This window comes from Ranitomeya variabilis, chromosome 7 (genome assembly GCF_051348905.1).
Source record: "Ranitomeya variabilis isolate aRanVar5 chromosome 7, aRanVar5.hap1, whole genome shotgun sequence".
Classification (NCBI taxonomy): domain Eukaryota; kingdom Metazoa; phylum Chordata; class Amphibia; order Anura; family Dendrobatidae; genus Ranitomeya; species Ranitomeya variabilis.
The window spans coordinates 523,644-812,001 of record NC_135238.1 but is presented as its reverse complement, the minus strand read 5'-3'; the positions used below and the strand labels follow the sequence as shown (position 1 = coordinate 812,001).

Below are 288,358 nucleotides of genomic sequence, written 5' to 3'. Positions count from 1 at the left end.
CTTGCTGTCTGCCTTCCTCGGTGACTGTCTACTTGTCAGTATAAGGCTGCCGTCACACATTCATTATTTGGTCAGTATTTTACCTCAGTATTTCTCAGCCAAAACCAGGAGTGGGTGATAAATGCAGAAGTGGAGCAGATGTTTCTATTATACTTCTCCTCTAATTGTTCCACTCCTGGTTTTGGCTTACAAATACTGAGGTAAAATACTGACCAAATCCTGATAGTGTGACGGCAGCCTTACTCCTCAGTCACCAACAAAATGGCTGCTCACTGGGTTCCTGAATATCATCCTCTCTTATCCCTTAGCAGACACCCAGAAGGGAAGGAGAGGAGACATCACACAGGTCAGCAGACTCCGCCCATAATTACTGCAGTGCAGTAATGTGAGCTAGTTGTACACGAGGTTTTTCTGAAATTTCAGCAGCTGCTCCCCCTAGTGTTTAAAAGTGGAAATTCCAAAACTTTTCAAATTATTTTTCATATTTTACTAAATTATAAACAAATGAAAATATTTTTTAAGAAAATGTAAACATTAATTCTTTACATTTTTACAATTGCTGTAAAAAAAATTTTTTTGATGGCACCTTCCCTTTAAGGCCGCTATTGCAGCATCCTGGGCCTCCATAACATCTCAGCAGTGTCACAGGCTGATTGCCTCCATGCCACGCCGCATTGAAGCAGTCATTTCTGCCAAAGGATTCCCGACCAAGTATTGAGTGCATAACTGAACATTATTATTTGATGTTTTTTTTGTTTGTTATTAAAAAACACTTTTATTTGATTGGACGGGTGAAATATGCTAATTTATTGAGACAGGTTTTTTGGGTTATCAGGAGTTGTAGGCCAAAATCATCAGTATTAAAACAATAAAAGACCTGACAAATTTCAGTTGGTGGATAATTAATCTATAATATAGGAAAGTTTAATTGTAATCATTACATTATGGTAAATAATGAAATTTAACACTTATATGCTAATTTTTTGAGAAGGACCTGTATATGATAGAAAATACCAAAAAGTGACACCATTCTAAAAACTGCACTCCTCAAGGTGCTCAAAACCACATTTAAGAAGTTTATTAACCCTTCAGGTGCTTCACAGGAATTTTTGGAATTTTTTTTATTTATTTTTTTTAAATAAGAACATTTAACTTTTTTTCCCGCAAAAAAATTACTTCAGATCCAATTTATTTTATTTTACCAAGGGTAATAGGAGAAATTGGACCCCAAAAGTTGTTGTACAATTTGTCCTGAGTACGCCGATACCCCATATGTGGGGGCAAACCACCGTTTGGGCGCATGGCAGAGCTCGGAAGGGAAGGAGCGCCATTTGACTTTTTCAACGCAGAATTGGCTGGAATTGAGATCAGACGCCATGTTGCGTTTGGAGAGCCCCTGATGTACCTAAACATTGAAACCCCCCACAAGTGACCTCATTTTGGAAAGTAGACCTCCCAAGGAACTTATCTAGATGTGTGGTGTGTACTTTGAACCCCAAATTGTTTCACTAAAGTTTATATTCTAGAGCAGTGAAAATTAAAAAAAAAAAAAAAATTTCCACAAAAATGATTTTTAGCCCCAAATTTTGTATTTTTCCAAGGGTATCTGGAGAATTTGCACCACAAAAGTTGTTGTGCAATTTGTCCCGAGTATGCTGAAACCCCATATGTGGGGGGAACCACCGTTTGGGCGCATGGCAGAGCTCGGAAGAGAAGGAGCGCTGTTTTGAATGCAGACTTTGATAGAATGGTCTGCGGGCGTCACGTTGCGTTTGCAGAGCCCCTGATGCACCTAAACAGTAGAAACCGCCAACTGACCCCATATTGCAAACTAGACCTCCCAAGGAACTTATCTAGATATGTTGTGAGAACTTTGTACACCCAAGTGTTTCACTAAAGTTTATAACGCAGAGCCGTGAAAATAAAAAAAAACAACATTTTTTCCCACAAAAATTATTTTTTTAGCCCCCAGTTTTGTATTTTCCCAAGGGTAACAGGGGAGATTGGACCCCAAAAGTTGTTGTCCAATTTGTGCTGAGCATGCTGATACCCCATATGTGAGAGAAAACTACTGTTTGGGTGCACATCCGAGCTCGGAAGGGAAGGAGCTCCATTTTACTATTTTCAACGCAGGATTGGATGGAATTGAGATTGGACGTCATGTTGCGTTTGCAGAGCCCCAACCCCCCAATTCTAACTCCAACCCTAACCCGAACACATCCCTAACCCTAATCCCAACCCTAACCACACCCCTAACCCCAACACACCCCTAACCCTAATCCCAATCCTAACCATATCCCTAACCACACCCCTAACCCCAACACACCCCTAACTCCAACACATCCCTAACCCCAACCCTAACACACCCCTAACCCAACTGTAAATGTAATCCAAACCCTAATTCCAACTCTAGCCCCAATCCTAACCCTAACTTTAGCCCCAACCCTAACCCTAACGGGAAAATGGAGATAAATACATTTTTTTTAATTTTATTATTTTTCCCTAACTAAGGGGGTGATAAGGGGGGGTTTGATTTACTACTTATAGCTGATTTTTATGATTGGCAGCTGTCACATACTAAAAGACGCTTTTTATTGCAAAAAATAGTTTTTGCGTCACCACATTTTGAGGGCTATAATTTTTCCATATTTTGGTCCACAGAGTCATGTGAGGTCTTATTTTTTGCAGGACGAGTTGACGTTTTTATTGGTATTTATTTTGATCGCTTCTTATTCCGATTTTTGTTAGGCAGAATGAACAAAAACCAGCAATTCATAAATTTCTTTTTGGGGGGGGGGGGTTTATATCATTCCGCATTTGGTAAAATTGATAAAGCAGTTTTATTCTTTGGGATAGTACGATTACAGCGATACCTCATATATATCTTTTTTATGTTTTGGTGCTTTTATACAATAAAAACTTTTATATAAAAAAAATTATTTTTGAATCACTTTATTCTGAGGGCTATAACTTTTTTATTTTTTTGCTGATGATGCTGTATGGCAGCTCGTTTTTTGCGGGACAAGACGATGTTTTCAGCGGTACCATGGTTATTTATATCCGTTTTTATGATCGCGTGTTGTTCCACTTTTTGTTCGGCGGTATGATAATAAAGCGTTGATTTTTGCCTCGTTTTCTATTTTTTTTACGGTGTTCACTGAAGGGGTTAACTAATGGTACAGCTTTATAGGTCGGGTCATTACGGACACGGAAATACTAAATATGTGCACTTTTATTTATTTTTTTACATAAAGAAATGTATTTATTGGAACAATATTTATTTTTATTTTTTTCAGGAATTTTGTAAAAAATATTTTTACACAGTATAATTTTTTTTTTTTTAAACTTTTTTACATTGTCCCAGGGTGGGACATCACTATATAGTGTCAGATCACTGATCTGACACTTTGCAGAGCACTGTGTCAGATCAGCGATCTGACAGGCAGTGCAGGAGGCTTGCCAGCGCCTGCTCTCAGCAGGCACTGACAAGCCGCCTCCCTGAAAGACCCGGAAGGACCCCGCGGCCATCTTGGATCCGGGGGCCTGCAGGGAGGAGACAGGAGGAGTCGCTCGGAACAACGCAATCACATCGCGTTGTTCTGAGGGTCTCAAGGAAGCACGCAGGGAGCCCCCTCCCTGTGCGATGTTTCCCTATGCCATCGGAACGCTGCGATCATATTTGATCGCAGTGTTCCGGGGGTTAAAGTGCCGGGAGCGGGGACACCTGGCCGCGATCTGTCGCGTTCCCCCTGTGAGCGCGGCTGATCGCAAATGACGTACTATCCCGTCGATGGTCATACAAGCCCAGGTCACCTCGACGGGATAGTACGTCAGATGTCAGAAAGGGGTTATTACGGTGTATTGCCCCCTCTAACATCAATGACATAAGTCATAAGTCTTCAGCCCCTTTGCTCAGTATTGAGTAGAAGCACCTTTTGAGCTAGTACAGCCATGAGTCTTCTTGGGAATGATGCAACAAATTTTTCACACCTGGATTTGGGGATCCTCTACCATTCTTCCTTTCAGATCCTCTCCAGTTCCGTCAGGTTGGATGGTGAACGTTGGTGGACAGCCATTTTCAGGTCTCTCCAGAGATGCTCCATTGGGTTTAGCTCAGGGCTCTGGCTGGGCCGGTCAAGAATGGTCACAGAGTTGTTCTGAAGCTGCTCCTTTGTTATTTTAGCTGTGTGCTTAGGGTCATTGTCTTGTTGGAAGGTGAACCTTCGCCCAAGTCTGAGGTCCAGAGCACTCTGGAAGAGGTTTTCATCCAGGATATCTCTGTACTTGGCCACATTCATGTTTCCTTCAATGACAACCAGTCGTCCTGTCCCTGCAGCTGAAAAACACCACCATAGCATGATGCTGCCACCACCATGTTTCACTGTTGGGATTGTACTGGGCAGGTGATGAGCAGTGCCTGGTTTTCTCCGCACATACCTCTTAGAATTATCACCAAAACAGTCTATCTTCGTCTCATCAGATCAGAGAATCTTATTTCTCATAGTCTGGGAGTCCTTCTTGTGTTCTTTAGCAAACTCTATGCGGCTTTCATGTCTTGCACTGAGGAGAGGCTTCCGTTGGGCAACTCTGCTATAAAGGCCCGACTGGTGGAGGGCTGCAGTGATAGTTGACTTTGTGGAACTTTCTCCCATCTCCCTACTGTATCTCTGGAGCTCAGCCACAGTGATCTTGGGGTTCTTGTTTACCTCTCTCTCCATTGCTCTTCACCCACTATTGCTCAGTTTGGCTGGACGGACAGGTCTAGGAAGACTTCTGGTGGTCCCAAACTTCTTCCATTTAAGGATTATGGAGGCCACTGTGCTCTTAGGAACCGTGAGTACTGCAGAAATTCTGCTGTAACCTTGGCCAGATCTGTGCCTTGCCACAATTCTGTCTCTGAGCTCCTTGGCCAGTTCATTTGACCTCATGATCCTCATTTGGTCTGACATGCACTGCGAGGTCTTATATAGACAGGTGTGCGCCTTTCCAAATCAAGTCCTATCAGTTTAATTACACACATCTGGACTCCAATGTAGGAGGACCATCTCAAGGAGGATCACATGGAAATGGACAGCAAGGGACTTACATATGAGTGTCTGAGCAAAGGGTCTGAATACTTATGACCATGTGATATTTCAGTTTTTCGTTTTTTTTAAATTGTGCAAAAATTTATACATTTCTGTATTTTTCGGTCAAGATGGGGTGCAGAGTGTACAGTAATGAGAAAAAAATGAACTTTTTTGAATTTACCAAATGGCTGCAATGAAACAAAGAGTGAAAAATGTAAAGGGGTCTGAATACTTTCTGTACCCACTGTCTGTCGTGCCATTTTTATGGGCTTGGTTTTTCTGATTTATACTTTACGGCCTAATTTATAGCATCCAATTATAGTGTTTCATTAACCATGAAAGGCTGCGATACTTTACTACATATGGCTGGACACAATCCTTAATTTCATGGCAGTGATAGATGTGCTGACACCAACAACATACAATAAGGAGTCCGAACTCAGAAGACAGAATTCACAGGATGGACACCACCAAGAAATACTGATAGAGAAAGGAGGAAAGGTGAAAGTGTGAATAAAAAGGACAATATCTGATGTCAAATACTGAATCATACCTCATAGATGCAGATAGGGTCACAGTGTGTGATTGGCTGTGTCCTATTCACCGCTGTCCCCCACTAAATCCCAAGCAATTAGACCTCAGAATCAAATGAAATAAATGAGGTGGGATCCCGGCCACCGACCCTAAAACTAAAGGCTGGACTCCAGTCTCATTCAAGCACTCTGCTCATTATTCAAGTGACTACATTTTTGGCGTTAAACACCTTCCATGTTGAAGTCACATCACATTACTAATCCCAGAAATTGTTATAGGTTGGTATGAATGAAAGCGCACTGGAGCATGGAATGACCCCGAGTATTTAGGCGTCAGCCTTAGTTCTGAACTTGTATGTCTACTGGGGACGCGGCCAGGTAGGTGTCAATAGCGCCAGTGACCCCCGGTCCGGACCTCGCCGGTATTGAGCACTGCCGCCCGCTTGATGTCTGGTGGGAGAAAGCGCGCTGATCAGGCACGCTAATTCCCCGGAGAGACTGATGGCGTCCTCTGAATTTCAGGGTCAAATTGAACAGGCTATGCTACATCTAAGGTCAGTACCCGCGTCTCCTTGTGAGGCCATGCGGGAATAGGAGGAACGTAGCGTGACTGATTTATCGTGCCTATGTTAGTCTGAGATCGTATCAGCTCAGGGTATCGTCTCCTCTATAGGACAACATGGGGCAGGGGCTCCTCTATAGGGAACATGGGGCAGGGGCTTCTCTATAGGGAACTTGGGGGGCTCCTCTATAGGGAACATGGGGGGCTCCTCTATAGGGAACATGCATGGGGGCTCCTCTATAGGGAACATGGGGCAGGGGCTCCTCTATGGGGTAACATGGGGCAGGGGCTCCTCTATAGGGAACATGGGGCAGGGGCTCCTCTATAGGGAACATGGGGCAGGGGCTTCTCTATAGGGAACATGGGGGGCTCCTCTATAGGGAACATGCATGGGGGCTCCTCTATAGGGAACATGGGGCAGTGGCTCCTCTATGGGGTAACATGGGGCAGGGGCTCCTCTATAGGGAACATGGGGCAGAGGCTTCTCTATAGGGAACATGGGGGGCTCCTCTATAGGGAACATGGGGCAGGGGCTCCTCTATGGGGAACATGGGGCAGGGGCTCCACTATAGGGAACATGGGGCAGGGGCTCCTCTATAGGGAAACATGGGGGCTCCTCTATAGGGAACATGGGGCAGGGGCTCCTCTATAGGGAACATGGGGACGGGGCTCCTCTATAGGGTAACATGGGGCAGGGGCTCCTCTATAGGGTAACATGGGGCAGGGGCTCCTCTATAGGGAACATGGGGCAGGGGCTCCACTATAGGGAACATGGGGCAGGGGCTCCTCTATAGGGAACATGGGGCAGGGGCTCCACTATAGGGAACATGGGGCAGGGGCTCCTCTATAGGGAACATGGGGCTGGGGCTCCTCTATAGGGAAACATGGGGGCTCCTCTATAGGGAACATGGGGCAGGGGCTCCTCTATAGGGAACATGGGGCAGGGGCTCCACTATAGGGAACATGGGGCAGGGGCTCCTCTATAGGGAAACATGGGGGCTCCTCTATAGGGAACATGGGGCAGGGGCTCCTCTATAGGGAACATGGGGCAGGGGCTCCTCTATAGGGAACATGGGGCAGGGGCTCCACTATAGGGTAACATGGGGCAGGGGCTCCACAATAGGGAACATGGGGCAGGGGCTCCTCTATAGGGAACATGGGGCAGGGGCTCCACTATAGGGAACATGGGGCAGGGGCTCCTCTATAGGGAACATGGGGCAGGGGCTCCTCTATAGGATAACATGGGGGCTCCTCTATATGAAATGTAGCGCCCCCACCGCCGCAGGGCCGAGGGGTACCTGGCACCGGGCCTACGAGTCTCTGCTTCTGGGGGTTGTCACGGCAGCTAGGCCCCGGTCCGTGACCCTGCCGTGGGGCGCACAGTGAATAATAGGTGTGGAGGATGGTAGTGGTGGTGCGGTGCAGTAAATAACGAGGACACCAGGTTGCAGTCTCTTTACCTCTTTACTGAAGATCTCTGAGTCCACAGTCCAGAATACGGTTCACCAGGCTGCGCAAGTCCGGCCGGTCCAATGGCACCTCCAGAGTTCTCTTCACAGGTGGAAATCTGTGCCTTCCTTCTAGCGCTTTGTGTTGTGGTCCTTCCCTGCTGTGCTTACGGAAAGTCCCCACAACCGTTGTGTCTGTTTCTTAAGTTCCCTCACAACTCGATTAAATGATGTTCTTCTAATCCTCCGTCCCTCCCTGATGTTCTGGTTGGGACGGCACCCGTTTGACGGGTAGGCTCGGAGCTCTTCCGGGACCCTAGAGTCGCCCCTCTCCACAAGGTGCCCCCCAAGACTTCATAGGTGATTTGTGTGAGACAGCCCGCCTTAGACTGACTGTCCTGCCGCTGTTTAGAGTATTGCTTGAAGCTGAATGTTATAATACTCCCTCGGCGTTCCGGCCACCGGTAGTGCGCCTCAGTAGGGTGTTGCTCCGGTCTTACAGCACGACCCCTACTGGTGTTCTCCTATTGCTTGATCTCGTTTCTCACTCAGCACAATCTATCTCGCTTCTAGTCCTTTCTTGGGCCCCGCCGCTTCCCGGAGCTGGCGCGGACCCGTTACGTTCTTTCCAATGCCAAGCCTCTGTCAGGATCCCACCCCTGACAGAGACCCTACTGTATCTTCCCCTACAACACCCTCTGCCACAAGGTGTTGTCTGGTTCCAACCCAGTCAGCTTTCTGATCTAACTTCCTGCCTGACCCCCAGTTTACCCACTATGGTGGGGAGTGGCCTAGTGAATAGTACCCTTAGCTCCCCCCGGAGGCCCAGCTGTGAAATGTATTGGTGTCTGTGATACCTGATCAGATGAACTCCTTCAGTGCCATCGGACGCACCGTAGCTCCCCATAGTGGCGGAGCCACAGTACTGCAACGACCAGGACTCTGGGGCGCTGCACTCCCCCCTGGTTAAACACAGTACTCCGGGACTGGGAAGAAAACAACAATACAAGTTAGCAAAAAGACATACAGTTTTGTTGAGTGCAATAACAATAAGTATACTTGAACAGGCTTCCCTTTATGGGAGGTAAGGACACTTGAACGTTACAAACATGGTAAAATATCATAGCAACATGCTATAATTAACTTTTCTTACCCAACCGGGTATTCTACTAAGTGCAAACAAATTGTTGAACAATAATTTAACTTTGCCTTTAAGGACATACACTCTTAATCCACTAAAGACCTTCCTATAATCACATTATAAGGTATTTTAACTTTTTCATTCTCCTTCTTTAAATCTGCAGGACCGCCTGTCCTATCGGCACCAGACCTTCTGCCTCTCCTTTCTATGCAGGACCGCCCCGTTCAGCCAGGGCCTACTGCCTTTTCAACTACTATACACAGTATAGAACATAACATTACTTTCAGTTTAAGAGCACTAAGTCATCTCTACATGACTCCTATGAGGACTCAGGGTTTACCTTCTATCCTAACTTTCTATCAGCATTATCAAAACATTGTCTATCGAACATTAAGCCTTCTCATTATCTTTCTTCCTTTCATGCATGCTGGACACCACATCTATTTCTACGGGCCCACTGCATCCTTCTTCTATCCTTCACCTTTTACTTCTCAGAGCACATTATCAGTATTTCTTCACATTTAACTAATTAAACACATATAACTTTTCTCATATAAACATTATCATCATTTCCTTTGGTCAAGACATTATTGCTTCCGGTCTTAAAGCAATATCATGGTTTAAGTGCAACAAATGAACATCCCCTTTAAGAGGGGACCAAGTCTCTGTGAGGTAGCGTATCTTCTCGAGCTACCAGTCTATACTCAGCAAAGGTTCCAGTGCGGTATCTTCACAAAGAGTCCTTCTTTAAGTAAAACCAGTAGGGAGCGCCTTTAATAAGGTGCAACTATATACAAGGAGTTCGGATCATGCACTGTTCATGATTTCAGCAGTTCTTTTAAATAACGTAGAAAAATAGAAAACAACCAAAAACAATAGGGATCCCGGGTCAACAAAGGGATCCCTTTAAGAGTTTACCCTGAGCGGGTTTAGCAGCCAAGCAGGAAACAACCAGTTAAAAACTATATACATATTAATAAAGCAATTATGCTTACTCGTTCTTTGTGGAACCGGATGGTCTCCGATCTGGCCTCACCAGGCCAACGGATCGCACTGGTGAGCCAGGACGCGGTTCCGGTCCCAGCAGCGATAAGATCCCTCGCCGGGAGGCCCTTCTCACTGGCAGGTGCACACGTCCCTCCGGGGCACGGCGAGGCCGGGCTTCTCGAGGTTCCGCAGGGCCGGGCTCTGCTGCCTCCTTCACGGGATCTTCTTCTTCCGGTGTTCCGGCAGCAGCCTGGAGGGCAATGCATCGCTGTACGCCTCGGGCTATCCAGCCCGTCTCACCAGCTTCCCTCCTCCACCTCGTGTAGGTCACAGCGTCGCCCGGCTCCAGATCACGAGCGAACCTCATGCTGCAGGGCTCCACCTCCTCCCGATCGACACGGACCTGCAGCGGCTCTCCAATCTCCTGGATAACTCCTCTTCCGTGCCGGGAGTTAAAAGACACTACCACACCCCAGTGTGACGGCGGGATCTCTGGAGCTCTGACCAAGTCAATCGGCGCTGCAGGCTGGGGCCGGCTCCGCCACGCTGCCATCAGACGCCGTAAATGTTCGGCGTCCGGCATGATCTTCAGGTCCGGCGTCTGTAACGTACCTCCAGCCGCGGCCAGGTGGGAGGGAACAAGGGACACTGGGGACAACCGGACCTCCGTGGGCTGGCCCAGCCGAGTAAGCACGCGGGCATCAGCCTTCAGCCGGCGGGCTAGCTGTCGGGCCTCGGCTGCAGCCACACACTCCTCAGCCAGCGGAAAAGGGGGTCGGCCCATCGGTGGTTCCGTGAGGGTCAGACCCCGCAGCGTTGGCGCTTCTGGGGCTGTGTCAGGTTGTGCAGCCTCAGGCCGGATCGGGTCAGCCCCACGCGGTGCTCCTGGTGTCGCCATCTTTGCCTTTCCTCCAATGTCTTCTTCCCGCGGTCTCTTTCGTGGGCGGCCCCGTCTCCATGGTCTCCACCCTCCAAACAGGATCAGGAGGCGGACCTCAGCTGTTGACGGACACGTCCTCAGGACACAGAAATATTTGGACTGGGCGGCCATTGCTGTTCGCGCTCTCCAGCTCGCCTACGCCCACTTCACGCCCCTCTTCTCTTCCTGCGCTCTCCTCAGCGCTGCAATGGCGGCGGATTTTGGTGGCAAATGGTGCAGCACAGTCTTTGTAATAAAGCACAATCAAAGCCCGATAAATCACAGTTCCAAGGCACACATGACCTGATTCTTCAGGCTTAAGTAGATCCTGTTCGTGACGCCAAGTTGTAGCGCCCCCACCGCCGCAGGGCCGAGGGGTACCCGGCACCGGGCCTACGAGTCTCTGCTTCTGGGGGTTGTCACGGCGGCTAGGCCCTGGTCCGTGACCCTGCCGTGGGGCGCACAGTGAATAATAGGTGTGGATGATGGTAGTGGTGGTGCGGTGCAGTAAATAACGAGGACACCAGGTTGCAGTCTCTTTACCTCTTTACTGAAGATCTCTGAGTCCACAGTCCAGAATACGGTTCACCAGGCTGCGCAAGTCCGGCCGGTCCAATGGCACCTCCAGAGTTCTCTTCACAGGTGGAAATCGGTGCCTTCCTTCTAGCGCTATGTGTTGCGGTCCTCCCCTGCTGTGCTTACGGAAAGTCCCCACAACCGTTGTGTCTGTTTCTTAAGTTCCCTCACAACTCGATTAAATGATGTTCTTCTAATCCTCCGTCCCTCCCTGATGTTCTGGTTGGGACGGCACCCGTTTGACGGGTAGGCTCGGAGCTCTTCCGGGACCCTAGAGTCGCCCCTCTCCACAAGGTGCCCCCCAAGACTTCATAGGTGATTTGTGTGAGACAGCCCGCCTTAGACTGACTGTCCTGCCGCTGTTTAGAGTATTGCTTGAAGCTGAATGTTATAATACTCCCTCGGCGTTCCGGCCACCGGTAGTGCGCCTCAGTAGGGTGTTGCTCCGGTCTTACAGCACGACCCCTACTGGTGTTCTCCTATTGCTTGATCTCGTTTCTCACTCAGCACAATCTATCTCGCTTCTAGTCCTTTCATGGGCCCCGCCGCTTCCCAGAGCTGGCGCGGACCCGTTACGTTCTTTCCAATGCCAAGCCTCTGTCAGGATCCCACCCCTGACAGAGACCCTACTGTATCTTCCCCTACAACACCCTCTGCCACAAGGTGTTGTCTGGTTCCAACCCAGTCAGCTTTCTGATCTAACTTCCTGCCTGACCCCCAGTTTACCCACTATGGTGGGGAGTGGCCTAATGAATAGCACCCTTAGCTCCCCCCGGAGGCCCAGCTGTGAAATGTATTGGTGTATGTGATACCTGATTAGATGAACTCCTTCAGTGCCATCGGACGCACCGTAGCTCCCCATAGTGGTGGAGCCACAGTACTGCAACGACCAGGACTCTGGGGCGCTGCAGAAACATGGGGCCGGGGCTCCTCTATAGGACAACATGGGGCAGGGGCTCCTCTATAGGGAAACATGGGGCCGGGGCTCCTCTATAGGACAACATGGGGCAGGGGCTCCTCTATAGGGAAACATGGGGGCTCCTCTATAGGAAACATGGGGCAGGGGCTCCTCTATAGGGAACATGGGGCCGGGGCTCCTCTATAGGACAACATGGGGCAGGGGCTCCTCTATAGGACAACATGGGGCAGGGGCTCCTCTATAGGACAACATGGGGCAGGGGCTCCTCTATAGGGAACATGGGGCAGGGGCTTCTCTATAGGGAACATGGGGGGGTCCTCTATAGGGAAGCTCCTCTATAGGGAACATGGGGCAGGGGCTTCTCTATAGGGAACATGGGGGGGTCCTCTATAGGGAACATGGGGCAGGGGCTTCTCTATAGGGAACATGGGGGGCTCCTCTATAGGGAACATGCATGGGGGCTCCTCTATAGGGAACATGGGGCAGGGGCTCCTCTATGGGGTAACATGGGGCAGGGGCTCCTCTATAGGGAACATGGGGCAGGGGCTCCTCTATAGGGAACATGGGGCAGGGGCTTCTCTATAGGGAACATGGGGGGCTCCTCTATAGGGAACATGCATGGGGGCTCCTCTATAGGGAACATGGGGCAGGGGCTCCTCTATGGGGTAACATGGGGCAGGGGCTCCTCTATAGGGAACATGGGGCAGGGGCTTCTCTATAGGCAACATGGGGGGCTCCTCTATAGGGAACATGGGGCAGGGGCTCCTCTATGGGGAACATGGGGCAGGGGCTCCACTATAGGGAACATGGGGCAGGGGCTCCTCTATAGGGAACATGGGGGCTCCTCTATAGGGAACATGGGGCAGGGGCTCCACTATAGGGAACATGGGGCAGGGGCTCCTCTATAGGGAAACATGGGGGCTCCTCTATAGGGAACATGGGGCAGGGGCTCCTCTATAGGGAACATGGGGCCGGGGCTCCTCTATAGGACAACATGGGGCAGGGGCTCCTCTATAGAACAACATGGGGCAGGGGCTCCTCTATAGGGAACATGGGGCAGGGGCTTCTCTATAGGGAACATGGGGGCTCCTCTATAGGGAACACGGGGCAGGGGCTCCTCTATGGGGTAACATGGGGCAGGGGCTCCTCTATAGGGAACATGGGGCAGGGGCTCCTCTATAGGGAACATGGGGCAGGGGCTTCTCTATAGGGAACATGGGGGGCTCCTCTATAGGGAACATGGGGCAGGGGATTCTCTATAGGGAACATGGGGGGCTCCTCTATAGGGAACATGCATGGGGGCTCCTCTATAGGGAACATGGGGCAGGGGCTCCTCTATGGGGTAACATGGGGCAGGGGCTCCTCTATAGGGAACATGGGGCAGGGGCTTCTCTATAGGGAACATGGGGGGCTCCTCTATAGGGAACATGGGGCAGGGCCTCCTCTATGGGGAACATGGGGCAGGGGCTCCACTATAAGGAACATGGGGCAGCGGCTCCTCTATAGGGAAACATGGGGGCTCCTCTATAGGGAACATGGGGCAGGGGCTCCTCTATAGGGAACATGGGGCAGGGGCTCCACTATAGGGAACATGGGGCAGGGGCTCCACTATAGGGAACATGGGGCAGGGGCTCCTCTATAGGGAAACATGGGGGCTCCTCTATAGGGAACATGGGACAGGGGCTCCTCTATAGGGAACATGGGGCAGGGGCTCCTCTATAGGGAACATGGGGGGCTCCTCTATAGGGAATATGGGGGGCTCCTCTATAGGGAACATGGGGGGCTCCTCTATAGGGAAACATGGAGGCTCCTCTATAGGGAACATGGGACAGGGGCTCCTCTATAGGACAACATGGGGCAGGGGCTCCTCCATAGGACAACATGGGGCAGGGGCTCCTCTATAGGACAACATGGGGCAGGGGCTCCTCTATAGGGTAACATGGGGCAGGGGCATCTCTATAGGGAACATGGGGGGCTCCTCTATAGGAAACATGCATGGGGGCTCCTCTATAGGGAACATGGAGCAGGGGCTCCACTATGGGGTTACATGGGGGCTCCTCTATAGGGTAACATGAGGCAGGGGCTACACTATAGGGAACATGCGGCAGGGGCTCCTCTATAGGGTAACATGGGGGGCTCCTCTATAGGGAACATGGGGCAGGGGCTTCTCTATAGGGAACATGGGGGCTCCTCTATAGGGAACATGCATGGGGGCTCCTCTATAGGGAACATGGGGCAGGGGCTCCTCTATAGGGAACATGGGGCAGGAACTTCTCTATAGGGAACATGGGGGGCTCCTCTATAGGGAACATGGGGCAGGGGCTTCTCTATAGGGAACATGGGGGGGCTCCTTTATAGGGAACATGGGGCAGGGCCTCCTCTATGGGGAACATGGGGCAGGGGCTCCACTATTGGGAACATGGGGCAGCGGCTCCTCTATAGGGAACATGGGGCAAAGGCTCCACTATAGGGAACATGGGGCAGGGGCTCCTCTATAGGGAAACATGGGGGCTCCTCTATAGGGAACATGGGGCAGGGGCTCCTCTATAGGGAACATGGGGCCGGGGCTCCTCTATAGGACAACATGGGGCAGGGGCTCCTCTATAGGACAACATGGGGCAGGGGCTCCTCTATAGGGAACATGGGGCAGGGGCTTCTCTATAGGGAACATGGGGGGCTCCTCTATAGGGAACATGGGGCAGGGGCTTCTCTATAGGGAACATGGGGGGCTCCTCTATAGGGAACATGCATGGGGGCTCCTCTATAGGGAACATGGGGGGCTCCTCTATAGGGAACATGGGGCAGGGGCTTCTCTATAGGGAACATGGGGGGCTCCTCTATAGGGAACATGCATGGGGGCTCCTCTATAGAGAACATGGGGCAAGGGCTCCTCTATGGGGTAACATGGGGGCTCCTCTATAGGGTAACATGGGGCAGGGGCTTCTCTATACGGAACATGGGGGGCTCCTCTATAGGGAACATGGGGCACTGCTCCTCTATAGGGAACATGGGGTAGGGGCTTCTCTATATGGAACATGGGGGGCTCCTCTATAGGAACATGGGGCAGGGGCTTCTCTATAGGGAACATGGGGGGCTCCTCTATAGGGAACATGCATGGGGGCTCCTCTATAGGGAACATGGGGCAGGGGCTCCTCTATGGGGTAACAAGGGGGGTCCTCTAAAGGGTAACATGGGGCAGGGGCTCCTCTATAGGGAACATGGGGCAGGGGCTCATCTATAGGGAAAATGGGGCAGGGGCTCCACTATAGGGAACATGGGGCAGGGGCTTCTCTATAGGTAACATGGGGGGCTCCTCTATAGGGAACATGCATGGGGGCTCCTCTATAGGGAACATGGGGCAGGGGCTCCTCTATGGGGTAACATGGGGGCTCCTCTATAGGGTAACATGGGGCAGGGGCTCCTCTATAGGGAAAATGGGGCAGGGGCTCCACTATAGGGAACATGGGGCAGGGGCTCCTCTATAGGGAACATGGGGCAGGGGCTTCTCTATAGGGAACATGGGGGGCTCCTCTATAGGGAACATGGGGCAGGGGCTTCTCTATAGGGAACATGGGGGGCTCCTCTATAGGGAACATGCATGGGGGCTCCTCTATAGGGAACATGGGGCAGGGGCTCCTCTATGGGGTAACATGGGGGCTCCTCTATAGGGTAACATGGGGCAGGGGCTCCTCTATAGGGAACATGGGGCAGGGGCTCCTCTATAGGGAAAATGGGGCAGGGGCTTCTCTATAGGGAACATGGGAGGCTCCTCTATAGGGAACATGGGGCAGGGGCTTCTCTATAGGGAACATGGGGGGCTCCTCTATAGGGAACATGCATGGGGGCTCCTCTATAGGGAACATGGGGCAGGGGCTCCTCTATGGGGTAACATGGGGGCTCCTCTATAGGGTAACATGGGGCAGGGGCTCCTCTATAGGGAACATGGGGCAGGGGCTCCTCTATAGGGAAAATGGGGCAGGGGCTTCTCTATAGGGAACATGGGAGGCTCCTCTATAGGGAACATGGGGCAGGGGCTTCTCTATAGGGAACATGGGGGGCTCCTCTATAGGGAACAGGCATGGGGGCTCCTCTATAGGGAACATGGGGCAGGGGCTCCTCTATGGGGTAACATGGGGGCTCCTCTATAGGGTAACATGGGGCAGGGGCTTCTCTATAGGGAAAATGGGGCAGGGGCTCCTCTATAGGGAACATGGGGCAGGGGCTTCTCTATAGGGAACATGGGGGGCTCCTCTATAGGGAACATGGGGCAGGGGCTTCTCTATAGGGAACATGGGGGGGCTCCTCTTTAGGGAACAGGCATGGGGGCTCCTCTATAGGAAACATGGGGCAGGGGCTCCTCTATGGGGTAACATGGGGGCTCTATAGGGTAACATGGGGCAGGGGCTCCACTATAGGGAACATGGGGCAGGGGCTCCTCTATGGGGTAACATGGGGGCTCCTCTATAGGGAACATGAGGCAGGGGCTCCTCTATAGGGAACATGGGGCAGGGGCTCCTCTATAGGGAACATGGGGCAGGGGCTCCACTATAGGGAACATGGGGCCGGGGCTCCTCTATAGGACAACATGGGACAGGGGCCCCTCTATAGGACAACATGGGGCAGGGGCTCCTCTATGGGGTAACATTGGGGGCTCTTCTATAGGGAACATGGGGGCTCCTCTACAGGGAACATGGGGTAGTGGCTCCTGTGTGGGGTAACATGGGGGGCTCCTCTATAGGGAACATGGGGGCTCCTCTATAGGGAACATGGGGCAGGGGCTCCTCTATGGGGTAACATGGGGGGCTCCTCTATAGGGAACTTGGGGCAGGGGCTCCTCTATAGGGAAACATGGAGGGCTCCTCTATAGGGAACATGGGACAGGGGCTCCTCTATAGGGAACATGGGGCAGGGGCTCCTCTATAGGGAACATGGGGGGCTCCTCTATAGGGAATATGGGGGGCTCCTCTATAGGGAACATGGGGCAGGGGCTCCTCTATAGGGAAACATGGAGGCTCCTCTATAGGGAACATGGGGCAGGGGCTCCTCTATAGGACAACATGGGGCAGGGGCTCCTCTATAGGACAACATGGGGCAGGGGCTCCTCCATAGGACAACATGGGGCAGGGGCTCCTCTATAGGACAACATGGGGCAGGGGCTCCTCTATAGGGTAACATGGGGCAGGGGCTTCTCTATAGGGAACATGGGGGGCTCCTCTATAGGGAACATGGGGCAGGGGCTCCACTATGGGGTAACATGGGGGCTCCTCTATAGGGTAACATGGGGCAGGGGCTCCACTATAGGGAACATGCGGCAGGGCTCCTCTATAGGGTAACATGGGGGGCTCCTCTATAGGGAACATGGGGCAGGGGCTCCTCTATAGGGAACATGGGGCAGGGGCTCCTCTGGGGTAACATGGGGGTCCGGGGGCTCCTCTATAGGGAACATGGGGCAGGGGCTCCTCTATAGGGAACATGGGGCAGGGGCTCCACTATAGGGAACATGGGGCAGGGGCTCCTCTATGGGGTAACATGGGGGGTCCGGGGGCTCCTCTATAGGGAACATGGGGCAGGGGCTCCTCTATGGGGTAACATGGGGGCTCCTCTATAGGGAACATGGGGGGCTCCTCTATAGGGAACATGGGGCAGGGGCTCCTCTATAGGGAAACATGGGGCAGGGGCTCCTCTATAGGGAACATGGGGGGCTCCTCTATAGTGAACATGGGGCAGGGGCTCCACTATGGGGTAACATGGGGGCTCCTCTATAGGGTAACATGGGGCAGGGGCTCCACTATAGGGAACATGCGGCAGGGCTCCTCTATAGGGTAACATGGGGGGCTCCTCTATAGGGAACATGGGGCAGGGGCTCCTCTATAGGGAACATGGGGCAGGGACTCCTCTGGGGTAACATGGGGGGTCCGGGGGCTCCTCTATAGGGAACATGGGGCAGGGGCTCCTCTATAGGGAACATGGGGCAGGGGCTCCACTATAGGGAACATGGGGCAGGGGCTCCTCTATGGGGTAACATGGGGGGTCCTGGGGCTCCTCTATAGGGAACATGGGGCAGGGGCTCCTCTATGGGGTAACAGGGGGCTCCTCTATAGGGTAACATGGGGGCTCCTCTATAGGGAACATGGGGGGCTCCTCTATAGGGTAACGGGGGGGGGCTCCTCTATAGGGTAACAGGGGGCTCCTCTATAGGGTAACATGGGGGGCTCCTCTATAGGGTAACATGGGGGCTCCTCTATAGGGAACATGGGGGGCTCCTCTATAGGGAACATGGGGGGCTCCTCTATAGGGTAACAAGCATGGGGGCTCCTCTATATAATAATAATAATAATAATTTTTATTTATATAGCGCCATCATATTCCGCAGCGCTTTACACATTATAGAGGGGACTTGTACACAGGGGCGTAACTACCGCGGTCGCAGCGGTCGCCATTGCGACCGGGCCCCGCAGGTCAGGGGCCCCGGGCCGGCAGGTCTGAGCAGGGCCGGGCTGGCCATCGGGCACTTCTGGCAAATGCCAGAAGAGCCGATGCCAGTAGTGGGCCGCTGCGCTGTTCCTCCCCCGGAACCCCCCCCCCCCAGTGCCGACGGCGCCGCCGCATTTAACTATACCGGCGTCTATGACACCGGTATAGTTCAATGCAATGATGGGAGGAGAGAGCGTCACCTGACGCTTCCTCTCCCATCATTCCCCGCTCTGCCTCTGACAGTACACTGCGGGTGCGCGATGACGTCATATCATCGCGCACCTGCAGTGTCCTGGGCAGACTGCAGCCGCCGGGAGCAGCGCGGGCAAAAGGAAAGGTGAGGAGAGTTTTTTTTTTTTCTTTTTAACCGGACTGTGGGGCCATTATCGGGGGGGGGGGGGGATGAGATGAGATGTGGGCTGTGCTCTATATACCCCTGTGCGGGCTGTGCTGTATATATCCCTGTGCTGGCTGTGCTGTATATACCACTGTGCGGGCTGTGCTCTATATACCCCTGTGCGGGCTGTGCTGTATATATCCCTGTGCGGGCTGTGCTGTATATACCCCTGTGCGGGCTGTGCTGTATATATCCCTGTGCGGGCTGTGCTGTATATACCCCTGTGCGGGCTGTGCTGTATATACCCCTGTGCGGGCTGTGCTGGATATACCACTGTGCGGACTGTACTGGATATACCACTGCGGGCTGTGCTCTATATACCACTGTGCGGGCTCTGCTGTATATACCACTGTGCGGGCTCTGCTGTATATACCATTGTGCGGGCTCTGCTGTATATAACACTGTGCGGGCTGTGCTGTATATACCACTGTGCGGGCTGTGTTGTATATACCACTGTGCGGGCTGTGTTGTATATACCACTGTGCGGGCTCTGCTGTATATACCACCGTGCGGGCTCTGCTGTATATAACACTGTGCGGGCTGTGCTCTATATACCACTGTGAGGGCTGTGCTGGATATACCACTGTGCGGGCTGTGCTGGATATACCACTGTGCGGGCTGTGCTGGCACCCAACACCATGTTGCAGTGCAGGAGATTCCTGCAACAGTCCGAGGCGTATAGAGGGGAAGGTGGGGGGGTAGGGGGGCGGGGCGGGGGAAGGTGGGGGGGTAGGGGGGGGCCCCATTTGGAAGTTCGCACCGGGGCCCATAACTTTGTAGTTACGCCACTGCTTGTACAGACAATAGACATTACAGCATAACAGAAATCACAGTTCAAAACAGATACCAGGAGGAGTGAGGGCCCTGCTGCTCGCAAGCTACAAACTATGAGGAAAAGGGGAGACACGAGAGGTGGATGGTAACAATTGCTTTAGTTATTTGGACCAGCCATAGTGTAAGGCTCGGGTGTTCATGTAAAGCTGCATGAACCAGGTAACAGCCTAAGTGTGTAGCAGTACAGACACAGAGGGCTATTAACCCCTTAAGCCCCGAGGGTGGTTTGCACGTTAATGACCGGGCCAATTTTTACAATTCTGACCACTGTCTCTTTATGAGGCTATAACTCTGGAACCCTTTGACGGATCTTGGTGATTCTGACATTGTTTTCTCGTGACATATTGTACTTCATGTTAGTGGTAAAATTTATTCGATATAACTTGCGTTTATTTGTGAAAAAAATGGAAATTTGGCGAAAATTTTGAAAATTTCGCAATTTTCCAACTTTGAATTTTTATGCCCTTAAATCACAGACATATGTCACGCAAAATACTTAATAAGTAACATTTCCCACATGTCTACTTTACATCAGTACAATTTTGTAACCAAAATTTTTTTTTGTGACGGAGTTATAAGGGTTAAAAGTTGACCAGCAATTTCTCATTTTTACAACACCATTTTTTTTTAGGGACCACATCTCATTTGAAGTCATTTTGAGGGGTCTATATGATAGAAAATACCCAAGTGTGACACCATTCTAAAAACTGCACCCCTCAAGGTGCTCAAAACCACATTCAAGAAGTTTATTAACCCTTCAGGTGTTTCACAGGAATTTTTGGAATGTTTAAATAAAAATGAACATTTAACTTTTTTTCACACAAAATTTATTTCAGCTCCAATTTGTTTTATTTTACCAAGGGTAACAGGAGAAAATGGACCCCCATAGTTGTTGTACAATTTGTCCTGAGTACGCTGATACCCCATATGTGGGTGTAAACCATTGTTTGGGCGCATGGCAGAGCTCAGAAGGGAAGGAGCGCCATTTGACTTTTCAATGCAAAATTGACTGGAATTGAGATGGGACGCCATGTTGCGTTTAGAGAGCCCCTGATGTGCCTAAACATTGAAACCCCTAACAAGTGACACCATTTTGGAAATTAGACCCCCTAAGGAACTTATCTAGATGTGTGGTGAGCACTTTGACCCACCAAGTGCTTCACAGAAGTTTATAATGCAGAGCCGTAAAAATAAAAAAATCATATTTTTTCACAAAAATGATCTTTTCGCCCCCAATTTTTTATTTTCCCAAGGGTAAGAGAAGAAATTGGACCCCAAAAAATGTTGTGCAATTTGTCCTGAGTACGGTGATACCCCATATGTGGGTGTAAACCATTGTTTGGGCGCATGGCAGAGCTTGGAAGGGAAGGAGCGCCATTTGACTTTTCAATGCAAAATTGACTGGAATTGAGATGGGACGCCATGTTGCGTTTGGAAAGCCCCTGATGTGCCTAAACATTGAAACCCCCCACAAGTGACACCATTTTGGAAAGTAGACCCCCTAAGGAACTTATCTAGATGTGTTTTGAGAGCTTTGAACCCCCAAGTGTTTCACTACAGATTATAACGCAGAGCTGTGAAAATATATATATTTTTTTCTCAAAAATGATTTTTTAGCCCCCAGCTTTGTATTTTTACAAGGGTAACAGAATAAATTGGACCCCAAAAGTTGTTGTCCAATTTGTCCTGAGTACGCTGATACCCCATATGTGGGGGAGAACCACTGTTTGGGTGCATGACAGAGCTCGGAAGGGAAGGAGCGCCATTTGGAATGCAGCCTTAAATGGATTAGTCTGCAGGCGTCACGTTGCATTTGCAGAGCCCCTGATGTACCCAAACAGTACAAACCCCCCACAAGTGACCCCATATTGGAAACTAGACCTCCCAAGGAACTTATCTAGATGTGTTGTGAGAACTTTGAACCCCCAAGTGTTTCACTACAGTTTATAACGCAGAGCCGTGAAAATAAAACATCTTTTTTTTCCCACAAAAATGATTTTTAGCCCCCCAAATTTTTATTTTCCTAAGGATAACAAGAGAACTTGGACCCCAGAAGTTGTTGTTCAATTTGTCCCGAGTACGCTGATAACACATATGTTGGGGTAAACCCCTTTTTGGGCGCACGGGAGAGCTCGGAAGGGAAGGAGCACTGTTTTACTTTTTCAACGCAGAATTGGCTTGGATTGAGATTGGACGCCATGTCGCGCTTGGAGAGCCCCTGATGTGCCTGGACAGTGGAAACTCCCCAATTCTACCTGAAACCCTAACCCAAACACACCCCTAAACCTAATCCCAACGGTAACCCTAACCACACCCCTAGCCCTGACACACCCATAATTCTAATCCCAACCCTAATCCAAACCGTAAATGTAATCCAAACCCTAACCCTAACTTTAGCCCCAACCCTAACTTTAGCCCCAACCCTAACCCTAACTTTACCTCCAACCCTAGCCCTAACCCTAACCCTAGCCCTAACCCTAACCCTAACCCTAAACGTGACTGAAATACGTGGCACTGAAATACGTGGCACTGAAATACGTGGCACTGAAATACGTGGCACTGAAATACGTGGCACTGAAATACGTGATACGTGGCACTGAAACATGTGGCACTGAAATACGTGATACGTGGCACTGAAATACGTGGCACTGAAATACGTGGCACTGAAATACGTGGCACTGAAATACGTGATACGTGGCACTGAAATACGTGATACGTGGCACTTAAATACGTGGCACTGAAACACATGGCACTGAAATACGTGATACGTGGCACTTAAATATGTGGCACTGAAACACGTGGCACTGAAATACGTGATACGTGGCACTGAAATACGTGGCACTGAAATACGTGGCACTGAAATACGTGGCACTGAAATACGTGGCACTGAAATACGTGCAACTGAAATACGTGCAACTGAAATACGTGGCACTAAAATATGTGGCACTGAAATACGTGATACGTGGCACTGAAATACGTGATACGTGGCACTTAAATACGTGGCACTGAAACACGTGGCACTGAAATACGTGATGCGTGGCACTGAAACACGTGGCACTGAAACACGTGGCACTGAAATACGTCGCACTGAAATACGTGGCACTGAAATACGTGGCACTATGACTGTCAGAAAATGTTCATTAAACGGTTAGGGGTGAGGTTAGGGGTAGAGTTAGGGTTAGGGTTTGGATCCCTTTATCACCTTGATGGTGGTGGGTGGCTTTTCAGTCTGTTTTCTGTTTTTTTTTCGATAAAAACGCATGCGTTTTTAACGCAAACGCATGTGCTTAAAAACGCAAGAAAATACTGCAGGCTGTATTTCTGAAAATGAACACATGCAGAAAAAAACCGCATGCGTTTGAAAACGCGACCAAACGCGTACAAAAAAAACGCATGCGTTTTCAATGTTAAATATAGGGAAAAAACGCATGCGTTTTTTTGTGCAAAAAACGCTGCAGACAAAAACGCAAGTGTGAAACCAGCGACGCTTTTTATAGCAAAATAGTTTTTGCGTCTCCACATTTTGAGACCTATAATTTTTCCACATTTTGCTCCACAGTCATGTGAGGTCTTGTTTTTTGCGGGAGGAGTTGACGTTTTTATTGGTAACATTTTCGGACACGTGACCGTTTTTGATCACTTTTTATTCCGATTTTTGTGAGGCAGAATGACCAAAAACCTGCTATTCATGAATTTCTTTTGGGAGAGGCGTTTATACCGTTCCGCGTTTGGTAAAATTGATAAAGCAGTTTTATTCTTCGGGTCAGTACGATTACAGTGATACCTCATTTATATCATTTTTTTATGTTTTGGCGCTTTTATACGATAAAAACTATTTTATAGAAAAAATAATTATTTTAGTATCGCTTTATTCTCAGGACTATAACTTTTTTATTTTTTTGCTGATGATGCTGTATGGCGGCTTGTTTTTTGCGGGACAAGATGACGTTTTCAGCGGTACCATGAATATTTATATCAGTCTTTTTGATCGTGTGTTATTCCACTTTTTGTTCGGCGGTATGGTAATAAAGCGTTGTTTTTTGCCTCGTTTTTTTTTTTGTTTTTTTCTTACGGTGTTTACTGAAGGGGTTAACTAGTGGGGAAGTTTTATAGGTTGGGTCGTTACGGACGCGGCGATACTAAATATGTGTACTTTTATTGTTTTGTTTTTTTTATTTAGATAAAGAAATGTATTTATGGGAATAATATATTTATTTTTTTTTATTATTTATTTAGGAATTTTTTTTATTTTTTTTTACACATGTGGAAAAAATTTTTTTTCTACTTTTTTACTTTGTCCCAGGGGAAGACATCACAGATCGATGATCTGATAGTGTGCACAGCACTCTGTCAGATCACCGATCTCACTTACATCGGTGCAGGCTTACCAGTGTCTGCTCTGAGCAGGCACTCGGTAAGCCACCTCCTTCCCTGCAGGACCCGGATGCCGCGGCCATCTTGGATCCGGGACCTGCAGCCAGGAAGGAGGTAGGAGACCCTCGCAGCAACGCGATCACATTGCGTTGCTCCGGGGGTCTCAGGGAAGCCCGCAGGGAGCCCCCTCCCTGCGCGATGCTTCCCTATACTGCCGGTACACTGCGATCATGTTTGATCGCGGTGTGCCGGGGGTTAATGTGCCGGGGGCGGTCCGTGACCGCTCCTGGCACATAGTGCCGGATGTCAGCTGCGATAGGCAGCTGACACCCGGCCGCGATCGGCCGCGCTCCCCCAGTGAGCGCGGCCGATCGCGTATGACGTACTATCCCGTCACCCGGAATTAAGTCCCAGGTCACCTTGACGGGATAGTACGTCATACGGGATTAAGGGGTTAACTGCATAAAGTGTATGAGAACATGATGAGAGGAACCTGATTATGTTTTTTTTTTTTTTTTTATGATAGGCCACACAGGGATCGCTAGGTTAATGCATTGAGGCGGTAGGCCAGTCTGAACAAATGAGTTTTTAGGGCACTCTTAAAACTGTGGGGATTGGGGATTAATCGTATTAACCTAGGTAGTGCATTCCAAAGAATCGGCGCAGCACGTGTAAAGTCTTGGAGTGGGAGGTTCTGATTATTGAGGATGCTAACCTGAGGTCATTAGCGGAGCGGAGGGCACGGGTAGGGTGGTAGACTGAGACCAGAGAGGAGATGTAGGGTGGTGCTGAGCCATGGAGTGCTTTGTGGCTGAGGGTAGAAGTTTTGTACTGGATTCAGGAGTGGATGGGTAACCAGTGTAATGACTGGCACAAGGTAGAGGCATCGGTGTAACGTTTGGTGAGGAATATGATCCTGGCAGCAGCATTCAGGACAGATTGGAGCGGGGAGAGTTTGGTAAGAGGGAGGCCGATTAGTAGAGAGTAAGGCTGCGTGTCCACGATCAGGATGGCCGGCGGTATCGCCGGAGCGGCGAAGCCGCTCGGCGCTAAGCCCCGCCCCCTTTCTGGGATGCGATGATGCACCACTCGCCATAGGGCCCTGTGATATTACCTGTGGCGACGCAGCGTCACCGCATGTAGCACGGACATGCTGCGATCTGAAAAGACGCGCAGCATGTCCGGAGTCGCAGGCCCGCCGCGTGCGGGTTTCCACGCATAGTGGACACGGGATTTCAAAAAATCCCCTCCACTATGCTGGAACATCTGGACGCTGCGTGTTTGATGCTGCAGCGTCAAACAAGCAGCGTTTACTTACCGTGGACACACACCCTTACAGTAGTCCAGACGAGAATGAATAAGTGAAACAGTAAGGGTATGTGTCCACGTTCAGGATTGCATCAGGATTGGGTCAGGATTTTCCATCAGTATTTGTAAGCCAAAATTAGGAGTGGGTGATAAATGCAAAAGTGGAGCAGATGTTTCTATTATACTTTTCCTCTAATTGTTCCACTCCTGGTTTTGGCTACAAATACTGATGAAAAATCCTGACCAAATCCTGATGCAATCCTGAACGTGGACACATACCCTTAGGGTGAGTGTCCACGGTAAGTAAACGCTGCGTGATTGACGCTGCAGCGTCAAACACGCAGCGTCCAGATGTTCCAGCATTGTGGAGGGGATTTGTTGAAATCCCGTGTCCACTATGCGTGGAAACCCGCACGCGGCGGCCCTGCGACTCCGGACATGCTGCGCGTCTTTTCAGATCGCAGCATGTCCGTACACCTTGCGGGGACGCAGCATCCCCGCAAGGCATATCACAGGGCCCTATGGCGAGGGGTACGATGATCCCGGATGTGTACTGTACACATCCGGCACCATCGCGTCCCAGAAAGGGGGCGGGGCTTAGCGCCGAGAGGCTTCGCCGCTGCGGCGATACCGCCGGCCATCCTGAGCGTGGACACGCACCCTTAGGGTATGTGTCCACGTTCAGGATTGCTTCAGGATTTGGTCAGGATTTTATGCAGGTAAAATCCTGACCAAATCTGCACCTGAGGTCACTGGCAGGTGACCTGCATTTTTTCTGCAATGTAAGGACATGCTGCGTTCTTAAAAGACGCGCCGCATGTGAGTTTTCTCGGGTGTGCCGCATGCGTCTTTTACTGCATAGTGGAGACGGGATTTCATGAAATCCCCTCCACTATGCTGTAACATCTGGACGCTGCGTTTTTTATGCATGTTGCTCAACGCTGCGTCAAAAACGCAGCGTTTCCTGAACGTGGAAACATACCCTAAGGCTATGTCTCCACGTTCAGGATGGCCGGCGGTATCGCCGCAGCGGCGCTAAGCCCCGCCCCCTTTCTGGGACGCGATGTGTTAACTCTTCACATCCGGGATGATCGCTCGCTCCCATAGGGCCCTGTGATATGCCTTGCGGGGACGCTGCGTCCCCGCAAGGTGTACGGACATGCTCCGATCTGAAAAGACGTGCAGCATGTCCGGAGTCGGATTTCATAAAATCCTCTCCACTATGCTGGAACATCTGGACGCTGCTTGTTTGACGCTGCAGCTCTGCGCAGAGTCAAAGAAGCAGCGTTTCCTGACCGTGGAAACATACCCTAAGAGTTTTTGCAGAGTCGAAAGTAAGAAAAGGGCGAATTCTAGAAATGTTTTTGAGATGCAGATAACAAGAGCGAGCCAGTGATCGGATGTGGGGGGTGAATGAAAGCTCGGAATCAAGGATGACCCCAAGGCAGCGGGCATGTTGCCTTGGAGTAATGGTGGAACCACACACGGAGATGGCAATGTCAGGCAAAGGTAGGTTAGTAGAGGGAGAGAACACGAGGAGTTCAGTTTTTGACAGATTCAGTTTCAGATAGAGGGAGGACATGATGTTAGAGACAGCGGTTAGACAATCACTGGTGTTTTCTAAGAAGGTCGGCGTGATAACAGAAGTGTATAATTGGGTGTCGTCAGCATAGAGATGGTACTGGAAACCAAATCTACTGATTGTTTGTCCAATAGGGGCAGTATACAAAGAGAAGAGGAGGGGGCCTAGGACTGATCCTTGAGGAACCCCAACAGTAAGGGGAAGGTGAGGGGAGGAGGAACCAGCAAAACATACAGTGAAGGATCGGTCAGAGAGATAGGAGGAGAACCAAGAGAGAACGGTGTCCTTGAGGCCGATGGAGCGGAGCATAGTGAGGAGGAGCTGATGATCCACAGTGTCGAATGCTGCGGAGAGATCCAAGAGAATTAGCATGGAGTAGTGACCATTAGATTTAGCTGTTAGTAGGTCATTAGAGACTTTAGTGAGGGCAGTTTCAGTAGACTGTAAAGAGCGGAAGCCAGATTGAAGAGGGTCAATAAGAGCGTTATCTGAGAGATAGCGGGTAAGACGGGAGTGGACCAGGCGTTCGAGGAGTTTAGAGATGAAGGGAAGATTAGAGACAGGTCTATAATTAGCGGCACAGTTCTGGCCGAGGGAGGGTTTTTTAAGTAATGGATGTATGATGCCTAAATGAGGAGGGAAAAATACCGGAAGTGAGGGAAAGGTTGAATATTTTTGTTAGGTGAGTGGTGACAGCCGGGGAAAGGGACTGGAGGAGATGTGACGGAATGGGCTCACTGGTGCAAGTGGTCGGGCGAGAAGATGCAAGGAGCCTGATTACTTCTTCTTCTGTAACTGGTTCAAAGTCAGAGAGTGAACTAGATGCAGTGGGGGAGGGAGGACAGTGCATGGTATGAAGAGATTAGGAGATGATTTCCTGTCGAATGTGGTCAATTTTTTCTTTGAAGTAATTGGCCAGATCGTCAGCGCGGAGATCAGTGGTTGGGGCTTGCTCTCTTGGGTTGAGTAGGGACTGGAAAGTGTCAAAGAGACGTTTGGGGTTATTGGACAGTGAGGTGATGAGGGTGTTGAAATAGGTTTGTTTGGAGAGGTGAAGGGCAGAGTTGTATGTTTTTAGCATGAACTTATAATGGAGGAAATCTTCGGGTAGATTAGATTTTCTCCACAGACGTTCGGTGCACCTCTATAGGGTAACATGGGGGGCTCATCTATAGGGTAACATGGGGGGCTCATCTATAGGGTAACATGGGGGGCTCCTCTATAGGGAACATGGGGGCTCCTCTATAGGGTAACATGGGGGGGGCTTCTCTATAGGGAACATGGGGGGCTCCTCTATAGGGAACATGGGGGGGCTCCTCTATAGGGTACATGGGGGCTTCTCTATAGGACAACATGGGGGGCTCCTCTATAGGGAACATGGGGGCTCCTCTATAGGGAACATGGGGGGCTCCTCTATAGGGAGCATGGGGGCTCCTCTATAGGGTAACATGGGGGGCTCCTCTATAGGGAACATGGGGGCTCCTCTATAGGGAACATGGGGGGGCTCCTCTATAGGGTAACATGGGGGCACCTCTATAGGGAACATGGAGGGCTCCTCTATAGGGTAACAGGGGGGCTCCTCTATAGGGTAACATGGGGGGATCCTCTATAGGACAACATGGGGTAGGGTGCTCCTCTATAGGGAACATGGGGGGCTCCTCTATAGGGAACATGGGGGGCTCCTCTATAGGGAACATGGGGGGGCTCCTCTATAGGGTAACATGGGGGCACCTCTATAGGGAACATGGAGGGCTCCTCTATAGGGTAACAGGGGGGCTCCTCTATAGGGTAACATGGGGGGATCCTCTATAGGACAACATGGGGTAGGGTGCTCCTCTATAGGGAACATGGGGGGCTCCTTTATAAGGCACATGGGGGGCTCCTCTATTGAGTAACATGGGGCAGGGGGCTCATCTGTATACCATGGGGCAGGGGCTTCTCTATAGGGCACATGGGGTGGGGGCTCCCCTATAGGGTAACATGGGGTGAGAACTTCCGTATAGGATGCATAGGATGGGGGCTCGGGCCCCAGAATCCACTTGCTCTATGGGAAGAAGCCAGAACTCTCCATGTGCATCCAAATGAATAGCAATTTCCTCATCAGCAAAATTCACCAGGAGCAGAACATGTAACGCAGATCATTAGTTAGGAAACCGACAGAGCATGTCTGCAGAGCATCGCCTACCGGAGCAGAGTCTGCAGAGCATCGCCTACCGGAGCAGAGCCTCACTCTATAGGACACCACTGGCCTCCTCCAGGGCTCGGTGCTCTCTTTTTGGAGCATTAGGAGCACCAGAACACGTCGGCCATGTTACTTACACTTCCTTACATCCATGTACAATAACAAATTACATTGTGGTACCGTGTTAGCCAGAAAGATCAATGTGAAACCTTTTCTGCCCAATGATGATAAAAGTATTCTAGGAGTATTTTGTAATCCTGCCTGAAGAAGGAGCCTCGGTGCTCTGAAAGCTGCAAACATATTTTCTGGTTAGCCAATAAAGGTATCACTCCGACAATACTATTGAATCATCATTGGACAGAAAAGTATTCACATTGACTTCCTTACATCAAAATTCAAAGTAAAATCATTTCCAGACTGAACGGACAGAACATCAGAGAAGAGAAAACAGGGAAACAATAAGCTACAATGCAAGTAAAGTGATGACAAGCAGCAGGAGGGCGCAGACGGAGGGCTCAGACGGAGGGCACAGACGGAGGGCACAGACGGAGGGCACAGACGGAAGGCACAGCAGGAGAGCTCAGACGGAGGGTACAGACGGAGGGCTCAGACAGAGGGCACAGCAGGAGGGCGCAGACGGAGGGCACAGCAGGAGGGCTCAGACAGAGGGCACAGCAGGAGGATGCAGCAGGAGGGCACTGACGGAGGGCGCAGCAGGAGGGCTCAGACGGAGGGCACAGCAGGAGGGTGCAGCATGAGGGCGCAGACACGCAGACGGAGGGTGCAGATGGAGGGCGCAGCAGGAGGGCTCAGACGAAGGGCACAGCAGGAGGGCACAGCAGGAGGGCGCAGCAGGAGGGCATTGACCGAGGGCACAGCAGGATAGCACATTAAGATCTACGTGCAGAGGAAGACATAGCCAGAGAGAAACATCTAAAGATGTAGATCTGCCTACACACTAGAGTACTAGTCCTCCACCGCCATCCGCTAGTCCTCCACGCCCATCCGCTAGTCCTCCAGACTGACGCCCAGTCACTTACCCACAAGCCAACTCCAATAACGATAATAAAGTATCCGATGATGACGGAGATGTCGGCAGGGTTACTAATGGCAGCAGGAGCATGGGAGGTTTCTGGGGACGCGGTGCTCATGGTGACTGCTCCTCTCCGTCTCGTGTGACCCCAGAGGTTGCTCTGTATCTTCACTCGTCCTCTGGTAAAAACTCTAAACATTAACTTCTTGTACTTAGTTTGTCATTCGGCCACAAGACTCAATCACTGATCACCGTTGTGCTGATCACTGCGCTTATGTGTGTGTGTAACCCATTCACTACTTCCATCTACCCCCCACCCCCTGAAGATGGCCGGACCCTCACTGTAAATACATCATTGTAAATACACACCTGTACTTTGTATCTCCCCCACCTCATGATAGATTGTAAGCTCTCAGGAGCAGGGGCGGATTATTGTGTCTAATTTATTGTATTATTATTATTATTTATTTATATAGGACCATTAATTCCTTGGTGCTGTACATGAGAAGGGGTTACATACAGGGTCATAGATATCGTTTACATTGTATTGTTAACGTTGTTACTTATGACTGTTGTGTATGAACGGTTAAACTGTAAAGCGCTGCGGAATATGTTGGCGCTATATAAATAAAGATTATTATTATTATTATTATTATTATTATTACAGCGAAATCTAAAACATGGAAGCCAAGTAGCCACCATTGCTCCACTTCCACACCATCCAAAATATGTCTTACCAGACAGCCTGCCCTCAACATGTCTGCAGAGCATCGCCTACCGGAGCCGAGTCTGCAGAGCATCGCCTACCGGAGCCGAGTCTGCAGAGCATCGAATACCGGAGCCGAGTCTGCAGAGCATCGCCTACCGGAGCCGAGTCTGCAGAGCATCCCCTACCGTAGAAGAGTCTGCAGAGCATCGCCTACCGGAGCAGAGTCTGCAGAGCATCGCCTACCGGAGAAGAGTCTGCAGAGCATCGCCTATCGGAGCAGAGTCTGCAGAGCATCCCCTACCGGAGCAGAGTCTGCAGAGCATCGCCTACCGGAGCAGAGTCTGCAGAGCATCGCCTACCGGAGCAGAGTCTGCAGAGCATCGCCTACCGGAGAAGAGTCTGCAGAGCATCGCCTACCGGAGCAGAGTCTGCAGAGCATCCCCTACCGGAGCAGAGTCTGCAGAGCATCGCCTACCGGAGCAGAGTCTGCAGAGCATCGCCTACCGGAGCAGAGTCTGCAGAGCATCCCCTACCGGAGCAGAGTCTGCAGAGCATCGCCTACCGGAGCAGAGTCTGCAGAGCATCGCCTACCGGAGCAGAGTCTGCAGAGCATCGCCTACCGGAGAAGAGTCTGCAGAGCATCGCCTACCGGAGCAGAGTCTGCAGAGCATCGCCTACCGGAGCAGAGTCTGCAGAGCATCGCCTACCGGAGCAGAGTCTGCAGAGCATCGCCTACCGGAGCAGAGTCTGCAGAGCATCGCCTACCGAAGCAGAGTCTGCAGAGCATCGAATACCGGAGCTGAGTCTGCAGAGCATCGCCTACCGGAGCCGAGTCTGCAGAGCATCCCCTACCGTAGAAGAGTCTGCAGAGCATCGCCTACCGGAGCAGAGTCTGCAGAGCATCGCCTACCGGAGCAGAGTCTGCAGAGCATCCCCTACCGTAGAAGAGTCTGCAGAGCATCGCCTACCGGAGCAGAGTCTGCAGAGCATCGCCTACCGGAGAAGAGTCTGCAGAGCATCGCCTATCGGAGCAGAGCCTGCAGAGCATCCCCTACCGGAGCAGAGTCTGCAGAGCATCGCCTACCGGAGCAGAGTCTGCAGAGCATCGCCTACCGGAGCAGAGTCTGCAGAGCATCGCCTACCGGAGAAGAGTCTGCAGAGCATCGCCTACCGGAGCAGAGTCTGCAGAGCATCCCCTACCGGAGCAGAGTCTGCAGAGCATCGCCTACCGGAGCAGAGTCTGCAGAGCATCGCCTACCGGAGCAGAGTCTGCAGAGCATCCCCTACCGGAGCAGAGTCTGCAGAGCATCGCCTACCGGAGCAGAGTCTGCAGAGCATCGCCTACCGGAGCAGAGTCTGCAGAGCATCGCCTACCGGAGAAGAGTCTGCAGAGCATCGCCTACCGGAGCAGAGTCTGCAGAGCATCGCCTACCGGAGCAGAGTCTGCAGAGCATCGCCTACCGGAGCAGAGTCTGCAGAGCATCGCCTACCGGAGCAGAGTCTGCAGAGCATCGCCTACCGGAGCAGAGTCTGCAGAGCATCGCCTACCGGAGCAGAGTCTGCAGAGCATCCCCTACCGGAGCAGAGTCTGCAGAGCATCGCCTACCGGAGCAGAGTCTGCAGAGCATCCCCTACCGGAGCAGAGTCTGCAGAGCATCGCCTACCGGAGCAGAGTCTGCAGAGCATCGCCTACCGGAGAAGAGTCTGCAGAGCATCGCCTACCGGAGCAGAGTCTGCAGAGCATCGCCTACCGGAGCAGAGTCTGCAGAGCATCCCCTACCGGAGCAGAGTCTGCAGAGCATCCCCTACCGGAGCAGAGTCTGCAGAGCATTGCCTACCGGAGCAGAGTCTGCAGAGCATCGCCTACCGGAGCAGAGTCTGCAGAGCATCCCCTACCGGAGCAGAGTCTGCAGAGCATCGCCTACCGGAGCAGAGTCTGCAGAGTATCGCCTACCGGAGAAGAGTCTGCAGAGCATCCCCTACCGGAGCAGAGTCTGCAGAGCATCGCCTACCGGAGCAGAGACTGCAGAGCATCGCCTACCGGAGGAGAGTCTGCAGAGCTTCGCCTACCGGAGCAGAGTCTGCAGAGCATCCCCTACCGGAGAAGAGTCTGCAGAGCATCCCCTACCGGAGCAGAGTCTGCAGAGCATCCCCTACCGGAGCAGAGTCTGCAGAGCATCCCCTACCGGAGCAGAGTCTGCAGAGCATCGCCTACCGGAGCAGAGTCTGCAGAGCATCGCCTACCGGAGGAGAGTCTGCAGAGCTTCGCCTACCGGAGCAGAGTCTGCAGAGCATCCCCTACCGGAGCAGAGTCTGCAGAGCATCGCCTACCGGAGCAGAGTCTGCAGAGCATCGCCTACCGGAGCAGAGTCTGCAGAGCATCCCCTACCGGAGCTGTCATGGTTCCCAATGGCAAGGGAACGTCAGAGAACTTAAATAACAGACTAGCTCTTGGGTGATGGAATCTCGAGCTGACCGTGAGCTAAACCTACCACACAACTAACAGTGGCCGGGTGACGTACCTACATTTTATCCCTAGACGCCCAGCGCCAGCCGGAGAACTAACTAACCCTAATAGAGGAAAAAACAGACCTGGCTTACCTCTAGGGAAATTCCCCCAAAAAGGAGACAGAAGCCCCCCACATATATTGACGGTGAGTTCAGAGGAAAAGACATACGCAGTATGAAGGTAGGTTCAGCAAAGCGAGGTCCGCTTACTAGATAGTAAGAAGATACAATAGGGAACTTCACGGTCAGCTGAAAACCCTATTAAAATACCATCCAGAAATTACTTTAAGACTCATGTGTCAACTCATGACACCGGAGTGGTAATTTCGGCCCACAAGAGCTTCCAGCTACAGAAACATAACATAACTGTGAACTGGAACAAAAATGCAAACAAACTTAGGACTAAGAGTCCAACTTAGCTGATAGTAGTCTAGAAGCAGGAACATGCAACAGAAAGGCTCTGGTTACATTGATGGCCGGCACTAGAATAACTGAGCAGCAAGGCTAAATAGGATACTCCCACATCCTGATGGAAACAGGTGAACAGAGAAAGTGAAGCACACAAGTCCAGTACCACCAGCGACCACCGGGGAGCCCAAAAACCAAATTCACAACAGTACCCCCCCCTCAAGGAGGGGGCACCGAACCCTCACAAGAACCACCAGGGCGATCAGGATGAGCCCTATGAAAGGCACGGACCAAATCAGAGGCATGAACATCAGAGGCTGTCACCCAAGAATTATCCTCCTGACCGTAGCCCTTCCACTTGACCAGATACTGAAGTTTCCGTCTGGAAACACGGGAGTCCAAGATCTTCTCCACAACGTACTCCAATTCACCCTCAACCAACACCGGAGCGGGAGGCTCAACGGAAGGCACAACCGGTACCTCATACCTGCGCAATAATGACCGATGGAAGACATTATGGATAGAAAAAGATGCCGGGAGGTCCAATCGAAAGGACACAGGGTTAAGAATCTCCAAAATCTTATACGGGCCGATGAACCGAGGCTTAAACTTAGGAGAAGAAACCCTCATAGGGACAAAACGAGAAGACAACCACACCAAGTCCCCAACACGAAGACGAGGACCAACACGACGACGGCGGTTAGCAAAATGCCGAGTCTTCTCCTGGGACAACTCCAAATTGTCCACCACCTGTCCCCAAATCCGATGCAACCTATCCACCACAGTATCCACTCCAGGACAATCCGAAGACTCCACCTGACCAGAAGAAAAGCGAGGATGAAACCCCGAATTGCAAAAGAAAGGAGAAACCAAAGTGGCAGAACTAGCCCGATTATTGAGGGCAAACTCCGCCAACGGCAAAAAGGCAACCCAGTCATCCTGATCCGCAGACACAAAACACCTCAAATAAGTCTCCAAGGTCTGATTAGTTCGCTCAGTCTGGCCATTAGTCTGAGGATGGAACGCAGACGAAAAAGACAAATCAATGCCCATCCTAGCACAGAACGCCCGCCAAAATCTAGACACGAACTGGGTCCCCCTGTCAGAAACGATATTCTCCGGAATACCATGCAAGCGAACCACATTTTGAAAAAACAGAGGAACCAACTCGGAAGAGGACGGCAACTTAGGCAAGGGCACCAAATGAACCATCTTTGAAAAACGGTCACACACCACCCAGATGACAGACATTTTCTGAGAAACAGGGAGATCAGAAATAAAATCCATAGAGATGTGAGTCCAAGGCCTCTTTGGAATAGGCAAAGATAACAACAATCCGCTAGCCCGAGAACAACAAGGTTTGGCCCGAGCACAAACATCACAAGACTGCACAAAAACTCGTACATCTCGAGACAGAGAAGGCCACCAGAAGGACCTAGCCACCAAATCCCTGGTACCAAAGATCCCGGGATGACCTGCCAACGCAGAAGAATGAACCTCCGAGATGACTCTACTGGTCCAATCATCAGGAACAAACAGTCTACCAGGCGGGCAACGATCAGGTCTATCCGCCTGAAACTCCTGCAAAGCCCGTCGCAGGTCTGGGGAAACAGCAGATAATATCACCCCATCCTTAAGGATACCTGTAGGTTCAGAATCACCAGGGAAATCAGGCTCAAAACTCCTAGAAAGGGCATCCGCCTTCACATTTTTAGAACCTGGTAAGTATGAGACCACAAAATTAAACCGAGAGAAAAACAACGACCAGCGCGCCTGTCTAGGATTCAGGCGCCTGGCAGACTCAAGATAAATCAAATTCTTGTGATCGGTCAATACCACCACCTGATGTCTAGCCCCCTCAAGCCAATGACGCCACTCCTCAAAAGCCCACTTCATAGCCAAAAGCTCCCGATTACCAATATCATAATTTCGCTCGGCGGGCGAAAATTTTCGAGAAAAGAACGCACAAGGTCTCATCACGGAGCAATCGGAACTTTTCTGCGACAAGACCGCCCCAGCTCCGATCTCGGAAGCATTGACCTCAACCTGAAAAGGAAGAGTAACATCAGGCTGACGCAACACAGGGGCGGAAGAAAAGCGGCGCTTAAGCTCCCGAAAGGCCTCCACAGCAGCAGGGGACCAATCAGCAACATCAGCACCCTTTTTGGTCAAATCAGTCAAAGGTTTAGCAACATCAGAAAAACCAGTTATAAATCGACGATAAAAATTAGCAAAGCCCAAAAATTTCTGAAGGCTCTTAAGCGAAGAAGGTTGCGTCCAATCACAAATAGCCCGAACCTTGACAGGATCCATCTCAATGGAAGAGGGGGAAAAAATGTACCCCAAAAAAGAAATCTTTTGAACCCCAAAAATACACTTAGAACCCTTCACACACAAGGAATTAGCCCGCAAAACCTGAAAAACCCTCCTGACCTGTTGGACATGAGAATCCCAGTCATCCGAAAAAATCAAAATATCATCCAGATACACGATCATGAATTTATCCAAATATTCCCGGAAAATGTCATGCATAAAGGACTGAAAGACTGAAGGGGCATTTGAAAGACCAAAAGGCATTACTAAATACTCAAAATGGCCCTCGGGCGTATTAAATGCGGTTTTCCACTCATCCCCCTGCTTAATTCGCACCAAATTATACGCCCCACGGAGATCAATCTTAGAGAACCACTTAGCCCCTTTTATTCGAGCAAACAAATCAGTCAGCAGTGGCAGAGGATACTGATATCTGACTGTAATTTTATTCAAGAGTCGATAATCAATACACGGCCTCAAAGAGCCATCTTTTTTAGATACAAAGAAAAAAACGGCTCCTAAGGGAGATGAAGAAGGATGAATATGTCCCTTTTCCAGGGACTCCTTAATATACTCTCGCATAGCAGCATGTTCAGGTACAGATAGATTAAATAAACGACCCTTTGGAAATTTACTGCCCGGAATCAGATCAATGGTACAATCGCAATCTCTGTGAGGAGGTAGTGAACCAAGCTTAGGCTCCTCAAAAACATCACGATAATCATATAAAAATTCCGGAATCTCAGAGGGAATAGATGACGAAATGGAAACCAAAGGTACGTCCCCATGAGCCCCCTGACATCCCCAGCTTAACACAGACATTGCTTTCCAGTCAAGAACTGGGTTATGAGATTGTAACCATGGCAATCCGAGCACCAAAACATCATGTAGATTGTACAACACAAGGAAGCGAATCGTCTCCTGATGGTCTGGATTCATACGCATAGTCACTTGTGTCCAGTATTGTGGTTTATTACTAGCCAATGGTGTAGAGTCAATACCCTTCAGAGGTATAGGAACTTCCAGAGGCTCTAGATCAAACCCACAGCGCCTGGCAAAGGACCAATCCATGAGACTCAAAGCGGCGCCAGAGTCGACATAGGCATCCGCGGTAATTGACGATAATGAACAAATCAAGGTCACAGACAAAATAAACTTAGACTGTAAAGTGCCAATTGAAATAGACTTATCAACTTTTTTTGTACGTTTAGAGCATGCTGATATAACATGAGTTGAATCACCACAATAGAAGCACAACCCATTTTTTCGCCTAAAATTCTGCCGTTCGCTTCTGGACAGAATTCTATCACATTGCATATTTTCTGGAGCCTTCTCAGAAGACACCGCCAAATGGTGCACAGCTTTGCGCTCCCGCAAACGCCGATCAATCTGAATAGCCATTGTCATGGACTCATTCAGACCTGTAGGTGCAGGGAACCCCACCATAACATCTTTAATGGCATCAGAGAGACCCTCTCTGAAATTCGCCGCCAGGGCGCACTCATTCCACTGAGTAAGCACAGACCATTTACGAAATTTTTGGCAGTATATTTCAGCTTCATCTTGCCCTTGAGATAGGGCCATCAAGGTTTTTTCAGCCTGAATCTCTAAATTAGGTTCCTCATAAAGCAACCCCAAAGCCAGAAAAAATGCATCCACATTGAGCAACGCAGGATCCCCGGGTGCCAATGCAAATGCCCAGTCTTGAGGGTCACCGCAAGGAAATTACTATCCTAACCTGCTGTGCGGGATCTCCAGCGGAGCGAGATCTCAGGGAAAGAAATAATTTACAATTATATTTGAAATTCAGGAAATGAGATCTATCCCCGGAGAAAAATTCTGGTATAGGAATTCTAGGTTCAGATATAGGAGCATGAATAACAAAATCCTGTAAATTTTGAACCTTCGTAGCAAGATTATTCAAACCTGTAGCCAAACTCTGAGGATCCATTTTAATCAGGTGAGATCAGAGCCATTCAAGGATTAGAAGGAGAGAGAGAGGCAAAGGCTGCAATTAGAGCAGAAATGCAACAGAGTCAACTATAGAGCAAGCTCAGAAGGAAAAAAAAAAAATAAAAATCTGCAGACTTCTTTTTCTCTCCTTTCTTCTGCCAACGGTTTTAACCCTTGGCCGGCCATACTGTCATGGTTCCCAATGGCAAGGGAACGTCAGAGAACTTAAATAACAGACTAGCTCTTGGGTGATGGAATCTCGAGCGGACCGTGAGCTAAACCTACCACACAACTAACAGTGGCCGGTTGACGTACCTACGTTTTATCCCTAGACGCCCAGCGCCAGCCGGAGAACTAACTAACCCTAATAGAGGAAAAAACAGACCTGGCTTACCTCTAGGGAAATTCCCCCAAAAAGGAGACAGAAGCCCCCCACATATATTGACGGTGAGTTCAGAGGAAAAGACATACGCAGTATGAAGGTAGGTTCAGCAAAGCGAGGTCCGCTTACTAGATAGTAAGAAGATACAATAGGGAACTTCACGGTCAGCTGAAAACCCTATTAAAATACCATCCCGAAATTACTTTAAGACTCATGTGTCAACTCATGACACCGGAGTGGTAATTTCGGCCCACAAGAGCTTCCAGCTACAGAAAAATAACATAACTGTGAACTGGAACAAAAATGCAAACAAACTTAGGACTAAGAGTCCAACTTAGCTGATAGTAGTCTAGAAGCAGGAACATGCAACAGAAAGGCTCTGGTTACATTGATGGCCGGCACTAGAATAACTGAGCAGCAAGGCTAAATAGGATACTCCCATATCCTGATGGAAACAGGTGAACAGAGAAAGTGAAGCACACAAGTCCAGTACCACCAGTGACCACCGGGGGAGCCCAAAAACCAAATTCACAACAGTACCCCCCCCTCAAGGAGGGGGCACCGAACCCTCACAAGAACCACCAGGGCGATCAGGATGAGCCCTATGAAAGGCACGGACCAAATCAGAGGCATGAACATCAGAGGCTGTCACCCAAGAATTATCCTCCTGACCGTAGCCCTTCCACTTGACCAGATACTGAAGTTTCCGTCTGGAAACACGGGAGTCCAAGATCTTCTCCACAACGTACTCCAATTCACCCTCAACCAACACCGGAGCGGGAGGCTCAACGGAAGGCACAACCGGTACCTCATACCTGCGCAATAATGACCGATGGAAGACATTATGGATAGAAAAAGATGCCGGGAGGTCCAATCGAAAGGACACAGGGTTAAGAATCTCCAAAATCTTATACGGGCCGATGAACCGAGGCTTAAACTTAGGAGAAGAAACCCTCATAGGGACAAAACGAGAAGACAACCACACCAAGTCCCCAACACGAAGACGAGGACCAACACGACGACGGCGGTTAGCAAAATGCCGAGTCTTCTCCTGGGACAACTCCAAATTGTCCACCACCTGTCCCCAAATCCGATGCAACCTATCCACCACAGTATCCACTCCAGGACAATCCGAAGACTCCACCTGACCAGAAGAAAAGCGAGGATGAAACCCCGAATTGCAAAAGAAAGGAGAAACCAAAGTGGCAGAACTAGCCCGATTATTGAGGGCAAACTCCGCCAACGGCAAAAAGGCAACCCAGTCATCCTGATCCGCAGACACAAAACACCTCAAATAAGTCTCCAAGGTCTGATTAGTTCGCTCAGTCTGGCCATTAGTCTGAGGATGGAACGCAGACGAAAAAGACAAATCAATGCCCATCCTAGCACAGAACGCCCGCCAAAATCTAGACACGAACTGGGTCCCCCTGTCAGAAACGATATTCTCCGGAATACCATGCAAGCGAACCACATTTTGAAAAAACAGAGGAACCAACTCGGAAGAGGACGGCAACTTAGGCAAGGGCACCAAATGAACCATCTTTGAAAAACGGTCACACACCACCCAGATGACAGACATTTTCTGAGAAACAGGGAGATCAGAAATAAAATCCATAGAGATGTGAGTCCAAGGCCTCTTTGGAATAGGCAAAGATAACAACAATCCGCTAGCCCGAGAACAACAAGGTTTGGCCCGAGCACAAACATCACAAGACTGCACAAAAACTCGTACATCTCGAGACAGAGAAGGCCACCAGAAGGACCTAGCCACCAAATCCCTGGTACCAAAGATCCCGGGATGACCTGCCAACGCAGAAGAATGAACCTCCGAGATGACTCTACTGGTCCAATCATCAGGAACAAACAGTCTACCAGGCGGGCAACGATCAGGTCTATCCGCCTGAAACTCCTGCAAAGCCCGTCGCAGGTCTGGGGAAACAGCAGATAATATCACCCCATCCTTAAGGATACCTGTAGGTTCAGAATCACCAGGGAAATCAGGCTCAAAACTCCTAGAAAGGGCATCCGCCTTCACATTTTTAGAACCTGGTAAGTATGAGACCACAAAATTAAACCGAGAGAAAAACAACGACCAGCGCGCCTGTCTAGGATTCAGGCGCCTGGCAGACTCAAGATAAATCAAATTCTTGTGATCGGTCAATACCACCACCTGATGTCTAGCCCCCTCAGGCCAATGACGCCACTCCTCAAAAGCCCACTTCATAGCCAAAAGCTCCCGATTACCAATATCATAATTTCGCTCGGCGGGCGAAAATTTTCGAGAAAAGAACGCACAAGGTCTCATCACGGAGCAATCGGAACTTTTCTGCGACAAGACCGCCCCAGCTCCGATCTCGGAAGCATTGACCTCAACCTGAAAAGGAAGAGTAACATCAGGCTGACGCAACACAGGGGCGGAAGAAAAGCGGCGCTTAAGCTCCCGAAAGGCCTCCACAGCAGCAGGGGACCAATCAGCAACATCAGCACCCTTTTTGGTCAAATCAGTCAAAGGTTTAGCAACATCAGAAAAACCAGTTATAAATCGACGATAAAAATTAGCAAAGCCCAAAAATTTCTGAAGGCTCTTAAGCGAAGAAGGTTGCGTCCAATCACAAATAGCCCGAACCTTGACAGGATCCATCTCAATGGAAGAGGGGGAAAAAATGTACCCCAAAAAAGAAATCTTTTGAACCCCAAAAATACACTTAGAACCCTTCACACACAAGGAATTAGCCCGCAAAACCTGAAAAACCCTCCTGACCTGTTGGACATGAGAATCCCAGTCATCCGAAAAAATCAAAATATCATCCAGATACACGATCATGAATTTATCCAAATATTCCCGGAAAATGTCATGCATAAAGGACTGAAAGACTGAAGGGGCATTTGAAAGACCAAAAGGCATTACTAAATACTCAAAATGGCCCTCGGGCGTATTAAATGCGGTTTTCCACTCATCCCCCTGCTTAATTCGCACCAAATTATACGCCCCACGGAGATCAATCTTAGAGAACCACTTAACCCCTTTTATTCGAGCAAACAAATCAGTCAGCAGTGGCAGAGGATACTGATATCTGACTGTAATTTTATTCAAGAGTCGATAATCAATACACGGCCTCAAAGAGCCATCTTTTTTAGATACAAAGAAAAAACCAGCTCCTAAGGGAGATGAAGAAGGACGAATATGTCCCTTTTCCAGGGACTCCTTAATATACTCTCGCATAGCAGCATGTTCAGGTACAGATAGATTAAATAAACGACCCTTTGGAAATTTACTGCCCGGAATCAGATCAATGGTACAATCGCAATCTCTGTGAGGAGGTAGTGAACCAAGCTTAGGCTCCTCAAAAACATCACGATAATCATATAAAAATTCCGGAATCTCAGAGGGAATAGATGACGAAATGGAAACCAAAGGTACGTCCCCATGAGCCCCCTGACATCCCCAGCTTAACACAGACATTGCTTTCCAGTCAAGAACTGGGTTATGAGATTGTAACCATGGCAATCCGAGCACCAAAACATCATGTAGATTGTACAACACAAGGAAGCGAATCGTCTCCTGATGGTCTGGATTCATACGCATAGTCACTTGTGTCCAGTATTGTGGTTTATTACTAGCCAATGGTGTAGAGTCAATACCCTTCAGAGGTATAGGAACTTCCAGAGGCTCTAGATCAAACCCACAGCGCCTGGCAAAGGACCAATCCATGAGACTCAAAGCGGCGCCAGAGTCGACATAGGCATCCGCGGTAATTGACGATAATGAACAAATCAAGGTCACAGACAAAATAAACTTAGACTGTAAAGTGCCAATTGAAATAGACTTATCAACTTTTTTTGTACGTTTAGAGCATGCTGATATAACATGAGTTGAATCACCACAATAGAAGCACAACCCATTTTTTCGCCTAAAATTCTGCCGTTCGCTTCTGGACAGAATTCTATCACATTGCATATTTTCTGGAGCCTTCTCAGAAGACACCGCCAAATGGTGCACAGCTTTGCGCTCCCGCAAACGCCGATCAATCTGAATAGCCATTGTCATGGACTCATTCAGACCTGTAGGTGCAGGGAACCCCACCATAACATCTTTAATGGCATCAGAGAGACCCTCTCTGAAATTCGCCGCCAGGGCGCACTCATTCCACTGAGTAAGCACAGACCATTTACGAAATTTTTGGCAGTATATTTCAGCTTCATCTTGCCCTTGAGATAGGGCCATCAAGGTTTTTTCAGCCTGAATCTCTAAATTAGGTTCCTCATAAAGCAACCCCAAAGCCAGAAAAAACGCATCCACATTGAGCAACGCAGGATCCCCGGGTGCCAATGCAAATGCCCAGTCTTGAGGGTCACCGCAAGGAAATTACTATCCTAACCTGCTGTGCGGGATCTCCAGCGGAGCGAGATCTCAGGGAAAGAAATAATTTACAATTATATTTGAAATTCAGGAAATGAGATCTATCCCCGGAGAAAAATTCTGGTATAGGAATTCTAGGTTCAGATATAGGAGCATGAATAACAAAATCCTGTAAATTTTGAACCTTCGTAGCAAGATTATTCAAACCTGTAGCCAAACTCTGAGGATCCATTTTAATCAGGTGAGATCAGAGCCATTCAAGGATTAGAAGGAGAGAGAGAGGCAAAGGCTGCAATTAGAGCAGAAATGCAACAGAGTCAACTATAGAGCAAGCTCAGAAGGAAAAAAAAAAAAAAATAATCTGCAGACTTCTTTTTCTCTCCTTTCTTCTGCCAACGGTTTTAACCCTTGGCCGGCCATACTGTCATGGTTCCCAATGGCAAGGGAACGTCAGAGAACTTAAATAACAGACTAGCTCTTGGGTGATGGAATCTCGAGCGGACCGTGAGCTAAACCTACCACACAACTAACAGTGGCCGGGTGACGTACCTACGTTTTATCCCTAGACGCCCAGCGCCAGCCGGAGAACTAACTAACCCTAATAGAGGAAAAAACAGACCTGGCTTACCTCTAGGGAAATTCCCCCAAAAAGGAGACAGAAGCCCCCCACATATATTGACGGTGAGTTCAGAGGAAAAGACATACGCAGTATGAAGGTAGGTTCAGCAAAGCGAGGTCCGCTTACTAGATAGTAAGAAGATACAATAGGGAACTTCACGGTCAGCTGAAAACCCTATTAAAATACCATCCAGAAATTACTTTAAGACTCATGTGTCAACTCATGACACCGGAGTGGTAATTTCGGCCCACAAGAGCTTCCAGCTACAGAAACATAACATAACTGTGAACTGGAACAAAAATGCAAAACAAACTTAGGACTAAGAGTCCAACTTAGCTGATAGTAGTCTAGAAGCAGGAACATGCAACAGAAAGGCTCTGGTTACATTGATGGCCGGCACTAGAATAACTGAGCAGCAAGGCTAAATAGGATACTCCCACATCCTGATGGAAACAGGTGAACAGAGAAAGTGAAGCACACAAGTCCAGTACCACCAGCGACCACCGGGGGAGCCCAAAAACCAAATTCACAACACGGAGCAGTCTGCAGAGCATCCCCTACCGGAGCAGAGTCTGCAGAGCATCCCCTACCAGAGCAGAGTCTGCAGAGCATCGCCTACCGGAGCAGAGTCTGCAGAGCATCCCCTACCGGAGCAGAGTCTGCAGAGCATCCCCTACCGGAGCAGAGTCTGCAGAGCATTGCCGCCCGCACGCTCACACAGGACAACTGCATCGCTAGCGCATAGAACAAATCCAAGCATTAATGAGGTTGTGCTGGGAGCAGAGGATTTCCGTCCCCCATTTCTCAGCCGCACGTCCTATACTGAGAAACACAATAAAGTGCTGTAAATATTTACCAGCGGAATAAAGACAATGACACCAAGTCTGGAGAGCGGGAAGTGATCACATCTCAGGACTGAGGCCGAGGGCCACGTAAAAGCCAGATAAATATAACCATCAATTCAAATGACAAAATATGATGTAGAAAAATGGCAACATGGGCACACGTAGAAATATACTGGGGATGACAGTAGTGATGTAGCAGCTAAGGGTGCACTACTACTGCCACAATGCCCAGTACGATCTAAACTGCACTGAGACCAATGCAATAAGAAGCACGGTCCTAAGGTTCTAGCACCGAAATATGCTGCCGAGAATGCTGATCAACATGCGACAATGTGCTGCCGAGAAAGCTGATAAACATGGGGCAATGTGCTGCCGAGAATGCTGATCAACATGCGACAATGTGCTGCCGAGAATGCTGATCAACATGCGACAATGTGCTGCCGAGAATGCTGATCAACATCGGACAATGTGCTGCCGAGAATGCTGATCAACATGCGACAATGTGCTGCCGAGAATGCGGATCAACATGGGACAATGTGCTGCCGAGAATGCTGATCAACATGGGACAATGTGCTGCCGAGAATACTGATCAACATGGGACAATGTGCTGCCGAGAATGCTGATCAACATGGGGCAATGTGCTGCCGAGAATACTGATCAACATGCGACAATGTGCTGCCGAGAAAGCTGATCAACATGAGGCAATGTGCTGCCGAGAATGCTGATCAACATGCGACAATGTGCTGCCGAGAATACTGATCAACATGCGACAATGCGCGGCCGAGAAAGCTGATCAACATGGGACAATGTGCTGCCGAGAATGCTGATCAACATGGGACACGGTTCCTAGAAAAGCTTGCTCCTGATTTTCAGTTGGTGTAAATGCAAAACAAATCTATGATTTTTTAAAGTGAACATGAAGAAAAAAAAATCCCAGACCATGTACCATGCTACGAGAAGGTCTGATTCGTGCTTCCTGCAGCTTGGCCCAGTAGAGTCACCCATACACCTATGGGCAAACTACAGGGAAATATCAACTCCAAGTGGATGCCCAGAAGAAGGCGGAATAGCAAGATATACAATGTGCCCAATTGGAAGATTACAGGAATGCTGTACAATCATCAACATTAACAAACACGGGGAATAGATCACTCTGTGTGTAATGACTCTATAGAATATAGGAGATTCACTTTTTGATGATATTCTATTTTTGTGAGATGCACCTGTATACAGACATATATTGCTGCATATTAGTATACCATTCTTTTTATGATCAGGCCTGATTCCATTCATATGCCTTTTCACACCAATTTTGGGGACGCCCTATTCTAGCTGCTTACATGTTATTCTACCCATTACACGCCTTTTGTGTAACCTCTTTTCTCATACTGTCAGTGTCAGGGAGTCTCCTTATATCTAGTGCGGCAATTTGGCGCTCAGGTTTGGCTTACCCTTTCTAGGTGTTACTGTAATATAGCCACATGGACCACACTGGTACCAGGGGGGTTGGGTTGTTTTCTGTTTTTAATTGTTTTACTCATTGTGTGTTCTTGGTTGTCAATAAAGTGTTTTTGCCATTTTATCTATATTCCGGTGAGAGCATATTTATGCATTGGCCTTTTTCTCTTTTCCAATGCCACTTCCCCCCATGCATTGTGCAGCACCCCTCCCTCTCTATATATCTATTTCTGTGTAGTGCACCCTACCTTCATCTGTATATTGCCTGGCTCCACCATGCTTCACGGTCTTCAGAGGGTGCTGTGGCTGCAGAGTTTGGGGGTCGTCTGATGAACGTCTGCGGCCCTTGGACCCAAAAATAACAGTTTTACTTTCATCAGCCCACAGTCCATTTCTCTTTAGCCCAGTTGATGTGTTCATTGGCAGATTGTATCCACTTCAGTACAAGTCTTTTTTTTTTTTTTTTTTAACAGTGGGACTTTGCGGGGACTTCTTGCTAGATTAGCGTCACACAGGTGTCTTCGGTCACAGTCCTCACAGGTAACATGAGACTGTGATCATTCTGGAGCCGATCATTGGTAACATGAGACTGTGATCATCCTGGAGCCGATCATTGGTGACGTGAGACTGTCTGTGATCATCCTGAAGCCGATCATTGGTAACGTGAGACTGTCTGTGATCATCCTGGAGCCGATCATTGGTAACATGAGACTGTGATCATCCTGGAGCCGATCATTGGTAACATGAGACTGTGATCATCCTGGAGCCGATCATTGGTAACATGAGACTGTGATCATCCTGGAGCCGATCATTGGTGACGTGAGACTGTGATCATCCTGGAGCCGATCATTGGTAACATGAGACTGTGATCATCCTGGAGCCGATCATTGGTGACGTGAGACTGTCTGTGATCATCCTGGAGCCGATCATTGGTGACGTGAGACTGTGATCATCCTGGAGCCGATCATTGGTAACATGAGACTGTGATCATCCTGGAGCCGATCATTGGTAACGTGAGACTGTCTGTGATCATCCTGGAGCCGATCATTGGTAACATGAGACTGATCATCCTGGAGCCGATCATTGGTAACATGAGACTGTGATCATCCTGGAGCCGATCATTGGTAACATAAGACTGTCTGTGATCATCCTGGAGCCGATCATTGGTAATGTTAGAGTGTGATCATCCTGGAGCCGATCATTGGTAACATGAGACTGTGATCATCCTGGAGCCGATCATTGGTAACATGAGACTGTGATCATCCTGGAGCCGATCATTGGTGACGTGAGACTGTGATCATCCTGGAGCCGATCATTGGTAACATAAGACTGTGACCATCCTGGAGCCGATCATTGGTAACGTGAGACTGTCTGTGATCATCCTGGAGCCGATCATTGGTAACGTGAGACTGTGTGTGATCATCCTGGAGCCGATCATTGGTAACGTGAGACTGTGTGATCATCCTGGAGCCGATCATTGGTAACATGAGACTGTGACCATCCTGGAGCCGATCATTGGTAACATGAGACTGTGACCATCCTGGAGCCGATCATTGGTAACGTGAGACTGTCTGTGATCATCCTGGAGCCGATCATTGGTAACGTGAGACTGTCTGTGATCATCCTGGAGCCGATCATTGGTAACATGAGACTGTGATCATCCTGGAGCCGATCATTGGTAACATGAGACTGTGATCATCCTGGAGCCGATCATTGGTGACGTGAGACTGTCTGTGATCATCCTGGAGCCGATCATTGGTGACGTGAGACTGTGATCATCCTGGAGCCGATCATTGGTAACATGAGACTGTGATCATCCTGGAGCCGATCATTGGTAACGTGAGACTGTCTGTGATCATCCTGGAGCCGATCATTGGTAACATGAGACTGATCATCCTGGAGCCGATCATTGGTAACATGAGACTGTGATCATCCTGGAGCCGATCATTGGTAACATAAGACTGTCTGTGATCATCCTGGAGCCGATCATTGGTAATGTTAGAGTGTGATCATCCTGGAGCCGATCATTGGTGACGTGAGACTGTGATCATCCTGGAGCCGATCATTGGTAACATGAGACTGTGACCATCCTGGAGCCGATCATTGGTAACATGAGACTGTGACCATCCTGGAGCCGATCATTGGTAACGTGAGACTGTCTGTGATCATCCTGGAGCCGATCATTGGTAACGTGAGACTGTCTGTGATCATCCTGGAGCCGATCATTGGTAACATGAGACTGTGATCATCCTGGAGCCGATCATTGGTAACCTGAGACTGTGATCATCCTGGAGCCGATCATTGGTGACGTGAGATTGTCTGTGATCATCCTGGAGCCGATCATTGGTGACGTGAGACTGTGATCATCCTGGAGCCGATCATTGGTAACATGAGACTGTGATCATCCTGGAGCCGATCATTGGTAACGTGAGACTGTCTGTGATCATCCTGGAGCCGATCATTGGTAACATGAGACTGATCATCCTGGAGCCGATCATTGGTAACATGAGACTGTGATCATCCTGGAGCCGATCATTGGTAACATAAGACTGTCTGTGATCATCCTGGAGCCGATCATTGGTAATGTTAGAGTGTGATCATCCTGGAGCCGATCATTGGTAACATGAGACTGTGATCATCCTGCAGCCGATCATTGGTAACATGAGACTGTGATCATCCTGGAGCCGATCATTGGTGACGTGAGACTGTGATCATCCTGGAGCCGATCATTGGTAACATGAGACTGTGATCATCCTGGAGCCGATCATTGGTAACATAAGACTGTGACCATCCTGGAGCCGATCATTGGTAACATAAGACTGTCTGTGATCATCCTGGAGCCGATCATTGGTAATGTTAGAGTGTGATCATCCTGGAGCCGATCATTGGTAACATGAGACTGTGATCATCCTGGAGCCGATCATTGGTAACATGAGACTGTGATGATCCTGGAGCCGATCATTGGTAACATGAGACTGTGATCATCCTGGAGCCGATCATTGGTAACATGAGACTGTGATGATCCTGGAGCCGATCATTGGTAACGTGAGACTGTCTGGCTTCACCCTTAAATAGGCGCCACCTGATTCACACCTGTGTCTTCATAGAATGATTGACCTCACTATTTGATCTCCAGACTGATATTATTGTGATCACCTCCCTTTCATTTAATGATTCTAATACACAGACCTAGGCCATGTGCACACGTTCAGTATTTTTCACGTTTTTTCGCTATAAAAACGTGATAAAAACGCGAAAAAACCGCTAACATATGCCTCCTATTATTTACAGGGTATTCCGCATTTTTTGTGCAAATGTAGCCTTTTTTTCCGCGAAAAAATCGCATCGCGGAAAAAAAAGCAACATGTTCATTAAAATGCGGAATTGCAGGGGATTCCGCACACCTAGGAGTGCATTGATCTGCATTGATCTGCTTACTCTCCGCACGGGGCTGTGCACACCATGCGGGAAGTAAGCAGATTATGTGCGGTTGGAGCCCAGGGTGGAGGAGAGGAGACTCTCCTCCACGGACTGGGCACCATATAAGTGGTCAAAAAAAAAGAATTAAAATAAAAAATAGTCATATACTCACCTTCGATGTCTTCCCGCCTCTCCGCTGCATGCTGCCGCTTCGGTTTCTATAGCTGGTGTGCGGTGAAGAACCTGCGATGACGTCGCGGTCTTATGATTGGTCGAGACCGGTCATGTGACCGCTCACGTGACCGCAACGTCATGGAAGGTCCTGAACCACACCGGCATCTATAGGAACGGACGCCTGCAGGTGAGTATAACCATTTTTTTTATTATTTTTAAACATTCTCTCTTTTACTATAGATGCTGCATCTATAGTAAAAAGATGGTCACACTTGTCAAACGCTATGTTTGACAAGTGTGACCAACCTGTCAGTCAGTTTTCCAAGCGATGCTACAGATCGCTTGGAAAACTTTAGCATTCTGCAAGCTAATTACACTTGCAGAATGCTAAAAAAACGCGAAAAAAACTGAAAAAAAACGCATTATAAAAATGCGGATTTCTTGCAGAAAATTTCCGGTTTTCTTCAGGAAATTTCTGCAAGAAATCCGGACGTGTGCACATACCCTGAAACTTGCAGATCATGAATGCGGAGTCTGGTGGTTTTCTTATCTACTGCACCAACTGGTAAGTTGTGTAACACGTTGTGATATAATTTGTACCAAAAACAGGGATTCATCTGGTTAATCATATTGGACGGCTATTATTTTGAACACTACTGTACATTAAATGGAAGAATGCTCGAGACCACTGAACAGGAGAACGACGAGGGATTCTGGTTACAAGAAAGATGAGCAGCAGCACTCAATGTCAGGCAGCAGCTGCAAAAGCAAACAAGATTTTTGGATGTTTAAAAAGAGATAAAATCCTGCGATCCCAACATATTAGTATCCCTTTATAAATCACTGGTGAGGCCCCATATAGAATATGGGATCCAGTTTTGGGCTCCACATTTTAAAAAGGATATTCAGAAGTTACAATTAGTTCAACGACAGGCAACTAGATTATTACAAGGGATGGAGGCCTCTATGAGGAGAGGTTGGAAAAGCTGTGCTTGTTTAGCTTAGAAAAAAGACACCTCAGAGGAGATCTCATTTACATGTATAAATATACGTGTGGCCAGTACAAAGACCGGCACAGGACTTATTCCTTCCAAAGACTGTACTGAGGACCAGGGTCACTCATTACGGGTGGAAGATAGGCGATTCCAGCAGCTAAACAGGAAAGGGTTCTTTACAGTTAGAGCAGTCAGACTGTGGAATGCCAAGCACAAGAGGTAGTAATGGCCGACACTATAACAGCTCTGGAAAGATGACTACTTCAGTACACATAAAATTGTGGGTTATAGTTAAATTAGTGACCAAATGTGCAATTGGTGGAGAAAGGTTGGACTTTATGAACGAGGAGCTTGTTCAACCTATATATCTATGCAACTAGGCTAGGGTCAGCAGGGTTATCTCATCATAATAAAATAATGGTGTCAGCAGAATCACATCAGTATAAGAGGCTGGGGTCAGCAGAGTCACCTTATCATCATTATATGTGGCTGTGGTTGGCAGAGTCACCTCATCATCATAAAACAATGGTGTCAGTAAATCACATCCTCATGAGAGGTTGGGGTCAGCAGAGTCATATCATCAAAAGAGGCTGTGGTCAGTAGAGACAGCTGATCATCATAAAAGGCTAGGATTAGCAGGGTCATATCATAAAACAATGGTGTCTGTCAGCAGAATCAACATCATAAGAGGCTGGGGTCAGCAGAGTCACCTCATAATTATAAGTGGCTGGGGTCAGCAGCATCTCATCATCATCATAAGAGGCTGGGGTCAGCAGCATCTCATCATCATAACTGGCTGGGGTCAGCAGAATCTCATCATCATAAGTCGCTGGGGTCAGCAGAATCACCATCATCATAAGAGGCTGGGGACAGCAGGGTCAGCTCATCATCATAGGAGGCTGGATCAGCAGAATCACATCATCATAAGTGGCTGGGGTCAGCAGAGTCACCTCATCATCATAAGTCGCTGGGGTCAGCAGAATCACATCATCATCATCATAAGAGGCTGGGGTCAGCAGAGTCACATCATCATAAGAGACTGGGGACAGCAGGGTCATCTCATCATCATAAGAGGCTGGATCAGCAGAATCACATCATCATAAGTGGCTGGGGTCAGCAGAGTCACCTCATCATCATAAGTGGCTGGGGACAGCAGGGTCAGCTCATCATCATAAGAGGCTGGGGACAGCAGAATCACCTCATCATCATAAGTGGCTGGGGTCAGCAGAGTCACCTCATCATCATAAGTCGCTGGGGTCAGCAGAATCACATCATCATCATCATAAGAGGCTGGGGTCAGCAGAGTCACATCATCATAAGAGACTGGGGACAGCAGGGTCATCTCATCATCATAAGAGGCTGGATCAGCAGAATCACATCATCATAAGTGGCTGGGGTCAGCAGAGTCACCTCATCATCATAAGTGGCTGGGGACAGCAGGGTCAGCTCATCATCATAAGAGGCTGGGGACAGCAGGGTCAGCTCATCATCATAAGAGGCTGGGGACAGCAGAATCACCTCATCATCATAAGTGGCTGGGGACAGCAGGGTCAGCTCATCATCATAAGTGGCTGGGGTCAGCAGAGTCACCTCATCATCATAAGTGGCTGGGGTTAGCAGCATCTCATCATCATCATAGGCTGGGGACAGCAGGGTCAGCTCATCATCAAAAGTCGCTGGTGTCAGCAGAATCACATCATTATAAGAGGCTGGGGACAGCAAAATCACATCATCATAAGAGGCTGGGGACAGCAGGGTCAGCTCATCATCATAAGAGGCTAGGGTCAGCAAAATCACCTCATCATAAAAAGAGGCTGGGGACAACAGAGTCGCCTCATCATCACAAAACAATGATGTCAGCAGAATCAGCATAAGAGACTGGGTCAGCAGAATAACCTCATCATCATAAGAGGCTGGGGTCAGCAGAGTCACCTCATGATCATAAGAAGCTTGGGTCAGCAGTCACATTATGGTCATAAGAGGCTGGGGTGTTATGATCTGGTGGCCCAGGAGCAGCATAGGACGTACTCTGGAGAAGGTGGTATCTATACTGACCGCGGACCCTGAACTTAACACCGCAACTAGAAGTAGCCGTGGGATGTACCTACTGATCCTAGACACCTCAACACAGCCGGAGGACTAATTAACCCTATAGATAGAAAAGGGAAAACTATCTCGCCTCAGAGAAAATTCCCAAAGGATAGACAGCCCCCCACAAATATTGACTGTGAGAGAAGAGGAAAAAACATACACAGGCTGAAAACAGGATTTAGCAAAGGGGGCCAATCTAGCTAAATAGGAAAGATAGGACAGAGAACTATGCGGTCAGTATTAAAATACTAGGAAATATCCACCACAGAAAATACAAAAATCTCCACATCTAACTAAAGATATGGAGGGTATATCTGCCTCTCCAGAGATTCCAGCTTGACTGCATAAATCCTTACACAGATTAAGCTGGACAAGAAAAAACATGAAATGCACTGAACAATGAGGCCCACAACATGTGGGCTGCAAACCAGCAAAACTTATCTTGGTGAAAAGACCAGGAAGCAGGAGAAACCATGAAGGGATGTGAATCCTCCAGAATACAATGGACAACTGGCACTGACCAAAGGGTGAGGCCAGACTAAATAGCCCATTCCAGAGTTGACACACCTGATAACTGCTGTGAAGGACAGACAGCAGCGCTACCACTTATAACCACCGGAGGGAGCCCAAGAACAGAATTCAAAACAGTACCCCCCCCTTGAGGAGGGGTCACCGAACCCTCACCAGAGCCCCCAGGCCGATCAGGACGAGCCAAATGGAAGGCATGAACCAAATCGTCAGCATGAACATCAGAGGCAACAACCCAAGAATTATCCTCCTGGCCATAACCCTTCCACTTAACAAGATACTGAAGCCTCCGCCTTGAAAAACGAGAATCCAAGATCTTCTCAACAACATACTCCAACTCCTCATCAATCAACACCGGGGCAGGAGGATCAACAGAGGGAACGACGGGTACCACATATTTCCGCAACAAAGATCTATGAAAAACATTGTGGATGGAAAAAGAGGCTGGAAGTGCCAAACGAAAAGACACTGGATAGATAATCTCAGAAATCCTATAAGGACCAATAAACCGAGGCTTGAACTTAGGGGGAAGAAACCTTCATAGGAACATGACGGGAAGACAACCAGACCAAATCCCCAACCCGAAGCCGGGAACCCACACGCCGCCGACGGTTAGCAAAACGCTGAGCCTCCTCCTGAGACAAGACCAAATTGTCCACAACATGAGCCCAAATTTGCTGCAACCTGTCAACCACAGAGTCCACCCCAGGACAATCAGAAGGCTCAACCTGCCCCGAAGAAAAACGAGGATGAAACCCAGAATTACTAAAAAAATGTGAAACCAAGGTAGCAGAACTAGCCCGATTATTAAGGGCAAACTCGGCCAATGGCAAGAAAGCCACCCAATCATCCTGATCGGCAGACACAAAGCATCTCAAATAAGTTTCTAAAGTCTGGTTAGTTCGCTCGGTTTGGCCATTTGTCTGAGGATGAAATGCGGAAGAAAAAGACAAATCAATGCCCAGCCTAGCACAAAAGGCCCGCCAAAACCTGGAAATAAACTGGGAACCTCTATCAGACACAATATTCTCCGGAATGCCATGCAAACGAACCACATGCTGAAAAAACAACGGAACCAACTCAGAAGAGGTAGGTAATTTAGGCAAAGGTACCAAATGAACCATCTTAGAAAACCGGTCACAAACCACCCAGATAACCGACATCCTCTGGGAAACCGGAAGATCTGAAATAAAATCCATAGAAATATGCGTCCAAGGCCTCTCAGGGACTGGCAAAGGCAAAAGCAACCCACTGGCGCGTGAGCAGCAAGGTTTGGCCCGCGCACAAGTCCCACAGGACTGCACAAAGGAGCGCACATCCCGTGACAAAGAAGGCCACCAAAATGACCTACTAACCAAATCTCTGGTACCAAAAATCCCAGGATGGCCAGCCAACACAGAACAGTGAACCTCAGAAATCATTTTGCTAGTCCATCTATCAGGAACAAACAGTTTCCCCACTGGACAACGGTCAGGTTTATCAGCCTGAAATTCCTGAAGAACCCGTCGTAAATCAGGGGAGATGGCAGAAAGAATCACCCCCTCCTTCAGAATGCCGACCGGCTCAAGGACCCCAGGGGAATCAGGCAAAAAACTCCTAGAGAGGGCATCAGCCTTAACATTCTTAGAACCCGGAAGATACGAGACAACAAAATCAAAACAGGAGAAAAACAGGGACCATCGGGCCTGTCTAGGATTCAGCCGTTTGGCAGACTCGAGGTAAATCAGATTCTTATGATCAGTCAAAACCACAATACGATGTTTAGCCCCCTCAAGCCAATGTCGCCACTCCTCAAATGCCCACTTCATAGCCAATAACTCACGATTACCGACATCATAATTGCGTTCCGCAGGTGAAAATTTTCGAGAGAAGAAGGCACACGGTTTCATCAAGGAACCATCAGAATTCCTCTGAGACAAAACGGCCCCTGCCCCAATCTCAGAAGCGTCAACCTCAACCTGAAAAGGAAGAGAAACATCCGGCTGACGCAACATAGGGGCAGAAGTAAATCGGCGTTTAAGCTCCTGAAAGGCAGAAACGGCCGCAGAGGACCAATTTGTCACATCCGCGCCTTTCTTCGTCAAATCGGTCAGGGGTTTAACCACACTGGAGAAGTTGGCAATGAAACGGCGATAAAAATTAGCAAAGCCCAAAAATTTCTGAAGGCTCTTCACGGATGTGGGCTGGATCCAATCATGAATGGTCTGAACCTTAACCGGATCCATTTCTATAGATGAGGGAGAAAAAATGAAGCCCAAAAAAGAAACCTTCTGTACTCCAAAGAGGCACTTAGACCCCCTCACAAACAAGGCATTATCACGAAGGATCTGAAATACCATCCTGACTTGTTTCACATGAGACTCACAATCATCCGAAAAAATCAAAATATCATCCAAATATACAATCATGAATTTATCAAGATAATTCCGAAATATATCATGCATGAAGGACTGAAACACAGAGGGAGCATTAGAGAGTCCGAATGGCATCACAAGATATTCAAAATGGCCCTTGGGCATATTGAACGCAGTTTTCCATTCGTCGCCCTGCTTAATACGAACAAGATTATATGCCCCTCGAAGGTCAATCTTAGTAAACCAACTAGCACCCTTAATCCTGGCAAACAAATCAGAGAGCAAAGGCAAAGGGTATTGGAATTTGACCGTGATCTTATTCAAGAGGCGATAATCAATACAGGGTCTCAAGGAGCCATCCTTCTTGACAACAAAAAAGAAACCTGCTCCCAATGGAGAAGAAGATGGCCGAATATGCCCCTTCTCCAAAGACTCCTTAACATAACTCCGCATGGCGGCATGCTCTGGCACAGACAGGTTGAAAAGTCGGCCCTTAGGGAACTTACAGCCTGGAATCAAGTCAATAGCACAATCACAGTCCCTATGCGGTGGAAGGGAACTGGACTTGGGCTCATCAAAAACATCCTGGAAATCTGACAAAACTCAGGAACTTCAGAAGAGGGGGAGGAGGAAATTGACATCAAAGAAACGTCATCATGAACCCCCTGACAACCCCAACTAGTCACAGACATAGATTTCCAATCCAACACCGGATTATGCACCTGTAACCATGGAAACCCCAGCACAATAACATCATGCAGATTATGCAACACCATAAAACGACAATCTTCCTGATGGGCTGGCGCCATGCACATGGTCAGCTGTGTCCAAAACTGAGGTTTATTTTTAGCCAATGGTGTAGCATCAATACCCCTCAAAGGGATAGGACTCTGCAAAGGCTGTAAGGGAAACCCACAACGTCTGGCAAATTCTAAGTCCATTAAATTTAAAGCGGCGCCTGAATCCACAAATGCCATGACAGAAAATGACGATAATAAGCAGATCAGGGTCACAGATAACAGAAATTTAGGTTGTACAGTACTGATGGTAACAGAACTAGCGATTCTCGTGACACGCTTAGGGCAATCAGAAATAACATGAGCAGAATCGCCGCAGTAAAAACACAACCCATTCTGACGTCTGAATCCTTGTCGTTCAGCTCTAGACACAATCCTATCACATTGCATAGGCTCAGGACTCCGCTCGGAAGACAACGCCATAGTGTGCACAACTCTGCGCTCACGCAAGCGCCGATCAATTTGAATGGCCAGAGACATAGAATCACTCAAACCAGCAGGCGTGGGGAACCCCACCATAACATCTTTAACGGATTCAGAAAGACCCTTTCTAAAAATTGCCGCCAAAGCATCCTCATTCCATTTAGTCAACACAGACCATTTTCTAAATTTCTGGCAATATGATTCTGCCGCTTCTTGATCCTGACACAGGGCCAACAAGGTTTTCTCAGCATGCTCTACAGAGTTAGGTTCATCATACAATAACCCAAGCGCCTGAAAAAAGGTGTCTACATTAAGCAACGCCGGATTCCCAGGTTCCAGGGCAAATGCCCAATCCTGAGGGTCACCACGCAGCAGAGATATAACAATTTTAACCTGCTGGATGGGATCACCAGAGGATCGGGGCTTCAGAGCAAAAAACAGTTTACAGTTATTTTTAAAGCTCAGAAATTTAGACCTGTCCCCAAAAAACAGATCAGGAGTTGGAATTCTAGGCTCTAAAGCTGGAGTCTGAACGATATAATCAGAAATACCCTGTACTCTAGCAGCAAGTTGATCCACACGAGAAGCAAGTCCCTGAACATCCATGTCAGCGCCAAACTCCTGAACCACCCAGATGTAAAGAGGGAAAAAAAACACAACAGAGTACAGAAAAAAAAATTGCTCAGCACTTTCTTTCCCTTCTTCTGAGATGCGGTTAACTCATTGTTGGCCAGTTGTACTGTTATGATCTGGTGGCCCAGGAGCAGCATAAGACGTACTCTGGAGAAGGTGGTATCTATACTGAAAGCGGACCCTGAACTTAACACCGCAACTAGAAGTAGCCGTGGGATGTACCTACTGATCCTAGACACCTCGACACAGCCGGAGGACTAATTAACCCTATAGATAGAAAAGGGAAAACTATCTCGCCTCAGAGAAAATTCCCAAAGGATAGACAGCCCCCCACAAATATTGACTGTGAGAGGAGAGGAAAAAACATACACAGGCTGAAAACAGGATTTAGCAAAGGAGGACAATCTAGCTAAATAGGAAAGATAGGACAGAGAACTATGCGGTCAGTATTAAAATACTAGGAAATATCCACCACAGAAAATACAAAAATCTCCACATCTAACTAAAGATATGGAGGGTATATCTGCCTCTCCAGAGATTCCAGCTTGACTGCATAAATCCTTACACAGATTAAGCTGGACAAGAAAAAACATGAAATGCACTGAACAATGAGACCCACAACATATGGGCTGCAAACCAGCAAAACTTATCTTGGTGAAAAGACCAGGAAGCAGGAGAAACCATGAAGGGATGTGAATCCTCCAGAATACAATGGACAACTGGCACTGACCAAAGGGTGAGGCCAGACTAAATAGCCCATTCCAGAGTGGACACACCTGTTAACTGCTGTGAAGGACAGACAGCAGCGCTACCACTTATAACCACCGGAGGGAGCCCAAGAAGCAAGAACAGAATTCACAATATGGGGTCAGCAAAGTCACTTCATCATAAGTGGCTGGGGTCAGCACAATCATCTCACCATCATAAGTGGCTGGGGTCAGCAGAGTCACCTCATCATCATAAGTCGCTGGGGTCAGCAGAGTCACCTCATCATCATAAGTGGCTGGGGTCAGCAGAATCACATCATCATGAGGCTGGGTTCTGCAGCATCTCATCATAACTGGCTTGAGTCAGCAGAGTCACCTCATCATCATAAGTGGCTGGGGTCAGCAGAGTCACCTCATCATCATAAGAGGCTGGGGACAGCAGGGTCAGCTCATCTTCATAAGAGGCTGGGGTCAGCAGAATCAGCTCATCATCAAAAGAGGCAGGGGTCAGCAAAATCACCTCATCGTAAAAAGAGGCTGGGGACAACAGAGTTGCCTCATCATCACAAAACAATGGTGTCAGCAGAATTATCATAAGAGGCTGGGGTCAGCAGAACAACCTCATCATGATAAGTGGCTGGGGTCAGCAAAATCACATCATCATAAGAGGCTGGGGTCAGCAGAGTCACATCATCGTCTTAAGAGGCTGGGGTCAGCAGAGTCACCTCATCATAAGTGGCTGGGATCAGCAGAATCACATCATCATAAGTGGCTGGGGTCAGCAGAATCATCTCATCATCATAAGTGGCTGGGGACAGCAGAATCACCTCATCATCATTAGAGGCTGGGGTCAGCAGAATCACCTCATCATCATAGGCTGGGGACAGCAGGGTCAGCTCATCATCAAAAGTCGCTGGGGTCAGCAGAATCACATCATTATAAGAGGCTGGGGACAGCAAAATCACATCATCATAAGAGGCTGGGGACAGCAGAGTCACCTCATCATCATAAGAGGCTGGGGACAGCAGGGTCAGCTCATCATCATAAGAGGCTGGGGACAGCAGGGTCAGCTCATCTTCATAAGAGGCTGGGGTCAGCAGAATCAGCTCATCATCAAAAGAGGCATGGGTCAGCAAAATCACCTCATCGTAAAAAGAGGCTGGGGACAACAGAGTTGCCTCATCATCACAAAACAATGGTGTCAGCAGAATTATCATAAGAGGCTGGGGTCAGCAGAACAACCTCATCATGATAAGTGGCTGGGGTCAGCAAAATCACATCATCATAAGAGGCTGGGGTCAGCAGAGTCACATCATCATCATAAGAGGCTGGGGTCAGCAGAGTCACCTCATCATAAGGGGCTGTGGTCAGCAGAGTCACCTCATCATCCTAAGAGGCTGGTGTCAGCAGAGTCAGCTAACCATCATGAGGCTGGGGTCAGCAGAGTCACCTCATCATAAGATGCTGGGGTCAGCAGAGTCACCTCATCATAAGATGCTATGGTCAGCAGAGTCACCTCATCATCCTAAGAGGCTGGTGTCAGCAGGGTCACCTCATCATAAGATGCTGGGGTCAGCAGAGTCACCTCATCATAAGATGCTGGGGTCAGCAGAATCAGCTCATCATAAGAGGCTATGGTCAGCAGAGTCACCTCATCATCCTAAGATGCTGGGATCAGCAGGGTCACCTCATCATAAGATGCTAGTTTCAGCAGAATAAGTTCATCATAAGAGGCTGGGGTCAGTAGGGTCAGCTAATCATCATAAGAGGCTGGGGTCAGCAGCGTCACCTCATCATCATAAGGGGCTGGGGTCAGCTAATCTTCATAAGAGGCTTGGGTCAGCAGTCATCTCCTCATCATAAGAGGCTGGGGTCAGCAGAGTCACCTCATCATCCTAAGATGCTGGGATCAGCAGGGTCACCTCATCATAAGATGCTAGTTTCAGCAGAATAAGTTCATCATAAGAGGCTGGGGTCAGTAGGGTCAGCTAATCATCATAAGAGGCTGGGGTCAGCAGCGTCACCTCATCATCATAAGGGGCTGGGGTCAGCTAATCTTCATAAGAGGCTTGGGTCAGCAGTCATCTCCTCATCATAAGAGGCTGGGGTCAGCAGAGTCACCTCATCATCATAAGAGGCTGTGGTCAGCAGGGTCAACTAATGGAAGCTTCAGAGACTGGGAGTTCTGTGGAAACTGTTTGGATAAGAATACAAGGAGAGAACAACGGAAAGGACACCATTGTAGGCATTTACTACAGGCCGCCTGTGCAAGCTGAAGATATGGATGGTCTCTTTATGCTTCAAATGGCAAAGTTCTCCAAAAAATGACATAGTGGTCATGGGAGATTTCAACTATCCAGACATTTGTTGGGAATCTCTCTCAGGCAAAACTAACAGGTCAAGCAAATTCTTATCCTCTCTTGCTGACAACTTTATCTTCCAAAAGGTAGGGGAGAAAACAAGGGGATCTGCTACCTTGGATCTAATCCTTATAAACAGGGAGGAAATGGTTGTGGAGGTAAGAGTGGCTGGGACCCTAGGAGGTAGCGACCATGCTATTTTGGAATTTTGGATAACTAGAGGAGTAAGACCCGTGAAGACTCAGACTTTAACCCCTTCATGACCCAGCCTATTTTGGCCTTAATGACCTTGCCGTTTTTTGCAATTCTGACCAGTGTCCCTTTATGAGGTAATAACTCAGGAACGCTTCAACGGATCCTAGCGATTCTGAGATTGTTTTTTCGTGACATATTGGTCTTCATGTTAGTGGTAAATTTAGGTCGATAATTTCTGAGTTTATTTGTGAAAAAAACGGAATTTTGGCAAAAATTTTGAAAATTTCGCAATTTTCACATTTTGAATTTTTATTCTGTTAAACCAGAGAGTTATGTGACACAAAATAGTTAATACATAACATTTCCCACATGTCTACTTTACATCAGCACAATTTTGGAAACAAATTTTTTTTTTGCTAGGAAGTTATAAGGGTTAAAATTTGACCAGTGATTTCTCATTTTTACAACAAAATTTACAAAACCATTTTATTTAGGGACCACCTCACATTTGAAGTCAGTTTGAGGGTTCTATATGGCTGAAAATACCCAAAAGTGACACCATTCTAAAAACTGCACCCCTCAAGGTGCTCAAAACCACATTCAAGAAGTTTATTAACCCTTCAGGTGTCTCACAGCAGCAGAAGCAACATGGAAGTAAAAAATGAACATTTAACTTTTTAGTCACAAAAATGATCTTTTAGCGAAATTTTTTTTATTTTCCCAAGGGTAAAAGGAGAAATTGGACTACGAACGTTGTTGTCCAATTTGTCCTGAGTACGCTGATACCTCATATGTGGGGGTAAACCACTGTTTGGGTGCACGGCAGGGCTCGGAAGGGAAGGAGCGCCATTTGACTTTTTCAATGAAAAATTGGCTCCAATCTTTAGCGGACACCATGTCGCGTTTGGAGAGCCCCCGTGTGCCTAAACATTGGAGCTCCCCCACAAGTGACCCCATTTTGGAAACTAGACCCCCCAAGGAACTTATCTAGAAGCATAGTGAGCACTTTAAACCCCCAGGTGCTTCACAAATTGATCCGTAAAAATGAAACAGTACTTTTTTTTCACAAAAAAATTATTTTAGCCTCAATTTTTTCATTTTCACATGGGCAACAGGATAAAATGGATCCTAAAATTTGTTGGACAATTTCTCCTGAGTACACCGATACCTCACATGTGGGGGTAAACCACTGTTTGGGCACATGGTAAGGCTCGGAAGGGAAGGAGCGCCATTTGACTTTTTGAATGAAAAATTATCTCCATCGCTAGCAGACACCATGTCACGTTTGGAGAGCCCCTGTGTGCCTAAACATTGGAGCTCCCCCACAAGTGACCCCATTTTGGAAACTAGACCCCCCAAGGAACTTATCTAGAAGCATAGTGAGCACTTTAAACCCTCAGGTGCTTCACAAATTGATCCGTAAAAATGAAAAAGTACTTTTTTTTCACACAAAATTTCTTTTAGCCTCAATTTTTTCATTTTCACATGGGCAACAGGATAAAATGGATCCTAAAATTTGTTGGGCAATTTCTCCTGAGTACGCCGATACCTTATATGTGGGGGTAAACCACTGTTTGGGTGCACGGCAAGGCTCGGAAGGGGAGGCGTGCCATTTGACTTTTTGAATGGAAAATTAGCTCCAATCGTTAGCGGACACCATGTCGCGTTTGGAGAGCCCCTGTGTGCCTAAACATTGGAGCTTCCCTACAAGTGACCCCATTTTGGAAACTAGACCCCCCAAGGAACTTATCTAGATGCATAGTGAGCACTTATAACCCCCAGGTGCTTCACAGAAGTTTATAACGCAGAGCCGTGAAAATAAAAAATAATTTTTCTTTCCTCAAAAATGGTTTTTAGCCCAGAATTTTTTATTTTCCCAAGGGTAATAGGAGAAATTGGACCCCAAATGTTGTTGTTCAGTTTGTCCTGAGTACGATGATACCCCATATGTGGGGGTAAACCACTGTTTGGGCGCACGGCAGGGCTCGGAAGGGAAGGCACGCCATTTGGCTTTTTGAATGGAAAATTAGCTCCAATCATTAGCGGACACCATGTCGCGTTTGGAGAGCCCCTGTGTGCCTAAACATTGGAGCTCCCGCACAAGTGACCCCATTTTGGAAACTAGACCTCCCAAAGAACTAATCTAGATGTGTGGTGAGCACTTTGAACCCCCAAGTGCTTCACATAAGTTTATAACGCAGAGCCATGAAAATAAAAAATTATTTTTCTTTTCTCAAAAATGATTTTTTTAGCCCACAATTTTTTATTTCCCAAGGGTAACAGGAGAAATTGGACCCCAAAAGTTGTTGTCCAGTTTCTCCTGAGTACGCTGATACCCCATATGTGGGGGTAAACCACTGTTTTGGCACACGTCGGGGTTTGGAAGGGAAGTAGTGACGTTTTGAAATGCAGACTTTGATGGAATGCTCTGCGGGCGTCAGGTTGCGTTTGCAGAGCCCCTGATGTGCCTAAACAGTAGGAACTCCCCACAAGTGACTCCATTTTGGAAACTAGACCTCCGAAGGAACTAATCTAGATGTGTGGTGAGCACTTTGAACCCCCAAGTGCTTCACAGAAGTTTATAACGCAGAGCCATGAAAATAAAAAATAATTTTTCTTTTCTCAAAAATGATTTTTTAGCCCACAATTTTTTATTTCCCAAGGGTAACAGGAGAAATTGGACACCAAAAGTTGTTGTCCAGTTTCTCCTGAGTACGCTGATACCCCATATGTGGGGGTAAACCACTGTTTTGGCACACGTCGGGGTTCGGAAGGGAAGTAGTGACGTTTTGAAATGCAGACTTTGATGGAATGCTCTGCGGGCGTCAGGTTGCGTTTGCAGAGCCCCTGATGTGCCTAAACAGTAGGAACTCCCCACAAGTGACTCCATTTTGGAAACTAGACCTCCCAAGGAACTAATCTAGATGTGTGGTGAGCACTTTGAACCCCCAAGTGCTTCACAGAAGTTTATAACGCAGAGCCATGAAAATAAAAAATAATTTTTCTTTTCTCAAAAATGATTTTTTAGCCCACAATTTTTTATTTTCCCAAGGGTAACAGGAGAAATTGGACCCCAAAAGTTGTTGTCCAGTTTCTCCTGAGTACGCTGATGCCCCATATGTGGGGGTAAACCACTGTTTTGGCACACGTCGGGGTTCGGAAGGGAAGTAGTGACGTTTTGAAATGCAGACTTTGATGGAATGCTCTGCGGGCGTCAGGTTGCGTTTGCAGAGCCCCTGATGTGCCTAAACAGTAGGAACTCCCCACAAGTGACTCCATTTTGGAAACTAGACCCCCAAGGGAACTTATCTAGATGTGTGGTGAGCACTTTGAACCCCCAAGTGCTTCACAGAAGTTTAACGCAGAGCCGTGAAAATAATAAATGTGTTTCCTTTCCTCAAAAATATTTTTTTAGCCCAGAATTTTTTATTTTTGCAAAGGTAACAGGAGAAATTTGACCCTAAAAGTTGTTGTCCAGCTTCTCCTGAGTACGCTGATACCCCATATGTGGGGGTAAACCACTGTTTGGGCGCACGTCAGGGCTCGGAAGGGAAGTAGTGACATTTGAAATGCAGACTTTGATGGAATGGTCTGCGGGCATCACGTTGCATTTGCAGAGCCCCTGATGTGCCTAAACAGTAGAAACACCCCACAAGTGACCCCATTTTGGAAACTAGACCCCCGAAGGAACTTATCTAGATGTGTGGTGAGCACTTTCAACCCCCAAGTGCTTCACAGAAGTTTATAACGCAGAGCCCTGAAAATAAAAAATAATTGTTCTTTCTTCAAAAATTATGTTTTAGCAAGTAATTTTTTATTTTTGCAAGGGTAACAGGAGAAATTGGACCCCAACAGTTGTTGCCCAGTTTGTCCTGAGTATGCTGGTACCCCAAATGTGGGGGTAAACCACTGTTTGGGTGCACGTCGGGGCTTGGAAGGGAGGGAGCACCATTTGACTTTTTGAACGCAAGATTGGCTGGAATCAATGGTGGCGCCATGTCGCGTTTGGAGACCCCTGATGTGCCTAAACAGTGGAAACCCCTCAATTCTAACTTCAACACTAACCCCAACACACCCCTAATCCTAATCCCAACTGTAGCCATAACCCTAATCACAACCCTAACCCCAACACACCCCTAACCACAACCCTAACCCCAACACACCCGTAACCCTAATTCCAACCCTAACCCTAATCTTAACCCTAATCCCAACCCTAACCCTAATCCCAACCCTAACCACAACTGTAACCCCAACACACCCCTAACCCTATCCGTAACCCTATCCACAAGCCTAATCTTAACCCTATTTCCAACCCTAGCCCTAATTGCAACCCTAACTCTAAGGCTATGTGCCCACGTTGCAGATTCGTGTGAGATTTTTCCGCACGATTTTTGAAAAATCTGCAGGTAAAAGGCACTGCGTTTTACCTGCGGATTTACAGCAGATTTCCAGTGTTTTTTTGTGCGGATTTCACCTGCGGATTCCTATTGAGGAACAGGTGTAAAACGCTGCGGAATCCGCACAAAGAATTGACATGCTGCGGAAAATACAACGCAGCGTTTCTGCACGGAATTTTCAGCACCATGGGCACAGCGGATTTGGTTTTCTATAGGTGTACATGGTACTGTAAACCTGATGGAAACCTGCTACGAATTCGCAGCGGCCAATCCGCTGCGGATCCGCGGCCAATCCGCTGCGGATCCGCAGCCAAATCCGCACTGTGTGCACATGCCATAACCCTAACCATACCCCTAACCCTACCCCTAACCCTACCCCTAGTTCTAACCCTAGTTCTAACCCTAACCCTAGTGGAAAAAGAAAAAAAAAATATTTTCTTTATTTTATTATTGTCCCTACCTATGGGGGTGATAAAGGGGGGGGTTTATTATTTTTTTTATTTTGATCGCTGTGATAGAACCTACCACAGCGATCAAAATGTACTTGTAATGAATCTGCCGGCCGGCAGATTCGGCGGGCGCACTGAGCATGCGCCCGCCATTTTGGAAGATGGCGGCGCCCATGGAGAAGACGGACGGGCACCGGGAGCCTCGGTAAGTATAAGGGGGGGGGAGATCGGGGCACGGGGGTGGCGTCGGAGCACGGGGGGGTGACATAGGAGCACGGGGGGAGCGGACAGGAGGACGGGGGAGCGGAGCACAGGACGGAGGGGACTATGGGACAGATCGGTGGCTTGGGGGGGGCGATCGGTGGCTTGGGGGGGCGATCGGTGGGGTGGGGGGCTCACATCAGTGTTTCCAGCCATGGCCGATGATATTGCAGCATCGGCCATGGCTGGATTGTAATATTTCACCAGTTTTTAGGTGAAATATTACAAATCGCTCTGATTGGCAGTTTCACTTTCAACAGCCAATCAGAGCGATCGTAGCCACGGGGGGGGGGGTGAAGCCACCCCCCCTGGGCTGAAGCACCACTCCCCCTTTCCCTGCAGATCGGGTGAAATTGGAGTTAACCCTTTCACCCGATCTGCAGGGACGCGATCATTCCATGACGCCACATAGGCGTCATGGGTCGGATTGGCACGGGTTTTCATGACGCCTACGTGGCGTCAAAGGTCGGGAAGGGGTTAAGGTTAGATTTCAGAAAGGCAGATTTTAAAGGACTCAGAAAGAGAATTGGAGGGATCCAATGGCTGGATATCCTTAAGGACAAAAATGGAAGGATGGGAAATCTTGAAAAATGAGATTCTCAAGGCACAATCGTTAACAATTCCAAAAAGAGGGAAGAATAGGAAGCATTTACGGAAATTAGGATGGATGAACACAGAACTTAAACACATGCTACAAAGGAAGAAAGAAATGTTTATCAAATGGAAAGAGGGAGGCATATCTAAAGAAGAATCATGCTGTCTGCAGAACCTGCAGGGCACAAATCAGATTAACTAACGCTGACAATGAATTAAGGCTTGCAAGAGACGTCAAAAGCAACAAAAAAAAAAAGGATTTGGGGGATATGTCAAAAGTAAAAGTCAAAGATGCTATAGGATTTTTACAGGATAAAAATGATGAAATGGTAAGAAAGGATGTTGAGAAGGCCGAACTTTTAAATTCCTATTTTGCATCTGTTTTCTCTCAGAAAGGAAAGATAACATCAACTGATCTTCACTGTCCTATTAAAGTAATAGAAGAATCCAGGATATCTATATACAAAAATTTAGTGAGGAAAGACTTAGCTAACATAAATGAATTCAAGTCTCCAGGTCCAGATGAATTACACCCCAGAGTACTGAAGGAGATAGCAGAAGAAATTTTTGAACCACTCTCCATAATCTTTGAAAACTCTTGGAGAACAGAAGAAGTCCCAGAAGACTGGAGAAGAGCAAATGTTGTTCCTATCTTCACAAAGGGGAAGAAGGTGGACACAGGGAACTATAGGCCGATGAGTCTGACTTCTACACCAGGAAAAATCTTTGAACAAATTATTAAACAACATGTATGTAAGTACCTGAATAAGAATGAAGTGATTAACCAGAGTCAGCATGGGTTTGTAACTAATAAGTTTTATCAGACTAACTTACTTTCCTTCTATGACAGAATCACTTACTGGGTGGATCAGGGAAATGCTGTAGATATAGTATATCTTGACTTCAGCAAAGCATTTGACAAAGTATCTCACACCATCCTTATTGAAAAAATGACTAAGCATGGAATGGACAAAGCCACTGTTAGGTGGATTCATAACTGGCTTAGTGATCGGACCCAAAGAGTGGTCGTAAATGGCTGCACATCCAGTTAGAAGTATGTCTCAAGTGGAGTACCACAGGGTTCTGTCCTGGGCCCTGTATTGTTCATCAATGATTTAGATGAAGGAATTGAGGGTACACTGATTAAATTTGCTAATGACACAAAGCTAGGAGGGATAGCTAATACTGGAAAAGAGAGAGTGAGGATTTAAAAAGATATAAATAAACTGGAGCAGTTAGCAGCAACTAACAGAATGGTTTTTAACAAGGAAAAAAGCAAAGTACTACATCTGTGCAATAAAAATGAAAAAAGCATATACAGAATGGGAGGAATAGAACTAAGCAACAGCACATGTGGAAAAGACTTGGGTAAACTAATAGATCATAAACTGCCTTTTTTGCTGCTGCATCACACTGTTGACTCATGTTCAAATACAATTCTGGCATGTATTAACAGAAGCATACAGTCTAGATCACGCAAAGTCATTATTGCCCTCTAGTCCTCTTTGGACAGACCTCAACTGGAATACTGAGTCCAGTTTTGGGCACCACATGTAAAAAAAGACCAACAAACTGGAGCAAATTCAAAGAGCAACCAGAATGGTGACCGGTCTGCAAACCATGTCCTATGAGGAACGGTTACAGGATTTGGGAATGTTTAGCTTGCAAAAAAGAAGACTGAGAGGAGACTTAATAGCTGTCTACAAATATCTCAAGGGCTGTCACATTGTAGAAGGATCATCTTTATTCTCATTTGCACAAGGAAAGACTAGAAGCAATGGGATGAAACTGAATGGGAGACACAGATTAGATATTAGAAAAAACTTTTTGACAGTGAGGGTGATCAATGAGTGGAACAGGCGGCCACGAGAGGTGGTGAGTAGTGATGAGCGAGTATTCTCATTGCTCGGGTTTTCCCGAGCACGCCCGGGTGATCTCCAAGTATTTGTTAGTGTTCGGATATTACATTTTCATCGCCGCAGCTGAATGATTTACAGCTATTAGCCAGCTTGATTACATGTGAGGATTCCCTAGCAACCCCATGTACTCAGGCGGGGTAGTAGCTGTAAATCATTCAGCTGAGGCGATGAAAACTTAATTTCTGAACACTAACAAATACTCGGAGATCACTCGAGCAACGAGTACGCTCGCTCATCACTAGTGGCGAGTTCTCCTTCCATAGAAGTTTTCAAACAGAGGCTGGACAGACATCTGTCTGGGATGATTTAGTGAATCCTGCTTTGAGCAGGGAGATGGACCAGATGACCAAGGAGGTCCCTTCCAACTCTACCATTTTATGAATCATCATAAGAGGCTGGGGTCAGCAGAGTCATCTCATCATCAAAAGAGGCTGGGGTCAGCAGAATCACCTCATCGTAACAAGAGGCTGGGGTCAGCAGTCAGCTCATCAAAACTGGCTGTGGTCAGCAGAGTTGTGGTGCCCCTGAGGGTTCAGTCACCACAGAAGTACTGCACCTCACCCAGGTGTTGTGCCCCAATTTCAGGTAAGGAGGGGACACCCAGGACTCTAACCCTCGCACGCAACACACACACCAGTTCAGTCAGGGCACCTGGACGTACCCTAAGTAAGGAAGGCCTCTTCTCAGGCTGGATAGGAAAGGGTGTTGGGGAGTGGGTGGGGAAGGTAGGAAAAGGGGAGGAGCTGACTATTAGAACAGTCTAGAGGCAGACAGTGAGTCTGCAGGGAGAAGAACAGAGCAGACGTGTGACAGCAGTTGGTCCTGAGGAGACTAAAAGAGAAAGACATTGCAGAACAGAACTAAAGAAGGAAGAGAGATAAACAGAAGGAAGCTCTTGGGAGGATAGAAGGGGTCCTAGAGGCATGGATAGTGAGGAGTCCACCCGTAGGGCTCGTATCCAGAAGTGGAGGGACCAGGTCGCAGTGATGAATCGGCCCTCAAACTTGTGGAGAAACTAAGAACTCAGCTAGCTAACCGGAGGCTGTGGTATCTGTATGTGCCACAGCCACATCCACCCATACTTCGTCAAAAAGGCAGCCATATCGGAGCAATGAGACTCAGAGGAGGTCGCCCTACAAGGTCCACGGCTGCTAGCTTGGGAAACTGTGGGGAAAGAAGCTGACCAGGAGAAGTGGAAGCCAGTGTAGCGAGATGGCCAGAGAAAGCCATATGAAAGGAGTCCTGGAAAGGTGCACCCCAAACTACCTGGGAGTTTGCTGGACCACTCACCCAGAGAACACAGCCTCCGACTGGAGTTTGTGCACTGGAGAACTGTAAGTAAGCCTTGGAAACTGCACCACGCTGTTTATTTACTGCGCCATCCACCCTGCACCACAGCTACTACAACATCCATCATCTCACAATTTCACCTAAGTGCCCTGGGACTAAAGCTCTACATGTGGAGAGCTGTACCAACTCTGCTGCATCACCATCAGCCTCTCCAAGCAACGTCGGCTAACACCTTTATTGCTGAAAACCACAGGTGGAGTCACAAACATTTAATCCCATAAACTTATAAACTTTATTCCCATTTACATCCCCTTTTATTGGAAGCCCAGGGCCACTGCTACCGTGACATGTCCCCTTTAAGAACCGGCCCTGTACAGAGTGCCCCACGGCTCTGGCGGGCGCTTCAGTCACCTCATCATCATAAGAGGCTGGGGTCAGCAGGGTCACCTCATCATAAGAGGCTGGGGTCAGCAGGGTCACCTCATCATAAGATGTTGGGGTCAGCAGGGTCACCTCATCATAAGATGTTGGGGGCAGCAGAATCAGCTCATCATAAGAGGCTATGGTCAGCAGGGTCACCTCATCATCATAAGAGGCTGGGGTCAGCAGGGTCACCTCATCATAAGAGGCTGGGGTCAGCAGGGTCACCTCATCATAAGATGTTGGGGTCAGCAGGGTCACCTCATAAGATGTTGGGGTCAGCAGAGTCACCTCATCATAAGATGTTGGGGTCAGCAGAATCAGCTCATCACAAGAGGCCGGGGTCAGCAGTCACCTCATCATCATAAGAGGCTGGGGTCAGCAGGGTCACCTCATCATAAGAGGCTGGGGTCAGCAGGGTCACCTCATCATAAGATGTTGGGGTCAGCAGGGTCACCTCATAAGATGTTGGGGTCAGCAGAGTCACCTCATCATAAGATGTTGGGGTCAGCAGAATCAGCTCATCACAAGAGGCCGGGGTCAGCAGTCACCTCATCATCATAAGAGGCTGGGGTCAGCAGGGTCACCTCATCATAAGATGTTGGGGGTCAGCAGAGTCCTAGCAGGTGTTTACACCAATACCTCACAGGACCACTTCATTTTCCCGCTACTGGTGTGATCGTGGCACCGTCCTGATATTCGAGCCTCCTGATTTCAGGCTTATCTGTGCTTACAAGCAGAGGATGCCGTTCAGAGAGCGGACAGAATACGCGCCTTTCTGAGCTCATCTCCTGGCTCTGGATGAGCAATGTAGCATTTTAGTCCTTGTGCACTTTATATCATTCTGCTTACACCATCTGTTATTAGTTCTAGTTCAGGCTCTAAAAACAAAAGTTTGTTGTTTTCGGTGACTCCTATGGGAAGTGTTAAGGCATCAGCCGGCGCTGTCCACATCTTCTTGCTGTCCCTACTGCAGGCAGCAGTACACCGTTTAAGGCAAACCTGGAGGGTTGCATGAAATTAAAAAAACATGGCTGCTTTCTTCAGCGCCTGCCCATGGTGGGGCATGGCAATGCAGCTTACACAATTAAAGTGTACACATGGACAAGGGGGCGCCAAGTCCGTTCAGTAGAAATGATACAAGACGAAATGTAATGTAGTCTGCCATGACGGGGCACTGCACTCAGCACAGTGTCACACACACTATTTATTGCATACAAGACCAATAAAGAAAGACATACAGGTGCTTCTCACAAAATTAGAATATCAAAAAGTTAATTTATTTTAGTTCTTCGATACAAAAAGTGAAACTCATATAGTCATTACACACAGAGTGATCTATTTCATGTGTTTATTTCTGTTAATGTTGATGATTATGGCTTACAGCCAATGAAAACGCAAAAGTCATTATCTCAGTAAATTAGAATAATTAACAATAAATACCTGTAAAGGCTCCTAAGAGTTTATAACGTTCCAATAGTCTGTTTCAGTAGCTCCACAATCATGGGGAAGACCGCTGACCTGACAGATGTCCAGAAGGCGTCACTGACACACTCCACAAGGAGGGGAAGCCACAAAAGGTAATTGATAAAGAAGCCGGCTGTTCACAGAGTGCTGTATCCAAGGATATTAATGGAAAGTGGAAGGAGAAAGTGTGGTAGAAAAAGGTGCACAAGCAACCGGGATAACCGCAGTCTGGAAAGGATTGTTATGAAAAGGACATTAAGAAATGTGGGGGAGATTCACAAGGAGTGGACTGCTGCTGGAGTCATTGCTTCACCACACACAGACGTGTCCAGGACATGGGCTACAAGTGTCACATTCCTTGTGTCCGGCCACTCATGACCAATAGACAAGGTCAGAAGCGTCTTACCTGGGCCAAGGAGAAGAAGAACTGGACTGTTGTCAGTGGTCCAAGGTGTTGTGTTCAGATGAAAGTAAAATATGTATTTCATTTGGAAATCGAGGTCCCAGAGTCTGGAGGAAGAGTGGAGAGGCCACAATCTAAGCTGCTGGAGGTCTAGTGTGAAGTCTCCACCATCAGTGACGGTTTGGGGAGCCATGTCATCTGCTGGTGTAGGTCCACTGTGTTTTATCAAGACCAAAGTCAGCGTAGCCGTCTACCAGGACACTTTAGAGCACTTCATGCTTCCCTCTGCCGACAAGCTTTTTGGAGATGTAAATGTCATTTTCCAGCAGGACTTGGCCTCTGTCCTCACTGCCAAAAGTACCAATACCGGGTGTAAAAACAACAGTATCACTGGGCTTGATTGGCAGCAAACTCGCCTGACCTTAACCGTATAGAGAATCTATGGAGTATTATCAAGAGGAAAACGAGACACCAGACCCAACAATGGAGACAAGCTGAAGGCAGCTATCAAAGCAACCTGGGCTTCCATAACCCCTCAGCAGCCACAGGCTCATCGCCTCCATGCCACGCCACATTGATGCAGTAATTGATGCACAGGAGCCCCGACCAAGTATTGAGTGCATTTACTGAACATACATTTCAGTAGGACAACATTTCAGATTTTACAATCATTTTTTAAGCTGGTGTTATAAAGTATTCTAATTTACTGAGATAATGACTTTTGGGTTTTCATTGCCTGTAAGCCATAATCATCAACATTAACAGAAATAAACACGTGAAATAGATCACTCTGTGTGTAATGACTCTATAGAAAATATGAGTTTCACTTTTTGTATTGAAGAACTGAAATAAATTCAATTTTTGATTTTATTCTACATTTGTGAGAAGTACTTTTATGTATACACACACAAGAACTGCAACAAATCATCATTTCTCCACCATCATGTCTAGCCCTTCGTGGAGTTGAGGTGCATCTGTATTTTGCTTTGTGCCGTCTGTGCCCGTTCCTGGATGTCCTGTTGAGTGCAGTCGGGTCCATCTTTCACATAAGGGTGCAGTACGTCACGTGAGGCTCATGCACTGTCCAATGCCAGCTGCTGGAGAAGTCTATGACAGTGGTGGATGAGGGAATGCGTCCTGGATGATGACGACGTGTCAGTCAGAGATGCCGACAGTTTCTGGCCAGCATTAAGCGCACGCAGCTTCTGCAGGGAAAGAGGCAAATTTATATAAAACAGCAACAAATGCTCAGGCACAGACAGGATCGAGAATAGCGTCAGCCTTAATAAACATACAAACAAAAAGGGGTAAGTGTGGATATAATCTGCGCTGCCGAATGATTGAAGATCCAGATGTATTTTCATAAAGAAGGGTGGTTTATTCAACGCGTTTCAGAGTTCCAAGACTCCTTCATCAGGAAGTTCCACAAACATGAAGGAGTCATAACTCTGAAACGCGTTGAGTAAACCAGACTTCTTCATGAAAACACATCTGGATCTTCATTCGGCACCGCAGATTACATCCACGCTATCCCCTTTTTATTTGTATGGTTTGGTCGCTTGTTGACCTGTGGATCTCCTGCAGCGAATAAATTCTACGTGCTATAATAATAGCTCAGTCTGGTGAGTACAATCCAATTGTATCTACTCTATTTTTCCCCAGATAAGACCCTACTTGCGCTATCTTTCCAGAAGCATTCATTAGCCTTAATAAACATGGCAGAGCACCACCAGGAAGGACCAGAATAGAAGGGTGTCAATCTTTGGCACATCGTATGAGCCCTGTAGGGATATATTCACCCTCCCTTTGAAGTACACTCGCTAGCCTGTGATACCAATACTGTCTGCGGCAGAAGCAAGCAGGACACACACCGCACTCTCACCATGGCCCAGATTTACCTCCAGTTTATTAATTAGTACCTGACAAATGTTAGAAATGCCACTGAGACTGCGTAACGCGATGACAGATGCCAGCCGCACTGGCTCCTCTGGGTCTGTACAAGCTGCATGAAGCAGTGACTTTGGCACCTTCATCTGAAGAACAGGAAAATCCGCTCCATCACCAGAGAATGACCCCAGGTTCCCAAGGGCCGTGGCTGCATGGACACGAATCTTAGCTTGAGGGTCCCTTAATAAAATTAGTAACTGCGATGCTGCGATAGAAACCCAGGAAAAGTTGTCTCCAGAAAAGGATCTATGAAAAACGCAATTCCCTACAGCAAATGCAGCAGATCTCCGGACTCTGGCATCTGGATGGGACAGACAGTCAACAAGGTTTTCTGTCACAGAAGGTGAAAGGAACTCTCCAAGGCGTGAGAGGTTTCCAGCCAAGGAACAGGCGGCTGATCTCATCTCTGGATCCACAGACTGAAGGTGCTGATGAAGCAGGCTATCACAGTCTCCTATGATTAACTGCACCAGGGAGATTGAGAGGGATGACCGGATTAAGTGACTGAATAGAGTCAAGAGCTCGATGACTACACAGCCCGACCCGGACCACACCGCTCTTCTCAACCATGACACCACATCCTGTGAAGATAAAGCCTTGGAGGAGAACTGCTGCAAGAACTCCTCATCCATGAGTGCAAGGCGGCCAATAAGGCAGACTGGGGTCTCCACTTGCCCCTCTGGGAGCAGAGAACACACCTGAAAAACATGATAAAGCCCACATTATTATTTAGCCATATTGGAAGATTGACCATGCAGTCACATGAGTCACTGGTACCTGAAGGAGAGAAGCCACCACGTGTTCTTGTCTCAGAGATTGCAAGATATCATGTAAAGTTTCAGATGAGATGTCCAAAGACAGAGGAACACACAGGAGCTGAGCTGCCAGACTGGCAATATCCAGAAGAGTCTGAAGACCATCCCAAGCAGAAACCTGGCACCTGCAGGAAATGTCTCATAGGTTAATGAAAGCACGGTCAATGTACCATTTAACCACAGTGCAAGGTGAAGATACTCAGTTATATGACAGTATTTGCCCCTTCCTGATCTCCTAGTCTTTTGCTTGTTTCTCACATTTATATGTTTCAGATCGCCAAACAAATGTAAATATTAGACAAAGATAACAGAAGTAACCACAAAATGCAGTTTATAAATGAAGGTCTTTATTACTAAGAGAAAAAGAAATCCAAACCTACAGGGCCCTGTGTGTGTGTGTGTGTGTGTGTATATATATATATATATATATATACTAGCTATTGAACCCGTTCTACGCCCGGGTGGCGAGCATTTATATTGGTATATGGTCACCATCCTGTCATGTGCTGCTCCATCCTGCGGCCCCATCCTGTCATGTGCTGCTCCATCCTGCGCCCCCATCCTGTCATGTGCTGCTCCATCCTGTGTACCCATCCTGTCATGTTCTGCTCCATCCTGCGGCCCCATCCTGTCATGTGCTGCTCCATCGTGCGCCCCCATCCTGTCATGTGCTCCTCCATCCTGCACCCCCATCCTGTCATGTGCTGTTCAATCCTTCGTCCCCATCCTGTCATGTGCTCCCATCCTGCGCCCCCATCCTGTCATATGCTGCTCCATCCTACACCCCCATCCTGTCATGTGTGTGCCCCCATTCTTTCATGTGCTGCTCCCATCCTGTCATGTGCTCCCATCCTGCGCCCCATCCTGTCATGTGCTCCCATCCTGCACCCCCATCCTGTCATGTGCTGCTCCCATCGTGCGCAATCATTCTGTCATGTGCTGCTCCCATCCCGCGCCCCCATTCTGCCTGTTCCTGTTTCCATTCTGCCATATGTTGCTCCCATCTTTCTCTCTCCGGCTCTACTGCCCGAGTGCGGCTGTGCAGAGTGAGGGCGGCTGTGCTGAGTGCGGGTGGCTGTGCTGAGTGCGGGCGGCTGTGCTGAGTGCGGGCGGTGGTGCTGAGTGCGGGCGGCTGTGCGTGGCGGTGCTGAGTGCGGGCGGCTGTGCGTGGCGGTGCTGAGTGCGGGCGGCTGTGCGTGGCTGTGCTGAGTGCGGGGGGCTGTGCGTGGCTGTGCTGAGTGCGGGCGGCTGTGCGTGGCTGTGTTGAGTGCGGGCGGCTGTGCGTGGCTGTGCTGAGTGCGGGCGGCTGTGCGTGGCTGTGCTGAGTGCGGGCGGCTGTGCGTGGCTGTGCTGAGTGCGGGCGGCTGTGCGTGGCTGTGCTGAGTGCGGGCGGCTGTGCGTGGCTCTGCTGAGTGCGGGCGGCTCTGCTGAGTGCGGGCGGCTGTGCGTGGCTGTGCTGAGTGCGGGCGGCTGTGCGTGGCTCTGCTGAGTGCGGGTGGCTGTGCTTGGCTCTGCTGAGTGCGGGCGGCTGTGCGTGGCTCTGCTGAGTGCGGGCTGCTGAGTGCGGGCGGCTGTGCGTGGCTCTGCTGTGTGCGGGCGGCTGTGCGTGGCTCTGCTGAGTGCGGGCGGCTGTGCGTGGCTCTGCTGAGTGCGGGCGGCTGTGCGTGGCTCTGGTGAGTGCGGGCGGCTGTGCGTGGCTCTGGTGAGTGCGGGCGGCTGTGAGTGGCTCTGCTGAGCGCGGGCGGCTGTGCCTGGCTCTGGTGAGTGCGGGCGGCTGTGCGTGGCTCTGGTGAGTGCGGGCGGCTGTGCGTGGCTCTGGTGAGTGCGGGCGGCTGTGCGTGTCCCTGCTGAGTGCGGGCGGCTGTGCCTGGCTCTGGTGAGTGCGGGCGGCTGTGCGTTGCTCTGCTGAGTGCGGGCGGCTGTGCCTGGCTCTGGTGAGTGCGGGCGGCTGTGCGTGTCCCTGCTGAGTGCGGGCGGCTGTGCGTGGCTCTGCTGAGTGCGGGCGGCTGTGCGTGGCTCTGCTGAGTGCGGGCGGCTGTGCGTGGCTCTGCTGAGTGCGGGCGGCTGTGCGTGGCTCTGCTGAGTGCGGGCGGCTGTGCGTGGCTCTGCTGAGTGCGGGCGGCTGTGCGTGGCTCTGCTGAGTGCGGGCGGCTGTGCGTGGCTCTGCTGAGTGCGGGCGGCTGTGCGTGGCTCTGCTGAGTGCGGGCGGCTGTGCGTGGCTCTGCTGAGTGCGGGCGGCTGTGCGTGGCTCTGTTGAGTGTGGGCGGCTGTGCGTGGCTCTACTGAGTGCGGGCGGCTGTGCGTGGCTCTGCTGAGTGCGGGCGGCTGTGCGTGGCTCTGTTGAGTGCAGGCGGCTGTGCCTGGCTCTGGTGAGTGCAGGCGGCTGTGCGTGGCTCTGGTGAGTGCGGGCGGCTGTGCGTGGCTCTGCTGTGTGCGGGCGGCTGTGCGTGGCTCTGCTGAGTGCGGGCGGCTGTGCGTGGCTCTGCTGAGTGCGGGCGGCTGTGCGTGGCTCTGCTGAGTGCGGGCGGCTGTGCGTGGCTCTGCTGAGTGCGGGCGGCTGTGCGTGGCTCTGCTGAGTGCGGGCGGCTGTGCGTGGCTCTGCTGAGTGCGGGCGGCTGTGCATGTCCCTGCTGAGTGCGGGCGGCTGTGCGTGGCTCTGCTGAGTGCGGGCGGCTGTGCGTGGCTCTGCTGAGTGCGGGCGGCTGTGCATGGCTCTGCTGAGTGCGGGCGGCTGTGCCTGGCTCTGGTGAGTGCGGGCGGCTGTGCGTGGCTCTGGTGAGTGCGGGCGGCTGTGCGTGTCCCTGCTGAGTGCGGGCGGCTGTGCCTGGCTCTGGTGAGTGCGGTCGGCTGTGCGTGGCTCTGCTGAGTGCGGGCGGCTGTGCCTGGCTCTGGTGAGTGCGGGCGGCTGTGCGTGGCTCTGGTGAGTGCGGGCAGCTGTGCGTGGCTCTGGTGAGTGCGGGCGGCTGTGCGTGGCTCTGGTGAGTGCGGGCAGCTGTGCGTGGCTCTGGTGAGTGCGGGCAGCTGTGCGTGGCTCTGGTGAGTGCGGGCGGCTGTGCGTGGCTGTGCTGGAGGCCTGAGCAGGTGGGGACACCGGCGCACTGTGGGGGTCAGGCGCCAGAGTCGCCGCTAGCTCAGGCCCCCAGCACTTGCTATATTTACCTGTCCCCCCCGTTCCACTGCTGCGCGCGGCTCCATCTTCCTGGTCCTGTCCTCTGGCTGTGACTGTTCAGTCAGAGGGCGGCGCGCATTAAGCGCGTCATCGTGCCCTCTGAACTGAACGTCTCAGGCAGAGGATGTGGAGGACGGAGGCTCGCGCGCAGCGGTGGAACGGAGGACAGGTAAATATACTCACCCTCCTGGCTCCGTGGCTCGTCCCTGCTTCTCCGTTGGAGATCGCGGTGTGCGTTCAGTGCTTACGCATACCGCGATCTCCTGGGAGCGTCACTCTGTGGGGTCCAGACTGCGCCGGCGCTTGCGCAGTCTATAAAGGCTTCGGACAGAGTGACGCTCCCAGCGTTATATTATATATATATATATAAAAGTGATTGCTCCCCCCCTTAAAACATAAATTAACTGTGGTTTATCAAATCTTTGGGAAGCTGAGCTCACATTCCCTAACCGCACCCAGGCCTGATTACTGCCACACCTGTTCTCAATCAAGAAATCACTTAAATAGAACCTGCCTGACAAAGTGATCTAGACCAAAAGATCCTCAAAAGCTAGACATCATGCCATGATCCAAAGAAATTTTGGAACAAATAAGAAAACAAAGTAATTTAGATCTATCAGTCTGGAAAAGGTTATAAAGCCATGTCTAAAGCTTTGTGACTCCAGTGAACCACAGTGAGAGCCATTATACACAAATGGTAAAAACACGGAACAGTGGTGAACGTTCCCAGGAGTGGCCGGCCAACCAAAGTTATTCCAAGATCGCAGCGACAGCTCATCCAGTAGGTCACAAAAGATACCACAACAACACTCAAAGAACTGCAGTCCTCACTAGCCTCAGTTAATGTCAGTGTTCATGACTCCACCATAAGAAAAAGGGCTGAGCAAAAATGGCCTGATTGCAGAGTTCCAAGATGAAAACCACTGCTGAACAATAAGAACATAAAGGTTCGTCTCAGTCTTGCTAGTAAACATTTTGATGATCCCCAATACTTTTAGAAGAATACTCTGTGGAGTGACAAGAAAAAAATGGAACTTTATGGAAGGTGTATTGTTGTGATTTTGCTTTTTGCTCCCTCTAGTGGTCATTAGTGATTTGACTCTGGAGCGTCTGTCTTTTCCTATATCCTCACCTGGGCCGTTAGTTCAGGGGCGTTGCTATATAAGCTCCCTGGACCTTCAGTTCAATGCCTGGCATCGTTGAAATCAGAGCTAATCTGTTGTGCTCTTGTCCTCTGATCCTGGTTCCTGTTTTTCAAGCTAAGTCTGCTTCTTTGCTTTTTGCTTTTGTTTTGTTTGGTATTTTTGTCCAGCTTGTTCCTATCTGTATCCTGACCTTTGCTGGAAGCTCTAGGGGGCTGGTGTTCTCCCCCCGGACCGTTAGACGGTTCGGGGGTTCTTGAATCTCCAGCGTGGATTTTTATAGGGTTTTTGTTGACCAGATAAGTTATCTTGCTATATTCTGCTATTAGTAAGCTGGCCTCTCTTTGCTGAACCTGGTTCATTTCTGTGTTTGTCATTTCCTCTTACCTCACCGTTATTATTTGTGGGGGGCTTGTATCTTGCTTTGGGGTCCCTTTCTCTGGAGGCAAGAGAGGTCTTTGTTTTCTTCTCCTAGGGGTAGTTAGATTCTCCGGCTGCCGCGAGTCATCTAGCGATCACCGTAGGCATGATCCCCGGCTACTTCTAGTGTTGGCGTTAGGAGTAGCTATTTGGTCAACCCAGTTCCCACAGCCCTATGAGCTGGATTTTTGTATCTTGCAGACTTACACGTTCCTCTGAGACCCTGTCCACTGGGGTCATAACAGTATGCCAGGCCAGTATTAAATGTTTAATGCATTGCAGAAGTGGGATTATAAGAAAGAAAATTTTGAGTTTTTTTTTTCCCTCTCTCATTTTTTTTTTCTTTTCCCCTTTACCTCAGAGTGGTGGGGAGTGGAGACCTTGATTACAAGTGTGGACCAGCTTGCCGCTCGTGTGCAGGGTATACAAGATTATGTTACCAGAAATCCTAGGTCTGAACCCAAGATTCCGATTCCTGAACTGTTTTCAGGAGACCGATTTAAGTTTAGGAATTTCAGGAATAATTGTAAATTATTTTTGTCCCTGAAACCTTGTTCGTCTGGAGACTCTGCTCAACAAGTAAAAATTGTTATTTCATTCTTACGGGGTGACCCTCAGGATTGGGCTTTTTCGTTGGCGCCAGGAGATCCGGCATTGGCTGATATTGATGCGTTTTTTCTGGCGCTTGGTTTACTTTATGAGGAACCCAATCTTGAGATTCAGGCAGAGAAAGCCTTGCTGGCTATGTCTCAGGGCCAGGACGAGGCTGAGGTGTATTGCCAAAAATTTCGGAAATGGTCCGTGCTGACACATTGGAACGAGTGTGCACTGGCCGCTAATTTTAGAAATGGCCTTTCTGAGGCCATTAAGAATGTTATGGTGGGTTTTCCCATTCCCACAGGTCTGAATGATACCATGTCCCTGGCTATTCAAATTGACCGGCGGTTGCGGGAGCGCAAAACCGCAAATTCCCTCATGTTGTTGTCTGAACAGACACCTGATGTGATGCAATGTGATAGAAAAACCGCAAATTCCCTCATGGTGTTGTCTGAACGGACACCTGATTTGATGCAATGTGATAGAATCCTGACTAGAAATGAGAGGAAAATTCATAGACGCCGGAATGGCTTGTGCTACTACTGTGGTGATTCTACACATGTTATCTCAGCATGCTCTAAACGTATATCTAAGGTTGTTAGTCCTGTCACCGTTGGTAATTTGCATCCTAAGTTTATTCTGTCTGTAACTTTGATTTGCTCACTGTCATCTTATCCTGTCATGGCGTTTGTAGATTCAGGTGCTGCCCTGAGTCTTATGGATCTCTCATTTGCTAGGCGCTGTGGTTTCATTCTTGAACCATTAGAAAATCCTATCCCTCTTAGGGGTATTGATGCTACGCCATTAGCAGAAAATAAACCGCAGTATTGGACACAGGTTACCATGTGCATGACTCCTGAACACCGCGAGATGATACGTTTTCTCGTTCTACATAAAATGCATGATTTGGTTGTTTTGGGGCTGCCATGGTTACAGACCCATAATCCAGTCCTTGACTGGAAGGCTATGTCAGTGTCTAGTTGGGGCTGTCGTGGTATTCATGAGGATTCCCTGCCTGTGTCTATTGCTTCTTCTACGCCTTCGGAAGTTCCGGAGTACTTGTCTGATTATCAGGATGTCTTTAGCGAGTCCAGGTCCAGTGCATTGCCTCCTCATAGGGAATGTGACTGTGCAATAGATTTGATTCCAGGCAGTAAATTTCCTAAGGGAAGACTGTTTAATCTGTCGATACCTGAACATACCGCTATGCGTTCATATATCAAGGAGTCTCTGGAGAAAGGACACATCCGTCCGTCTTCTTCCCCTCTTGGTGCGGGATTCTTTTTTGTGGCTAAAAAGGACGGATCTTTGAGGCCTTGTATTGACTATCGGCTTTTAAATAAGATCACTGTCAAATTTCAGTATCCTTTGCCGCTGTTGTCTGACTTGTTTGCCCGGATTAAAGGTGCCAAGTGGTTTACCAAGATAGACCTTCGTGGTGCGTACAACCTTGTGCGCATTAAGCAAGGGGATGAATGGAAAACCGCATTCAATACGCCCGAAGGTCATTTTGAGTACTTGGTGATGCCTTTTGGGCTCTCCAATGCCCCTTCAGTTTTTCAGTCCTTTATGCATGACATTTTCCGGAACTATCTGGATAAATTTCTGATCGTTTATCTGGATGATATTCTGTTTTTTTCTGATAATTGGGACTCGCATGTGGAGCAGGTCAGGATGGTCTTTAAAATTTTGCGTGAAAATTCTTTGTTTGTCAAGGGCTCAAAGTGTCTTTTTGGTGTACAGAAGGTTCCCTTTTTGGGGTTCATTTTTTCCCCTTCTGCTGTGGAGATGGACCCAGTCAAGGTCCGAGCTATTCTTGATTGGACTCAGCCCTCGTCAGTTAAGAGTCTTCAGAAGTTCTTGGGTTTCGCTAACTTCTACCGTCGTTTTATCGCTAACTTTTCTAGCATTGTGAAACCTTTGACGGATATGACCAAGAAGGGCTCCGATGTGGTTAATTGGGCTCCTGCTGCCGTGGAGGCTTTCCAGGAGTTGAAACGTCGGTTTACTTCGGCGCCTGTTTTGTGCCAGCCTGATGTCTCGCTTCCCTTTCAAGTTGAGGTGGATGCTTCAGAGATTGGAGCAGGGGCCGTTTTGTCGCAGAGAGGCCCTGGTTGCTCTGTTATGAGACCTTGCGCCTTTTTCTCTAGGAAGTTTTCGCCTGCGGAGCGAAATTATGATGTGGGCAATCGGGAGTTGTTGGCCATGAAATGGGCATTTGAGGAGTGGCGTCATTGGCTCGAGGGTGCTAAGCATCGTGTGGTGGTCTTGACTGATCACAAAAATCTGATGTATCTCGAGTCTGCGAAACGCCTGAATCCTAGACAGGCCCGCTGGTCATTGTTTTTCTCCCGTTTTGACTTTGTTGTCTCGTATTTACCAGGTTCAAAGAATGTGAAGGCCGATGCTCTTTCCAGGAGCTTTGTGCCTGATGCTCCTGGAGTCGCTGAACCTGTTGGTATTCTTAAGGATGGTATTATCTTGTCAGCTATTTCTCCAGATCTGCGACGTGTGTTGCAGAGATTTCAGGCTGATAGGCCTGATTCTTGTCCACCTGACAGACTGTTTGTGCCTGATAAGTGGACCAGCAGAGTCATTTCCGAGGTTCATTCCTCGGTGTTGGCAGGTCACCCAGGAATTTTTGGCACCAGAGATCTGGTGGCCAGATCCTTTTGGTGGCCTTCCTTGTCTAGGGATGTGCGGTCATTTGTGCAGTCCTGTGGGACTTGTGCTCGAGCTAAGCCTTGCTGTTCTCGTGCCAGCGGGTTGCTCTTGCCCTTGCCTGTCCCTAAGAGACCTTGGACACATATCTCCATGGATTTCATTTCTGATCTTCCGGTGTCTCAGGGCATGTCTGTTATCTGGGTGATATGTGATCGCTTCTCCAAGATGGTCCATTTGGTTCCTTTGCCTAAACTGCCTTCCTCTTCCAATCTGGTTCCTGTGTTTTTCCAGAACGTGGTTCGTTTGCACGGCATCCCTGAGAATATTGTGTCAGACAGAGGATCCCAGTTCGTTTCCAGATTCTGGCGGTCCTTTTGTAGTAGGATGGGCATTGACTTGTCGTTTTCGTCTGCTTTCCATCCTCAGACTAATGGACAGACGGAGCGAACTAATCAGACTTTGGAGGCTTATTTGAGGTGTTTTGTCTCTGCTGATCAGGACGATTGGGTGACCTTCTTGCCGTTAGCTGAGTTTGCCCTTAATAATCGGGCTAGTTCCGCCACCTTGGTTTCGCCGTTTTTCTGCAACTCTGGTTTCCACCCTCGTTTTTCTTCGGGTCATGTGGAACCTTCTGACTGCCCTGGGGTGGATTCTGTGGTGGATAGGTTGCAGCGGATCTGGAATCTTGTGGTGGACAACTTGAAGTTGTCACAGGAGAGGGCTCAGCGCTTTGCCAACCGCCGCCGCGGTGTTGGGGATTTGGTGTGGCTTTCTTCCCGCTTTGTTCCTATGAAGGTTTCCTCTCCCAAATTTAAACCTCGTTTTATTGGTCCTTACAAGATATTGGAAATTCTTAATCCTGTATCCTTTCGCCTGGATCTTCCTGTGTCGTTTGCTATCCACAACGTGTTTCATAGGTCCTTGTTGCGGCGGTACGTTGTGCCTGTGGTTCCTTCTGCTGAGCCTCCTGCTCCGGTGTTGGTTGAGGGCGAGTTGGAGTACGTGGTGGAGAAGATCTTGGATTCTCGTCTCTCCAGGCGGAGGCTTCAGTACCTGGTCAAGTGGAAGGGCTATGGTCAGGAAGATAATTCCTGGGTGGTCGCCTCTGATGTTCATGCGGCCGATTTAGTTCGTGCCTTTCACGCCGCTCATCCTGATCGCCCTGGTGGTCGTGGTGAGGGTTCGGTGACCCCTCACTAAGGGGGGGGGGTACTGTTGTGATTTTGCTTTTTGCTCCCTCTAGTGGTCATTAGTGATTTGACTCTGGAGCGTCTGTCTTTTCCTATATCCTCACCTGGGCCGTTAGTTCAGGGGCGTTGCTATATAAGCTCCCTGGACCTTCAGTTCAATGCCTGGCATCGTTGAAATCAGAGCTAATCTGTTGTGCTCTTGTCCTCTGATCCTGGTTCCTGTTTTTCAAGCTAAGTCTGCTTCTTTGCTTTTTGCTTTTGTTTTGTTTGGTATTTTTGTCCAGCTTGTTCCTATCTGTATCCTGACCTTTGCTGGAAGCTCTAGGGGGCTGGTGTTCTCCCCCCGGACCGTTAGACGGTTCGGGGGTTCTTGAATCTCCAGCGTGGATTTTTATAGGGTTTTTGTTGACCAGATAAGTTATCTTGCTATATTCTGCTATTAGTAAGCTGGCCTCTCTTTGCTGAACCTGGTTCATTTCTGTGTTTGTCATTTCCTCTTACCTCACCGTTATTATTTGTGGGGGGCTTGTATCTTGCTTTGGGGTCCCTTTCTCTGGAGGCAAGAGAGGTCTTTGTTTTCTTCTCCTAGGGGTAGTTAGATTCTCCGGCTGCCGCGAGTCATCTAGCGATCACCGTAGGCATGATCCCCGGCTACTTCTAGTGTTGGCGTTAGGAGTAGCTATTTGGTCAACCCAGTTACCACAGCCCTATGAGCTGGATTTTTGTATCTTGCAGACTTACACGTTCCTCTGAGACCCTGTCCACTGGGGTCATAACAGTGTATGTCCCCTTATATCTGGCGTAGAAGTAACACAGCATTTCAGAAAAGGAACAGCATACCCACAGTAAAATATGGTGGTGGTAGTGTGATGCTCTGGGTCTGTTTGGCTGCTTCAGGACCTGGAAGACTTGCTGTGGTAAATGGAACCATGAATTCTGCTGTCTACCAAAAAAATCCTGAAGGAAAATGTCTGGCCATCTGTTCATGACCTCAAGCTGAAGCACACTTGGGTTATGCAGCAGGACAAAACACACCAACTCCACCACTGAATGGCTTAAGAAAAACTAAAATAAGACTTTGGAGTGGTCTAGTCAAAGTCCTGACCCTAATCAGTGTAATCAGCATAACGGCACCGACCTGACACTGCCTGTAGTCACTGAGCACAATCCTGATCACAGGTATCAGTGTAAACAGTATAACGGCACCGACCTGACACTGTCTGTAGTCACTGAGCACAATCCTGATCACAGGTATCAGTGTAATCAGTATAACGGCACCAACCTGACACTGTCTGTAGTCACTGAGCACAATCCTGATCACAGGTATCAGTGTAATCAGTATAACGGCACCGACCTGACACTGCCTGTAGTCACTGAGCACAATCCTGATCACAGGTATCAGTGTAAACAGTATAACGGCACCGACCTGACACTGTCTGTAGTCACTGAGCACAATCCTGATCACAGGTATCAGTGTAATCAGTATAACAGCACCGACCTGACACTGTCTGTAGTCACTGAGCACAATCCTGATCACAGGTATCAGTGTAAACAGTATAACGGCACCGACCTGACACTGTCTGTAGTCACTGAGCACAATCCTGATCACAGGTATCAGTGTAATCAGTATAACGGCACCAACCTGACACTGTCTGTAGTCACTGAGCACAATCCTGATCACAGGTGTCAGTATAATCAGTATAACGGCACTGACCTGACACTGTAGTCACTGAGCACAATCCTGATCACAGGTATCAGTGTAATCAGTATAACGGCACCAACCTGACACTGTCTGTAGTCACTGAGCACAATCCTGATCACAGGTATCAGTGTAATCAGTATAACGGCACCGACCTGACACTGTCTGTAGTCACTGAGCACAATCCTGATCACAGGTATCAGTGTAATCAGTATAACGGCACCAACCTGACACTGTCTGTAGTCACTGAGCACAATCCTGATCACAGGTATCAGTGTAATCAGTATAACGGCACTGACCTGACACTGTCTGTAGTCACTGAGCACAATCCAGATGATAGGGGCACTTTAATAATGAAGACCTTCATTTATAAACTACATTGTGTGATTACAAACATGAAAAAGAATAGGAAATGGGGAAGAGTGTGAACCCTTTTTCACACTACTGTAGATACAGACACACTTCATATCATACTGCACATCAGGAGAGTTAGAACAGAAGGCACCAGGACACCACGGATCATTACAAATCACAGTCTTTATATCCAAAATACAGCATTACACACAACTTACGCGTCAATCACATGATCCAGGAATCCAGGATGCACAAGTCGGGCTAAAGTGACCAAAACAAGACTTTCAGAGCTCCCAAGAAGACCAAAAAAATGGCCAGGGTCCTGAACTGAAGTAATGAGAGCCAAGTGCAGGAACTTCACAAGCCCTGAGGAAACACGTACAGATAAGGACACGGGGTCTTCCATAATACAGTCCCTCATCCCTGCCCATGTACTGTATATGTATCGACATTACTGCCCAGCAGCCCGTATACAACACCTGATCTCAGCCCATATATACACTCTTGAAAATTGAAATTAAAATATCAAGAAGAAAAAGTTGTGAAATTATGAAAAATCACAGAATGGAGACATGTTATTGACCTGAAAATTATAAAAAAAAATGAAAAGAACATTTTTAAAGCACTCTAAATTTATTCAGTACGGAGTATGAGCTCCAGGTGCAGGAATCTCGCCACTTCCGGCCTCGGCTGCTTCCACTGAAGTCATTAATGGTCGTCTGAGGACGGTTCTGCTGCGGATTGTACTAATCATCAGGATCTGCTGCCGGCAGCTCCTGTATAATCACTCAAGTAAATAAGGCAGCACACTGCAGCGCTGAAACATGCAAACATGAAAACTGAACTGCATTACTCCACTAGAAATATGAAAAATGAGAGCGTTTAGCGCATAAAAATGGCCAATTTTATGTGTACCTGGTAGCCACTTTAGGGCATCTCTCGTATACCAGGTCCTACGCTTTCCTTTCCTCGCTGAGAATAAACGTCTCCATCTGAATGGGTGCCTATGAAAACCTCTTCTTAGACTAACATTCTCTCTCTCTGTGGAGGGGTACTGGACCTGTTGCAATTAAAACACCTGTGGCTAGGAGGCGGAGTGCTCGGTCAGAAGGCTAAAGAATAAATTTCAAAAAACTGACCATCACATCCAAACAGACTAAGTGTGAACAGGTGCTGAACCTAGCAGTGTGCTGCCTTATTTACTTGACTGTATATGAGTTGGTTACTCTAGGTTCAGCACCTGTTCACACTTAGTCTATGTTTGGATGTGACGGTCAGTTTTTTTGACCTGTATAATCACTGACCAATGTCTTCTCCAATGTGCTCAATGGAGACAAGTCTGGAGAAGCTGCCGGCAGCCTCGGTGTAATCACTGACCGCTGACATCCCTGATGTGCTCAATGGAGGCTGCTATCAAAGCAACCTGGGCTTCCATAACCCCTCAGCAGTGCCACAGGCTGATCGCCTCCATGCCACGCCGCATTGATGCAGTAATTGATGCACAGGAGCCCCGACCAAGTACTAAGTGCATTTACTGAATATACATTTCAGTAGGACAACATTTCAGATTTTACAATCATTTTTTAAGCTGGTGTTATAAAGTATTCTAATTTACTGAGATAATGACTTTGGGGTTTTCATTGCCTGTAAGCCATAATCATCAACATTAACAGAAATAAACACGTGAAATAGATCACTCTGTGTGTAATGACTCTATAGAACATGAGAGTTTCACTTTTTGATGATATTTTAATTTAGTGAGAAGTAGGGTCGAGCGAAACGGATCGGTCATTTTCAAAAGTCGCCGACTTTTGGCAACCCGACCCGATCCCAGCGTGGGATCGGCCATGCGGTACACGATCTTCGCGCCAAAGTCGCGTTTCATATGACGCTTAAAGCGCCATTTCTCAGCCAATGAAGGAGGACGCAGAGTGTGGGCAGCGTGATGACATAGGTCCTGGTCCCCACCATCTTAGAGAAGGGCATGGCAGTGATTGGCTTGCTTTCTGCGGCGTCACAGGGGCTATAAAGAGGCGTGCACGCCGACCGCCATCTTACTGCTGCTGATCTGAGCATAGGGAGAGGTTGCTGCCGCTTCGTCAGAAGAAGGGACATAGTTAGGGAGGGAAGATTCACCCCCAAACCGCTTGTGCTGTAGCGATTTCCACTGTCCAACACCACCTTTTGTTTTTGGGACAGTGGAGGCTCGATTTCTGTGCAACAGCTCTGTAGGTTATAAGGCTCCCTGATAGCTGCGTTGCTGTGTGTACGCCGCTGTGCAAACCAACTGCTTTTTTCAAAGCACAAATCCAGTTGCTCCTTCCTTTCTGCACAGCTATCTTGTTTGTTTGTCCACACTTTTGACTTTTGTGTGCAGCAGTCCTTTTTATTGCTGCCTGCCATACTTTTCTGAGATTACTGTAGGGAGATAGTAATTGTAGTACGGTCCCTTTTTTTTTTTTTTGTTATATCTCTTCAAGCCACTTTCTGCCACAGAAAATATACTCTAATACAGTGGCCCTGATTTCTTCACAATTCTCCCATAAAAAAATAAAACAAGTGGGAGATTAAGATTGGCAAATCTGCATTAGTGCCAGACCTGTGTGTGGCATCTGTCTTTTTCTGCCACAGAAAACCTACTGTATAACAGTGGGCCTGATTAAATCACTTGTCTCCCATATCCAAAAAAAAAATTAAAATAAAGGGAGAATAATCTTGCCAAATCTGTGCATCTGTGCCAGTGCTGTCTGTGGTATCTGTCAGTCATTTTGTGCCACAGGAACTATACCGTGATATAGTGGGCCTGATTAAATCCCTTGTCTCCCATATAAAAAAAAGAGGGACATTTCTATTGCCAGCGTGTGCATCTGCGTCACTCCTGTTAGTGCCATATCTGCCAGCCTCTTTCTGCCAATCAAACAGTGTAGTGTAATACAGTGGGCCTGATTTTTCCCTGGATTCTCCCACACATAAAGAGGGTCATTTCTATTGCCAGTGTGTGCATCTGTGTCAGTCCTGTTAGTGCCATATCTGCCAGCCTCTTTCTGCCAAACAGTGTAGTGTAATACAGTGGGCCTGATTTTTCCCTGCATTCTCCCACACATAAAGAGGGACATTTCTATTGCCAGTGTTTTTATCTGCGTCACTCCTGTTAGTGCCATATCTGCCAGCCTCTTTCTGCCAATCAAACTGTGTAGTGTATTACAGTGGGCCTGATTTTTCCCTGCATTCTCCCACACATAAAGAGGGACATTTCTATTGCCAGCGTGTGCATCTGCGTCAGTCCTGTCAGTGTCATATCTGTCAGCCTCTTTCTGCCAATCAAACTGTCTAGTGTAATACAGTGGGCCTGATTTTTCCCTGCATTCTCCCACACATAAAGAGGGACATTTCTATTGCCAGTGTTTTTATCTGCGTCACTCCTGTTAGTGCCATATCTGTCAGCCTCTTTCTGCCAATCAAACTGTCTAGTGTAATACAGTGGCCCTGATTTTTTCCTGCATTCTCCCACACATAAAAAAGGGAGATGTAAATTCACAACAAGTTCACGTACACCTTCTACCTGGTTTTACAGGACCACATAACGGTTGTTAGTTTGGTTACATTTTTCCAAGAATGAGGAAGTCTGGTGGAAGAGGTCGTGGCCGTGGGCGGTCATTGCCAGCTGGTAATGATGGTAGTGGTGGTGGTCGTGGAGCATCAGGTGGTCGTGGGAAAAGCAATATAGCCCCTAAGTCTCGAGTTGTTGAGCCAGCGTCATCGTCTGGCTACACAAGGCCTCGAAGGCTCCCTTTTCTGGGAGTAGGAAAACCGCTTTTGAAGCCGGAGCAGCAGGAACAAGTATTGGCTTTCATTGCTGACTCTGCCTCTAGCTCTTTCGCCTCCTCCTCGGAAAGTGCCAAATGTCAGAGCAGTGCGTCGTCAGTGGATGCTCCCGGGCAGGAACAAGTCGCTTCCTTGTGTCCTTCACCCAGAACAACAGTGAAGGATGCGTCAGGCGACACAACTGGTTACTCCATGGAGCACTTTACACATACCGTGCCTGGGTTAGAAAGGGAAATTGTTAACAGGCCATGCCCATTACAAGATGAATCAGACATGGAGTGCACAGATGCACAGCCAGATTATTATGCTGTTCCTTTGACTCAGATCAGAACATTGCCCTCGCAGTGTACTGATCCAGAATCTGACCCCGATGAGACTATGGAGCCCCGTCACGAACGCGGCTTACACGGTGACCCAGAGGAAGGTGCACAGGACATAGAAGAGGAGGTCATAGATGACCCAGTTGTTGACCCCGATTGGCAGCCATTGGGGGAACAGGGTGCAGGCGGCAGTAGCTCTGAAGCGGAGGAGGAGCCGCAGCAGGCATCAACATCGCAACAGGTTCCATCTGGCAGGCCCGTATCTGGCCAAAAACGTGTGGCAAAACCAAAACCAGTTGTAGGACAGCGTGGCTATCCGGTTAAAGTAGCTCAGTGTGCAATGCCTGAAAAGGTATCCGATAGTAAGAAGAGTGCAGTCTGGCATTTTTTTAACCAAGATCCCAATGATCAGTGCAAAGTCATCTGTAAGAAATGCTCAAGGACCTTCAGCAGAGGTCAGAATGTTAAAAATCTAAATACAAGTCGAATGCATAGACATTTAACCACCATGCACTTGCAAGCCTGGACAAACTACAAAACTTCCCTTAACGTTGTAGCACCCTCTCACAATGAAGCTAGTCAGCAACGCGACATCCCTTCCCTCACTGTAAGCCCACCGTTTACCACACCACCTGCAGGTAATGTGGCGGTTTCGTCGCAAGGCCAAAGCAGTCAGGGAATTACCAGGTTCGTGGTAGGAAAAACTGTATGTAGGGCACCATCAAGAATACCATCACCAACCCTCTCTGTCACCCATGTCCACCGGCACCCCCGCTAGTTCCACCCTATGCAGCTCTCCAGTCCAGCTCACCCTACATGAGACTCTCGTTGCAGGAAAAGGAAGTACTCATCCTCGCATCCGCGTACACAGGGTTTTAACGCCCACATTGCTAGACTAATCTCGTTAGAGATGATGCCCTACCGGTTAGTTGAAAGCTTCGCTTTCAAAGCCCTGATGGACTACGCTGTACCACGCTACGAGCTACCCAGTCGACATTTCTTTTCGAGAAAAGCCATCCCAGCCCTCCACCAGCATGTAAAAGACCGCATTGTCCATGCGCTCAGGCAATCTGTGAGTAGAAAGGTGCACCTGACAACAGATGCATGGACCAGTAGGCATGGCCAGGGACGTTACGTGTCCATCACGGCACACTGGGTTAATATGGTGGATGCAGGGTCCACAGGGGACAGCCATATTGGGACAGTTCTGCCTAGCCCACGGTCTAGGAAACAGTTGGCTGTAGGCGTTCGTCCCCCCTCCTCCTCCTCGTCCTCCAGCAGAAGCTCGTCCACAGACCGCAGTCGCACGACCACTCCATCCGCAGCTGCCAGTTGCACACAAGGTGTCCAATTATGGAACAGCTAGTGGCAAGCGTCAGAAGGCTGTATTGGCAATGAAGTGTTTGGGCGACAACAGACACACCGCAGAAGTTCTGTCCGAGTTCTTGCAGCAAGAAACTCAGTCATGGCTGGGCACTGTACATCTTGAGGCAGGCAAGGTAGTGAGTGATAACGGAAGGAATTTTATGGCTGCCATAGCCCTTTCACAACTGAAACACATTCCTTGCCTGGCTCACACCTTAAACCTGGTGGTGCAGTGCTTCCTGAAAAGTTATCCGGGGTTACCCGACCTGCTGCTGGAAGTGCGCAGACTTTGCTCTCACATCCGCCGTTCGCCCGTACACTCCATCCGTATGCAGAACCATCAGCGGTCTTTGAACCTTCCCCAGCATCGCCTAATCATCGACGTTGCAACAAGGTGGAACTCCACACTGCACATGCTTCATAGACTGTGCGAACAGAGGCGTGCTGTTATGTATTTGTGGGAGGATACACATACACGGGCAGGCAGTTGGATGGCAGACATGGAGTTGTCTGGTGTGCAGTGGTCGAAGCTCCAAGACCTGTGTCAAGTCCTTCAGTGTTTTGAGGAATGCACATGGCTGGTTTGTGCAGACAACGCCGTAATAAGCATGAGCATCCCCCTAATGCGTCTGCTGATGCAAAGTTTGACGCACATAAAGGAGCAGGCGTCTGCAGCCGAGGACGAGGGAAGCCTTGATGACAGTCAGCCATTGTCTAGTCAGGGAAGTCTACAGGATGAGGTGGCGGCCGAAGAGGAGGAGGATGATGGGGATGAGTATTTTTTGGATGAGGAAGCTTCTCAGGGGGCAATAGAAACTGCTGGCGGTGCAAGGCCGGGTTCAGGGTTTTTGAGGGAGACAAGTGACGTTGATTTGCCCGAAGGTGCTCCTCAACCCAGCACATGCACTGATTTGACAACTGGAACATTGGCCCACATGGCGGATTTGCCTTGCGTATCCTCAAAAGGCACCCACGCATTATTAAAATGATGACCGATGACTATTACTGGTTGGCCTGCCTCCTTGATCCTCGCTATAAAGGCAAATTGCAAAATATCATGCCACATGAGAACCTCGAACAGATATTGGCAACCAAACAAGCAACTCTTGTAGACCGTTTGATTCAGGCATTCCCAGCACACAGCGCCGGTGATGGTTCTCACACAAGCTGCAGGGGGCTACAGGGCAGAGGTGTCAGAGGTGCACAGATCAGAAGTGGCGTAGGACAGAGGGGTTTTCTGACCAGGTTGTGGAGTGATTTCGCAATGACCGCAGACACGACAGGTACAGCAGCATCAATTCAAAGTAACAGGAGACAACATTTGTCCAGTATGGTTACTAACTATTTTTCCTCCATTACCGATGTTCTCCCTCAACCGTCATTCCCCTTTGATTACTGGGCATCCAAAATAGACACCTGGCCTGAATTGGCAGAATATGCATTGCAGGAGCTTGCTTGCCCAGCAGCTAGTGTGCTATCAGAAAGAGTCTTCAGTGCTGCTGGTTCAATACTGACAGAAAAAAGGACTCGTCTGGCTACCCAAAATGTTGATGATCTAACCTTCATTAAAATGAACCACTCATGGATTTCTAATTATTTTGCCCCACCTTTCCCGGCTGACACCTAGCTTTCCTGAAAAAAGGTCTTGCTTTGGGACTGGTGTTACTGACTGTTCCAATCTCTTAATTTGCAGCTGCTGTTTGTCCAGCATACGACATGTTTACACCTCCCTAAATGGCCTAACTCCCCCCACGGGGCCGTGGTCTCGCCACTTGTCGCAAGCACCCATCAGAGTGCCGTTTGTCTGAAGAGGTGGGTGTGCCCACTTTTGGTCTACAGCACTGGCACTGGGTCCCTCATAGTACAATGACGTGTCTCTGGCGGTGGTGGCACGCACCCAACGTCAGACACACCGTTGTAACATGAGGGGCCCTGGGCTTGTACCGCCGGCCAGGAGAGAGTGTGTCCCCCCCCCCAGGTCAAACAGTGCTCTACCACTGGCAAAATTATCTGTCGCTGCTCCACCACTGTTTAGTCTATGCGCTGAAATCCTTCAATGCCTGGCACTGACAATAACAATTTGTTGACATGTATGATGCTAGTTAAAATAGTCAGGGGCCCTGTCCTACATTTACACCAGTAAATACTTTGCGCCAAATTACAATGTCTGAAAGTCAGCATAGGAGCACACCCCTGTACCTAAGTACGCCACCCTTTTTTTTTTTTTTTGTTTGTTTTTTTTTGGGAGACATTAACATTTATTTAGTTTTTGGGAGTACTTACTGTGTCAGACACTCCTTCCAATTGTCCTCCGCTGACCACACCAATGCTGCCTGTGTACCCCTGCCACCTAATGGAAGCTGCATAGAGCCTATTTTATTATTTTAGGCCTAGGAAGTCTGTCTGCGGTCCCTCCTTCCAATTGTCCTCCGCTGACCACACCAATGCTGCCTGTGTACCCCTGTACCCAAATTTAAGCTGCATAGAGCCTATTTTATTATTTTGGGCCTAGTAAGTCTGTCTGCGGTCCCTCCTTCCAATTGTCCTCCGCTGACCACACCAATGCTGCCTGTGTAGCCCTGTAACCAATTTAAAACTGCATAGAGCCAACTTTTTTAGTTAACACATACTACATTTGTCTGTCTGCACCACTCAATCACGCTGTCCTCCACTGAAAAAGCGGAGCTTCAACCTTCAGGCTCTCATTAAGTAGTTGTTAATGTAACACTGCAGTTGCCCTACTACTTTGGTTGGGGCCTAGTAACGGTGTCTTCCGCTGCTTGGTGTTCTCCTCCTCCTTGGTGTTCTCCTCCAGGTTTCCTTGTCTGAGCTTCAACCTTCAGGCTCTCATTAAGTAGTTGTTAATGTAACACTGCAGTTGCCCTACTACTTTGGTTGGGGCCTAGTAACGGTGTCTGCCGCTCCTTGGTGTTCTCCTCCTCCTTGGTGTTCTCCTCCAGGTTTCCTTGTCTGAGCTTCAACCTTCAGGCTCTCATTAAGTAGTTGTTAATGTAACACTGCAGTTGCCCTACTACTTTGGTTGGGGCCTAGTAACGGTGTCTGCCGCTCCTTGGTGTTCTCCTCCTCCTTGGTGTTCTCCTCCAGGTTTCCTTGTCTGAGTTTCAACCTTCAGGCTCTCATTAAGTAGTTGTTAATGTAACACTGCAGTTGCCCTACTACTTTGGTTGGGGCCTAGTAACGGTGTCTGCCGCTCCTTGGTGTTCTCCTCCTCCAGGTTTCCTTGTCTGAGCTTCAACCTTCAGGCTCTCATTAAGTAGTTGTTAATGTAACACTGCAGTTGCCCTACTACTTTGGTTGGGGCCTAGTAACGGTGTCTGCCGCTGCTTGGTGTTCTCCTCCACTGAACAAAGCAGTGCCGCCTGTTTCCTACTGTTACCAATTTAGAACTGCATTTAGCCTAATTCCTTATTTGGGCCTACTCACTGTGTCAGCCTCTCATTACAGTTGTCCTCCACTGAACAAAGCAATGCCGCCTGGTTAGTCCTGTTACCAATTTTGAACTGCATTTAGCCCACTTTATTATTTGGGCCTAGATCTGTGTTTTCTCCTCATCCTGCCCATTGCCCAGCCACTGCTAGATGAGTCCGCTGGGACATTGACCCAGACCACTACATTCCCCTTGCACTCTACACAGCCAGAATCTGACCCTGCTGAAAGTCAGGTTCCTCTTCCCGCATACTATACCACCTTACACGGGGACAAAGAGGAAGGTGCAGGTGAAAGTGAGGGTTCCTTCATCAGGTGGGGGGGCATACTCGTTGGCGACGTCACTGGCACAGGGCCCCTCATAGTACGCAAGTGTGTCGCTGCCGGTGGGAGGCGCCCCCGCTGTGCAAACACACCGCCGTACTGTGAGGGGCCCTGTGCCAGTGCCAATGCGAACGAGTGGGCCCCCCCTGCTTGCTCAGGATCACAGCACTTGCAAAGTTGAAATACTTACCTCTCCCTGCTCCACCGCCGTGACGTAGTCCACGTTTCCTGGGCCCACTAAAAACTTGAACCAGCCCTACCCCCCACAACTTTAGCCAAATGACCCCCAATTTCCAATGCCTAACTATTATTATAAAGTAAATTAATATTGACAAGCTTCAGTAACAAGAATGGATGTTTTTGCCATTAAAATGGGCACTGTAGGTGTTTTCCTGGCCTCCACTCACTGCCGACTATGCTTCCCCATTGACTTGCATTGGGTTTCATGTTTCGGTCGATCCCCGACTTTTCGCGATAATCGGCCGATTTCACTCGACTCGACTTTTGACAAAGTCAGGTTTCGCAAAACCCGACTCGACCCCAAAAAAGTAAAAGTCGCTCAACCCTAGTGAGAAGCACTTGTATAAATCAATCACTGACTCCAAAAGCAGCGAGGGAAAAACTATGCAAACAGAGTAAATAATAAACTAATGCTACTTGATCTCATCACCATTGTTTCCCTTATCTGTGATGCTGGACTGAAGGACACTTGTAAAATCTAAAAATAGGTTACATGACTCTGCATAAAGAGACTCAGAGACAGAGGGAGCAACACAGCCGGACATTCTGCAAAACACCTAACGGACGAGAGACAGGACTTCATCATGGCACCATCACGAGGGACACGGATCTATCATTCTATAGGAAACAACCTAGGGGTTTTCGGTTCCGGTTGTAAGGATACAGATCTGCTCCATTAACCATTGCTGAACCATGAATACGTTTGGAGAAGACCAGGATTGGGACCTGCCGGTCACCTGGCTCCATGGAGATGTTCCGATAAGCCAGGTGGTGACTCTCGTGTCACCTTGCTTTGGACCTTGTATGGACTCAATGGACTGTCATCTTCCTTCTTACCTCCTCTCTGTGTGCAAACCACAGGGGGGGTAGCCGGCCCTGGGAGCTCTGACGTAACATCTGCCATTATCCCGGCGAGTCAGCAGAAGGGTGAGACTCTGTAATGTGCACCATCTTGGGGAATTTTGCTGGGACTGTTCTATGTTTTATCTGCTGGTTTTGTGGTTCAATAAATTTTTGCCACACTGTTTTACCCTCATTCTGTGTTGTCTAAGTAGCGTTATGCCCTTGTTAAAAGGAGAACGGGCATTAGGCGGGACGACCCCGAGTCCATGCGGTACCGGCTAGCAGACCCAGGGCGCCCGCTAACCAGTCCGCTTTCCCACAGATTGGCGGTAACTAGATATTGGCAGGGGACGCTAGGGGCGGGTGCTAGATACTGACAGGGGATGTGACAGGCTGTCGCCAGATACTAATGGGGGAGATGACGGACAGTCACTAGATACTGACAGGGAAGGTGATGGGTGGTCACCAGATACTGACGGGGAAGGTGACTGGCCGTTGCCGGATAGTGATGGGGGAGTTGATGGGCGGTCACCAGATACTGACAGAGGAGGCGACGGGCAGGTGCCAGACACTGACGGAGGAGGTGACTGGTGGTCACCAGATACTAACAGGGGATGTGACAGGCTGTCGCTAGATTCTAATGGGGGAGATGACGGACAGTCACTAGATACTGACAGGGGAGGTGACTGGTGGTCACCAGATACTGACGGGGGAGGTGACAGGCAGTTGCTGGATAGTGATGGGAAAGTTGATGGGCTGTCACCAGATACTGACAGAGGAGGCGACGGGCATGTGCCAGACACTGACGGAGGAGGTGACTGGCGGTCACCAGATACTAACATAACAGGGGATGTGACAGGCTGTCGCCAGATACTGACAGAGGAGGCGACGGGCATGTGCCAGACACTGACGGAGGAGGTGACTGGCGGTCACCAGATACTAACATAACAGGGGATGTGACAGGCTGTCGCCAGATACTGACAGAGGAGGCGACGGGCATGTGCCAGACACTGACGGAGGAGGTGACTGGCGGTCACCAGATACTAACATAACAGGGGATGTGACAGGCTGTCGCCAGATACTAATGGGGGAGATGACGGACAGTCACTAGATACTGACAGGGGAGGTGACGGGTGGTTACCAGATACTGACGGGGGAGGTGACAGGCAGTTGCCGGATAGTGATGGGGGAGTTGATGGGCGGTCTTTAGATACTGACAGAGGCGACGGGCAGGCGCCAGACACTGACGGGGGAGGTGACTGGCGGTCACCAGATACTGATGGGGGAGGTGACTGGCGGTCACCAGATACTGATGGGGGAGGTGACGGGTGGTTACCAGATACTGACGGGGGAGGTGACGGGCAGGCGCCAGACACTGACGGGGGAGGTGACGGACAGTCACTAGATACTGACAGGGGAGGTGATGGGCGGTCACCAGATACTGACAGAGGAGGCGACGGGCAGGCGCCAGACACTGACGGGGGAGGTGACTGGCGGTCACCAGATACTGATGGGGGGTGACGGGCGGTTGCTGGATAATGATGGGGGACATGATATACGGTCACCAGATACTGACAGGGAAGGCGACGGGTGGTCGCCACATAGTGATGGGATTTACATTTCTCTTTTCTTCAGTCACTTTGCATTCTGTTAATTAATAATAAACTAAACTATTAGACCCTGATTCATCAAAGTGCTAACATTACAATTCTGGTGGACAAAGACGTGAGCACTGCTATGGAGGTGCACGGGTAGGTTCCCACACCTTAAGACCATATATGTAAATAAACCCGGCACTCAACTTAATGCTAGTGGCTTGAGAATTTATTATGTAGAACCAACAAAACGTTTCAGTCTCATGCGACCTTCTTCAGTTACTACAATGTGTGAGAAATAACATAAAAGATAAAGAATAAACAACCGAAAATACAAAAGAAACAAAAGTATATACATCATATAGAAAACAGGTCATATTTTAGTATATATGAAAACAACGCATGGAATCCACAGAAAAGCTGAAAGCTGACGGTACAGCTTAGCGTTAATGGCGCTAGGGGTGCGTGGCGATGCTGGAGTTACCTTATCCGGATACAACAAGGTAACTCCAGCATCGCCACGCACCCCTAGCGCCATTAACGCTAAGCTGTACCGTACTTTGGCTGATTCCAGCGCACGGTTACCAGTCCTTACCAGTACTCCTCTCTCCACAGCTTTCAGCCTATTCCAATAGCAGGGCACTGGCACCCCAGGTAACAGCGATCAAATTGGGGCACAATTCGATCTCTCGCCTCACTCTATAATAATACCCATCTGCACTCCCCCTCTTTCCTCAGTGACTCCAAGTTGACCTACTGTTTAAGTTCACGTAGGGACACGCTATCTTCTCAAATACGGTACGCTAGCCCTTCTCCTAGCTTCCATTTTAACATCTTATGTTGTGGGTATGGGATGTTTTCTGTGGATTCCATGCGTTGGTTTCATATATACTAAAATATGACCTGTTTTCTATATGATGTATATACTTTTGTTTCTTTTGTATTTTCGGTTGTTTATTCTTTATCTTTTATGTTATTTCTCACACATTGTAGTAACTGAAGAAGGTCGCATGAGACCGAAACGTTTTGTTGGTTCTACATAATAAATTCTCAAGCCACTAGCATTAAGTTGAGTGCCGGGTTTATTTACATATATAACATTACAATTCTGGCATGAAAAAGCACTGAAAAGTCACTAAATTTCTGTGCAATGTGAAGTTGCACAAAAAAATAGATGAGAGGCACCAGACTTAGGGCTTGCTCACATCTGCATATTAAAAAATCGCTCCGAAGTTCATCAACAAAAGTGGGATGAGTGTCATGCGAGTAGGCACATTTCTGTAGTTAAGCATCCGTCTGCAATGTGTTTTCAACATGTTTTACATACTACAATTCTCTAAGAAACTTAAAGCCAATTTACAAGACTAATCCAGCAATCTTATACACAGATATAGATAGCTAGAAGGTAGAACGATATTGGAACATAATAGGTAGATAATAAATAGGCAGAATAGATATCCTGCAGATACATAATTTTATAACCCCTACATATTATAAACTTGCACCCTTGAGTGCCTTTCATATTGAGCCCTCGGTGTCTGTACTTTTACACATACTGGTTGGTTACTGGTTCATGCAGCACTATATGAACACCTGATTTATTACATTGTACAGTCTAGCCATCAATGAAAGCAATTGTTACCATCCACCTTTCATATCTCCCCCTTTCTCAGATTGTAAGGTTGTGAGCAGCAGGGCCCTCATTCCTCTTGTATCTGGTGATCGGGGCCCTCGCTCCTCCTGTATCTGGTGATCGGGGCCCTCGCTCCTCTTGTATCTGGTGATCGGGGCCCTCGCTCCTCTTGTATCTGGTGATCGGGGCCCTCGCTCCTCTTGTATCTGGTGATCGGGGCCCTCGCTCCTCTTGTATCTGGTGATCGGGGCCCTCGCTCCTCCTGTATCTGGTGATCGGGGCCCTCGCTCCTCCTGTATCTGGTGATCGGGGCCCTCGCTCCTCCTGTATCTGGTGATCGGGGCCCTCACTGCTCCTGTATCTGGTGATCGGGGCCCTCGCTCCTCCTGTATCTGGTGATCGGGGCCCTCGCTCCTCCTGTATCTGGTGATCGGGGCCCTCACTCCTCCTGTATCTGGTGATCGGGGCCCTCACTCCTCCTGTATCTGGTGATCGGGGCCCTCACTCCTCCTGTATCTGGTGATCGGGGCCCTCACTCCTCCTGTATCTGGTGATCGGGGCCCTCACTCCTCCTGTATCTGGTGATCGGGGCCCTCACTCCTCCTGTATCTGGTGATCGGGGCCCTCACTCCTCCTGTATCTGGTGATCGGGGCCCTCACTCCTCCTGTATCTGGTGATCGGGGCCCTCACTCCTCCTGTATCTGGTGATCGGGGCCCTCACTCCTCCTGTATCTGGTGATCGGGGCCCTCACTCCTCCTGTATCTGGTGATCGGGGCCCTCACTCCTCCTGTATCTGGTGATCGGGGCCCTCACTCCTCCTGTATCTGGTGATCGGGGCCCTCACTCCTCCTGTATCTGGTGATCGGGGCCCTCACTCCTCCTGTATCTGGTGATCGGGGCCCTCACTCCTCCTGTATCTGGTGATCGGGGCCCTCACTCCTCCTGTATCTGGTGATCGGGGCCCTCACTCCTCCTGTATCTGGTGATAGGGGCCCTCACTGCTCCTGTATCTGGTGATCGGGGCCCTCACTCCTCCTGTATCTGGTGATCGGGGCCCTCACTCCTCCTGTATCTGGTGATCGGGGCCCTCACTCCTCCTGTATCTGGTGATCGGGGCCCTCACTCCTCCTGTATCTGGTGATCGGGGCCCTCACTCCTCCTGTATCTGGTGATAGGGGCCCTCACTGCTCCTGTATCTGGTGATCGGGGCCCTCACTCCTCCTGTATCTGGTGGTCGGGGCCCTCACTCCTCCTGTATCTGGTGATCGGGGCCCTCATTCCTCCTATGTCTGGTGATCGGGGCAAACACTCCTCTTGTATCTGGTGATCGGGGCACTCACTCCTCTTGTATCTGGTGATCGGGGCCCTCACTCCTCTTGTATCTGGTGATCGGGGCCCTCACTCCTCTTGTATCTGGTGATCGGGGCCCTCGCTCCTCCTGTATCTGGTGATCGGGACCCTCGCTCCTCTTGTATCTGGTGATCGGGGCCCTCACTCCTCTTGTATCTGGTGATCGGGGCCCTCACTCCTCTTGTATCTGGTGATCGGGGCCCTCACCCCTCTTGTATCTGGTGATCGGGGCCCTCACCCCTCTTGTATCTGGTGATCGGGGCCCTCACTCCTCCTGTATCTGGTGATCGGGGCCCTCACTCCTCCTGTATCTGGTGATCGGGGCCCTCACTCCTCCTGTATCTGGTGATCGGGGCCCTCACTCCTCCTGTATCTGGTGATCGGGGCCCTCACTCCTCCTGTATCTGGTGATCGGGGCACTCACTCCTCTTGTATCTGGTGATCGGGGCACTCACTCCTCTTGTATCTGGTGATCGGGGCCCTCACTCCTCTTGTATCTGGTGATCGGGGCCCTCACTCCTCCTGTATCTGGTGATCGGGACCCTCACTCCTCTTGTATCTGGTGATCGGGGCACTCACTCCTCTTGTATCTGGTGATCGGGGCCCTCGCTCCTCCTGTATCTGGTGGTCGGGGCCCTCACTCCTCCTGTATCTGGTGGTCGGGGCCCTCACTCCTCTTGTATCTGGTGATCGGGGTCCTCACTCCTCTTGTATCTGGTGATCGGGGCCCTCACTCCTCTTGTATCTGGTGATCGGGGTCCTCACTCCTCCTGTATCTGGTGATCGGGGCCCTCACTCCTCCTGTATCTGGTGATCGGGGTCCTCACTCCTCCTGTATCTGGTGGTCGGGGCCCTCACTCCTCCTGTATCTGGTGATCGGGGCCCTCACTCCTCCTGTATCTGGTGGTCGGGGCCCTCACTCCTCCTGTATCTGGTGATCGGGGTCCTCACTCCTCTTGTATCTGGTGATCGGGGCCCTCACTCCTCTTGTATCTGGTGATCGGGGTCCTCACTCCTCCTGTATCTGGTGATCGGGGCCCTCACTCCTCCTGTATCTGGTGATCGGGGCCCTCACTCCTCCTGTATCTGGTGATCGGGGTCCTCACTCCTCCTGTATCTGGTGGTCGGGGCCCTCACTCCTCCTGTATCTGGTGATCGGGGCCCTCACTCCTCCTGTATCTGGTGGTCGGGGCCCTCACTCCTCCTGTATCTGGTGATCGGGGTCCTCACTCCTCTTGTATCTGGTGATCGGGGCCCTCACTCCTCTTGTATCTGGTGATCGGGGTCCTCACTCCTCCTGTATCTGGTGATCGGGGCCCTCACTCCTCCTGTATCTGGTGATCGGGGCCCTCACTCCTCCTGTATCTGGTGATCGGGGCCCTCACTACTCTTGTATCTGGTGATCGGGGCCCTCACTCCTCCTGTATCTGGTGATCGGGGCCCTCACTCCTCCTGTATCTGGTGATCGGGGCCCTCACTCCTCCTGTATCTGGTGATCGGGGCCCTCACTCCTCCTGTATCTGGTGATCGGGGCCCTCGCTCCTCCTGTATCTGGTGATCGGGGCCCTCGCTCCTCCTGTATCTGGTGATCGGGGCCCTCACTCCTCCTGTATCTGGTGGTCGGGGCCCTCACTCCTCCTGTATCTGGTGATCGGGGCCCTCACACCTCTTGTATCTGGTGATCGGGGCCCTCGCTCCTCTTGTATCTGGTGATCGGGGCCCTCGCTCCTCCTGTATCTGGTGATCGGGGCCCTCACTCCTCCTGTATCTGGTGATCGGGGCACTCACTCCTCTTGTATCTGGTGATCGGGGCCCTCACTCCTCCTGTATCTGGTGATCGGGGCCCTCACTCCTCCTGTATCTGGTGATCGGGGCCCTCACTCCTCCTGTATCTGGTGATCGGGGCCCTCACTCCTCCTGTATCTGGTGATCGGGGCACTCACTCCTCTTGTATCTGGTGATCGGGGCACTCACTCCTCTTGTATCTGGTGATCGGGGCCCTCACTCCTCTTGTATCTGGTGATCGGGGCCCTCACTCCTCCTGTATCTGGTGATCGGGACCCTCACTCCTCTTGTATCTGGTGATCGGGGCACTCACTCCTCTTGTATCTGGTGATCGGGGCCCTCGCTCCTCCTGTATCTGGTGATCGGGGCCCTCACTCCTCCTGTATCTGGTGGTCGGGGCCCTCACTCCTCCTGTATCTGGTGATCGGGGCCCTCACTCCTCCTGTATCTGGTGGTCGGGGCCCTCACTCCTCCTGTATCTGGTGGTCGGGGCCCTCACTCCTCCTGTATCTGGTGATCGGGGCCCTCACTCCTCCTGTATCTGGTGATCGGGGCCCTCACTCCTCCTGTATCTGGTGGTCGGGGCCCTCACTCCTCTTGTATCTGGTGATCGGGGCCCTCGCTCCTCCTGTATCTGGTGATCGGGGCCCTCACTCCTCTTGTATCTGGTGATCGGGGCCCTCGCTCCTCTTGTATCTGGTGATCGGGGCCCTCGCTCCTCTTGTATCTGGTGATCGGGGCCCTCGCTCCTCCTGTATCTGGTGATCGGGGCCCTCGCTCCTCCTGTATCTGGTGATCGGGGCCCTCGCTCCTCCTGTATCTGGTGATCGGGGCCCTCACTGCTCCTGTATCTGGTGATCGGGGCCCTCGCTCCTCCTGTATCTGGTGATCGGGGCCCTCGCTCCTCCTGTATCTGGTGATCGGGGCCCTCGCTCCTCCTGTATCTGGTGATCGGGGCCCTCACTCCTCCTGTATCTGGTGATCGGGGCCCTCACTCCTCCTGTATCTGGTGATCGGGGCCCTCACTCCTCCTGTATCTGGTGATCGGGGCCCTCACTCCTCCTGTATCTGGTGATCGGGGCCCTCACTCCTCCTGTATCTGGTGATCGGGGCCCTCACTCCTCCTGTATCTGGTGATCGGGGCCCTCACTCCTCCTGTATCTGGTGATCGGGGCCCTCACTCCTCCTGTATCTGGTGATCGGGGCCCTCACTCCTCCTGTATCTGGTGATCGGGGCCCTCACTCCTCCTGTATCTGGTGATCGGGGCCCTCACTCCTCCTGTATCTGGTGATCGGGGCCCTCACTCCTCCTGTATCTGGTGATCGGGGCCCTCACTCCTCCTGTATCTGGTGATCGGGGCCCTCACTCCTCCTGTATCTGGTGATCGGGGCCCTCACTCCTCCTGTATCTGGTGATCGGGGCCCTCACTCCTCCTGTATCTGGTGATAGGGGCCCTCACTGCTCCTGTATCTGGTGATCGGGGCCCTCACTCCTCCTGTATCTGGTGATCGGGGCCCTCACTCCTCCTGTATCTGGTGATCGGGGCCCTCACTCCTCCTGTATCTGGTGATCGGGGCCCTCACTCCTCCTGTATCTGGTGATCGGGGCCCTCACTCCTCCTGTATCTGGTGATAGGGGCCCTCACTGCTCCTGTATCTGGTGATCGGGGCCCTCACTCCTCCTGTATCTGGTGGTCGGGGCCCTCACTCCTCCTGTATCTGGTGATCGGGGCCCTCATTCCTCCTATGTCTGGTGATCGGGGCAAACACTCCTCTTGTATCTGGTGATCGGGGCACTCACTCCTCTTGTATCTGGTGATCGGGGCCCTCACTCCTCTTGTATCTGGTGATCGGGGCCCTCACTCCTCTTGTATCTGGTGATCGGGGCCCTCGCTCCTCCTGTATCTGGTGATCGGGGCCCTCACTCCTCTTGTATCTGGTGATCGGGGCCCTCACTCCTCTTGTATCTGGTGATCGGGGCCCTCACCCCTCTTGTATCTGGTGATCGGGGCCCTCACCCCTCTTGTATCTGGTGATCGGGGTCCTCACTCCTCCTGTATCTGGTGATCGGGGCCCTCACTCCTCCTGTATCTGGTGATCGGGGCCCTCACTCCTCCTGTATCTGGTGATCGGGGCCCTCACTCCTCCTGTATCTGGTGATCGGGGCCCTCACTCCTCCTGTATCTGGTGATCGGGGCACTCACTCCTCTTGTATCTGGTGATCGGGGCACTCACTCCTCTTGTATCTGGTGATCGGGGCCCTCACTCCTCTTGTATCTGGTGATCGGGGCCCTCACTCCTCCTGTATCTGGTGATCGGGACCCTCACTCCTCTTGTATCTGGTGATCGGGGCACTCACTCCTCTTGTATCTGGTGATCGGGGCCCTCGCTCCTCCTGTATCTGGTGGTCGGGGCCCTCACTCCTCCTGTATCTGGTGGTCGGGGCCCTCACTCCTCTTGTATCTGGTGATCGGGGTCCTCACTCCTCTTGTATCTGGTGATCGGGGCCCTCACTCCTCTTGTATCTGGTGATCGGGGTCCTCACTCCTCCTGTATCTGGTGATCGGGGCCCTCACTCCTCCTGTATCTGGTGATCGGGGTCCTCACTCCTCCTGTATCTGGTGGTCGGGGCCCTCACTCCTCCTGTATCTGGTGATCGGGGCCCTCACTCCTCCTGTATCTGGTGGTCGGGGCCCTCACTCCTCCTGTATCTGGTGATCGGGGTCCTCACTCCTCTTGTATCTGGTGATCGGGGCCCTCACTCCTCTTGTATCTGGTGATCGGGGTCCTCACTCCTCCTGTATCTGGTGATCGGGGCCCTCACTCCTCCTGTATCTGGTGATCGGGGCCCTCACTCCTCCTATATCTGGTGATCGGGGCCCTCACTCCTCCTGTATCTGGTGATCGGGGCCCTCACTCCTCCTGTATCTGGTGATCGGGACCCTCACTCCTCCTGTATCTGGTGATCGGGGCCCTCACTCCTCCTGTATCTGGTGATCGGGGCCCTCACTCCTCCTGTATCTGGTGATCGGGGCCCTCACTCCTCCTGTATCTGGTGATCGGGGCCCTCACTACTCTTGTATCTGGTGATCGGGGCCCTCACTCCTCCTGTATCTGGTGATCGGGGCCCTCACTCCTCCTGTATCTGGTGATCGGGGCCCTCACTCCTCCTGTATCTGGTGATCGGGGCCCTCACTCCTCCTGTATCTGGTGATCGGGGCCCTCGCTCCTCCTGTATCTGGTGATCGGGGCCCTCGCTCCTCCTGTATCTGGTGATCGGGGCCCTCACTCCTCCTGTATCTGGTGGTCGGGGCCCTCACTCCTCCTGTATCTGGTGATCGGGGCCCTCACACCTCTTGTATCTGGTGATCGGGGCCCTCGCTCCTCTTGTATCTGGTGATCGGGGCCCTCGCTCCTCTTGTATCTGGTGATCGGGGCCCTCGCTCCTCCTGTATCTGGTGATCGGGGCCCTCACTCCTCCTGTATCTGGTGATCGGGGCACTCACTCCTCTTGTATCTGGTGATCGGGGCCCTCACTCCTCCTGTATCTGGTGATCGGGGCCCTCACTCCTCCTGTATCTGGTGATCGGGGCCCTCACTCCTCCTGTATCTGGTGATCGGGGCCCTCACTCCTCCTGTATCTGGTGATCGGGGCCCTCACTCCTCTTGTATCTGGTGATCGGGGCACTCACTCCTCTTGTATCTGGTGATCGGGGCCCTCACTCCTCTTGTATCTGGTGATCGGGGCCCTCACTCCTCCTGTATCTGGTGATCGGGACCCTCACTCCTCTTGTATCTGGTGATCGGGGCACTCACTCCTCTTGTATCTGGTGATCGGGGCCCTCGCTCCTCCTGTATCTGGTGATCGGGGCCCTCACTCCTCCTGTATCTGGTGGTCGGGGCCCTCACTCCTCCTGTATCTGGTGATCGGGGCCCTCACTCCTCCTGTATCTGGTGGTCGGGGCCCTCACTCCTCCTGTATCTGGTGGTCGGGGCCCTCACTCCTCCTGTATCTGGTGATCGGGGCCCTCACTCCTCCTGTATCTGGTGGTCGGGGCCCTCACTCCTCTTGTATCTGGTGATCGGGGCCCTCGCTCCTCCTGTATCTGGTGATCGGGGCCCTCACTCCTCCTGTATCTGGTGATCGGGGCACTCACTCCTCTTGTATCTGGTGATCGGGGCCCTCACTCCTCCTGTATCTGGTGATCGGGGCCCTCACTCCTCCTGTATCTGGTGATCGGGGCCCTCACTCCTCCTGTATCTGGTGATCGGGGCCCTCACTCCTCTTGTATCTGGTGATCGGGGCACTCACTCCTCTTGTATCTGGTGATCGGGGCCCTCGCTCCTCCTGTATCTGGTGATCGGGGCCCTCACTCCTCCTGTATCTGGTGGTCGGGGCCCTCACTCCTCCTGTATCTGGTGATCGGGGCCCTCACTCCTCTTGTATCTGGTGATCGGGGTCCTCACTCCTCTTGTATCTGGTGATCGGGGCCCTCACTCCTCTTGTATCTGGTGATCGGGGTCCTCACTCCTCCTGTATCTGGTGATCGGGGCCCTCACTCCTCCTGTATCTGGTGATCGGGGCCCTCACTCCTCCTATATCTGGTGATCGGGGCCCTCACTCCTCCTGTATCTGGTGATCGGGGCCCTCACTCCTCCTGTATCTGGTGATCGGGACCCTCACTCCTCCTGTATCTGGTGATCGGGGCCCTCACTCCTCCTGTATCTGGTGATCGGGGCCCTCACTCCTCCTGTATCTGGTGATCGGGGCCCTCACTCCTCCTGTATCTGGTGATCGGGGCCCTCACTACTCTTGTATCTGGTGATCGGGGCCCTCACTCCTCCTGTATCTGGTGATCGGGGCCCTCACTCCTCCTGTATCTGGTGATCGGGGCCCTCACTCCTCCTGTATCTGGTGATCGGGGCCCTCACTCCTCCTGTATCTGGTGATCGGGGCCCTCACTCCTCCTGTATCTGGTGATCGGGGCCCTCGCTCCTCCTGTATCTGGTGATCGGGGCCCTCGCTCCTCCTGTATCTGGTGATCGGGGCCCTCACTCCTCCTGTATCTGGTGGTCGGGGCCCTCACTCCTCCTGTATCTGGTGATCGGGGCCCTCACTCCTCTTGTATCTGGTGATCGGGGTCCTCACTCCTCTTGTATCTGGTGATCGGGGCCCTCACTCCTCTTGTATCTGGTGATCGGGGCCCTCACTCCTCTTGTATCTGGTGATCGGGGCCCTCACTCCTCCTGTATCTGGTGATCGGGGCCCTCACTCCTCCTGTATCTGGTGATCGGGGCCCTCACTCCTCCTGTATCTGGTGATCGGGGCCCTCACTGCTCTTGTATCTGGTGATCGGGGCCCTCACTCCTCCTGTATCTGGTGATCGGGGCCCTCACTCCTCCTGTATCTGGTGATCGGGGCCCTCGCTCCTCCTATGTCTGGTGATCGGGGCCCTCATTCCTCTTGTATCTGGTGATCGGGGCCCTCACTGCTCTTGTATCTGGTGATCGGGGCCCTCACTCCTCCTGTATCTGGTGATAGGGGCCCTCACTGCTCCTGTATCTGGTGATCGGGGCCCTCACTCCTCCTGTATCTGGTGATCGGGGCCCTCATTCCTCTTGTATCTGGTGATCGGGGCCCTCACTGCTCTTGTATCTGGTGATCGGGCCCTCATTCTTCCTATGTCCCCTCTAAAATGTTTGACCGCTATGAGATACGGCCACCACCTTTCAGGGCTGATATACAACATTCTATAACGCTGTATATTTGCTCCTCTGAGGCGCTGGCTACGGACTAAGGACCAATGAACGTAGAGCGGAGTCCACGGCTCTACGGGATGCAAACTTTTTCCAGCATGGAGCACCGGTTATGTAGAAATTATTCTTGTGGTTTATTGAAGATGTTCTTGCTCGTCAGTTCATCCTCAGGAATCAATGTTTCCATTCAGTGACAGTAAGCAGAGGAAGACGAGCAGGCTGGATCTTCAGTATAGCTAAGGCCAGACGGGAGATTGCTAAAGGTAAATGTAAAGCAATCATCCTAGTCTATTAATCTCATCTGTATCTCAAGGTCTGAAGCCAATGTACTCCCAGTCCTAGGTCCATTGTGTGGATGGAGATAGTAGACCAAGAGCAGCCATCACCACAGGGGGTCTCACATGCACTCAGCATGAGCGAGACACCCCCACCAATACACAGTTAGCTTTGGAAGGGAAGTGTTTTCCAAGGCCCGGGCTCAATTCCAGGGGGGCAGCTTGTGGTATTGAGGACTGACCAGGAAATGTTGTTGTTGGAGTGACGTGGAGAGGAGGGAATCCAGGCTGAGATGGATGGATGACCTATGGAGTTTTGGAGATCGGTTGCCGGCTGTGCTGGATCACCCTGCTACAGTTGAGGGATCGGTCGTCTGGATTTCACAAACTTTCTTAAGGATTGTTGGTCCTGGATACTTGGACGTTGGTTGTGCTATTTGTCGTCTGGAGGAGCCTAGACAGTGACTAGAGACTAAACTGGCGGGAAATACGAAGTCTGTGGGCCATCCAAAAGTTGGGAGACAGTCAGTATCGCCTGGTACTGGTGCATTGGGACTATCGGCTTCGGGGAAGGGATCTTGTGTACTGTGGTCATTGTATTTTGGCCAACTACCTGGATTTGTTGTACAACCATGGATGTATGGAATAAAAATAGTTGCATCGTTAACCTGCCTAGGTGATTATTACAACCCACAACCTCAGATCTTCACATCTCCCAACCTGACCTGTAAGAGAAGAAAAATAACTTTTACTATACTCACCCACGGGGCGGTCCAGGGTGGTCTTCTTGGTTAGTAAAGTACTGCAGTGCGCCGACGCCTGCACACTGAAGTACTCTGTTTAGCCTTCAAAAGGGCAGAGAAGTGAGGCAGCGCAGGAGCGCAATTCCGAGGAGACTTCTGTGGATGAAGCATGGACGTGTCATCCATACGAACAAAAACTTTGGCATAGTACTGTGCATATAATGCAATCACCGCCCAGCACCCTGCACTGTATATAGGCTGGTAAGCCCCCGACATCTTACCGCATGCAGAGAGCAGTCTCCATTGTGGCTTCTGGAATTTGTCCTCTCTGGGGGTGTCTCCTTCCAGCGGCGCCCTTATTCTGGAGAACCGAAGCACGAGACTCACACTCTGCCACAGGAAAGCGCTCTCATCAGCAAGAACATGGGAAAGCTGAGGATCCTGAGAGGGCAATAGAGAAGGCGGCTTATCTCCAAACACTAGCAGGAACCTCACTGGGCAGTCAGCACTCATTGTTACCTGGGAAAGCTGCTGAAGAAGAAGATGAAATGTCCAGTCGTATAGTCCGGAGCTCATGGGGGGGCTACAGAGCATCTACAACACAGGAGGACACACAATGTTCACCTGTAAGTGTGGGGCTGCAGCAGAAGACATTGCCCGTAATGGACAGATCCCCATTACCAATTAGTGGTGGACTGTGAAGTTTTACAGGCAAACATGCAGCCATGGCCTGCAGGCCACGCCATCCCATCTCCTTCCATTCCATTCACGTGTACAGAGCGACGACCTTCAGCCCCCCAACCCGTCCCCCTCCACTCAACACACGTGTACAGAGTCTTTGTCTCCCACAGGACCACTCATTCTGCCCGTCCCCTAAACAAGAGTATGAAACTGCCGCTGCCCCTCAGAAGCCCCACCATCCCATTCCCCGCCATTCTGCATACTTGTATGGAGATGTGGCCCCTCCATCTTGTCATTCTCCACAGCTATGGCACATCACATGGAGGTATGCACAGATGTGGAGGAGGGGAGCTAGAGGCAGGCACAACCGTGGAGCAGGCGAGCTAGAGGCAGGCACAGCCATGGAGGAAGGGATCTAGAGGCAGGCACAACCGTGGAGGAGGGGAGCTAGAGGCAGGCAAAACCGTGGAGGATGGGAGCTAGAGGCAGGCACAACCGTGGAGGAGGGGAGCTAGAGGCAGGCACAATCGTGGAGGAGGGGAGCTAGAGGCAGGCACAATCGTGGAGGAGGCGAGCTAGAGGCTGGCACAACCGTGCAGGATGGGAGCTAGAGGCAGGCACAACCGTGGAGGAGGGGAGCTAGAGGCAGGCACAACCGTGGAGGAGGGGAGCTAGAGGCAGGCACAATCGTGGAGGAGGCGAGCTAGAGGCTGGCACAACCGTGCAGGATGGGAGCTAGAGGCAGGCACAACCGTGGAGGAGGGGAGCTAGAGGCAGGCACAACCGTGGAGGAGGGGAGCTAGAGGCAGGCACAACCGTGGAGGAGGGGAGCTAGAGGCAGGCACAACCGTGGAGGAGGGGAGCTAGAGGCAGGCACAACCGTGGAGGAGGGGAGCTAGAGGCAGACACAACCGTGGAGCAGGGGAGCTAGAGGCAGGCACAACCGTGGAGGAGGGGAGCTAGAGGCAGGCACAACCGTGGAGGAGGGGAGCTAGAGGCAGGCACAACCGTGCAGGAGGGGAGCTAGAGGCAGGCACAGCCATAGAGGAGGGGAGCTAGAGGCAGGCACATCCGTGGAGGAGGGGAGCTAGAGGCAGGCACAACCGTGGAGGAGGGGAGCTAGAGGCAGGCACAGCCATAGAGGAGGGGAGCTAGAGGCAGGCACAACCGTGGAGGAGGTGAGCTAGAGGCAGCCACAACCTTGCAGGATGGGAGCTAGAGGCTGGCACAACCGTGGAGGAGGGGAGCTAGAGGCAGGCACAGCCATGGAGGAGGGGAGCTAGAGGCAGGCACAGCCATGGAGGAGGGGAGCTAGAGGCAGGCACAGCCATGGAGGAGGGGAGCTAGAGGCAGGCACAACCGTGGAGGAGGGGAGCTAGAGGCAAGCACAACCGTGGAGGAGGGGAGCTAGAGACAGGCACAACCGTGGAGGAGGGGAGCTATAGGCAGGCACAACCAAGGAGGAGAGGAGCTAGAGGCAGGCACAACCGTGGAGGAGGGGAGCTAAAAGCAGGCACAACCGTGGAGGAGGGGACCTAGAGGCAGGCACAACAGTGGAGGAGGGGAGCTAGAGGCAGGCACAGCCGTGGAGGAGGGGAGCTAGAAACAGGCACAACTGTGGAGGAGGGGAGCTAGAGGCAGGCACAGCCATGGAGGAGGGGAGCTAGAGGCAGGCACAGCAATGGAGGAGAGGAGCTAGAGGCAGGCACAGCCAAGGAGGAGGGGAGCTAGAGGCAGGCACAGCAATGGAGGAGAGGAGCTAGAGGCAGGCACAACCGTGAAAGAGGTGAGCTAGAGGCAGGCACAACCGTGGAGGAGGGGAGCTAGAGGCAGGCACAATCGTGGAGGAGGGGAGCTAGAGGCAGGCACAATTGTGGAGGAGGGGAGCTAGAGGCAGGCACAATCGTGAAGGAGGGGAGCTAGAGGCAGGCACAACCGTGGAGGAGGGAACCTAGAGGAAGGCACAATCGTGGAGGAGGGGAGCTAGAGACAGGCACAACCGTGGAGGAGGGGAGCTAGAGGCAGGCACATCCATGGAGGAGGGGAGCAAGAGACAGGCACAATCGGGGAGGAGGGGAGCTAGAGGCAGGCACAATCGTGAAGGAGGGGAGCTAGAGGCAGGCACAACCGTGGAGGAGGGGGAACAAGAGGCAGGAACCGCCCTGGAGGAGGAGGGGGAGCTAGAGGCAAGCACATCACATGGAGAAGGAGCTAAAAGCAGACACGGACACTAAAGAAACCAGTTTCACCTTTGGTTTTCCATCTTATTGTTGAAGCACCCAGCAGGAACCATGACCACAGCTCCTGCATTATGTCTGCAGTGGTGTTAAGTCCACGATACTGGTTATTACATAAGTGATTAGACTCTTGAAAACTAAGGCCAGGAGGGGACGTACCAAAGGCACCTGGGACAGTGATTTCTTCACAGTAGACAGTAGGACATCATGGGACAGCGTTATTGATTCACCACAGTCATGGAGAGAAACAGCCAGTATGGAGGCGGCAGCCTGGAGAATGAAATATGGAGAGGGCAACGTGAGCGCAGGAGAAGGGTACACAAGGCTACTGTCAGGATGGAAGACGGCATCAGTAATACACGGGATGACGTGCAGAATGTATGGGATTACGCGGTGCTGCTCTGTGTAATACACCAGCTCCGGGATTACATTAATTGAGACTACCTGCTGCGTTCTGTATATAATCTGTGCTGTGGTCTAAGTAATCTTTGGGTGAACACAGCATCCCCTGCTGTTGTAGAGACAAAAGGATGGTGCGACCTTAAAAGTAACCCTAATCCCTAAGTGCATCCGAGGGACCAAGCTGCAGGTGATGGCCATCGTGTTATCCACTTCTGCTGCTGATAGTAAGTGGAAAAAGTAATTTTCTGCCTCGATAATTTTCTGCCTCATTATACTGCTACTCACCAAGAGGGATGGGACGTCACATGACAGCAGAGGAAGAACAGCTACTTTCGAGGCCAAGATCCTGCAAATAGTCAAGAAAAGGCACATGTGAGAATGGGCAAAGAAGCACAGACGAAGAGCAATGGAGAGCAAGAGACACTTACTCAACCGGGAGACATTGCAGGCGTAAGACTAGTAGAGAGATGATTAGAAGAGACAGCTCTGCAGCGTGGACTCGAGGTGCATCCCACAGATGGACCTAGGGAAAACAAGTAGTGAGTGGTGTCACAGGAGATCTCCTTACTTTAAATTCTCCTGTCTCACCTCCCCATTGATTAAGAAGGTGATATCCTGCAGCGCAGGCGAGCAGCTTGCAAGTCGCTGGCACACCTCCAGATTGGCATGGCAGCAGGCATACAAAACCTGGCAAAAATACAATTGTCAGCAACGTAGTCCCCAAAGTTAAACCAGGATGCAGAGCAATGGAGATCTATTACCTTAAGCTGGCTCACAACACAGGGAAAGTGCCTGAGTCTAGAGAGAAAACGAAAAAGGGGTGCCCCCGAATCTGAGAGTAGCTGTCCTGAGATATAGAGTGAGACCTACAGGGAAAAAACAAGGAAAACAAACACAACTACCTTCATGAAAGGGTAGAAAGAACCAACAGGTAACAGAGAAGAGGGAGCAGGGCAGCACAGGAGGTAAGATCAAGGCCAGTACAGAAAGCGATAAGGAGAGAGAAAAGAGTAGAAAAGAGAGCGTGCATAAGAGTAAAGGAAACGAAGGAAATGAGGAGAGAGAGAAGAGGCAGCGCAGGAGGTAAGGAAAGAGAAGGAAAGAGTGAGGGCTAGAGAAAAGGAAAAGCAGGAGATGAGGAGAGAGAGAAGGGGCAGCACAGGAGGTAAGGAGAGAGAAGATAAGGAAAAAGACCACGTAAGAGAAAAGGAAACGTAGTAGAAGATGAGAAAGAGAAGAGGCAGTGCAGGAGGTAAGGAGAGAGAAGAAAAGAGAACGCGCTAGAGAAAATAAAACACAGGAGATGAGGAGATACAGAGAAGAGGAAGAGCAGGAGAAAAGGAGAGAGAAAAGAAGGAAATTGAGCATGAGGAAGAAAAAAGGAAAACAAAAGATGAGGAGACAGAGAAAAGAGGCAGCGCAGGAGGTAAGGAAAGAAGGAAAGGGTGAGGGCAAGAGAAAAGGAAAAGCAAGAGATGAGGAGAGAGAAGAGGCAGCACAGGAGGTAAGGAGAGAGAAGAGAAGGAAAGAATACTCACAAGAGAAAAAGAAACAGGAGACGAGGAGGGAGAAAAGAGGCAGCGCCGAAGGTAAGGAGAGAGAATAGAAGGAAAGAGTGAAGGCAAGAGAAAAGGAAAAGCAAGAGATGAGGAGAGAGAAGAGGCAGCACAGGAGGTAAGGAGAAAGAAGAGAAGGAAAAAGACCACGTAAGAGAAAAGGAAACGTAGTAGAAGATGAGAGAGAAGAGGCAGCGCCGAAGGTAAGGAGAGAGAATAGAAGGAAAGCGTGAAGGCAAGAGAAAAGGAAAAGCAAGAGATGAGGAGAGAGAAGAGGCAGCACAGGAAGTAAGGAGAGAGAAGAGAAGGAAAAAGACCACGTAAGAGAAAAGGAAACGTAGTAGAAGATGAGAGAGAAGAGGCAGTGCAGGTGGTAAGGAGAGAGAAGGAAAGAGAACGCGCTAGAGAAAATAAAACACAGGAGATGAGGAGATACCGAGAAGAGGAAGAGCAGGAGAAAAGGAGAGAGAAAAGAAGGAAATTGAGCATGAGGAAGAAAAAAGGAAAACAAAAGATGAGGAGACAGAGAAAAGAGGCAGCGTAGGAGGTAAGGAAAGAAGGAAAGGGTGAGGGCAAGAGAAAAAGAAAAGCAAGAGATGAGGAGAGAGAAGAGGCAGCACAGGAGGTAAGGAGAGAGAAGAGAAGGAAAGAGTACTCACAAGAGAAAAGGAAACACAGGAGATGAGGAGGGAGAAAAGAGACAGCGCCGGAGGTAAGGAGAGAGAATAGAAGGAAAGAGTGAAGGCAAGAGAAAAGGAAAAGCATGAGATGAGGAGAGAGAGAAGAGGCAGCACAGGAGGTAAGGAGAGAGAAGAGAAGGAAAGAGTGAAGGCAAGAGAAAAGGAAAAGCAAGAGATGAGGAGAGAGAGAGAGAGAGAAGAGGCAGCACAGGAGGTAAGGAGAAAGAAGAGAAGGAAAAAGACCACGTAAGAGAAAAGGAAACGTAGTAGAAGATGATAGAGAGAAGAGGCAGTGCAGGAGGTAAGGAGAGAGAAGAAAAGAGAACGCGCTACAGAAAATAAAACACAGGAGATGAGGAGATACAAAGAGGAAGCGCAGGAGAAAAGGAGAGAGAGAAAAGAAGGAAATTGAGCATGAGGAAGAAAAACAAAAGATGAGACAGAGAGAAGAGGCAGCGCAGGAGCTAAGGAAAGAGAAGAGAGCATGCATAAAAGAAGAGGCAGCACAGGAGGTAAGGAGAGAGAAGAGAAGGAAAGAGAGCGCACAAGAGAAGAGGCAGCACAGAAGAGAAGGTGAGACAGAAGAGAAGGAAAGAGAGCGCAACCAAGAGAAAAGAAAAGCAGAAGACGAGGAGAGAGCAAAGGCAGCCCAGGAGGTAATGAAAGAGAAAAAAGGGAAAGAGCGTGCCCAAGAGAATCGGCAACGCAGGAGAGAAGGAGAGAGACAAGAGGCAGCGCAGGAGGTAAGGAGTGAGAAGAGAAGGAAAGAGCATGCGGAAGAGAAAAGAGGCAACGCAGGAGATGAGGAGAGAGAAGGAAACACAGGAGATGAGGAGAGAGACAAGAGGCAGCGCAGGAGGTAAGGAGTGAGAAGAGAAGGAAAGAGAAAAGAGGCAACGCAGGAGATGAGGAGAGAAGTAAATAGAGAGTGCAAGAGAAAAGGAAACGCAGGAGATGAGGAAAGAGAAGGAAACACAGGAGATGAGGAGAGAGACAAGAGGCAGCGCAGGAGACGAGGAGAGAGAAGAGGCAGCGCAGGAGATGAGGAGAGAGAAAAGAAGGAAAGAGCATGCGGTAGAGAAGAGGCAACGCAGGAGATGAGGAGAAAGAAGAGGCAGAGCAGGAGATAAGGAGAGAGAGAAGGAAAAACAGGAGATGAGGAGAGAGAAGAGGCAGCGCAAGAGGTAAGAAGAGAGAAGAGAAGGAAAGAGCACGGGGAAGAGAAGAGGCAACACAGGAGATGAGGACAGAGAAAAGGCAGCTCAGGAAATAAGCAGAAAGAAAAGAATGAAAGAGCGCAAGCAAGAAAAAAGGAAACGCAAGAGATGAGGAGAGAGAAAAGGCAGCTCAGGAAATAAGGAGAAAGAAAAGAATGAAAGAGCGCAAGCAAGAAAAAAGGAAACACAGGAGATGAGGAGAGAGAGAAGAGGCAGCGCAGAAGGTAAGGAGAAAGAAAATAATGTAAGAGCATGTGCAAGAGAAAAAGAAACGAGATGAGGAGAAAAGGAAATGCAAGAGATGAGAGAGAGAAAAGGCAGCGCAGGATATAAGGAGAGAGAAGGAAAGAGTGCGCAAGAGAAAAGGAAATGCAGGAGATAAGGAGAGAGAAGAGGCAGTGCACGAAATGAGGAAATAGAGAAAGAAAGAGTTGGCACGTGAGAGAAAAGGAAGCTCGGGCGATAAGGAGAGAGAGAAGGGGCAGCACAGGATACAAGGAGATATAGAGAAGAGGCAGCACAGGTAGTAAGGAGAAAAAGCGCAGGAAAAAGAAAAAAAAGGAGAAAGAGAAAAGGAAGTGCAGGAGATAAGGAGAGAGAGAAAAGGCAGCGGAAAAAAAAGAAGGCAAACACATCATGATCCATGATAATGAAAAGTAGGTAAAAAACCTTTTCTCTGAGTGGCCGATGCTCTGCTGATGCAGACACGTCACACAAAGCCGCCAGGACTTGAGTAAAAAGGCGAGATGAGCAAATGTCTTCAGTGCCCGGCGGGTCAGGAGCTGGTGACAAAAGAGTTCTGACCTCAGAAAAAGGTGTGACAGATTTGGAGAACACGAGACGTCCCATTTCTATTGGATAACTTACTACAATGCACAGACACCGAGATCTAAAGAGAAGGCAACATCAGAAAACGACGACAGATTACAGAGTCGGATTATTTGCTAAGCACCATTGATTCCCGGTTCTGTACATGCAAAATATAACAACAATGAACAGACCAACACTCACCGAGGGGAGAAGACCTGCTGTGGTGAGGGGGCAGCGGGGTCACTGCAGGCTGTGGTGAGGAGGCAGCGGGGTCACTGCAGGCTGTGGTGAGGAGGCAGCGGGGTCACTGCAGGCTGTGGTGAGGAGGCAGCGGGGTCACTGCAGGCTGTGGTGAGGGGGCAGCGGGGTCACTGCAGGCTGTGGTGAGGGGGCAGCGGGGTCACTGCAGGCTGTGGTGAGGAGGCAGCGGGGTCACTGCAGGCTGTGGTGAGGGGGCAGCGGGGTCACTGCAGGCTGTGGTGAGGGGGCAGCGGGGTCACTGCAGGCTGTGGTGAGGGGGCAGCGGGGTCACTGCAGGCTGTGGTGAGGGGGCAGCGGGGTCATTGCAGGCTGTGGTGAGGGGGCCGTAGGGTCACTGCAGGCTGTGGTGAGGGGGCAGCGGGGTCACTGCAGGCTGTGGTGAGGAGGCAGCGGGGTCACTGCAGGCTGTGGTGAGGAGGCAGCGGGGTCACTGCAGGCTGTGGTGAGGGGGCAGCGGGGTCACTGCAGGCTGTGGTGAGGAGGCAGCGGGGTCACTGCAGGCTGTGGTGAGGAGGCAGCGGGGTCACTGCAGGCTGTGGTGAGGGGGCAGCGGGGTCACTGCAGGCTGTGGTGAGGGGGCAGCGGGGTCACTGCAGGCTGTGGTGAGGGGGCAGCGGGGTCACTGCAGGCTGTGGAGAGGGGGCAGCGGGGTCACTGCAGGCTGTGGTGAGGGGGCAGCGGGGTCATTGCAGGCTGTGGTGAGGGGGCCGTAGGGTCATTGCAGGCTGTGGTGAGGGGGTCGTAGGGTCATTCCAGGCTGTGGTGAGGGGGTAGCGGGGTCACTGCAGGCTGTGGTGAGGGGGCAGCGGGGTCACTGCAGGCTGTGGTGAGGAGGCAGCGGGGTCACTGCAGGCTGTGGTGAGGAGGCAGCGGGGTCACTGCAGGCTGTGGTGAGGAGGCAGCGGGGTCACTGCAGGCTGTGGTGAGGAGGCAGCGGGGTCACTGCAGGCTGTGGTGAGGGGGCAGCGGGGTCACTGCAGGCTGTGGTGAGGAGGCAGCGGGGTCACTGCAGGCTGTGGTGAGGAGGCAGCGGGGTCACTGCAGGCTGTGGTGAGGGGGCAGCGGGGTCACTGCAGGCTGTGGTGAGGGGGCAGCGGGGTCACTGCAGGCTGTGGTGAGGGGGCAGCGGGGTCATTGCAGGCTGTGGTGAGGGGGCCGTAGGGTCATTGCAGGCTGTGGTGAGGGGGTCGTAGGGTCATTCCAGGCTGTGGTGAGGGGGTAGCGGGGTCACTGCAGGCTGTGGTGAGGGGGCAGCGGGGTCACTGCAGGCTGTGGTGAGGGGCCCGTAGGGTCATTCCAGGCTGTGGCGAGGGGGTAGCGGGGTCACTGCAGGCTGTGGTGAGGGGGCAGCGGGGTCACTGCAGGCTGTGGTGAGGGGGTAGCGGGGTCACTGCGGGCTGTGGTGAGGGGGCGGTAGGGTCATTGCAGGCTGTGGTGAGGGGGCAGCGGGGTCATTGCAGGCTGTGGTGAGGGGGCAGCGGGGTCAATCCAGGCTGTAGTTAGGGTGCAGCGGGGTCATTGCAGGCTGTGGTGAGGGGGCAGCGGGGTCACTGCAGGCTGTGGTGAGGGGGCCGTAGGGTCATTCCAGGCTGTGGTGAGGGGGTAGCGGGGTCACTGCAGGCTGTGGAGAGGGGGTAGCGGGGTCATTGCAGGCTGTGGTGAGGGGGCAGCAGGGTCATTGCAGGCTGTGGTGAGGGGGTCGTAGGGTCATTCCAGGCTGCAGTTAGGGGGCAGCGGGGTCATTGCAGGTTGTGGTGAGGGGGCCGTAGGGTCATTGCAGGCTGTGGTGAGGGGGTCGTAGGGTCATTCCAGGCTGCAGTTAGGGGGCAGCGGGGTCATTGCAGGTTGTGGTGAGGGGGCCGTAGGGTCATTGCAGGCTGTGGTGAGGGGGCAGCAGGGTCATTGCAGGCTGCAGTTAGACAGATGAGGAGAAGATGTAGGGCGGTGCAGCAATGTGGAGAGGATGGATAGGTGGTACAGAAATGAGGAGAAGATGTAGGTTGGAGCAGCCCTGTGGAGAGGACAGGTAGGTGGTAGACAGAGATGAGGTGGAGATGTAGGGTGGTGCAGCACAGTGAATACTTTTGTGGGTGAGATAGAAGTTTATATTATTTTCTGTAGTGGATGGGTAACCAGTGAAATGACTGGCACAGGGTAGAGGCATCGGTGTAATGGTTGGTGATAAATATGATCCTGGCTGCTGCATTCAGGACAGATTGGAGAGGGAAGAGTTTAGTAAGAGGGAGACCGACTATTAGAGAGTTACAATAGTCCAGGCAAGACTGAATAAGAGAAACAGAAAGATTCTTTGCAGAGTCAAAAGTAAGAAAAGGGCGAATTCTGAAGATGTTTTTGAGGTGCAGGTGACAGGAGTGGGAGTGTACAATTGGTGTCATCAGCACAGAAATCTTGCTGGATACCAAATCTGCTGATATTTTGTCCAATAGGGTCAGTGTATGATAAGAGGTGGAGGCCCAGGACTGAGCTCTGAGAAACCCTGACAGTAAGGGGAAGGGACCTATGAAAGAGTCCTGAGAAACCCCCACAGTAAAAGGAGGCTACCTAGAACTGAACCCTGAGGAAAGCTGGAAGTAAGAGAAGGTGACATAGGACTGAGCCGTGAGGAACCCCAACAGGAAAAGGAGGGGGCCTATTACTTAACCCTGAAGAACCCCGACTGTAAGAGGAGGGGGCCTAGGACTGGACTCAGAGGAACCCGGACAGTAAAAGGAGGGGTCTAGGACTGAGCCCTGAGGAACCTCCACAGTAAGAGAAGAGGAACTAGGACTGAGCCCTGAGGAACCCCAACAGTGGGGGGGCGGGGCTAGTACTGAACCCTGAGCAACCCCGATAGAAAGAAGAGGAGGGGCTAGGCATGAACCCGGAGTAACCTCGACAGTAAGAGGAGTGGGCCTAGGACTAGTCCCAGGGGAACAAAGACAGTAAGAGGAGCAGGGCCTAGGACTGAACCCTGAGGAACCTCTACAGTAAAAGGAGTGGGCCTTGGACTAGCCCCAGAGGAACCCAGACAGTAAGAGGAGCGGGGCCTAGGAATGAACCCTGAGGAACATTGAGAGTAAGAGGAGTGGGCCTTGGACTAGACCCAGAGGAACCCAGACAGTAAGAGGAGCGGGGCCTAGGACAGAACCTTGAGGAACCTCGACAGTAAGAGGAGTGGGCCTTGGACTAGCCCCAGAGGAACCCAGACAGTAAGAGGAGCGGGGCCTAGGACTGAACCCAGAGGAATCCCAACAGCAAAAGAAGGTGACCTAGAACTAAACCATAAGGAATCCAGATAGTAAGAAGATGTGACCTAGGACTGAACCCTGAGGAACATTGACAGTAAAAGGAGGGGACCTAGACCTGGGACTGAACCCTGAGGAACAATGGCTGTAAAAAGAGGGGACCTAGGACTGAACCCTGAGGAACCCCGACAGTACAATACTTTAGATATGTCAAAGCAAGAAACAGTAGAACAGCACTGCCGGGCACCAGGAGAAAAAAACAACGTGAAACAAGATGCGTACTGCATCAGCTGGATTCCTGACCGCTGATCACGGGTGCTCGCATGAAAGCATAGGTGAGTAATGAATCCTGTCATAGAAAAATTCGGCAGCACTCACCGATCCTGGAGTGAATCCCGTAGAAGCGCTAGACACAGCGCGAAACGGCCGTCGTTGACCCCTGCACATTCCTGCTGTCACTGCACATCCCCTGAGCCATGAAGATGTACCAGCACATGTCTTAATAAAGACTTTTTTCACTCCAGGATCGGTGAGTGCTGCCGCATTTTTCTATGACAGGATTCAATACTTTAGATACCTTGGCCGGGTCAGTCACAATTCTCCACTCCAGCCATCTAGCTATAGTTCTGTGTTGTCCAATGGCTCAACTGCTCTAGCCGACAATCTTGTTTACTAGCCCAAGCTACTAACTCAATAATACAGCCATCAATCCAAGACTACCCTGGGGGTCATCACTCCACGATATCCTTGCAGCTGATGAATGCAGATGGCTGGACCCTGGCGGTGATCAAGTCCATAAAGACAGATGACACTTCTATTCAGAGGGCGTCACTTGTATATAAAAAAAACCATGAGAAGGGGCACAGAGCGACAAGTGCGAAAGCAGGCTATGAGTGGCACATAGCAAGCAAGAGCAGGTACTGGGTGGCACAGAGTGCTCAGTATGAGAGAGCAGTTGCTGGGGACACAGAATGCTGAGCATGTGAGGGCAGGTGCTGGGTGGCAGCGTGCGCAATACTTATGGTTGCCCTTCTCTAGGCAGTGGGGCTCCTCCATGGGCATTAGGGTTAGGGTTGCCCTTTTCTAGGCAGTGGGACTCCCCCATGGGCATTAGGGTTAGGGTTGCACTTATCTAAGCAGTGGAACTCTCCCGAGGGCATTAGGGTTAGGGTTGCCCTTTTCTAGGCAGTGGGACTCCCGAGGGCATTAGGGTTGGAGTTGCACTTTTCTAGGCAGTGAGGCTCCCTCGAGGGCATTAGGATTAGGGTTGCACTTCTCTAGGCAGTGGGACTCCCCCCAAGGGCATTAGGGTTAGGCTTGCACTTTTCTAGGCAGTAAGGCTCCTCCATGGGCATTAGGGTTAAGGGTTGCACTTTTCTAGGCAGTAAGGCTCCTCCATGGGCATTAGGGTTAGGGTTGCACTTTTCTAGACAGTGAGGCTCCTCCATGGGCATTAGGGTTAGGGTTGCACTTTTCTAGGTAGTAAGGCTCCTCCATGAGCATTAGGGTCAGGGTTGCACTTTTCTAGGCAGTAAGGCTCCCCCGAGGGCATTAGGATTAGGGTTGCACTTCTCTAGGCAGTGGGACTCCCCCCAAGGGCATTAGGGTTAGGGTTGCACTTTTCTAGGCAGTGAGGCTCCCCCGAGGGCATTAGGATTAGGGTTGCACTTCTCTAGGCAGTGGGACTCCCCCCAAGGGCATTAGGGTTAGGGTTGCACTTTTCTAGGCAGTAAGGCTCCTCCATGGGCATTAGGGTTAGGGTTGCACTTTTCTAGGTAGTAAGGCTCCTCCATGAGCATTAGGGTTAGGGTTGTACTTTTCTAGGCGGTAAGGCTCCTCCATGGGCATTAAGGTTAGGGTTGCCCTTTTCTAGGCAGTGAGGCTCCCCTGAGGGCATTAGGGTTAGGGTTGCACTTCTCTAGGCAGTGAGGCTCCCCTGAGGGCATTAGGGTTAGGGTTGCACTTCTCTAGGCAGTAAGGCTCCCCCGAGGGAATTAGGGTTAGGGTTGCACTTCTCTAGGCAGTGAGGCTCCCCCGAGGGCATTAGGGTTAGGGTTGCACTTTTCTAGGCAGTGAGGCTCCCCTGAGGGCATTAGGGTTAGGGTTGCACTTCTCTAGGCAGTAAGGCTCCCCCGAGGGAATTAGGGTTAGGGTTGCACTTTTCTAGGCAGTGAGGCTCCCCCGAGGGCATTAGGGTTAGGGTTGCACTTTTCTAGGCAGTGAGGCTCCCCTGAGGGCATTAGGGTTAGGGTTGCACTTCTCTAGGCAGTAAGGCTCCCCCGAGGGCATTAGGGTTAGGGTTGCACTTTTCTAGGCAGTGAGGCTCCCCCGAGGGCATTAGGGTTAGGGTTGCACTTTTCTAGGCAGTGAGGCTCCCCTGAGGGCATTAGGGTTAGGGTTGCACTTCTCTAGGCAGTAAGGCTCCCCCGAGGGCATTAGGGTTAGGGTTGCACTTTTCTAGGCAGTGAGGCTCCCCTGAGGGCATTAGGGTTAGGGTTGCACTTCTCTAGGCAGTAAGGCTCCCCCGAGGGCATTAGGGTTAGGGTTGCACTTCTCTAGACTGTGGGGCTCACCTGTTGGCTGTGACCTCTCAATGATCTTGTCCAGGGCATGGATATAATCTGACAGGAGAGACTGGCACAGCAGAGCACAGTCATCTGGGCGTCCACAGCTGGTACTTTCACTAAGAGACATCAAACACTAGAAAACAAATGTTAAGATTCGAAATCAAGACCTCGACTAAAAAAAACTGATCCAAGAGATGGCAGCAACTGACTTTACCTCTAAGCCCCTTGTCAATATGATGGTGTTGGCATCTTCTGGAGAGTGCAACAGCTCATCCAGCACCCGCAGGAAGTCTCCGCTGCACGCCAGGAGTTCCCTGCAACAAAGGGGTAACATCAGCCTGACAAGCCAGACAACAAAGGGTAAAAGATCACCAACCTTCACCTGGAGGCTCACCGGGAGGATTCAGGAAGACCCCAAAAACAGTAATAAGAATTCAGCAGGGCAAAAAGGTCGGACAGGAAGGAGGCGGCCCAGGAGCACTGGAAGGAGGGAGAAGTAAGGGTTAATAGGGTGATAATTCACCTACTACCACCCCCATCCTCCTGACCACAGAATTCACTGTTTAAAGCGAAGGGGTTAGTATCCAGCTGATAATACACAGTTGCATTTATAGATGATGTCCTGAGGGATGCGCTGTTCTAACCTCCCAGCAGAACAGATGGCATGCTACGACAGCCAAGGATCTGCAGAAGACCCTTATGCCTGCTATGATGGATCTCCTGTGGAAGACGGCCCATGGCTGATGCTTATAGGAGACTGTGACTTTTGCTATATTCAGCTGCACAATCAGACTATGAAAGGATCAATACCCTAAGTGACTGCGAAAAACAGTAAAAAAAAAAAAAAAAAAAAGTTTATTTTTTAAATAAAAGTATAAAATATTCAAATCACCCCTATTTAACCTCGTTAAAAATTAAGAAAGAAGAAAAAATACAAGTGGCATACGAATTCTCAATATATAAAATTAGTTAATGCCGAAATGGGGGAAGAAATTAAAACATCAGAACTGCGTCTTTCTGGCTGCTACAATAGCGCAAGAAAATGCAATAAGACGCGATCAAAACATCGATACTTCGCCATATAACATCAACAAAGACATGGAATCTATCTAGATTACTACATTGATAGAGTACCAGAACCAAGCTTACTGCTTAGATATGGTGCCATAACGGAGCTTACTTACAAACATACACACAACAATACAGCTACACAGTGCCTAGTACTATCACCACTACACAGAGAATACATAATATTATAATATCACCATTACCTCTACATGAAACTACATTCTATACAAAGACCAATGATGCCACCATACACTCCCTGACACAAGTTAGGTCGCTTATTCATGTTATGTAAATAAAAGCTTATAACCTGACGTTAAATTCATCCATTGGTTGTATAAGTTATTCTTTTGAAAGCTGAAACCCTCCAAAATGTGGTTTAGGTTAAGAAAATAAATTGTTATTGAAGCAGAAATATTGATCAGTTAATGGACACAGAATCGTCAGATTTTGGCAAGACAAAATTTTTGTTGCCCACAGACAAATAAAATACAAATATATGTTGCATAACATTGGTGAATGAAGTTGTGGTGCTCATCTAGATTCTTTGGTTTTGTCTTCCAAGCTTCCTCTTTCATCCTACCCCAAACATGCTCAGTGATGTTCATGTCTGGTGACTGGGCTGGCCAGTCCTTGAACACCTTGATCTTTTTTGCCTGGAGGAACTTTGTTGTAGAGATGGATGTATGAGATGGAGCACCATCCTTCTGCAGAATTACCTCTTTTATGGTTTGGAATATAAGAGGTAGCTAATACTTCTTGATATTTTAGGCTATTGATATTGCCTTCCACCTTGCAAATGTTTCGCACACCCCTATACGGAATGTAACCCCAGACCATGATCTTTCCACCACCAAATTTAACTGTCTTCTGGGTGTATTTTGGATCCATACGGGCTCCAGTAGGTCTCCTGCAGTGTTTGTGGCAGCTGTGGTGTAATTCTACTGAAGAGAAATCCACCTTCTGCCACTTTTCCAGTGTCCATCTATTTAGCAGGCTGTGGGAGTTTGTAGATGCCACACGGTTTTTTATTTGCCTTTTGTTTAGTGCTGGCTTCTGGGCACTGATTCGACCATGGAGGCCATTTTGAGACAGAATCCTAGAAACTGTTCTAGTTGACACAGGGACTTGAGGTGACCAGACCTGTTGGAGCTCTGCTGCTGTGGAAGAGGGGCTTGCTTTGGATTTTCTAACCAACAAACGTTCCTCCTGAGCAGTTGTCTTGCGGGGTCTGCCAGACCTTGGCTAGTCAAACACATCTCCAGTCTCTTCAAATCTTTTTTTAATTCTTTGTACTTGACGCTGAGACACATTAAAGGTGCCCGCCACCTCTGCAGTGGATCTGGTCTTCAGCCTCTTGATAATCCAGGCTTTGGTCGCAGGGTGGATTTTGGCATGTTGTCAGAGCTTAAGTTGCAGTTCAAGTGAAGGTCTGGGGAGCGGGGTTTCTTTTTATACACACACACTAAATAACCGATCATTTACTGAGCACAGGTGAGGATGTAAACTAGGATTGGGTGCATTATATGACCAGGCGACAAAACTTTTGTCTTGCTAAAATCTGACCATTCTGTGTCCATTAACTAATCAATATTTCTGCATTGATGTCAATTTATTTTCTTAACCTAAACCACATTTTGGAAGGTTTCAGCTTTCAAAAGAATAATTTATACAACCAATGGATGAATTTAACATCAGGTTATAAGCTTTTATTTACATAACATGGATAAGCGACATTACTTCTGTCAGGGAGTGGACACCTTTTACTACTTGTATACTACAATACTGATCATTAATTTAAAAAAGCACAATACTAAGTGCCATTGTATACAGGAACTCTGTATTTACGGTCAGTGTAAAGATACTACAGTGATCACTGGTGACATTATACACAGGATATCTGTATAAGGTGTCAGTGTACAGGTAATACAGTGATCACCACTGCCAGTGACATTATACACAGGAGCTTTGTATATAGTATACAGTGTATAGTGTCAGTGTACAGGTAATACACTGACTCACTAGTGACATCTCTAGCTGAAGTCCTTCATCTTTGCGTTTCATTTTCATCCAGCACAGACTGCCGTCACTTCTTCCAGCCAGGACTCGTCTCTGCATAAAATAACATAGTTACCTAGAGCACGGCCTACAGACCACATTCCCCACTTTTTCCCTTTCTTCTACACCATGTTCCAAATTAATAAGCAAATTATATTTTTCTCGGATTTTCCTAAATGGTCGGTGCAAATGACAGTCAGTCTAATAAAAGTCATCACCCGTTAGATTATACATCGAATTTTATTGAAGAAACCTCACAATGATAACAGTATAATCTCCAAAATGAATAAAAACTCAAAATACACTGTTCCAAATTATTAGGCACAGTAGAATTTCTAAACATTTCATCTGTTTTAAAGAACTGAAAAGTCTCATTTGTGGAATTTGCAGCATTAGGAGGTCACATTCACTGAACAAAAAAGCTATTTAACGCCAAAACATCCTAACAGGCCAAGTCACATGTTACCATAGGAACCCTTCCTTGTTATCACCTTCACAATTCTCGCCTCCATTGAACTTGTGAGTTTTTGGAGAGTTTCTTGTATTTCTTTGCCTCCCAGAGCTGCTGTTTTGATGTGAACTGCCTCCCACCCTCATAGATCTTTTGCTTGATGATACTCCAAAGGTTCTGTATAGGGTTGAGGTCAGGGGAAGATGGTGGCCACACCATGAGTTTATCTCCTTTTATGCCCATAGCAGCCAATGACTCAGAGGGATTCTTTGCAGCATGAGATGGGGCATTGTCAGCATGAAGATGATTTTGCTCCTGAAGGCACAATTCTGATTTTTATACCATGGAAGAAAGTTGTCAGTCAGAAACTCTATATACTTTGCCGAGGTAATTTTCACACCTTCAGGAACCTTAAAGGGCCCTACCAGCTGTTTCCCCATGATTCTGGCCCAAAACATGACTCCTCCATCTCCTTGCTGACATTGCAGCCTTGTTGGGACATGGTGGCCATCCACCAACCATCCACTACTCCATCCATCTGGACCATCCAGGGTTGCTCGACACTCATCAGTAAACAAGACTGTTTGGAAATCAGTCTTCATGTGTGTCTGGGCCCAATACAACCATTTCTGCTTGTGAACACTGTTTAGGGGTGGCCGAATAGTAGGTTTATGCACCACAGCAAGCCTTTGAAGGATCCTACACCTTGAGGTTCGAGGGACTCCAGAGGCACCAGCAGCTTCAAATAACTGTTTGCTGCTTTGTAATGGTATTTTGGCAGCTGCTCTCTTTATCCAAAGAATTTGTCTGGCAGAAACCTTCCTCATTATGCCTTTATCTGCATGACCTCTGTCTGTGCTCTGTTTCAGTCACAAATCTCTTCACAGTACGATGATCACTCTTAAGTTTTCGTGAAATATCTAATGTATTCATACCTTGACCAAGGCATTGCACTATTTAATGCTTTTCAGCAGCAGAGAGATCCTTTTATTTCCCATATTGCTTGAAACCTGTGGTCTGCTTAATAATGTGGAACATCATTTTTAAGTAGTTTTCCTTTAATTAGAATCACCTGGAAAACTAATGATCACATGTGTTTAACATTGATTTTAGTGATCCATTGAGCCCTGAGACACAATACCATCCACGAGTTTATTTGAAAAACAAAACTATTAAATCTTTGACACTTAAATCCAATTTGCATAATAATTTGGAACATGGTGTACACTAGACATCTAAATACAGAGGTGCACCCACAAACAATATATAACTGGTTATTATGCAACCTCATAGATTGTAAGCTTGCGAGCAGGGCCCTCATTCCTTTTGGTATCTGCTGATCTATGTGTTTATTGTTATGCTTAATGTCCATTGTCTGTACAAGTCCCCTCTAAAATGTAAAGTGTTGGCACTATAGAAATAAAATTATTATAATTATTATTATTAACCGACCATTCCAAATATAAATTATAATCCACCACTGTGCACCCACTAACTATAAATAGCCACTTTCCCTATTTTATATAAATTAATTAGCACCTGTACTCGTTCCCCCAATTCATTACCAGTCACTTCATCCTCAACCCCCCCCACTATGTACCTACCATTCTATCCCTAACCCCGATTCATTATAGTTACATGCCCCTCCCGCCCCAATTCATTGTCATGTCTTTCTCTCTCACCCTCTATTCATTATCAACTGCTCTACCCCACATTCAATACATCATTTACTCCCCCACCCTTAAAATTAATTATTTGTTCTTCCCCTAGATCATCATTTGCTCTCCCCACCCCCTCTTCAATTGATAATTTGCTCTCCCCACCCCCACCTTCAATTAAATTGCTGTCCCCTGTCCCTCACACTGAATTTATCATTTTGCAGTCCCCCCACTTTAATTTGAAGTTCCCTTACTTCATTCATTGCAGTCCCCTATCACCCCCTCACTTCATCTGCAGTGCCCCTTCATCATTTGCAGCCCCCTATCCCCCTTCCATTTCATCATGAGCAGTCCCACATCAGACACACTTCATCATGTGCAGTCTTGCAGTCCCGTTCTCCCACTTCATCATGTGCAGTCACCTTACCCCCCACTTCATGTGCAGTCCATATTATACTCCACTTTATCATGTGCAGTCCCCATTACCCCCCACTTCATGTGCAGATCACCTTACCCCCCACTTCATCATGTGCAGTCCCCTTTAACCCCCACTTCATCATATGCAGTCCCCCTTACCCCCCACTTCATGTGCAGCCCCACTCCCCCTTCATCATGCACAATCCCCCTTACCCCCACATCATCATGTGCAGCCCCATTTCATCATACAGCCCCACTCTCCCCACTTCAACATGTGCAGTCTCCTTTATCCACTAAACTATCATGTACAGCCCCACTCAACCTTCATCATTTGCAGCCCCACTTACCCCCTCACTCCATCATGTGCAGTCTCCTTACACCTCCCACTTCATCACTTGCAGTTACCCACCATTAAATTTATTTTATAAAACCAAAAAGTTCTTCATACTTACCTCACCAGTCGCTCCCCTGCAGTGCCTCTCTGCTTCTAACATCCGGGTCATGTCGGCGCCTGCCTGAGGATGACATCGCGCATGCCCAACACCTAACCTGGAAGTATAGAGAACATGAAGGGAGCAGTAGCTGCGCAGCCGTCAAGGTGACAGCCAAGCATAGCTCCTGGCCCCAGCGCAGACGTGTGCGCTGACTGTGATGCGGTTGTGTCTGCTGCCGGCCGTGTCACAGTACAGCAGACATGGCTGCGCACAATTTGCTGTGTGGCTGTAGCCACCACCAGGCAGCCGGCCCTGAACAGCAGCTGGGGGAGCGGCCCGGGGGGCATTTGCCTCTTTGCCACCTGGGCCAGTCAGCCCCTGCTCACAACCTTCCAAACTATATACAATGCTCCATGCCCCAGCGTGGCAGATGAGAGTGCTGTCTGTAAGCTACAACTATATGCTGGAGGAGACGTTCCCCCTCTCTGGACACGTATCTGCACAAATGGGAGAGGGATCTACAATGCCAGATCACCCCGGGACAATGACGGACATACTTCTCAATGATAGGGACACACTAAGTGCACCATGTCAGGAAAAATCTGGATTACTTACCGGTAATACTCTTTTAATGAGTCCACGACAGCACCCACATGAGAGAGGGGATCCGCCCATAGGAACAGGAAACCTACAGAATAAAAGGAGGCGGTCCCCCTGTCCTCCTCAGTTTAGTTTTCAGAGTACGAGAGGAACCGCAAGGTTTTATTATTAATTCATATCAGCAAGTATAAATGTCTTAAAACACTCTATACAACTATTATTTGTGAGCTTAAAAAGGAGGAAACAGTGTATAATTAGGGAGGGTAGTGAATGGGTGCTGTCGTGGACTCATTAAAAGAGTATTACCGGTAAGTAATCCGGCTTTTTACCCTTTGCCATTACAGCACCCACATGACAGACTTTCAGAGAACCATCATCTGGGTGGGATTACCGTGCTAAGGACAGCTCTACCAAAAGCCAGGTCAGAAGATGTAGATAGATCGAGTCTATAATGGTTGTAAAAGGTGGAAGGTGTTGACCAAGTTGTGGCCTTACATATTAAATCAATTGGCACGTCTGCTTTCTCCGCCCAGGAGGAAGCCATGGCTCGCGCAGTATGTGCTTTTATGCCTTTAGGATTTTTGCCTTTAGACGAATAAGCCAAGCAGATAGCCTCTCTGATCCACTGGGATAAGGTAGCTTTTGTGACTCCACGTCCCTTCCTGTGGCCCTGAAAGGACACAAACAGAGCCCTACTCTGCCTCCAGGCCTGAGATCTTTCTACATAGGTCAGGATGGCCCTTTTAACATCTAAGGTATGGAACCTTTGTTCCTCTGTAGTTATTGGAGTATCAAATAAGGAAGGGAGAAATATTTCCTGAGACCTATGATAGCTAGATGCCACTTTAGGGAGGTATGAGGGGGTCTGGTTTAAGGATTACCCGATCTTGGAATACTAACAGGAAGGGTGGGTCTATGGAGAGGGCCTGGATGTCACTGACCCTTCCGGCTGACGTTAACGCTACTAACAGAGCTACCTTACATGTCAAGATATTCAAGGGAATAGAATCTAGCGGTTCAAATGGAGAATTAGTTAAGGCATCGAGGACTAGGTTTAAATCCCAAGGTGGTAACCGTGGAATGTGGACCGGATTACTTCGCTCACATGCCCTGATGAATCTCGTGACCCATCTATCTCCCGCTATATTGCACCCATACAGGGCCCCTAAGGCTGAAATCTGTACTTTTAAAGGTGTTTACTGACAACCCCAGTTCTCGACCTTTCTGTAAAAATTCTAGGATGGCAAAGATCGGAGCTTGTCTAGTGAAAGGTTCCGTATGAAAATTTAAGATTTTTTTCCCACTCTGCTGTATATATCGTAGTAGATTTTTTCCTACTTAATAGTAGAGTGTTAACAGGGTTGTCAGAGAAGCCCCTTGAAGTCAATAGCTGCCTCTCAAATTCCACGCAATCAAGTGTAGTCCCTTCACCTGAGGGTGGAAGAACGGCCCCTGAGATAGCAGCTTCGGGTCTGATGGAAGAATCCAAGGGTCGCATATTGACATGGCTCGGAGACAAGAGAACCACGGTCTCTTCAGACAGAAGGGTTGGATAAGGATCACCCTTGCTTTTCCCCCCTTGATCTTCCTGAGCACTAGTGGAATTAGCATTATCGGAGGAAAAGCATACTCTAGATCGAACTTCCAGGGATACTGAAGTGAGTCCAGCATGTCCAGATGGTCTATTTTATTCAGGGAGGCGAACATTTGAACTTGTCTGTTCTCTCTGGTAGCGAACAAGTCTATTTGTGGAGTACCCCATAATTTTACTATTTTCTTGAAAATATACTTGTTGAGAGTCCACTCTCCCTGGCGTGGCATGTTTCGACTGAGAAAGTCTGCTCTTGTGTTCCCTACCCCTTTGATATGAAGAGCTGTTAGGGATGAAAGATGGGTTTCTGCTAGTTGAAAGATATCTGCTGCTATGGACATTAGATTTTCTGACCGTGTTCCCCCTTGACGATTCACGTATGCCACTGTGGTGGAATTATCCGACAAGATTCTTACATGTGTTCCCTGAATCTGTGGAAGAAAATGATTCAAAGCATGATCAACCGCTTTTAACTCTTTCCAATTTGAAGAATAGAGTGACTCTGCAGGATTCCAGAGATCCTGTGCTAAATTATCCCCAATGTGGGCACCCCATCCCGAGGGACTAGCGTCAGTGGTTATTACTTTGGAAGGCTCTATTATCCAGGGTATTCCCCTGGAAAGGTGGTCTATATCTAACCATCAGGTCAGGGATTCTATTACACTTTGGGAAAGAGTTAGTTTCCTTTCCAGATGACCCTGCGAGATCTCTTGAACATGTAGGATTTCATGTTGTAAGGATCTAATGTGATACCGGGCCCATGGAACTGCTGGAATACATAAGGTTAGGGACCCCAGTAAAGACATAGCTTCCCTTAGTGACATCTTAGGGTTTTCCTTGCTAGTGTCACTTTTGATATTATAGTCAATTTTTTTGACTCTGGAAGAAAACACCTCTGACTTACAGAGTCTAGATGTAGTCCCAGGAAGGATTGGAAGGTTTCTGGAACCAATCTGGATTTTTTGAAATTGACGATCCATCCTAACTCCTGCAGGGATGAAATTGTAATAGAAAGATTGTTCTCACACTGAGAGATCTTCCTACTACTAGAAAATCATCTAGGTAGGGTATAATTAGAGTATCCTGTTGGCGCAGGTAAGCCATCACCTCTAGCATCACTTTCGTGAATACACGAGGAGCCATCGAAAGACCAAAGGGCATTGCTGCATATTGGAAATGACGAATCTGTCCTGCCAGGTTGACTGCCACTCTCAGGTATGTTTGATGCTTGGTGTGACACATGGGGAGATGGTAATAGGGGTCTTTTAAGTCTATTACCGCCATCACACAACTAGGAAATAAAAGTTACAGTTATATAAAAAAGTATTTAATTTTTTTAGATTAATAATGGTCCGGAATGAACCATCGGGTTTAGTGATCAGAAATAAAGGGGAATAAAAACCCCTTCCTTCCTGATCTTTGGGAACCTCTATCAGAACTTTTTTAGATAGTAAGGACAGGATCTCTAATTCAAGAGCCTTTTGTTGTTCCGGACTCCTAAGAGATGTTACTATAAACTAATTTTAATCCGAACTCTATGATGTCAAGAATCCACAGGCTTGATGTTATAAGTTTCTATCTTTGGAAAAAAATATTAGTTTAATTAGTCTACCACCAACTTGAAGACTAGCGGTACTTGTTACGCCTTGCCGCAAAGGATCCACTAAACAATGCACCTTCTTGTTTTGTGTCCTTTGACTCCCAACAATCTTTTTGGGTCTCGAATGTTTTATTCCTGAAACAGGGTTGTCTTCTGAAGGCTCTCCTGTAGAAAGGAAGAGATTGATTAGGGAATCCTTTCTTTCTTTCCCCCGCTTTGGTCAGGAGGTCATCTAACGTCTTCCCAAAAAGTAACTCACCCTGGCATGGGATTGCACAAAGTTTTGCTTTTGCTTGTGCATCGCCCTTCCAGCTTTTTAACCAGAGTGCTCGCCGGGCTGTGTTCACCAAGCTGGCAGATCTGGCAGCTAAAAGTAGAGAGTCTGCTGATGCATCCGCTAGAAATGCAACAGCTTCCTTAATTAGAGGGATTGCCGGCAGAATCTTTTCTCTGGGGATTTTACTTCTAATTTGCTCCTCCAACTGATCCACCCAAACTAATAATGATCTGGCGGTACATGTGCCAGAAATGGCCAGTTTGAATGCCCCCGTGTTGGCCTCCCATGATCTTTTTAACATGCTTTCTGCCTTACGATCTAGAGCAGAGGTGTCAAACTGCATTCCTTGAGGGCCGCCAACAGGTCATGTTTTCAGGATTTCCTTAGCATTCCACAAGGTGCTGGAATCATTCTGTGCAGGTGATTAAATTATCACCTGTGCAATACAAGGAAATCCTGAAAACATGACCTGTTGGCGGCCCTCGAGGAATGCAGTTTGACACCTCTGATCTAGAGGGTCCGGTAAAACCCCTGAATCTTCCACTGGCAGTACAGACTGTTTTGATGTAGATGCTACTGCAGCATCCACAGTAGGGACTTTAGACCATGAACTTAGTTCGTCGTCACTAAAAGGATAGCATCTCTTAGAGGATGATGGTAAAAAGCCTTGTAGGTTCTGCTTATCCCATTCCTTTTTAATCATCTCTTTAATAATTGGAATTACCGGAAAGGTTCTACGCTTTTTCTGGGCCAATCCAGCAAACATTATGTCCTGTGCAGACTTAGATCCTTTTGTATCAGGGCATCCCATTGTCTTCCTGACAGATTTTATTAAATTATCCATGCTACCATCAGGGAGGCAAAGACAACCCTCATTTTCAGATGAACTTGATTGGGATCCTGGAGTGTCAGGGGATTTTTCCTGCGCATCATCTGAATCTGAGCCGGCCACTGGTGAAAGGGATCTATTCAGAAGGCATGTACTTGAACCACTGGCCTGCCCTAAGGCCTGCATTTCTTCCCGAATTATGGCTCTTAAATCCATGGGTGTCATTACCCTTTCTTCCCGTAAGGTTAGACTAATGCAGTCAGGGCATAATCTTTTAGTATATGAATCCGGGAGGAGCTGCATGCATAGAGCACATTCTTTATGTTTGGACTTGTGCGTCCGTTTCTTAGTCTACAAGAAGAGGGGGACATAGGAGGAATAGATCAGCTTAATAGGAAGAGGATAATTACAGTCACCCAGTGAAGCTGAAAGGTACCGGCTCTGGAGGTGGAGACACCCGGGTCTTAGGTAGATCATCCTTTCTACCCTGCTGTCTGCTTCTGGCTCGCTGATCTTTAGGGCGATCACTGCTTTTTACGCTGCCGCTTCTAGCGCTTCCCTCTTTGCTGGGAGGGCGCTGTGCCGCTTGTAGGTGCGCTTCAAGACTGGCAGCCGCAGTAGCACGCACGCGCGTCCTCATGGAACCGGGCGGCCCACCCCGGACCTGGACCATGGAATGACCGACAGACGAGGGAGGAGGCTGCAAGCAGGGGCTCCCCCATCGCTGCATCTGGCGCCGCAGTCCCTGCTGTTCCCTCAGAGACCACACAGGCGGATGCTTTGGGCCCAGGAATCCTCTTCTTACTGCAGGTATTGTGGGATTCCTATAGGAACAGGAAACCTAAACTGAGGAGGAGAGGGGGACCGCCTCCTTTTATTCTGTAGGTTTCCTGTTCCTATGGGCGGATCCCCTCTCTCATGTGGGTGCCGTCATGGCGAAGGATAAAATCTGTATTTTCCATTATTCTAGTTACACAGCCAAAGCTGCCTGCACTCCTCCCCCCACTGGTTTGTTAAAAACAAAATCCTGCTGCAACCTCCCTCTTTCTCCCCTACTGAGAACTCCTAATCCCCCTCCCTCTGGAGTGCAAGTTTATTGCCTGCTGGCAGAGTGGTTCCCGCCAAAAATTTCTTTGTCCCTTATACAAAATACTCAAAGTCAAATTCAGTGACACACGTTAATCCTAGAAACATGAAAATGAGATTTCCAGGATCTGGGCAATTAGGGCTACGCATGGCAGCGTTGTGCGGCATTTAGGGCCATCAGAAACCTAGGAAATGAATTTCTGCCCACCAGTAAATCACAAACATACCATGTTTGGACTCTAAAGAACGTTAAAATCACAAGGGGAAAAATAATGCCAATTTCGTTGGCCTGTGAGCTTCCGGGCCAAAGATATGGAAAAAAGGAGTTTGGATAACTTTCCAAATTAGGTATCTGCCAGAAAACAGCCCACAAGTGAGGTCAGCAAAAGGAGGAGTCCCTAAGTTTAGGGCAGTAGTATAAAACGGAAACGTACATTTGGGGAGGTGTTCACAGCTGGAGAGACAGGTAAGAACACCATGCTGTGCTGCTGAATCATTCCTTTGGGAACTCTCCTCCCCTTTATCAACACGTCATCTCCGGCCCTTCGCGCAATGCATCCTGGGGAACGGAGGCCGCCACTTCCACCGCTGAGAGCCGGGGGCCGTCGGAGGGTAAGTATATCCATATTTTTTATTTTTATTCTTGTTTTTTTACATGAATATGGATCCCAGGGCCTGAAGGAGAGTCTCCTCTCCTCCAGACATTTGGAACCATCTGGACCGCACACGCTGTATGAGACGACACCCGGCGTATAAGATGACCCCCGTCTTATACGGCGAGTATATCCCAAACTCCATATTTTATATGGAAAAGTTGGGGGTCGTTTATACACAAGAAAATACGGTACTCCCGGCATAGGAGTGGGGACATATATACCACCCTCATTGCAGAGTGCCCAGATCACCAGCACGCGGCAGTGCAGTCTGACCTGAGGGTAAGGGGGGCGCACCAGAGAGCTGCAAGTTTCATAAACTGAATTGAACAAGAAGGAGTTCTCCTGACACACCAACCACCTGGAGAACACCAGAAAGCTGATGTACAGGGAGCACTTCACACCATACAGATTGCCCAAGAAGTGTGCTGGAGGTGCGGAGACGCCAACGCAGATATGATACATGTCTGGTGGGACTGCCACAAAAGTAAAGTAGCTCTGGGGGGCAATCTCCCACCTAATATTCCAGATTAGCGGCATCCCAATGAAAATTAGGAAAGAGCAGACACTTCTGGCCATTGACCTGGATTTAATTCCGCACGAGTTCCGGACAGTGATTACGCACATCCTTGTAGCTACTAAAATTAGAATCGCAAGTTACTGGAAAACCCCAAATATCCGACACTGGCTGAAATTATAGCATTGGTGAATGACAATTGTCTATCACAGAAGATAACTGCTTCATCCACCAATAACACAACATCATATCTCAGGAGATGGGACAGCCGGCCATCATTCACACTACACACTGGGGTCCTAGAGCGGTAATTAATGGGGATATGCGGGGAGAATAATCTGATGTCATCACCCCTTCCCTTCCCTTTTTCCTATAATATTTAGTTAGGTTTAAAGTTAATATGATACTTAGCTGATAAATGATTGAGAAATATATTATAATGATGTACAATGATTAAAGGCTAAATTGATGTAGAGCAAGACATTATAAATCAATAATAAGTTTATGGTTAAGAAAAAAAAAAAGAATCAAGATTGTTGTTGTTATGACTTTATGACTAAAGTCATTTTTGGAAGACTGTTTCATTATTTTTTAGCAATTTTTAAGAAGAAATTTCAAACTTTTATTTGATCTCTAGAAAACAGGTAACTAGAAAACAGGTAACTAGAAAAGCTCTTGTATATAGAGATGTATCGCTGTACAGAAACGCACTGTGCCTGTAAAGAAGAAGAACACCGTGCACAGTCCAGAGCGTTCTCCTAAAGTCGACGGTGCAGCCTGTGGCTCATGGCTAAAGCTACAGAGCACAACATACTCCGCACAGGTCCTTTACTGCTTCCTATGATCGTGCAATGTCCTCTATGTACAGGGTTAATGACATGGCACCTCACACATGCAGCCTTATTTCCTGCAATACCTCTCATACTCCCATTTTACACCCTGCACAAACACATGTCGCACTTACCTGCCGTACATTGGCCTCCAGCGAATGGTCTATAAGCTGCAAGAGGAAATGGGGAATCTGCAACTCTACACAAAGGTCTGAGAGAAGATGGGGGTCACATCCAGAGGTTAGGAGATTACACACAACCCGCAGAGCTGGCCGAAGGCGTGACACTGCTTCCAAAGAAACCTGTGTAGAAAGACGATGACTAATGGTGGCAGAGCCCCCAATACATGAAATCAGCCATACAGGACAGACTACACCCACCATGTAATCAGCCGTGCAGATATACTATAGTTACCGGGGGGCAGCAGTCTCTCAGTCTCCGATGCACTCTGTTCCGGAAGTTAGGATCCTTCAGAAGTAGAAAAGGTGTGCTGAGCTGTGCTACTGATGGATCCGTCGCCTCCAGTAACACCGACCATTCATCATCACTGTCCTGCAAGAAGCAAAATGCAGAAACAAGACAATAAGTCTCAAAGAACACCAGGACCAGAGACAGGACCCGAACCACGACTAAAGCCGGGACCAAAGGCAGGAGCAGCACCAGAGTCAGAGCCATGACCCAAGACAAGACCAGAGCCAAGAGCAGGACCAGAGCCAGGACCAAAGCCAGGATCCAAGCAGAGCAGAGCCATGACCCAAGACAAGACCAGAGCCAAGAGCAGGACCAGAGCCAGGACCAAAGCCAGGATCCAAGCAGAGCAGAGCCATGACCCAAGACAAGACCAGAGCCAAGAGCAGGAACAGAGCCAGGACCAAAGCCAGGATCCAAGCCGAGCAGAGCCATGACCCAAGACAAGACCAGAGCCAAGAGCAGGACCAGAACCAGGACCAAAGCCAGGATCCAAGCAGAGCAGGGACCCAAGACAAGACCAGAGCCAGGAGCAGGACCAGAGCCATGACCAAAGCCAGGATCCAAGCAGACCAGAGCCAGGAGCATGACCAGAGCCATGACCAAAGCCAGGATTCCAAGCAGAGCAGAGCCAGGACCCAAGACAAGACCAGAGCCAGGAGCAGGACCAGAGCCAGGACCAAAGCCAGGATTCAAGCAGGGCAGAGCCCGGACCCAAGACAAGACCAGAGCCAGGAGCAGGACCAGAGCCAGGACCAAAGCCAGGATTCAAGCAGGGCAGAGCCAGGACCCAAGACAAGACCAGAGCCAGGAGCAGGACCAGAGCCAGGACCAAAGCCAGGATTCAAGCAGGGCAGAGCCCGGACCCAAAACAAGACCAGAGCCAGGAGCAGGACCAGAGCCTGGACCAAAGCCAGGATTCAAGCAGGGCAGAGCCAGGACCCAAGACAAGACCAGAGCCAGGAGCAGGACCAGAGCCAGGACCAAAGCCAGGATTCAAGCAGGGCAGAGCCCGGACCCAAGACAAGACCAGAGCCAGGAGCAGGACCAGAGCCAGGACCAAAGCCAGGATTCAAGCAGGGCAGAGCCAGGACCCAAGACAAGACTAGAGCCAGGAGCAGGACCAGAGCCAGGACCAAAGCCAGGATTCAAGCAGGGCAGAGCCAGGACCAAAGACAAGACCAGAGCCAGGAGCAGGACCAGAGCCAGGACCAAAGCCAGGATTCAAGCAGAGCAGAGCCAGGACCCAAGACAAGATCAGAGCCAGGAGCAGGACCAAAGCCAGGACCAAAGCCATGATTCAAGCAGGGCAGAGCCAGGACCCAAGATTTTGTGAGTCTCAATGGTCTGTATAGGGCTGTCTCTTTTTCAATTCTGTCATGTATTTGCCTTTGAAGGTTAGCGATGCCTTTGTATTGACAGGATTTTTTATTCATTTATTAAATCCCTGTCACGCTATGGGAGTAGATGGTGTTTATGCCCGACCCCTCACCCGTTACCAAGGTGACATGCCGTTAGCGTAGGTACCTGGCGCTTACTGGATGTGACAGATGCGTGTCACCTACATGGTTGTGGGTTTCGGGACCCGGAAATGCTGTCTAAACACTGGATATGCGGCCCGTGATCCGGAAGTGACGTGACCTGCTATTGGCCATGAGACTGCTGATGTCTCAGCACGGTAACTATAAATGCATGTTACCTGTTTGCCTCTGTGGCTAAAATGATTTTGAGGGACTGCGGTTTGGCGGTGACTGTCTACGGTGCGTGGTAGAAGGAACAACATGATTTTATTCCACTCCCCTGATGACTTTTTTAGAGGAAATACAATAATTCTTGGCACTCAAGAGAAATTTGTAGAAAAAGTTCAAAAAGTAGATTTTTATTTTAGTGCATCCAGCTCAACATATAAACGTTTTCGGTCTCGACAACTGAGACCTTCATCAGATATGGTTGTCAAATGCTGCAATGTATATACAAAAAAGACAAAAGAAAATGCTTTTGAATAAAGAAAATACTGTTGCACAATAATATATGAGAAAACGAATGACAAGGAATGCGATCCATACTATACTAATCAAAATGACAGTCTGCATACAAACATAAATAGTGACATGCAGCGCAGATGGCAGGGATAGGTGGATCCGGCCTGAATCAGCGTGAGTCGTGAGTCCTGTTCAAAAAAGTGCTGGAGAGTGTACACGTGTTAAGGTTATGCTAAGTAGAAACGAAAATAAGCACAGGTAACATAGAACGGGTAATATGAGGAAACATCGGGGTGTGACCTGGTGGTGGGTCTGGTGTAGCATTAAACACACTGTCCTAGGTAAAGGATACGGGAAGTGGACTACCCTCCACTAGTAGGTGTGGGGCTATGCACAGTGAGCTACCTGCAAACAGGAGAGAGAATACGCATCAGAGTATTAAAGACAAAAGGAAAAAGGAACAAAAAGGAATTGTACAGTGAAAGAACACAAGATATCCTGTGGGATGTATGCCATAATGACTACGGGGGTGACCACCATTAAACCAGATTGCTGCTATATAATACAGGGCCAATTGGTCCAGGGAGGTTTACCTGGAGAATACCGGTAGTGTGTGTGGGTCACACACAGCGTGTGTAGCCAAGGAGCGGGAATGCAAAGCGTCTGTAAATGAAAAGTTGATACACAGAACCGTATGAGACAGCTATAGGGGTACCACAGAAGGCTGTCATGGGCCTGGAAGCCATACCTGTAACACTGGACGGCAGTATATGGCGCTTGTGATAATGCGAGGTACTCGCAGGGTGAGGAGCGCTGTGGACAGAAGGTATGGGCAAGGGTTATAGGACATTAGTGTGACCAGAGCCAAAATAGACAGAAGGCCAAGCCGGCGGGGGGCTGGAACCGATGTTGGTATTACCTGTATGGTGCCGCTGCCAGGGGTGGGGAAGACGCTGCGCTGCTGTGCAAGGAGGCGCTCCCGGGGCTGCTAGGAGAAGTGCAGCACTGCCGGGTATAAGAGCGCGCAGGGAAGAGTCACCTGACGTCTGACGTCATCGGATCATGTGACCGGAGAGGCCGGCGCATGCGCAGAAGCGCTGATGGGGCTAACAGGGGGAATAAGCGCAGGGAACAGTCAGCGCTTGCATGGAACGCTCAGGGGGACGAAGTGAATGAATGTGAAGCTGCATTGCAGCATGTAGAAATGAACAGGCTGTATGATGGGGACACTAATGTGGGATAAACTATCATAAGGCCATCTGGTATGGGTCACCCCGATTATATAGAGAAATGGTTAACCCTCTATATAAAGGCATACAGTGCATACTATACCGTGTGCAGTGTTACGTGCGAGGGGTGCGTTTAACGGTTCTGTTGAAAGAAACAGAAAAGAACACAGGTTAGAGGCATCCAAAATGACCGCAATGTTACATTATACAAACCAGTGCTAAAAATCTATATTAAAAATAACAACATACGTGTACATTGTTACAGATATGCCGAGACGTCATAGTCCCTATTGAGTCCCTTTGGTTCTAAGGTCTGCAGGGTGTATATCCAGTAAGCCTCCCTTTTGAGAAGTAAACTAACGCGGCTTTGGCCCCTTCTTGGAGTGTCTACCTGTTCCAGGACTTGAAAACGGAGCTGAGAAATATTGTGGTTATATTTGGAAAAATGGTAGGGGAGGGGTAGGTGTGCCTTGTTACAGCGGATTGTAGATTTGTGTTGGGCCACTCTGTCTCTAATTGGCTGTGTGGTTTCACCCACATATGCCAGCCCACAGGGGCATTTGATGATATAAATAACATGTGTGGATTCGCAGGTGAAGAAACCTTTAATGGGAATGGCCTTGCCCGTCTGAGGGTGAAAAACTGAGGGCCCCCTCTGGACATTGCTACATTGTAGGCAACTCAGGCACGGGAATGTACCTTGTCTCTGGGTTTGTAAGAACGATTGTTTGGGCATCCTAATGCTAGAGCCAATGTCCGCTTTGACCAGTTTATCCCTAAGATTTCTAGCTCGTTTGTAGCAGGGCATAAAAGGTGATCTAAATTCTGAAATATCAGGGTAGCTTTTTGTAAGGATACCCCAGTGTCTCCTGATGGTAGACTGAACCATATTGGAGAAGGGATGAAATGTGGAGACAAAAGGAATTCTCTTGCGGTCATCTTTAGGTCTAACCACTGAGATATTGCGTTGGGCCTCTGTGAGGATGTGCTGTGGATACCCCCGGTTGGAGAATTTTTGTTCCATCTCGCCCAGTCTTGTTTTTTTGATCTTGTCATCTGAGACAATCCTTTCCACTCTGTGGAATTGGGACTTGGGGATAGAATTTTTTATGGAAGGTGGATGGCAACTGGTGAAGTACAGGAGGCCGTTACGGTCCGTTGGCTTGGTGTATAAATCAATGGATAGGCGACCGTCCCTTTCCTTGTAAATAAGGGTATCTAGAAAGCTGATTTTGGAATTGTCATGTTGTAAGGTGAAACCGAGTTCGGGCCAGATGCTGTTGATGTGTTGGTCAAAGGTTATTAATGACTCAAGGGGACCGTCCCACACGCAGAAAATGTCATCAATATATCTGCGCCATACCCTACAGTGGGAGGTGAACAGAGGATGTTCATACACAAAGTCGTTTTCAAAAGCAGCCATGTATGCATTGGCGTATGGGGGCGCTACGTTCGCGCCCATTGCAGTACCCTGTAGCTGGGCATAATAGGAATCTTGGAACATGAAGTAATTATCTCTCAGGACTAAGTTTAACAGGTCCGCACAGAAGTGACGAATTTTGATGTCAACTTTATTGTCTAGCAGGAGCCTATCGGTCGCAGCAAGACCTTTGTCATGAACAATGGATGTGTAAAGACTATTTACGTCCCATGTGATTAGGAGGGAGGAAGGAGGTATAGGGCCCAAAGTTTTTATGACTTGGATGAATTCACCAGTGTCCAAAAGAAAGGACCGGGTGGTTTTGACGAGTGGAGTGAGAATTTTCTCTAAGACTATGGACAGTGGTGAGAGTACAGAGTCAGTCAGGGAGACGATGGGCCGACCCGGAGGTTTAACTAGTCTTTTGTGTATTTTGGGTAGGATGTACAGGATGGGAGTTATAGGGTCTTTTTTGATGAGAAAATCCCTCATCTTACCGTCTATGGTGCCAGTTTGCATGTGAAAATCAATGATTGGTGCGATTTTCTTCACCAACTCATTGAGGGGGTTACGTGGTATTAGTTTATATACCGCGGTGTCCCCCAGCTGTCTGTACACCTCCTCCAGGTAATCAGTTCTGTCCATTATTACCGTTGCTCCCCCCTTATCCGCCGGTTTGATGATGAGAGATTTGTCAGACGCCATTTGCTCTAATGACAGTCTTTCAGAAGGTGAAAGGTTGGGCTGAAAATGGAACTTCCCCTGTTCCAATTTCCGAGTTAATGAGTGGATGTCCCTTTCAACAAGGGATACAAAAGTCTCCACTGGGGGATCCGACCGGGGTGGCATGTAGGAGCTATGGTTCCGAAGACCCAGGCTCTGGAGTTCCAGGAGAGTTTTTTCGCCCCTAGCAGGGTTTACCAGTGGAGACTTTTGTATCCCTTGTTGAAAGGGACATCCACTCATTAACTCGGAAATTGGAACAGGGGAAGTTCCATTTTCAGCCCAACCTTTCACCTTCTGAAAGACTGTCATTAGAGCAACTGGCGTCTGACAAATCTCTCATCATCAAACCGGCGGATAAGGGGGGAGCAACGGTAATAATGGACAGAACTGATTACCTGGAGGAGGTGTACAGACAGCTGGGGGACACCGCGGTATATAAACTAATACCACGTAACCCCCTCAATGAGTTGGTGAAGAAAATCGCACCAATCATTGATTTTCACATGCAAACTGGCACCATAGACGGTAAGATGAGGGATTTTCTCATCAAAAAAGACCCTATAACTCCCATCCTGTACATCCTACCCAAAATACACAAAAGACTAGTTAAACCTCCGGGTCGGCCCATCGTCTCCCTGACTGACTCTGTACTCTCACCACTGTCCATAGTCTTAGAGAAAATTCTCACTCCACTCGTCAAAACCACCCGGTCCTTTCTTTTGGACACTGGTGAATTCATCCAAGTCATAAAAACTTTGGGCCCTATACCTCCTTCCTCCCTCCTAATCACATGGGACGTAAATAGTCTTTACACATCCATTGTTCATGACAAAGGTCTTGCTGCGACCGATAGGCTCCTGCTAGACAATAAAGTTGACATCAAAATTCGTCACTTCTGTGCGGACCTGTTAAACTTAGTCCTGAGAGATAATTACTTCATGTTCCAAGATTCCTATTATGCCCAGCTACAGGGTACTGCAATGGGCGCGAACGTAGCGCCCCCATACGCCAATGCATACATGGCTGCTTTTGAAAACGACTTTGTGTATGAACATCCTCTGTTCACCTCCCACTGTAGGGTATGGCGCAGATATATTGATGACATTTTCTGCGTGTGGGACGGTCCCCTTGAGTCATTAATAACCTTTGACCAACACATCAACAGCATCTGGCCCGAACTCGGTTTCACCTTACAACATGACAATTCCAAAATCAGCTTTCTAGATACCCTTATTTACAAGGAAAGGGACGGTCGCCTATCCATTGATTTATACACCAAGCCAACGGACCGTAACGGCCTCCTGTACTTCACCAGTTGCCATCCACCTTCCATAAAAAATTCTATCCCCAAGTCCCAATTCCACAGAGTGGAAAGGATTGTCTCAGATGACAAGATCAAAAAAACAAGACTGGGCGAGATGGAACAAAAATTCTCCAACCGGGGGTATCCACAGCGCATCCTCACAGAGGCCCAACGCAATACCTCAGTGGTCAGACCCAAAAATGACCGCAAGAGAATTCCTTTTGTCTCCACATTTCATCCCTTCTCCAATATGGTTCAGTCTACCATCAGGAGACACTGGGGTATCCTTACAAAAAGCTACCCTGATATTTCAGAATTTAGATCACCTTTTATGCCCTGCTACAAACGAGCTAGAAATCTTAGGGATAAACTGGTCAAAGCGGACATTGGCTCTAGCATTAGGATGCCCAAACAATCGTTCTTACAAACCCAGAGACAAGGTACATTCCCGTGCCTGAGTTGCCTACAATGTAGCAATGTCCAGAGGGGGCCCTCAGTTTTTCACCCTCAGACGGGCAAGGCCATTCCCATTAAAGGTTTCTTCACCTGCGAATCCACACATGTTATTTATATCATCAAATGCCCCTGTGGGCTGGCATATGTGGGTGAAACCACACAGCCAATTAGAGACAGAGTGGCCCAACACAAATCTACAATCCGCTGCAATAAGACACATCTACCCCTCCCCTACCATTTTTCCAAATATAACCACAATATTTCTCAGCTCCGTTTTCAAGTCCTGGAACAGGTAGACACTCCAAGAAGGGGCCAAAGCCGCGTTAGTTTACTTCTCAAAAGGGAGGCTTACTGGATATACACCCTGCAGACCTTAGAACCAAAGGGACTCAATAGGGACTATGACGTCTTGGCATATCTGTAACAATGTACACGTATGTTGTTATTTTTAATATAGATTTTTAGCACTGGTTTGTATAATGTAACATTGTGGTCATTTTGGATGCCTCTAACCTGTGTTCTTTTCTGTTTCTTTCAACAGAACCGTTAAACGCACCCCTCGCACGTAACACTGCACACGGTATAGTATGCACTGTATGCCTTTATATAGAGGGTTAACCATTTCTCTATATAATCGGGGTGACCCATACCAGATGGCCTTATGATAGTTTATCCCACATTAGTGTCCCCATCATACAGCCTGTTCATTTCTACATGCTGCAATGCAGCTTTACATTCATTCACTTCGTCCCCCTGAGCGTTCCATGCAAGCGCTGACTGTTCCCTGCGCTTATTCCCCCTGTTAGCCCCATCAGCGCTTCTGCGCATGCGCCGGCCTCTCCGGTCACATGATCCGATGACGTCAGACGTCAGGTGACTCTTCCCTGCGCGCTCTTATACCCGGCAGTGCTGCACTTCTCCTAGCAGCCCCGGGAGCGCCTCCTTGCACAGCAGCGCAGCGTCTTCCCCACCCCTGGCAGCGGCACCATACAGGTAATACCAACATCGGTTCCAGCCCCCCGCCGGCTTGGCCTTCTGTCTATTTTGGCTCTGGTCACACTAATGTCCTATAACCCTTGCCCATACCTTCTGTCCACAGCGCTCCTCACCCTGCGAGTACCTCGCATTATCACAAGCGCCATATACTGCCGTCCAGTGTTACAGGTATGGCTTCCAGGCCCATGACAGCCTTCTGTGGTACCCCTATAGCTGTCTCATACGGTTCTGTGTATCAACTTTTCATTTACAGACGCTTTGCATTCCCGCTCCTTGGCTACACACGCTGTGTGTGACCCACACACACTACCGGTATTCTCCAGGTAAACCTCCCTGGACCAATTGGCCCTGTATTATATAGCAGCTATCTGGTTTAATGGTGGTCACCCCCGTAGTCATTATGGCATACATCCCACAGGATATCTTGTGTTCTTTCACTGTACAATTCCTTTTTGTTCCTTTTTCCTTTTGTCTTTAATACTCTGATGCGTATTCTCTCTCCTGTTTGCAGGTAGCTCACTGTGCATAGCCCCACACCTACTAGTGGAGGGTAGTCCACTTCCCGTATCCTTTACCTAGGACAGTGTGTTTAATGCTACACCAGACCCACCACCAGGTCACACCCCGATGTTTCCTCATATTACCCGTTCTATGTTACCTGTGCTTATTTTCGTTTCTACTTAGCATAACCTTAACACGTGTACACTCTCCAGCACTTTTTTGAACAGGACTCACGACTCACGCTGATTCAGGCCGGATCCACCTATCCCTGCCATCTGCGCTGCATGTCACTATTTATGTTTGTATGCAGACTGTCATTTTGATTAGTATAGTATGGATCGCATTCCTTGTCATTCGTTTTCTCATATATTATTGTGCAACAGTATTTTCTTTATTCAAAAGCATTTTCTTTTGTCTTTTTTGTATATACATTGCAGCATTTGACAACCATATCTGATGAAGGTCTCAGTTGTCGAGACCGAAAACGTTTATATGTTGAGCTGGATGCACTAAAATAAAAATCTACTTTTTGAACTTTTTCTACAAATTTCTCTTGAGTGCCAAGAATTATTGTATTTGCTACTTACGGGTTGGATCCCCTACTTGAGCACCTCCCAAGAATCCCTGAGTGCCGTGGTCACTACTTTCCATAGACTTTTTTAGAGGAAACGCGTCGAAAGGTCTGGTGGCAAAGACGGCTATCCACCCAGGATATGTTGCATATGGCTACAGCTGCACATTCTGAGTAATTAGGTGAGAATGTTCCTTTCACCTTTTTCATGACAGCTTACATGTTTGTCACAACAAATCTTTTTTGGGGAAGGAGTCAGATGACCATAATTTGGGCTTTATGCCTTTATACCAGTACAACAGATGATAATATGTTTTTTTGGCAATGGGGCATTCTTTCAATAGTGAATAATGAGGTGTTTGCATTGTTTTCTATAACAAATGAGATTATGAGCTATTATGCATAGTTTCCATGCTTACAGTGAAGGAAATAAGTATTTGATCCCTTGCTGATTTTGTAAGGCTGCCCACTGGCAAAGACATGAACAGTCAATAATTTTAAGGGTAGGTTATATTTTAACATTGAGAGATAGAATATCAAAAATAAAATCCAGAAAATCACATTGTATAAATGATATAAATTTATTTGCATTTTGCAGTGAGAAATAAGTATTTGATTCCTGATCAACCATTAAGAGTTCTGGCTCCTACAGACCAGTTAGACTCCTAATCAACTCGTTACCTGCATTACAGACAGCCGTCTTACATATTCACCTTTATAAAAGACTCCTGTCCACAGACTCAATTAATCAGCCAGATTAACCTCTACAACATGGGCAAGACCAAAGAGATTTCTAAGGATGTCAGGGACAAGATCATAGACTTGCATAAAGCTGGAATGAGCTACAAACCCATAAGTAAGACACTAGATGAGAAGGAGACAACTGTTGGTGCAAGAAAATTGAAGAAATACAAAATGACTGTCAGTCGATATCGATCTGGGGCACCATGCAAAATCTCACCTCGTGGGGTATCCTTGATCATGAGGATGGTGAGAGATCAGCCTAAAACTACATGGGGGGAACTTGTTAAGGATCTCAAGGCAGCTGGAACCACAGTCACCAAGAAAACCATTGGTAACACATTATGTCGCAAAGGTTTATAATCCTGCAGAGTCCGCAAGGTCTCTCTGCTCAAGAAGGCACATGTGCGGGCCCATCTGAAGTTTACCAATGAACCCCTGGATGATTCTGTGAGTGATTGGGAGAAGGTGCTGTGGTCAGATGAGACAAACATTGTGCTCTTTGGCATTAACTCAACTCGCCGTGTTTGGAAGAAGAGAAATGCTGCCTATGACCCAAAGAACACCGTCCCCACTGTCAAGCATAGAGGTGGAAACATTATGTTTTGGGGGTGTTTCTCTGCTAAGGGCACAGGACTACTTCACCACATCAATGGGAGAATGGATGGAGCCATGTGCGGTAAAATCCTGAGTGACAATCTCCTTCCCTCCACCAGAACATTAAAAATGGGTCATGGCTGGGTCTTCCAGCAAGACAATGACCCCAAACATGTAGCCAAGGCAACAAAGGAGTGGCTCAAAAAGAAGCACATTAAGGACATGGAGTGGCCTAGCCAGTCTCCAGACCTTACTCCCATAGAAAACTTATGGAAGGAGTTGAAGTTCTGAGTTGCCAACCGAGAACCTCCAAAATCTTGATGATTTAGAGATGATCTGCAAAGAGGAGTGGACCAAAATTCCTCCTGACATGTGGGCAAACCTCATCATCAACTACAAAGACGTCTGACTGCTGGGCTTGCCAACAAGGGTTTTGCCACCAAGTATTAAATCTTGTTTGCCAGGGGGATCATATACTTATTTCTCACTGCAAAATGCAAACACATTTATATAATTTATACAATGTGATTTTCTGGATTTTATTTTTGATATTTTATCTCTCAATGTTAAAATTAACTTACCCTTAAAATTATAGACTGTTCATGTCTTTGTCAGTGGGCAAACATACAACATCAGCAAGGGATCCAATACTTATTTCCTTCACTGTATATACTACTGTACCCCCTCCAATTATTGCTTGCAATGAATGTTGGGCTCTATCTTACACCGATGGTGTCTGGAGAATCAAATGGAATACATTAGATTTTTGGATATACAGTAGGTACGGAAAGTATTCAGACCCCTTTACATTTCTCTCCTGAGGTAATGTCTGCGTACTCTAATGCTGTAATGTCTGTGTACTGTCCTGCTGTAATGTCTGCGTACTGTCCTGCTGTAGTGTCTGTGTCTCATGCCAAACATGTGGACGCCAAATGCGGTTTAGGCACACTTGGGCTTAGAAGGGAGGGGGGCATTTGGATTTGGGAGCACAGAATTTGCTGAATTTCATTTGGGGAGCGAGGAGACATTTCGTTTTTGCGGAGGCCTTGTGCTACCTCTAACGCTGAAGATCCTTATATATCAGTTAACAGATGACAGACCTGAGTGAGGACTTGATTTGTGTATTGAGTTGAAGCTTTTTTTGGGAACATTTTACATAACATTTGGGATCATATTTATCTGGCGATCTACGCTGAGTACATAAATCAGGTTTTCCATTTAAATATCAGAGTGACGAGACCCCTGAGAGAACTAGTATAAATCCAAAAAAGGAAAAACAGCGCCACAGCAATCAGTGAAGGGTAACTTACATCTTTAATCTGCCCTCTGCGGCGACGTTTCGGTATAACAACCTTTATCAAGCACAGTGAGAGAACTATTCACTATAATGGGGCAGCAGAGTTACTCTGGACTCCGTCTGGCCTCTGTTCAGCGGTTTCCTTCTTTTCAGAAGTGCACAAAACTGTGGCGGACCGCACTTTTATGCAAGATCTAAAATGTGGACATCGCCCAATCACAGGTCAGATGTCGTCCACTGTGCCTCTACCTGCCTCATTATAGGGAATCTTCCATCTGAATCACGTATGCCAGAGATTTACACGGAAACCCCGCTGTAAGCGCTCAAAGCAGAGAGCAGGATAATTGTGCGCCGAGCCTTACTGCGATCTTTGGGAGGCAGAATGAACAAACCAACAGCAGGTGAAGAATTAGTTTTGTTTATTTTTTACGCCGTTCATCGTGCAAAATAAGAGATTAGACAACTTTATTTTTCAGGTCGGTGCGATTACAGAGATACCAGATTTATAGCTTTTTTAGCTTTGCCTGCTGTCACACACTAAAAAGATGCTTTTTATTACAAAAACTAGTTTTTGCATCGCCATATTAGATAGCTATAATTTTTCTATATTTCGGCTGACAGAGTCATGTGTGGTCTTCTTTTTTGTGGGACGAGTTGACATTTTTATTGGTACCATTTTTGGACACATGACATTTTTTGATCGCTTTCTATTCTGATTTTTGGGAGGCAGAATAAACAAACACTTCAGTAATTCAGGAATTGTTCTCTGGAGTTTTTTTATGCTGTTCTGTGTGTGGTAAAATTGATAAGGCAGTTATTCTTCGGGTCAGTACGATTACAGCGATACCTCATTTATATTTTTTAATGTATTGGCACTTTTACACAAAAACTGTTTTATTGAAAAAATCATTATTTTTGCATTGCTGTAAACTGAGAGCTATAACTTATTTTTCTACTAATGGAGATGCATGACGGCTTGTTTTTCGTGGGACAAGATGACGTTTTGAGCTCTACCATTTTTAACTTCATCTTATTTCCCTTTGTGTTTGGTGGTATGATGAAAAAGCATCATTTTCTTGCACTGTGTTCTTTTACAGTGTTCACTGAAGGACTGAAGGAGTTAACGAGTGAAAGTTTTATGGCGCGGGTCTTTCCGAACGCGCAGATAGAAAGCGTGTATTTTTTTTTAACATAAAAATACTTATTTATGGGTACAATATATATATATATATATTTTTTTTTTTTTAAATGATATTTTTTTTATTTGTTTCTAAAACTTTCTTTCACTTGTTTAATAGTCCCTCTATGGGAATTTCACTTTTACCACTCTGATCGCTGCTATACACCATAGCAATGCACGAGCACCATGATTAAGGGCATCCTGGATGCTAGAAACGCATCAGTTTTTTAACCATTTGTCTTTATTATGGGTTGCTAAATAAAATGCTTGTTTTATTGAGCAGCTGGAAGTGCCGCTCTCCCTCTTTTTTTATATTGTTGCTGTGGTGCACCAGCTAGAGACATGGCACCCACCGATTTTTGCCTCCGATGGACTTAATCTTATAAGCGTGGTAAGCTCCAACCACCCCCTTTTTCTCTACATTACAATGGATTATAACGGTCAGTGCTGCACTAACACAAACCCCTGAGACCAAGCTCTGCGCATGGTCTAAGGGGCTTGCCGTAGCCTGGTGACTCGGATGTTGTCATGGCGATATTGGGTCACCATGGCCCCCATGATGAAGTCGCCGGGGCGCCGATTGGAGGGGAGAGGGAGCTCCCTCCCTCTCACTGCCTTCTAAATGCTGCAATCTATATCAATAGCATTTAGGGGGTTAAACTGCCAGGAGTGGTGCAGGCACCATTCCTGGCAGTGAGAGCTGGGTGTCAGTTATGATGTCAGTTGAACAACTGTTGGCATTCGCGCGCGCACAGCTCCTGTGAGCGCAAATTCCCCAGGACATACCCAGTACATCATAGGTTGGCAATGGGTTAAGCAAGCGACATCACTAACCAAACAACCCCATGAAGACCAAGGAGATTTCCAAACAAGTCAGGGACAAAGTTGTTGAGAAATACAAGTCAGGGTTGGGTTATAAAAGAAATCCCAGTCTCTGATGATCCCCCAGAGCACCATCAAATCCATTATCATCAAATGGAAAGAACATGGTACCACAACAAACCTGCCCAGAGAAGGCCGCCCACCAAAACTCTCAGCCCTGGCAAGGAGGGCATTAATCAGAGAGGCAGCACGAAGACGAAAGGTAACCCTCAAGGAGCTGCAGAGTTCCCAAGCATCCGGTTTTTCCAGAACCCATGACAGCACACCTGAAAAAGGGATCCGCCCACCAAGGACAGGAAACCTGAAATAAAAGAGTGGTACCTCTCCCTGTATCAGTTGGGTTACAGAGAATGAGACGACCTTCAGATTAATTATATACATAACCAACACTATAGCACAAAATCACCCAATCTATAGCGATATGAGGGGGGGGAATATAGAGGTGCTGTCATGGGTTCTGGAAAAACCGGCTACTGGTAAGTAAACTTGGTGTTTTCCCTTCACCCATGACAGCACATCTGAGAGATTTCTGGAGAAATGAAACACCTTAAGGAGGGACCACCGCTTTCAGCACCCTTCTACAGAAAGTTTAAGTAAGTCAGCAGCAGAGGACAGATTCAGTCAGTAGTGCCTAAATGTCACTAAATATATTATATAGCGCCGTAACAATTAATGCTACCCCGAAAGGCAAAGAACAGGGACTTGGCTTTCCTCCACAGTGCTCTTCTGACATCGGAGCTATGAAATCTTTCCTCTTCTGGATTCCTAGGCTTATTACAAAAGGAGGGCAGAATAATTTCCTGGGTCCATTGGAACTTTAAGGCTACATTAGGAAGGTAGGCCAGGTCAGGTCTTAGTATAACCCTATCCACATATATCTGTGTATAGGGAGGGCATATGAACAGGGCCTGCATATTGCTCACTCTGTGGGCCGATGTCAGTGCCAGCAATATAATGGTTTTAAGTGTAAGGAATTTAGCTGACAACTCCTGTAGGGGGGAATTCTTGGGATTGTGACTGGCCTGGACCTACCACACGATTTTATGAATCGTGACATCCACTTATTGGCTGCAAGATTACAATTATACAACGCACCTAAAGCTGAAACCTGAACCTTGAGGGTACTAGTTGCTAATCCTAGTTCAAACTCTGACTGTATGAATTCTAGAATTGGACCTACTGGAGCCTTATCCCCGCAGAGGCCGCCCTGAAAACTCTAGAAATGTTTTCCAAGTCCTGCCGTAAATCCTTGTTATTATCGGTTTCCTACTCTTTAACACGGTGGGAACTAACCCTGGGGAAAAACCTTTCTGACTCTGTACTGGCCTCTCAAATTCCATGCTGCTAGATGGAATCCCTTCACTTGAGTGTGGAATACTGGGCCTAGAGAGTAAGAAGGTCTGAGATCTCCAGCACGATCTATGGATCTGAAACGGGCATTGCCCTTAACAGGGAAAACCATGGTCTTTTTGGCCAAAATAGAGCACCCTCGCCTGATCAATCCTGATCTTTCCCACGACTGTTGGAATCATCGCTATCTGAGGGAAGGCATAGCAACCCTGAAGTTCCAGGTATCTGAAGGGCATCTATTGCAAACGGATTATGCATAGGTTTAGTGAACAAAACTTTTTTACCTTTCTGTTCTGATTGTTGGCAAACAGGTCTATTTCGGCCATCCCCACATGCGGGAACTATCTGCTGAAAGACCTAGAAGTTCAAAGTCCATTCCCCATTTTAGCCTTTTGTGGCTCAGGAAGTCTGCCTTGGTATTCTCTACCCCCTTTATATGCAGTGCTGTAAGGGACAAAAGGTGTTCTTCCGCCAGCTGGAACAAGTTGCTTGCTGACATCATTAGGGAGTGGGACGTTGTCCCCCCTCGCTGGTGATTTTTATACGCCACCGTAGCCCAGTTGGCTAAAATGTCTGACATGACCCGGACGAGGCGACCTAGAAAGGGAAGCCAGCCTCTTAAAGCTCGTTCCACAGCCCACAGCTCTTTCAGATTTGATGCCTGGTTTCTCTCGAGAGTTGACTAGGTCCCCTGAATTGTGCGATTTCTCACATGTGCCCCCCAACCTAAGTTGCTGGCATTGTTTGTGAGTATGTCGTTTACCGGTCTTACCCATTGGACCCATGATATCAAGCTTACTCTGTCTGCCCATTAAAAGAGAGAGTTTCTGACCTTGAAAGAAAGTTCTAAGTTCCCTTTTAAATGTCCTTTTAGAAATCTCTGAGCAAACAAGAATTTCTCACTGCAGCGGTCTCATGTGGAATTGGGCCCATCTTACGGCTGGGATGCAGGATGTCAGGGATCCTAACAGGGACATTGCCTTCCTTATGGTCATTCTTGGAAGATGTATTGCTGATGAGGCCAGGTTTATTATCTTGTCTATTTTGTCTTCGGGTAAGAGACGGGTCTGGAGTTCGGAAATTAGAACTAAGCCTAGGAAGGAATCTCTGGTCTTAGCCTTGACTTGAGAGTGTTCACCATCCAGCCAAGATCTTCTAGGACGATTCTCACATCTCTCAGTTGTGATGCACAGTGGTCTTCTCATCTTCCCTCCCACTATGAGGAAGTCATCCAGGTAAGGGATGATAACAGTGTTGCGAATGCAAAGGTAGGCCGTCACTTTTGATACTATCTTGGTTAAAATCCTTGGAGCCACTGACAACCCTAATGGAAGAGCCCTAAATTGATAATATTTGATTTCCCACTGAAGGTACAGGGCTACTCTCCGTTATCTTTGATGGTCTGGATGAATTGGAATGTGGTAATACGCAACCTTTAAATCGATGACTGACATGAAACCGTTGTGATATAGTAGCTTTATGACCGTGTTCACAGATTTCATCTTGAAGGAGTGATATTTTATCCGCGGGTTGAGGTTCTTCAGATCGATGACAATTCTGAAGGAACCATTCGTTTGTTTTTTAGCAAAAAGAGGGGGATCTTGAAAAGAACCGTTTTTGTTATTAGACCCATGATCTCTGCCTCCAGGGCTAGTTGTTCTTCCGATGACCTCCTGTGGGGTGTCACTATGAAGAGTTGATGAGACAGGTGGTAAAAATCAATTTTCAGACCTTCTTTTACTGTGTTCATTACCCAGCGACTAGGGGAGATGTTCTCCAAGACCTGGATAAATATAGGGATAGCCTTAACCCTACTGCTAGCCTGGCGTAATTGAGTTCTTTGGACTTGGAAGTTGAAGAGGGGCCGCCGAACATAAATCCGGCCTCCATTCTGCTTTTAAACTCCCACATCCTTCTTTCTTCTGGAGGACGTCTCCTATTAAATTTTTTCCTATGAAAAGAAGACTTTCTTTTGTCACTAGAGAATCCGGGAAAGCCCTACTTTTTGTCACCGGCCCTTTCCAGGATGTTGTCTAATTTTTTTCTAAAAATTGGCCATCACGTGTTATAGCGCATAGTCTATTTTTAGACTGCAAATCTCCCGGACAGTCATTAAGCCATAATGCTCGTCTTGCCACATTTGATAGCCCCGCCGACCTAGACGCTAGCCTCACTAAGCCTGCAGATGTATCTGCCAGGAATGGTGCAGCTCCATGTAACAGGGGCATGTTGACTAGGATCTTCTCCCTTGGGTTTTGTGGTTGAGCTGTTTTGCTTTGTTGCAGTCAAATCATGAGAGTGAGTGGAACAGTTTCCAGCAATTGCTGGCTTCAGACCCCCTGGTGCTGCCTCCCAGGTGTGCTTTAGATATCTATCTGCTTTCCTATCTAGCGGACTTCTAAGCACCTCGGAATCATCAAAGGGTAGGGACAACCTACCGCTTCATCAATCTTAGGGACTTTATCCCATATTTCTGAGTCCTTTTCCTCAAAGGATATCTCTTTAAGGATGAGGGCAAGGTACCAGTCCTGTCCTTTTTTTCCACTCTATTAATGAGCGCCTGGATTTCACTATTAACTGGAAAGGTGTGCTATTTTTCTCTCCTCCAACCCTCCGAACATTACGTCCTCTGGGGACCTATATGTTTTTTCTTCTTTTAGGCCCATTGTCGAACTAACAGCTTTGACAACCCCATCAATGTCCTCTGATGGAAAGCATGGTCTGCCCCCGATGTCACTGTCCGAGGAGGATGAGGTTTCACTACGATATTCTCCTTCTGATACTGGAGAATCGTCAGAATCAGTAGAGACTTCCCAGGATCTTTTCTTTCCTTTTTTTTTTTTAAAGGGAACCTGTCACCCCCCCAGGCGTATGTAACTAAAAGAGCCACCTTGTGCTGCACTGATGCTGCATTCTGACAAGGTGGCTCTTTTAGTTCTTGTTGCTGGCACTGCTGAAATAATCATTTCTGAAATTTGTCCCTCATACCTTGAAATCGCCATGGGGCAGGTCTTTCCTGGCTAATCCAGACGCCTCACAGCCGTCAATCATGGCCTCTGCGCGCCGGGAGCCGCCTCCTCTTCCTTCATTAGCGTCCCCGGCGCCTGCGCTGTAAGTTCGAAGGGCAGCGCAACAGCGCATGCCCGAAAAAAAAACAACAGCGCAGGCGCTGGGAACGCCAATAAAGGAAAAGGAGGCGGCGCCTGGCGCGCAGAGGCCATGAGTGACAGCTGTGAGGCGTCTGGACTAGGGGGAAAGACCTGCCCCGGGACGATTTCAAGGTATGAGGGACAAATTTCAGAAACGATTATTGCAGCAGTGCCAGGAACAAGAACTAAAAGAGCCACCTTGTCAGAATGCAGCATAAGTGCAGCACAAGGTGGCTCTTTTAGTTACAAACGCCTGGGGGTGCGACAGGTTCCCTTTAAACTGTTTTTTAGGGATCCTTCCACCTCAGCCCTGATAACAGAGGCTTGCAGTAAAGTCTCTTCCCTGATTGTCTTGTGGATGCAGTCTGAACAGAGACTCTTCTGCCAGGCAACTGCTAACGGGATCTTGCATAGGGCATTCCTCTTCTTAGCGCTAGCTTTTCTGGGCTCCTAGCAATTTAAAAAAAGAACAAGGCCCTATTAAAATGGTGACAGTCACGAAGATTACTCACCACCCGCTGTCACTTTAAGGGTATCAGATTCGGAGGCTGTTCAGGGATACACATGACATCCCTTCTGGACACCGAGAGTCCTGCGACCTTCCGTTCCTCTGGCAGGGACGGCTGCCGCTACTATGCCCACACTTCTGATGGTAGTGGCTGCTGCTGCTGTCGTCTCTGGTCATCCATGACAAAGAAGAGCTTGAGCATAAGCCCTGTTCTGTGGACTGTCCCCCTTTATAAGGGGGATCCACCGCGCTGCTCCTCCATCCCCCTCCTCTGGTGCTAGATGATCGCCCCCTCCAATCGGGCCACACCAGGACGCGCTATATCCTTGCGTTCTGGCCGTCGTTTTTCCTACGGCGCCACCATTTTTTAATCGGGGCACCCCCCTCTGACGTCACTCGGGCACACACATTCCCAATGTGCCTTGTGCCTGTGACATCAGCGGAGTGCACCCATACCGGAAGTGCTCCCCAGCCAGCCAGCATGCTGCACAGCGGAGGCTGAGAGCGAGGAGCGTAGAGGGGGGGAGAGTGGTGCAGTGAACCGAGACATGCTGCCTGCGCCCGCATGCACATCAGAGCCCCCACTGGACCCGTGAATGGCACCTCAAGCACCCTGAAGGCCGGCCCACAGGCATATAGTCTGCTCTTCCAGACACAGGGACACGGCGTGGTAAGGAAAAATCTTCTCAGTAAACCACCGATTCAAGCACAAGGTTCCCATCAAGGACAGGAAACCAACTGATGCGGGGAGAGGTACCACCCTTTTATTTCAGTAGCTTTGGTGGGCAGATCCCTCTCTCAGGTGTGCTGTCATAGGTGAAAGGAAAAAAGCCTTTGCTTAGACACAAAAATTGTAAGGCTCGTTTTTAGTTTGCCAAAATACATGTGGGAGACTCTCCAGGGTAAACGCTATCTCTGGCATCAAACCAACACAGCTCATTACCTCAAGAACACCATCACCACAGTGAAACATGGTGGTGGTAGCATCATGGCGTGGGAATGTTTTTCGTCAGCATGGACAGGAAAATGGCCCAATTTGAGGAGAAGATGGATGGTGCGAAATACAGGTATATTCTTCATCAAAACCTGCTTTAGGCCGGGTCCACATTAGCGTATCTGTGCGCAGCGTACAGATCCGCATGCGTCTTGCGTACCTATATAACATTGTGTACACAGGGACATGTGTTGTCATCAATTCCGCATCCGCATGCATTGTTTCGCCGCGCCCGCTGAACGCAACATGTTGCATTTTTTGTCGTGTAAAATATGCGCAGGCATGAGCATGAGTGCGTCAAAACAACGCATTACTGTCTATGGGAAAGCATTGGTATACAAGGACCTGAGTACTTCGGACTGCGCATGTCCAGGAACTGATTGAGACACGCCCTCCTGGAAATATCGAACACATGCGCGTAAACAATGCAAACGCAGGCAAAAACACATACAAACGCATGCACACGCAGTGTTTTTTTGCCGTGATGCGTAAGTTGATAAAAAACGCAGCATAAGCATGCGTTTAAATGTGTTTGGCGTGCGTTTGCGCATGCAGATGATACGCTGCGGACAGATACCCCAATGTGAACTTAGCTTAAGTCTATCAGTAATTTGAGACTGGGATGGAGGTTCACCTTCCAATAACACAATGACCCAAAGCACACTGCTAAAGCAACACTCAAGTGATCAATGTTCTGGAGTGGCAGTGAGACACACCCTGTGGCCCCTATAAAGGTTCTCTGTTCATAAGGACCCCCAGTGCCCACACTCTGTACCTCATTTTCCAGGTGCACCGATTCAATGCTGTGCTCCCTTTTATTATGGCAGAATTCTTTTTCATAATCCTGAGAAATTTGGTTCCTCCTAGAAAGTAAACTAGAGTAAAAAAAAAAAAAAGTTCTGAGGCCTCTGCAAATGTTGGCAGCGACCCCAGCTGCATCTCACCGGGGAGTCTGTGATGTTCTTGACTCCTTCATCTCAGTAACATTCTCTTCAGCTTCTCTCTAGAAAAATCAAAACACTTGTCAGTCACAGAAAGCCCACGGAAAGGGGTGCACGGCCCCCGACCTGGCCGCAGAGAGGAGTGCTGCACTGCTCCCGACCTGGCCGCGGAGAGGAGTGCTGCACTGCTCCCGACCTGGCTGCGGAGAGGAGAGCTGCCCGACCCCGACCTGGCCGCGGAGAGGAGTGCTGCACTGCCCCCGACCTGGCCGCGGAGAGGAGAGCTGCCCGACCCCGACCTGGCCACGGAGAGGAGTGCTGCACTGCCCCCGACCTGGCCGTGGAGAGGAGTGCTGCACTGCTCCCGACCTGGCTGCGGAGAGGAGAGCTGCCCGACCCCGACCTGGCCGCGGAGAGGAGTGCTGCACTGCCCCCGACCTGGCTGTGGAGAGGAGAGCTGCCCGACCCCGACCTGGCCGCGGAGAGGAGTGCTGCACTGCCCCCGACCTGGCCGTGGAGAGGAGTGCTGCACTGCTCCCGACCTGGCTGCGGAGAGGAGAGCTGCCCGACCCCGACCTGGCCGCGGAGAGGAGTGCTGCATTGCCCCCGACCTGGCTGCGGAGAGGAGAGCTGCCCAACCCCGACCTGGCCGCGGAGAGGAGTGCTGCACTGCCCCCGACCTGGCCGCGGAGAGGAGTGCTGCACTGCTCCCGACCTGGCCGCGGAGAGGAGTGCTGCACTGCCCCCGACCTGGCCGCGGAGAGGAGTGCTGCACTGCCCCCGACCTGGCCGCGGAGAGGAGAGCTGCCCGACCCCGACCTGGCCGCGGAGAGGAGTGCTGCACTGCCCCCGACCTGGCCGCGGAGAGGAGTGCTGCACTGCTCCCGACCTGGCCGCGGAGAGCAGTGCTGCACTGCTCCCGACCTGGCCGCGGAGAGGAGTGCTGCACTGCTCCCGACCTGGCTGCGGAGAGGAGAGCTGCCCGACCCCGACCTGGCCGCGGAGAGGAGTGCTGCACTGCCCCCGACCTGGCCGAGGAGAGGAGTGCTGCACTGCTCCCGACCTGGCCGCGGAGAGGAGCTGCCCGACCCCGACCTGGCTGCGGAGAGGAGTGCTGCACTGCCCCCGACCTGGCCGCGGAGAGGAGTGCTGCACTGCTCCCGACCTGGCCGCGGAGAGCAGTGCTGCACTGCTCCCGACCTGGCCGCGGAGAGGAGTGCTGCACTGCTCCCAGCCTGGCTGCGGAGAGGAGAGTTGCCCGACCCCGACCTGGCCGCGGAGAGGAGTGCTGCACTGCCCCCGACCTGGCCGCGGAGAGGAGTGCTGCACTGCTCCCGACCTGGCCGCGGAGAGAAGAGCTGCCCGACCCCGACCTAGCCGCGGAGAGGAGTGCTGCCCGGCCCCCGACCTGGCCGCGGAGAGGAGAGCTGCCCGGCCCCCGACCTGGCCGCGGAGAGGAGTGCTGCACTGCCCCCCCGACCTGGCCGCGGAGAGGAGTGCTGCACTGCCCCCCCGACCTGGCCGCGGAGAGGAGAGCTGCCTAACCCCGACCTGGCCGTGGACAGGAGTGCTGCACTGCCCCCGACCTTGCCGCGGAGAGGAGTGCTGCACTGCTCCCGACCTGGCCGCGGAGAGGAGAGCTGCCCGGCCCCCGACCTGGCCGCGGAGAGAAGTGCTGCACTGCCCCCCCGACCTGGCCGCGGAGAGGAGAGCTGCCCAACCCCGACCTGGCCGTGGACAGGAGTGCTGCACTGCCCCCGACCTTGCCGCGGAGAGGAGTGCTGTACTGCCCCCGACCTGGCCGCGGAGAGGAGTGCTGCGCGGCCCCCGACCTGGCCGCGGAGAGGAGTGCTGCACGGCCCCGACCAGGCCACGGAGAGGAGTGCTGCACGGTCCCGACCAGGCCGCGGAGAGGAGTGCTGCCCGGCCCCTGACCTGGCCGCGGAGAGGAGTGCTGCAGGCCCCTGACCTGGCCGCGGAGAAGAATGCTGCCCGGCCCCCGCCATGGCCGCGGAGAGGAGTGCTGCACGGCCCCTGACCTGGCCACAGAAGGGAGTGCGCGGCCCCCAACCTGGCCACAAAAAGGGGTGCACGACCCTCGACCTGGTCACGTTACCTGGGTATTTGGGGGATTAGGGGCCTCTTTCCTCCTGGCCACTCTCTGTCTGGCATTGCTCAGGATGCGGGAGTGCACGCTGCTCTGAGTGGAGCCGTCACACAGCCGGTCTCGGACCTGTCGCTGCTCCTCAGTGAGTGGAGATGTGAAGGGGCTGCTGTGCGAGCTGTCCTCTAACACTGACATTAAAGAGAAAGGAAATAACTGCAAGATAATGGTTTTCCACAGAAAGACAGAGAGAACACAAGTTGCGGGGGTACATACTACAGAACACCAGTTTCCAACATCATGTCTGGTTTATCTGAAACTCAATCTTTCCAAAACTGACCTTCTTCTGCTCTCGCCGTCTACATACCTCCCTAAATCTGACATCTGCCTGTATATAAGTGGCCCCACAGTAACGCCTAGGCTGCAGGCGCTCTGTCTGGGTGTTATGTCTGACAGCAATCTTTATACGATTTCTTGCCCGCACCTGAAGAACATCCCTAGAATCTGCCTCTTTCTCAACATGGAACCAACAAAAACCCTCACTGATGCCCTGATCCACTCCCACCTTGACTACTGCAATTCTCTATTAATTGGCCTTCCCCTCACTCCACTTTCCCCTCTCCAGTTAATCCTTAATGCAGCAGCCAGGGTCGTCTATCTGCTAATCATTACTCGAACACGGCTGCCCATTCATTATAGGATCCAATTTATACTGCTTTTACTCACCCACAAAACTCTCCACAGTGTGGCCCTCCTACATTTCCTCATTTCTGCCCTCCACCCTACCTGTCCTCTCCACAGTGTGGCCCTCCTACATCTCCTCCTTATGTCTGTCTATTACCCTACCCATCCTCTCCCCAGTGTGGCCCTCCTACATCTCCTCCTTATGTCTGTCTATCACCCTACCCATCCTCTCCCCAGTGTGGCCCTCCTACATCTCCTCCTTATGTCTGTCTATCACCCTACCCATCCTCTCCCCAGTGTGGCCCTCCTACATCTCCTCCTTATGTCTGTCTATCACCCTACCCATCCTCTCCATAGTGTGGCCCTCCTACATCTCCTCCTTATGTCTGTCTATCACCCTACCCATCCTCTCCCCAGTGTGGCCCTCCTACATCTCCTCCTTATGTCTATCACCCTACCCATCCTCTCCACAGTGTGGCCCTCCTACATCTCCTCCTTATGTCTATCACCCTACCCATTCTCTCCCCAGTGTGGCCCTCCTACATCTCCTCCTCATTTCTGTCTATCACCCTACCCGTCCTCTCCATAGTACAGCCCTCCTACATCTCCTCCCTTTATTTCTGTCTATCACCATACCTGTCCTCTCCACAGTACGGCCCTCCTACATCTCCTCCTTCCCTCATTTCTGTTTATCGCCGTACCCGTCCTCTCCACAGTGCAGCACCCTCCAACATCTCCTCCCTTTATTTCTGTCTATCGCCGTACCCGTCCTCTCCACAGTGCAGCCTCCACTACATCTCCTCCTCATTTCTGTCTACCACCCTACCTGTCCTCTCCATAGTACAGCCCTCCTACATCTCCTCCCTTTATTTCTGTCTATCACCATACCTGTCCTCTCCACAGTGCGGCACTCTCCTACATCTCCTCCCTTTATTTCTGTCTATCACCATACCTGTCCTCTCCACAGTACGGCACTCCTACATCTCCTCCTCATTTCTGTCTTTCACCCTACCCATCCTCTCCATAGTACAGCCCTCCTACATCTCCTCTCTTTATTTCTGTCTATCACCATACCCGTCCTCTCCATAGTACAGCCCTCCTACATCTCCTCCCTTTATTTCTGTCTATCACCATACCTGTCCTCTCCACAGTGCGGCACTCTCCTACATCTCCTCCCTTTATTTCTGTCTATCACCATACCTGTCCTCTCCACAGTACGGCACTCCTACATCTCCTCCTCATTTCTGTCTTTCACCCTACCCATCCTCTCCATAGTACAGCCCTCCTACATCTCCTCCCTTTATTTCTGTCTATCACCATACCTGTCCTCTCCACAGTGCGGCACTCTCCTACATCTCCTCCCTTTATTTCTGTCTATCACCATACCTGTCCTCTCCACAGTACGGCACTCCTACATCTCCTCCTCATTTCTGTCTTTCACCCTACCCATCCTCTCCATAGTACAGCCCTCCTACATCTCCTCTCTTTATTTCTGTCTATCACCATACCCGTCCTCTCCATAGTACAGCCCTCCTACATCTCCTCCCTTTATTTCTGTCTATCACCATACCTGTCCTCTCCACAGTACGGCACTCCTACATCTCCTCCCTTTATTTCTGTCTATCACCATACCTGTCCTCTCCACAGTACGGCACTCCTACATCTCCTCCTCATTTCTGTCTATCACCATACCTGTCCTCTCCACAGTACGGCACTCCTACATCTCCTCCCTTTATTTCTGTCTATCACCATACCTGTCCTCTCCACAGTGCGGCACTCTCCTACATCTCCTCCTCATTTCTGTCTATCACCATACCTGTCCTCTCCACAGTACGGCACTCCTACATCTCCTCCTCATTTCTGTCTTTCACCCTACCCATCCTCTCCATAGTACAGCCCTCCTACATCTCCTCTCTTTATTTCTGTCTATCACCATACCCGTCCTCTCCATAGTACAGCCCTCCTACATCTCCTCCCTTTATTTCTGTCTATCACCATACCTGTCCTCTCCACAGTACGGCCCTCCTACATCTCCTCCTTCCCTCATTTCTGTCTATCGCCGTACCCGTCCTCTCCACAGTGCGGCACCCTCCAACATCTCCTCCCTTTATTTCTGTCTATCGCCGTACCCGTCCTCTCCACAGTGCAGCCTCCACTACATCTCCTCCTCATTTCTGTCTACCACCCTACCCGTCCTCTCCACAGTGCGGCACCCTCCTACATCTCATCCCTCATTTCTATTTATAACCCTACCCATCCTCTCCACAATGCGGCCCCCCTATATCTCCTCCCTCAGCCGACCTGCTTGTTAGGCTATGTGCCCACGTTGCAGAATGTTAGCAGAATTTTCCTGATAAAAACCGGACTCCTTAGGCAGGAAATCCGCTCGTGTTTTTTTCCGGAGCGTCCCAGTACAATTACATAGCGGCAAATCAGCGAAAATTCCGCAAAATTAATGAACATGCTGCGTTTTTCTCCGCGATGCATTTTTTTTGGGCAGAAAAAAACGCAGCATGGGCACAATACAGAATTCCATTAAAAATAATGGGATGCGTTTTGTAAGCGTTTTAAGTGTTTTCACCGCGGAAAAAAAAACGCAATGTGTGCACACAGCCTTACTCTCTGCAAACGACTTTCGACTAACATCCGCACCTCCCAGTCCCAGCCTTCTCCTGAGTTGCACCAATCCTCTGGAATGCTCTACCCCAAGAAATCAGGACTAACCACAACTTACACAGTTTTAGGCGCTTCCTAAAAACACATCTGTTTAGAGCAGCCTATCACGTTCTCTAATCAAAGTCCTTTTACATATAGTCCATTCACTATTTCTCTAAACATAACCCTCCATCAAACTCCAACGCACCCAGAAGCGCCACAAATACCGGCTGGTGACTAGATGGTGCAGCGTTTATCGATCCCCAATTCCCTCAAGATGGCTGGACGATAAGCCTCTGTAGTTTGTGCCTCCTCCACCTCATCGTAGATTGTAAGCACTTACGGGCAGGGGCGTCATTATCTTTGCTTTAATTATTGTATTATCTTTAGCTGTTTCTTACTACTGCTGTATATGAACCTCTGAATCGTAAAGCGCTGCGGAATATGTTGTTGCTATATAAAGATTATTATATACTGTATAAGGTGGTATATATTATATAGAGTGGTATTTTTATTATTATAGCGCCATCTATTCCATGGCGCTTTGCATATGAGGAGGGGTGTACATAACTAAAACAAGTACAATAATCTTAAACAATACAAGTCACAACTGGTACAGGAGGAGAGAGGACCCTGCCCACGAGGGCTCACAATCTACAAGGGATGGGTGAGAATACAGGAGGAGAGAGGACCCTGCCCGCGAGGGCTCACAGTCTACATGGGATGGGTGAGGATACAGGAGGAGAGAGGACCCTGCCCGCGAGGGCTCACAGTCTACATGGGATGGGTGAGGATACAGGAGGAGAGAGGACCCTGCCCGCGAGGGCTCACAATCTACAAGGGATGGGTGAGGATACAGTAGGCGAGGATAGAGCTGGTCATGCAGCGGTTTGGTCAATCGGTGGTTACTGTAGGTTGTAGGCTTGTCGGAAGAGGTAGGTCTTCAGGCTCTTTTTGAAGATTTCGATGGTAGGCGAGAGTCTGATGTGTTGTGGTAGAGGGTTCCAGAGTAGGGGTGATACGCGAGAGAAATCTTGTATGCGATTGTGGGAAGAGGAGATAAGAGGAGAGTAGAGAAGGACATCTTGTGAGGATCGGAGGTTGCGTGAAGGTAAGTACCGGGAGACGAGGTCACAGATGTATGGAGGAGACAGGTTGTGGATGGCTTTGTATGTCATGGTTAGGCTTTTGTACTGGAGTCTCTGGGTAATGGGGAGCCAGTGAAGGGATTGACAGAGGTGAGAGGCCGGGGAAGAGCGGGGGACAGGAGGATTAGTCGGGCAGCAGAGTTTAGAATAGATTGGAGGGGTGCGAGAGTGTTCGAGGGGAGGCCACAGTGCAGAAGGTTGCAGTAATAAAGGTGGGAGATGATGAGGGCATGGACTAGGGTTTTCGCAGATTCTTGGTTCAGGAGTGTACGGATCCGGGAAATATTTTTGAGTTGAAGGCGGCAGGAAGTGGAAAGGGCTTGGATATGTGGTTTGAAGGAGAGATCAGAGTCAATGATTACCCCAAGGCAGTGAGCTTGTGGGACTGGGGAGAGTGGGCAGCCGTTTACTTTAATGGATAGGTCCATTGGGCGGTGGAGTGAGATGGGGGAAAGATGATGAATTCTGTTTTGTCCATGTTAAGTTTTAGAAATCTAGCAGACAAGAAAGATGAGATAACTGACAGACATTCTGGTTAGTAGGGAGGTGATATCTGGTCCAGAGATGTAGATCTGTGTGTCGTCAGCATAGAAGTGATACTGAAAGCCATGAGATTCTATGAGCTATCCCAGGCCAAAGGTGTAAATGGAGAAGAGCAGGGGCCCTAGAACTGAACCTTGGGGGACAATGGCAGATAGGGAGCGAGGTGAGGAGGTGGTGTGCGAGTGGGAGACTCTTAATGTGACGAGATCCAAGATAAGGCCAAGTCTCTGATGCCAATGGATGAGAGAATCTGTAGGAAGAGGGAATGGTCCACTGTGTCAAAGGCTGAGGACAGGTCCAGGGTGGTATATATGGTCCAGGTGAGTATATATTATATAAGGTGGTATATACTGTATATGGTGGTATATATTATATATAGTGGTATGTGTTATATATGTGGTATACTGCATATGGTGATATGTTATATATGGTGGTATATATTCTATATGGTGGTATACACTGTACATCAGGGTATATATTATATAAGGTGGTATATTCATCATGGGGTATATATTATATATGTGGTAATACATTACGTATGGTGGTATACTGTATATGTCGGTACATATTATATATGGTGATATATACTGTATATGTCAGTATATATTACATATGGGTATACATTATATCTAGGGTATATACATGGTGGCATGTTATATATGGCGGTATACATTATATATGGGGGTATGGACTGCATATGGTGGTATATATTTGTGGGGGTATATACTGTACATGGTATATATTATATCATAGAATCTTAGAATGTTAGAGTTGGAAGGGGCCTCCAGGGTCCTCGTGTCCAACCCCCTGCTCAATGAAGGATTCACTAACCCATCTCAGACAGATGTCTGTCCAGCCTCTGTGTGAAGACTTCTATTGAAGGAGAACTCACCACCTCTCGTGGCCGCCTGTTCCACTCATTGATCACCAACACGGTCAAAAAGTTTTTTCTAATATCTAATCTGTATCTTCTCCCTTTCGGTTTCATTCCATTGCTTCTCGTGTTTCCATATGTAAATGAGAATAATGATGATCCCTCTACACTGTGACAGCCCTTCAGATATTTGTAGACAGCTATTAAGTCTTTTCTTAGCCTTCTTTTTTGGAAGCTAAACATTCCCAGATCCTTTAACTGTTCCTCGTAGGACATGGTTTGCAGTCCGCTCACCATCCCGGTCGCTCTTCTCTAAACTTGCTCCTGTTTTTCTATGTCTCTTTTTTAGAATGTGGTGCCCAGAACTGGACACAGTAATCCAGATGAGGCCTGACCAACGAAGAGTAGAGGGAAATAATGACTTCATGTGATCTAGACTGTGTGCTTCTCTTAATAAATCCCCAGAGCTGTTCCTTTTTTGCTGCTGCATCACGCTGTTGACTCATGTGCAGTCTGTGATCTATTAGTATACCCAAGTCTTTTTCACATGTGCTGTTGCTTAGTTCTATTCCTCCCATTCTATAGATGTAATTTTCATTTTTGATGCCCAAATGTAGACTCTTGCATTAATCCCTGGTAAATACCATTCTATTAGGCTGGTTTCACACTTGCGTTGACGAGGGCTGCGGATGGCAGCCTACTTCATCCGCCACGCTCCGCCTACTGCCACATGCATCCCGCATACCTATCTTTAACATTGGGTACGCAGGGACATGCGTTGTATGCGGATGCGTCCGCATGCGGTGATTTGACGTGTGCGGCGACCGCGCGGAAACGCAAAATCCATTAAAATCTGCCTTTCTGAAGTCCAATTAGTATAAATGCTGAGACAATTTTTTATGTAGCTGTTGCGCATCCACCAGACATAAAAAAAGTAAAAATATGATACACAACCAGGTATATCGAACATATTTTTTTATTTATGAGATACATATACTCGTAGGCTAGGCACGGGGTAAGCATCTAATATCTCAGTTGTTAATTCATTTACAGCACAGAAATACATGTACTTATAGTAGGTTAATACAAAGCTTTTTTTCAAGATAAGTGATTGCAAAATATATACTGTACACAAATACATTATTATTATAAAATGATAAATTAAATGCATACTGTGTGAAGATATCGAAGAAATGATGGAAAGTGCTAATAGATGGCAGTATTACAATATAATCAGAATGTGGTCAGCTATCAACGATTGCTATAAATAAAATGCTGGCAATAGTCTGATCGCTTAAATGGAAGCAGTGTTAGGCCGGGTTCACATTATCGGTTGAGTCCGCAGCGTGGTGCTGCAGACTTCTTTCATTAAGCTCCGCCTACTTCCACATGCATCCTGCGTACCTATCTTTAACATTGTGTATGCAGGGACATGCGTTTGTCCGCATGCGTCGCTTTGATGTGTCCGCTGAACACAACATCTTGCATTTTCTTGCGTTCGGAGGGCACGTCTAAACGGAGCATGCAGAAGTAGGCAAAGCTTAAGTAAAAAAGTCCGCAGCACCACCCTGCGGACTCATGTGAACTTAGCCTTATAAAGTTACGACCCTTGTGGGGACTTCTAATGAAAAGACAAACAGGCATCAAATAAACATCAAGGACACATATAAAGGGACTAGACAAAGTGCTAATAGATCCAAAGTGCTGATGCAAAAAGAAGTTTTTTACTTTTACAAATACTTATTTCTCACTGCAAAATGCAAATACATTTATATAATTTATACAATGAGAGGTAGAAAACCAAAAATAAAATCCAGAAAATCACAATGTTAAAATTAACCTGCCCTTAAAACTATAGACTGTTCATGTCTTTGTCAGTGGGCAAACTTACAAAATCAGCAAGGGATCAAATACTTCTTTCCTTCACTGTAGGTACATGTATTTCTGTGCTGTAAAGTAATTAACAACTGAGCTATTAGATACTGACCCTGCACAGCTTTGTGGCACGTGGTGGTGGTTTCCTTAACATCTTTCTTGTGATTATATGCATCTTATAAATAAAAATGTATTTTCTATATACCTGGTTGTGTATCATTTTTACTTTTTGTTTCTGAAGCCCAACTTTAAAGTCTGAGTCCTTGCTGGTCTTCCTCTTGTAATCCAAAATTTGAGGACAGCATGATCACTACACTACCTCCGAAATACTCGGCCACATTTACCTCCTTAACCATTTCTTACCCGTTGGTAAGAATTAGGTCCAAGATTGCAGATCCTCTTGTTCTCTCTTCTACCTTTTGAAAGATAAAGATGTCAGCAAGAGAAGATAAGAATTTTCTGGACCCATTACTTTTGCCTGAGAGAGATTCCCAACAAATATCTGGAAAGCTAAAATCTCCCATGATCACCATGTTATACTTCTTTAAGAACAGACGCATCTGATGTATAAATAGTTCATCCATATCTTCAGTCTGTCCAGGTGGCGTACAGTAAACAACTACAATAGTGTACTTTCTGTTCTTACTCAAACAGTTTCTACAGAGCTACCAGTCTCTGAAGCTTGGATCTCTGTGGAGATAAATGTTTCCCTAACATACAGTGCAACACCTCCTCCCTTCTTGTTACTCATGTTTCTAATAAGTTGTAGCCTTCAAGGTTTGTATTCCAATCATGTACATCATCCCACCAAATTTCAGTGATGCTTCCCTTCCTGTGTTCGAAGCTCCAATCCTCCTTGTTTACTTACCATGCTCTGTGCATTTGTATAGACACATTATAGTTTGCAGTCAGCTTTTCTTGCTCCTCTATTTTCATTCATAATTTTATGTTTTTGTTCTTTCTTTGCACTTCTAATATGAGGGTTCTCAAAAGAATTCATTAACTGCATATTTTTTCCTGGCCGTATATTTCCAATCTCATATTGCTCTAGTATAAAGCTCTCCTGATGAGTGTAGCAAGGCGTCTACCAAATATGTGTTTTCCTGTATTCATAAGATGCAACTCATCTCTAGTAAGGAGTCCATCATACAGGTAATTCACTCCATGGTCAAGAAATCCAAAACGTTGCTCACGGCACCATCGATGTAGCCAGTCGTTCACCTGTAGAATGCTGATCAATCTCCTTGGTCCATGTCCATCCACTGGGAGGATGGATGAGAAGACGACCTGCGCTCCCAGTTCCTTCACTTTCCGGCCTAGGTCTTCACAGTCTCTGCATATAGTTTCTAGGTCCTTTCTTGCTGGGTCATTTGTTCCTACGTGTATTAGCAGACGTGTAGTTGTCTGTAGCACTGAAGAGTCTTGATACCCTATCAGACACATCTTTGATTTGGGCACCTGGAGGACAGCACACTTCATGAGGTGATGTCCGGTCAGCAGATAGGGGCTTCTGTTCCTCTCAGTAATGAGTCCACCACAACCACTCCACTCCTTTTCTTCACCACAGCGCTTCTTTTTCTCCTTTCAGGAGGTTTCTGATCTCTTACTGGGGTTATCTTTGTGGGTAAAGCACTCTTTTGATGCGCATCTTCATAGTTGTCCTGCGTGAGAGCCCGGTGGCGGTTCTTCAGCGGTATGGGTGCTCACTGTCTCCTCATCTCCTGCTTCTTTAGTCACATACTTACATTTCTCTTCTTCTGCAGGTACATAGAAAGCTGCTTCTCTTCCAAGATTCTGAATAGTTATCTCTACATCGTCATTATCTTCAGGAGGAACACCGAGAAGTTCTTCTCTTGGAACATTCTGAAGGGATTCTTCTGCTCTGTCAGGAAATCCTCATCTGTGATGAGGTTCAGTGTAGCTATTCTCTAATGAAGACTTTGCATTTTTTCCTCCATTAGAGACACAAGCTTCCATTTCTGGCATGTAGAGCTTGTCTTTTCCTCTGACAAGTCTGTAAACATATAGCACACACTGCAGCACCATATTGGTAATCTCCTTCTCCATGTGGAACAAAACAAATTTCGGAGGAATCGACGTAAAGACTATTTCCTTCGAGTGACTTGATCTAGCTACATGCAAAGATACTCAGATTGGCGGCAACGCTTCACTGTTACCAGAATGAACCAGGAATATGCAATTTATTTCACTCTAGTTTCAATTTCTGGTTTACGGGTGTATATACTGTATATGGAGGTAAATATTATATATGGTGCTATATCCCTGGTCCTGATATCACCTCCATACTAACCAGAATTCCAGAAGGTCTATCCGCTATTTCATCCTTCTACTCTGCAATTTTTCTAAAACTTAACATGGATAAAACAAAATTCATCATCTTTTCACCAGCAGACCTATCCATCAAAGTCAATGGCTTCCCACTCTCCCCAGCCCTTAACTCTGATCTCTTCTTCAAACCACATATCCAAGCCCTTTTCACTTTCTGCCGACTGAAACTCAAAAATATTTCCCAGATCTGCACATTCCTCAACCAAGAATCTGCAAAAACCCTAGTCCATGCCCTCATCATCTCCTGCTCTGTGGCCTCCCCTCTAAAACTCTCGCACCCCTCCAATATATTATAAACTCAGCTGCCCGACTAATACACCTGTTCCCCCCACTATTCCCCGGCCTCTCACCTCTGTCAATCCCTTCACTGGCTCCCCATTACCCAGAGACTCCAGTACAAACCCTATTGATGACATACAAAGCCATCCACAACCTGTCTCCTCCATACATCTGTGACCTCGTCTCCCGGTACTTTCCTACACGCAACCTCCGATCCTCACAAGATCTCCTTCTCTACTCCCCTCTTATCTCCTCTTCCCACAATCGCATACAAGATTTCTCCTGTGTATCACCCCTACTCTGGAACCCTCTGCCACAACAGATCAGACTCTCACCTACCATCGAAACCTTCCTAGCTCTTCCGACAAGCCTACAACCTGCAGTGAGCAAAGCTCATATATAAATATATATAAATAATAATAATAATATTATATACACATACATATCACACACATATATACGTACACCGTGCCTGAGGAAAACGTGCAAAATCGGTAGTGTATCAAATACTTATTTTCCCCATTGTATGGTTTCATATAATGTATATGGGATCATATATTATGTATGGGGGTATATACTGTACATGTGTCTGCTATATCCAAATGGCAGGAGATGGTGTTCTGTAGAGAACCCGCTCATGTTAACCAACCTCTGCAGAATTACAAGGGAATAAGATATAGAAACAGTCAGCAATGATAACAGATCGTATGAACCCATTAGTGTTAATGAGGCCTGCTCACCTATCACTTGGTCTTTAATAAAGGGATGTGCCAGCAGTCGGGGCCAAGAAAGTCTCAGGGCAGGATCCTTAGTGAGCAGTCCCTGGAGAAAGTCCTGAAGACAAAGCAACAGTCAACACGCGTCTACGGCAGTCGGCACTGCTCGTATCCAGAGTCACACACGTAGCTACGCAGAGTCGGCACCGCTCGTATCCAGAGTCACACACGTAGCTACGCAGAGTCGGCACAGCTCGTATCCAGAGTCACACACGTAGCTACGCAGAGTCGGCACAGCTCGTATCCAGAGTCACACACGAAGCTACGGCAGAGTCGGCACAGCTCGTATCCAGAGTCACACACGTAGCTACGCAGAGTCGGCACTGCTCGTATCCAGAGTCCCACACGTAGCTACGCAGAGTCGGCACCGCTCGTATCCAGAGTCACACACGTAGCTACGCAGAGTCGGCACAGCTCGTATCCAGAGTCACACACGTAGCTACGCAGAGTCGGCACCGCTCGTATCCAGAGTCACACACGTAGCTACGCAGAGTCGGCACCGCTCGTATCCAGAGTCACACACGTAGCTACGCAGAGTCGGCACCGCTCGTATCCAGAGTCACACACGTAGCTACGCAGAGTCGGCACAGCTCGTATCCAGAGTCACACACGTAGCTACGCAGAGTCGGCACAGCTCGTATCCAGAGTCATACACGTAGCTACGGCAGAGTCGGCACCGCTCGTATCCAGAGTCACACACGTAGCTACGCAGAGTCGGCACCGCTCGTATCCAGAGTCACACACGTAGCTACGGCAGAGTCGGCACCGCTCGTATCCAGATTCACACACGTAGCTACGCAGAGTCGGCACAGCTCGTATCCAGAGTCACACACGTAGCTACGCAGAGTCGGCACCGCTCGTATCCAGAGTCACACACGTAGCTACGCAGAGTCGGCACAGCTCGTATCCAGAGTCACACACGTAGCTACGCAGAGTCGGCACCGCTCGTATCCAGATTCACACACGTAGCTACGCAGAGTCGGCACAGCTCGTATCCAGAGTCACACACGTAGCTACGGCAGAGTCGGCACCGCTCGTATCCAGAGGTCACAAGTACCTACGGCAGAGTCGGCACCGTTCGTATCCAGAGTAGAGTCACACACGTAGCTACGCAGAGTCGGCACCGCTCGTATCCAGAGTCACACACGTAGCTACGCAGAGTCGGCACTGCTCGTATCCAGAGTCACACACGTAGCTATGCAGAGTCGGCACCGCTCGTATCCAGAGTCACACACGTAGCTACGCAGAGTCGGCACCGCTCGTATCCAGAGTCACACACGTAGCTACGCAGAGTCGGCACAGCTCGTATCCAGAGTCACACACGTAGCTACGCAGAGTCGGCACCGCTCGTATCCAGAGTCACACACGTAGCTACGCAGAGTCGGCACAGCTCGTATCCAGAGTCACACACGTAGCTACGCAGAGTCGGCACAGCTCGTATCCAGAGTCATACACGTAGCTACGGCAGAGTCGGCACCGCTCGTATCCAGAGTCACACACGTAGCTACGCAGAGTCGGCACAGCTCGTATCCAGAGTCCCACACGTAGCTACGCAGAGTCGGCACAGCTCATATCCAGAGTCACACACGTAGCTACGCAGAGTCGGCACTGCTCGTATCCAGAGTCCCACACGTAGCTACGCAGAGTCGGCACAGCTCGTATCCAGAGGTCACACACGTAGCTACGGCAGAGTCGGCACCGCTCGTATCCAGAGTCACACACGTAGCTACGCAGAGTCGGCACCACTCGTATCCAGAGTCACACACGTAGCTACGGCAGAGTCGGCACCGCTCGTATCCAGAGGTCACAAGTACCTACGGCAGAGTCGGCACCGTTCGTATCCAGAGTAGAGTCACACACGTAGCTACGCAGAGTCGGCACCGCTCGTATCCAGAGTCACACTCGTAGCTACGCAGAGTCGGCACCGCTCGTATCCAGAGTCCCACATGTAGCTACGCAGAGTCGGCACCACTCGTATCCAGAATCCCACACGTAGCTACGCAGAGTCGGCACCGCTCGTATCCAGAGTCCCACATGTAGCTACGCAGAGTCGGCACCACTCGTATCCAGAATCCCACACGTAGCTACGCAGAGTCGGCACCGCTCGTATCCAGAGTCCCACACGTAGCTACGCAAAGTCGGCACCGCTCGTATCCAGAGTCCCACACGTAGCTACGCAGAGTCGGCACCGCTCGTATCCAGAGTCACACACGTAGCTACGCAGAGTCGGCACTGCTCGTATCCAGAGTCACACACGTAGCTACGCAGAGTCGGCACAGCTCGTATCCAGAGTCACACACGTAGCTACGGCAGAGTCGGCACAGCTCGTATCCAGAGTCACACACGTAGCTACGGCAGAGTCGGCACCGCTCGTATCCAGAGTCACACACGTAGCTACGCAGAGTCGGCACCACTCGTATCCAGAGTCCCACACGTAGCTACGCAGAGTCGGCACCGCTCGTATCCAGAGTCCCACACGTAGCTACGCAGAGTCGGCACCGCTCGTATCCAGAGTCCCACACGTAGCTACGCAGAGTCGGCACCGCTCGTATCCAGAGTCCCACACGTAGCTACGCAGAGTCGGCACCGCTCGTATCCAGAGTCCCACACGTAGCTACGCAGAGTCGGCACTGCTCGTATCCAGAGTCAAACACGTAGCTACGCAGAGTCGGCACAGCTCGTATCCAGAGGTCACAAGTACCTACGGCAGAGGCGGCACCGCTCGTATCCAGAGGTCACAAGTACCTACGGCAGAGGCGGCACCGCTCGTATCCAGAGGTCAAAAGTATGGCAGAGTCAGCACAGATTCTCACCTTCAGCTCAGCAGAGACCCCCCGAGGCCATCGCACGGGCTGCTGGGTGATGATGCTGACCAGCTGAAATATGCTGTGCGTGTAGAAAGGAGGGGTGCCCACAAGCAGCTCATACACGATGCATCCAAGAGCCCACAGGTCCGAGCGATGATCATAAGGCCGCTCCAACACCAGCTCCGGTGACATGTACAGAGGGGTCCCCTTAATGGAGCGGACCATCAGCGTGTCCAGACTCAGTTCTCGAGCAAAACTGGAAGAAAGTGGGAGAATAAAAGGGGAAACGAAAATGGTAAGCGTATGAGAGTAACAAAAAGGTGACTGTCCTGAGAAGAGGGGCCCCCCATCCACCCATACACAGAACCACGGGGCCCTCCATAAAGGCAGTGTGCCCCCCACACATACGAAGGACTACAACAGCCCCACTACAGGCAATGTGCCCCCTACAAATACACAGGACCACGGAGCGCCCCTAATAAAGACAGTGTACCCCCCACACACACACACACATATATAGGACCACGGAGCCCCCCCTTAATAAAGACAGTATGCCCCCCACACATACACAGGAGCACATCACCTCCAATACAGGCAGTGCGCCCCCCGCACATACATAGGACCACAGCACCCCCATTACAGGCAGTGTGCCCCCCGCACATACATAGGACCACAGCACCCCCATTACAGGCAGTGTGCCCCCCGCACATACATAGGACCACAGCACCCCCATTACAGGCAGTGTGCCCCCCGCACATACATAGGACCACAGCACCCCCATTACAGGCAGTGTGCCCCCCGCACATACATAGGACCACAGCACCCCCATTACAGGCAGTGTGCCCCCCGCACATACATAGGACCACAGCACCCCCATTACAGGCAGTGTGCCCCCCGCACATACATAGGACCACAGCACCCCCATTACAGGCAGTGTGCCCCCCGCACATACATAGGACCACAGCACCCCCATTACAGGCAGTGTGCCCCCCGCACATACATAGGACCACAGCACCCCCATTACAGGCAGTGTGCCCCCCGCACATACATAGGACCACAGCACCCCCATTACAGGCAGTGCGCCCCCCGCACATACATAGGACCACAGCACCCCCATTACAGGCAGTGCGCCAGCCACACATACATAGGACCACAGCACCCCCATTACAGGCAGTGTGCCCCCCGCACATACATATGACCACAGCACCCCCATTACAGGCAGTGTGCCCCCCGCACATACATAGGACCACAGCACCCCCATTACAGGTAGTGTGCCCCCCGCACATACATAGGACCACAGCACCCCCATTACAGGCAGTGTGCCCCCCGCACATACATAGGACCACAGCACCCCATTACAGGCAGTGTGCCCCCCGCACATACATAGGACCACAGCACCCCCATTACAGGCAGTGTGCCCCCCGCACATACATAGGACCACAGCACCCCCAATACAGGCAGTGGCAGTGAGCCCCCCGCACATACATAGGACCACAGCACCCCCAATACAGGCAGTGTGCCCCCCCGCACATACATAGGACCACAGCACCCCCAATACAGGCAGTGTGCCCCCCGCACATACATAGGACCACAGCACCCCATTACAGGCAGTGTGCCCCCCGCACATACATAGGACCACAGCACCCCCATTACAGGCAGTGTGCCCCCCGCACATACATAGGACCACAGCACCCCCATTACAGGCAGTGTGCCCCCCGCACATACATAGGACCACAGCACCCCCATTACAGGCAGTGTGCCCCCCCGCACATACATAGGACCACAGCACCCCCATTACAGGCAGTGTGCCCCCCGCACATACATAGGACCACAGCACCCCATTACAGGCAGTGTGCCCCCCGCACATACATATGACCACAGCACCCCATTACAGGCAGTGTGCCCCCCGCACATACATATGACCACAGCACCCCCAATACAGGCAGTGTGCCCCCCGCACATACATATGACCACAGCACCCCCAATACAGGCAGTGTGCCCCCCGCACATACATAGGACCACAGCACCCCCATTACAGGCAGTGTGCCCCCCGCACATACATAGGACCACAGCACCCCCATTACAGGCAGTGTGCCCCCCGCACATACATAGGACCACAGCACCCCCATTACAGGCAGTGTGCCCCCCGCACATACATAGGACCACAGCACCCCCATTACAGGCAGTGTGCCCCCCGCACATACATAGGACCACAGCACCCCCAATACAGGCAGTGTGCCCCCCGCACATACATAGGACCACAGCACTCCCATTACAGGCAGTGTGCCCCCCGCACATACATAGGACCACAGCACCCCCATTACAGGCAGTGTGCCCCCCGCACATACATAGGACCACAGCACCCCCAATACAGGCAGTGTGCCCCTTGCACATACATAGGATCACAGCACCCCCAATACAGGCAGTGTGCCCCCCGCACATACATAGGACCACAGCACCCCCATTACAGGCAGTGTGCCCCCCGCACATACATAGGACCACAGCACCCCCATTACAGGCAGTGCGCCCCCCGCACATACATATGACCACAGCACCCCCAATACAGGCAGTGCGCCCTCCGCACATACATAGGACCACAGCACCCCCATTACAGGCAGTGTGCCCCCCGCACATACATAGGACCACAGCACCCCCATTACAGGTAGTGTGCCCCCCGCACATACATAGGACCACAGCACCCCCATTACAGGCAGTGTGCCCCCCGCACATACATAGGACCACAGCACCCCCAATACAGGCAGTGTGCCCCCCGCACATACATATGACCACAGCACCCCCATTACAGGCAGTGTGCCCCCCGCACATACATAGGACCACAGCACCCCCATTACAGGTAGTGTGCCCCCCGCACATACATAGGACCACAGCACCCCCATTACAGGCAGTGTGCCCCCCGCACATACATAGGACCACAGCACCCCATTACAGGCAGTGTGCCCCCCGCACATACATAGGACCACAGCACCCCCATTACAGGCAGTGTGCCCCCCGCACATACATAGGACCACAGCACCCCCAATACAGGCAGTGGCAGTGAGCCCCCCGCACATACATAGGACCACAGCACCCCCAATACAGGCAGTGTGCCCCCCCGCACATACATAGGACCACAGCACCCCCAATACAGGCAGTGTGCCCCCCGCACATACATAGGACCACAGCACCCCCATTACAGGCAGTGTGCCCCCAGCACATACATAGGACCACAGCACCCCCATTACAGGCAGTGTGCCCCCCGCACATACATAGGACCACAGCACCCCATTACAGGCAGTGTGCCCCCCGCACATACATAGGACCACAGCACCCCCATTACAGGCAGTGTGCCCCCCGCACATACATAGGACCACAGCACCCCCATTACAGGCAGTGTGCGACCCGCACATACATAGGACCACAGCACCCCCATTACAGGCAGTGTGCCCCCCGCACATACATAGGACCACAGCACCCCCATTACAGGCAGTGTGCCCCCCGCACATACATATGACCACAGCACCCCCATTACAGGCAGTGTGCTCCCCGCACATACATAGGACCACAGCACCCCCATTACAGGCAGTGTGCCCCCCGCACATACATAGGACCACAGCACGCCCAATACAGGCAGTGTGCCCCCCGCACATACATAGGACCACAGCACCCCCAATACAGGCAGTGTGCCCCCCGCACATACATAGGACCACAGCACCCCCATTACAGGCAGTGCGCCCTCCGCACATACATAGGACCACAGCACCCCCATTACAGGCAGTGTGCCCCCCGCACATACATAGGACCACAGCACCCCCAATACAGGCAGTGTGCCCCCCGCACATACATAGGACCACAGCACCCCCATTACAGGCAGTGTGCCCCCCGCACATACATAGGACCACAGCACCCCCATTACAGGCAGTGTGCCCCCCGCACATACATATGACCACAGCACCCCCATTACAGGCAGTGTGCCCCCCGCACATACATAGGACCACAGCACCCCCATTACAGGCAGTGTGCCCCCCGCACATACATAGGACCACAGCACGCCCAATACAGGCAGTGTGCCCCCCGCACATACATAGGACCACAGCACCCCCAATACAGGCAGTGTGCCCCCCGCACATACATAGGACCACAGCACCCCCATTACAGGCAGTGTGCCCCCCGCACATACATAGGACCACAGCACCCCCATTACAGGCAGTGTGCCCCCCGCACATACATAGGACCACAGCACCCCCAATACAGGCAGTGTGCCCCCCGCACATACATAGGACCACAGCACCCCCATTACAGGCAGTGTGCCCCCCGCACATACATAGGACCACAGCACCCCCATTACAGGCAGTGTGCCCCCCGCACATACATAGGACCACAGCACCCCCATTACAGGCAGTGTGCCCCCCGCACATACATAGGACCACAGCACCCCCATTACAGGCAGTGTGCCCCCCGCACATACATAGGACCACAGCACCCCATTACAGGCAGTGTGCCCCCCGCACATACATAGGACCACAGCACCCCCATTACAGGCAGTGTGCCCCCCGCACATACATATGACCACAGCACCCCCATTACAGGCAGTGTGCTCCCCGCACATACATAGGACCACAGCACCCCCATTACAGGTAGTGTGCCCCCCGCACATACATAGGACCACAGCACCCCCATTACAGGCAGTGTGCCCCCCGCACATACATAGGACCACAGCACCCCCATTACAGGCAGTGTGCCCCCCGCACATACATATGACCACAGCACCCCCATTACAGGCAGTGTGCTCCCCGCACATACATAGGACCACAGCACCCCATTACAGGCAGTGTGCCCCCCGCACATACATAGGACCACAGCACCCCCATTACAGGCAGTGTGCCCCCCGCACATACATATGACCACAGCACCCCCATTACAGGCAGTGTGCTCCCCGCACATACATAGGACCACAGCACCCCCATTACAGGCAGTGTGCTCCCCGCACATACATAGGACCACAGCACCCCCATTACAGGCAGTGTGCCCCCCGCACATACATAGGACCACAGCACCCCCATTACAGGCAGTGTGCCCCCCGCACATACATATGACCACAGCACCCCCAATACAGGCAGTGTGCTCCCCGCACATACATATGACCACAGCACCCCCATTACAGGCAGTGTGCTCCCCGCACATACATAGGACCACAGCACCCCCATTACAGGCAGTGTGCCCCCCGCACATACATAGGACCACAGCACGCCCAATACAGGCAGTGTGCCCCCCGCACATACATAGGACCACAGCACCCCCAATACAGGCAGTGTGCCCCCCGCACATACATAGGACCACAGCACCCCCATTACAGGCAGTGTGCCCCCCGCACATACATAGGACCACAGCACCCCCATTACAGGCAGTGTGCCCCCCGCACATACATAGGACCACAGCACCCCCATTACAGGCAGTGTGCCCCCCGCACATACATAGGACCACAGCACCCCATTACAGGCAGTGTGCCCCCCGCACATACATAGGACCACAGCACCCCCATTACAGGCAGTGTGCCCCCCGCACATACATAGGACCACAGCACCCCCAATACAGGCAGTGTGCCCCCCGCACATACATAGGACCACAGCACCCCCATTACAGGCAGTGTGCCCCCCGCACATACATATGACCACAGCACCCCCATTACAGGCAGTGTGCCCCCCGCACATACATAGGACCACAGCACCCCCATTACAGGCAGTGTGCCCCCCGCACATACATAGGACCACAGCACCCCCATTACAGGCAGTGTGCCCCCCGCACATACATAGGACCACAGCACCCCATTACAGGCAGTGTGCCCCCCGCACATACATAGGACCACAGCACCCCCATTACAGGCAGTGTGCCCCCCGCACATACATAGGACCACAGCACCCCCAATACAGGCAGTGTGCCCCCCGCACATACATAGGACCACAGCACCCCCATTACAGGCAGTGTGCCAGCCACACAATTTTTATTTCTATAGCGCCAACATACTGAGGGGGAAATAAGTATTTGATCCCTTGCTGAGTTTGTAAGGCTGCCCACTGACAAAGACATGAACAGTCTAAAATTTTAAGGGTAGGTTAATTTTAACATTGAGAGATAGAATATCAAAAATAAAATCCAGGAAATCACATTGTATAAATCATATAAATGTATTTGCATTTTGCAGTGAGAAATAAGTATTTGATCCCCGCCAACCATTAAGAGTTCTGGCTCCTACAGGCCAGCTAAACGCTCCTAACAACTCGTTACCTGCATTAAAGACAGCCTAGACCTAGAAGAAGACCTAAGAAGGTCGAAACGCGTAGTCAGCACGCATAAAGCAGCAGTGTGCCCCCTTTTTTTTTTTATCCCCCTATATATATTAAGGACCTCTGCTATATGGATTATTTTAAAGATGAAAGAATAAAATGGTTTTTAATCGCCAAGTGGGAAAGATTCGCTGGAATTTTCTGTTGTATATTGCGGATAAAATTTGAGGACAGCGTGATCGCTGCCTCCTAAATTCCCAGCCACCTTTACTTCCTCAACTATCTCCTCCCTGATCATAAGAATTAAGTCCAAGTTTGCAGATCCTCTTGTTCGCTCTTCTACCTTTTGAAAGATAAAGTTGTCAGCGAGAAAAGATAAGAATTCTCTGGACCCGTTAGGGTATGTGCACACGTTCAGGATTTCTTGCAGAAATTTCCTGAAGAAAACCGGAAATTTTCTGCAAGAAATCCGCATTTTTTTTTTGCGTTTTTTTTCCGTTTTTTTCGCGTTTTTTTAGCATTCTGCAAGCGTAATTAGCTTGCAGAATGCTAAAGTTTTCCAAGCGATCTGTAGCATCGCTTGGAAAACTGACTGACAAGTTGGTCACACTTGTCAAACATACTGTTTGACAAGTGTGACCAACTTTTTACTATAGATGCAGCATCTATAGTAAAAGATAGAATGTTTAAAAATAATAAAAAAAATAAAAAAAATGCTTATACTCACCCAGACATCTCCTCAGCGGCGTCCGTTCGTCTTCCTATAGCTGGTCTGTGCGCACAGGGCCTTCCGTGACGTCACGGTCACGTGAGCGGTCACATGACCGCTCACGACCAATCACAGGACAGTGACGTCATCGGCAAGGTCCTTCGCCGCACACCAGCTACAGGAACCGAACGGCAGCGTGCAGCGGTGAGGCGGGAACACTGCGCGGGACTTCGAGGGTGAGTATAGGACTATTTTTTATTTTATTTCTTATTTTTTGACCAGTTATATGGTGCCCAGTGCGTGGAGGAGAGTCTCCTCTCCTCCACCCTGGGTACCAACCGCACATAATCTGCTTACTTCCCGCATGGTGTGCACAGCCCCGTGCGGGAAGTAAGCAGATCAATGGACTCCTAGGTGTGCGGAATCCCTGCAATTCCGCATTTTTAATGAACATGTTGCTTTTTTTTCCGCTATGCGATTTTTTCGCGGAAAAAATCGCAACATTTGCACAAAAAATGCGGAATACCTTGTAAATAATAGGAGGCATATGTTAGCGTTTTTTTCGCGTTTTTATCACGTTTTTATAGCGAAAAAAACGCTAAAAATCCTGAACGTGTGCACATGGCCTTACTTTTGCCTGAGAGAGATTCCCATCAAATATCTGAACAGCTAAAAATCTCCCATGATCACTATGTCGTACTTTTTTGAGAACAGAGACATCTGATGTAAAAAGAGTTCATCCACATTGTCACGATATTGTATGAAATATACAATTTAAGTTAGTCTCTCTTGCCTGTTAGTGCCATGCGGTGGCCTAACACCCTTCCCTTCACTCTGTTTTGTTTGCTGAAGTGTGTGTGAAGCTATTCTGCTCAATGCTCTGCCCTGCCCCCCAATCCCAGGAAGGTTTATTACGCTTGCATAGGCACAAATCTCCCTTTTAAACCATGAGGTCCTTTGTCCCATTAGTGTAAGATATTGGACCAATGATTTAAGGTAGGAAAATACCAAATACATTTTGCAAATCTCCATCGGCGGATTTATCAGCCACTGTAAGCATGAGCTTCTAACTCCATCAGGTAAAAAGTAGGGACTTCTCTGTAATTACGCATCACAAATAGGACATATTTGATTTCATTAGAATGCCAACGTTAATACGAGATGAATGCTGGGTGTGTTATGACTATGACATGTTCTGTAGCGGAGTTATAGGCATTAGACAAATTTAGGTTGAATTTACTAAGACTGAAGAAAGAGGATGGCGATCTTAACTCAACCCTTTTGGTGATGTCACAGGCTGTGGTTATTTAAGTGACTCCACTTACCCAGCCCTGGGAATCTGTCTGCTGGAGTCTGTGTGAGCCTGATCTTACTCCAGACCTGATGAATTGGGACATTTGGGAACTCCGCCCACTAGCCTGGTTGCCTGCAATGCTCTGAACACATGTAAGTGTTGATTTCTCATGTAATCCTTGTTTTTTTTTTAATAGTTACCTTGTACATAGTTGCAATTGTCTCATTTTGTAACATCCTTGTAATATTTTTATATAAACACTGCCTTAAACTTTATGGGGTATAATATTTAATACTAGTTCGTTCTTCCTGTTCTAAAACGTACCCTAAGTCTTCTGAGGGGAATTACGCTACTGTTTTGGGTTAGCTTCGGACCCGTTTAATCAAAGCTGGTGGCAGCAATACCGTGCACTGTGCCTTTGGGAGTCGTTGTAGCGACGGCGACATTGATAATTATTGTTCCTGCCTGAGCGGGAGTAGTTAAATCGCCTCGCTGTAGCGTGCCCAATAGCCAGTACATAGCAGGCAGCCTTTCTGGCGACTAATTATCCTAGGTGCAGTACCTAATCTGACCTGAGGGTAAAGGGGGCGCCAGAGAGCTGCAGGTTTCAAGTCGAACTGTAAGCGGGATATACACAAATCACTGCAGTTCGTGGTATATTGAAGAACAGTGGGATACCTAAAATAAGCCCCTGCTGTAAACTAAGAGGTCAATAGCCTTGTGTGTGTTTTTTTATCACATTGTAGCAGTGGAGGGATAACTAAGATAAGCCCCCTGCACATGTGATAGCCGTCTGTTGGCCTAAAGTCACCCGAATCCGTGACATATTGGTGGCAGAGGTGAGGAATCCTGACACACATCTTCAGTCTGTCCAGGTGACCTATAGTAAACACCTACAATAGTGTCCTTTCTGTTCTTCTCTCCTTGAATTCTTACCCAAACACTTTCTACAGAGCTACCAGTCTCTAGAGCTTGGATCTGTGGAGATTTAAGTTTTCCCAACATACAATGCAACACCTCCTCCCTTCTTGTTAATCCTGTTTCTAATAACCCTAAGTTGTAGCCTTCAATGTTTGTATTCCAATCACGTATATCATCCCGACAAGTTTCAGTGATGCCTATGACATCATATCTCTCTTCCTGTGTTAGCAGCTCTAATTCTCCTTGTTTATTTTCCATGCTCTGTGCATTTGTATAGACACATTTTAGTTTGCATCCGGCTTCTCTTGCGCCTCTATTTTCATTCAAAGTTTGTTATTTTTGTAATTCCTTTCCACTTCTAATAGCAAAGTTCCTTTCTTGCTGGGTCATTTGTTCCTACGTGTATTAGCAGACATGTGTAGTTGTCTGTAGCACTGAAGAGTCTTGATACCCTATCACACACATCTTTCATTTGGGCACCTGTGAAACAGAACACTTCTCGTGAAGTAATGTCTGGTCGGCAGACAGCGGCTTCTGTTCTCCGTTCAGGAGGTTTCTGATTTCTTACTGGGGTGATCTTTGTGGGTAAAGCATTCTTTGGATGCACATCTTCATAGTTGTCCTGCGTGAGAGCTTGGTGGCGGTTCTTCAGCGGTATGGGTGCTCACTGCCTCCACATCCTTCTGATTCTTTGGGTCACATGCTTACATTTCTCTTCTTCTGCTGGTACAATGAAAGCTGCTTCTCTTCCAACATTCTGAATAGATTTTTCTACTCTGTCACCATATTCTGAAGGAACGATGAAAAGTTCTTTTCTTGGAACATTCTGAAGAGATTGTTCTGCTGGGTCAGGAAATCCCTATCTTCTGTGATGAGCTTCAGATTAGCTATTGTCTCCTGAAGACTTTGCACCTTCTCCCTAACAGAGTCACAAGTTTGCATTTCTGGCATGTAGAGCTTGTCTTTTCCTCTAGTCTGTAGCGCACACTGCATCACCAAATGGGTAATCTCCTTCTCCATATTGAACAAAACTAATTTCAGTGGAATCACCGTAAGGATTAACGATTTCCTCCAAGCAGCTCGATCCAGGTACACCCAAAGATCCTCAGACTCGCGGCGACTCTTCGCACAATGCTCCAGGAATATGCAAATTATCTCCCACATCCTTCTTGCGCGACTGGTTCATAGACAGAAAGTGAGCCGGATGCAGTGCAGGAGGAAGGAGAATGCATGACATTAGGGGATTGGGAGAAAATTTCCTGTGGGATAGGGTCAATTTTTTCTTTTAAATAGTTGGCCAGATCATTAGCGCTGAGGTCGGTGGTCGGGGCCTGCACTCTTGGATTGAGGAGAGCGTGAAAAATAGTGGTTTAGGATTATTGGATAGTGAGGTGATGAGGGTGTTGACATAGGTTTGTTTGGAGAGGTGAAGGCAGAGTTGCATGTTTTAAGTATAAACTGACAATGGATGAAATCTTCGGCCAGAATGGATTTTCTCCACAGACACTCGGCGCACCTGGAGCACCGCTGTAGGAAATGTGTTTGCAACGTGTGCCAGGGTTGTCTCCGAATGTGCCACCATGTGTTCTATGTGTAGGAGGTGCAGCTTCATCCAGGGCACGTTGCAGCCTTTCATTATAATGTTTCAGTGCAGAGTCAGGACAGGAGAGGGAGGAGATTGGGGTCAATGATGAATGCAAAGTCTTCAGAAGTTTCTGGGTGTTAATGGCACATATATTTCAACAAGAGTGGTGTCCTGCATGGGGTGTAAGTTACTGACAGAGAATGAAAGAAGGTTGTGGCCATGAAGTGGAAGATGGGAGTTTGTAAAGTTATGCACTGTGCAGAGCAGAGAGAAGACTAGGTTCAGCATATTTCCATCTTCATACGTGGGAGAGTTAGTAAGTATGTGAAAGGCCAAGAGAGGAGGTTAGAGACAAAAGTTGAGTGGCAGATGGGGAGAGAGGGGATCACCAATTGGGATGTTAAAGTCCCCCATGATGAGGATGGCGATGTCACAAGACAGAAAGCTTGAAAGCAAGGTGGCAAAGTGACCCAGGAACTGAAGGGAAGAGCCTGGAGGGCGATTCATAACCGTCACTTGCAGGGACAAGGGCTGTTAGAGTCTGACAGTGAGGTCCTCAAAAGAAGGAAAGATAAGGGAGGGTACTGAGGGAGGACCTGAAAAGTAAAGTTTGTTGAAAGGAGCAGGCCAACGCCTCCACCTGATCTGTTGTCACGTCTCGAGGTAAGAGAAAAATGTAGGCCACCATATGAGAGAGCAGCGGCGGTGGTGTCAGACTGCTCGATCCAGGTTTCAGTAAGAGCCAGAAGGTTAAGGGAATTTGAAAGGAAAAAGTCATGGATGTAGGAGAGTTTGTTACACACTGACCGTGAGATCCAAAAGGCCCAACGAAAAGAGACAGAAGGCAGGCAAGCAACATTAATGAGATTTTCAGAGTTTCTGCGTGTAGCAGGGGAAATGATAGTCTTACACACATACACAGGACCACACAGACCCCAATAGAGGCAGTGTACCCCCAACACACATACACAGGACCATGCAGACCCCAATAGAGGCAGTGTACCCCCCACACACATACACAGGACCACACAGACCCCAATAGAGGCAGTGTACCCCCCACACACACATACACAGGACCATGCAGACCCCAATAGAGGCAGTGTATCCCCCACACACACACACACATATATACAGGACCACGCAGCCCCCAATAGAGGCAGTGTACCCCCCACACATACACAGGACCACATCACGCCCCAAGTACAGGCAGTGTACCCTCCCACACATATACAGGACCACGCAGCCCCCAATACAGGCAGTGTGCCCCTCACATATACACAGGAGCACAGCACCCCCCAATACAGGCAGTGTGCCCACCACACATATATAGGAGCACAGCACCCCCCAATACAGGCAGTGTATACAGGCAGTGTGCCTCCTGTACACAGCTGTTGCCCCTCACCCATCCTGTGTACACAATATGGAGGTTCTGATCATTTTCTTGATTCACCCAAAATCGCAGAGCTTCACCGTCCCGTCCTTCCCCAGTAAGATGTTCTGCGGCTTCATGTCCCGATGCAGGATCCGGTGAGAATGCAGATAGTACAGGGCGGACACCAGCTGGGCCGACACCGCCTTCACCTATGGGGAGGAGCGGAGTCACCCCAATATCATAAGCCCCCAACATACCACGTCACTCACCTATGGGGGAGAAGAGCAGTCACCCCAACATCATAGGCCCCCAATATACCACGTCACTCACCTATGGGGGAGGAGAGCAGTCACCCCAATATACCACGTCACTCATCTATGGAGGAGGAGAGCGCAGTCACCCCAATATCATAGGCCCCCCAATATAGCACGTCACTCATCTAAGGAGGAGGAGAGCGCAGTCACCCCAATATCATAGGTCCCCAATATACCACGTCACTCATCTATGGGGGAGGAGAGCAGTCACCCCAATATACCACGTCACTCATCTATGGAGGAGGAGAGCGCAGTCACCCCAATATCATAGGCCCCCCAATATACCACGTCACTCATCTAAGGAGGAGGAGAGCGCAGTCACCCCAACATCATAGGCCCCCAATATACCACGTCACTCACCTATGGGGGAGGAGAGCAGTCACCCCAATATACCACGTCACTCATCTATGGAGGAGGAGAGCGCAGTCACCCCAATATCATAGGCCCCCCAATATACCACGTCACTCATCTAAGGAGGAGGAGAGCGCAGTCACCCCAATATCATAGGTCCCCAATATACCACGTCACTCATCTATGGGGGAGGAGAGCGCAGTCACCCCAACATCATAGGCCCCCAATATACCACGTCACTCATCTAAGGAGGAGGAGAGCGCAGTCACCCCAATATCATAGGCCCCCAATATACCACGTCACTCATCTATGGGGGAGGAGAGCGCAGTCACCCCAACATCATAGGCCCCCAATATACCACGTCACTCATCTAAGGAGGAGGAGAGCGCAGTCACCCCAATATCATAGGCCCCCAATATACCACGTCACTCATCTAAGGAGGAGGAGAGCACAGTCACCCCAATATCATAGGCCCCCAATATACCACGTCACTCACCTATGGGGGAGGAGCGGAGTCACCCCAATATCATAGGCCCCCAATATACCACGTCACTCATCTAAGGAGGAGGAGAGCGCAGTCACCCCAATATCATAGGCCCCCAATATACCTCGTCACTCACCTATGGAGGAGGAGAGCGCAGTCACCCCAATATCATAGGTCCCCAATATACCACGTCACTCATCTAAGGAGGAGGAGAGCGCAGTCACCCCAATATCATAGGTCCCCAATATACCACGTCACTCATCTAAAGAGGAGGAGAGCGCAGTCACCCCAATATCATAGGCCCCAATATACCACGTCACTCATCTATGGGGGAGGAGCGCAGTCACCCCAATATCATAGGCCCCCAATATACCACGTCACTCATCTAAGGAGGAGAGCAGTCACCCCAATATCATAGGCCCCCAATATACCACGTCACTCATCTAAGGAGGAGGAGAGCGCAGTCACCCCAATATCATAGGCCCCCAATATACCACGTCACTCATCTATGGGGGAGGAGAGCGCAGTCACCCCAATATCATAGGTCCCCAATATACCACGTCACTCATCTAAGGAGGAGGAGAGCGCAGTCACCCCAATATCATAGGCCCCAATATACCTCGTCACTCATCTAAGGAGGAGGAGAGCAGTCACCCCAATATCATAGGTCCCCAATATACCACGTCACTCACCTATGGAGGAGGAGAGCGCAGTCACCCCAATATCATAGGTCCCCAATATACCACGTCACTCATCTAAGGAGGAGGAGAGCAGTCACCCCAATATCATAGGTCCCCAATATACCACGTCACTCACCTATGGAGGAGGAGAGCGCAGTCACCCCAATATCATAGGCCCCCAATATACCACGTCACTCATCTAAGGAGGAGGAGAGCGCAGTCACCCCAATATCATAGGTCCCCAATATACCACGTCACTCACCTATGGGGGAGGAGAGCGCAGTCACCCCAACATCATAGGCCCCCAATATACCACGTCACTCATCTAAGGAGGAGGAGAGCGCAGTCACCCCAATATCATAGGCCCCCAATACACCACGTCACTCATCTAAGGAGGAGGAGAGCGCAGTCACCCCAATATCATAGGTCCCCAATATACCACGTCACTCATCTAAGGAGGAGGAGAGCGCAGTCACCCCAATATCATAGGCCCCCAATACACCACGTCACTCACCTATGGGGGAGGAGAGCGCAGTCACCCCAATATCATAGGCCCCCAATATACCACGTCACTCATCTAAGGAGGAGGAGAGCGCAATCACCCCAATATCATAGGTCCCCAATATACCACGTCACTCATCTAAAGAGGAGGAGAGCGCAGTCACCCCAATATCATAGGCCCCCAATATACCACGTCACTCATCTAAAGAGGAGGAGAGCGCAGTCACCCCAATATCATAGGCCCCCAATATACCACGTCACTCACCTATGGAGGAGGAGAGCGCAGTCACCCCAATATCATAGGCCCCCAATATACCACGTCACTCATCTAAGGAGGAGGAGAGCGCAGTCACCCCAATATCATAGGCCCCCAATACACCACGTCACTCACCTATGGGGGAGGAGCGCAGTCACCCCAATATCATAGGCCCCCAATATACCACGTCACTCACCTATGGAGGAGGAGAGCGCAGTCACCCCAATATCATAGGCCCCCAATATACCACGTCACTCATCTAAGGAGGAGGAGAGCGCAGTCACCCCAATATCATAGGCCCCCAATATACCACGTCACTCATCTATGGGGGAGGAGCGCAGTCACCCCAATATCATAGGCCCCCAATATACCACGTCACTCATCTAAGGAGGAGAGCAGTCACCCCAATATCATAGGCCCCCAATATACCACGTCACTCATCTAAGGAGGAGGAGAGCGCAGTCACCCCAATATCATAGGCCCCCAATATACCACGTCACTCATCTAAGGAGGAGGAGAGCAGTCACCCCAATATCATAGGCCCCCAATATACCACGTCACTCACCTATGGAGGAGGAGAGCAGTCACCCCAATATCATAGGCCCCCAATATACCACGTCACTCATCTAAGGAGGAGGAGAGCGCAGTCACCCCAATATCATAGGCCCCCAATACACCACGTCACTCATCTAAGGAGGAGGAGAGCGCAGTCACCCCAATATCATAGGCCCCCAATATACCACGTCACTCATCTAAGGAGGAGGAGAGCGCAGTCACCCAAATATCATAGGCCCCCAATATACAACGTCACTCACCTATGGAGGAGAGCAGTCACCCCAATATCATGGGCCCCCCAATATACCACGTCACTCACCTATGGAGGAGGAGAGCAGTCACCCCAATATCATAGGCCCCCAATATACCACGTCACTCACCTATGGAGGAGGAGAGCGCAGTCACCCCAATATCATAGGCCCCCCAATATACCACGTCACTCACCTACGGAGGAGAGCAGTCACCCCAATATCATAGGCCCCCAATATACCACGTCACTCACCAATGGAGGAGGAGAGCGCAGTCACCCCAATATCATAGGCCCCCCAATATACCATGTCACTCACCTATGGGGGAGAAGAGCAGTCACCCCAATATCATAGGCCCCCAATATACCACGTCACTCATCTAAGGAGGAGGAGAGCGGAGTCACCCCAATATCATAGGCCCCCAATATACCACGTCACTCACCTATGGGGGAGAAGAGCAGTCACCCCAACATCATAGGCCCCCCAATATACCATGTCACTCACCTATGGGGGAGAAGAGCAGTCACCCCAATATCATAGGCCCCCAATATACCACGTCACTCATCTAAGGAGGAGGAGAGCGCAGTCACCCAAATATCATAGGTCCCCCAATATACCACGTCACTCATCTAAGGAGGAGGAGAGCGCAGTCACCCCAATATCATAGGCCCCCAATATACCACGTCACTCATCTATGGGGGAGGAGAGCAGTCACCCCAATATCATAGGCCCCCCAATATACCATGTCACTCACCTATGGGGGAGAAGAGCAGTCACCCCAATATCATAGGCCCCCAATATACCACGTCACTCATCTAAGGAGGAGGAGAGCGCAGTCACCCCAATATCATAGGCCCCAATATACCACGTCACTCATCTAAGGAGGAGGAGAGCGCAGTCACCCCAATATCATAGGCCCCCAATATACCACGTCACTCATCTAAGGAGGAGGAGAGCGCAGTCACCCCAATATCATAGGCCCCCAATATACCACGTCACTCATCTATGGGGGAGAAGAGCAGTCACCCCAATATACCACGTCACTCATCTATGGAGGAGGAGAGCGCAGTCATCCCAATATCATAGGCCCCAATATACCACGTCACTCATCTAAGGAGGAGGAGAGCGCAGTCACCCCAATATCATAGGCCCCCAATATACCACGTCACTCACCTATGGGGGAGGAGAGCAGTCACCCCAATATCATAGGCCCCCAATATACCACGTCACTCACCTATGGAGGAGGAGAGCACAGTCACCCCAATATCATAGGCCCCCCAATATACCACGTCACTGACCTATGGAGGAGGAGAGCAGTCACCCCAATATCATAGGCCCCCAATATACCACGTCACTCACCTATGGAGGAGGAGAGCGCAGTCACCCCAATATCATAGGCCCCCCAATATACCACGTCACTCACCTACGGAGGAGGAGAGCAGTCACCCCAATATCATAGGCCCCCAATATACCACGTCACTCACCAATGGAGGAGGAGAGCGCAGTCACCCCAATATCATAGGCCCCCCAATATACCATGTCACTCACCTATGGGGGAGAAGAGCAGTCACCCCAATATCATAGGCCCCCAATATACCACGTCACTCATCTAAGGAGGAGGAGAGCGCAGTCACCCCAATATCATAGGCCCCCAATATACCACGTCACTCACCTATGGGGGAGAAGAGCAGTCACCCCAACATCATAGGCCCCCAATATACCACGTCACTCACCTACGGAGGAGGAGAGCAGTCACCCCAATATCATAGGCCCCCAATATACCACGTCACTCACCAATGGAGGAGGAGAGCGCAGTCACCCCAATATCATAGGCCCCCCAATATACCATGTCACTCACCTATGGGGGAGAAGAGCAGTCACCCCAATATCATAGGCCCCCAATATACCACGTCACTCATCTAAGGAGGAGGAGAGCGCAGTCACCCCAATATCATAGGCCCCCAATATACCATGTCACTCACCTATGGGGGAGAAGAGCAGTCACCCCAATATCATAGGCCCCCAATATACCACGTCACTCATCTAAGGAGGAGGAGAGCGCAGTCACCCCAATATCATAGGCCCCAATATACCACGTCACTCATCTAAGGAGGAGGAGAGCGCAGTCACCCCAATATCATAGGCCCCCAATATACCACGTCACTCACCTATGGGGGAGAAGAGCAGTCACCCCAATATCATAGGCCCCCAATATACCACGTCACTCATCTAAGGAGGAGGAGAGCGCAGTCACCCCAATATCATAGGCCCCAATATACCACGTCACTCATCTAAGGAGGAGGAGAGCGCAGTCACCCCAATATCATAGGCCCCCAATATACTACGTCACTCATCTAAGGAGGAGGAGAGCGCAGTCACCCCAATATCATAGGCCCCAATATACCACGTCACTCATCTAAGGAGGAGGAGAGCGCAGTCACCCCAATATCATAGGCCCCCAATATACCACGTCACTCACCTATGGGGGAGGAGAGCAGTCACCCCAATATCATAGGCCCCCAATATACCACGTCACTCACCTATGGGGGAGGAGAGCAGTCACCCAAATATCATAGGCCCCCAATATACCACGTCACTCACCTATGGGGGAGGAGAGCAGTCACCCCAATATCAGAGGCCCCCAATATACCACGTCACTCACCTATGGGGGAGGAGAGCAGTCACCCCAATATCAGAGGCCCCCAATATACCACGTCACTCACCCATGGGGGAGGAGAGCAGTCACCCCAATATCCCAGCCCCCCATTACACCACTGTGGGGTGGGACACAGTCACCCCAATATCAGAGCTTCCTCCTTATATAACATGTCTCTGACCTGTGGGGGAGGACACGGAGGTCCCTTATAGATTAGTGGAGGGTCTGCTAGAGAGCCGGCACCAATTATTTTGACAGCGGATTCATTACTGGACTCTGGATGTGGTAAGACCCCCCTTACATGTTTGACGTGGTCTTTAGCCCTCCACTGGACAAAGATCTGATGTTTAACACTACGAGGACCGCAGGCGGACTATATCAGGGGCGATACTGTATGTAATACACATAAGGGAGTGAATTGTTGCGTCCAGTGATCACTTTCTGGGGCATGAATACTTACCAAATCTTCAGACAGACTCCCATCATCCTCCAGAATCTGGAACAGTTCTCCTTCCGCGTATTCTGTGACCACGACGACCTAAAGAGCAATCAGAAAGAAAAATTAAAAATTTAGGTCCGAACCTTAGATCTCTGTCACGTGGTCTTCATGGGGGGACACGGAAACCACGGGACAGTCTGCCGCCACCTGGAGGCTGACACGATTATTACACCCTAAATGCAAACTGTACCTCACCTGCTAACATCAGGCCTCCTCAGTCTCGTGAAAAAGTAGTATGATAAGTCAAAAGAATTAAAGCATGAAAGGAAAATAATCCAATTACACCCCGAGAGAATGTAAAGGTACCCCCGACCGGGCAACCAAGGGTGGGTGCTGTGTTCCCCAATGGAGACTAGGAGAAAGCAATTTCATGGAGAGCACTTCAGTAGGGAACACGTGGGACGTCCCAATGAGGTTCCTGGGGTGGGAATAAACTAAACATTAAAATGTAACCAGAGAAGCAGCCGCCTGAGCAATGGCAGCCTGGGCAACCGCCTGAGCAATGGCAGCCTGGGCAACCGCCTGAGCAATGGCAGCCTGGGCAACCGCCTGAGCAATGGCAGCCTGGGCAACCGCCTGAGCAATGGCAGCCTGGGCAACCGCCTGAGCAATGGCAGCCTGGGCAACCGCCTGCAGTATTTTCCTCCCAAGGTTTGTGTGTGGACCCTGTAAAACTGATGACCGAGTAGCTGCCTCCTGATGAACAGCCCAGGAAGCTCCCACCGTCCATGTCGAGTTGCCTTAATCCTGAAAGGGAGAACACTGATCTAGAAGCCTCAATAATGGCCATTCTTAGAAGGAGCAAACACTCTACGAGGGCCTCCAGGAAGACAAACAAGGAGCCCAATCATCTGAGTAGAGCGATGACCGTTGAATAGTGCAGCTCGACCCAGACGGCATCCAACGTGTGCAAGGCTCTCAAGGCAGTGGGCAAAAGGAGGGCAAGACTATCTCCTCATTCAGGTGAAAAGCTGAAACCACTTTAGAGAGGAAGGAGCCTCAACACTACCTTGTCCTGGTGCAGGCCAGGAGAGAGCCGTCAGCTCCAATACCGCATGGATGGAGGTGATGGCTATAAGAAAAGCCGTATAATAGGTAAGATGCAGAGGAGAGATTTCCTTAACGGGATCAAAAAGGGGAGAATGAAAGGCTTCAAAAACGAGGTTAAGATCGCAAGGATCAACGGGAGCCCGATACAGTGATCTAACATGCACCTACCCCCGAGGAAAAGTCCTGACCTGAGGCTTAGAATACATCTACTTCCAAAATAGAATCGCAAGAACAGAGACCTGTCCATTGAGGGAGCTAAGCGCCAGCACAGACTCCACACCAGAAAAGGCCATTAGCGCAAAGTACGTAAAGTCACATCAATGAAAGTAGGCAATGATAGCAAGCAGTCACTTGGATGACTGGCTTTGACAGACCTGCTGCTCTCAGAAACGCGGCTCTAACAGCCATGCTATTGAACTGAGCGAATATAAATTCTGATGGAACATCGAATCCTGAGAAAGAAGATCTGGACGGTCTGGGAGAGTCCATGGAACATCTGCCAGGAAGTTTATCATGTCCACATAAGTTCTTCGAGGCCAGTCTGGTGTGATGAGGGTGGCTGGAATCCACTCTGCCTTGGTTTCCTTGAGAAATCTAGGCAGATGGGCTAGAAAAGGAAAAAGGTAAGGCAGCGTTGATTGGGACCAAGGAATTACCAAACCTGACAAATTTGAGCACCTTACAGTTTAGCCTGGATGCTATCAGATCGACATCCGGAGTGCCCCACCGAAGAGAGATCTGCCCGAATAACTCCAGATGAAGTGCCCATGCTCCTGCGGCTACTTGCTGGCAGCTTAAGAAGTCCGATTCTCATTTGTCTAACCCAGGTATGTGAACAGCCGAGATTATTGGAACTCTGCTCTCTGCCCACTCCAAAATCTGACCTCTGACATGGAGAGAAGACGCCATGTCCCACCGCAGTGGCATTGTCAGACTGAATCTGAACTGGCAAAAGCTGCAAATGGAGAAGCGCCAAGCAGACATCTCCAATCTCCAACACATTGACTGGGAGAAGCCTCTCCTGACTGTTCCAGGACCCCTGGACGGACACGTGCAGGAAGACTGCCCCCACAACCAAGGAGACTGGCGTCCGTTGTCAGGACCTACCACTGATCAGGGTGAAAAGAATAAGCCCTGCTTAACAGGGGTAACGCTAACCACTATCTGAGAGACTTGCAGAAGTGAAGTGAATGGTGAACGGGACAATCCAGCGACTGCACCCACCTGTCCCAACTGGCTACACTGACATTCTGTCAAGGTCTCGCATGAAACTATGCAAACGGAAATCGGCCAAGAGTGTGACATCTGGAGGAGACCACCATATACTGACAGCCAAGAGTGATGTCTGCAGGAGACATACATACTGCATGCAGAGAGAGTGATCAGAGACCCACAACAGTGTGACCTTCACAAAAGGCTGCACCCCATAATAAAGGTAAAGAACATGACTTCCAGAGGAGAGCCCCACACTGAAGGTCAAGTCATGGCACTGATATATCTGCTACCCTGCCGGATCACAGATTCGCTCACCTCTCTCTCTGTCTCGCAACTGTCCAGCATCCGCACAATATTGGGATGTCGCAGATCTCTCATTATCTGGATCTCTCGCTTCAGACCTCTCAGCTCTTTCTCAGAACGCCCGACCTTAGGGATGAACTTCAAGGCCACGACCTGCTCAAGGGAAGGAGATGACATAAAAAAGAGCCCAATGGGGCACATAAGCAGTACAAAAAGTAAAAAATACCAGCAAAATATATAGTGATGGTCCATTTATAGGGCGACATGCAGTGCCCATGGAGGTTGGGTGGTGCGCATTCATACAGGTCATGGAGGTTGCGTGGTGAGCATTCATACAGGTCATGGAGGTTGCGTGGTGAGCATTCATACAGGTCATGGAGGTTGCGTGGTGAGCATTCATACAGGTCATGGGGGTTGCGTGGTGAGCATTCATACAGGTCATGGAGGTTGCATGGTGAGCATTCATACAGGTCATGGAGGTTGCATGGTGAGCATTCATACAGGTCATGGAGGTTGGGTGGTGAGCATTCATACAGGTCATGGAGGTTGCGTGGTGAGAATTTATACAGGTCATGGAGGTTGCGTGGTGAGCATTCATACAGGTCATGGGGGTTGCGTGGTGAGCATTCATACAGGTCATGGAGGTTGCATGGTGAGCATTCATACAGGTCATGGAGGTTGCATGGTGAGCATTCATACAGGTCATGGAGGTTGCGTGGTGCGCATTCATACAGGTCATGGAGGTTGCGTGGTGAGCATTCATACAGGTCATGGAGGTTGGGTGGTGAGCATTCATACAGGTCATGGAGGTTGGGTGGTGAGCATTCATACAGGTCATGGAGGTTGGGTGGTGAGCATTCATACAGGTCATGGAGGTTGAGTGGTGCGCATTCATACAGGTCATGGGGGTTGCGTGGTGCGCATTCATACAGGTCATGGAGGTTGCGTGGTGAGCATTCATACAGGTCATGGGGGTTGCGTGGTGAGCATTCATACAGGTCATGGGGGTTGCGTGATGCGCATTCATACAGGTCATGGAGGTTGCATGGTGAGCATTCATACAGGTCATGGAGGTTGCATGGTGCGCATTCATACAGGTCATGGAGGTTGGGTGGTGAGCATTCATACAGGTCATGGAGGTTGGGTGGTGAGCATTCATACAGGTCATGGAGGTTGCATGGTGCGCATTCATACAGGTCATGGAGGTTGGGTGGTGAGCATTCATACAGGTCATGGAGGTTGCGTGGTGCGCATTCATACAGGTCATAGAGGTTGCGTGGTACGCATTCATACAGGTCATGGAGGTTGCGTGGTACGCATTCATACAGGTCATGGAGGTTGGGTGGTGAGCATTCATACAGGTCATGGAGGTTGCGTGGTGAGCATTCATACAGGTCATGGAGGTTGCGTGGTGAGCATTCATACAGGTCATGGAGGTTGCGTGGTGAGCATTCATACAGGTCATGGAGGTTGCGTGGTGAGCATTCATACAGGTCATGGAGGTTGGGTGGTGAGCATTCATACAGGTCATGGAGGTTGGGTGGTGAGCATTCATACAGGTCATGGAGGTTGCGTGGTATGCATTCATACAGGTCATGGAGGTTGCGTGGTGCGCATTCATACAGGTCATGGGGGTTGCGTGGTGAGCATTCATACAGGCCGTGGAGGTTGCGTGGTGAGCATTCATACAGGTCATGGAGGTTGGGTGGTGAGCATTCATACAGGTCATGGAGGTTGGGTGGTACGCATTCATACAGGTCATGGAGGTTGCGTGGTGAGCATTGATACAGGTCATGGAGGTTGCGTGGTGAACATTCATACAGGTCATGGAGGTTGAGTGGTGCGCATTCATACAGGTCATGGGGGTTGCGTGGTGCGCATTCATACAGGTCATGGAGGTTGCGTGGTGAGCATTCATACAGGTCATGGGGGTTGCGTGGTGAGCATTCATACAGGTCATGGGGGTTGCGTGATGCGCATTCATACAGGTCATGGAGGTTGCATGGTGAGCATTCATACAGGTCATGGAGGTTGCATGGTGCGCATTCATACAGGTCATGGAGGTTGGGTGGTGAGCATTCATACAGGTCATGGAGGTTGGGTGGTGAGCATTCATACAGGTCATGGAGGTTGGGTGGTGAGCATTCATACAGGTCATGGAGGTTGCATGGTGCGCATTCATACAGGTCATGGAGGTTGGGTGGTGAGCATTCATACAGGTCATGGAGGTTGCGTGGTGCGCATTCATACAGATCATAGAGGTTGCGTGGTACGCATTCATACAGGTCATGGAGGTTGCGTGGTACGCATTCATACAGGTCATGGAGGTTGGGTGGTGAGCATTCATACAGGTCATGGAGGTTGCGTGGTGAGCATTCATACAGGTCATGGAGGTTGCGTGGTAAGCATTCATACAGGTCATGGAGGTTGCGTGGTGAGCATTCATACAGGTCATGGAGGTTGCGTGGTGAGCATTCATACAGGTCATGGAGGTTGGGTGGTGAGCATTCATACAGGTCATGGAGGTTGGGTGGTGAGCATTCATACAGGTCATGGAGGTTGCGTGGTGAGCATTCATACAGGTCATGGAGGTTGCGTGGTAAGCATTCATACAGGTCATGGAGGTTGCGTGGTGAGCATTCATACAGGTCATGGAGGTTGCGTGGTGAGCATTCATACAGGTCATGGAGGTTGGGTGGTGCGCATTCATACAGGTCATGGAGGTTGTGTGAATTAGTTTTCTGTGAAACAATTGTCCCTGCTGATTCCAGGTGTTTTGTAGTTCTACACAGGTCTCCTTGGCTGTTGGACAGTTCTTCTGATAATGCTTTTTACTTCTCTGTCTGAAATCTTGCAGGGAGCTCCAGGTGTTTTGTAGTTCTACACAGGTCTCCTTGGCTGTTGGACAGTTCTTCTGATAATGCTTTTTACTTCTCTGTCTGAAATCTTGCGGGGAGCACCCGGTCGTGCCCAGTTTATGTCGAAATGATGTTCTTTCCACTTCTAAATTATGACCCAACAGTGCTCACTGGAACCTTTAGTAGTTTAGAAATTCTTCTGTAACCAATGCCATCAGGATGTTTTGCAACTATAAGGTTGTAGTGGTTTTACCCATCACGAGATGCTTCTTGTGTGACATCTTTTTGTAGGACATCAGGTGAACCAGCTGATATTTGTTACTATGTGCCAGGATTGCTTAATTACTGGTAGCTCTCAGTTGGTGTCAGAACTTTCCAGGGTTTTTGCTCCTTTCTTGCTTCATGTGTTCAATACTTTTCCCTGTGTTATTTCTTAATTACATATAATTTATGGACATCTATGGTGATTTCTATACCTGTGTGGATTGGATGGGTTGTTCCCGACTTCTGGGGAGAATTTCATGTCAATAGCACCTTTAGAAACAGATTTACTTAAGAAACTTACTTGTTGACGCAATCACTACTTATTTCACCCGCTTTAAAGCATCACTATACAATATATAGTATATACCACCTCTCCACTGTGTTTTCTTCTGCCTTTATACACTCGGCCAAAAGACCCTTCTCCGATTAGTTCCAAAACGTGATACTTCTCCATACTGCAAAAAGACAGAGAAGGAAACACATCAGCCACTGCCCAGGAATGATACACCCTCCAAGAGGGTTAATGCAAGCAAAAACAAGGTCACCCTCTGAAATCATTTATTTGGGTAAAAAAACTAAAATAACCTACAAACATTTTAAATGCTTTTAATTTTACAGGTCCCTAGCAACTAAGGTACCAATTAACCATTATGATCGCAATTCCAAATCCCGTTTATTTCTCATCCCACTGACTGTTTTCTTGGCAGCCTTCATCTGCAGACCGTAGATCTACATCTTTGGACAGGAACGCCGATGACATGCTGGTGATGCTAAAGAACATGCACGTTTTCGGAGTGACAGTCTTCCAGGTTCTTCATCACAACTGATGCTGAATCGACAGTTTTCTTCATGGGAGCTGGTGTTTGTAGGGCTGTCACCACCAAACGTTTCGTGTCATTTCACACAGCATCAAACAAGCATAGAGTGACCAGTTCCTCGGACAGGAACCATAAGTGCATTTCAGCTTCTTCATCGCGACATCTGACTCCGGCTGGTTCTGTTCCTTGGACAGACAGATTTCCTCAAGCAAGTGGAAATCAATGCGTGGAGCTGATGGTGCTGAAGGTACCAGGAACCTCAAGTCTATTTGGCTTCTGGCTTTGCCATACTGCAGTGCGAGCTGCTATGTCTGAGGTTTTATCATTATAACCCCTGTGAAGGGAGTATGGAGTACAGGAACTGATGCAGAAACAGTCGGTGCTTCAGACTTTCATCCTCAGGGATGTATTGCCCCGGCAATCTGGGGGAGGAGGACTGATTACTACTGAAGAAAACAAACTTTAAAGTAAGGACCACCCTAACCCTCCACCCACTGTACACAGCATACGTGTACAACAGACCCCTCCAGACGGCAGAGTGCACAGCCCCCGCCGGCACCAACAACCCTACTATATACGTACAACGGGCCCCTCCAGACGGCAGAGAGCATGGCCCCCTCCGGAACCAACAACCCTACTATATATGTACAACGGACCCCTCCAGACGGCAGAGAGCACGGCCCCCGCCGGCACCAACAACCCTACTATATACGTACAACGGGCCCCTCCAGACGGCAGAGAGCATGGCCCCCTCCGGAACCAACAACCCTACTATATATGTACAACGGACCCCTCCAGACGGCAGAGAGCACGGCCCCCGCCGGCACCAACAACCCTACTATATACGTACAACGGGCCCCTCCAGACGGCAGAGAGCATGGCCCCCTCCGGAACCAACAACCTTACTATAAATGTACAACAGACCCCTCCAGACGGCAGAGAGCACGGCCCCCGCCGGCACCAACAACCCTACTATATACGTACAACAGGCCCCTCCAGACGGCAGAGAGCATGGCCCCCGCCGGCACCAACAACCTTACTATAAATGTACAACAGGCCCCTCCAGACGGCAGAGAGCATGGCCCCCTCCGGAACCAACAACCTTACTATAAATGTACAACAGACCCCTCCAGACGGCAGAGAGCACGGCCCCCGCCGGCACCAACAACCCTACTATATACGTACAACAGGCCCCTCCAGACGGCAGAGAGCATGGCCCCCGCCGGCACCAACAACCTTACTATAAATGTACAACAGGCCCCTCCAGACGGCAGAGAGCATGGCCCCCGCCGGAACCAACAACCTTACTATAAATGTACAACAGGCCCCTCCAGACGGCAGAGAGCATGGCCCCCTCCGGAACCAACAACCTTACTATAAATGTACAACAGACCCCTCCAGACGGCAGAGAGCATGGCCCCCGCCGGAACCAACAACCTTACTATAAATGTACAACAGGCCCCTCCAGACGGCAGAGAGCATGGCCCCCTCCGGAACCAACAACCTTACTATAAATGTACAACAGACCCCTCCAGAGAGCAGAGCAACTGCTCCCCCGGTACCAACAACTCTATTATACAATGGGGAAAAAAGTATTTATTTAGCCACCAATTGTGCAAGTTGTCCCACTAAAAAAAAAAATGAATTACTTACCAGTAATGCTCTTTTATAGAGCCCACAACAGCACCCACTGAGAGGGGGTCCACCCCTAGGAACAGGAAACCTACAGAGATAAAAGGGGCAGCCCCCCTCGCTCCTCAGTTGTATTACAGAGAATTTAGAAATACCCTTTTTCCCTAAACCAGGGTAAAAAAGAGACAAGTGCGGAGCTTCCTCTGAGCGTAATACGTTTTTACCAACAGTTAAAAAAAATTCTTTTAGTTGTGGTTCTGCTCACCTTCTATCGGTAAGAAATGCACGGTGAGATTCTCAAGGAATCAAGTCTGCAGGCCACTCTTCTCCGCATGTTGTATAATCCAGTAAGGTGTGCGGCTCACTGTGAGAACTATGTGTTCATCCTGCTCCGATCCACAGAGGTGGCGAATTCTAAGGGAAAATAAACTCCAAGCAAATGTGGCGCTAAGCACCTACGGATTTCTTGAATGCATCCACCTCCAGTGAAAAATGATAATAAAAATTCATTTATTTTCTCAAAATAAAAAAATATATATATATATTTGTAAAATATTTTTAAAATACAGTACAACGCGTTTCGGCTGTTCTTTTTAAAGTGCAGCCTTCATCAGGTAGCAAAAAAAACAAAAAGAACAGACATACAATAAGCACTATAAAGTGATGTCACAACCTCCAAGTTTTCTTATTTATGAGGGTTCCTAGAAGGGATTAGCAGGGCGGGACCCGGGATCAGGTTCTCCTTTCCTGACTAATATCTACATGGTAGCGTCTAAAGAGACTCAGTGTGTGTGTGTGTGTGTGTGTGTGTGTGTGTGTATGTATGTATTATATATATATATATATATATATATATATATATATATATATATATATATATATACACACACACACACACACACAGTCATGGCCAAAAGTATTCACACCCCTGCAATTCTGTCAGATAACTCTCAGTTTCTTCCTGAAAATGATTGGAAACACAAATTCTTTGTTATTATCTTCATTGGTCATAAATGAAAAAACAAAAAGAATTGTTCTAAAGCCAAATTGGATATAATTCCACACCAAACATAAAAAAGGGGGTGGACAAAAGTATTGGCACTGTTCGAAAAATCATGTGATGCTTCTCTAATTAGTGTAATTAACAGCACCGGTAACTTACCTGTGGCACCTATCAGGTGTTGGCAATAACTAAATCACACTTGCAGCCAGTTGACATGGATTAAAGTTGACTCAACCTCTGTCCTGTGTCTTTGTGTGTACCACATTGAGCATGGAGAAAAGAAAGCAGACCAAAGAACTGTCTGAGGACTTGAGAAACCAAATTGTGAGGAAGCATGAGCAATCTCAAGGCTACAAGTCCATCTTCAAAGACCTGAATGTTCCTGTGTCTACCGTGCGCAGTGTCATCAAGAAGTTTAAAGCACATGGAACTGTGGCTAACCTCCCTAGATGTGGACGGAAAAGAAAAATTGACAAGAGATTTCAACGCAAAATTGTACAGATGGAGAAAGAACCTCGACTAACATCCAAACAAGTTCAAGCTGCCCTGCAGTCCGAGGGTACAACAGTGTCAACCCTTACTATCCGTCGGCGTCTGAATGAAAAGGGACTGTATGGTAGGAAACCCAGGAAGACCCCACTTCTTACCCCGAGACATAAAAAAGCCAGGCTGGAGTTTGCCAAAACTTACCTGAAAAAGCCTAAAATGTTTTGGAAGAATGTTCTCTGGTCAGATGAGACAAAAGTTGAGCTTTTTTGGGCAAAGGCATCAACATAGAGTTTACAGGAGAAAAAAAAAAGAGGCATTCAAAGAAAAGAACACGGTCCCTACAGTCAAACATGGCGGAGGTTCCCTGATGTTTTGGGGTTGCTTTGCTGCCTCTGGCACTGGACTACTTGACCGTGTGCATGGTGCTTATGAAGTCTGAAGACGACCAACAAATTTTGCAGCATAATGTAGGCCCAGTGTGAGAAAGCTGGGTCTCCCTCAGAGGCCATGGGTCTTCCAGCAGGACAATGACCCAAAACACACTTCAAAAAGCACTAGAAAATGGTTTGAGAGAAAGCACTGGAGACTTCTAAAGGTGGCCAGCAATGAGTCCAGCCCTGAATCCCATAGAACACCTGTGGAGAGATCTAAAAATGGCAGTTTGGAGAAGGCACCCTTCAAATATCAGGGACCTGGAGCAGTTTGCCAAAGAAGAATGGTCTAAAATTCCAGCAGAGCATTGTAAGAAACTCATTGATGGTTACCGGAAGCGGTTGGTCGCAGTTATTTTGGCTAAAGGTTGTGCAACAAGTGGCTGAGGGTGCCAATACTTTTGTCTGGCCCATTTTTGGAGTTTTGTGTGAAATGATCAATGTTTTGCTTTTTGCTTCATTCTCTTTAAGACAAATTAAATGAAGATAATAATACCAAAGAATTTGTGTTTGCAATCATTTTCAGGAAGAAACTGAGTATTATCTGACACACACATACATACATACATACATACATACATACATATATATACCATTTAGTACTTCTATTCTAACCAAAATGAGCTTATAAATACATGGTGTTACACTGTTACGAACAAACATAACATTATAAGTATAGGTATACACATAATTATAAATATGATTCGCTCTAATACTTTATCAATTTTACTACTATCATCTCTACATGAATCAATTAATCCCATAAAAAATACATTAAAAAAAACAACAACAAAAGTCCTTTAAAAAAAAATTCTAAAGAAAAAAAAAAAAATAAAATTAAAACAAACAAAAACAAACAAAAAAAAAACAAAAAAGGATTTTGTTGTTATATTAACCCATGTGCAATTGACTGAGCTATTCATGACAAACCCTTCCACATTCTCTACTACATCATTAAGTCCATTTGGACAGAGGCTTTGTAACCTACATATCCAATAGGACTCCTTACGGTTTAATCATTTGTTCCTGTTATTGGCCCCTTTTGGTATATGCTCCAGCGGTGGGACCGTGATGCAGAAGCATTTATTGGGCTTCAGCAGGTGGTGACGGGACAGACTAGGTTTAATCTGCCCGTTCTTTGCATTATAGCGGTGATTATTCATCCGGGCGCCCGATTCCTGGGAAGTTCGTCCCACGTATTGGAGCCGCATCTGCAAGTCACTACGTAGATGCCAAAACCCGTTCTACATGTGAGCCTCTGCTTAATCTTAATTGTCTCCCCAGTAGTATTAGATCGAATACTCCTCGCTCCATGGTTAATGATCTTACAACATTTACATTTGTGTGAAGAGCATCTATAGACTCCTGGATTCACCTTCCCCCTCCATTCACATTGGTATTGTCTCCCCAGTAGCGTTAAGCCCCCGTCACACTAAGCGAGGTCGCTAGCGAGATCGCTGCTGAGTCACAAGTTTTGTGACGCAACAGCGACCTCAGTAGCGATCTCGCTATGTTTGACACGTAGCAGCGACCAGGCCCCTGCTGTGAGATCGCTGGTCGTGTCGGAATGGCCTGGACCTTTTTTTGATCGTTGAGGTCCTGCTGGGTAGCACACATCGCTGTGTTTGACACCTTACCAACGACCTCGTTGACTACAACGTCTCACAGGACGTCCCTCATCGAGTTCTGAATCGTCATAATAGCTGCCATGTGACATCGCTGTACAGGTCGCTACATCGCTGCTGCGTCGTTGGGAAGATCTCAATGTTTGACATCTCACCAGCGACCACATAACGACGCAGCAACGATCCCTGACAGGTCATATCGTTGTCGGGATCGCTTTAGCGTCGCTAAGTGTGACTGGGCCTTTAGATTGAATACTCCTCGCTCCATGGTTAATGATCTTACAACATTTCCATTTGTGTGAAGAGCATCTATAGACTCCTGGATTCACCTTCCCTCCATTCACTTTGGTATTGTCTCCCCAGTAGTGTTAGATCGAATACTCCGAGCTCCATGGTTATAGATGCTCTTCACACAAATGTAAATGTTGTACGATCATTAACCATGGAGCTCGGAGTATTCGATCTAACACTACTGGGGAGACAATACCAATGTGAATGGATGGAAGGTAAATCCAGGAGTCTATAGATGCTCTTCACACAAATGTAAATGTTGTACGATCATTAGACTCCTGGATTCACCTTCCCTCCATTCACATTGGTATTGTCTCCCCAGTAGTGTTAGATCGAATACTCCTCGCTCCATGGTTAATGATCGTACAACATTTACATTTGTGTGAAGAGCATCTATAGACTCCTGGATTTACCTTCCCTCCATTCACTTTGGTATTGTCTCCCCAGTAGTGTTAGATCGAATACTCCGAGCTCCATGGTCAATGATCGTACAACATTTACATTTGTGTGAAGAGCATCTATAGACTCCTGGATTCACCTTCCCTCCATTCACATTGGTATTGTCTCCCCAGTAGTGTTAGATCGAATACTCCGAGCTCCATGGTTAATGATCTTACAACATTTACATTTGTGTGAAGAGCATCTATAGACTCCTGGATTTACCTTCCATCCATTCACTTTGGTATTGTCTCCCCAGTAGTGTTAGATCGAATACTCCGAGCTCCATGGTTAATGATCGTACAACATTTACATTTGTGTGAGGAGCATCTATAGACTCCTGGATTCACCTTCCCTCCATTCACATTGGTATTGTCTCCCCAGTAGTGTTAGATCGAATACTCCTCGCTCCATGGTTAATGATCTTACAACATTTACATTTGTGTGAAGAGCATCTATAGACTATAGACTCCTGGATTCACCTTCCCTCCATTCACATTGGTATTGTCTCCCCAGTAGTGTTAGATCGAATACTCCTCGCTCCATGGTTAATGATCTTACAACATTTACATTTGTGTGAAGAGCATCTATAGACTCCTGGATTCACCTTCCCCCTCCATTCACATTGGTATTGTCTCCCCAGTAGCGTTAAGCCCCCGTCACACTAAGCGAGGTCGCTAGCGAGAGCGCTGCTGAGTCACAAGTTTTGTGACGCAACAGCGACCTCAGTAGCGATCTCGCTATGTTTGACACGTAGCAGCGACCAGGCCCCTGCTGTGAGATCGCTGGTCGTGTCGGAATGGCCTGGACCTTTTTTTGATCGTTGAGGTCCCGCTGGGTAGCACACATCGCTGTGTTTAACACCTTACCAACGACCTCGTTGACTACAACGTCTCACAGGACGTCCCTCATCGAGGTCTGAATCGTCATAATAGCTGCCATGTGACATCGTTGTACAGGTCGCTACATCGCTGCTGCGTCGTTGGGAAGATCTCACTGTTTGACATCTCACCAGCGACCACATAGCGACGCAGCAACGATCCCTGACAGGTCATATCGTTGTCGGGATCGCTTTAGCGTCGCTAAGTGTGACTGGGCCTTTAGATTGAATACTCCGAGCTCCATGGTTAATGATCGTACAACATTTACATTTGTGTGAGGAGCATCTATAGACTCCTGGATTCACCTTCCCTCCATTCACTTTGGTATTGTCTCCCCAGTAGTGTTAGATCGAATACTCCGAGCTCCATGGTTATAGATGCTCTTCACACAAATGTAAATGTTGTACGATCATTAACCATGGAGCTCGGAGTATTCGATCTAACACTACTGGGGAGACAATACCAATGTGAATGGATGGAAGGTAAATCCAGGAGTCTATAGATGCTCTTCACACAAATGGAAATGTTGTACGATCATTAACCATTGAGCTCGGAGTATTCGATCTAACACTACTGGGGAGACAATACCAATGTGAATGGATGGAAGGTAAATCCAGGAGTCTATAGATGCTCTTCACACAAATGTAAATGTTGTACGATCATTAGACTCCTGGATTCACCTTCCCTCCATTCACATTGGTATTGTCTCCCCAGTAGTGTTAGATCGAATACTCCTCGCTCCATGGTTAATGATCGTACAACATTTACATTTGTGTGAAGAGCATCTATAGACTCCTGGATTTACCTTCCCTCCATTCACTTTGGTATTGTCTCCCCAGTAGTGTTAGATCGAATACTCCGAGCTCCATGGTCAATGATCGTACAACATTTACATTTGTGTGAAGAGCATCTATAGACTCCTGGATTCACCTTCCCTCCATTCACATTGGTATTGTCTCCCCAGTAGTGTTAGATCGAATACTCCGAGCTCCATGGTTAATGATCTTACAACATTTACATTTGTGTGAAGAGCATCTATAGACTCCTGGATTTACCTTCCATCCATTCACTTTGGTATTGTCTCCCCAGTAGTGTTAGATCGAATACTCCGAGCTCCATGGTTAATGATCGTACAACATTTACATTTGTGTGAGGAGCATCTATAGACTCCTGGATTCACCTTCCCTCCATTCACATTGGTATTGTCTCCCCAGTAGTGTTAGATCGAATACTCCTCGCTCCATGGTTAATGATCTTACAACATTTACATTTGTGTGAAGAGCATCTATAGACTCCTGGATTCACCTTCCCTCCATTCACATTGGTATTGTCTCCCCAGTAGTGTTAGATCGAATACTCCTCGCTCCATGGTTAATAATCTTACAACATTTACATTTGTGTGAAGAGCATCTATAGACTCCTGGATTCACCTTCCCCCTCCATTCACATTGGTATTGTCTCCCCAGTAGCGTTAAGCCCCCGTCACACTAAGCGAGGTCGCTAGCGAGAGCGCTGCTGAGTCACAAGTTTTGTGACGCAACAGCGACCTCAGTAGCGATCTCGCTATGTTTGACACGTAGCAGCGACCAGGCCCCTGCTGTGAGATCGCTGGTCGTGTCGGAATGGCCTGGACCTTTTTTTGATCGTTGAGGTCCCGCTGGGTAGCACACATCGCTGTGTTTAACACCTTACCAACGACCTCGTTGACTACAACGTCTATAGATGCTCTTCACACAAATGGAAATGTTGTACGATCATTAACCATGGAGCGAGGAGTATTCGATCTAACACTACTGGGGAGACAATACCAATGTGAATGGAGGGAAGGTGAATCCAGGAGTCTATAGATGCTCTTCACACAAATGTAAATGTTGTACGATCATTAGACTCCTGGATTCACCTTCCCTCCATTCACATTGGTATTGTCTCCCCAGTAGTGTTAGGCTACTTTCACACTAGCGTCGGGAACAACCCGTCGCTGCGCGTCGGGCCGACGTTCCCGACGCTAGTGTGGTCTCCGCCGCACAACGGGGGCAGCGGATGCATATTTCCCACGCATCCGCTGCCCCATTGTGATGTGCGGGGAAGTGCGGGGAGGTGGGGGCGGAGTTCCGACTGCGCATGCGCGGTCGGAAAAAGCGGACCGTCGGGAGCAAAAAACGTTACATGTAACGTTTTTTTCTCCCGACGGACCGCTACCATACGCCCAAACGCCGCCAAACGCATTCACCGTTTGGAAATGCGTCGCAAATGCGTCGCAAATGCGTCGCTAATGTTACTCTATGACGAAACAACGTATCCAGCAAAAACTTTTGCTGGATGCGGCGTTTCGCAAAAACGACGCATTTGCGACGTATTGCAGTTAACGCTAGTGTGAAACTAGCCTTAGATCGAATACTCCCAGCTCCATGGTTAATGATCTTACAACATTTACATTTGTGTGAAGAGCATCTATAGACTCCTGGATTCACCTTCCCTCCATTCACATTGGTATTGTCTCCCCAGTAGTGTTAGATCGAATACTCCGAGCTCCATGGTTAATGATCTTACAACATTTACATTTGTGTGAAGAGCATCTATAGACTCCTGGATTTACCTTCCATCCATTCACTTTGGTATTGTCTCCCCAGTAGTGTTAGATCGAATACTCCTCGCTCCATGGTTAATGATCTTACAACATTTACATTTGTGTGAGGAGCATCTATAGACTCCTGGATTCACCTTCCCTCCATTCACATTGGTATTGTTTCCCCAGTAGTGTTAGATCGAATACTCCTCGCTCCATGGTTAATGATCTTACAACATTTACATTTGTGTGAGGAGCATCTATAGACTCCTGGATTCACCTTCCCTCCATTCACATTGGTATTGTTTCCCCAGTAGTGTTAGATCGAATACTCCGAGCTCCATGGTTAATGATCTTACAACATTTACATTTGTGTGAGGAGCATCTATAGACTCCTGGATTCACCTTCCCTCCATTCACATTGGTATTGTTTCCCCAGTAGTGTTAGATCGAATACTCCTCGCTCCATGGTTAATGATCTTACAACATTTACATTTGTGTGAAGAGCATCTATAGACTCCTGGATTCACCTTCCCCCTCCATTCACATTGGTATTGTCTCCCCAGTAGCGTTAAGCCCCCGTCACACTAAGCGAGGTCGCTAGCGAGATCGCTGCTGAGTCACAAGTTTTGTGACGCAACAGCGACCTCAGTAGCGATCTCGCTATGTTTGACACGTAGCAGCGACCAGGCCCCTGCTGTGAGATCGCTGGTCGTGTCGGAATGGCCTGGACCTTTTTTTGATCGTTGAGGTCCCGCTGGGTAGCACACATCACTGTGTTTAACACCTTACCAACGACCTCGTTGACTACAACGTCTCACAGGACGTCCCTCATCGAGGTCTGAATCGTCATAATAGCTGCCATGTGACATCGTTGTACAGGTCGCTACATCGCTGCTGCGTCGTTGGGAAGATCTCACTGTTTGACATCTCACCAGCGACCACATAGCGACGCAGCAACGATCCCTGACAGGTCATATCGTTGTCGGGATCGCTTTAGCGTCGCTAAGTGTGACTGGGCCTTTAGATTGAATACTCCGAGCTCCATGGTTAATGATCGTACAACATTTACATTTGTGTGAGGAGCATCTATAGACTCCTGGATTCACCTTCCCTCCATTCACTTTGGTATTGTCTCCCCAGTAGTGTTAGATCGAATACTCCGAGCTCCATGGTTATAGATGCTCTTCACACAAATGTAAATGTTGTACGATCATTAACCATGGAGCTCGGAGTATTCGATCTAACACTACTGGGGAGACAATACCAATGTGAATGGATGGAAGGTAAATCCAGGAGTCTATAGATGCTCTTCACACAAATGGAAATGTTGTACGATCATTAACCATGGAGCTCGGAGTATTCGATCTAATACTACTGGGGAGACAATACCAAAGTGAATGGAGGGAAGGTGAATCCAGGAGTCTATAGATGCTCCTCACACAAATGTAAATGTTGTACGATCATTAACCATGGAGCTCGGAGTATTCGATCTAACACTACTGGGGAGACAATACCAATGTGAATGGAGGGAAGGTGAATCCAGGAGTCTATAGATGCTCCTCACACAAATGTAAATGTTGTACGATCATTAACCATGGAGCTCGTAGTATTCGATCTAACACTACTGGGGAAACAATACCAATGTGAATGGATGGAAGGTAAATCCAGGAGTCTATAGATGCTCCTCACACAAATGTAAATGTTGTACGATCATTAACCATGGAGCTCGGAGTATTCGATCTAACACTACTGGGGAGACAATACCAATGTGAATGGAGGGAAGGTGAATCCAGGAGTCTATAGATGCTCCTCACACAAATGTAAATGTTGTACGATCATTGACCATGGAGCTCGGAGTATTCGATCTAACACTACTGGGGAAACAATACCAATGTGAATGGAGGGAAGGTGAATCCAGGAGTCTATAGATGCTCTTCACACAAATGTAAATGTTGTACGATCATTAGACTCCTGGATTCACCTTCCCTCCATTCACATTGGTATTGTCTCCCCAGTAGTGTTAGATCGAATACTCCGAGCTCCATGGTTAATGATCTTACAACATTTACATTTGTGTGAAGAGCATCTATAGACTCCTGGATTTACCTTCCATCCATTCACATTGGTATTGTTTCCTATCATATTTTCTATTTTTGGAACCTCTCTTAATTCACTCTGACCTACAATATTTTTCACTGTCGCCCCTCTCCTAAAAGTTATTCCTGGTTCCCTCGGAAGCATTTTCCCAAGAATCACATTTTTTAAAATATACCAATATTTTTTTTAAATGATCCTTATCAATACATTCCCTTTATTATAAGTTGTTATAAAATTAAACTTCCAAAGATTTCTCTTATTCTCCTCATTGCTTGCTGGCGGTTCTTTCCCTCTAATTTCCTCTGCATTTTTTTTTTTTTTTAATTAATTTTATTTATTTTTTTAAATTTTCTTTAACCCCTTAGTGACAGCCAAGTTGGTACTGAATGACCAGGCCAATTTTTACAATTCTGACCAGTGTCACTTTATGAGGTTATAACTCCGGAACGCTTTAACAGATCCCGGTGATTCTGAGACTGTTTTTTCGTGACATATTGTACTTCATGTTAGTAGTAACATTTCTTCGATATTACTTGCGATTATTTATGAAAAAAATGGAAATATGGCAAACATTTTTAAAACTTAGCAATTTTCAAACTTTGTATTTTTATGCCCTCAAATCACAGAGATGTGTCACACAAAATACTTAATAAGTAACATTTCCCACATGTCTACTTTACATCAGCACAATTTTGGAAGCAAAATTTTTTTTTTGTTAGGGAGTTATAAGGGTTAAAAGTTGACCAGCAATTTCTCATTTTTACAACACCATTTTTTTTTTTTTAGGGACCACATCTCATTTGAAGTCATTTTGAGGGGTCTATATGATGGAAAATACCCAAGTGTGACACCATTCTAAAAACTGCACCCCTCAAGGTGCTCAAAACCACATTCAAGAAGTTTATTAACCCTTTACGTGCTTCACAGGAACTGAAACAATGTGTAAGGAAAAAAACCGAACATTTAAACTTTTTTTGCAAACATTTTAATTCAGAACCATATTTTTTATTTTCACAAGTGTAAAAACAGAAATGTAACCATACATTTTGTTGTGCAATTTCTCCTGAATACGTCGATACCCCATATGTGGGGGTAAACCGCAGAGCTTGGAAGTGAAGGAGTGCCGTTTGACTTTTTCAATGCAGAATTGGCTGGAATTGAGATCGGACGCCATGTCGCGTTTGGAGAGCCCCTGATGTGCGTAAACAGTGGAAACCCCCCACAAGTGACACCATTTTGGAAACTAGACCCCTTAAGGAACTTAACTGGATGTGGGGTGAGCACATTGAGCCCCCAAGTGCTTCACAGAAGTTTATAAAGTAGAGCCGTGAAAATAAAAAATTGCATTTGTTTACACAAAAATGATCTTTTCGCCCACAAATTCTTATTTTCCCAAGGGTAACAGGAGAGATTAGACCACAAAAGTTGTTGTGCAAATTCTCCTGAGTACGTCGATACCCCATATGTGGGGGTAAACCACTGTTTGGGCGCACCGCAGAGCTTGGAAGTGAAGGAGCGCCGTTTGACTTTTTCAATGTAGAATTGGCTGGAATTGAGATCGGACGTCATGTCACGTTTAGAGAGCCCCTGATGTGCCTAAACAGTGGGAACCCCCCACAAGTGATACCATTTTGGAAACTGGACCCCTTAAGGAACTTATCTAGATGTGTGGTGAGCACTTTGAGCCCCCAAGTGCTTCACAGAAGTTTATAAAGTAGAGCCGTGAAAATAAAAAAATCCTTTTCTTCCCTTAAAAATTATTTTTTAGCCTGCAATTTTTTATTTTCTCAAGGGTAACAGGAGACATTGGACACCAACATCTGTTGACCAGTTTGTCCTGAGCACGCTGATACCCCATATGTGGGGGGGCACTGTTTGGGCACCCATCAGGGCTCGGAAGGGAAGAAGCGCCGCTTGGAATGCAGACTTTGATGGGATGGTCTGCGGGTGTCATGTTGCAATTGCAGAGCTCCTGATGTACCTAAACAGTAGAAACTAGACCCCCAAAGAGCTTATCTAGATGTGTGGTGAGCACTATGAACCCCCAACTGCTTCACAGAAGTTTATAATGTAGAGCCATGAAAATAAAAAAAATCATATTTTTTCCACAAAAATGATCTTTTCACCCCCAAATTTTTACTTTCACAAGGGTAACAGGAGAAATTGGACCCCAAAATTTATTGTGCAATTTAAGCCGAGTAGGCCGATACCCCATATGTGGGGGATAAACCACTGTTTGGGCGCATGGCAGAGCTCGGAAGGGAAGGAGCGCCGTTTTGGAATGCAGACTTTGATAGAATGGTCGGCGGGCGTTATGTCGCATTTGCAGAGACCCTGATGTACCTAAACAGTAGAAACCCCCCACAAGTGACCCCATTTTGGAAACTAGACCCCCCAAGGAACTTATCTAGATGTGTGGTGAGAACTTTGAATGCTCAAGTGCTTCACAGAAGTTTATAATGCAGAGTCGTGAAAATAAAAAAAAAAAATTTCCACAAAAAAGATTTTTTAGCCCCCAAGTTTTTATTTTCACAAGGGTAAAAGGAGAAATTGGACCCCAAAAGTTGTTGTCCAATTTATCCCAAGTACGCTGATGCCCCATATGTGGGGGTAAACCACTGTTTGGGCGCACGGCAGAGCTCAGAAGGGAGGGAGCACCATTTGACTTTTTGAGCGCAAAATTGGCTGTGGTGTTTAGAGACCCCCTGATGTACCTAAACAGTGGAAACCCCCAATTCTAACTCCAACCCTAACCCCAACACACCCCTAACCCCAACCCGATCCATAATCCTAATCACAACCCTAACCCCCAAAACACCCCTAACCCTAAACCCAAAGCTAACCATAACCCTAATCAAAACCGTAAACCCAACACACCCCTAATCCTAGTCTCAACCCTAACCTCAAAACCTAACCCTAATCCCAATACACCCCTAACCCTAATCCTAACCCTAATGCCAACCCTAATCCAAACCCTAATCCCAACTCTAACCCTAAATTTAGCCCCAACCCTACCCCTAACCCTAACTTTAGCCCAAACACTAACTTTAGCCCTAAACCTAGCCCCAACCCTAACCCTAGCTCTAACCCTAGCTCTAACCCTAACTTTAACCCAAGCCCTAACCCAAAGGCTATGTGCACACGTGGATTTTGCTGCGGGTCCGCAGCAGTTTCCCGTGAGTTTACAGTACAATGTAAACCTATGGGAAACAAAACGCTGTTCCCATGCTGCGGAAAAAAACATGCGGAAACGCAGCGGTTTACATTCCGCAGCATGTCAATTCTTTCTACGGATTCCGCAGTGGTTTTACACCTGCTCCATAATAGAAAACTGCAGGTGTAAAACCGCAGGGGAATCCACACAAAAACTGCGGTACATCCGCGATAAATCCACAGGAAAAACGCAGCGTTTTGGCCCTGCGGATTTATCAAATCATCTGCGGAAAAATCCGCAGAGAACCATTCTACGTGTGCACATATCCTAACCCTAACCCTATTTGGAAAATAGAAATTCATACATTTTTTTTTATTTTATTATTTTTTTCTTACTAAGGGGGTGATAAAGGGGGGGGGGGGTTATTTACTATTTTTTTTATTTTGATCACTGTGATAGGATCTCACAGTGACCAAAATAAAACAAGTGGAAGAATCTTCCTCTGCCGGCCGGCAGATCATGGCAGGCGCACTGTGCATTCGCCCGCCATTTTCTTACCGGAGCAAGAAGCCGGTGGCCAGGAGAGGACACAGGAAGACCCAGGGACACCGGTAAGGATAACAGGGTCCCCGAATCCCCCTATTTCTCTGTCCTCTGATGTGCGATCACATCAGAGGACAGAGAATGACATCGCTTTTTTTTTTTTTTTGCGGTCGCCGGTAAACAGTTAATTACCGGCGATCGCAAAACAGGGATCGGTAAAAACTGACCCCGATCATGTTCTTTGGGGTCTCGGCTACCCCGGGCAGCCGAGACCCCAAAGATCTTCCGGGTGCACTGCGCATGCGCCCGCCATTTTTTCCCAGGAAAAAGATGGCGGCGCCCATCGGGAGCCACGAGGAGCACCGGGGGAGATAGGTGAGTATCGGGGGCGATCGGGGACCCCATTTCTCTGTCCTCCGATGTGCGATCACATCGGAGGACAGAGAAATTAAATGGCAAACCGCGTTTTGTTTTTTTTTGTTGAGACCGCCGGTAAACAGTTAATTACTGGCGATCGCAACTCGGGGGTCGGTAAAAACCCCCCAAATCATGTTCTCTGGGGTCTCCGCTACCCTCAGCAACCGAGACCCCAGAAAAAATCCGACTCTGGGGGGCGCTATTCACTTTTTCCACAGCGCCGTTAATTAACGGCGCTGTGGTTTAAGTACCCTTAACTGCCGCCGTTAAAAGGCGTATCGGCGGTCGTTAAGGGGTTAAAACAAAACACAAAAAAGTCCTTTATGTATTTTTTATGGGATGAATTGATTCATGTAGAGATGATAGTAGTAAAATTGATAAAGTATTAGAGCGAATCATATTTATAATTATGTGTATACCTATACTTATAATGTTATGTTTGTGTGTAACAATGTAACACCATGTATTTATAAGCTCATTTTGGATAGAATAGAAGTACTAAATGGCATATATATATATATATAAAAAAAATGAGTCTCTTTAGACGCTACCATGTAGATATTCGTTAGGAAGGAGAACCTGATCCCGGGTCCCGCCCTGCTAATCCCTTCTAGGAACCCTCATAAATAAGAAAACTTGGAGGTTGTAACATCACTTTATAGTGCTTATTGTATGTCTGTTCTTTTTGTTTGTTTTTTTTTTGTTTTGTTTTTTTTGCTACCTGATGAAGGCTGCACTGTAAAAATAGCAGCCGAAACGCGTTGTACTGTATTTAAAAAAAAAAAATAAAATGAATTTTTATTAACATTTTTCACTGGAAGTGGATGCATTCAAAAAATCCGTAGGTGCTTAGCGCCACATTTGCTTGGAGTTTATTCTCCCTTTGTATTACAGAGAATGGGAGGAACCGCCACCAGGCTTTAGTTATTTTACTTCATAACAAGGTATATATACCAATCTGCAACCTTACATTATGTACAGCCTACTATATACAATTGACCCCTCACCACCGGAAGGTACCACATGCAACTATAATAAAGGGAGGGAAGTGAGTGGGTGCTGTCGTGGGCTCTATAAAAGGGCATTACCGGTAAGTAATCCTTTTTGTTCTCTTCGCCACGACAGCACCCACGGAGAGATTTACAGAGACAATCACCTGGGGGGTTCACCATGTCAAGAACTGATATTCCAAAGGCCAAATCAGACGAAGACAAGTCTAGCCTATAGAAGGTAGAAGGCGAAGACCAGGTTGCGGCCTTACATATAAGATCTATAGGAACATCCGCTCTTTCAGCCCAGGAAGAGGATACGGCCCTTGCGGAGTGTGCTCCCACATTTTCTGGTGGATTTCTTCCTTTGGCCTTATATACCAGTGTTATTGCGTCTCTGATCCAGCGAGACAGCGTGTTTTTCGTGACCTTGGATCCTTTCTTATTACCCTGGAAAGACACAAAGAGCCCTGCTCTGCCTCCAGGGCCTAGTCCTATCTAAGTAAGTTAAAACAGTTCTTTTAATGTCCAAGGTATGGAGTTTCTCTTCCTGTGGTTTTGAAGGATTATCATGAAAGGCTGGCAGGAAGATATCTTGTGACCTATGGAATTTGGTAGCCATCTTGGGAAGATCAGACTATTCTGTCAGGAAATATTGACAAAAAAGGAGGATCTATTGATAAAGCCTGAAGGTCACTCACTCTCCTAGCCGACACCAAGGCCACTAATAATATTGTTTTTAATGAGATATATTTTGTTGAGGCTAACAGGAGGGGCTCGAATGGGCTCTCTGTTAAGGCATCTAGGACTAAATTCAGATCCCATGGTGGAACCTGTGGTACGTGGACTGGGTCTGAACGCTGGCATGCTGATATGAAACGAGACACCCATTTATTACCTGCAACATCATAATTATATAAAGGCCCCCAAAGCTCAAATTTGCACTTTTAGAGTACTAACTGAAAGCCCTAATTCACGACCTTTTAGTAGGAACTCCAATATAGGAGATATAGGCACTTCAGTAGCTAGATTTACAGAGTGAAACTAAAAATTTCCTCCAGACGTTGGTGTAGATCTTTGATGTGGACACCTTTCTACTTTTTAAAAGGGTATCAATTAAACCATCAGAGAATCCTCTAGGTTTTAGTAGCCGCCTTTCAAATTCCATGCCATGAGGTGCAGACCCGTGACCTGAGGGTGGAAGAAAGGGCCTTGTGACAGTAGGTCTCTGACCTCTGGAAGAATCCATGGATCAGAAATTGACATGGCTTTTAGCCATGAGAACCACGGCCTCTTGGGCCAAAACGGAGCTATTAAAATTACCCTTGCTCCTTCTTCCCTTATCTTCCTGATGACTACAGGTAAAAGAATCAAAGGTGGGAAGGCATAGGCCACATGAAATGTCTATGGGATCTGCAAGGCGTCGAATATGTCCGGATTGCCCCTCTTGTACAATGAAGCAAATTTTTTGACCTGCCTGTTATCTCTCGTGGCGAATAAGTCTATTTGTGGTAGCCCCCACATAGCAGTTAGTCTGAAAATTCACCTGCTGAGCACCCAATCCCCCTAGTGCAGGGTGTGGCGGCTGAGAAAATCTGCTCTGGAGTTGTCTATGCCTCTGACATGTATGGTTGATAGGGACAAGAGGTGTTTCTCGGCTAGATCCAGAACGTCTGCTGTAATGGACATGAGTGTGTCTGACCACGTACCTCCTTGATGGTTTAGATAAGCTACTGAGGTGGTGTTGTCGGACTGAATTCTTGTGTGGGATCCTTGTAACTGGCATGATATATAGCCTTTAACTCTCTCACATTTGAAGAGTCATCATTCTCAGCCCTAGACCACCGGCCCTATACTATTTTGTCCCTGAAATGTGCCCCCCCCCAAAGGGACTTGCGTCTGTGGTAATTATGTTTGAAGGGACAACAATCCAAGGAACCCTCCCGAGAGATTAACCAGGTTTAACCACCATTTAAGGGATTGGACTACATCTGATGTCAGGGATAATGTATCTTCTAAATGTCCCCGCAGCCTTCTATCTTCCTCTAAAACAAATTTTTGCAACTTCCTAGTATGAAGTTGAGCCCACTGTAATGCGGGAATACAAGAGGTCAACGATCCCAGTAAGGACATACTTCTCAAAGACATACTATGCTCGCTAACAGCTAGGCTTACTTTAATAATTATAGATAACTTTTTCGCATCTGGAAGGAGACATTTTTGGTTTACTGAGTCCAGATGAAGTCCTAGGAACATCTGGCAGGTTACATTTTTTCCAGTTTATTATCCAGCCTAGAGTCTGTAAGGACGAAACTATCTCTGCTAGTCTCTGTTCACATTGAAGAGGGGAATTCCCTACTATGAGAAGATCATTGAGGTAAGGAATAACAAGGGTATTTTTAACTCGTAAAGACATCACTTCCAACATCAATTTGGTAAAAACACGGGGTGCCATAGACAACCCGAAGGGCATCGCCGTGAATTGTAGATGACAGATCTGACCCCTTAATGTGACTGCTACCCTGAAAAAAATTGTTGATGTGAAATATGTATAGGCAGATGGTAATACGCATCTTTAAGATCTAATACAGCCATATAACAACCAGGAAATAAAATCTTTATGGCTGAACGTATAGACTCCATTTTTAAGGTTTTAGATCTTAAAAAGATATTTAATTTTCTTAGATTAAAGGGAACCTGTCACCATGTTTTTGGAAGATGGGATAAAAATAGCGTTAAATAGGGGCAGAGGTGGGCGTTACATTAGTGTGTTTGTTATGCGTTTATTACCCACCTAAGTTGCCGAAATACCTTTGCAAAGTCTCCGTTTTCGCCTGTCAATCAGGCTAGTCTGGTCAGATGGGCGTTGTCTTCCCCCAGATTTTGCGTAGTTTTCCGTTGGTGGCGTAGTGGTGTGCGCATGCCCAAGGTCCCGAATCCTCTGCCAGGGGATTTCAAAGAGCGCGGTGTCCGTTATTGCATTGGTGATCGGTGGGCGCGGCCATCTTCCTTTGGCCGCGCGTGCGCAGAAGCGGCGCTCTGCTGGCCGCGGCATCAGGAAAATGGCCGCGGGATGCCGCGCGTGCGCAGATGGATATCGCGGCGGCCATTTTCCTGAAGCCGCGGCCAGCAGAGCGCCGCTTCTGCGCACGCGCGGCCAAAGGAAGATGGCCGCGCCCACCGATCACCAATGCAATAACGGACACCGCGCTCTTTGAAATCCCCTGGCAGAGGATTCGGGACCTTGGGCATGCGCACACCACTACGCCACCAACGGAAAACTACGCAAAATCTGGGGGAAGACAACGCCCATCTGACCAGACCAGCCTGATTGACAGGCGAAAACGGAGACTTTGCAAAGGTATTTCGGCAACTTAGGTGGGTAATAAACGCATAACAAACACTCTAATGTAACGCCCACCTCTGCCCCTATTTAACGCTATTTTTATCCCATCTTCCAAAAACGTGGTGACAGGTTCCCTTTAATTATGGTTCTAAACGAACCATCAGGCTTGGGGATCAGAAATAAGGAGGAGTAAAAGCCTTTCCCTTTTTGATGTGCCGCAACTTCTATTAATACTCGTTTAGATAAAAGGCTTTTAATTTCTGATTCTAACGCCTCCTGTTGAACCTGTGATTTTAAGTAAGTCAATAGTAAGGAATCCGGAGGTCTCCGGATAAAGTCTAAGGTTAAGCCAGATGTTACGATGTTAATGGTCCAGGGGTTAACTGTTATTGCCCTCCATTGATGGCAGAAATGAAGTAATCTGCCCCCACCGGTAGAGCAGAACTAGAGGAATCTATATGCGGCTTGAAGGGAAGTCTGTTAAAGAGGTTCCCCTTCTGCCTGAAATCTTTATTATTCCAGCGGTCTTTATAGTCCTTTTTCCTGCCAAATGCTGATTTCTGAATGCTCTTCTGTAGGAGGGAATGAACAGATTAGGAATCCCTTTTTTCCTCTCTCCTGCTTTAGTCAGGATGTCATCTAATACTGCCCCAAACAGGTACTCACCCTGCAGGGTATGGTGCAGAGTTTGGATCTGGTTTGGGCGTTACCCTTCCAACTTTTTAACCATATTGCTCTGCGGGCTGTATTGGTTAAACCCGCCGTCCTGGCTGCTAGACGGAGAGAGTGAATAGAAGCGTCTGACAAAAGCCGTTGCCCCTTTAATTAAAGGACTGGAGGAACGTAACTTATCCCTAGACATGCCGTTTTTTATATTTTGTTCCAGCTGATCCAGCCAGACAAGCATAGATCCTTCCTGTACATGTGGCCGAAATTAGTGCTGTGCAGGACTCCCAGGATCTCTTTAGAAGTGTGTCTGATTTACGATCCTTTGGATCAGACAAAGTACCTGCATCTTCCACCGGTAAGGAGGACCGACATGAGGTAGAAGCAACTGCCGCATCAACCTTGGGTGCTTTCAACCAGGAGGACAAGTCCTCATCATCAAACGGGTACCGTCTCTTTGATGCCGCGGGCATAAAACCTCTTTGCCCTTGTTTTTCCCACTCTTTTTTCACAAGTTCCTTAATTTTCTGGATCACAGGAAGAACCCGTCCTTTCCACTGGGAGAGCCCTGCGAACAGGACCTCTTGAGGAGTCTGGGGTTCCTTAGCTTCTGATAACCCCATCGTGTCTCTTACTGACTTGACTAAGTTGTTAACACTGTCAGTCGGAAAACATACATGATCCTCATCTTCCGAGGACACGGACCTCTGGGAAGCATCTGAATTAAATTCACCTGACTCGGAAGAGGATTCTGCTCTGGGAGATGCCATTTTGCTGCTGGACTTTCTCCCTATCCTACTACCAGAACCCCCCACCCCCCAGGGATTGTAGTTCCTCCCAAATCATTAGGCGTATGTCCTCCGTTCCTACTGAAGCCTCCTCCTGCAGGGTATGGTTAATACAAAACTGACATAACCTCTTGAGGTGTCTGGAAGGGGTTCCGAACATAGGGCACTCCGCTTGTGCTTGGACCTTCCGTTTTTTTTAGCCTATGGACACATAAACAGATAGGCGACCATCAGCTTAGACATGACTGATCTAACACTCACCCAGGTGATTTGTCAGCAAAAAATACCGGCTGCAAGGATGACGGCTAAGGCTGCCGTCACACTAGCAGTATTTGGCCAGTATTTTACATCAGTATTTGTAGCCAAAACCAGGAGTGGAACAATTAGAGGAAAAGTATAATAGAAACATATGCTCCACTTCTGCATTTATCACCACTCCTGGTTTTACTGATGTAAAATACTGACCAAATACTGATAGTGTGAAGGCAGCCTTAGGCTGGGGTGTGGAACGAGCCGATTTCTTATCTTTCCCCGCCTTATCCATGGAATCACTGTTTAGAGTGTCCACTTCCATCTTTCTTGCTATTGTTGCGGGTAGGCAACATTAGCTCCTCCAGTGGGCGTGAAACACTGTCATTAGATGACATTGTAGCGCACACGTACATCCACCACCTTGTGCTTATATGGCACTGGCCATTAGAGGCTAGACATTACCATATACTCCCCTTTTGTTTGGTTTTTTTTTTGTTTTTTTTTTACCATGCATCCGGAGGCGTCCTCACTTCCGGGTACCGCTTTCAGCCGCAGCCAGCCTCCGAAATGGCGACCGCTGTGATTTGCGTCACCGCATTCCCCACACAGCCCCGGAAGTATACCTGATCACTTCCTAGGCGCTCTGGCAACGGCGCATGCGCGCGAGAGCCCGAGGCCCACTCACAGCCACGACTCCTCAACAGAGGCGCACAGCCGGAACAATCCTCCACGCGGCTTTTCAGGTAGGGCTTGTACCCCTTACCTCCATCCATGCTCCGGCGACCGCGCTGCCACCGGGAGAAACCATGCCCCTTGCATCTAAATCCTTCGGCAGCACTTACTAAAAATGAGTCCAGGAGCATTCTATTCAGAGGACGTGGAGCCAAAAGGATCATCCCCCCGATCCTGACAATGGTGCCCCTGCCGCTCTATAAGAAACCGCACAGGCAGCAATCCCGGCCAGGACTCCTCCTCTTAGATACATCTTCAAAGAATAATCTCTGCAGGTTCCCTTCTAGGAACAGGAACCCAACTGAGGAGCGAGGGGGCCGCCGCTTTTATCTCTCTCTAGGTTTCCTGTTCCTAGGGGCGGACCCCCTCTATCAGTGGGTGCTGTCATGGCAAAGAGAAAATATGAGAGCGGCCTGTAACTGACATCATAGGTAGCCCACAACTATGAGAGTCACAATGAGAAAACAAATCCAGAAAATCACCTTGTCTGATTTGGGAGATTTATTTTGCAAATTATGGTGGAAAATAAGTATTTGGTCACCTAAAAACAAGCAAAATTCCTGGCTCTCACAGACCTGTAACTTCTTCTTTAAGAGGCTCCTCTGTCCTCCACTCATTACCTGTACTAATGGCCCGTTTGACCTCGTTATCAGTATAAAAGACTCCTGTCCACAACCTCAGTCACACTCCAAACTCCACTATGGTGAAGACCAAAGAGCTGTCGAAGGACACCAGAAACAAAACTGTAGCCCTGCACCAGGCTGGGAAGACTGAATCTGCAATAGGCAAGTAGCTTGGAGTGAAGAAATCAACAGTGGGAGCAATAATTAGAAAATGGAAGACATACAAGACCACTGATAATCTTCCTTAATCTGGGGACCACGCAAGACCTCACCCCGAGGGGTCAAAATGATCACAAGAACGGAGAGCAAAAATCCCAGAACCACACGGGGGATCTAGGGAATGACCTTCATAGAGCTGGGACCAGGAGTATATACGGGGGGGGGGGGGGGGGGGGGGGGAGCGCACGGGAGTATATACGGGGGGGGGAGCACACGGGAGTATATACGGGGGGGGGGAGCGCACGGGAGTATATACGGGGGGGGGAGCGCACGGGAGTATATACGGGGGGGGGAGCGCACGGGAGTATATACGGGGGGGGGGAGCGCACGGGAGTATATACGGGGGGGGGGGGGAGCGCACGGGAGCAGACACGGGGGGGAGCGCACGGGAGCATACACGGGGGGGAGCGCACGGGAGCATACACGGGGGGGAGCGCACGGGAGCATACACGGGGGGGGGAGCGCACGGGAGCATACACGGGGGGGGGAGCGCACGGGAGCATACGCGGGGGGGAGCGCACGGGAGCATACGCGGGGGGGGAGCGCACGGGAGCATACGCGGGGGGGGGAGCGCACGGGAGCATACGCGGGGGGGGAGCGCACGGGAGCATACGCGGGGGGGAGCGCACGGGAGCATACGCGGGGGGGAGCGCACGGGAGCATACGCGGGGGGAGCGCACGGGAGCATACGCGGGGGGGAGCGCACGGGAGCATACGCGGGGGGGAGCGCACGGGAGCATACGCGGGGGGGAGCGCACGGGAGCATACGCGGGGGGGGAGCGCACGGGAGCATACGCGGGGGGGGAGCGCACGGGAGCATACGCGGGGGGGGAGCGCACGGGAGCATACGCGGGGGGGAGCATGCACGGGAGCATACGCGGGGGGGAGCATGCACGGGAGCATACGCGGGGGGGAGCATGCACGGGAGCATACGCGGGGGGGAGCGCACGGGAGCATACGCGGGGGGCGAGCGCACGGGAGCATACGCGGGGGGCGAGCGCACGGGAGCATACGCGGGGGGGGAGCGCACGGGAGCATACGCGGGGGGGGGAGCGCACGGGAGCATACGCGGGGGGGGGAGCGCACGCGAGCATACGCAGGGGGAGCGCACGGGAGCATACGCGGGGGGAGCATACGCGGGGGGGAGCGCACGGGAGCATACGCGGGGGGGAGCGCACGGGAGCATACGCGGGGGGGAGCGCACGGGAGCATACGCGGGGGGGAGCGCACGGGAGCATACGCGGGGGGGAGCGCACGGGAGCATACGCGGGGGGGAGCGCACGGGAGCATACGCGGGGGGGAACGCACGGGAGCATACGCGGGGGGGAGCGCACGGGAGCATACGCGGGGGGGAGCGCACGGGAGCATACGCGGGGGGGAGCGCACGGGAGCATACGCGGGGGGGAGCGCACGGGAGCATACGCGGGGGGGGAGCGCACGGGAGCATACGCGGGGGGGGAGCGCACGGGAGCATACGCGGGGGGGGAGCGCACGGGAGCATACGCGGGGGGGGAGCGCACGGGAGCATACGCGGGGGGGAACGCACGGGAGCATACGCGGGGGGGAGCGCACGGGAGCATACGCGGGGGGGAGCGCACGGGAGCATACGCGGGGGGGAGCGCACGGGAGCATACGCGGGGGGGAGCGCACGGGAGCATACGCGGGGGGGGAGCGCACGGGAGCATACGCGGGGGGGGAGCGCACGGGAGCATACGCGGGGGGGGAGCGCACGGGAGCATACGCGGGGGGGGAGCGCACGGGAGCATACGCGGGGGGGGAGCGCACGGGAGCATACGCGGGGGGGGAGCGCACGGGAGCATACGCGGGGGGGGGAGCGCACGGGAGCATACGCGGGGGGGGAGCGCACGGGAGCATACGCGGGGGGGGAGCGCACGGGAGCATACGCGGGGGGGGAGCGCACGGGAGCATACGCGGGGGGGGAGCGCACGGGAGCATACGCGGGGGGGGGGGGGGCGCACGGGAGCATACGCGGGGGGGAGCGCACGCGAGCATACGCGGGGGGGAGCGCACGGGAGCATACGCGGGGGGGGAGCGCACGCGAGCATACGCGGGGGGGGAGCGCACGCGAGCATACGCGGGGGGGAGCACACGGGGGATCTAGGGAATGACCTTCATAGAGCTGGGACCAGGAGTATATACGGGGGGGGGGGGGAGCGCACGGGAGTATATACGGGGGGGGGAGCACACGGGAGTATATACGGGGGGGGGAGCGCACGGGAGTATATACGGGGGGGGGAGCGCACGGGAGTATATACGGGGGGGGGAGCGCACGGGAGTATATACGGGGGGGGGAGCACACGGGAGTATATACGGGGGGGGGGAGCGCACGGGAGTATATACGGGGGGGGGAGCGCACGGGAGTATATACGGGGGGGGGAGCGCACGGGAGTATATACGGGGGGGGGGAGCGCACGGGAGTATATACGGGGGGGGGGGGGAGCGCACGGGAGCAGACACGGGGGGGAGCGCACGGGAGCATACACGGGGGGGAGCGCACGGGAGCATACACGGGGGGGAGCGCACGGGAGCATACACGGGGGGGGGAGCGCACGGGAGCATACACGGGGGGGGGAGCGCACGGGAGCATACGCGGGGGGGAGCGCACGGGAGCATACGCGGGGGGGGAGCGCACGGGAGCATACGCGGGGGGGGGAGCGCACGGGAGCATACGCGGGGGGGGAGCGCACGGGAGCATACGCGGGGGGGAGCGCACGGGAGCATACGCGGGGGGGAGCGCACGGGAGCATACGCGGGGGGAGCGCACGGGAGCATACGCGGGGGGGAGCGCACGGGAGCATACGCGGGGGGGAGCGCACGGGAGCATACGCGGGGGGGAGCGCACGGGAGCATACGCGGGGGGGAGCGCACGGGAGCATACGCGGGGGGGAGCGCACGGGAGCATACGCGGGGGGGAGCGCACGGGAGCATACGCGGGGGGGAGCGCACGGGAGCATACGCGGGGGGGAGCGCACGGGAGCATACGCGGGTGGGAGCGCACGGGAGCATACGCGGGGGGGGAGCGCACGGGAGCATACGCGGGGGGGGAGCGCACGGGAGCATACGCGGGGGGGGAGCGCACGGGAGCATACGCGGGGGGGGGAGCGCACGGGAGCATACGCGGGGGGGAGCATGCACGGGAGCATACGCGGGGGGGAGCATGCACGGGAGCATACGCGGGGGGGAGCATGCACGGGAGCATACGCGGGGGGGAGCGCACGGGAGCATACGCGGGGGGCGAGCGCACGGGAGCATACGCGGGGGGCGAGCGCACGGGAGCATACGCGGGGGGGGAGCGCACGGGAGCATACGCGGGGGGGGGAGCGCACGGGAGCATACGCGGGGGGGGAGCGCACGCGAGCATACGCGGGGGGAGCGCACGGGAGCATACGCGGGGGGAGCATACGCGGGGGGGAGCGCACGGGAGCATACGCGGGGGGGAGCGCACGGGAGCATACGCGGGGGGGAGCGCACGGGAGCATACGCGGGGGGGAGCGCACGGGAGCATACGCGGGGGGGAGCGCACGGGAGCATACGCGGGGGGGAACGCACGGGAGCATACGCGGGGGGGAGCGCACGGGAGCATACGCGGGGGGGAGCGCACGGGAGCATACGCGGGGGGGAGCGCACGGGAGCATACGCGGGGGGGAGCGCACGGGAGCATACGCGGGGGGGAGCGCACGGGAGCATACGCGGGGGGGGAGCGCACGGGAGCATACGCGGGGGGGGAGCGCACGGGAGCATACGCGGGGGGGGAGCGCACGGGAGCATACGCGGGGGGGGAGCGCACGGGAGCATACGCGGGGGGGGAGCGCACGGGAGCATACGCGGGGGGGGAGCGCACGGGAGCATACGCGGGGGGGGAGCGCACGGGAGCATACGCGGGGGGGGAGCGCACGGGAGCATACGCGGGGGGGGAGCGCACGGGAGCATACGCGGGGGGGGAGCGCACGGGAGCATACGCGGGGGGGGAGCGCACGGGAGCATACGCGGGGGGGGGGGGGGGGCGCACGGGAGCATACGCGGGGGGGAGCGCACGCGAGCATACGCGGGGGGGAGCGCACGGGAGCATACGCGGGGGGGGAGCGCACGCGAGCATACGCGGGGGGGGAGCGCACGCGAGCATACGCGGGGGGGAGCGCACGCGAGCATACGCGGGGGGGAGCGCACGCGAGCATACGCGGGGGGGAGCGCACGCGAGCATACGCGGGGGGGAGCGCACGCGAGCATACGCGGGGGGGAGCGCACGCGAGCATACGCGGGGGGGAGCGCACGGGAGCATACGCGGGGGGAGCGCACGGGAGCATACGCGGGGGGGAGCGCACGCGAGCATACGCGGGGGGAGCGCACGCGAGCATACGCGGGGGGAGCGCACGCGAGCATACGCGGGGGGGAGCGCACGCGAGCATACGCGGGGGGGAGCGCACGCGAGCATACGCGGGGGGGAGCGCACGCGAGCATACGCGGGGGGGAGCGCACGGGAGCATACGCGGGGGGGAGCGCACGGGAGCTTACGCGGGGGGGAGCGCACGCGAGCATACGCGGGGGGGAGCGCACGGGAGCATACGCGGGGTGGAGCGCACGGGAGCATACGCGGGGGGGGGCGCACGGGAGCATACGCGGGGGGGGGCGCACGGGAGCATACGCGGGGGGGAGCGCACGGGAGCATACGCGGGGGGGAGCGCACGGGAGCATACGCGGGGGGGAGCGCACGGGAGCATACGCGGGGGGGAGCGCACGGGAGCATACGCGGGGGGGAGCGCAGGAGTATATACGGGGGGGAGCGCAGGAGTATATACGGGGGGGAGCACACGGGAGTATATAGGGGGGGGGGGGAGCACACAGCGGTATATGAGGATGCACACACGCGCTCTCCCCCGTATTCCGCCGCGTACATCACTTACCCGCTTACTACGACAGCCAGACATCAGACAAGTTGCGCTTCCGGTTTAGTACAGTTGCCTAGCAATCAAGGCGCATGCGTGACGTCATAACCGGCGACTCAAAGTCCAGAGGAAGATGGCGGAAGAGCAGGAAGAAGGGTGAGAAGTCACAGAGCAGATACCGGAGGCGGACAGCGTGACGTGTCCGGTACCGGAGTGTTATATGTCTGTAGTGTTATTATCCTTCTAGTACAGAGCAGTGTTATATGTCTGTAGTGTTATTATCCTAGTACAGAGCAGTGTTATATGTCTGTAGTGTTATTATCCTCCTAGTACAGAGCAGTGTTATATGTCTGTAGTGTTATTATCCCCCTAGTACAGAGCAGTGTTATATGTCTGTGGTGTTATTATCCCCCTAGTACAGAGCAGTGTTATGTCTGTAGTGTTATTATCCTCCTAGTACAGAGCAGTGTTATGTCTGTAGTGTTATTATCCCCCTAGTACAGAGCAGTGTTATATGTCTGTAGTGTTATTATCCCCCTAGTACAGAGCAGTGTTATATGTCTGTAGTGTTATTATCCTCCTAGTACAGAGGAGTGTTATATGTCTGTAGTGTTATTATCCCCCTAGTACAGAGCAGTGTTATATGTCTGTAGTGTTATTATCCCCTAGTACAGAGGAGTGTTATATGTCTGTAGTGTTATTATCCCCCCAGTACAGAGCAGTGTTATATGTCTGTAGTGTTATTATCCTCCTAGTACAGAGGAGTGTTATATGTCTGTAGTGTTATTATCCTCCTAGTACAGAGCAGTGTTATATGTCTGTAGTGTTATTATCCCCCTAGTACAGAGCAGTGTTATATGTCTGTAGTGTTATTATCCCCTAGTACAGAGGAGTGTTATATGTCTGTAGTGTTATTATCCTCCTAGTACAGAGGAGTGTTATATGTCTGTAGTGTTATTATCCCCCTAGTACAGAGCAGTGTTATATGTCTGTAGTGTTATTATCCCCCTAGTACAGAGCAGTGTTATATGTCTGTAGTGTTATTATCCTCCTAGTACAGAGGAGTGTTATATGTCTGTGGTGTTATTATCCCCCTAGTACAGAGCAGTGTTATGTCTGTAGTGTTATTATCCTCCTAGTACAGAGCAGTGTTATGTCTGTAGTGTTATTATCCCCCTAGTACAGAGCAGTGTTATATGTCTGTAGTGTTATTATCCCCCTAGTACAGAGCAGTGTTATATGTCTGTAGTGTTATTATCCTCCTAGTACAGAGGAGTGTTATATGTCTGTAGTGTTATTATCCCCCTAGTACAGAGCAGTGTTATATGTCTGTAGTGTTATTATCCTCCTAGTACAGAGGAGTGTTATATGTCTGTAGTGTTATTATCCCCCTAGTACAGAGCAGTGTTATATGTCTGTAGTGTTATTATCCCCTAGTACAGAGGAGTGTTATATGTCTGTAGTGTTATTATCCCCCCAGTACAGAGCAGTGTTATATGTCTGTAGTGTTATTATCCTCCTAGTACAGAGGAGTGTTATATGTCTGTAGTGTTATTATCCTCCTAGTACAGAGCAGTGTTATATGTCTGTAGTGTTATTATCCCCCTAGTACAGAGCAGTGTTATATGTCTGTAGTGTTATTATCCCCTAGTACAGAGGAGTGTTATATGTCTGTAGTGTTATTATCCTCCTAGTACAGAGGAGTGTTATATGTCTGTAGTGTTATTATCCCCCTAGTACAGAGCAGTGTTATATGTCTGTAGTGTTATTATCCCCCTAGTACAGAGCAGTGTTATATGTCTGTAGTGTTATTATCCTCCTAGTACAGAGGAGTGTTATATGTCTGTGGTGTTATTATCCCCCTAGTACAGAGCAGTGTTATGTCTGTAGTGTTATTATCCTCCTAGTACAGAGCAGTGTTATGTCTGTAGTGTTATTATCCCCCTAGTACAGAGCAGTGTTATATGTCTGTAGTGTTATTATCCCCCTAGTACAGAGCAGTGTTATATGTCTGTAGTGTTATTATCCTCCTAGTACAGAGGAGTGTTATATGTCTGTAGTGTTATTATCCCCCTAGTACAGAGCAGTGTTATATGTCTGTAGTGTTATTATCCCCTAGTACAGAGGAGTGTTATATGTCTGTAGTGTTATTATCCCCCCAGTACAGAGCAGTGTTATATGTCTGTAGTGTTATTATCCTCCTAGTACAGAGGAGTGTTATATGTCTGTAGTGTTATTATCCTCCTAGTACAGAGGAGTGTTATATGTCTGTAGTGTTATTATCCCCCTAGTACAGAGCAGTGTTATATGTCTGTAGTGTTATTATCCCCTAGTACAGAGGAGTGTTATATGTCTGTAGTGTTATTATCCCCCCAGTACAGAGCAGTGTTATGTCTGTAGTGTTATTATCCTCCTAGTACAGAGGAGTGTTATATGTCTGTAGTGTTATTATCCCCCTAGTACAGAGCAGTGTTATATGTCTGTGGTGTTATTATCCTCCTAGAACAACAGAGGAGTGTTATATGTCTGTAGTGTTATTATCCCCCTAGTACAGAGCAGTGTTATATGTCTGTAGTGTTATTATCCTCCTAGTACAGAGCAGTGTTATATGTCTGTGGTGTTATTATCCTCCTAGTACAGAGCAGTGTTATATGTCTGTAGTGTTATTATCCTCCTAGTACAGAGCAGTGTTATATGTCTGTAGTGTTATTATCCCCCTAGTACAGAGCAGTGTTATATGTCTGTGGTGTTATTATCCTCCTAGTACAGAGGAGTGTTATATGTCTGTAGTGTTATTATCCCCCTAGTACAGAGCAGTGTTATATGTCTGTGGTGTTATTATCCTCCTAGTACAGAGCAGTGTTATATGTCTGTAGTGTTATTATCCTTCTAGTACAGAGCAGTGTTATATGTCTGTAGTGTTATTATCCTCCTAGTACAGAGCAGTGTTATATGTCTGTAGTGTTATTATCCCCCTAGTACAGAGCAGTGTTATATGTCTGTGGTGTTATTATCCTCCTAGTACAGAGCAGTGTTATATGTCTGTAGTGTTATTATCCTCCTAGTACAGAGGAGTGTTATATGTCTGTAGTGTTATTATCCCCCTAGTACAGAGCAGTGTTATATGTCTGTAGTGTTATTATCCTCCTAGTACAGAGCAGTGTTATATGTCTGTAGTGTTATTATCCTCCTAGTACAGAGGAGTGTTATATGTCTGTGGTGTTATTATCCTCCTAGTACAGAGCAGTGTTATATGTCTGTAGTGTTATTATCCTCCTAGTACAGAGGAGTGTTATATGTCTGTAGTGTTATTATCCCCCTAGTACAGAGCAGTGTTATATGTCTGTAGTGTTATTATCCTCCTAGTACAGAGGAGTGTTATATGTCTGTAGTGTTATTATCCCCCTAGTACAGAGCAGTGTTATATGTCTGTAGTGTTATTATCCCCCTAGTACAGAGCAGTGTTATATGTCTGTAGTGTTATTATCCCCCTAGTACAGAGCAGTGTTATATGTCTGTAGTGTTATTATCCTCCTAGTACAGAGGAGTGTTATATGTCTGTAGTGTTATTATCCCCCTAGTACAGAGCAGTGTTATGTCTGTAGTGTTATTATCCCCCTAGTACAGAGCAGTGTTATATGTCTGTAGTGTTATTATCCTCCTAGTACAGAGGAGTGTTATATGTCTGTAGTGTTATTATCCCCCTAGTACAGAGCAGTGTTATATGTCTGTAGTGTTATTATCCTCCTAGTACAGAGGAGTGTTATATGTCTGTAGTGTTATTATCCCCCTAGTACAGAGCAGTGTTATATGTCTGTAGTGTTATTATCCCCCTAGTACAGAGCAGTGTTATATGTCTGTAGTGTTATTATCCCCTAGTACAGAGCAGTGTTATATGTCTGTGGTGTTATTATCCTCCTAGTACAGAGCAGTGTTATATGTCTGTAGTGTTATTATCCTCCTAGTACAGAGGAGTGTTATATGTCTGTAGTGTTATTATCCCCCTAGTACAGAGCAGTGTTATATGTCTGTAGTGTTATTATCCTCCTAGTACAGAGGAGTGTTATATGTCTGTAGTGTTATTATCCCCCTAGTACAGAGCAGTGTTATATGTCTGTAGTGTTATTATCCCCCTAGTACAGAGCAGTGTTATATGTCTGTAGTGTTATTATCCCCCTAGTACAGAGCAGTGTTATATGTCTGTAGTGTTATTATCCTCCTAGTACAGAGCAGTGTTATATGTCTGTAGTGTTATTATCCCCCTAGTACAGAGCAGTGTTATATGTCTGTAGTGTTATTATCCCCCTAGTACAGAGGAGTGTTATATGTCTGTAGTGTTATTATCCCCCTAGTACAGAGCAGTGTTATATGTCTGTAGTGTTATTATCCTCCTAGTACAGAGCAGTGTTATATGTCTGTAGTGTTATTATCCCCCTAGTACAGAGCAGTGTTATATGTCTGTAGTGTTATTATCCTCCTAGTACAGAGCAGTGTTATATGTCTGTAGTGTTATTATCCTCCTAGTACAGAGGAGTGTTATATGTCTGTAGTGTTATTATCCCCCTAGTACAGAGCAGTGTTATATGTCTGTGGTGTTATTATCCTCCTAGTACAGAGCAGTGTTATGTCTGTAGTGTTATTATCCCCCTAGTACAGAGCAGTGTTATATGTCTGTGGTGTTATTATCCTCCTAGTACAGAGCAGTGTTATATGTCTGTAGTGTTATTATCCTCCTAGTACAGAGCAGTGTTATATGTCTGTAGTGTTATTATCCTCCTAGTACAGAGGAGTGTTATATGTCTGTAGTGTTATTATCCTCCTAGTACAGAGCAGTGTTATATGTCTGTGGTGTTATTATCCTCCTAGTACAGAGCAGTGTTATGTCTGTAGTGTTATTATCCTCCTAGTACAGAGCAGTGTTATGTCTGTAGTGTTATTATCCCCCTAGTACAGAGCAGTGTTATATGTCTGTGGTGTTATTATCCTCCTAGTACAGAGCAGTGTTATATGTCTGTAGTGTTATTATCCTCCTAGTACAGAGCAGTGTTATATGTCTGTAGTGTTATTATCCTCCTAGTACAGAGCAGTGTTATATGTCTGTAGTGTTATTATCCCCCTAGTACAGAGCAGTGTTATATGTCTGTAGTGTTATTATCCTCCTAGTACAGAGCAGTGTTATGTCTGTAGTGTTATTATCCTCCTAGTACAGAGCAGTGTTATATGTCTGTAGTGTTATTATCCTCCTAGTACAGAGCAGTGTTATATGTCTGTAGTGTTATTATCCTCCTAGTACAGAGCAGTGTTATATGTCTGTAGTGTTATTATCCCCCTAGTACAGAGCAGTGTTATATGTCTGTAGTGTTATTATCCTCCTAGTACAGAGCAGTGTTATATGTCTGTAGTGTTATTATCCCCCTAGTACAGAGCAGTGTTATATGTCTGTAGTGTTATTATCCTCCTAGTACAGAGCAGTGTTATGTCTGTAGTGTTATTATCCTCCTAGTACAGAGCAGTGTTATGTCTGTAGTGTTATTATCCCCCTAGTACAGAGCAGTGTTATATGTCTGTGGTGTTATTATCCTCCTAGTACAGAGCAGTGTTATGTCTGTAGTGTTATTATCCTCCTAGTACAGAGCAGTGTTATGTCTGTAGTGTTATTATCCTCCTAGTACAGAGCAGTGTTATATGTCTGTAGTGTTATTATCCTCCTAGTACAGAGCAGTGTTATATGTCTGTAGTGTTATTATCCTCCTAGTACAGAGCAGTGTTATATGTCTGTAGTGTTATTATCCTCCTAGTACAGAGCAGTGTTATATGTCTGTAGTGTTATTATCCCCCTAGTACAGAGCAGTGTTATATGTCTGTAGTGTTATTATCCTTCTAGTACAGAGCAGTGTTATATGTCTGTAGTGTTATTATCCTCCTAGTACAGAGCAGTGTTATATGTCTGTAGTGTTATTATCCCCTAGTACAGAGCAGTGTTATATGTCTGTGGTGTTATTATCCTCCTAGTACAGAGCAGTGTTATGTCTGTAGTGTTATTATCCTCCTAGTACAGAGCAGTGTTATATGTCTGTAGTGTTATTATCCCCCCAGTACAGAGGAGTGTTATATGTCTGTAGTGTTATTATCCCCCTAGTACAGAGCAGTGTTATATGTCTGTAGTGTTATTATCCTCCTAGTACAGAGCAGTGTTATATGTCTGTAGTGTTATTATCCTCCTAGTACAGAGCAGTGTTATATGTCTGTAGTGTTATTATCCCCCTAGTACAGAGCAGTGTTATATGTCTGTAGTGTTATTATCCTTCTAGTACAGAGCAGTGTTATATGTCTGTAGTGTTATTATCCTCCTAGTACAGAGCAGTGTTATATGTCTGTAGTGTTATTATCCCCTAGTACAGAGCAGTGTTATATGTCTGTGGTGTTATTATCCTCCTAGTACAGAGCAGTGTTATGTCTGTAGTGTTATTATCCTCCTAGTACAGAGCAGTGTTATGTCTGTAGTGTTATTATCCTCCTAGTACAGAGCAGTGTTATGTCTGTAGTGTTATTATCCCCCTAGTACAGAGCAGTGTTATATGTCTGTAGTGTTATTATCCTCCTAGTACAGAGCAGTGTTATATGTCTGTAGTGTTATTATCCCCCTAGTACAGAGGAGTGTTATATGTCTGTAGTGTTATTATCCTCCTAGTACAGAGCAGTGTTATATGTCTGTAGTGTTATTATCCTCCTAGTACAGAGCAGTGTTATATGTCTGTAGTGTTATTATCCCCCTAGTACAGAGCAGTGTTATATGTCTGTAGTGTTATTATCCTTCTAGTACAGAGGAGTGTTATATGTCTGTAGTGTTATTATCCTCCTAGTACAGAGCAGTGTTATATGTCTGTAGTGTTATTATCCCCTAGTACAGAGCAGTGTTATATGTCTGTGGTGTTATTATCCTCCTAGTACAGAGCAGTGTTATGTCTGTAGTGTTATTATCCTCCTAGTACAGAGCAGTGTTATGTCTGTAGTGTTATTATCCCCCTAGTACAGAGCAGTGTTATATGTCTGTAGTGTTATTATCCTCCTAGTACAGAGCAGTGTTATATGTCTGTAGTGTTATTATCCCCCTAGTACAGAGGAGTGTTATATGTCTGTAGTGTTATTATCCTCCTAGTACAGAGCAGTGTTATGTCTGTAGTGTTATTATCCCCCTAGTACAGAGCAGTGTTATATGTCTGTAGTGTTATTATCCCCCTAGTACAGAGGAGTGTTATATGTCTGTAGTGTTATTATCCCCTTAGTACAGAGGAGTGTTATATGTCTGTAGTGTTATTATCCCCCCAGTACAGAGGAGTGTTATATGTCTGTAGTGTTATTATCCTCCTAGTACAGAGCAGTGTTATGTCTGTAGTGTTATTATCCTCCTAGTACAGAGCAGTGTTATGTCTGTAGTGTTATTATCCTCCTAGTACAGAGCAGTGTTATATGTCTGTAGTGTTATTATCCTCCTAGTACAGAGCAGTGTTATATGTCTGTAGTGTTATTATCCTCCTAGTACAGAGCAGTGTTATATGTCTGTAGTGTTATTATCCCCCTAGTACAGAGCAGTGTTATATGTCTGTAGTGTTATTATCCTCCTAGTACAGAGCAGTGTTATGTCTGTAGTGTTATTATCCCCCTAGTACAGAGCAGTGTTATATGTCTGTAGTGTTATTATCCCCTAGTACAGAGCAGTGTTATATGTCTGTAGTGTTATTATCCCCCTAGTACAGAGCAGTGTTATATGTCTGTAGTGTTATTATCCTCCTAGTACAGAGCAGTGTTATATGTCTGTAGTGTTATTATCCCCCTAGTACAGAGCAGTGTTATATGTCTGTAGTGTTATTATCCTCCTAGTACAGAGCAGTGTTATATGTCTGTAGTGTTATTATCCTCCTAGTACAGAGCAGTGTTATATGTCTGTAGTGTTATTATCCTCCTAGTACAGAGCAGTGTTATATGTCTGTAGTGTTATTATCGTCCTAGTACAGAGCAGTGTTATATGTCTGTAGTGTTATTATCCTCCTAGTACAGAGCAGTGTTATATGTCTGTAGTGTTATTATCCTCCTAGTACAGAGCAGTGTTATATGTCTGTAGTGTTATTATCCTCCTAGTACAGAGCAGTGTTATATGTCTGTAGTGTTATTATCCCCCTAGTACAGAGCAGTGTTATATGTCTGTAGTGTTATTATCCTCCTAGTACAGAGGAGTGTTATATGTCTGTAGTGTTATTATCCCCCCAGTACAGAGCAGTGTTATATGTCTGTAGTGTTATTATCCCCCCAGTACAGAGCAGTGTTATATGTCTGTAGTGTTATTATCCCCCCAGTACAGAGCAGTGTTATATGTCTGTAGTGTTATTATCCCCCCAGTACAGAGCAGTGTTATATGTCTGTAGTGTTATTATCCCCCTAGTACAGAGCAGTGTTATATGTCTGTAGTGTTATTATCCTCCTAGTACAGAGCAGTGTTATATGTCTGTAGTGTTATTATCCTCCTAGTACAGAGCAGTGTTATATGTCTGTAGTGTTATTATCCTCCTAGTACAGAGGAGTGTTATATGTCTGTAGTGTTATTATCCTCCTAGTACAGAGCAGTGTTATATGTCTGTAGTGTTATTATCCTCCTAGTACAGAGCAGTGTTATATGTCTGTAGTGTTATTATCCCCCTAGTACAGAGCAGTGTTATATGTCTGTAGTGTTATTATCCTCCTAGTACAGAGGAGTGTTATATGTCTGTAGTGTTATTATCCCCTAGTACAGAGCAGTGTTATATGTCTGTAGTGTTATTATCCTCCTAGTACAGAGCAGTGTTATATGTCTGTAGTGTTATTATCCTCCTAGTACAGAGCAGTGTTATATGTCTGTAGTGTTATTATCCTCCTAGTACAGAGCAGTGTTATATGTCTGTGGTGTTATTATCCTCCTAGTACAGAGCAGTGTTATATGTCTGTAGTGTTATTATCCTCCTAGTACAGAGCAGTGTTATATGTCTGTAGTGTTATTATCCTCCTAGTACAGAGCAGTGTTATATGTCTGTAGTGTTATTATCCTCCTAGTACAGAGCAGTGTTATATGTCTGTAGTGTTATTATCCTCCTAGTACAGAGCAGTGTTATATGTCTGTAGTGTTATTATCCTCCTAGTACAGAGCAGTGTTATATGTCTGTAGTGTTATTATCCCTAGTACAGAGGAGTGTTATATGTCTGTAGTGTTATTATCCTCCTAGTACAGAGCAGTGTTATATGTCTGTAGTGTTATTATCCCCCTAGTACAGAGCAGTGTTATATGTCTGTAGTGTTATTATCCCCCTAGTACAGAGCAGTGTTATATGTCTGTAGTGTTATTATCCCCCTAGTACAGAGCAGTGTTATATGTCTGTAGTGTTATTATCCCCCTAGTACAGAGCAGTGTTATATGTCTGTAGTGTTATTATCCCCCTAGTACAGAGCAGTGTTATATGTCTGTAGTGTTATTATCCTCCTAGTACAGAGCAGTGTTATATGTCTGTAGTGTTATTATTCCCCTAGTACAGAGCAGTGTTATATGTCTGTAGTGTTATTATCCTCCTAGTACAGAGCAGTGTTATATGTCTGTAGTGTTATTATCCTCCTAGTACAGAGGAGTGTTGTATGTCTGTAGTGTTATTATTCCCCTAGTACAGAGCAGTGTTATATGTCTGTAGTGTTATTATCCTCCTAGTACAGAGCAGTGTTATATGTCTGTAGTGTTATTATCCCCCTAGTACAGAGCAGTGTTATATGTCTGTAGTGTTATTATCCCCCTAGTACAGAGCAGTGTTATATGTCTGTAGTGTTATTATCCCCCTAGTACAGAGCAGTGTTATATGTCTGTAGTGTTATTATCCCCCTAGTACAGAGCAGTGTTATATGTCTGTAGTGTTATTATCCCTAGTACAGAGGAGTGTTATATGTCTGTAGTGTTATTATCCCCCTAGTACAGAGCAGTGTTATATGTCTGTAGTGTTATTATCCTCCTAGTACAGAGCAGTGTTATATGTCTGTAGTGTTATTATCCTCCTAGTACAGAGCAGTGTTATATGTCTGTAGTGTTATTATCCTCCTAGTACAGAGCAGTGTTATATGTCTGTAGTGTTATTATCCTCCTAGTACAGAGGAGTGTTATATGTCTGTAGTGTTATTATCCCCCTAGTACAGAGCAGTGTTATATGTCTGTAGTGTTATTATCCCCCTAGTACAGAGCAGTGTTATATGTCTGTAGTGTTATTATCCTCCTAGTACAGAGCAGTGTTATATGTCTGTAGTGTTATTATCCCCCTAGTACAGAGCAGTGTTATATGTCTGTAGTGTTATTATCCCCCTAGTACAGAGGAGTGTTATATGTCTGTAGTGTTATTATCCCCCTAGTACAGAGCAGTGTTATATGTCTGTAGTGTTATTATCCCCTAGTACAGAGGAGTGTTATGTCTGTAGTGTTATTATCCTCCTAGTACAGAGCAGTGTTATATGTCTGTAGTGTTATTATCCCCCTAGTACAGAGCAGTGTTATATGTCTGTAGTGTTATTATCCCCCTAGTACAGAGCAGTGTTATATGTCTGTAGTGTTATTATCCTCCTAGTACAGAGCAGTGTTATATGTCTGTAGTGTTATTTTTACCCTTCGCCACGACAGCACCCCACATGAGAGAGAGGGATCCGCCCCATGGGAACAGGAAACCTACAGAATAAAAGGAGGCGGTCCCCTCTCCTCCTCAGTTTAGGTTTCCTGTTCCTACAGGGACCCAGCTTACCTACAGATGAAGAGGATCCCTGGGCCATGCACCCGCCTGCGTCGGTATCTGAGGGAACGGCAGGGGCTGCGGTTCCAGAAGCAGCGGCGGGGGAGCCCCTGCTTGCAGCCTCCCCCCTCGTCTGGCCAAGCATCCACGGTCCGGGTCCGGTCACCGTGGGTCCGCCCAGCACCGTGAGGACGCGCGCGCTGCTGCGGCCGGCTTAATATCCCCAGCCGCCGCATGGTGAGTGAGAGCGGCGCGTCTAACCCGGAAGTCGCTGGAGCACTTCCGGGTTGGTCCGGGGAGGCAGGAGAATGGGCGGCAGATTTAAAAATGCAGCGCTAGCGTCGGGCCGGTGTGTGTAAGATGGCTTCACTGGCCGACGATGCGCACTTGCCCGCAGTGCAACAGCGTTCTCCTAGCAAGGAGAGAAGCGCTAGGAGCAGCACAAAGAGTGGTGGTCGACCTCCAGAGAAGGGTTCTACCACCAAACGAAATCCGCCTCCAGAACCGGTACCTGTCAGCTTCACTGGGTGAGTTTTTGAAAGAGTCTCTTCCTATATGCTGATATATGTTCCTCCTGTATCTTTCCTCTAGACTAAGAAAAGGACACACAAGTCCAAGCACAAGGAATGTGCTTTATGTACGCAGCCCCTCCCGGATGATTATGTTAAAAAACTGTGTTCGGAGTGTATCATGCAAACCTTACGGCAGGAAAACATAATGACTCCATCAGATGTCAGAGCTATAATCCGGGAAGAAATGCAGGGGTTGGCGCAGACAAGTACCACCAGTACCCGTCAGCTTAGTAGGTCCAAATCTCCAGTCAGTTCACAGTCAGAGGATGTATGTATATCCTCAGGTGAAGTGGAATCCCAGCCGAGCTCATCCGAGACTGAAGGGGGACTTTGTCTTCCCAACAGCAGTGTGGACAATTTAATAAAATCTGTCAGAAGCACGATGGGGTGCTCAGATGAGAAAGAAAGTAAATCGGCTCAGGACATCATGTTCGCGGGGTTAGGACAGAGGAAACGTAGGTCCTTCCCCGTCATAAAAACTATTAAAGAAATAGTAAAAAAAAGAGTGGGATAAGCAAAATAGAGGTTTTCTACCATCATCCTCTAAAAGACGCTATCCCTTCAGCGACGAGGAGCTAAATACCTGGTCAAAGGTGCCGAAGGTTGATGCCGCTGTAGCCTCCACAACCAAACAGTCGGTCTTACCGGTGGAGGATTCAGGAGTCCTGACAGACCCGCTGGACCGTAAAGCAGAAGCTTTACTAAAAAGGTCGTGGGAAGCCAACACGGGGGCGTTCAGGCCCGCCATATCTAGTACCTGCACTGCGAGGTCACTACTAGTGTGGATGGAGCAACTGGAGGAACAGATTAGAGGTAGAACTTCGAGAGAGTCAATCCTGCCGAAATTCCCTCTAATCAAAGAAGCAGTAGCATTCTTGGCTGATGCCTCTGTGGATTCGCTACGCCTAGCAGCCAGGTCAGCCGGCCTAGTGAACACAGCCCGGCGAGCACTCTGGCTAAAGAACTGGAAAGGGGACGCACAGGCCAAAGCAAAACTTTGTGCGATCCCCTGCCAGGGTGAGTTCCTTTTCGGAAAAGCGCTGGATGAACTCCTGAGTAAAGCAGGAGAAAGGAAAAAAGGCTTCCCTAACCAGTATCTTCCATCCTACAGGAGAGCCTTCAGAAGACGTCCCTTTACCAGGAACAAGCCGTTCGAACAAAGGGAGCGATGGGAGTCGAAGGACCCGAAGCAAAAAGGTGCCTTTTTTAGCGGGTCCCATAACCCGAAACGCAAATACCGCTAACCAGGAGGTGGGCGGCAGATTAAAATTCTTCCTCCCCAGGTGGGAACAAATAACATCCAGCCAGTGGATTCTGGACATTGTACAATACGGCCTAAAATTGGAATTTGACCGAATCCCTTGGGATTCCTTTATAGTAACATCTCCAAAAGGTCAAGACCAACAAAGGGCTCTGGAATCAGAGATCCTATCTCTTCTGTCTAAAAAAGTCCTGATAGAAGTTCCCCAGGATCAAGAAGGGAAGGGGTTCTATTCCCCTTTATTCTTGATCAATAAGCCTGATGGTTCATTTAGAACCATCATAAATCTCAAGAGATTAAACGCCTTCCTGCGTAATCATACCTTCAAAATGGAATCCATTAGTTCAACCATAAAACTCTTGTTTCCTAGGTGTGTCATGGCCGGAATAGACTTAAAGGATGCCTATTATCATCTTCCCATACATGCCGAACATCAAAAGTATCTAAGGGTAGCAGTCACCCTGGAAGGACAGGTTCGACACTTTCAGTATGTTGCAATGCCATTTGGGCTTTCTATGGCTCCCCGCATCTTCACTAAGGTGATATTAGAAGTGATGGCTCATCTACGTCAACGAGATACCTTGATAATACCCTACCTAGATGACTTTCTAGTGGTGGGAAACTCTATGCTTCAGTGTAAAACTCGTCTATCTAATACGATCTCGTCCCTACAGGAGTTAGGTTGGATCGTCAACTTCGAAAAATCCCGGCTGAATCCAGAAACCGTCCAGACATTTCTAGGAATCCAGCTAGACTCCGTAAGTCAGAGATGCTTCCTCCCCCAGGCAAAGAAACTGACTATACAATCAAGGGTATCAGACGCAATACGCAACCCCTACATGACATTAAGGAAGGGCATGTCTTTACTGGGGTCATTATCATTATGTATCCCTGCTGTACCATGGGCACAATTTCATACTCGTCAATTACAGTATGAGGTATTGTCGGCTCAGGGAAAAGACGGACGTCTAGAAAGCAGAATAACTCTTTCCAAAGATATCTTAGAATCACTATCCTGGTCGCTAGACATGGACCACCTCTCAGAGGGTGTGCCATGGATAATAGACCCATCTAAAATAATTACCACCGACGCCAGCCCTATTGGGTGGGGAGCACATATGAAAGACAGTCTGGCCCAAGATACTTGGGACCAGGCAGAATTGTCATATTCCTCCAATTGGAAGGAGTTAAAAGCGGTAGAATATGCCTTAAATCACTTTCTTCCGCAGATTCAAGGAGCAAATGTAAGAATTTACTCTTACAATTCCACCACAGTGGCATATGTGAACCGTCAGGGTGGTACAAGGTCAGGAAGTCTAATGACCATAGCTGCAGACATCTTCCAGCTGGCAGAGACTCATCTAACATCCCTAACAGCCCTGCACATCAGAGGTGTAGAAAACATCAGGGCAGACTACCTCAGCCGAAACGAGTTACGTCAAGGGGAATGGACCTTAAACAGATCCATATTCAGTATGATAACAGAATCATGAGGGATACCACAAATCGACCTATTTGCCACAAGAGACAACCGGCAAGTAAGAAGGTTCGCTTCCCTGAACGCCATGGATCACCCAGATATGTTAGACTCTCTCCACCATCCTTGGAGGTTCCAGCTGGCATACGCCTTTCCTCTGATGTCTCTGATTCCACTAGTGATCAGAAAGATCAGGAGGGAACAAGCAAGAGTAATCCTCATTGCACCATTCTGGCCGAAAAGACCATGGTTCTCTTGTCTCCAGACCATGTGCCTATGCGATCCATGGATTCTCCCATCAGACAAGAAGCTGCTGTCCCAAGGCCCCTTTTTCCACCCGCAAGTGAAAGGTCTTCACTTGACGGCGTGGAATTTGAGAGGCAACTACTAAGATCAAGAGGGTTCTCAGCAGAACTAGTAAACACCCTCTTATTGAGCAGGAAAAGATCTACCACCCTGATATATAGTAGGGTATGGAATAAATTCTTAGACTTTTACACGGTACCGTTCACTAAGCAAGTTCCAGTCACACCTATTCTAGAGTTCTTGCAAAAAGGCCGAGAGTTGGGGTTATCTGTAAACACCTTAAGAGTTCAGGTCTCGGCATTAGGAGCCCTATATGGATGCAATATAGCAGCTAATAGGTGGATCTCCAGATTCATAAAATTTTGTGAACGTAGTAAACCGGTCCATATTCCCCGTCTACCTCCGTGGGATTTAAATCTAGTGCTAGAGGCCTTAACCAGCTCCCCATTTGAGCCACTAGATTCAATACCTTTAAAAATCCTGACATATAAAGTAGCCCTCTTGGTAGCCCTAACCTCAGCTAGACGGGTTAGCGACATCCAGGCCCTATCAGTAGACCCACCCTTCTTACTGATATTCCATGATCGGATAGTCCTAAAACCAGACCCCTCATACCTCCCTAAGGTAGCGTCCACCTACCACAGGTCCCAAGAGATATTTCTCCCTTCCTTTTTTGATTCACCTGTAACTCCAGAACAGCATAAATTCCACACCTTAGATGTCAGAAGAGCCATCCTGACCTATATAGAAAGGTGTCAGACATGGAGGGAGAGTAGGGCTCTGTTTATCTCCTTTCAGGGCCACAAGAAAGGACATGGGGTCACGAGAGCTACCATATCTCGATGGATTAGAGATGCTATCTGCTTGGCCTATACATCAAAAGGCGAGATTCCTCCAGCGGGTATTAAAGCGCACTCAACACGAGCCATGGCTTCCTCCTGGGCGGAACAAGCAGATGTACCGATCCATTTAATATGTAAGGCCGCAACTTGGTCTACACCTTCTACCTTTTACAACCATTATAGACTTGATCTATCTACATCTTCTGATCTAACCTTTGGTAGAGCTGTTCTTAATACAGTAATCCCACCCAAATAATGAATCTCTGAAAATCTCTCATGTGGGGTGCTGTCGTGGCGAAGGGTAAAAAGCCGGATTACTCACCGGTAATGCTCTTTTAATGAGTCCACGACAGCACCCATTTACTACCCTCCCTAAGTTATGCACAGCTCTTCCTTTTAAATTCACAAATAATGGTTGTATAGAGTTTAAGATATTTATGTTGCTGAATAAGAATTAATACTAAAGCTTTTGCGGTTCCCTTTTTGTACTCTGTAAACTAAACTGAGGAGGAGAGGGGACCGCCTCCTTTTATTCTGTAGGTTTCCTGTTCCTATGGGGCGGATCCCTCTCTCTCATGTGGGGTGCTGTCGTGGACTCATTAAAAGAGCATTACCGGTGAGTAATCCGGCTTATCCTCCTAGTACAGAGCAGTGTTATATGTCTGTAGTGTTATTATCCTCCTAGTACAGAGCAGTGTTATATGTCTGTAGTGTTATTATCCTCCTAGTACAGAGCAGTGTTATATGTCTGTAGTGTTATTATCCCCCTAGTACAGAGCAGTGTTATATGTCTGTAGTGTTATTATCCCCCTAGTACAGAGCAGTGTTATATGTCTGTAGTGTTATTATCCCCCTAGTACAGAGCAGTGTTATGTCTGTAGTGTTATTATCCTCCTAGTACAGAGCAGTGTTATATGTCTGTAGTGTTATTATCCTCCTAGTACAGAGGAGTGTTATATGTCTGTAGTGTTATTATCCCCCCAGTACAGAGCAGTGTTATATGTCTGTAGTGTTATTATCCCCTAGTACAGAGGAGTGTTATATGTCTGTAGTGTTATTATCCTCCTAGTACAGAGCAGTGTTATATGTCTGTAGTGTTATTATCCCCCTAGTACAGAGCAGTGTTATATGTCTGTAGTGTTATTATCCTCCTAGTTCAGAGCAGTGTTATATGTCTGTAGTGTTATTATCCTCCTAGTACAGAGCAGTGTTATGTCTGTAGTGTTATTATCCTCCTAGTACAGAGCAGTGTTATTATCCCCTAGTACAGAGCAGTGTTATGTCTGTAGTGTTATTATCCTCCTAGTACAGAGCAGTGTTATATGTCTGTAGTGTTATTATCCCCCCAGTACAGAGCAGTGTTATATGTCTGTAGTGTTATTATCCCCCCAGTACAGAGGAGTGTTATATGTCTGTAGTGTTATTATCCCCCCAGTACAGAGGAGTGTTATGTCTGTAGTGTTATTATCCCCCTAGTACAGAGCAGTGTTATATATCTGTAGTGTTATTATCCCCCTAGTACAGAGCAGTGTTATATGTCTGTAGTGTTATTATCCTCCTAGTACAGAGCAGTGTTATATGTCTGTAGTGTTATTATCCCCCTAGTACAGAGCAGTGTTATATGTCTGTAGTGTTATTATCCCCTAGTACAGAGCAGTGTTATATGTCTATAGTGTTATTATCCCCCTAGTACAGAGCAGTGTTATATGTCTGTAGTGTTATTATCCCCCCAGTACAGAGCAGTGTTATATGTCTGTAGTGTTATTATCCTCCTAGTACAGAGCAGTGTTATATGTCTGTAGTGTTATTATCCTCCTAGTACAGAGCAGTGTTATATGTCTGTAGTGTTATTATCCTCCTAGTACAGAGCAGTGTTATATGTCTGTAGTGTTATTATCCCCCTAGTACAGAGCAGTGTTATATGTCTGTAGTGTTATTATCCCCCTAGTACAGAGCAGTGTTATATGTCTGTAGTGTTATTATCCTCCTAGTACAGAGCAGTGTTATATGTCTGTAGTGTTATTATCCTCCTAGTACAGAGCAGTGTTATATGTCTGTAGTGTTATTATCCCCCTAGTACAGAGGAGTGTTATATGTCTGTAGTGTTATTATCCTCCTAGTACAGAGCAGTGTTATATGTCTGTAGTGTTATTATCCCCCTAGTACAGAGCAGTGTTATATGTCTGTAGTGTTATTATCCTCCTAGTACAGAGCAGTGTTATATGTCTGTAGTGTTATTATCCTCCTAGTACAGAGCAGTGTTATATGTCTGTAGTGTTATCCCCCCAGTACAGAGCAGTGTTATATGTCTGTAGTGTTATTATCCCCCTAGTACAGAGCAGTGTTATGTCTGTAGTGTTATTATCCTCCTAGTACAGAGCAGTGTTATATGTCTGTAGTGTTATTATCCTCCTAGTACAGAGCAGTGTTATGTCTGTAGTGTTATTATCCCCCCAGTACAGAGCAGTGTTATATGTCTGTAGTGTTATTATCCCCCTAGTACAGAGCAGTGTTATGTCTGTAGTGTTATTATCCCCCCAGTACAGCGGAGTGTTATATGTCTGTAGTGTTATTATCCCCCCAGTACAGAGGAGTGTTATATGTCTGTAGTGTTATTATCCCCCTAGTACAGAGCAGTGTTATATATCTGTAGTGTTATTATCCCCCTAGTACAGAGCAGTGTTATATGTCTGTAGTGTTATTATCCTCCTAGTACAGAGCAGTGTTATGTCTGTAGTGTTATTATCCCCCTAGTACAGAGCAGTGTTATATGTCTGTAGTGTTATTATCCCCTAGTACAGAGCAGTGTTATATGTCTATAGTGTTATTATCCCCCTAGTACAGAGCAGTGTTATATGTCTGTAGTGTTATTATCCCCCCAGTACAGAGCAGTGTTATATGTCTGTAGTGTTATTATCCCCCTAGTACAGAGCAGTGTTATATGTCTGTAGTGTTATTATCCTCCTAGTACAGAGCAGTGTTATATGTCTGTAGTGTTATTATCCCCTAGTACAGAGCAGTGTTATATGTCTGTAGTGTTATTATCCTCCTAGTACAGAGCAGTGTTATATGTCTGTAGTGTTATTATCCTCCTAGTACAGAGCAGTGTTATATGTCTGTAGTGTTATTATCCTCCTAGTACAGAGCAGTGTTATATGTCTGTAGTGTTATTATCCTCCTAGTACAGAGGAGTGTTATATGTCTGTAGTGTTATTATCCTCCTAGTACAGAGCAGTGTTATATGTCTGTAGTGTTATTATCCTCCTAGTACAGAGCAGTGTTATATGTCTGTAGTGTTATTATCCCCTAGTACAGAGGAGTGTTATATGTCTGTAGTGTTATTATCCCCCCAGTACAGAGGAGTGTTATATGTCTGTAGTGTTATTATCCTCCTAGTACAGAGCAGTGTTATATGTCTGTAGTGTTATTATCCTCCTAGTACAGAGCAGTGTTATATGTCTGTAGTGTTATTATCCCCCTAGTACAGAGCAGTGTTATATGTCTGTAGTGTTATTATCCCCCTAGTAAAGAGCAGTGTTATATGTCTGTAGTGTTATTATCCCCCTAGTACAGAGGAGTGTTATATGTCTGTAGTGTTATTATCCTCCTAGTACAGAGCAGTGTTATATGTCTGTAGTGTTATTATCCTCCTAGTACAGAGCAGTGTTATATGTCTGTAGTGTTATTATCCTCCTAGTACAGAGCAGTGTTATATGTCTGTAGTGTTATTATCCTCCTAGTACAGAGCAGTGTTATATGTCTGTAGTGTTATTATCCCCCTAGTACAGAGCAGTGTTATATGTCTGTAGTGTTATTATCCTCCTAGTACAGAGCAGTGTTATATGTCTGTAGTGTTATTATCCTCCTAGTACAGAGCAGTGTTATATGTCTGTAGTGTTATTATCCCCCTAGTACAGAGCAGTGTTATATGTCTGTAGTGTTATTATCCCCCTAGTACAGAGCAGTGTTATATGTCTGTAGTGTTATTATCCCCCCCAGTACAGAGCAGTGTTATATGTCTGTAGTGTTATTATCCTCCTAGTACAGAGCAGTGTTATGTCTGTAGTGTTATTATCCCCCTAGTACAGAGGAGTGTTATATGTCTGTAGTGTTATTATCCTCCTAGTACAGAGCAGTGTTATATGTCTGTAGTGTTATTATCCTCCTAGTACAGAGCAGTGTTATATGTCTGTAGTGTTATTATCCCCCTAGTACAGAGCAGTGTTATATGTCTGTAGTGTTATTATCCTCCTAGTACAGAGCAGTGTTATATGTCTGTAGTGTTATTATCCTCCTAGTACAGAGCAGTGTTATATGTCTGTAGTGTTATTATCCCCCTAGTACAGAGCAGTGTTATGTCTGTAGTGTTATTATCCCCCTAGTACAGAGGAGTGTTATATGTCTGTAGTGTTATTATCCCCCTAGTACAGAGCAGTGTTATATGTCTGTAGTGTTATTATCCCCCTAGTACAGAGCAGTGTTATGTCTGTAGTGTTATTATCCCCCTAGTACAGAGGAGTGTTATATGTCTGTAGTGTTATTATCCCCCTAGTACAGAGCAGTGTTATATGTCTGTAGTGTTATTATCCCCCCAGTACAGAGCAGTGTTATATGTCTGTAGTGTTATTATCCTGCTAGTACAGAGCAGTGTTATATGTCTGTAGTGTTATTATCCTCCTAGTACAGAGCAGTGTTATGTCTGTAGTGTTATTATCCTCCTAGTACAGAGCAGTGTTATATGTCTGTAGTGTTATTATCCCCTAGTACAGAGGAGTGTTATATGTCTGTAGTGTTATTATCCCCCTAGTACAGAGCAGTGTTATATGTCTGTAGTGTTATTATCCTCCTAGTACAGAGCAGTGTTATATGTCTGTAGTGTTATTATCCCCCTAGTACAGAGCAGTGTTATATGTCTGTAGTGTTATTATCCCCCTAGTAAAGAGCAGTGTTATATGTCTGTAGTGTTATTATCCCCCTAGTACAGAGGAGTGTTATATGTCTGTAGTGTTATTATCCTCCTAGTACAGAGCAGTGTTATATGTCTGTAGTGTTATTATCCTCCTAGTACAGAGCAGTGTTATATGTCTGTAGTGTTATTATCCTCCTAGTACAGAGCAGTGTTATATGTCTGTAGTGTTATTATCCTCCTAGTACAGAGCAGTGTTATATGTCTGTGGTGTTATTATCCCCCTAGTACAGAGGAGTGTTATATGTCTGTAGTGTTATTATCCTCCTAGTACAGAGCAGTGTTATATGTCTGTAGTGTTATTATCCCCTAGTACAGAGCAGTGTTATATGTCTGTAGTGTTATTATCCCCCTAGTACAGAGCAGTGTTATATGTCTGTAGTGTTATTATCCCCTAGTACAGAGCAGTGTTATATGTCTGTAGTGTTATTATCCCCTAGTACAGAGCAGTGTTATATGTCTGTAGTGTTATTATCCTCCTAGTACAGAGCAGTGTTATATGTCTGTAGTGTTATTATCCCCTAGTACAGAGCAGTGTTATATGTCTGTAGTGTTATTATCCCCTAGTACAGAGGAGTGTTATATGTCTGTAGTGTTATTATCCTCCTAGTACAGAGCAGTGTTATATGTCTGTAGTGTTATTATCCCCCCAGTACAGAGCAGTGTTATGTCTGTAGTGTTATTATCCCCTAGTACAGAGCAGTGTTATATGTTTGTAGTGTTATTATCCTCCTAGTACAGAGCAGTGTTATATGTCTGTAGTGTTATTATCCCCCTAGTACAGAGCAGTGTTATATGTCTGTAGTGTTATTATCCTCCTAGTACAGAGCAGTGTTATATGTCTGTAGTGTTATTATCCCCCTAGTACAGAGCAGTGTTATATGTCTGTAGTGTTATTATCCCCCTAGTACAGAGCAGTGTTATATGTCTGTAGTGTTATTATCCCCCTAGTACAGAGCAGTGTTATATGTCTGTAGTGTTATTATCCTCCTAGTACAGAGCAGTGTTATATGTCTGTAGTGTTATTATCCCCTAGTACAGAGCAGTGTTATATGTCTGTAGTGTTATTATCCCCCTAGTACAGAGCAGTGTTATATGTCTGTAGTGTTATTATCCCCCTAGTACAGAGCAGTGTTATATGTCTGTAGTGTTATTATCCTCCTAGTACAGAGCAGTGTTATATGTCTGTAGTGTTATTATCCCCTAGTACAGAGCAGTGTTATATGTCTGTAGTGTTATTATCCCCTAGTACAGAGGAGTGTTATATGTCTGTAGTGTTATTATCCTCCTAGTACAGAGCAGTGTTATATGTCTGTAGTGTTATTATCCCCCCAGTACAGAGCAGTGTTATATGTCTGTAGTGTTATTATCCCCTAGTACAGAGCAGTGTTATATGTCTGTAGTGTTATTATCCTCCTAGTACAGAGCAGTGTTATATGTCTGTAGTGTTATTATCCCCCTAGTACAGAGCAGTGTTATATGTCTGTAGTGTTATTATCCTCCTAGTACAGAGCAGTGTTATATGTCTGTAGTGTTATTATCCCCCTAGTACAGAGCAGTGTTATATGTCTGTAGTGTTATTATCCTCCTAGTACAGAGCAGTGTTATATGTCTGTAGTGTTATTATCCCCTAGTACAGAGCAGTGTTATATGTCTGTAGTGTTATTATCCTCCTAGTACAGAGCAGTGTTATATGTCTGTAGTGTTATTATCCCCCTAGTACAGAGCAGTGTTATATGTCTGTAGTGTTATTATCCTCCTAGTACAGAGCAGTGTTATATGTCTGTAGTGTTATTATCCCCCTAGTACAGAGGAGTGTTATATGTCTGTAGTGTTATTATCCCCCTAGTACAGAGCAGTGTTATATGTCTGTAGTGTTATTATCCTCCTAGTACAGAGCAGTGTTATATGTCTGTAGTGTTATTATCCTCCTAGTACAGAGCAGTGTTATATGTCTGTAGTGTTATTATCCTCCTAGTACAGAGGAGTGTTATATGTCTGTAGTGTTATTATCCTCCTAGTACAGAGGAGTGTTATATGTCTGTAGTGTTATTATCCTCCTAGTACAGAGCAGTGTTATATGTCTGTAGTGTTATTATCCTCCTAGTACAGAGCAGTGTTATATGTCTGTAGTGTTATTATCCTCCTAGTACAGAGCAGTGTTATATGTCTGTAGTGTTATTATCCTCCTAGTACAGAGCAGTGTTATATGTCTGTAGTGTTATTATCCTCCTAGTACAGAGCAGTGTTATATGTCTGTAGTGTTATTATCCTCCTAGTACAGAGCAGTGTTATATGTCTGTAGTGTTATTATCCTCCTAGTACAGAGCAGTGTTATATGTCTGTAGTGTTATTATCCTCCTAGTACAGAGCAGTGTTATGTCTGTAGTGTTATTATCCCCTAGTACAGAGGAGTGTTATATGTCTGTAGTGTTATTATCCCCCTAGTACAGAGCAGTGTTATATGTCTGTAGTGTTATTATCCTCCTAGTACAGAGCAGTGTTATATGTCTGTAGTGTTATTATCCCCCCAGTACAGAGCAGTGTTATATGTCTGTAGTGTTATTATCCCCTAGTACAGAGCAGTGTTATATGTCTGTAGTGTTATTATCCTCCTAGTACAGAGCAGTGTTATATGTCTGTAGTGTTATTATCCCCCTAGTACAGAGCAGTGTTATATGTCTGTAGTGTTATTATCCTCCTAGTACAGAGCAGTGTTATATGTCTGTAGTGTTATTATCCCCCTAGTACAGAGCAGTGTTATATGTCTGTAGTGTTATTATCCTCCTAGTACAGAGCAGTGTTATATGTCTGTAGTGTTATTATCCCCTAGTACAGAGCAGTGTTATATGTCTGTAGTGTTATTATCCTCCTAGTACAGAGCAGTGTTATATGTCTGTAGTGTTATTATCCCCCTAGTACAGAGCAGTGTTATATGTCTGTAGTGTTATTATCCTCCTAGTACAGAGCAGTGTTATATGTCTGTAGTGTTATTATCCCCCAGTACAGAGGAGTGTTATATGTCTGTAGTGTTATTATCCCCCTAGTACAGAGCAGTGTTATATATCTGTAGTGTTATTATCCCCCTAGTACAGAGCAGTGTTATATGTCTGTAGTGTTATTATCCTCCTAGTACAGAGCAGTGTTATATGTCTGTAGTGTTATTATCCCCCTAGTACAGAGCAGTGTTATATGTCTGTAGTGTTATTATCCTCCTAGTACAGAGCAGTGTTATATGTCTGTAGTGTTATTATCCCCCAGTACAGAGGAGTGTTATATGTCTGTAGTGTTATTATCCCCCTAGTACAGAGCAGTGTTATATGTCTGTAGTGTTATTATCCCCCTAGTACAGAGCAGTGTTATATGTCTGTAGTGTTATTATCCTCCTAGTACAGAGCAGTGTTATATGTCTGTAGTGTTATTATCCTCCTAGTACAGAGCAGTGTTATATGTCTGTAGTGTTATTATCCTCCTAGTACAGAGCAGTGTTATATGTCTGTAGTGTTATTATCCTCCTAGTACAGAGCAGTGTTATATGTCTGTAGTGTTATTATCCTCCTAGTACAGAGCAGTGTTATGTCTGTAGTGTTATTATCCCCTAGTACAGAGGAGTGTTATATGTCTGTAGTGTTATTATCCTCCTAGTACAGAGCAGTGTTATATGTCTGTAGTGTTATTATCCTCCTAGTACAGAGCAGTGTTATATGTCTGTAGTGTTATTATCCCCCTAGTACAGAGCAGTGTTATATGTCTGTAGTGTTATTATCCTCCTAGTACAGAGCAGTGTTATATGTCTGTAGTGTTATTATCCTCCTAGTACAGAGCAGTGTTATATGTCTGTAGTGTTATTATCCCCCTAGTACAGAGCAGTGTTATATGTCTGTAGTGTTATTATCCCCCTAGTACAGAGCAGTGTTATATGTCTGTAGTGTTATTATCCCCCTAGTACAGAGCAGTGTTATATGTCTGTAGTGTTATTATCCCCCTAGTACAGTCCAGTCGCACAATGTAAAGATTGAGACAATGCCCCCCCCCCCCCTTTTTTTTTTTTTTTTTATTACGTGTTCTTGCAATTCACGCCAAGGAAATAAACGTGTGTATTTGGAATAATTTTCTGTAAGAAATACTTCCAGAAAATGAAGGCTGCCAACCCCTTTGGCCACGACTGTATGTCTGTAGTTTTTTATTATCCTCCTCCTAGCATCGGGGGATTATATGTTTGCTTTTTCTGCTTTTTTTTTCAGTTCGCTCTCTCAGGAGTTGGTAGTTCTTCAGTCCATCTATCTTGATGAATTGGACATTTCGCAGGACGAGGACGGGTTGGTGACTTTCCTGCCTGCTATCTGCTCCTTTTCCATTCTTCTGCCTTGGTATTGATCCTCATCCTTGTCTGATCTTGTATGCTTATCACAGATTGGTGCTGCGGATCATGTTACACCCGACAACTGGGGATGACCCAGATAGTCAGTATGTGCGACTGACCCTGCATCTGCTCCTGCCACCACTGGTGCGTGACACATTAAGTAATATTTGAAAGTACTGTTATATAATCAGTTATTTTTACTCCATGTATCTGGTGTCTTCGGCTCTGTAGCCATCTTATTTTGTTGCTCTGCGTCCTCCCTCTCTGCATTCTCCTCCTTCTCATTTTGTTGCTCTGCGTCCTCCCTCTCTGCATTCTCCTTCTCATTTTGTGACTGTGTCCTCCCTCTCTGCATTCTCCTCCTTCTCATTTTGTGACTGTGTCCTCCCTCTCTGCATTCTCCTCCTTCTCATTTTGTGACTGTGTCCTCCCTCTCTGCATTCTCCTCCTTCTCATTTTGTGACTGTGTCCTCCCTCTCTGCATTCTCCTCCTTCTCATTTTGTTGCTCTGTGTCCTCCCTCTCTGCATTCTCCTCCTTCTCATTTTGTTGCTCTGTGTCCTCCCTCTCTGCATTCTCCTCCTTCTCATTTTGTTGCTCTGCGTCCTCCCTCTCTGCATTCTCCTCCTTCTCATTTTGTTGCTCTGCGTCCTCCCTCTCTGCATTCTCCTTCTCATTTTGTGACTGTGTCCTCCCTCTCTGCATTCTCCTCCTTCTCATTTTGTGACTGTGTCCTCCCTCTCTGCATTCTCCTCCTTCTCATTTTGTTGCTCTGTGTCCTCCCTCTCTGCATTCTCCTCCTTCTCATTTTGTTGCTCTGTGTCCTCCCTCTCTGCATTCTCCTCCTTCTCAGTTTGTTGCTCTGCGTCCTCCCTCTCTGCATTCTCCTTCTCATTTTGTGACTGTGTCCTCCCTCTCTGCATTCTCCTCCTTCTCATTTTGTGACTGTGTCCTCCCTCTCTGCATTCTCCTCCTTCTCATTTTGTTGCTCTGTGTCCTCCCTCTCTGCATTCTCCTCCTTCTCATTTTGTTGCTGTGTCCTCCCTGTCTGCATTCTCCTTCTCATTTTGTGACTGTGTCCTCCCTCTCTGCATTCTCCTCCTTCTCATTTTGTTGCTCTGTGTCCTCCCTCTCTGCATTCTCCTCCTTCTTATTTTGTTGCTGTGTCCTCCCTGTCTGCATTCTCCTTCTCATTTTGTTGCTCTGTGTCCTCCCTGTCTGCATTCTCCTCCTTCTCATTTTGTTGCTCTGTGTCCTCCATGTCTGCATTCTCCTCCTTCTCATTTTGTTGCTCTGTGTCCTCCCTGTCTGCATTCTCCTCCTTGTCTGCATTCTCCTTCTCATTTTGTTGCTCTGAGTCCTCCCTGTCTGCATTCTCCTTCTCATTTTGTTGCTCTGTGTCCTCCCTCTCTGCATTCTCCTCCTTCTTATTTTGTTGCTCTGTGTCCTCCCTCTCTGCATTCTCCTCCTTCTCATTTTGTTGCTCTGAGTCCTCCCTGTCTGCATTCTCCTCCTTCTCATTTTGTTGCTCTGAGTCCTCCCTCTCTGCATTCTCCTTCTCATTTTGTTGCTCTGTGTCCTCCCTCTCTGCATTCTCCTTCTCATTTTGTTGCTCTGAGTCCTCCCTCTCTGCATTCTCCTCCTTCTCATTTTGTTGCTCTGAGTCCTCCCTCTCTGCATTCTCCTCCTTCTCATTTTGTGACTGTCCTCCCTCTCTGCATTCTCCTCCTTCTCATTTTGTTGCTCTGTGTCCTCCCTCTCTGCATTCTCCTCCTTCTCATTTTGTTGCTCTGAGTCCTCCCTCTCTGCATTCTCCTCCTTCTCATTTTGTTGCTGTGTCCTCCCTCTCTGCATTCTCCTCCTTCTCATTTTGTTGCTCTGAGTCCTCCCTGTCTGCATTCTCCTCCTTCTTATTTTGTTGCTCTGAGTCCTCCCTCTCTGCATTCTCCTCCTTCTCATTTTGTTGCTCTGTGTCCTCCCTCTCTGCATTCTCCTCCTTCTCATTTTGTTGCTCTGAGTCCTCCCTCTCTGCATTCTCCTCCTTCTCATTTTGTTGCTCTGAGTCCTCCCTCTCTGCATTCTCCTCCTTCTCATTTTGTTGCTCTGTGTCCTCCCTCTCTGCATTCTCCTCCTTCTCATTTTGTTGCTCTGAGTCCTCCCTCTCTGCATTCTCCTCCTTCTCATTTTGTTGCTCTGAGTCCTCCCTCTCTGCATTCTCCTCCTTCTCATTTTGTTGCTCTGTGTCCTCCCTCTCTGCATTCTCCTCCTTCTCATTTTGTTGCTCTGAGTCCTCCCTCTCTGCATTCTCCTCCTTCTCATTTTGTTGCTCTGTGTCCTCCCTCTCTGCATTCTCCTCCTTCTCATTTTGTTGCTCTGAGTCCTCCCTCTCTGCATTCTCCTCCTTCTCATTTTGTTGCTCTGAGTCCTCCCTCTCTGCATTCTCCTCCTTCTCATTTTGTTGCTCTGTGTCCTCCCTCTCTGCATTCTCCTCCTTCTTATTTTGTTGCTGTGTCCTCCCTCTCTGCATTCTCCTCCTTCTCATTTTGTTGCTCTGAGTCCTCCCTGTCTGCATTCTCCTCCTTCTCATTTTGTTGCTCTGAGTCCTCCCTGTCTGCATTCTCCTCCTTCTCATTTTGTGACTGTGTGTCGGTCCCTCTCTGTGTCCTCCTCCGTCTTATTCTGTGGCATTCAGAGGAACCTTTATTTCCAGGACGTCCCTAATAACATCACACCAGGAGGTAGTCCTTCGCATGCTCTAGGGATAGGAAGCATATGACAGGTTAAAAGCCCCCTTTCACCTCATCCTCATTGTTTGTTTTTCCTGTTCCTAGCTGGATAGACTCAGGAGAGGAAGCGCGTCAGCTTTAAAGATTACCTGGCGAGCTCAGGGGGATTGGAGGGGATCCTTTTTTTTTTTTTTCCCCTTCCACCTGTGAAGAGGCTTGTAGCCTAACTTGCGGGGTTGGGGTCCCTCAGCCAAGTCAGTAGCACAGGAAGTGGCTCCTGGCTTTCGCTGCTTCCCTCTGTGGAGGGCTCCTCGCCACAAGCTGCTGCTTCCTCCAGTGACACGCACCGCAGGCCTTCCAGGGTGATTTCAAGGGGAGCCACACAAATATCAGCGCAGCAAGCATTCTAGCGTGGAATGCAGGGGACTGTGGGGATAGGGCGTACACGAAGAAGACAAGGTAGGACCCTAAAAAGGGTTGTTGATGATCTGATTTAGTGTGCAGTTTGACGATGATGTTAATCGTGCACTTTCAGAGACCCCGTCAGAACAATCCCTGGGCGTTGAAAGTTTTATAATCTTATTGGCCCCAATAAATTTGGTTAAGTTAACATCATACAGCTCTGGATCCTTTTTAGCCTCAAAATCTCCTATCTTGTTTAAATTAAGGACAGAGGTCTCTATAGGGTCTGGTTCTTCCACCAGGAAGGAAAGCAGAAGATGTGCAACATGGAACGCCAAACTACCAGAGGCACATAAGAAGCAGTTATGTGCGGAGTGCGTCATGAAAATCTTACAAGAGCACCAAACCTCGTTTATGGGCGACATGAGATCCATGATCAGGGAGGAAGTACAAAGCACGGTCTCCCGCCTTGTTCCCCCTCAAAGGGTTCAGGGCATGTCCCACCATAAAAGAGCTAGATGGGAAATGGAGGAATCATCAGAAAGAGTGTTCTTATTGCTCTGACCAGGATCTGGAACATGACAAAACTGAGTGAACTACACGAGCCTTCTCAGTACAAGACAAGGTATTTGGAGGATTGGAAACTCAGCGAAGTGTTCCCAGTTAGCAAAGTTGTCATCAAAACCATGATCATGGATGAATGGGTAGATGCAGGAAAGAGGCTTGTCATTCCCAGAGATTTCAAAGCCCGTCTCCCCTTTGATTCAGAGGATGTTACAGTTTGGGATGAAATCCCAAAAACTGACATTCCTACTGTCAGGGTATGTGCACACGTCAGGATTTCTTGCAGAAATTTTCCTGACAAAATCCGGACATTTCTGCCAGAAATCCGCATGCGTTTTTTGTGCGGATTTTTTGCGTTTTTTTTTCCTGACACTCCAATTTCATGGAAAATCCTCAAAAATAATGAAAATGTTGCTTCTTTTTCCAGAATGCATTCTAAATGATAGGATGCATAATGTATGCGTTTTTTATGCGGCATTATAGCGTTTTTATCGGGGAAATCTGCAAAAAAAAACCGCACAAATTCCTGAAGAAATCCTGACGGTGTGGCAAGGAAGAAATCAATCCCCTTTGAAGATTCTTCAGATCTCCAGGATGCTATGGGTAGAAAGGCAGAGGGGTTACTAAGAAAAGCCTGGGAGGCATCAGCTGCCATCATTAGGAACAACATTGCCACCACCTCTGTAGCTAGGGTTCATGTGTTTGTCGATTGACAAATTAATGGTTCAATTACAATTTGCCTGCGAGTATTGGATTTTATTAGAGTTCCTTCCCATGCTAAAAACGGCTATAATTTTTGTGGCAGTTGCTTCATTGGATTTGGGAAGGTTTGCAGCCAGAAGCAACATCCATTCTAACTTGGCTAGGCGGTCTCTCTGATTTTTACCCTTCGCCATGACAGCACCCACTGGAGAGATAGGGATCCGCCCCAAGGAACAGGAAACCTACAGAGACATAAAAGGGGGCGGTCCCCCTCTCCTCCTCAGTTTAGGTTTCCTGTTCCCAGGGGACAGGATCTCTGAAGACTACAGAAATCATACCTGGGCTAGGAGCATCCGCCTGTGCGGTTTCTGCGCGAACGGCAGGGGATGCAGTCCAGATGCAGCGTCGGGGGAGATTCCGTTAGACGGCTCCCCCCTCGTCTGGCCGGCATGTGGGATGGCTGAGTCCGGGAGAGACGACGCCGATTCCACAGGAGCAGCGCTGCAGAGGTGCGGCCTTGAACAGGCTCCAGACGCGGACCACCAGGTAAAAGGGTCCGGGATCTGCGGCACAGCTGCAGCGGCAGCCGGTACACCGCTCCATAGCGCAGGCCGGGATAATGGCGGCCGCACATGCGTGGAGCGGTGTAAGAATCCCCAGAATGACCCGGAAGTAGAGGAGCACTTCCGGGTCACTCACACAGCGGTGGAGGGAAAAGCGCGGTTTCGCGCATGCGCAGTGCACCGCTGCAGAGTAAAAAAAAAAAAAAAAAAAGTTTACTGACCGGATCCTGGCCTATAAAAAGGGGGAAGTTGCAAACGCACAGGCGATGCAACATGTCGTCCCCAGGCAAGACTGTGGACCCAGCAGGTGAGCCAGCCAGCAGAAGGTCCTCAGATGCCAGCCACAGGAGTGAGACCAAGGATTCAAGATCCAGAAAGTCGCAGCCTCCTATTTCGGTACCGTACAGCTTCACTGGGTGAGTGTGATTTCCCCTCTGCCTATAAAGCTGACACCCTTTTCCACAAATGTCTTCTTCTCCCAGGCCAAAAAGAGACAGAAATCTAAGCACAAGCAATGTGCGTTATGTGACGAGCCTCTCCCAGATTCCCACCCCAAAAAACTCTGCAATCAGTGTATGGCGGAAACAATGCAGAGTCCATCTATGTCGGTCACAGATATACGGGCCATAATTAGAGAGGAATTACAGGCCATCTCACAAGCCAGTACCCCCCCTAAAAAATCCGGGAAAGAAAAGGCTATATCCAGCTCTGAGTCCGAGGAGGAAGGCGTTATCCACTCAGACTCCTCGCAGGCATCATCCTCTTCCTCAACACATTCCGACATTGAGGGTCGAGCTTGTTTTCCTCTTGATGGGGTGGACAACCTAGTAAAGTCCATCAGGAATACTATAGGTTGTGAGGATACAAAAGACGACCAAACTGCACAAGACATCATGTTTGCAGGGTTGGCAGAGAGGAAGAGAAGAGCATTCCCAGTAATTCCTGCGGTTAAGGCTCTGATAAAGAGGGAGTGGGAGAAACAGGACCAGAGAGGTTTCCTCCCGTCAGCCTCCAAAAGGAAGTACCCCTTTAATGATGAGGAGTTAATTTCATGGACTAAAATCCCTAAGGTGGACGCTGCAGTCGCCTCCACCTCAAAACAGTCAGCCCTACCAGTCGAGGATGCGGGCCTACTTTCTGATCCTTTAGATCGGAAGGCAGAATCGTCACTGAAACGATCATGGGAGGCTTCCATCAATTGCCAGCACGTGCACAGCTAGATCCATGCTTGTGTGGATTGATCAGCTGGATCAACAAATCGAACAGGGGGTCTCCAGACAAAAATTGCGGGATGCGATACCACTAATTAGAGGTGCAGCAGCATTCATGGCCGATGCTTCAGCTGACTCCCTTCGCCTCGCAGCAAGGGCAGCCGGTCTAATTAATAATGCCAGACGTGCGTTATGGATGAAGAGCTGGAAGGGGGATACGCAGTCAAAGGCTAAGATCTGCGCTATTCCGTGTGAGGGTGAGTTTTTGTTTGGGAAAGCATTAGACGAGATCCTCAAAAAAGCAAAAGAGAGGAAAAAAGCCTTCCCTGACCCCTCAATTCCTTTCTATAGGAAGACCTTTAGGAAGAGGCCGTTCGGGAAAAGAACACAGACTGAAAGATCGTCACGATGGGCCACAAGAGAGGGAAAACAGGGTGGCACTATGTTCAAAGGCCCCCCCTTCCGTAGAGACAACAAATTCTGAAACACCAGACACCCCAGTAGGGGGCAGGTTAAAATTTTTCTTTCCCCAATGGCGAAAAATCACGTCAAGTTCCTGGGTGCTAAATATTATTAAGGAAGGAATGAAAATAGAATTCCTCCAAATTCCCCATGATTCCTTTATTTTAACAGCCCTTTCCTCACCAGTGCAACAGAAGGCCCTTGAACTGGAAATTAGAAGTCTTATAGTTAAAAATGTTTTAGTTAGGGTGCCAAAGGGACAAGAGGGTAAAGGGTTCTACTCTCCGTTATTTTTAATCCCTAAACCCGATGGTTCATTTCGAACAATTATAAATCTTAAAAAACTCAATACGTTTATTAAAAATTATACGTTTAAAATGGAGTCTATTAGATCGGCCATTAAGCTCCTTTTTCCAAATTGTAGAATGGGCGGCATTGATTTAAAAGATGCCTACTACCATCTCCCTATCCATAGTAGGTATCAAAAATACTTAAGAGTGGCAGTAACTCTTGAGGGGGAGATTCATCATTTCCAGTATACAGCCATGCCCTTCGGTCTCTCCACGGCACCCAGGATCTTCACGAAGGTAATGTTAGAAGTAATGGCCTACCTTCGCCAGAGAGACACATTAATCATTCCCTACTTAGATGATTTTTTAGTTGTAGGAAACTCATCCCTTCAGTGTGCGGAACGATTAGCTGACACTGTCTCGTCCTTAGAAAGCCTGGGCTGGATCGTCAACTATAAAAAATCCAGACTCACCCCACTTTCTCTTCAGACATTTTTGGGATTTAGTCTAGATTCCATAAAGCAAAAATGTCTACTTCCCCAAGAAAAAATATCTCTTATAGAGGGTAAAGTTGTGGCGGCCATTCACAAACCTCAAATGTCCCTGAGAGCAGGAATGTCCTTGCTAGGATCCCTCTCCTCCTGTACTCCAGCCGTTCAGTGGGCACAACTTCATACCCGAACATTACAACATCAGATACTTCGGGAACAGAGAAAATTTCTGGGGCACCTTGAATCGAAAATAACTTTATCCGAGAAAGTCTTATCCTCCTTAGAATGGTGGCTAAATAAAGACAACCTAGCGGGGGGTGTCCCTTGGGTAATATCACCATCCCACACGATAACTACGGACGCTAGTCCCCACGGGTGGGGCGCACACATGGGAGATAGATTCTGCCAGGGAACCTGGGATAAGAATGAGGATTTATATTCATCAAACCTAAAAGAATTGAATGCGGTAAACTATGCACTGCGTCAATTTCTCCCACAGCTACGAGGAAGCCACGTCCGAATCTGTTCAGACAACACTACGACAGTGGCGTATTTAAACAAACAAGGCGGCACAAGATCAGACGCTCTAATGTCTTCCGCAAACAGTACCTTAATCCTGGCCGAAAAGCATCTGTTGTCCCTCTCGGCAGTCCACATCAAAGGAGAGGACAATCAACAAGCGGACTTCCTAAGTCGACACACTCTTCATCAAGGAGAATGGTGTCTCAATCCTCACATTTTCCACAAGATAACATTGTTATGGGGCAAACCCCAAATAGACCTGTTCGCTACAAAACAAAACAAACAAGTCCAGAAATTCGCATCTCGGTCCCGTGCAGATCACCCGGACATTCTAGATGCTCTTCAAACACCCTGGCAATTCAAGCTGGCGTATGCTTTCCCTCCGATAATTCTGCTTCCACAAGTAATACGGAAAATCAGGGAAGAGCAGGCCAGAATAATACTAATAGCGCCATTCTGGCCCAAGAGACCATGGTTCTCGTGCCTGCGGTCGATGTCGGTGACGGATCCTTGGGTCCTTCCCTCAATCCCAAACCTTCTCTCCCAGGGACCTTTCTTCCACCCTCAGGTGGACAGCCTCCACCTGACGGCCTGGAATTTGAAAGGCAGATATTAAATTCCAGGGGGTTTTCAAAAGGCCTAATTGATACACTCCTGCTTAGCAGGAAACCATCTACAACAAAAATTTACACCAAAGTATGGAAGAAGTTTCTTCAGTTCCATACTAGTTCAAACCCCTCTGAAGTCCCAATAAAATCTATACTAGAATTTCTACAGAAAGGGAAAGAGTTAGGTCTGTCAGTTAACACACTAAAGGTCCAGGTGTCCGCTCTGGGTGCCCTCTATGGCCATAATATTGCTGGTAATAAATGGGTATCCCGCTTCATCACGGCCTGTGAACGAGTTACTCCTGTCCACATACCTAGAGTAGCTCCGTGGGATCTAAATCTAGTCTTAGACTCTCTAACAGAATCCCCATTTGAGCCTATAGACACAGCATCTTTAAAACACTTGTCGTTAAAAACAGCCTTCTTAGTAGCCTTAACATCGGCTAGAAGAGTCAGCGACATTCAGGCCTTGTCGATAGATCAACCTTACCTTCTCACATTTCATGACAGACTAATCTTAAAACCGGACCCCCTATACCTTCCTAAGGTAGCAGGGAAGTTCCACAGGTCACAGGAGATACATCTTCCTACTTTCTTTAAAGATCCCTCTACTCCTGAAGAACAAAAATTCCATACTCTAGACGTCAGGAGAGTAGTTTTGCAATATATTGAGAAAACTAGTAGTTGGAGGCAGAGTAGGGCTCTGTTCATATCCTTCCAGGGCAAAAAGAAAGGATATGGAGTCACAAGAGCAACATTATCCAGGTGGATAAGAGACGCTATCCGGTTGGCCTATTCCATGAAAAACGAAGAACCTCCGGAGGGCATCAAAGCACATTCCACCAGAGCCATGGCTTCTTCCTGGGCCGAAAAAGGGAACGTGCCAATCGAAGATATATGTAAGGCTGCAACTTGGTTGGCTCCTTCCACTTTCTATAATCACTACAGGCTCGACCTGTCTTCTGACTCTGACCTACACTTTGGCAGGACTATCCTCAGCACGGTGGTCCCCCCCTAGGTGTTGGTCTCTGGAAATCTCTCCAGTGGGTGCTGTCATGGCGAAGGGTAAATAGCCGGATTACTTACGGTAATGCTCTTTTAATGAGTCCATGACAGCACCCAGTCACATCCCTCCCTAATAAAAGCCAATGTAATTACTTCTATGAAGTTTATATTCTGATGATACATTGTGATGATTGACTAACACTGGCGGTCCTCCGGGTACTCTGAAATTAAACTGAGGAGGAGAGGGGGACCGCCCCCTTTTATGTCTCTGTAGGTTTCCTGTTCCTTGGGGCGGATCCCTATCTCTCCAGTGGGTGCTGTCATGGACTCATTAAAAGAGCATTACCGTAAGTAATCCGGCTAATCAACCTGATCGGGGGATAGTCATTCGAAAAGCCAGCTATGCTCCATCCTGTTTTCAGGCTTACAGGTGTTTGAAGCCGTATTAGGTCAGATACTAGAAATAGCTTTTGACAACAAAAAAGGTTTCCCAGAATAAAGGCCCGGGAGATATCCTTCCTTTTGTAAGTGCCGTCCATCCCAGAGACAAGAATCCAGAGTGAAAGGTAAAACGCGATGGTGAAGTTACTCCAAGGGAGGTAAGGGTAGAGGTCACAGGAGTCAGGGGGGAGTCTTTGAGAGGCTGGCAGGCCATCTCAGAGAATCGGTGGATTCTACAGAATGTAGGGGAAGGCTACAGGATAGAATTTACTTTCACCCCTCAGAAAAAGTTTCTCCTAACAGTTCCTCAATCTCCAACCTCCCTAAAAAGATTCTTGGGGGACGTCAGGTATCTGATATCATCTGGAGCAGTTATTCCAGTGCCTTGCTCTGAGATTTGCCAGGGCCACTATTTCAATCTGTTTTCCATAAATAAACTCTCAAAGTATCATACCACTATAAATCATGGGTCAGGTACAGAACGTTCAAGATGGAAACTATCTCACTAACCCTTTTTCCACCTAAGACGTATAGTTACATTTGAGTTGGGCTCTCCCTGTTTTCTGCAGGCTCTGGCGATGAGCAACTTTACTGCAACTTTACTGGCACATGTCAACTGATTTGAACAGCTGACACGTGCCCTTAACAGCCATGGCTGGAATCGCAATAATTTAACATGCTCGTGCCAGAAGTGCGTCACTAATCCCACCCATCGGCGCCCATATCACATTACCGCGGATCACCGATGGGTTGGCATGACAACGCGGGGTCTGCAGCAGACCCCTGTGGCTGTCATTGTCATTGCCTGATTGCTTTGAGTGCTGCCCAGCAGTCAGCGCTCATAGCAAGTGAGCGATTTAGCTTCATAGAGCAGGGCTGAAGCCCTTTGTATAGCACAGGCGATCAAATGATCGCGTCTTCTAGTCTCCCATGGAGACTATTGAAGCAAGTACAAAGCAAAAAAAAAAAGTTTCTAAATCTTAAAAAAAATAAAAGTTCAAATCACTCCCCATTCGCCCTATTCAGAATCGCCGAACTAGCAATCGAATAAAAATAATCCAATCTGTAAACGGTGTAACGAGAGAGAGTCAAAATGCCAGAATTACATTTTATTTGGTTGCTGCAGTATTGCACTAAAGGTACCTTCACACGAAGCGACGCTGCAGCGATAGCGACAACGATGTCGATCGCTGCAGCGTCGCTGTTTGGTCGCTGGAGAGCTGTCACACAGACCGCTCTCCAGCGATCAACTATGCCGAGGTCCCCTGGTAACCAGGGTAAACATCGGGTAACTAAGCGCAGGGCCGCGCTTAGTAACCCGATGTTTACCCTGGTTACCAGCGTAAAATCTAAAAAAAACAAACAGCACATACTTACATTCACGTCCCCCTGCGTCCACTTCCTGACTGACTGAGCGCCGTACAGTGAGAGCAGAGCGGTGACGTCACCGCTGTGCTGCTTTCACTTTCACTTTGCGGCGCTGAGTCAGAGGAGGAAGCAGACTGCAGGGGACGCAATGTGAGTATGTGCTGTTTGTTTTTTTTACATTTTACGCTAGTAACCAGGGTAAACATCGGGTAACTAAGCGCGGCCCTGCGCTTAGTAACCCGATGTTTACCCTGGTTACCAGTGTAAAATATCGCTGGTATCGTTGCTTTTGCTTTCAAACACAACGATACACAGCGATCGGACGACCAAATAAAGTTCTGGACTTTATTCAGCGACCAGCGACATCACAGCAGGATCCTGATCGCTGCTGCGTGTCAAACGAAACGATATCGCTAGCGAGGACGCTGCAACGTCACGGATTGCTAGCGATATCGTTATAATGTCGTTTCGTGTGAAGGTACCTTAACAGAGATCAAAAGATCATATCTACCCCAAAATGGTATCCTTAAAAACGTCAACTCGGCGCACAAAAAATAAGTCCATAGTCAGCCCCAGAGCACGAAAATTGGAGACGCTATAGGTCTTGGAAAACGGCAAGGTTTTTTGTTTTTGTTTTTTTTTTGTTTTATATAAGAAACATTGGATTTCTGTACCCCATTTAAATAAAAAAGAACCAATACATGTTTGGTATCTAAGAGCTCATAATTACCTGAAGGATCATAGTGGCAGGTCAGTTTTGGCATTTGGTGAACATGGTAAAAAAAACAATCCGCAAAACAGTTGTGAAACGGCACTTTTTGCAATTTCACCGCACTTGGAATTTTTTTCCTGTTTTACAGGACACGATATGGTAAAACCAATGGTATGGTTCAAAAGTACAACTTGTCCCGCAAACAACAAGCCCTCACATGGCCATATTGACGGAAAAATAAAGAAGTTATGGCTCTGGGAAGGAGGGGAGCGGAAAACAAAATGTAAAAACGAAAAAGGGCCGCAGCGTGAAGGGGTTAAACACAGATGTGTTTCAGCTACTGACCCAATGATCGAAATTCAAGTAAACCTGTTTACAACATGGAAAAACATGAAGGTGTCAAATTTCTTCATGAATCCAGAGGACAACCTGGAGGGGGTGGACTGTTATGGTTTCCAATGGCAAGGAAACATCAGAAGCATAGAATAAACGGACAAGCTCTCGGGTGATGGAAACTAGAGCTGACCGCGATGCTAAACCTACACACCACACTAGAAGTAGCCAGGGGGCATTCCTGCGTTGTCTCTAGATGCCGCGCGCCAGCCGGAGAACTAACTACCCCTGGTAGAAGAAAACACAGTCCTGGCTTGCCTCCAGAGAATGTCCCCACAGGAGATAGCAGCCCCCCACATATAATAACGGTGAGAGCAGATGAAAAGACACACGTAGTATGAAAGCAGATTTAGCACAGAGAGGCCCGCTAACTAAATAGCAGAAAGATACAACAGAGGACTTTGCGGTCAGCTGCAAAACCCTTCAAAACACCATCCTGAAATTACCTTAACTCATGTGACAACTCATGCCACTGGAGTGGTAATTTCAGCCCAACAAGAGCTTCCAGCTGCAGATACACATAAGTGCAAACTGGACAAAACATACAAAAATAGACTTAAGGACTAAAAAGTCCAACTTAGCTGAGCAGAAAACTGGGAGCAGGAACATGCAACAGAATCACTCTGGATACATTGATGGCCAGCATTAGAATGACTGAGGAGCAAGGTTAAATAGGATACTCCCACATCCTGATAGGAACAGGTGAACTGAGAAGGCAAAGCTTGCAGGACACCAGTACCACAAGAGACCACCGGGGGAGCCCAAGAACCGAATCACAACAGTGGACGTCTTGTTGCAAAGATGGGGCTACATGCCTTCTCTCCTTTCCCATAAATTCCAAGAGCCTTCAGGAAAATCCAGGAAGATCAGGCTAAAGTAATACTGGTTGCCCCCCGTCTGGCCGAAAAGGAGTTGGTTTCCCTATTGGATCACATGGCTGTAGAGGATCCACTTCCCCTTCCTGAGAGGAACAATCTTCTGTCTCAAGGTCCCCGTTACATCAAGAAATTGCACCTGAGAGCTTGGATCCTGAGAGGCGGATCCTAATGTCTCGGGGTCTGTCGGAGCAAGTGATCACAATGATGCAAGCAAGTAGAAAACTGGTAATTTCTGCTGTTTATTCTAAAGTTTGGAAGATCTGCTCTCATTTTGGGAAATCCATGATTGATTCTTCCCACCTGGGCATATAGCTGGCATTTGAAAAGGGGTTAAGACCAAGCATGCTAAGAGTACAGATCTCCACTCTAAGTGTCATTTTGGACGACCCGCTGGCAAACCATTACTGAGTTGCTAGTTTCCGTAAAGCGATCATCAGACTAAGGTCCAAAGTTAGGAAGTCAGTGCTTTAGTGGGATCTAAACCTGGCGCTGAATGCTCTCGGCATGTCTCCTGAGCCCCAGGAAGACACAAACCGCAAGTTTCTTTCCATCCTGTTGGGATGTTTGTTTATAAGGGGACAGTAGGAGTCATCACATAATAGTAAAGTATATGCCGGTATAGGATATGCTAAGGGAGAGCGTGAGCGGTCTAATTGGGGAGAAGGGGGGGTAGTAATGTTGGGATATATTGCGGGGGGGGGGGGGGAGCTTTTCAAAATCCCTGTATTGTTGTAAAATGTTTATTGTGATTTTATACTGAATAAAAATCTATTTTGAGTTAAAAAAAAAAAAAAAAAAAAAAGTTTCTTTCCATGAAGATGAGTTTCTTGGTAGCAGTCAGTTCAGCAAAGAGTTGTAGAGATCCAGGCCGCATCAGTGAGAGATCCCTATCTTTTGTATATTAGAAGATCACATAATACTTTACCTTGCCCCAACGTTGCTTCCAAATGTGGTATCCAGTATATCCCTACACCAGACCCTCAGTCCACCCTCCTTTTGGCAGCACCCAAGGGATGAGAAAACGTTTCCTTTACCGGATGTAAGACGGTGGCTTCTGTTACATGAAGCTATGGAAGCTTGGAGGCAAGATTCAAACTTCTTTCAGTTCTCAGTAAAGAACAAAGGCAAGAATTCCTCAAAAGCAACATTTAGTAGGTGGATCACATCCCTCATGTCCTGGCATATGAATCAGAAGGGAGAACGCCACCGGCTAACGTTAAGGCACATTCAACGTGAGCAATCTCTGCTTTTTGATCTGAGAGGGCAGGTGCCTCAGTGGACCACAGCCTGGTCTAGCTTAAGTACCTTCTCTAAACACTACAAGAGGGACATATTATCTGGCCAACAGTTAGCCTATGGAAGAAAAGTCCTCCAGGCACTGGTCCCACCCTAAAATCCATTTATTTGGTATTTCTCCTGGTGTGCTGCTGTGAGGGATGTCCTGGAAAGTAGGAATTAGTCCTACCGGTCACTTTATTTCCAGGAGCCCATCATGACCGCACCCTTACATTCCCTCCTCTGATTTCTTGCACTTATGTGCATTTGTGTGAGAGAATTCATTAACCTGAAGTTACATCCATCCTGGCGTGATTGGTGTTGTGTGTATAAGTTTAGTACCTGACACTGAGCTTTCACATCTTGCAGTATCCAGGAGAGCCACCTGAAATCAGGGTGACTAACCCACGGGGCCTGTGTGATGAGCAGATTGATGGGTAAGATTTCTGTGGCCTTTGTGATGAGCGGATGGATGGGTAAGATTCCCCATGGTCTTTCTGATGAGTAGATTGATGGATAAGATCCATGTGGCCTTTGTGATGAGCAGATTGATGGGTAAGATTCTTGTGATGAGCGGATGGATGGGTAACATTGCCCATGGTCTTTCTGATGAGTAGATTGATGGATAAGATCCATTTGGCCTTTGTGATGAGCGGATTGATGGGTAAGATCTGTGGCTACAAGCAGCTGAGGTTAACGCTATGTCTGTCCATGTACGGCACTAAGGTTCTCGATGGCAGGTTACCTGTATGCGGAGTTTACTCTGCAGGAGCAGCCGATGAATATTCATACAGTTTCTTAGACCCGGCAAGTGATATAGATATATATAAATATTACAGAGGACAATTGTTAACGCTGACTTAAGGTACCTTCACACGAAGCGACGCTGCAGCGATAGCGACAACGATGTCGATCGCTGCAGCGTCGCTGTTTGGTCGCTGGAGAGCTGTCACACAGACCGCTCTCCAGCGATCAACTATGCCGAGGTCCCCTGGTAACCAGGGTAAACATCGGGTAACTAAGCGCAGGGCCGCGCTTAGTAACCCGATGTTTACCCTGGTTACCAGCGTAAAATCTAAAAAAAACAAACAGCACATACTTACATTCACGTCCCCCTGCGTCCACTTCCTGACTGACTGAGCGCCGTACAGTGAGAGCAGAGCGGTGACGTCACCGCTGTGCTGCTTTCACTTTCACTTTGCGGCGCTGAGTCAGAGGAGGAAGCAGACTGCAGGGGACGCAATGTGAGTATGTGCTGTTTGTTTTTTTTACATTTTACGCTAGTAACCAGGGTAAACATCGGGTAACTAAGCGCGGCCCTGCGCTTAGTAACCCGATGTTTACCCTGGTTACCAGTGTAAAATATCGCTGGTATCGTTGCTTTTGCTTTCAAACACAACGATACACAGCGATCGGACGACCAAATAAAGTTCTGGACTTTATTCAGCGACCAGCGACATCACAGCAGGATCCTGATCGCTGCTGCGTGTCAAACGAAACGATATCGCTAGCGAGGACGCTGCAACGTCACGGATTGCTAGCGATATCGTTATAATGTCGTTTCGTGTGAAGGTACCTTAAGAGGAGCTAACAGACTGCATGATGGGAAATGTGTAATATGTACAGTATAATAGACATGATGTATGTGAGCCAGCGCGCCATCACTCTGCCGACAAGGGATGTGTAATATAGCACTGACAGTGTAAAGACCTGATTACACAGGAGGGAATATCACATGTGCCGTACATGGGGAATATACACCAGGGCTGATAACACGGGAGGACATACCACATGTGCCGTACATGGGGAATATACACCAGGACTGATAACACGGGAGGATATACCACATGTGCCATACATGGGGAATATACACCAGGACTGATAACACGGGAGGAGATACCACATGTGCCGTACATGGGGAATATACACCAGGGCTGATAACATGGCAGGAGATACCACATGTGCCATACATGGGAAATATACATCAGTACTGATAACACGGGAGGAGATACCACATGTGCCATACATGGGAAATATACATCAGTACTGATAACACGGGAGGAGATACCACATGTGCCATACATGGGGAATATACACCAGGGCTGATAACATGGCAGGAGATACCACATGTGCCATACATGGGAAATATACATCAGTACTGATAACACGGGAGGAGATACCACATGTGCCATACATGGGAAATATACATCAGTACTGATAACACGGGAGGAGATACCACATGTGCCATACATGGGAAATATACATCAGTACTGATAACACGGGAGGAGATACCACATGTGCCATACATGGGAAATATACATCAGTACTGATAACACGGGAGGAGATACCACATGTGCCATACATGGGAAATATACATCAGTACTGATAACACGGGAGGAGATACCACATGTGCCGTACATGGGGAATATACATCAGTACTGATAACACGGGAGGAGATACCACATGTGCCATACATGGGAAATATACATCAGTACTGATAACACGGGAGGAGATACCACATGTGCCATACATGGGAAATATACACCAGTACTGATAACATGGCAGGAGATACCACATGTGCCGTACATGGGAAATATACACCAGTACTGATAACATGGCAGGAGATACCACATGTGCCGTACATGGGAAATATACACCAGTACTGATAACACGGGAGGAGATACCACATGTGCCATACATGGGAAATATACACCAGTACTGATAACATGGCAGGAGATACCACATGTGCCGTACATGGGAAATATACACCAGTACTGATAACATGGCAGGAGATACCACATGTGCCGTACATGGGAAATATACACCAGTACTGATAACACAGGAGGAGATACCACATGTGCCATACATGGGAAATATACACCAGTACTGATAACATGGCAGGAGATACCACATGTGCCGTACATGGGGAATATACACCAGGACTGATAACACGGGAGGGGATATCACATGTGCCGTACATGGGGAATATACACCAGTACTGATAACACGGGAGGAGATACCACATGTGCCGTACATGGGAAATATACACCAGGGCTGATAACACGGGAGGAGATACCACATGGGGAATATACACCAGGGCTGATAACACGGGAGGAGATACCACATGTGCCGTACATGGGAAATATACACCAGGGCTGATAGCACGGGAGGGGATATCACATGTGCCGTACATGGGAAATATACACCAGTACTGATAACACGGGAGGAGATACCACATGTGCCATACATGGGAAATATACATCAGTACTGATAACACGGGAGGAGATACCACATGTGCCATACATGGGAAATATACATCAGTACTGATAACACGGGAGGAGATACCACATGTGCCGTACATGGGGAATATACATCAGTACTGATAACACGGGAGGAGATACCACATGTGCCATACATGGGAAATATACATCAGTACTGATAACACGGGAGGAGATACCACATGTGCCATACATGGGAAATATACACCAGTACTGATAACATGGCAGGAGATACCACATGTGCCGTACATGGGAAATATACACCAGTACTGATAACATGGCAGGAGATACCACATGTGCCGTACATGGGAAATATACACCAGTACTGATAACACGGGAGGAGATACCACATGTGCCATACATGGGAAATATACACCAGTACTGATAACATGGCAGGAGATACCACATGTGCCGTACATGGGGAATATACACCAGGACTGATAACACGGGAGGGGATATCACATGTGCCGTACATGGGGAATATACACCAGTACTGATAACACGGGAGGAGATACCACATGTGCCGTACATGGGAAATATACACCAGGGCTGATAACACGGGAGGAGATACCACATGGGGAATATACACCAGGGCTGATAACACGGGAGGAGATACCACATGTGCTGTACATGGGAAATATACACCAGGGCTGATAGCACGGGAGGGGATATCACATGTGCCGTACATGGGAAATATACACCAGTACTGATAACACGGGAGGAGATACCACATGGGGAATATACACCAGGGCTGATAACACGGGAGGAGATACCACATGTGCCGTACATGGGGAATATACACCAGGGCTGATAACACGGGAGGATATACCACATGTGCCATACATGGGGAATATACACCAGGACTGATAACACGGGAAGAGATACCACATGTGCCATACATGGGGAATATACACCAGGACTGATAACACGGGAGGAGATACCACATGGGGAATATACACCAGGGCTGATAACACGGGAGGAGATACCACATGTGCCATACATGGGGAATATACACCAGGACTGATAACACGGGAAGAGATACCATATGTGCCATACATGGGGAATATACACCAGGGCTGATAACACGGGAGGAGATACCACATGTGCCATACATGGGGAATATACACCAGGACTGATAACACGGGAGGAGATACCACATGTGCCGTACATGGGGAATATACACCAGGACTGATAACACGGGAGGAGATACCACATGTGCCGTACATGGGAAATATACACCAGGACTGATAACACGGGAGGAGATACCACATGTGCCGTACATGGGGAATATACACCAGGACTGATAACACGGGAGGAGATACCACATGTGCCATACATGGGGAATATACACCAGGACTGATAACACGGGAGGAGATACCACATGTGCCGTACATAGAGTGGATATTCACCTGGGAACTGCTGTTTGGTAGATTTCCTTTACTCTTATTTGGAATTGCATATTGCTAATGTCTCTAATTTGTTTTTCTTGCAGTTTTATTAGCATTCTGCGCACAACTGCTTTACAATCTGTGGGAAGTCCAGTTCTGTATACACTGATTGAGGTTAGTATTTTTGGTAGTTCTGCATCTCCGTATGATGAGATGTTTCATGCAGCCAAGAGAGGAGATCATGTAGCACACAGGCAGGAGGCAGATCTTGGTGATCGGGCAGCACACAGGCAGGAGGCAGATCTTGGTGATCGGGCAGCACACAGGCAGGGGCAGATCTTGGTGATCGGGCAGCACACAGGCAGGAGGCAGATCTTGGTGATTGGGCAGCACACAGGCAGGAGGCAGATCTTGGTGATTGGGCAGCACACAGGCAGGAGGCAGATCTTGGTGATCGGGCAGCACACAGGCAGGAGGCAGATCTTGGTGATCGGGCAGCACACAGGCAGGAGGCAGATCTTGGTGATCGGGCAGCACACAGGCAGGAGGCAGATCTTTGTGATCGGGCAGCACCCAGGCAGGAGGTAGATCTTGGTGATCGGGCAGCACACAGGCAGGAGGTAGATCTTTGTGATCGGGCAGCACACAGGCAGGAGGTAGATCTTGGTGATTGGGCAGCACACAGGCAGGAGGCAGATCTTGGTGATCGGGCAGCACACAGGCAGGAGGCAGATCTTGGTGATCGGGCAGCACACAGGCAGGAGGCAGATCTTTGTGATCGGGCAGCACCCAGGCAGGAGGTAGATCTTGGTGATCGGGCAGCACACAGGCAGGAGGTAGATCTTGGTGATCGGGCAGCATACAGGCAGGAGGTAGATCTTGGTGACCGGGCAGCATACAGGCAGGAGGCAGATCTTGGTGATTGGGCAGCAAACAGGCAGGAGGCAGATCTTGGTGATCGGGCAGCACACAGGCAGGAGGCAGATCTTTGTGATCGGGCAGCACCCAGGCAGGAGGTAGATCTTGGTGATCGGGCAGCACACAGGCAGGAGGCAGATCTTGGTGATCGGGCAGCACACAGGCAGGAGGCAGATCTTGGTGATCGGGCAGCACACAGGCAGGAGGCAGATCTTTGTGATCGGGCAGCACCCAGGCAGGAGGTAGATCTTGGTGATCGGGCAGCACACAGGCAGGAGGTAGATCTTTGTGATCGGGCAGCACACAGGCAGGAGGCAGATCTTGGTGATCGGGCAGCACACAGGCAGGAGGCAGATCTTTGTGATCGGGCAGCACCCAGGCAGGAGGTAGATCTTGGTGATCGGGCAGCATACAGGCAGGAGGTAGATCTTGGTGACCGGGCAGCATACAGGCAGGAGGCAGATCTTGGTGATTGGGCAGCAAACAGGCAGGAGGCAGATCTTGGTGATCGGGCAGCACACAGGCAGGAGGCAGATCTTTGTGATCGGGTAGCACCCAGGCAGGAGGTAGATCTTGGTGATCGGGCAGCACACAGGCAGGAGGTAGATCTTGGTGACCGGGCAGCACACAGGCAGGAGGTAGATCTTGGTGATTGGGCAGCACACAGGCAGGAGGCAGATCTTGGTGATCGGGCAGCACACAGGCAGGAGGCAGATCTTGGTGATCGGGCAGCACACAGGCAGGAGGCAGATCTTGGTGATCGGGCAGCACACAGGCAGGAGGCAGATCTTGGTGATCGGGCAGCACACAGGCAGGAGGCAGATCTTGGTGATCGGGCAGCACACAGGCAGGAGGCAGATCTTGGTGATCGGGCAGCACACAGGCAGGAGGCAGATCTTTGTGATCGGGCAGCACCCAGGCAGGAGGTAGATCTTGGTGATCGGGCAGCACACAGGCAGGAGGTAGATCTTTGTGATCGGGCAGCACACAGGCAGGAGGTAGATCTTGGTGATTGGGCAGCACACAGGCAGGAGGCAGATCTTGGTGATCGGGCAGCACACAGGCAGGAGGCAGATCTTGGTGATCGGGCAGCACACAGGCAGGAGGCAGATCTTTGTGATCGGGCAGCACCCAGGCAGGAGGTAGATCTTGGTGATCGGGCAGCACACAGGCAGGAGGTAGATCTTGGTGATCGGGCAGCATACAGGCAGGAGGTAGATCTTGGTGACCGGGCAGCATACAGGCAGGAGGCAGATCTTGGTGATTGGGCAGCAAACAGGCAGGAGGCAGATCTTGGTGATCGGGCAGCACACAGGCAGGAGGCAGATCTTTGTGATCGGGCAGCACCCAGGCAGGAGGTAGATCTTGGTGATCGGGCAGCACACAGGCAGGAGGCAGATCTTGGTGATCGGGCAGCACACAGGCAGGAGGCAGATCTTGGTGATCGGGCAGCACCCAGGCAGGAGGCAGATCTTTGTGATCGGGCAGCACCCAGGCAGGAGGTAGATCTTGGTGATCGGGCAGCACACAGGCAGGAGGTAGATCTTTGTGATCGGGCAGCACACAGGCAGGAGGCAGATCTTGGTGATCGGGCAGCACACAGGCAGGAGGCAGATCTTTGTGATCGGGCAGCACCCAGGCAGGAGGTAGATCTTGGTGATCGGGCAGCATACAGGCAGGAGGTAGATCTTGGTGACCGGGCAGCATACAGGCAGGAGGCAGATCTTGGTGATTGGGCAGCAAACAGGCAGGAGGCAGATCTTGGTGATCGGGCAGCACACAGGCAGGAGGCAGATCTTTGTGATCGGGTAGCACCCAGGCAGGAGGTAGATCTTGGTGATCGGGCAGCACACAGGCAGGAGGTAGATCTTGGTGACCGGGCAGCACACAGGCAGGAGGTAGATCTTGGTGATTGGGCAGCACACAGGCAGGAGGCAGATCTTGGTGATCGGGCAGCACACAGGCAGGAGGCAGATCTTGGTGATCGGGCAGCACACAGGCAGGAGGCAGATCTTGGTGATCGGGCAGCACACAGGCAGGAGGCAGATCTTGGTGATCGGGCACCACACAGGCAGGAGGCAGATCTTGGTGATCGGGCACCACACAGGCAGGAGGCAGATCTTGGTGATCGGGCACCACACAGGCAGGTGGCAGATCTTGGTGATCGGGCAGCACACAGGCAGGTGGCAGATCTTGGTGATCGGGCACCACACAGGCAGGAGGCAGATCTTGGTGATCGGGCACCACACAGGCAGGAGGCAGATCTTGGTGATCGGGCACCACACAGGCAGGAGGCAGATCTTGGTGATCGGGCAGCACACAGGCAGGTGGCAGATCTTGGTGATCGGGCAGCACACAGGCAGGAGGCAGATCTTGGTGATCGGGCAGCACACAGGCAGGAGGCAGATCTTGGTGATTGGGCAGCACACAGGCAGGAGGCAGATCTTGGTGATCGGGCAGCACACAGGCAGGAGGCAGATCTTGGTGATTGGGCAGCACACAGGCAGGAGGCAGATCTTGGTGATTGGGCAGCACACAGGCAGGAGGCAGATCTTGGTGATCGGGCAGCATACAGGCAGGAGGCAGATCTTGGTGATTGGGCAGCAAACAGGCAGGAGGCAGATCTTGGTGATCGGGCAGCACACAGGCAGGAGGCAGATCTTTGTGATCGGGCAGCACCCAGGCAGGAGGTAGATCTTGGTGATCGGGCAGCACACAGGCAGGAGGTAGATCTTGGTGACCGGGCAGCACACAGGCAGGAGGTAGATCTTGGTGATTGGGCAGCACACAGGCAGGAGGCAGATCTTGGTGATCGGGCAGCACACAGGCAGGAGGTAGATCTTGGTGATCGGGCAGCACACAGGCAGGAGGCAGATCTTGGTGATCGGGCACCACACAGGCAGGAGGCAGATCTTGGTGATCGGGCAGCACACAGGCAGGAGGCAGATCTTGGTGATCGGGCACCACACAGGCAGGAGGCAGATCTTGGTGATCGGGCACCACACAGGCAGGAGGCAGATCTTGGTGATCGGGCACCACACAGGCAGGAGGCAGATCTTGGTGATCGGGCAGCACACAGGCAGGAGGTAGATCTTGGTGACTGGGCAGCACACAGGCAGGAGGTAGATCTTGGTGATCGGGCAGCACACAGGCAGGTGGCAGATCTTGGTGATCGGGCAGCACACAGGCAGGTGGCAGATCTTGGTGATTGGGCAGCACACAGGCAGGTGGCAGATCTTGGTGATTGGGCAGCACACAGGCAGGAGGCAGATCTTGGTGATCGGGCACCACACAGGCAGGAGGCAGATCTTGGTGATCGGGCAGCACACAGGCAGGTGGCAGATCTTGGTGATCGGGCAGCACACAGGCAGGTGGCAGATCTTGGTGATTGGGCAGCACACAGGCAGGAGGCAGATCTTGGTGATTGGGCAGCACACAGGCAGGAGGCAGATCTTGGTGATCGGGCAGCACACAGGCAGGAGGCAGATCTTGGTGATTGGGCAGCACACAGGCAGGAGGCAGATCTTGGTGATTGGGCAGCACACAGGCAGGAGGCAGATCTTGGTGATCGGGCAGCATACAGGCAGGAGGCAGATCTTGGTGATTGGGCAGCAAACAGGCAGGAGGCAGATCTTGGTGATCGGGCAGCACACAGGCAGGAGGCAGATCTTTGTGATCGGGCAGCACCCAGGCAGGAGGTAGATCTTGGTGATCGGGCAGCACACAGGCAGGAGGTAGATCTTGGTGACCGGGCAGCACACAGGCAGGAGGTAGATCTTGGTGATTGGGCAGCACACAGGCAGGAGGCAGATCTTGGTGACCGGGCAGCACACAGGCAGGAGGTAGATCTTGGTGACCGGGCAGCACACAGGCAGGAGGTAGATCTTGGTGACCGGGCAGCACACAGGCAGGAGGTAGATCTTGGTGACCGGGCAGCACACAGGCAGGAGGTAGATCTTGGTGATTGGGCAGCACACAGGCAGGAGGCAGATCTTGGTGATCGGGCAGCACACAGGCAGGAGGTAGATCTTGGTGATCGGGCAGCACACAGGCAGGAGGCAGATCTTGGTGATCGGGCACCACACAGGCAGGAGGCAGATCTTGGTGATCGGGCAGCACACAGGCAGGAGGCAGATCTTGGTGATCGGGCACCACACAGGCAGGAGGCAGATCTTGGTGATCGGGCAGCACACAGGCAGGAGGCAGATCTTGGTGATCGGGCACCACACAGGCAGGAGGCAGATCTTGGTGATCGGGCAGCACACAGGCAGGAGGTAGATCTTGGTGACTGGGCAGCACACAGGCAGGAGGTAGATCTTTGTGATCGGGCAGCACACAGGCATTTGGCAGATCTTGGTGATCGGGCAGCACACAGGCAGGTGGCAGATCTTGGTGATTGGGCAGCACACAGGCAGGTGGCAGATCTTGGTGATTGGGCAGCACACAGGCAGGAGGCAGATCTTGGTGATTGGGCAGCACACAGGCAGGAGGCAGATCTTGGTGATCGGGCACCACACAGGCAGGAGGCAGATCTTGGTGATCGGGCAGCACACAGGCAGGTGGCAGATCTTGGTGATCGGGCAGCACACAGGCAGGTGGCAGATCTTGGTGATCGGGCAGCACACAGGCAGGTGGCAGATCTTGGTGATTGGGCAGCACACAGGCAGGTGGCAGATCTTGGTGATTGGGCAGCACACAGGCAGGAGGCAGATCTTGGTGATCGGGCAGCACCCAGGCAGGAGGCAGATCTTGGTGATCGGGCAGCACACAGGCAGGAGGCAGATCTTGGTGATCGGGCAGCACACAGGCAGGAGGCAGATCTTTGTGATCGGGCAGCACCCAGGCAGGAGGTAGATCTTGGTGATCGGGCAGCACCCAGGCAGGAGGTAGATCTTGGTGACCGGGCAGCACACAGGCAGGAGGTAGATCTTGGTGATTGGGCAGCACACAGGCAGGAGGCAGATCTTGGTGATCGGGCAGCACACAGGCAGGAGGCAGATCTTGGTGATCGGGCAGCACACAGGCAGGAGGCAGATCTTGGTGATCGGGCAGCACACAGGCAGGAGGCAGATCTTGGTGATCGGGCAGCACCCAGGCAGGAGGCAGATCTTGGTGATCGGGCAGCACCCAGGCAGGAGGCAGATCTTGGTGATCGGGCAGCACACAGGCAGGAGGCAGATCTTGGTGATCGGGCAGCACACAGGGTTATTGAATGATGTCTTTTGCATTAACACAGATCTCTGTTATCATGTAAGACCTATTTCTGGATAACGGTTTTGACTGTTGGGTAGCTGCTAGCACCTGGGGGATTATGTCGGGGGGTATTACTTTCTGGCTCTTGGCTAGAGCTTTGAGGTTTCTTTGCCTTTTTTGAACACCTTCATCTTCGATGAGTATTGTTTGGAACGCATTGCTCATCTGCCTTGTCTCCTCTGTTTTTATAGAAAGGTAAAGAGATGTTAACAGCAAGTAATCTTCCTGGTGGCCACTGTGTGATCTGCCTGTATGAGTTTCAGGTAATCAATCGTGGATGAGGCGCAGATCCCAGAATGTGAAGTTCTGTCATCTCAACGTTGTCTATGGCCGAATCTACATGTGACAACTGCAAATAATGTGAGACCTGTGGAGACTTCTTGCTCTTCTTAAGTCTTCTCATCTCCATACAAAGAACTGTTTGTATAAACCTCTAAGATACTGAGTTGCAAAGGCATCTACAGTATTTGGTGCAGTTTTTGTTAAAAATTAGAACTCTTAGTCACACAAGCTGCAAGTGAGGAGCAAGAATGTAGCATGCCATAGGTCTTACATTGACCACCTAGAGCCAGAGCTTCTGCATACAGCAGGGTACATGTCGGTGGGTTGCTGTGTAGGACAGTGGAGACATTTGTCCATTTTCTGCCATTGCTATTCTGTTTCGCTTTCTTATTATTCCATTTTGTATAGGATGACGACTGTCTGACAAAGACGAGATGTTTTCATCACTTTCATTCGTTCTGTCTGGGCCGCTACGCCAAGCACTGTCGGGATAATGGTCAGGGAGAGGTAAGAGTAGATTGAGATGTTCCTGACCCCATTCCTTACAGTCCACTGACTCGTGTCATCTGCTTCACTCTCTCTCTTTCCTGTAGGAGTCTGTGGTATGTCCAGTTTGTCGTGTTGTTCTGACCTGTGACTTTAACAAGCTTCAGGCAGCCGCACCGCCGCAGCAGGCAGAGGTAAGAGAACCCCATATTCTTCTACCCTAACCCCTTCCTAGCTGCCAGCACTAGGAACCTCAGCCCCTGCCTTTCCTGATTTCCCAGGAGCTATATATCCCAGACTCGCTCACATTACACAGAGAGAAAGAACTGCGCCAGATATATGAGCGCCAATTGGCAAATGGAGGAATAATTGACCTTGACGCCGAGAAGAATCGCTTCTTCATCAGTATCCAGGAGGTGAGGACCTTGTTATCCTCTGATATTTCACCTTCTTAGCCTTGTGTGTAACTCATCTTTGCCTCCTGTTTAGACCTCAACCAGCGAACATGAAATGCCCCAGGCTGAGCAGGTCTCTTCCCACCCTACTGTCCCAAGCACTGAAGCTATGCTGGGCACCTTTGTCGTTGAGCCTCATGTAGGAGGGCTCAGGACAAGTGGAAGGACACATTTGTGTGGAAACAGATCTCTCCGTAATGACCACTCAGATGGTCAACCTTGTCGTTATAGCAGAGGATGGACAGCACATGGCAGGAGACGACCTGACACTCGAAGAGTCTGTCGAGAAGCTACTTCCAAAGATGACCAAATGGCAGTCAGGAGTCTGGTGACAGCCTGCGGCTGCCAGAGTGATGAGAGCGTGCAGACACCTCCAAGATGCAGCAATGATGGCTCACGGGGCAGAAAGCCTGATCTATAACACATGTGATAAGTGATTTGATTAAAGCATAATGGACTCCAGTAGTGACCTGCTAGACACAGACCGTGTCCTATTACTCAGGTGAATGTTTGTCTGACTCCTCCTGCAGCACTGAGTGCAGGACACGTGTATGCTGTGATGTGTATATCTATGTGATTACTGAAGTTAGGGTAGGGTTGTATGAAATCTGAGCGAGAGCAGCACAAAGTATTTCAGGAAGCCCATTTGCTCTTTATTTGGATAGATGTATGTAGACGGTGCACATTAGTAGCAGAGGCTCATGTTACTGTGAATTGGACGCTGGTTAATCTGGGGCTTCTTGGAAAGCTAAATTGATTCAGCTGGTTGTAGAAATGAGCATCCTGCAACGTGTTCTCGATAATTCCCTATCCTGTAAGATGATGATGACTCATAGGCAGTAGCCATTTCTATCCAGTTATTAGCCTTCACCTTCTGACATATGGCAGTCACTTCGTAGAGTATCTGTCCCCATAAAAGTGCAATGAACTACTAAAAAGTCAGGATTCCCCATGCAGATTCCACCAGTTCATCTCTTAACGTGCTGGCAAACAGTCCGGGCCCTGTAACATAATGCCCCCCATGTGTACAGTGCAGCGGACCCCTGGATGCTTCACCACTGCAAAGATCACAAGCGTGAGAATGAAATCCTGTGTCTGTTCTAATGAGCATCTCAATCCTGGGGCTACATCCCTCTAATTGGCTCGATGTGGTAAAACCAGGGTGCAGAGGAGCCGGCAGGTTCTGTTCGCATCATTCTTTCTTTATGTAACACAAGCATGCCCTTCAGCAATAATGGAAGGTGTGCCCAGTGTCTTTTACTTTAGGTAGTTTATATGCACTCCTCAATAATGAAATTGCAACATCAAGAAGGTAAAGTGGTGGAATTCTGGAGATCACCGGTTGGAGACATGTAGCTGATCTGCAAATGATGAAAAGAATAGTATCAAATTTTTCAAAGCATCTTGATATATTCAGTATGGAGCACGAGCTCCTTCCGGCCTCGGCTGCTATCACGGAGGTTATTAATGCTTGGCTGATGACTGTTCTGCTGCTGATTGTACAAATAAAGTCCGGAAATGCTGCCGGTAGCCCCTATGTGATCACTGAACAATTACGTCCCCGATGTACCCGATGGAGACAAGTCTAGAGACACTCTGCTGGCAGCTCCTGTGTGATCACCGACCAATGAAGTACCCGATAGAGACAAGTCTAGAGACGCTGCCGGCAGCTCCTGTGTAATCGCCGACCAATAACGTCCCAGATGTGCTCAATGGAGACAAGTCCAGAGACGCTGCCAGCAGCTCCTGTGTAATCACCAACCAATGACGTGCATGATGGGAGACCAGTCCAGAGACACTGCAGCCACAGAACCAGGTTGAAATGTTTAGGTCACACAGGCTGCTCACAATAGTGTGAGGAATATGCGGCCTGGGATTGTTGTGTAGAAGAAGGTCTCCTGGACACTTTGGAGAAATGACCACACCACTGGTTCCACAACTACAGTGGTGTGAAAACTTGTTTTCCCCTTCCTGATTTCCTATTCTTTTGCATGTTTGTCACACTTAAGTGTTTCCGATCACCAAACAAATGTAAATATTAGACAAGAATAAGGCAAGTAATCACAAAATGCAGTTTTTAACCCCTTCGCCCCTTCGCTTGTTTGCACCTTCCTGACGAGGCCAAATTTTACAATTCTGACTGTCCCTTTATGAGGTAATTACTCTGAACGCTTCAATGGATCCCACTGATTCTGAGATTTTGTTTTTTTGTGACATATTGTACATTGGTAGTGGTAAAATTTCTTCAGTATGAATTGCGTTTATTTGTGAAAAGGGAATTTAGCAAAAAACCCTAACCCTATTAACCCTATAAGTGCTTCACAGTAATTTTTGGAATGTAGACGGAAAGAATGAACATTTAACTTTTTTTTTTTTTTTTACTTTAGACCCAATTTTTTTTTTTTTTTTTCGCGGGGGTAACAGAAAAAAATGTAACCCAAAATTTGTTGTGCAATTTCTGCTGTGTATACCGATTTCCCCATATGTGGGGGAAAACTACTGTTTGGGCACATGGCAGAGCTTGAAGGAAATGCGTGCCATTTGACTTTTTGAACACAATTTGTTGGAATCATTAGTGATCACCATGTCCCTTTTGGAGAGCCCCTGATGTGGGGGATTTCTACTGTTTATGCACAAGTGACCCCATTTTGTAAACTAGACACCTCAAGAAATGTATCTAGATGTGTGGTGAGCACTTTAATCACCCAGATGCTTCACAGAAGTTTATAACGTTGAGCTGTGAAAATAAAAAAAATCTAATTTTTCCCACAGTTATTTTAGCCCAACTTTTTAATTTCACAAGGATAACAGTAGGGATTGCACCATACTAATTGTTGAGTAATATTTCCTGAGTACACAGATACCCCATGTGTGGGGAAAAACTACTGCTTGGGCACACGGCTGGGCTCAGAAAAGGAGTGACGTTTTGGAAAACTGTTGGAATTGGGTGCGATTGTCATGTTGTGTTTAGAGAGCCCCTGTTGTGTCTAAACAATGGAAACCCCCCACAAGTGACATCATTTTGGAAACTAGACCCCTCAAAGAATTTATCTAGGCATGTGATGGTCACATTGAGCTCCCAAGTGCTTCACAGAATTTTACATCGTTGATCTGTGAAAATGAAAAAAAAAAAATCCCACAAAGCTATTTTAGCCCCAATTTTTTCCTTTTCACGAGGATAGCAGGAGACAATAGACGCCAAAATTTGTTGTGCAATTTCTTTTGAGTACATCGATACCCCATATTTGGTCGAAAACTACTATTGAGGCACAGTGCAAAGCTCAGAAGAGAAGATGCTCCATATTGGGGTTCAGATTTTGTCGGAATGGTTTGAGGGTGCCATGTCACATTGGCAGAGCCCCTGAGGTGCCAGAATAGCAGAAACTCCCTCGCCCCCATCTATGACCTAATTTTACATACTACACTACCCAATGAATTAATCTACGTGTGCAGTGATCATATTGACACCATATGTGTCTCACAGATTTTTATGCTATTGAGTGGTGAAGAAAGAATTTTACAACTAAAATGTTCTTTTAGCCCCAAGTTTTTAATTTTCCTAATGACTAATAGGGAAAATGGACCTCAGTTTGCTGAACAAAATTCTCCTGAGTACGCAAACACCCTACATGTATTCGAGAAATGCTTTTCAGGCACAGTGCAAAGCTCAAAAGGGAAGGATCGCCATATTATAGTGCAGATTTTGCTGTTATGGTTTGCGGGTGCCAACACCCACTGGGAGAGCCCCTGAGGTGCAATCAAACAGGTTCTCCATGCATGTGTTGTGACTGTCACACAACCGGGACACATGCAGCTGCCGCGCTGAGCAGCTGATTATAGGGAGTGCCCCAGGTATCCAGGTTACCGATGCAGCTATTCGGATAAGCTCTTATCCAAAACTTTGATCAACCCTAGTGATGTAGCATCTAAAATCAAGCTATGTTCCATTCCCTTTAAGGGGAAATGTATGTTCGTGCCAGCTTTAGATGACTTGTTTGAGAAGTTTTCGGACAAGAAAAAATCTACTCGAACCAAAAAGTACCAAGAAGAGGTCCTTTCAGCCCCCTCAGGAACAACCTCTCTAGTACAGAGGGCAAAGGAAAGACAGGAAGGTGGAGCTACCCCAAATGTGGCCCCGGGGAAGAAGTTTATTTCTCTCCCAGGGCCAGCGTCAAATTAAACCATGAAGCTAAAGGGAGAGTAGGAGGTCTCGTCTCACATTACCTTCCACAATGGTGAGAAATATGCACCAACCCGTGGGTCCTAGAATCCATCCTGGAAGGGGTGAAGATAGTTTACCTCCTACCCTTCACAGAGAGTAAGAATAACACAACTCTCTGCACCGATACTTCAGGACGCACTGAAGTCAGGGCTGAGAAACGGTTCCTTGACTAACTCTGTCTGCCAGGGTGCATTTCACCACAGACACGTAGACGAGTAAGCATGGCCAAGGGCGTTACATCTCACTGACTGGACACTGGGTGACTCTGGTGGCTGTGTGGGGACAGGCGCTGCTCCACAAGTCTTGGAATCCTCAAGGCTTTCAGCGCAAAACTCTACATTTAATACTTCACTGCTTCTGCCTCCTCTAGAGCCTCCACCTGCGCCCTCAACCTCTGCCTTAATGAGACATGCGTTCCAACAGTGCAGATCGAATCCCCACCACCTCCGTACTGCGCAGACAGCGCTCACCCCAATTAGGCAGTGTTAAAGGGAATCTGTCAACTCATATTCCGTATATAATCTGCAGCTGCCGCCATCAGGGTTTAGCTACAGCATTCTGCAATGCATTCTGTAATGCTGTAGATAAGCCCCCAATGTAACCTGAAAGATAAGAACAAGTTAGATTATACTCACCCAGGGGCGGTTCGGTCCGGTCCAATGGGCATCGCGGTCCGGGTCCGGCGCCTCCCTTCTTCATACGATGAGGTCTTCTTTGCTTCCTGCCGCGGCCCCTGCGCAGTCGTACTGATCTGTCCTGTTGAGAGTAGAGTAAAGTACTGCATTGTGCAGGTGCCGGGCCTCTCTGACCTTTCCCGGTGCCTGTGCACTGCAGTACTTTGCTCTGCCCTCAACAGGGAAGATGAAGTACACCTGCGCGGGAGCCGCGACAGGAAGCACGTAAGCTGTGTGTTCATTACCACCATTCGTAACCCTCAGGTCGTCGACTTGCATCGAAACAGAGATCTTTGTCCATGCCCGTTAACAGGTTGACATGTAATGTGCCGATACAATGGAATTCCACTCTGCACATGTTGCAGTGACTGTGGCAGCAGCAACAAGCACGGACACAGTATGCCATGTCCTATAGCCTGGGCCAACGCAGTACGGACGTGGCGCATATCACGTTTACGGAGTGGGCAGAGATTAACCCCTTCACCCCCAAGGGTGGTTTGCACGTTAATGAACGGGCCAATTTTTACAATTCTGACCACTGTCCCTTTATGAGGTTATAACTCTGGGACGCTTCAACGGATCCTGATGATTCTGAGTTTGTTTTCTCATGACACATTGTACTTCATGATAGCGGTAAAATTTCTTTGATATTACCTGCGTTTATTTGTGAAAAAAATGGAAATTTGGCGAAAATTTCGCAATTTTCCAACTTTTAATTTTTATACAATTATAATCACAGAGATACAGTATGTCACGCAAAATACTTAATAAGTAACATTTCCCACATGTCTACTTTACATCAGCACAATTTGGAACCAAAATTTTTTTTTGTTAGGGAGTTAAGGGTTAAAAGTTGACCAGCAATTTCTCATTTTTACAACACCATTTTTTTTTTTTTTAGGGACCACATCTCATTTGAAGTGATTTTGAGGGGTCTATATGATGGAAAATAACCAAGTGTGTCACCATTCTAAAAACTGCACCCCTCAAGGTGCTCAAAACCACATTCAAGAAGTTTATTAACCCTTCAGGTGTTTCACAGGAATTTTTGGAATGTTTAAATAAAAATGAACATTTAACTTTTTTTCACAAAAAATGTACTTCAGCTCCAATTTGTTTTATTTTACCAAGGGTAACAGGAGAAAATGGACCCCAAAAGTTGTTGTACAATTTGTCCTGAGTACGCTGATACCCCATATGTGGAGGTAAACCACTGTTTGGGCGCATGGCAGAGCTCAGAAGGGAAGGAGCGCCATTTGACTTTTCAATGCAAAATTGACTGGAATTGAGATGGGACGCCATGTTGCGTTTGGAGAGCCCCTGATGTGCCTAAACATTGAAACCCCCCACAAGTGACACCATTTTGTAAAGTAGACCCCCTAAGGAGCTTATCTAGATGTGTGGTGAGCACTTTGACCCACCAAGTGCTTCACAGAAGTTTATAATGCAGAGCCGTAAAAATAAAAAATCATATTTTTTCACAAAAATTATCTTTTCGCCCCCAATTTTTTATTTTCCCAAGGGTAAGAGAAGAAATTAGACCCCAAAAGTTGTTGTGCCATTTGTCCTGAGTACGCCGATATCCCGTATGTGGGGGTAAACCACTGTTTGGGCGCATGGCAGAGCTCGGAAGGGAAGGAGCGTCATTTGACGTTTCAATGCAAAATTGACTGGAATTGAGATGGGACACCATGTTGCGTTTGGAGATCCCCTGATGTGCCTAAACAGTGGAAACCCCGAATTATAACTGAAACCCTAATCCAAACACACCCCTAATCCCAATGGTAACCCTAGCCACATCCCTCACCCTGACACACCCTTAATCCCAACCCTATTCCCAACCGTAAATGTAATCCAAACCCTAACTTTAGCCCCAACCCTAACTGTAGCCTTAACCCTAGCCCCAACCCTAATGGGAAAATGGAAATAAATACATTTTTTAATTTTTCCCTAACTAAGGGGGGTTTGATTTACTTTTATAGCGTTTTTTTAGCGGATTTTTATGATTGGCAGCTGTCACACACTAAAAGATGCGTTTTTTTTTATTGCAAAAAATATTTTTTGCGTTACCACATTTTGAGAGCTATAATTTTTCCATATTTTGGTCCACAGAGTCATGTGAGGTCTTGTTTTTTGCGGGACGAGTTGACGTTTTTATTGGTAACATTTTCGGGCACGGGACATTTTTTGATCGCTTTTTATTCCGATTTTTGTGACGCAGAATTACCAAAAAACAGCTATTCATGAATTTATTATTTTTTTTTGGGGGGGGAGCGTTTATACCGTTCCGCGTTTGGTAAAATTGATAAAGCAGTTTTATTCTTCGGGTCAGTACGATTACAGCGATATCTCATTTATATCATTTTTTTATGTTTGGCGCTTTTATACGATAAAAACTATTTTATAGAAAAAATAATTATTTTTGCACCGCTTTATTCTGAGGACTATAACTTTTTTATTTTTTCGCTGATGATGCTGTATGGCTGCTCGTTTTCAGCGGTACCGTGGTTATTTATATCCGTCTTTTTGATCGCGTGTTATTTCACTTTTTGTTTGGCGTTATGATAATAAAGCATTGTTTTTTGCCTCGGTTTTTTTTTTCTATATATCTATAATATATCATTTTAGGTTTTTTTTTTTTTTACACATGTGAATATTTTTTTTTTTTTTTTTACACTATAACCTTGCCCGGGGGGGGGGGGGGCAACATGTTATAGTTTAAGATCGCTGATCTGACACTTTGCAGAGCACTGCGTCAGATCAGCCATCTAACGTGCACAGTTCCCGGCGCCTGGTAAGCCACCTCCCTGCTGGACCAGGATGCAGCACCGCGGCCATTTTGGATTCGGGGCCTGCAGGAAGGAGGAGGTAGGAGACCCTTGGAGCAACGCGATCACATCGCGTTGCTCCGGGGGTCTCAGGGAAGCCCACAGGGAGCCCCCTCCCTGCGCGATGCTTCCCTATACCGCCGGAACACTGTGATCATGTTTGATTGCAGTGTGGCGGGGGTTAATGTACCGGGGGCGGTCCGTGACCGCTCCTGGCACATAGTGCCGGATGTCAGCTGCGATAGCTGACACTCAGCCTCGCTCCCCCGTGAGCACGGCTGATCGCATATGACGTACTATCCCGTCGGTGCTCAAACGGGCCCACCCCACCTTGACAGGATAGTATGTCATATGTCAGAAAGGAGTTAAGGACCTCTGCTCCCTTCTGCACAGTTTCAAAATGGCTACTAAGATGGTTAGCGCTGACGACGCCATCATCAACATCACCATTCCAGTCATCTATATGCTGGAGTAGACTTTGAATAGCCTGAGGGGGGAGAGGTTGGTCCCAGAAGAAGAGGAAGTGGAGGAGAATGCGGAAGGGATAATGTCTCTAAGTTTCAGATAGTCGTCACACAGGCGGATGCCAAGGGAGGGTGAATTACAGCGATCAAGGGGGGCTGGTGAGAACAGACAAACTTATTGAAGGTGCAAGATCCGAGGAACAAATGGATGAGGAAGAGGTGATGGGCGAGCAACTGCCAGATGAAGAGGGTAATCCTCCCCTCTCTGTTGTTCATGGTTGACGGGAGGGTCCGGAGGAAACAAGCGTCATTGTTACCCAGCCACCAACACAGCATGAGCTTGGACCTCATGGTAGAACCCGACATGCGAGTGCCTTCTTTCTGCACTATCTGCAACATGATCCCCATATACTTATGATTAGAAATACTGCTGACTACTGGGTTGCCACTCTGTTAGATCCACTTTATAAAACCAAATTATGCCAGATGCTTCCCACCCTGGAAAAGGGACGCGCGAATGCTGGAGTATCAAAACACGCTTTTACACAACCTTAAGAGAGCTTTTCCCCAAGGCAGCAGTGAAGCACACAGCTCGCATGGCAGCTGTAGACTTCCAACCTCCAGCTCGTCAATTTGTCAATGCCAAAATATTACCAGCAGCAGTGGAAGTGGAAGAAGCAATTTCTGTGAGTCCTTTGACACTTATTTTTTTTTTTAAAGACCAGCTCGTGCACCAGCACAACAGAGTCCAAGTCTTACACGTGGTGAACAAATGGAGAGGATGGTGCAGGAGTATCTATGACTGAATATCAATACCATCAGGGAGGGTTTGGACCCTTTCACATTTTGGTCTTCCAAAATGGATGAGTGGCCTGAGCTCGCCTCACACGCCTTGGAGGTTTTATCGTGCCCAGCAGTCAGCGTTCTCTCAGAACATGTCTTCAGCGCTGCTGGTGGTGTCCTGATGGATAAGCGCAGCCGGCTGTCCCCTGAAAGTGTAGATCGCCTAACTTTCATCAAGATGAACAAGTCATAGATCTCCAATGTCTTTTGCACTCCAATCACAGACTAGGTGATATTGCATTTTTAGTGTGCTGCATTAATGTTACGTAACTGCTGTCTGTGATATCTTTAGTGGGGCTTCTGTGCCTGCTATAGCTGCTGCTGATGTTAACACAAATTTGTGGAAATGTGAACAGTCATGGTTGGTCTACATCTGCTGGGTTAACTGTAGTGGAAGACTTGT

General features: G+C 48.6%; 4 protein-coding genes and 2 long non-coding RNA genes across 10 annotated transcripts in view; 3 read left to right on the top strand and 3 right to left on the bottom strand.

The window, feature by feature from the left end:
* Nucleotides 1-30,474, bottom strand: part of SLC5A2 (solute carrier family 5 member 2) — a 136,207-nt gene extending 105,733 nt beyond the window's left edge. Inside the window, exon 1 of the mRNA XM_077273589.1 lies at nt 30,346-30,474. Coding sequence (XP_077129704.1) covers nt 30,346-30,456 — 111 coding nt within the window. The 5' untranslated portion in view covers nt 30,457-30,474. The remainder of the gene's footprint in view (nt 1-30,345) is intronic.
* Nucleotides 30,475-71,057: 40,583 nt separating this feature from the next.
* Nucleotides 71,058-227,743, bottom strand: STK36 (serine/threonine kinase 36). 3 transcript variants are annotated; one of them, XM_077273575.1, is made up of 27 exons: nt 227,700-227,743; nt 199,142-199,229; nt 195,665-195,805; nt 193,046-193,123; nt 186,619-186,749; nt 174,385-174,634; nt 171,536-171,629; nt 160,401-160,579; nt 158,288-158,346; nt 158,119-158,206; nt 137,408-137,545; nt 137,128-137,295; nt 123,322-123,407; nt 123,142-123,241; nt 122,934-123,060; nt 116,714-116,826; nt 113,353-113,457; nt 113,180-113,278; nt 113,020-113,114; nt 112,877-112,937; nt 112,349-112,459; nt 109,791-109,865; nt 109,553-109,712; nt 85,986-86,133; nt 74,495-74,657; nt 73,690-74,415; nt 71,058-72,975 (listed from the first exon to the last, which is right to left on the bottom strand). In XM_077273575.1, the coding sequence occupies exons 2-27, from the start codon at nt 199,226-199,228 to the stop codon at nt 72,844-72,846; spliced, it is 3,714 nt and encodes a 1,237-aa protein (XP_077129690.1). In that variant the 5' UTR covers nt 199,229; nt 227,700-227,743; the 3' UTR covers nt 71,058-72,843. The 3 variants fall into 3 exon arrangements, with proteins under 3 accessions (XP_077129690.1, XP_077129691.1, XP_077129692.1); XM_077273576.1 differs by having other exon boundaries at nt 199,145-199,229; XM_077273577.1 differs by lacking the exons at nt 186,619-186,749; nt 199,142-199,229; nt 227,700-227,743 and having other exon boundaries at nt 195,665-195,803.
* On the bottom strand, nt 139,444-140,818 carry LOC143784967 (uncharacterized). The gene is made up of 3 exons (XR_013217933.1): nt 140,776-140,818; nt 139,796-139,848; nt 139,444-139,646 (listed from the first exon to the last, which is right to left on the bottom strand). It is a non-coding gene; the product is annotated as an uncharacterized LOC143784967 (long non-coding RNA).
* On the top strand, nt 145,115-146,489 carry LOC143784966 (uncharacterized). Its single transcript, XR_013217932.1, has 3 exons — nt 145,115-145,157; nt 146,085-146,137; nt 146,287-146,489. It is a non-coding gene; the product is annotated as an uncharacterized LOC143784966 (long non-coding RNA).
* A 41-nt stretch (nt 227,744-227,784) lies between the features above and the next one.
* Nucleotides 227,785-285,205, top strand: RNF25 (ring finger protein 25). Of its 3 annotated transcripts, none has more exons than XM_077273579.1 (10): nt 227,785-227,837; nt 252,134-252,208; nt 252,303-252,396; nt 267,234-267,301; nt 271,635-271,704; nt 277,893-277,964; nt 278,392-278,490; nt 278,577-278,663; nt 278,751-278,885; nt 278,959-285,203. In XM_077273579.1, the coding sequence occupies exons 1-10, from the start codon at nt 227,815-227,817 to the stop codon at nt 279,343-279,345; spliced, it is 1,110 nt and encodes a 369-aa protein (XP_077129694.1). In that variant the 5' UTR covers nt 227,785-227,814; the 3' UTR covers nt 279,346-285,203. The 3 variants fall into 3 exon arrangements, with proteins under 3 accessions (XP_077129694.1, XP_077129695.1, XP_077129693.1); XM_077273580.1 differs by having other exon boundaries at nt 227,808-227,886; nt 278,959-285,205; XM_077273578.1 differs by lacking the exon at nt 227,785-227,837 and adding an exon at nt 243,404-243,539 and having other exon boundaries at nt 278,959-285,204.
* On the top strand, nt 256,830-258,590 carry LOC143784964 (uncharacterized). Its single transcript, XM_077273581.1, has 2 exons — nt 256,830-257,604; nt 257,691-258,590. The coding sequence occupies exons 1-2, from the start codon at nt 257,377-257,379 to the stop codon at nt 258,426-258,428; spliced, it is 966 nt and encodes a 321-aa protein (XP_077129696.1). The 5' UTR covers nt 256,830-257,376; the 3' UTR covers nt 258,429-258,590.
* Nucleotides 285,206-288,358: the final 3,153 nt, after the last annotated feature.

Coding starts and splice junctions, on each gene's coding strand:
- STK36 (XM_077273575.1), bottom strand. CDS start 199,228: ATGGAGAAGTATCACGTTTTGGAACTAATCGGAGAAGGGTCTTTTGGC. Junction 113,279..113,352: donor GTGTTGTGAGCCAGCTTAAG/GTAATAGATCTC, acceptor TATTTTTGCCAG/GTTTTGTATGCCTGCTGCCA. Junction 109,866..112,348: donor CACTGTCCCAGGTGCCTTTG/GTACGTCCCCTC, acceptor CCTGTGTTGTAG/ATGCTCTGTAGCCCCCCCAT.
- RNF25 (XM_077273578.1), top strand. CDS start 243,499: ATGTGGGGTGCTGTCGTGGACTCATTAAAAGAGCATTACCG. Junction 243,540..252,133: donor TCATTAAAAGAGCATTACCG/GTGAGTAATCCG, acceptor TTTTTTTTTCAG/TTCGCTCTCTCAGGAGTTGG. Junction 271,705..277,892: donor TTCTGTATACACTGATTGAG/GTTAGTATTTTT, acceptor CTGTTTTTATAG/AAAGGTAAAGAGATGTTAAC.
- LOC143784964 (XM_077273581.1), top strand. CDS start 257,377: ATGCGCAGTGCACCGCTGCAGAGTAAAAAAAAAAAAAAAAAAAGTTTA. Junction 257,605..257,690: donor AGTCGCAGCCTCCTATTTCG/GTACCGTACAGC, acceptor TTCTTCTCCCAG/GCCAAAAAGAGACAGAAATC.